The sequence below is a fragment of the Dendrobates tinctorius genome, unplaced genomic scaffold (assembly GCF_039654945.1).
Source record: "Dendrobates tinctorius isolate UK_male_01 unplaced genomic scaffold, ASM3965494v1 ptg000102l, whole genome shotgun sequence".
NCBI classification, from domain to species: domain Eukaryota; kingdom Metazoa; phylum Chordata; class Amphibia; order Anura; family Dendrobatidae; genus Dendrobates; species Dendrobates tinctorius.
The window spans coordinates 31,925,357-32,197,771 of NW_027361770.1; the positions used below are offsets into that span (position 1 = coordinate 31,925,357).

A 272,415-nucleotide genomic window follows, 5' to 3' on the forward strand; every position below is an offset into this window, starting at 1 on the left:
GGTGTCCATCAACCAGCCATCCTCCACTCCATCCATCTCGACCATCGAGCGTTGCACGGCACTCATCGGTGAACAAAACAGTTTGGAAGTCAGTCTTCATGTATCGTTTGGCCCACTGGAGCCGTTTCTGCTTGTGTGCAGTGGATAGAGGTGGTCGACAGGATGGCTTACGCACAGCTGCAAACCTCTGAAGGACCCTGCATCTTGTTGTTCGGGGGAAGTTGGAGGTTCCAGCAGCTTCAAAAACTTGTCTGCTGCTATGACAAGGCATTTTTGTAGCTGCTCTTTTAACCTGATGCAATTGCCTGTTGGAAAGAGTCCTCAATTTTTCCTTATCAGCACGCACACGTGTGTGCTGGGAATCAGCTACATACTTCTTGATTGTGCGATGATCACGATGAAGTGTCTTGGCAATGTTGATTGTAGTCATGCCTTGACCTAAATACTCCACAATTTGTTGCTTCTCAGGAGCCGACACATCCTTTTTCTTTCCCATTTTGGCAAAAAATGTAGGCTGCTTAATAATCACATAGATCATAACAGATACCAAGAGGAATGAGGGCCCTGCTCCCAAGCTTACAGTCTATGAGGAAAAGGGGAGACAAGAAAGGTGGGTGGTAACAGTTGCCCTGATTGTATGGACCAGCCATAATGTTAAGTGTGTAACAGTATGGATGTAGAGGGCTAATGGATGAATAAAGCATGTGGGAACATGATGCGGGGAACCTGGCTATGGTAAAAAACTTTTGGCTGTGCCACATAGGGATAAATTAGGTTAATGTGTTGAGGCGATAGGCCAGTCTGAATAAATGCGTTTTCAGGGCACGCTTAAAATTGTGGGGATTGGGGACTAATCGTATTGACCTGGGAAGTGCATTCCAAAGAATTGGCGCAGCACGTGTATAGTCTTGAAGATGGGAGTGGAAGGTTCTGATTATTGAGGATGCTAACCTCAGGTCATCAGCGGAATGGAGGGCGCGGGTAGGATGGTATACTGAAACAAGGGAGGAGATGTAGGGTGGTGCTGAGCAATGAAGAGCTTTGTGGGTGAGGGTAATAAGTTTGTACTGGATTCTGGAGTGGATGGGTAGCCAGTGTAATGACTGGCACAAGGTAGAGGTATCGGTGTAACGATTGGCGAGGAATATGATCCTGGCAGCTGCATTCAAGACAGATTGGAGGGGGGAGAGTATGGTAAGAGGGAGACCGATTAGAAGGGAGTTACAATAGTCGAGACGAGAATGAATAAGAGAAACAGTCAGAGTTTTTGCAGAGTTTTTTCTTCAATTCTACCCACAAATGTTGGATTGGGTTGAGGTCTGAGGATTGTCATTGAACCATTACTTTGCCAATCTCGACGTATGCTTTATGTTATTGCCTTGTTGAAACATTATGTTGTCCTTTTCATACTAATAGTACTTGATGTTATGCCGCTCTCACTGCATTCCCCCGGGGTCGGGTCTCAGCACCCGACATCATCACTTCCGGTATCACGGCCGGTCCGGGGGTCCCATTGAGTGGGCACGCGCACCTCCCGCACTTGACTCAATGGCTGCACGCACGGCTCCAGGGCTTCGTCAGGGCGCAAGCGCTCACCCCACTGCCCTGACTGTGGCCACGCCATCTCTGACGTTTCTATGGTCCTGGAGGACCTGACCCGGAAGTCCCAGCACTCATGCCCTATATCAGGCTGCCTCTCCCTGTAGGCAGCGCCTGATTATTGTTGTGCTTCCTTGCTAGGCCTGCGTGGTCTCTGCTTGGCCGCTTTCTGTACTCAGGTCCCCTGCCCTGTGCTCTGACGTGCTTCTTAGCACAGGTTCTGCTTTTGCCTTGTGCTCTGGCATGCTTCCCATCGCGTGCTCTGCTTTGCCTTGCGCCCAGGCGTGCTTCCCAGCACACGCTCTGCTTTGCCTTGGGCCTGGGTGTGCTTCCCAGCACGCGTTCTGCTTTGCCTTGCACCCAGTCGTGCCTCCCAGCACGCGCTCTGCCTTGCCTATTACTCAGGTGTGCTACTCTGCACGCGCTCTGCTTTGCCTCGTACTCGGACCTGCTTCTCTCTGCACACTATATGCACTCCTGTACCCAGCATGCCCCCGTGTACACGTCCTGCACTATCCAGTACCCTGCGTGCCCCCATGTACACGCTCTGCACCATCCTGTACCCTGCGTGCCCCTGTGTTCACGCTTTACACACTCCTGTATCCTGCATGTTCCCGTCTTCCCCTTGCTGACACGATCTCTCGCATCTTCTGTGAGCCGGCCACCTGGTTCCAGCAGTCGTCGTACTTTATCCCCCTGGATCTGCCCGTGATGCTCCCTGTATAGGGGGTAGTCCTCACTAGGTCAGCTCGCCAAGGGTAGGTTGGTATCACGACCCAAAGGGTCCACTCCTGGAGTCGTCACACTTGAGTGTACGAAGTAACTCATTGTGTAGGATGCTCACATATAGCTCAGCATTGAGACCACCATCATTCCTGGTCAAGTATCCAATGCCTTTGGCCTTGAAACAACCCCATATCATCAGGTTTCCTTCACCAAACTTGACATTTCCTTCAATTTCTCAATCCGTTAGCCCCTTTTTCACTGGTTCCTTTCAGACCCATTTGCCTAGTCTATTGACTTTCGTGTCATCACTCCAAAATGCCAGTTTCAAATCTTTAAATGTCCACTTTTTGTACTTGTTTGCAAACTCGATACAAAGCTTCTTATGACAATATTGAAGTTGAGGCTTGCTCTCCTTTTTTCAGGCCACCATTCCAGACTTGTGTAAATTACGTCTCATGATGCTTGCATCGATGTCTGTGATCTCACTATTATGAAGCATACAAACCACCTCCACTGTCGTGTTTGTCGCACCAGAACTGATAGACCATGGGATGAGCTGACTTGTTGACTTTGATATTTTGCCTGGATGTCCAATTTTTGGCTTCTGAATGGATGGATGAACTTCATTTGGTATACTTCCAACTGTCATGGCATTCACATGATGCAGTTTGGTAATTTTTTGGGCCAAGAGACTGTTATCAATGAGCTGATTGGAAAATCGTCTTCATGGCTGTTCCTTGATTTGAACGGATTACTTTCCACTTGTATATCAACCTAATATCACACCAGGCTATTGGGGAATGTGAGAACAGGTTGTATTTTCTAGCATTCAGGAAGAAAAATACGTTTCCAACACAAGGAGCAATACAACGACATGACAAGAATCTGTATAGCTAATCATATGTTTTTAAAACGGTAGTCAAAATAAGCAGTACATAACACTACAGCCAAGAGAGGGAAACACCTCACTCCCTAAATAAGATCACCACACCAAGTAATGGTAACCAGTGGAATACTCCCAGAAATATGAGCACAGAGGAAAAACGAAGAACAGAAAAACCACCAAAAGTAAAAAAAATATATAGATAATTTTATTAGACCAATGTTGCATAAAAAAATATAAGAAACAATACACATCATTGTACAGCAAGAAAGATAATTAAGGAGACATGCTGGTATAACAGGGAGAAGATGGGTCACATATACCCAGCAGCGAGCAGGATCAAAAATGTAAACACATGCAGACAATAAGTGACATGCATAGTAAGCAGAGATCGGTGAGCAATCAAAAAGGTGTCAATGCACATTTAACGCCAGGCTCCCATACCCCGAAGGGTTAATCCAGCTTACCCATCACCAGTGGTAGTGCCCACATGTCTCCCTGCTGGCCCCTTTGACGCTCGTTTTGCATGGCAGCTTTTTCAAAAATGCATATAAACTTGGCACACACTAAAGGGTTCTGGTGCAGAAAGGTGGTTTTAATAAGTTGCAGTACATACATACAGACGTTTCGGTCTAGGACCTTCATCAATGTACTGTGAAATATAAATAAAGGTGACATAAATGAAGAAAGTATATACAAAAAATTACATGGGTAATCGAAGTACAAAATTCATCATATGCAGAGACATCGGTCACATTATTGCTCAGTGTATATAGTGGCAAATGGAGTAACAAACAACGGTGGAGATCAAGATCAGTAGAGAGAGGGAGGCACATACCAATCAACTGTACTGTGAGCTCTTAGTGACTGGGCTTTAAAAGAGAAACCTAAAGGGAGATGAAACTACTGTAATAAACGGAAGTAGTCAGTGAGGGATATATGTGCTACACCACATGCGTTACCTACCAAGGCAAAAAGGAGGCACCAGGGGCTGTCCCACTAAGGGAAAAGAAGTAGCGGTGAGCAGCTATATATCAAGTGGCATGACAAGGTACACAAGTGTGCACAGACAAAGTGCTCATGGGGTCTTATCGTTATTGTGTGTGCCTAATGGATGCGGTATCCGCCGCGAATCCAAGGGCGCTGTGCTGTGTGTGAGCTTCAGGGTTTTATAACCCTGATAAAGATGGTGCCCGGGCGGAAGTGCGCAATCGGAAGTAGGCCGGCGTGCGCTCCACCTACGTCATCATGCGCTCCAGGCGCTGGGAAAGGACGGGAGGGGCGTGCCAAAAAAAACGCCCAGGGAGTGCGCTATAGGATATCAGGCCAGATCACGGAGCAGTGAAGTGTAGTGGGTTTTTTACCATGGAGACTATCACGGCGCTGATGCAGGAAGTGCCAGAAGTGGAAATAGTGGCTATTCAGTGCTCTGGTAGTGGTGATTCAGATAATTCACAATTGTTGGTTCTTTAATGGAGATCAAATGCAATTAGTATCAAAGACATAATGTATTGCAGTAAAAAACAATAGGGTAAAATAAATCCTCACTTTGCGGCGTTGTAACAATAACCACATATCAGATCAAGACAGAATAATGGTACCAGATTGTGTCGGGATTATGATTGAAGGAAAGCCTGTACGTCATAATCTTTATTTAACCCCTTAGGTGCCAGAGTGTTGAGCTTGTGAATCCAGTAGCCCTCTCTTCTTTTTAATAGGTTAATACGGTTACCACCCCTGCGTGATGGATGGATTTGCTCTACTACTTGAAATTTTAGTTGAGCAATGGTATGGCCTGCGGTGATGAAATGGTAAGGGATCGGAAGAAGCATGTTTTTGCACCGTATAGTAGACTTGTGCTTGGATATCCGATCCCTTATATGTTGTGTGGTTTCACCCACATATAATAAACCACATGGGCACTTAATGATGTATACTACAAACGAGCTGTCGCAGGTGTAATATTCTCGAATATTGAATTTTTTTCCTGTGTGGGGATGGTAGAAATAATTGCCTTTTTGTACGTTATTACACTGCGTGCATTGTAGGCAGGGGAAGGTACCAAATTTAGGATTCGTAAGAAAGCGTTGTTGTTTTTGGGGACTAGGAGAGCCAACGTCCGCTTTAATTAGGATATCACGTACATTACGCAGTCTCCTAAAACAAGGAAGAAAGGGTTCCCTGGTTGGCATTATGATGTTGGGCACTAAGAGGATCCCTGTTTTTGTACCACACAGGAGATGCAGTAATAGGGCGACATATGGAAGCAGCGGCTCAGTGATGTTGAATCAGAAACATGAGAAGTTTGTGCAGGTTGAGAATAGATGGAATGGTGTTGGAAATGTGATAAGTCAAATGTGTCTTTGCTTCAATCTCTGCAGACAAGTTGTGGCTGGAGAAGTTGTTATGTAGGTTTGGACCACAAGGAAAAGATGGAAAAAGTGAATGACTCCATCAGAAAGAACGTCAGTTATAAGTCATCTAATATATAACTGAACAGTAATAACTGCTTGCGTGGTCCACAGTACTGGTATTTATCACCACATGGCACTGTGTGCCGGTAATAATATTGCCGGTCGTAGTATAGAAATTAATTTTCAGCCTGGTCATCTGCTCAGATTCCCCTATAACCACAATTAGGGTGCGCCACCGCAGATGTAACCAGGGCTCACTCAGACATTTCGCCCCTCACTCCCAGCTGAATCCTTTACTACTCCTGTGACTAGCTGGTAAATAAAGTAGACAATCTAATTGACTAACAACAGTGTATATTTGTTTTCACATCAGATAGTTATAGGCTTTAAGATTAGGAGCCACATTTCTTGGTATATAGGGAAAGATTAGCTACATTGCGGCATGCAAAATATGAACAGTTCTTTGGTTAAAATAGGGCTTCTCCTGTACTTTATTGTTGGTGAACAATAGGGGTCCCCAACTTGTGGCTCCTGAGCTCAAGATGTGTGGCTCACGACTGCCTGCAAGCAGGGCCGGTTTTAGACAAACTGGGGCCCTAGGCAAAATTCAAAGCGGGGACCCCATGTCTATATAAAACACCTACATGTTACACCGATATCGGTGTCACCAGTGTTTTCAACCAGTGTGCCGTCCATGTGCCATCCGTGTTTTCCCGGTATAAAAAATGGAAATGAAATTACAAAGCTTCTCATATACTTTCCATGTTAAACACAGATGGCACATGTACAGCACACGGATGGCATGTTTACACGGACCCATAGACGTGTAATGGCCCTCGTCATCTGTGCTGCTGGGAAAACACGGACATGATTGCAGCACCGTAGGCCAAATAGTGGACACGTGGCGTCAGTGAAAAACATGATAGGTCGTGTGAAGTGGGCTGTACAGATATATAATAGAAAACATTAGCAGAATTGCCGTCTTTTTCTACATCCTACCTCACAAACAGCAGACTAAAAAGTGTGGCGCCCCCAGGAGTATGGTCGCCACAGTGGCATTACCTTCCTCCTAGGGAGGGTGATGTCATGCTTGGAAGCAACGAAGGGTCTCTCTATCAGTTAAATATAACACACAGCACAGTTCCCACTCCAGGCCAGCAGAGGGAACTCTGAACCAAATTGAAGGGGGGGGCTGCTCTCTGAGGGGGAAGGGGAAGTTAAGTCAGTTCTGTGAGGAGGGCAAAGTGTGTGGATGTGGAAAAGAGGAGCTGGAGGATTGAGGGGAATTCAGGCCCACTTCTGGCTTCAAGCGCATGGTCCGGAGTCCGGTATCCGAAGTTGTATCTATGCTGATGGTCCTGCAGCAGAAACCGGAGGAACAGAAGGCTGTAAATGCTCTGTTCCCAACTAAGACTCGGAGGTACAGCAGTAACATGTGTGAGCCAGAAGAGATAGAAGGCTACGGCTGCCTGCCATACGAGGGGCGTTCTAAAGAGAGCAAGCAAAGGGAACTTCAGTGTAACTCAGTACTGCAAGTACCTCAGATAAGCGCTATGAAGGAGACTACACAACCCATCTGCATAGACAGATTCCTAAGTTGCTTCCAGGCTAATCAACTCCTGTTCCATCTGTGATCTGGATCCTGGACTGCACTGACAAAGCACAGTAAAGGTAAAGGAAACTGCACCCTGTTGTGTCATTGCCTTCTTCCTGCAACCCCTTCAGAACTGCTACATCTCTGTGCCTAACACTGCACCCTCTCCCTCAACACCTATTACTACTGCCCTGGGACTACAGCTCCACCTGTGGGGAGCTCCAACATCATTGCTGCACCACACCATCTGTCCTATTGAAGCTACCCTGCAGCGCTGGTCAAACTGACCAGAAACCACAGGTGGCGTCACGAATCATCTCAATAACTTTATCCCCATCACTCTACCTCCTTTACATTGACTGCCTGAGGCCACGGACTGGGTCACTGCCACTGTGCCATCTCCCATTGAAATCAACGGGCCCGGCACCGAGTACCCTACTGCCGCCAGGGCGGGTCAAAAGCGATTTTAAAAAAAGTCCTATATGTCCCCTAAACTTCCCTGCTAAATCCCCTCGGGCTCTGTGGCCGATGGTTCGGGGTCCCTGATGGTTATTCACTTTGCAGCTATAATATAGGGTGAAGCCACAAGACCCCTGCAACCCAGTGCTGAGATTGGCAGAGACCCCCGGAGTCACAAGACCCCTGCAGCCCAGTGCTGAGACTGCAGGAGACTCCCGTAGCCACAAGACCCCTGCAACCCAGTGCTAAGACAGGCAGAGACCCCCAGAGCCACAAGACCCCTGCATCCCAGTGCTAAGACTGATGGAGACCCCCGGAGCCACAAGACCCCTGCAGCCCAGTGCTGAGACTGGCAGAGACCCCCGGAGCATCAGTGCTGGAGACACAGGGGGTGTATCATTTCATGCTAATTATTTTTACATTCTCAGAAAACCCCTGTAGACACCATTCACATGCACCATTTTTTCTGTGGATTGATCTACAGTGCTGACAGGAAATATTCAGCATTTTTGCAGCCTTTTTATTTGCATTTTTTTGTCCCATTAATTTGAATAGGGAAAAAAGCAGCAGAAACACTGAAAGACGACAGCAACACATTTATAAAAAAAATGTCTTCTGGCCGGTGTCCGTGTCTGGCCGCTGTCCGTGTCTGGCCGCTGTCCGTGCCTGGCCGCTTTCTGTGTCTGGCCGGTGTCCGTGCCTGGCTGCTGTCCGTGCCTGGCCGCTGTCCGTGTCTGGCCGGTGTCCGTGTCTGGCTGCTGCACTGGGACAGCGCGGTATAGTATAGTAGACTGCACTATTCCACACAATAGCATATTAACCCTGTTCACACTGCACTTCTGCAGTGCGTCCGGGGGCGCTGCCTGAATCCCCCTAAAATAGGATTCACGTAAGTCCCCAAATGGGCCACAGATGGCACTGACACAAGCAGAGGTCAAATGAATTTGTTTTCTTTCTGAAATTGAATGATTTATTTTCTTAGGCCAGGTGCACACGATCAGGAATTGGCAGCGCTTTGGACACAGCACATGTCTGCTACTGGCTATTGAATGCAGGTGACTCCACATGTGATCACTAAACAGTGCGGATTCACTGCATCCAGTACATTGTACGGCTGAGATTTATCGCATCTCCGCAAGATAAATTGACATGTTGTGATCTGGAGTGACGCGACGCATGTCTGTCTCTGCGGGTGAGCCGCGGGCATCTGTGCATGTGTAAGAGGGGGTCAGGACGGTAGTCATAGCCGAGGACACGAGGGCTCTGGTGTCCTGGCCTCCTCCCACAGGAAAACTATCAGCTTCTACTGGCGTACCTGTTTGGGGTGCTGGTCCACGGACAGGGATTCCACTGCCGTGCGACCCAGCTCCTGTTCACTTGGTTTCAGTGCTTAAGGTTGAATTAACGGACATAGATACTGGTTCAGAAGTCAACTCAGTGATTTTACTTTGCTCTTCAATGGTCCAGGACACATCACTTACATAACAGTCCACACAGCTTTCCTCCTGCATTTCCCTTTCTTATTTTCTGTATCCTCACACGCATTTTGGGGTGTATACACTTACCAGGTCCTTTTGTCACTTGTGCAGATCTCAGAACAGTGATGTAGGAGCAGCTATGATGAGGAGGTGACACACACAGGGTTGCAGACATGTCCTGCCCCTGGTCTGACCTCTACTGTGCTGTGCCCCTCCCCCTCACTCTCATCTTCTAACCTGACACTGCAGGGCCAGGGAGAGAGAGGGGGGTTTGTGAAAGACGATCAAGGACTGCAGAGGATGCACAGCATTATTTACTATAAGTAATGCTTTACACCCTCTGGGCACTTCATAAAGGGGCTGCAGACACAGGGGACCCCCTTTGTGGGTGGGGGCCCCAGGCGGCTGCCTTGTCTGCCTGCCCCAAATGCCAGCCCTGCCTGCCAGTTTATAGCATAAGCAACTGGTCTAGCAATCAGCTATGAAGATAATGTCTCGAGATGGTGACATCTAGGAGTAGCCCTACATAGAAGAGCAGATCTGGGTGTACATATAATTGCAGGTGGAAAGGGGGAAAGAAATAAATATTGTAATCTGGAAATAGGATGTTACTGTTAGAAGGGAGCTTGAAGCTGTATGAGGAGAGTGTGCTTAAAAGGAGAATATGGAATGAGGGTACAGTGGGAATCCTTATATGTAATTAGAATGCTTATATGGGGGTGGGGGCAAAAGGTCTCAGTGTACTTTCTGTGGGAAACCTTTGACTGTCATTATACCAGTAATAGTGGACTAGAATTGTCACTACTGTGGGGAGGGGGCCTGGATGTGGCATGTGATCATCTCTCATATTTGAATGTGGCTCTCAAGATAAGAAAGATTGGGGAACGATGGGGTACAAAATAAGGGAAAAGCCTTTATATCCAGGCACAAAACTCAAATTAATCCCTGCTTAGCTGAGCACTAAGTAGACATTATCTTCCCTGACAATACAGGTGCCCTAACACACTAGCAAAATATAAAAAGGTCATATTTTATCTCAATCTAATAGCACCAACCAAGAATAGCAGCCATAAAAAGTCTTGAATTGGCAACTTTTGTCCCTTCAGACAGTTTTCCTCAAAATAAGGCTTCTTTTACACATAAATAAACATGCCACCCAAACCCATTTCCTAAAACACAGGATGGGTAACACTGCAAATGATCAATAAACATACTGATCCCATAGTTATTGAACTATAAGCACGATCAAATAGTGTCAGACACAAAAATATTGTAAAATTGATTTTTATTGCAAAGTGACACAAAATTCATACACGAAAAAATTGTTCGTTGGTGCCTCAAACCAGACAAAAATTAAGGAGTCAGATAAGGGGGGACAAATACTAATAACCAAAATTCTCAGAGGGCAGGGCTTATCATTTTATGCACATGATGCACTAAAATCTTAAATATATTGCACAAAAAGTGCTAGATGGGCTAAAAAACCCAGGAGGAAGCACTTGTGGTGCGGAACGCGCGTCGGGGTCTGGAGGATCAGCTTGTCACTTGACATTACATGTTGCGGGGATTGCCATCTCAGGTATGAGGATTTGAACCGGAGCTTTCATTTTAACCAGGGGAAGAGTCTTGAGGAGATCATTTGCATATTCCCAGTGCCTTCTGGGATAAGTGAAGAGTCTCCGCGAGCTCAACGATCACTGGGTTTTGGCCGTTGCAGCTGAAAAGAGGAAATCGGAAAACCAGGGGAAGAGTCTTGAGGAGATCATTTGCATATTCCCAGTGCCTTCTGGGATAAGTGAAGAGTCTCCGCGAGCTCAACGATCACTGGGTTTTGGCTCATCTTTCATCGTTTTTAAGAAATCTCAAGATGGAAGAGGCCAGGAGCCATTTGGTGATCTGCATTTCTTGCTACATGTTCACAGATTTACCAGTGGAAAAGCCAAACTTCACATGCCACAAATGCAAGCTTGTGTCCCTGTTGGAGGAAAAGTTGCAAAATCTCGAAGAGAGGTTAGCTACGTTGAAGATCATTAAGGAAGGTGAAGAGTTCTTGGACAGAGCAGAATTATCTCTTCATGTTACAGAAAGAGAAGAAATTCGAAGTGCACCTGAAGAAACAGAGGAATGGAGACATGTGACCCAGAGAAGCAGGAGGATCGGGAGGCAGTCAGCACCCATACTGCTCAGAAACCAGTACCAGGCTCTCACGCAGGAAAACGATGAAGAAATACATCAGGATAAGACTTTGCCAACAAACAGCAACCTTGTACGCCTTCAGAGTCCCCCTGGATGGAGAAAGAAAAATGTTGTGAAGAAGAAACTGAGAGTGGTGGTCATGGGGGATTCCCTGTTGAGAGGAACAGAGGCCGCTATCTGCAGACCGGATATAACTTCAAGAGAAATGTGCTGTCTTCCAGGTGCAAAAATTAAAGATGTGTCTGACAGGATATCAGGACTCTTCCGACCTACAGATGACTACCCATTCCTGCTACTACATGTGGGAACAAATGACACCGCAAGAAACGACCTGGATACCATCTGCAGAGACTTTGAAGACTTAGGCAAGAAAGTGAAAGAACTGGGAGCGCAGGTGGTCTTCTCTTCCATCCTCCCAGTGGATGGCCATGGAACAAGGAGGTGGAATAAGATTCTGCAGGTGAACAACTGGCTACGTCGATGGTGCCGTCAGCAACGATTTGGATTTCTGGATCACGGAGTGAACTACTTATACGATGGACTACTTGCTAGAGATGGGGTGCACCTTACGAAGACTGGAAACCATGTATTTGGAAGTCGCCTTGCTACACTTGTAAGGAGAGCTTTAAACTAGAACAACATGGGAAGGGAAGCAAAAGACCAGAAAAAGCCATACACCTGACAAATGCTATTGAGAACTCTGCTATTAGAAGTGGAAAGGAAGAACAAAGACGAAAGAATCTAATTAATAAAAATATTGGTGAAAGAGAAACCAATCACAAACTAAAATGTTTCTATACTAATGCACAATGCATGGGCAACAAACAAGGAGAATTGGAACTACTAACACAGGAAAAGAAATATGATGTCATTGGAATCACTGAAACTTGGTGGGACAATACACATGATTGGAATACAAGACTAGAAGGATACAACTTATTTGCAAGAAACAGACTTGATAAACGAGGAGGGGGTGTCGCATTGTATGTTAGAAACGCGTATATCTGCACAGAGATTGAAGCTTCAGAGACTGGGAGTTCTGTGGAAACTGTTTGGGTAAGAATACAAGGACAGAACAATGGAAAGGACACCATTGTAGGCATTTACTACAGGCCGCCTGTGCAAGCTGAAGATATGGATGAACTCTTTATGCATCAAATGGCCAAGTTCTCCAAAAAATATGACATAGTTGTCATGGGAGATTTCAACTATCCAGACATTTGTTGGGAATCTCTCTCAGGCAAAACTAACAGGTCAAGGAAATTCTTATCCTCTCTTGCTGACAACTTTATCTTCCAAAAGGTAAGGGAGAAAACAAGGGGAACTGCTACCTTGGATCTAATCCTTATAAACAGGGAGGAAATGGTTGAGGAGGTAAAAGTGGCTGGGACCCTAGGAGGTAGCGACCATGCTATTTTAGAATTTTGGATAACTAGAGGCGGAAGACCTGTGAAGACTCAGACGTCAAGGTTAGATTTCAGAAAGGCAGATTTTAAGGGATTCAGAAAGAGAATTGGAGGGATCCAATGGCTGGATATCCTTAAAGACAAAAATGTCCAGGAAGGATGGGAAATCTTGAAAAATGAAATTCTCAAAGAACAGTTGTTAACAATTCCGAAAAGATGGAAGAATAGGAAGCATTTAAGGAAACCGGGATGGATGAACACAGAACTTAAGCACATGCTAAAAAGGAAGAAAAAAATGTTTATAAAATGGAAAGAGGGAGGCATATCTAAAGAAGAATATAATGCTGTCTGCAGAACCTGCAGGGCACAAATCAGATTAGTTAAAGCTGAAAATGAATTGAGGCTTGCAAGAGATGTCAAAAGCAATATTAAAGGATTTTGGGGATATGTCAAAAGTAAAAGAAAAGTCAAAGATGCTATAGGATTTTTACAGGATGAAAATGATGAAATGGTAAGACAGGATGTTGAGAAGGCTGAACTTTTAAATTCCTATTTTGCATCTGTTTTCTCTCAGAAAGGAAATGTAACATCAACTGTTATTCACTGTCCTATTAAGGGAATAGAAGAATCCAGGATATCTATAAACAGAAAGATAGTGAGGAAACACTTAGCTAACCTAAATGAATTCAGGTCTCCAGGTCCAGATGAATTACACCCCAGAGTACTGAAGGAGATAGCAGAAGAAATTTTTGAACCCCTCTCCATAATCTTTGAAAATTCTTGGAGAACAGGAGAAGTGCCAGAAGACTGGAGAAGAGCAAATGTTGTTCCTATCTTCAAAAAGGGGAAGAAGGTGGACCCAGGCAACTATAGGCCGGTGAGTCTGACTTCTATACCAGGAAAGATCTTTGAACAAATTATTAAACAATATGTATGTCAATACCTGGATAAGAATGAAGTGATTAAACAGAGTCAGCATGGGTTTGTAACTAATAAGTCATGTCAGACTAACTTAATTTCCTTCTATGATGGTATCACTGATTGGGTGGATCAAGGAAATGCTGTAGATATAGTATATTTTGACTTCAGCAAAGCATTTGACAAAGTCTCTCATACAATCCTTATTGAAAAAATGACTAAGTATGGAATGGACAAGGCAACTGTTAGGTGGATTCATAACTGGCTTAGTGATCGGACCCAAAGAGTGGTCGTAAATGGCTGCACATCCAGTTGGAAGAATGTCTCAAGTGGGGTACCACAGGGCTCTGTCCTGGGCCCTGTATTGTTTAACATCTTTATCAACGATTTAGATGAAGGAATTGAGGGTAAACTGATTAAATTTGCTGATGACACAAAGCTAGGAGGGATAGCTAATACTAGAGAAGAGAGAGAGAGGATTCAAAAAGATTTAAATAAACTGGAGAAGTGGGCAGCAACTAACAGAATGGTTTTTAACAGGGAGAAATGCAAAGTACTACATCTGGGCAATAAAAATGAAAAAAGCAGATATAGAATGGGAGGATTAGGGCTAAGTGACAGCACATGTGAAAAAGACTTGGGTATACTAATAGATCACAGACTGAATATGAGTCAACAGTGTGATGCAGCAGCAAAAAAGGCAAATGCAATTCTAGGATGTATTAACAGAAGCATACAGTCTAGATCACATGAAGTCATTATTTCCCTCTACTCCTCTTTGGTCAGACCTCATCTGGAATACTGTGTCCAGTTTTGGGCACCACATTTTAAAAAAGACATCAACAAACTGGAGCAAGTTCAGAAAAGAGCGACCAGAATGGTGACCGGTCTGCAAACCCTGTCTTATGAGGAAAGGTTGCAGGATTTGGGAATGTTTAGTTTGCAAAAGAGAAGACTGAGAGGAGACTTAATAGCTGTCTACAAATATCTAAAGGGCTGTCACATTGTAGAAGGATCAACTTTATTCTCATTTGCACAAGGAAAGACTAGAAGCAATGGGATGAAACTGAATGGGAGGAGACACAGATTAGATATTAGAAAAAACTTTTTGACAGTTAGAGTGATCAATGAGTGGAACAGGCTGCCACGAGAAGTGGTGAGTTCTCCTTCAATGGAAGTCTTCAAACAGAGGCTGAACAGACATCTGACTGGGATGATTTAGTGAATCCTGCTTTGAGCAGGGGGTTGGACCAGATGGCCCAGGAGGTCCCTTCCAACTCGACGATTCTATGATTCTATGATCTTGGCTATTGAGCTGTACTGAGCGCCTTTGTTGGCTTTTATTTGGGGCCAGAGACTCAAGACATGTCTCAGATAGTCCGCTCTGGACATGTGGATGTTAACATTGCACCTTGAATTATGCATTTGCACTTTGCTATTTATTACTAATATAGTATTTTGAATTATTTACTTCATGTCTTGAGGTTTTTTATCCCATGTAGCACTTTTTGTGCAATATATTAAAGATTTTAGTGTATCATGTGCATAAAATAATAAGCCCTGCCCTCTGAGAATTTTGGTTATTAGTATTTGTCCCCCCTTATCTGACTCCTTCATTTTTGTCTGGTTTGAGGCACCAACAAACAAATTTTTCTTGTATGAATTTTGTGTCACTGTGCAATAAAAATCTATTTTACAGTATTTTTGTGCCTGACACTATTTGATCGTGCTTATAGTTCAATAACTATGGAATCAGTATGTTTATTATTCTTTTACACATACCGTGTTTTTTGCGGCCCGCTTTTGTTGGGCCGTATCGCCGCAATTTTCACGGTCTGCCGCAATAGCGAACCGCAAAAAATTTCAGATTTCCAATACTATGGAAGAAGTATTGGGGAAAAAAAATGGTGTTCCGCAAAACTGGAAGTGACAGTGATTTTCAATGGGGGCCATGTCCGTGTGCCATGAAAAAAATCGAGCAGGCTTGATCTTTTTCAACGGCTGCAAATACGGTCCTCACCGCCATACGGCACATGGCGCATCGTGGAATTTTTGCTGGACGATCTTACGACCCTATAGAAATCTATTGAGGCCGCAAAAACGGCCAGCAAAAACACGGTATGTGTAAAAGAAGCCTAACGCTGAGATAAAACAAGCCTATGGTCCAGGTCTGGCGCATGTCTCCCGACATGAACTTACAGTCTCATATGTGTCTATGATGCCGTAATTATGGGTCAGGAGACCTGAGGTCAGTCCAGGCATTGTAATCTGTATATGGACTGTGAAATACGCTAGAGTGAACCCGGATTAAAGGGCACCTGAACTGACTGATGGTTATAGAGAAAAGCAAGCCCGGTGTAACAGGCCAGATTAACCCCCCCCCGCCCAGAATATATCCGGGGTTAAAGTGGCCTAGCCCAGATTATACCCCTTGTTACAGGGGAAGGAAAGGACAGGCCCGACTGCCAAAACTTCCTGTCATCTGAAAAACCAAAGACCATAAATTAGGGATTATCAAAGACTTTAGAAATCTATACTTTGTTAGGGTTATCCAGCTTTCCTGGATATAAATCACCCAGCTTTTCATGGATGAGATATATATTTCCTGGAGTCTAGAATATCATATGTGAGGTCTTACTGGAGAGATATAACCATCTCCAACCACTTGTCCTGTCACTATCTCACAACATACATATATGATTTGATTTTGCATATCTTATTAAATTAAGAGTATAATAAACACATTTCCATATAATTCAGTTCAATACTTATTCCAGCCAAGAAAAGAATCTAGTTCTCACTGTTCTTGATTTAGAGTATCCACTTTTGTACAACTCATGTGAACCGAATGCAGATGTCATGGCTTTACACACATGGGAAAATAAAAAAAATGGGCAGATGTATACCCAAGAGGGTCATATCTATGTGAGACTAGACATGAAATAAAAGGGCTCTACAGTAAAAACAGGGCAGGGATCATTCCGGAAACTAGGGGAAATTAAATGAAAGATGAACCCACAAATAAACTTTATTTTTAAATATAATGTAGGAAATTGTATTATTTCATATGCGGAATAAATATATTTTATTTTAAAAAAAAATCCCAATGTGCAACTGTTATTGTGTAACATGAATACCTGCTATCATTAATTGCAAAAAATATAAAGCATTACCATCTACTAAATATTTTTGTAATTTTTTTTTTTATTCTACATAGAAGATTGCAGGAACTATGTTTAACAACCATGGATAATGAATGCAAATTTTATATGTATGAATTCCTTGTCATAGTACTATTTTCATTTACATAGTAACTACACGTTTATATTTTATAAATCAACAATATAAGTGAAGATAGGAAACTTTTTACTATACACTGACAAGCAAAATGGTAACAATGTTTTGACCTTTATTCTTTCAGGCTCCATATCTCAACATCTTCTACAGCTTCGAATGTTAGACAGCCATCATTTTATAAACAATTATCTTGGCTATCTCATACATAAATTGGACTTCTAACTATTTGCATATGATTAGTTATGTAGATTCTTGTCATGTCACTGCATTGTTACTGATTTGCTCCTAAAAATCTAAATTGTAATTTTTATTATGTTGTTAGTGTTTTGTAAATCCACCTTTAGCTTTCAACACTGCCTGAGTACTTCTGGGTACGCTTCTTATGACAAAATTGCAGTCGAGGCTCCATCATCTTTCTTCAGGCCACCAATCCAGACTTGTGTAACGTGTGGACGTCTGATGTGTGATCCCACTATTACAAAGCATAAGAGCGACCTCCACTGCTGTTTTTTTCACGCCAGAACTGATAGAGCTTGTAACAAGCTGACTTCTTGACTTTGCCTACCTCTTGGCTTTTTTATGGATTTCTTTTCATCTTATTTCACGAGTCACAGCACTCACATGATGCAGTTTGTCAATTTTCTTGGCCGAGACACCGCCATTGATGAGCTTGGTTGATGATGTTCCTCTAGACTTGGGAATCAACCTAATAACACACTGAGCTATTGGGGAATGTGAGAACATGCTGAAATTAGTAGTATACAGGAAGAAAAAGATTTGTAATCACTAGGAGCAAAACATTCAGGATTGAGAGTCCTCAGTAGTTGATACCTTTTAATGGCTAACTGAAAATAATGCAGTAATAATGCAGTGACATGACGAGCATAACTAATCTGATGCTAAATAGTTGCAAGTCAAATTTATGTATAAGATAGCCAAGTTTATTGTCTATAAAATGATGGTATTCTCACATTAGAAGCAGTAGTGGATGGAGAGATATGGAGCCTGAAAGTCAAAAGGTCAAAACATTGTTTCCTTTTTTGCTCATCAGTGTATGTTAGTAGAGAAAAATTAATCTTTGTTAATTTATCAGTCGCTTTTTTTCTCATGCACTGATCACTCACTGTGGAAAAACTTGCTTACAATTCTATCTGGAGTGAGGAATCAGACTACACATGCTAGAATAAATCTCTGGAGACAGAATGGAGGAGGTTCTGGAGGGAAACAAAAGCAGGAAGACAAGAGATGACACTGCTGAGGCTTCTAGTTCATGGGAAAAACTGCTACAAATGCAGGATACAAGACAAATAATGGTTAGAAAAAAATGTTATTTCTTATGTACAGACACATGACATGAGTCTGAGAAATCATCAGAAAGAGAATGTAGGCGGTGTAAATACACTTTGCCTTCACACATAGTGTTTTTGCTTATGTTTATTTGATCTACCGTACATAACAAACAGTGGATCTTGCAGATGTTTTTTATAGTTTTTCATTACTTTTGTATATATTTTTTGGGTCCACTGACTTTTTTGAAATTGCAGCGTGCTCTAGGTATTGTACTCTTTCCCATAGCTTCTTTTGTTGACTTCTCTACAATATCCAAAAAAGAATGATGTCACAAATATGATAATAGAAAAAAGACACAAAAAATGCTTGAATTAGATATAAAATTCATAGAATTTTTTACAAGCCCAAAAATGCTCCAACAAATAGGTTTGAAACATTAGACTTTTATGACATATCCATACAGAGTATGTCCCAATTATTAGACCTGCTTCTTTAACGAGAGGGGTGCCAAAACTTCTTGCATTGCTATGGAGTAGTGAATATGCATGCTTGGCTTTTTCCATTCATCTCTCTGGGAACTCAAAAGATTGGGTGCTTGCTTGGCTATCTTTACAACTCCTAGAGTAGAAAATGGAGAGAGCCAGCCAGTTGTAACCACTGCAACTAATCACTGGTCAAAGAGTTGACACGTTGGTCATCGTTGCAGCAAATAATTGACGGCAGCAGTCACATACATGTTGATGGCGAAATAGAAAACTCAGAGACCATCAGAGGATTTGTGTATTATTACAGAGGAGGATCAGGTTATCAGTAGGTGAATATATTCTTTTTCTTTTTACACTATGCTGGGCCTTGTTCCAGGAAAGAAAGGGATGAAGAACCAATTTGATTTACAATCTGCAATCTAAGTCAACATAGATTTCAACATATATTTCAGTTGAAAAAATGAATCATAGAGCAAAAAAAAGAGCCAGAATACAAAATATCAGACTAGCTGCATTCTCATATATTTCAGATCTGCACTACGATCCGTCCGGCACAGATTACCATTAATCTTCTTGGCATATCCTTGGAATTAAAAGTCTATGGAATTTGCCCAAACTGGAAAGCAGCACATGTCTATTTTTACAACTAATCAACATACTTCATATACTTTTCTCCCCACAATGTAGTAAACAAAAAAAGCAAAAAATGCATGAAAAAAAAAACACATTTATACAACAAAATCCCCCAAAATGTTAAATTCAAGCTGAAAAAACAGTATGTGGCATGTTCTGCCTTCTTCCACGTATGACGCTGTGTGGATTACAGCATACAGCTTAACTTTTCATCCATTCCCAGAAACAAGACTGTATGGGTGCTTAAGTCTATATTTATTGGGATGATATGGACAACAATGGGAGATGATAACAGATGGTATAGTAGAACACAGTAGTAGATGAGATCAGGGGTTGTTGTACAAAGTTGTAGATGATATCAGAGATTGTTGAACACAGTTATGGATGATTCAGGTAAAAACCTATAAGAAACAGATAATGCAGCATGTCAGTACTGGTAGACAATATACAATACACAAATACTGGCAGGTAATCACAGCAATACAGGGTATTATCACAACAGTAGCAATGATACAAGATGTTGTTATATCGGTAACATGCATTATAATAGCTGAGCAATACAACATACACAGCAGTAAAAGAGAAAGATATCTAAAACAACTAGTTAATGGCCGCCAGCTTTGCACTCACTGACAAGAGGATGCATATCCAGAGGATGCATATAACTAACATGCATTGCAAATATCATGGGGGCTGCATTATGGCTGCTAACACAGATGCATAGCATAGTTTACCTAAATGCATTAAACCTTACCGGAATCCACTTGTTATAAGCAGTGGTTTTGCAGGGAGTTGAGCCGAGCACATGTGAGCTACTCAGAAGTTTGGCAGGAATGGTTACATGTTGTTGACCAGAGAAGGAAGAAGGGCGGTTCTGAACAGTTAACCATTTAGGAAAACAGGAGATTCCAAACACATGAATAAGAAAGAGGAGGGCAACTTATGACACCTACTGGCGATAGCTGGAACAGCACTTAAAAATATCTTGCTACACAGAATGGGCAGAACATGGCAGTTTATTAAGTTTCTATGGTTTTGTGTCAAAATGCTTCAGCCAACTGATATTAAAGGGAACCTGTCAGCTCATTTTTCCGCAATAAGTTGCGGCCACTGCCTTTTGGGGCTTATCTAGAGCATAGATGAGCCCCTGATCTAACCTGAAAGAGAAGAAAAACAAGTTTTATTATACTCACCCGGGGCGGTCCGGTCCGATGGGCGTCGCAGGTCTGGGTTCGGTGCCTCCCATCTTCTAGCAATGATGTCCTCCTCCTTGCTTCGTGTCGCGGCTCCTGCGCAGGCGTACTGATCTGCCCTGTTGAGGGCAGAGCAAAGTACTGCAGAGCGCAAGCGCTGGACCTCTCTGACCTTTCCCGGCGTCTGCACACTACAGTACTTTGCTCTGTCCTCAAAAGAAGGACGGTAACACCATAGAAATGATAAGAATAATAGGCCTCAGTTACCACAACTGTCTACAAGGAAAACTGTTGCTCATAGCAACCAATCACAGCTCAGCTCCTATTAAACAGCTCTGATTAAATGAAAGTTGCTTAGTGATTGGTTGCTATGTGGAGTGGGCATGGCTGATACACACAAACACACTCATTTTTATATATATATTCAGACGTGGACTTGCTTTTGTGTTTTGAATCCTTGTCCTGCTGCATAACCCAAATGTGTTTCAGCTTGCGGTAATGAACAGATGGCCGGACATTCTCCTTCAGGATTATTTTTGGTAAACAGAAGAATTCATGGTTCCATTTGCCACAGCAAGTCTTCCAGGTCCTGAAGCAGCAAAACAGCCTCAGACCATCACAGAACCACCACCATATTTTACTGTTGGTATGATGTCCCTTTCCTGAAATGCTGTGTTACTTCTACGCAACATGTAATGAGACATACACCTTCGAAAAAGTTCAAATTTTGTCTCATCAGTCCACAGAGTATTCTCTCAAAAGTCTTGGGGATCATCAAGATGGTGAAAGATTCATCGGGGTGAGGAGAGAGTCTGGATCTGTCCTGTCAGCTGTGCTCCAATGGTAATGAATTTACTTACCACACTCGCTTATTCATTTGCATGTGTGGGTTCTGGCACATGTCTCCCTGCAGCATAAGTATCACTGCAGCAAAAGCACCTTGAAGATGCAGTTATTACAACGGCCGATAATTAACATCCACCTCCTCTCCTCTCTTCACACAGGTACAAACTCTGCTACAATCACTGCTTGCTGTCTACTGCAACATTTTCTTTAATGGTACAATCTCTGCTACAATCTCTGCGTGCTGTCTACTGCAACGTTTCCTTTAATGGTACAATCTCTGCTACAATCTCTGCTTGCTGTCTACTGCAACATTTCCTTTATTGGTACAATCTCTGCTACAATCCCTGCTTGCTGTCTACTGCAGCATTTTCTTTAATGGTACAATGTCTGCTACAATCCCTGCTTGCTGTCTACTGCAACATTTCCTTTAATGGTACAATCTCTGCTACAATCCATGCTTGCTGTCTACTGCAACATTTCCTTTAATGGTATATAACAGTGCCTGTTGAATGTTTGCTAAATTAGTTTGTTGCTTTCAACTCAATACTTAATGCTGCATATCCATGTTGTAGCTATTAGAGATGTTATCAGGTGCAAGGTGTTACTAGCATATGGATGTAGCCAGGTCCTATGCCTTTGACTGTGTAACCTGTGTAACCTTCCCTGGTGTGCATGCCAATTGCTAATTTATCCCAAATCAGTTCCCACAATCCCTCTCACCTGAGCCTCTACTCAGTCCTATATATTTAGATGCATCCAAAGGGGGGCACGTGTGTGGGGTCTGGCACGTGTCTCCCTGCAGCATAAGTATCAATGCAGCAAAAGTATCTTGAAGATGCAGTTATCACAACGGCCATTAGTCATGGTAGGAGTCAGGACCCCACACTATACACCTGTCTCTTTTGGGTCTGTCTGCTAAGTAAGCACTTGTTATTACTTGGATCAAGCTTTTCTATTAAGCCTCCTACTCCTTCACCATGTTTATATGTGCCCTCACAGTGTTTGCTCCTTTAATCCTCACTCTCCTTCGCTATCCTCAAACCCCAGCACCCTCTAAACAAATAATCATCTCCCTTCCCTCTTTCCTCCCCACCTGACCTCCTCTGCTGACCTGCTCCTCAACCTCAAATCTGTCCTAATGAAACATAAAACAAGCTGCCCTCTCTTCTTCTCCCATCTGCTCTCCCTTTCTCTGCTTCTCCTCACTGCTGGCGACATATCTCCCAATCCTGGACCCCCACAGCTCATACTACCCATTACTATCCCTTCCTACTGCTCCCTATCTAATAAAAACTACCGCAATCTTTCCAACCTAAAACCTGTGCCATTGACACCCAACCTCCTACTCCCTCTCTCTGGAGCACTTTGGAATGCCTGCTCCATCTTCAATAAGCTTCATGTGATTCATGACCTCTTTCTCTCTCGCAATCATGCCTTCCTCGGCCTCACAGAAACATGGCTGACACCCTCTGACACTGCCTCCCCTGCTGCGCTGTGTTATGGCGGCCTCCAATTCACCCACACTCCTCGCCTGGCAATAGACACGGTGGAGGAGTGGGTCTTCTCCTTTCTTCCAACTGCACCTTTAACCCAATCCCACCTCTTCCCTCCCTAATCCTCCCCTCTTTTGAAGTCCACTCCGTCCGCATCTACTCTCCCTCCAACCGGCTGTCATATACCTACCTCCAGGCCCGACCACTGCCTTCATTGACCTATTCTCCACCTGGCTTCTTCATGTTCTTTCAACTGACATCTCCACTATCATCATGGGTGACTTCAACATCCCCACTGATACCCTTCAGTCAGCAGCCTCCAATCTCCTGTCCCTTACTTCATCCTTTGGACTTACTCAGTGGTCCTCCTAAGCCACCCACACAGATGGACAAACATTAGATCCGGTCTTCACCTGCCTCTGCTCTCTTTCTAACTTCACCACCTCCCCTCTCCCTCTATCCGACCACCATCTACTTACTTTCTCATCCCTGTCCTTCTCTCCTGGCACCCATGTCCACCAACATGCGCACCCCTGCAGAAACCTCGCACACCTAGACACCCACACGCTCTCTGACTCTATTCTGCCACTGGCATCCATATCCTCACTCCACGACACAGACAGTGCCACTGCTTTCTACAATGCCACTCTCGCATCAGCTCTTGATACGGTCTCCCCTCTCGTTCATGGCAGAATGCGACGTATCAACAGACAACCCTGGCACAATAACACCACTAAAAAGCTCCAGCAAGTGTCCAGGATTGCAGAGCGGCGTTGGAAGAAAACAAAATCTCAAGACAACTTCAACGCATTCAAACAGGCAACACTCGCTTTCAAATCTGCCCTCACCTCTGCTAAACAGGCCTACCCTGGTATCTTCCCTATATACAACCTCAAACAGTTATTCAAAACTTTTAACTCCCTCCTCTGCCCACCACTGCCCCCTCCAACCTCCCTCATCTCTGCCGAGGATTTTGCCACACACTTCAAAAATAAGATTGACCAAACAAGGCAAGTCTTCATCATTCAATCACCACAACCCCTTTATATACCAGACCAATGCCCAAACCCCATAACCTCCCTCTCCAACATCACTGAAGGGGAGCTTAATTGTCTCTTCTCCAAATCGCACCCCACAACCTGTACACTCGACCCCATCCCATCCCACCTCCTCCCCAACCTCACCACCACACTTATCCCATCCCTAACCCACCTCTTCAACCTATCACTAATGTCCGGTACCTTCCTTTCTGCTTTCAAACATGCCACAATCACGCCTATCCTTAAAAAGCCAACCCTCGACCCAACCGCTATGTCCAGCTATCGCCCAATATCGCTGCTCCCATTCACTTCCAAACTCCTGGAGCAGCATGTCCACGCTGAACTTTCCTCCCACCTATCATCTAACTTGCTCTTTGACGATCTGCAATCTGGTTTCTGCCCCCATCACTCTACTGAGACAGCCCTGACCAAAATTACTAACGACCTACTTATAGCCAAATCAAACGGACAATACTCTATACTCCTGCTTCTAGACCTGTCCTCTGCATTCGACACAGTTGACCACTGCCTCCTACTACAGATCCTCTCGTTTGGCATCAAACACCTCGCCCTATCCTGGATCTCCTCATACCTTTCCAACCGCACATTCAGCGTCTCCCACTCCCACACTACCTCCTCATCCGACCCTCTCTCTCAGGGCCGGATTATAGGCAGGGCAGGCGGGGCTTCAGCCCCGGGGCCCCCACCACAAGAGCTTCTAAGGGGGCCCCCACCACATTCCTGCTGGCTGCTGCAATGGCACTCCATCTTCTCCCCACCTAAAAGTGAGTGACCGTGGGGGCGGCATTATGTGCTCTGCTACCAGCAGCATCTACAAGTAGCGTGAACGCTGATGCTGCTGGTAGCGTGCAAAGGCTTGTGATGAGATCACAGGAGGTAAGGTGTCAGGGCCTGCGATCATGTGACCCCTGTCTCCTCCCCTCCTGTGACCTCGTCACAGGTCCTGTGCGCACAGCACAGAGCACTGAGAGCAGCCATGTATGTGGAGTGCGGCTCTGCGGGTGGAGGTCAGTGCCGGAGGCTCCATTATTCTCTATGTGGAGTGCGGCTCTGCGGGTGGAGGTCAGTGCTGGAGGCTCCATTATTCTCTATGTGGAGTGCGGCTCTGCGGGTGGAGGTCGGTGCTGGAGGCTCCATTATTCTCTATGTGGAGTGCGGCTCTGCGGGTGGAGGTCGGTGCTGGAGGCTCCATTATTCTCTATGTGGAGTGCGGCTCTGCGGGTGGAGGTCAGTGCTGGAGGCTCCATTATTCTCTATGTGGAGTGCGGCTCTGCGGGTGGAGGTCGGTGCTGGAGGCCCCATTATTCTCTATGTGGAGTGCGGCTCTGCGGGTGGAGGTCGGTGCTGGAGGCCCCATTATTCTCTATGTGGAGTGTGGCTCTGCGGGTGGAGGTCGGTGCTGGAGGCCCCATTATTCTCTATGTGGAGTGCGGGTGGAGGTCGGTGCTGGAGGCCCCATTATTCTCTATATGGAGTGCGGCTCTGCGGGTGGAGGTCAGTGCTGGAGGCTCCATTATTCTCTATGTGGAGTGCGGCTCTGCGGGTGGAGGTCAGTGCTGGAGGCTCCATTATTCTCTATGTGGAGTGCGGCTCTGCGGGTGGAGGTCGGTGCTGGAGGCTCCATTATTCTCTATGTGGAGTGCGGCTCTGCGGGTGGAGGTCAGTGCTGGAGGCTCCATTATTCTCTATGTGGAGTGCGGCTCTGCGGGTGGAGGTCGGTGCTGGAGGCTCCATTATTCTCTATGTGGATTGTGGCTCTGCGGGTGGAGGTCGGTGCTGGAGGCCCCATTATTCTCTATGTGGAGTGTGGCTCTGCGGGTGGAGGTCGGTGCTGGAGGCCCCATTATTCTCTATGTGGAGTGCGGGTGGAGGTCGGTGCTGGAGGCCCCATTATTCTCTATGTGGAGTGTGGCTCTGCGGGTGGAGGTCGGTGCTGGAGGCCCCATTATTCTCTATGTGGAGTGCGGCTCTGCGGGTAGAGGTCGGTGCTGGAGGCTCCATTATTCTCTATGTGGAGTGTGGCTCTGCATGTGGAGGTAGGTGCTGGAGGCTCCATTATTCTCTATGTGGAGTGTGGGTGGAGGTCGGTGCTGGAGGCTCCATTATTCTCTATGTGGAGTGCGGCTCTGCGGGTAGAGGTCAGTGCCGGAGGCTCCATTATTCTCTATGTGGATTGTGGCTCTGGGGGTGGAGGTCGGTGCTGGAGGCTCCATTATTCTCTATGTGGAGTGCGGCTCTGCGGGTGGAGGTCGGTGCTGGAGGCTCCATTATTCTCTATGTGGAGTGTGGCTCTGCGGGTGGAGATCGGTGCTGGAGGCTCCATTATTCTCTATGTGGAGTGTGGCTCTGCATGTGGAGGTAGGTGCTGGAGATTCCCCATTACTGGGCAGAGGGGGCAGTAACCTTTTCAGAGCTGAGACTATCTTGGTGCTTTTTTGTTGTCACTTTCTAAGAATCATAGCATTTTGTTCCTTGTACATGTGACCCAAGTATGGAAAACAGGAAGTAACAAAACACATATTGCAATGTCCCTTTCCTGTCCCCACATACAGTATAATTTTCCCACAGTATCACGTCCCCACATACAGTTTAATGTTCCCACAGTATCACCAGCCCCCCACATACAGTATAATGTTCCCCACTACCGTCACCCCCACACAGTATAATATTCACACAGTATAATGTTCCCCCAGTACCGCCATCCCCTCATACACAGTATAATGTTCCCCCAGTACCCAGTATCAGCCCTTGGTTTATGCAGGACTCTGCTGTCTGTGCTGGTTCTCATCGTCCTGGATGAGGTGAAGTTTGTGTGGGGTCAGGGAGGGTTTACAGGGTGGATTTAGCAGAGACGTGTGTGTACAAGGTGTACGGAGCGGAGCCGTGTGTGTGTATGAGGTGTACGGAGCAGAGCCACGAGTGTGTGAGGTGTACTGAGCGGAGCCGCACGTGTACGGAGCTGAGCCTCACGTGTGTGTATGGAGCGGAGCTGCGTGTGTGCAAGGTGTGTGGAGCGGAACCGCATGTGTACGAGGTTTGCGGAGTGGAGCCATGTGTGTACTGAGTTGAGCAGTGTGTGTGTGTGTAAGGTGTACAGAACGGAGCCGTGTGTATGAGGCATAAAAAGCGGAACCGTGTGTGTATGATGTATGCGGTGCCATACGTGTACAAGGTGTATGGTGGGGAGCATTCATACCTCCCAGCGAGACAGTCCCGATTTTGAGAGAGATACTGCCCCGGCTGGGATCTTACTTTTCATGCGGACACAGGAGTACACGGCGGAGCCCCTAGGCGCACTTTAAAATTCGCATGTGACATTCCACCGGAAGTGACGTGCTAGAAGCTGACCGGAAATTAGGTAATTTCGGGAGGAGATTGTGACGGAACCATGGAGGCACTTTAGGGAATGCTTCAGATCCATCACCGTGTCCTCCTCCAACACAGCGCGGACAGCAGGATCGCCTTGAACTTGGGGATGTCGGCCATGTGAGCGGATCGTTATATTTCCTGCATCGGGAGGCTCAGGTGGGCACTACAGTAGGAGACGGGCTGCTATAGTATCTTTATAGAATCTTTCTATCTCTGTTTCTTTATCTCTCTAATCTTTCTTTTTTTTTTTTTCTCTCTCTCTCTCTCTCTCTGTTCTTTCTTCTTTCTTTTCTTTCTTTCTCTGTTCTTTCTTTCCATTCTTTCTTTATCTCTCTCTGTTCTTTCTTTCTCTGTTTTCTTTTTTCTCTGTTCTTTCTTTCTGTCACGCCTCCTCTCCTGTCACGCCTCCTGTCCTGTGGATCTCCTCTGCCTGCTCGCCGCGTTCACGAGCATCGTGCGCCCGCCGCCTGCTGTGTACCCGCCAATCAACTCTGCAGCGCCACGGTGATTAACCCCCTTGCCTCCAGGCTCCAGCTAGCTATATATTGATCGGGGGAGCTGTATGCACGAGAGGGGAGCTGTACATTTGGGCCTGTATACCTGGAGGAGGGAACTGTATAAAGACGAAACATTGGAGAACTGTATAACCTTGGGGGGGGGGACAGCTGCCTGTATACCCTTGTAGGGGGCAAGAGCTGTATACCCGTTGGGGGGGAGTTGTATTCCCATGGGGGGGAAAGCTGCCTGTATACCCTTGTAGGGGGCAAGAGCTGTATACCCTTGCGTGGGGGGGGGAGCTGTACTCCGGAGATAATGCAATAGAGAGCATATTGTTATACAGTAGTTAGCAACAATTGCTGCCGGTGAAAACTTTCCCTTTCTGCATTTTTATTATTCCTTGGCTGTCTTAACATTGGGTTCAATAAAAAAAATGTGAGTAACTCTTTCTGTCTATAATTGGACTGCTTTGAGTTATCCTGGACTGTATCTCTATTGTAGTACTGTAAATCTGAATGTGGCAGAACAAGAGGATAAGATTAGATTGTACATCTGAGTTCTACAGTTCGCGCTCTACTGTTATGGCTAAAATGTTAATGTTATGGGGGCCCCCACCAGATTTTCTGCCCAGGGGCCCCCACCAACCTTAATCCGGCCCTGCTCTCTCTGTTGGAGTCCCCCAAGGCTCTGTTTTAGGACCCCTACTCTTCTCAATCTATACACTTGGTCTGGGGCAACTCATAAAGTCCCATGGATTCCAGTACCACCTTTATGCTGATGACACTCAGATCTACCTCTCTGGCCCAGACGTCTCCTCTCTGCTGGCCAGAATCTCAGAGTGTCTATCAGCCATATCCTCCTTCTTCTCCTCTCGCTTCCTCAAGCTCAATGTGGACAAATCTGAACTCATCATCTTTCCTCCATCTCACAGATCTTTCTTACCCGACCTACTGTATCTATAACTAATGACATCACGCTTTCCCCAGTACTGGAAGTCTGCTGCGTCGGAGTAACCTTTCACTCTTCCCTGTCCTTCACACCACACATCCAAGCTCTTTCTACCTCCTGTCGCCTCCAGCTCAAAAATGTTTCCAGAATCCGTCCTTTCCTCAACCCTCAATCTACTAAAATGCTTGTGCATGCCCTCACCATCTCCTGCCTCGACTACTGCAACATCTTTTTCTGTGGTCTCTCTGCTAACACCCTCTCACCTCTCCAGTCCATCCTTAACTCTGCTGCCCAACTAATTCATCTTTCTCCTCGCTACTCCTCTGCTTCTCCCCTCTGCAAATCTCTTCACTGGCTCCCATTCCCTCAGTGTATCCAGTTGAAATTACTAATATTGACCTACATGGCCATCTATAACCTGTCTCCCCCATATGTCTCTGATCTAATCTCCTGATACCTTCCCTCACGTAATCTCTGGTCCTCCCAAGACCTCCTTCTCTCCTTCGCACCTCACCCAACTGCCTCAAAGACTTCTCCCGAATATCCCCTATCCTCTGGAATTCTTTGCCCCAACATGTCCGACTATCAACCACATTTTGATCCTTCAGACAGAACCTGAAAACCCACCTCTTCAAGAAAGCCTACACAGCCTGCAATGACACCGCTACCGCCTCACCACTACCGGAGATATCACCTCAACCAACACCGGAACTGCTGCAACCCACCAATCTACTGTCTCCTTCCCCACCATCCTATAGCATATAAACCCGAAAGGGCAGGGTCCTCTCCCCTCTGTATCAGTCTGTGATTGTTAATTTGTTTACTGTAAGTGATATCTGTAATTTGTATGTAACCCTCTCTTATGTACAGCACCATGGAATCAATGGTGCTATATAAATAATAATAATAATAGCAAGATATTGTGTGTATAATACCCTTGGCTACTTATTAAGATACTTATTAAGATATTATTTTTGTTACCTACATTAACACCAGTTCACCTTATGAACTTTACATTTCATATATCTGTGATGGGCTATCACTGGTGTCTTTAATCTAATGATGGCCGATATGCTGGGGCATTACTTGTTGGGGGGGGGTCACTTGACTTTAGTTGTTTGATTGCTACTGTAGGCTCACCACTCCTGCATCTCTCATTACAGCTTATATATTATACAAACCTCATTGGACAGCACAGTGTCCCTCCTTTTGGGCACTCTGTTTTTGATATACTGTATTTGTATTTTATTCTATTTGTTTTTAAGGATTTAATAAAGATTGCTTTCTACACTATTTCCTGATTCTGTTTGTTCTTAATACTGATCTGCTGTCAGTCAGTGCTAGAGGCGCGCTTACAATCTCTACAGAGATGTAAAATACCTTAAAAAGAAACTTCCTAAGGGGTGGACTCTAACATATAGGTATAAATAAGATCCAATATACAAAATTCAACATAATATAAATCAATATAAACAAAATCACAAATGAATACACAATGATTAAAGTCCTATGAAGCAAAAGGTACAATAAATAGATAATTAAAACCATGACAATATATTTATTTATATTCTGTTGAATTTTGTATATCGGATCTTATTTATACCTATATGTTAGAGTCCACCCCTTAGGAAGTTTCTTCTTAAGGTATCTTACATGATATTTTACGAGACCTGTAGCCTGTGGAAGCGCCTTTGCAGCGCTAAACGATCGTCGTTGCTATCTCTTTTTTGCACCTGTTCTCCCGCTGATATGCTTTTATAATAAGCCTTAACTACACTACCCGGTGAGTGCCGCTCTTTTCTACTATTTTTTGCTATGTGGATGTCACGGCCCCAGGCTCCACCTACCTTGCTGCGCGCACTTCCCGGCGCGTTCCTGCTCTCCGGCGCGTCCCCGCGCCCGGCCTCCAGCTCCCTCGGCGTCAGGCGCCTGCGAGCTGCTTTCCTCCTGGCACACAGCCTCCTGGGTAGTATGACGCGCTGGCCCCGCCTCCAAGTTGGCGGCGCCCATCGCTACTTAGGCTCGGCGTCTGGACAGGTAAGACGCCTGTTCTACGAATGCGGTGACGCTGTCTCATAGCAGCGTTCTCTGTGTCACAGGCCCCTTCTTTCCAGTCTCTGTCTGCACTGGGTTCCTGGTCTTTAGTTCCTTGCCTCAGACTGCTCAGTGTTCTGTATCTCCAGTTCCCTTTCCCTTTGCCTCCACCTGCGCTGTCTCTGACAGCTCTCTCTCTGCTCACCATCCATACCGTGCCCTCCTTTGGTCCCTATACCTTCCCTGTCATGCTCCTTCCATCTGCTCGTCTATTCCTCTGACCTTCCCTGCTTGTCTGCCTTGCCTCCTGCTTAGTGTTATATCTGTGCTTCCTCTCTATTGCAGCCTCCAGCTATTGCCACCCGCTGCGCTCCAGTCCAGCTCCCAGGCCATTCTCCACGCTCTGTGTTTCCCTGTACTCCTGTACGGATTCGCCTGTGCCTTCTCTTCTGTCTAATAGCCCAGTCGTCCCTTTGGTTCTGGCTGTCACGGTTCTATCCCCTGGGGGTCTGCCCCTAACACTCCCTGTATAGGGGGTGGTTCTCACCTGGGCGCTCGCCCTCGGGGGCTCTGGAGCCGTGACCCAGAGGGTCCACTTCCGGGTTGCCTCTACATTTCTCTTTGCTACAGCAACCATAACAGTTAGAACAGGCCATGGACCCCGCAGGAACCACGGCTGCCCAAAAAGAGTTGTTTTTTCTGCGGGAGAGCCAGACGCACATGATGTCCTTTATTAAAACTATGGACTCGCGTCTGTCCGCTCTCCAATCCTCTGACCCTGGTAATGCCGCCCAGTTGGCTGGCTTACAACAAGAATTGGCGCAGCAGCGTGACACCCAGTCACATATCCTCAGCTACATGGCATCGGTAGACGGTCGGTTGCTTTTCTTGCAGTCAGCCGCCTCTGCTCCCCCTGCTGTGGGTTCCCATCCTCCTCCGCGGTTGGCCAAACCACCTCGGTATAGCGGTGACGCCAAATTATGCCGGGGTTTTCTCAATCAGTGCCGCCTTCATTTTGATCTACTGCCCCAGCAGTACCCCACAGACCGTGCCAAAGTGGCCTTCATCATCTCTCACCTAGAGGGGGACGCTCTGGCTTGGGTCTATACCCTCTGGGAGCGTGATGACCCTGGGGTTACCCAGTTATCTGTTTTTCTGGACACTTTCCGTCGGGTTTTTGACGAACCAGGTCGTTTAGCCTCCACCTCTGAGGCTTTGTTTAGTCTCTGCCAAGGTTCTCTAACCGTGGGCCAGAACGCCATACAGTTTAGGACCCTGTCCGCACACTTAGGTTGGAATAACGAGGCGTTGGTGGGCGCCTTCTGGTGAGGTTTCTCGAGCCGTATTAAAGATGAGCTCGCTGGTCGTGATACCCCTACAGCCCTGGAGGATTTGATTTCCCTAGCCACCCGGATAGATCTCCGGTTTCAGGAACAGGCCAGGGAGAGAAGAGTTTCTCGCCCATTATCTTCTGTTCGCAGACCACCCAGTCCCCGACCCAGGATCCCTTCCTCTGCACCCGAACCTATGCAGGTGGACCGCCTGAAGCTCTCTGACCAGCGTCGTAGGGAGAGAAGCCTCCAGGGACTTTGTTTCTACTGCAGTAGCGGCTCCCATTTGCTCCGAACTTGTCCTGACCATCCGGAAAACTCCTCCGCCTAGGCCAGGTAAGAGAGGCCTTACTGGGCGTTTGTGATACCTCTCTACCCCTCACTTTGTCTGTCCTCTTGCATGTTGATGGGAAGCGGGCTTCTCTGGTGGCCTATGTGTGCCTACGGAAATTTTATTAGGCCTGAGGAAGTCAACAAATTTTCAATTCCCTTGAGGATCTTAGAGAACCCTCAAGTTCTCGCTTCCCTGTGTTATATCTGTGCTTCCTCTCTATTGCAGCCTCCAGCTATTGCCACCCGCTGCACTCCGGTCCTGCTCCCAGGCCATTCTCCACGCTCTCTGTGTTTCCCTGTACTCCTGTATGGATTCGCCTGTGCCTTCTCTTCTGTCTAATAGCCCAGTCGTCCCTTTGGTTCCGGCTGTCGCGGTTCTATCCCCTGGGGGTCTGCCCCTAACACTCCCTGTATAGGGGGTGGTTCTCACCTGGGCGCTCGCCCTCGGGGGCTCTGGAGCCGTGACCCAGAGGGTCCACTTCCGGGTTGCCTCTACGTTCCTCTTTGCTACAGCAACCGTAACAGCGGATTAGCTTATTTTCCATCAATGTGCACCTAAGGGTAAAACAGTTATATTGCCAGCTGTGTCTCTTTTATACACGTATGATGGCTCGGATGTGTGGACTATTGTGATGGTGCTCACCTTCTATTTCTGGATTTTACGAGATCTTCCTAGTCACTCACTTTGAGTCTGGTTTGTTTCCAATCATGCGGTGGCTGGCTGGATGCATTGCCGTGGTGAGAGACGCTCTGTCCTCCTGCCACGCATGATACATGCCGACCCGCTGCTGCATTAGATGGAAGCGCCGATTCATGCGCAGATGCGCCCCATGCGTGAGCTGCACTCCCCCGTGGTGTCGCGGGCCTGGATGCATTATCATGGTGATGTGAGGTGATGACGCGTGTCCTCCCTCCCATCGTGTGTGTCGCGCGTTGGCTTGCTCCGTCATGAGTAGGGGCATCATGTTGGGCTGCGAGCCGATTTGATGACGGATCCACATCCTCTCAAACCAGGGCTGTGGAGTCGGTAAGCCAAACCTGCGACTCCGACTCCGACTCCTCAATTTCCCTTACACCGACTCCAACTCCGACTCCGACTCCACGACTCCGACTCCCACACATATTGCTTATATTTAAGTGAAAAATTTATTGTAGTACAATGTGAACCTCAGACATTTAATCATTTTTATGATCCAATAATCAAGATATTTAGATAGAACAGAATATATATTGGTGTACTACCCGGTTTTCATTCTTTTTGGTACAGATACGATATGGATAGACAGATATGGATAAATGGATGGATAGAGCAGATTTCTAATCTGCTTTTGCTATTGAAAACATTATCTATGAGCTCAAAAACCTTTCAGGTGATGCAGTTTTTTAAAAAGATGATCTGCTTTTGCAGCTGAAAAACGTATCCTCAAAAAACACAGGAAAAACGCTGTGTGTGAATGTAGCCTTAGATCAGGAATATAACAGCCATTTATAGGACATTTCATAACTTTCCCAAACTCCTATGAAAAAATATTCAGCACATCCTGCATTGAATTACTGTACCCAATTTATTATATATTTTAGGAGTCGGAGTCGGTCCATTTTATACCGACTTCAACTCCGACTCCGACTCCACCAAAATGACCACCGACTCCGACTCCGACTCCACGACTCCGACTCCGCAGCCCTGTCCCAAACATATACCCCTGGCCCTATCTCTTAAACCACACCTCCTGATGAAGCCAAAGACGGTGAAACGCGTGTTGAGGCTCCTGCGTATCTCACTGGCAGCACCGCACATGGCCGTTATCATGTGGTAAATAACATAATATTGTTATTTCAACTTTATATTTCTGCCTAGGTGAGATCGGTTCATCAAATGCTTACTTCTTATCAGGCAGTGACAAGGAGCAACAATGAGCCTGATTCATTGGTCATTTCTACCTTTCATATAGGCTGTTTACTCTTGGGTATAAGCTCATTTTAGTCTTAATCTCTATATTGGAGAGAATATTGCCTGATTTGACTATTGATTTAATGTAGTGTACTAGATCTATTTATTCACTTCTCTTTTTGCCTTTTGTGAATATGCCATGTGAGACACGATTATTTTTCTATCTGGTATTATATTTACCATCTTTATAATTGCAGAGGTTCTTTAGCTGCTTCTTATACACCTTATGTGAATACCTTTTATATATTTGTCTGCTGCTTAATGTGTGCAATAAAAATTTATATATTCTTTATAGAAATCCCCTTTTTCCTTTGCTTAGATCTCTAATCCATATATCAATCTGTGGTATGGTCCGATAATCTAATTAAGATATTTTTACAAGAGAGATCTATATCCTTTTCGTCTTTGGTTTAGAACTTGATTGTAGTTGTTGCTGCTAATGGTGATTCAACCAGTTATTAGGTTTAGGGGGCAATCACTTTTTCACACAGGGCCCTGTAGGTTTGGATTTTTTTCCCTTAATAATAAAGACCTTCATTTATAAACTGCATTTTGTGTTTACTTGTGTTATCTTTGTCTAATATTTAAATTTGTTTGGTGATCTGAGACATTTAAGTGTGACAAACATGCAAAAGAATAGGAAATCAGGAATGGGGCAAATACTTTCACACACTGTATGATGTTGACCTGTATTTTAACAAACGTCTTTGTAGAAATAGATTAGAAAGATGTACTTTGATAGCCAAGCTTGACATTGCAAAATTCTGCAGTACCTTAAAAATCAAAATCACTAATAAAACTACACTTCTTTTAAATTTACATGGAGAAAATGAGTAAGAAGTTTGCAAAAATGAAAAAAAAATAATTGACAGCAATATGAAGTAAATGAATAGGTTCAGGTCAATGTGATTGCTTTACATATATAAATGCATACAAAACCTACAAAAGACAAAATGAGAAAAACCCTGCTTTAATTAAATAAATAAAAAGCAAAAGTGCATTTAAGTAATACAGAGTTCTTAGTAATACTGTATTTGATCAAATATAGTATAGAAGCCGTCCCACCATCGACAAGGTGACTCTGTGGTCGGGGCGGTCCTACACTGTCTAATATTAAAAACCTTATCATGTGTCAAAGTTGACGTCAGTGTGTGAATAAGGGCAGACAAAAGGACCAGGTCCCAACCAGTGGACACCAGTCAGGGGAAGCCTTTATGGCCAATGTGAACATGCATTTATATGCTGCATGTATACCAACTCAAACCAAGATCAATTTTTGTGTATTTGTTTTAATATATAAGTGCATGTAAAGAGTAATAATAGGTGTGCACAATCAATAGATGAATTTGAACTGCATTGTACTGTTGTATGACTGGCTGTCGCGTGGTTAATGGAAGGCATGTGTGTTATGAATGAGTCACCGGAGGAGGAAAAAACAAAAATACAAGCTAAGTCCAGAAAACAGGAGAGGTTGGTAGCTAGCGGATTGCAGACCCCTGATCCTATTCACAACAAATAACAGTAGCCGTGGAGTGTTCCTACGGTGGTCCTAGACACCTCGTTCACAGACGGAGAACTAAATAAACCTAAAGAAAGAAAGGGGAAATCTAAACTGCCCCAGAGCAGACCCCAAAGCAATAGACAGCCCCCAACATGTAATGACGGTGAAAACAGATGAAAACACAAACACAGACAGAAAGACAGGCTGAGCAAATGATGGGGCCCTCACTAACTAGGTAGGACAGGAAAGAAAAGCAACTGTCTGCAATCACGCAAAAACCCTGCCAAAAATAATGTCCAACACGTCTGATAGAAAAGGCCCTGAAGTCACTAGACTTCAAAATCACTATATCAGCACTCAGGTATATTCTGAAAACAGAGCAAAGAGATCAACTGATCAGAGACAAAAATGGAGTTCAGCCAGTCCCAACCAGGGCTGGCTGAACACAAACACTAAGTAAACCAGACAAAATCTCATGGAACAATAGCAGAGCAAAAACTTAGCTTTAGTAGACAGGACTAAACTGGAGGCCAGAGGTCAGAGCAGAGAGGATCACCAGCAACCCAGCAGGGCGTCGGCGGCCTTATATCCACGCAGAGATTCCGGATGTCCAATCACACACCACCTGTTCAGATGACAGGTTTTTCCCATTCAAATCAATTTCACTACCTCCTTTCACCAGCAGAGGGAGTTCATCGGACATCAAAGGTAAAGGAGAAAATGAGCTCATAACAGTACCTCCCCCTTGAGGAGGGGTCACCGAACCCTCATCCACGCCACCAGGGCGATCAGGATGGGCCCGATGAAAAGCTCGAACCAATCTTTCGGCATGAATATCGGATGCAGAGACCCAAGAATTATCCTCCTGGCCATAACCCTTCCACTTAACCAAATACTGGAGTCTCCGTCTAGCCAGACGAGAATCCAGTATCTTCTCAACCTCATATTCCACATTACCTTCAACCAATACAGGGTCAGGAGGTGCCACCACAGGAACTACTGGCTCAACAAACCTCTTTAACAGAGACTTATGAAACACGTTATGGATATTGAATGTAACAGCCAATCGAAAAGAGACCGGATTAAGAATCTCCAAAATCTTGTAAGGTCCAATAAATCTAGGTTTAAACTTTGGAAAAGCCACCTTCATAGAGATATTCTTTGATGACAACCAAACCATATCACCCACCTTAAACCGGGGACCAATGGTCCTATGCCGGTTGGAAAACCGCTGGACCTTTTCCTGGGAGAGAGACAACCTATCCACCACTTGGTCCCAGATCTGGTGCATTCTCTCCACCACAGTGTCAACACCTGGGCAGGCAGAAGACTCCACCTGCCCTGAAGAGAATCAAGGATGAAACCCAAAGTTACAAAAAAAAGGTGACATCAAAGTGGCAGAACTAGCTCTATTATTTAAAGCAAATTCGGCCAAGGGTAAAAATGAAACCCAATCATCCTGATCAGCAGAAATAAAACATCTCAAATAAGACTCCAAAGTCTGGTTTGTTCTCTCCGTCTGCCCATTGGTCTGAGGGTGAAACGCAGAGGAGAAGGACAACTGAATTCCCAGCTTGGAACAAAAAGTCCTCCAAAATCTAGAAACAAACTGAACTCCTCTGTCAGACACAATGTTCTCAGGAATCCCATGCAAGCGAACCACCTGTTGCAAAAACAAGGGCACCAACTCTGAGGAAGATGGCAACTTAGGGAGTGGTACAAGATGGACCATCTTAGAGAATCTATCACAAATCACCCAAATAACAGTCATTCTCTGAGAGACAGGCATATCAGAAATAAAATCCATTGAAATATGGGTCCATGGCCTCCTGGGCATCAGCAAAGGCATCAACAACCCACTAGAGCGAGAACAAGGTTTAGACCGGGAGCAAGTCCCACAGGACTGCACAAAATTCCTGACATCACGAGACAAGGCGGGCCACCAAAAATACCGACTCACCAAATCTCTAGTACCAAAAATACCTGGATGACAGCCAATGCGGAGCAATGAACTTCAGACATTACTCTCTTCCTCCACTGGTCAGGAACATACAATTTTCCAATGGGACAACGCTCAGGTTTGTCCTCTTAAAACTCTTCCAGAGCATGTCTCAAATCGGGCGAGATGGCAGAAAGAACTACCCCCTCACCTAAGATGGTAGCAGGCTTGGTCACAATAGGAGAATCAGCAAAGAAACTCCTAGAGAGGGCGTCTGCCTTGACATTCTTAGTGCCCGGGAAGAAAAGAGACCACAAAATCAAAACGTGTGAAAAACAAGGCCCACCTAGCCTGTCTAGGATTCAAGCGTTTGGCTGACTCAAGGTAAATCAAATTCTTGTGGTCAGTAAGGACCACGACTTGATGTTTAGCTCCCTCCAACCAAAGTCTCCACTCCTCAAATACCCATTTCATGGCTAACAGTTCCCGATTCCCCACATCATAGTTGCGTTCGGATGGGGAGAACTTTCAGGAAAAGAAAGCACAGGGATTCATTTTAGATGTTACCGGATCTTTTTGGGACAAAACAGCTCCTGCACCAATCTCAGAAGCGTCCACCTCTACCTGAAACGGGAGTGAGACATCAGGTTGCCGCAAAACCGGAGCAGAAGTGAACCTCCGCTTCAGCTCCTGAAAGGAAGAAACAGCCTCTGGATACCAATTCAGCACATCAGCACCCTTCTTAGTCAAATCAGTCAATGGTTTGGCAATACCAGAAAAATTAGCTATAAATTTATGATAAAAATTAGCAAAACCCAAAAACTTCTGGAGGGCCTTCAAAGAAGTGGGCTGAACCCAATCATAAATGGACTGTACCTTGGCCGGGTCCATTTCAATAGTTGACGGAGACAAAATAAATCCCAAAAATGAAATCCTCTGTACACCAAAAAGGCATTTCGATCCCTTAACATACAGGGAATTCTCCCTCAAAATCCGGAACACAGTCCGAACATGTTCCACATGAGAGTCCCAATCCCTGGAAAAGATCAAAATATCATCCAGATAAATGATCAAAAATGTATCCACAAAGTCCATTCATGAAGCACTGGAAGACAGAAGGGGCATTAGTGAGCCCAAAGGGCATCACCAGGTACTCAAAATGTCCCTCCAGAGTATTAAACGCCGTCTTCCATTCATCCCCATGCTTAATGTGAATAAGATTATATGCCCCCCTGAGGTCAAGCTTGGTAAACCAGCAAGCACCTTTAACTCTGGAGAATAGATCAGAAATCAGGGGTAACGGATACTGATATTTAACAGTAATTTTGTGGAGGGAACGATAGTCAATACAAGGCCTTAATGAACCATCTTTCTTGGCCACGAAAAAAAACCCAGCACCCAAGGGTGAAGAGGATGGTCTAATATGACCCTTCTCCAACGACTCCTTAATATAAGATCGCATAGCCTCATGCTTGGGTACAGATGAATTGAAAAGTCGACCCTTGGGAAATTTACACCCAGGGCTCAACTCAATTGCACAGTCATAACTCCTATGAGGAGGCAAAGACGCAAACTTATTCTCACTAAATACATCATAAAAATCAGCCAAATAGTCAGGAACATCATGCGACTGGGGAGAGGTGGAGAAAACAGGAGCGTCACCAAGAGCACACCGACAACCCCAACTCACCACAGACACAGATTTCCAATCCAAAACTGGATTATGGATTTGCAACCAGGGAAATCCCAGAACAATGGTATCATGCAAATTATGCAACACCAAAAATCTGCAATTTTCCGGATGGTCTGGGGTGACCCGCATTACCACCTGGGTCCAAAACTGAGGTCTATTCTTCGCCAAAGGAGTAGCATCAATACCCCTCAAAGGGATAGGCGTCCGCAGAGGTGTCATAGGAAACCCACAATGTTTAGCAAAATCCAAGTCCATCAGGTTCAGAGCCGCTCCCGAATCCACAAAAGCCTTAGCGGAAAATGTGGACAGGGAGCAGATCAGAGTAATTGCCAGAAGAAACTTAGGTTGAACACCACCCACAGCAAATGTGTGTGCAAAACGTTTCTCTCGTTTAGGGCAGACATAAATCATATGAGAGGCATCTCCACAGAAAAAACACAGCTTATTACGCATTCTGAACTCCTGACGTTGCGCCCTAGACAAAACTCTATCACATTGCATAGGTTCAGACATTTGTTCAACAGGTGGCAACATTTCTCATGTACTTTTACGTTCACGTAAACGCCGATCAACCTGAATGGCTAATGACATAGAATCGTCAAGACCAGAGGGAACAGGAAATCCCACCACAGTATCTTTTACGGTTTCTGACAAACCCTTCCGAAAGAGAGCTGCCAAGGCACCATCATTCCAGGTAGTAAGGACCGCCCACTTTTGGAATTTTTGACAGTATAACTCTGCAGAATCCTGACCCTGGCTCAATGCCAACAGGGCTTTCTCAGCTTGATCAATAGCATTAGGTTCATCATACAACAACCCCAAGGCTCGAAAAAATGCGTCCTGTTATGAATGAGTCACCGTAGGAGGCAAAAACAGAAATACAAGCTAAGTCCAGAAAACCAGAGAAGTTGGCAACTATCAGATTGCAGACCCCTGAACCTATCAACACAACTAGCAGTAGCCGTGGGGGGTTCCTACGATGCCCTAGACCCCTCGATCACAGCCGGAGAATTAAATAGGCCTAAAGAAAGAAAGGGGAAATCTAAACTGCCCCAGAGCAGACCCCAAAGCAATAGGAAGCCCCCAACATATAATGACGGTGAAACAAGATGAAAACACTAACACAGACAGAAAGATAAACTGAGCAAAGACGGGGCCCAAAACTACCTAGATAGGAAAGGACAGGAAGGCTGCTGTCTGCAATCTGCCAAAACCCTATCAAAGACAAAAGCCAACAAGCTGATATGACATATTTTGATCAAGTTCTGTGAATCTATTTGTAAGAGATAAGGTTTTCTGTAGACTGGAGCTTACATTCATTACTGGCTCAGTGCACCATCGCAAATCCTGCAAATTCTACCCTCTCCTGCTTTTATTGTAAAAAGTTTAAAAAGTCAAAGCATACTGGCTGTTGTAACTTGATATAGATACCACACTGCTGGGATGCATATAACAAAAATGTCCTTTCTTAAATGGGACATTAAAAAATTACACTTTTTCTAAATGTGACATAAATGTAACCAAGATAATTTTTACTCATACAAAAAGTAAAACGTAACAATGTTGATCATGTTATTGTAGTGACTGTCCACAAATTGAGAAAATAGATATCCGGCACCGTTGTGTGAAAAAATACCCTGAATGTCTGCACATATATTTTTCACATTAATAAAAAACACCTTAACCCCACTTGGAACGGGTGCTCAATCCCATATTGAAAAAACAGAACATTTCGTTGTGGAGAAAAAGCAGGATGGCACTCACCGTTCATGTGAACCAAATCACTTTATTTCACATACACAGGGCAACGGCATAGGCACGGGAGCAATGTGCTGGAAGACGGACAACAGCCGTTTTGCGCGATGCCGATGCCCTGTGTATGTGAAGTAAAGTGATTTGATTCACATGAACGGTGAGTGCCATCCTGCTTTTTCTCTTTTTTCTTTTTCTCTTTCTCCACAACGAAATGTCATTGTAGTGGTAGCTATCAAGTGGTGGAAGTTATGTTATGTTGAAAGCACCAAATAAAGGCAAAGGATAAAGATCATCTTCGTGCAGCCAAAACTGTTCTGACATGTGCCATAGTGAAACTATTCTGACATGTGCTATAGCATCTACAACACTATTGATGATGGTGTCCTGTGGTATCTGGCACCAAGACCTCCGCAGCATGAAAGAGATTTAAATTGCATGGGATGGGTGAGAAGCATTCAGTGTTAAGTAACAGTGAAAATACTTTAAAAATGCTGCTGATCATTGTCATCTCTGACGGTTGTTGGGATTAGATAAGTGCAGATGTTACAGTGTATTACACTACTGATGTTGGATGCTTCAGGCTTCTGAATAATCAGGAATTACCCCTGACAACACAATGGATGCAACATCTTCCTCTTGTGTTAGGAAGCCATTCTGCCAGAACAGTATGAAATGTATGTAGAGTATGTATTCCATCTTAGTCGGTGTAATATACATCTAATAACAAAAGAATGTCTTCAATTTAATGGAAGTTTAGAGTTAAATTCACATACATAAGTTTTGCTTATATCACCGATTGCTCCCTTATAACTGGAAAAAATCATTGGTATGCCCATTTGTCAAGTACACAAATGTGTGGGGGGGTGATACATCTGTTTTGTAATTGTTGATAGTTTACATGACATCATCTAAAAACAGCAAATTAAATCTGTACTTGGTGACAAATAGTTCTTTCACTAAAGATTTTCGACTTTCTCTCCAAGGTTTCCTCACTAATCAAATTGGCACCATAAACTGCAGATAAGTGTTTCTTTCCCATCCAGCTGATATATAGAAATGCAGAAATCTCAAGGGGAAAACATGCAGTACTAGAAAAGTAGCTAATTACTAGGTTATCAGCTAAAGTTTTTTTTCCCCATTTCTGAATAAATCTCTGCAACTTAATTAAATACTGAATACTTCAAATGTACAAGGTTTCCCACACAAAACCTGTAGAGAAACATATTCTTGCTGCCCTCATACCCAACAATTTAAAGCTGCTGTTGGTGCACCTACTGTTCTAATATGTCCAGATTATCTGAAACTCTTCATCAAAATTCTACCAGCACTATAGGTGCTAAAAATTCCTTTTTATCACTTTCCAACTTGCAGTACCCCTCATATTATTCAGTGCTTGCCTGCCCTTAAAGGGAATAATTCACCTGTTTTTTGCCAGATAATCTGAGAGTAACAAAATGACCCTATTTCTAGCAAGGTGTTACTTACTGAGTTGCTTTATATGGTTTTGATTTTTTTTAAAAATCATTGTTTAATCAGCAGGAGATTATCACTAGAAGACTGGTAAACCTGCTGCGATGTACTGTAGTCCTCCATATGACCCCATCACCACCGATTGACAGCTTTTGGTGTACACTGTGCATAGGCAGAAAGCTGCCAATCAGTGGTGTGGGTGGGGTTATACAGAGCCCAGCATTCAGAGAACTGGAAGTTCTGCAGCAGATAAAACTGAAATATGACTTAATTCAAACTGTCCAATTAATGGCACAAGACTAGATCCGGGTCTCTCTTCATACATCATGTTGCTCTCAGATGGGGTATTAAAAATCTGGTGACAGATTCCCTTGAAAGGGGTTGTCCAGGACTTGTTCCAGGACCTCCGCTGATTAGCAGGATACCACACTGTGTAGTGGTCTTTTTTTAGTGCTACTGCTCATGTCTCTTCACTTCAATAGGAGCTGAACATTAGTATCCAAGAACAACTATTATAAAATGCATGGTGCTGTAGCATCTCTGCTTCATACACAGCTTACATCAGGTTACCACAGGACTTGCAGTCAGCTAATCAGTGGTGCCAGGTGACAGACCCCCATTCATATGACATCAATGACCTATTTTAGGAATAAGTCGTCAAAATTAAAGGGAATCCGTAAGCTTATTCATGCTGCCCAAACCACAGGAAGCATTAATCAGACTCTGTCTGCATTATTAAAGCCATGTGTGACACTGAGTCACTACTCACGTACAAGCCGTGAAACAAAGAAGTCATGAGGTCCAGTGTCAGATACCAAGAGAGATCATCATAAACAGATGGGTAAGACAAAAGTATCCTTGATGAAGAAGGTCCGAGCACCTTAGAAACGAGTCAGAAATCTGACCCTTTCGAGTGCCTGTTCCTCGTTGACATCACCCGAAGCTAACCCCGCCCCTCTCGCGCCCAACGCTGTCTCGCGGCCGAAGCATGGCGCCCCTCTTCCATCTAGCTGCACGGCAGCGACGAAGGTCTCTCCTCAGCCCAGGGAGGACGCTCCCTCTGCGGCTTATTTCTCCTTCAACTCCAGATACAACGTGCAGCTATTGACAGCGGGCATTCAGCGGAAGCACACCCTGAATTTATCCAGCGCTTCCTCCCGGTACTCTCCTGCATCCGTCAGACTCCAGTAAGTTTTGTGCCTGCTCCTTTGGCCCTATACAGCCGCGACTGTTTTATTGTATAATAGAAAAAACTGACGGCCATTCAATCTGAGATCACCTTGTCGTTGGTGAATGGGCTTACATCTTTTGGCCAAATTTTGTGCTAAGTATCTCATATGTTTTTCTAGATTACAAAAGCCATTATGCTATTTGTATTTCACTTATTTCATATTTGATATGCCTTACAAAAGCCATGATGAAATGTATTACTAAAGCCATTTTGATATTCGTATTTCACATATTTCATATTTGGTGTGCTACCATTTTCTAATTTAATATGTTTTATTGTATATGCAAAACAAATACTCACAGGTGCTACTTTGGCCACTCCAGTGGTGGCCATGTTAGATTCAGCCAATCCTTATTGTAAGCGCAGGTTTTGTGCCTGTTCCTTTGGGCCTAATACAGCCGCGATTGTTTCATTATATATGCAAAACAATTACTCACAGGTGCTACCTCGGCCACTCTAGTGGTGGCCGTGCTATATTCAGCCAACCTTTAGTGTAAGCGCTGGTGTTATCGCATGTTACAAAAGTGTAGTCATGTCATAGTCCGAGGCAGGCCTGGATTGATAATCTGGCGAGCCGGGCAGATTCCCGGTGGGCCGGTGGCTCTGAACTACAAAAATGGGCCTCCGGCCCTTTAAAACTTCTGACTAGGCTCTGTGTGCGCTCGCACTCTGTAGGTGCACACGCTAATAAGGGCCGCTGCGGCCAGCGTCAGTGTGTGAGCGCGGCCGCGGCCCTCGTCAGTGCGGGCAAGCAGGAGAGTGCGCGCACACAGAGCCTAGTCTGGAATTTGAAAAGGCCGCCTGGGCGCGCACAGGACGCCTCTCTGCTCTCCTTCAGGGCCCAGGGCGTCGCTAAGGCCTCTTTCACACTTCAGCTTTTTTGCATCAGTTATAATCCGCCAAAAAGGCAGACAAGCGGATCCGTTCTAAACTGATGTGAACGGATGGCACAGGATCCGTTTTCAGACGGATCCTGAAAATGAAGAAATTTAAAGGAATCGCTGGCGAGAGAGAGAGAGAGAGAGAGAGAGAGAGAGAATTCTTTTTTTTTTGTCCGGCACCCAGAAAGAAATTCGGGTTAAATCAGTGTTTGCAGGATCCGCCAGAGAAAAAAACGTTACAAGCTCCGTTTTGAAATTTTTGAGGATGGTGACGGACAGCAACTTTTGGCGGATCCTCACAAAAAACGGATGTAACGGACAGCAATCCGTCACAATCCGCCATTAATGCAAGTCAATGGGAAAAAAACGGATCCTCAAAAAAAAATGAGGATCCGTTTTTTTCCAAAACCTGGCGGATTGTGACTGATTGTAAAAAACGGAAGTGTGAAAGAGGCCTAAGGCCTCTCTCTCTCTCTCTCTCTCTCTCTCTCTCTCTCTTCCCCCGGCCAGCGATTCCTTTAAATTTCTTCATTTTCAGGATCCGTCTGAAAACGGATCCTGTGCCATCCGTTCACATCAGTTTAGAACGGATCCGCTTGTCTGCCTTTTTGGCGGATTATAACTGATGCAAAAAACTGAAGTGTGAAAGAGGCCTAAGTGAAAGCTTGCCCTGAACGTTTTGCCAGAGCCCCGGAAGCCGCTGATTGGCCCTGGCTCCTGTCCCTCTTGTGTGTCTGTGTAGCTGTGTGTATGTGTGTGGCTGTGTGTATGTGTGTGGCTGTGTGTATGTGTGAGGCTGTATGTGTGTGTGAGGCGTGTGTGTGAGGCTGTGTGTGTGAGGCTGTGTGTGTTAGGCTGCGTATGTGTGAGCTGTGTGATACATGTGTGTGTGCATAAGCTGTGTGTGAGCGTGAGCTACTTGTGTCAGACGTGTTAGCTGTGTGTGTGAGCTACTTGTGTGTGAGCTGTGTAATACATGTGTGTGTGCTGTGTGTGTGCTGTGTGTGTGTGCTGTGTGTGTGCTGTGTGTGTGTGTGCTGTGTGTGTGTGTGCTGTGTGTGTGTGAGCTGTGTGTGTGTGAGCTGTGTGAGAGCTGTGTGATACATGCGTGTGTGAGTGTGAGCTACTTGTGTGTGTCATACATGTGTGTGTGAGCTATGTGATACATTGTGTGAGATACGTGTGTGATACGCGTGAGCTGTGTGTTTGAGAGTGAGCTGTGTGATACATGCATGTGTGTGAGCTGTGTGTATGTGAGGGTGAGCTGTGTGATACATGCGTGCGTGAGCTACTTGTGTGTGTGATACATGCGTGTGAGCTGTGTGATACGTGTGTGCTGTGATACGGGTGTGTGTGAGTGTGAGCTACTTGTGTGTGTGAGCTGTGATACATACGTGTGTGATATGTGTGAGCTGTGTGTGTGAGCGTGACCTGTGTGTGAGCTACTTGTGTGTGTGAGCTACGTGTGTGTGTGAGCTACGTGTGTGTGTGAGCTGTGTGTGAGCTGTTTGTGTGTGAGCTGTGTGTGAGCATGAGCTGTGTGAGCTGTGTGATACATTCGTGTGTGAGCTGTGTGTTTTAGCTGTGTGTGATACGTGCGTGATAGGTATGTGAGCTGTGTGATACGTGTGTGTGTGACACGTGTGTGTGAGCATGAGCTGTGTGTATGAGCTACTTGTGTGTGTGAGCTGTGTGATACATGCGTGTGTGATATGTGTGAGCGTGAGCTGTGTGTGTGTGAGCATTAGCTGTTTGTGTGAACTACTTGTGTGAGCTGTGTGATACGTGTGTGTGAGCGTGAGCTGTGTGTGAGCTGTGTGTGTGAGCTACTTATGTGAGCTGTGTGATATGTGTGTGTGAGACACATGTGTGTGTGTGTGAGCTAAAGCAAATTTGGCACAACCTGCCAGTGTTCTACAATTTGGGTGAGGACATTCATTGTATGTGGGCTGGTGAATTTTTTTGTGCCAGAGCTGCTTTTTGGTCTCAGTCCGGCCCTGGTCCGATGTCAGAATTCCAGGAAAGTGATGGATCAAGACAAAGGGGCTAGGCAAACAGATGTTCAAAGGCAATCAAGGTCGGACAACCAAAGATCAGAAACAGAGCACCGGAAAACAAGGCAAACACACACCATAGAGCTAAAATTATGACTGGCAATAATTAGACACTGGCAGCCAGGTAAATAGCCAGTAATAACCCAGAAAGGGAGATACCTGGAAGAAACCCAACACGCCCCTTCCCTGATTGGGGAATAGACTGTAACTCACAATGCAAACAGCTCAGCACGCCCCTGCCCCAGATTTTAGAAATAGAGTTAGCATGCACTCTTGTCTCAATAAGCAGGTGCAGGTGTAATGGACCAATAGGTCCTAATACTCACGTAGTCTAATTCACCGCACACTCAAATAGATTTCATGCGAATAAGTGTCAATTTTATTAAACAAATATGTGGGAGCCAAACAAGAATATATAGCATATCTAGTAGAAGCGATATAAACAGACGTTTCGGCTCTGCCAGAGCCTTTATCACTTTATCGCTGTAAATATAAAAGAAATATATCAGACATGTGAATCCAATAAAGTACAGCACCATAAAGAAAGAAATAAGAAAACAAAAAAATAAATAAAAATAAAAAATCATCCCAGTGAACAAAATGACAAAAATATATACATAAGATCACAGTAGTATACAGTAATATGCACACAAGCATAGTGGACTGGTATCATATTAAGTTAATAATAAGGAGAGGAAGGGATTACCTTAATCCAGAGCTGGATCATAGAATAGGGTGCAGAAAGGAGAATAGAACTCCCCAAGATGCCCAAGAAAGCGGCTGAAAAGAATAGTCAGATAGTTAGCTTCTATGTGCAGTTACTATAAGTCCTGACCATATAAGCCATAAAGTACCTAATGTTGCTGCACTGTCCTTGCAATGGGTGGTTCACTAATGCTGCTAAAAGTCTGTAAAAAATGATGTATATAAAAGATGGTGTGTTGCCGTAGTCACAATAAGTGCAGCCATTAAGTCAAAAAAGCGCTACTTAGTCAGGAAATAAAAAGCGCTGTCAATAGTAAATAAAGTACCTGGTGATATGCTGGTATAAAGCGACGCTCCCGTTCCTGGCTGCAATGGCGGCATGCACATGTTGTAAGCGTTGAGCATATTTATATGTTAGTCACGGGGGCAGCGTCAGGCCGGAAGTGAGGAGTCCGGACCGGAAGTGACGTTGCGCTGTTGTTATGTTAGTACTGCGCAGGCTCAGAGGCTGCGTTGTTGTACTGAATGAATGTAAGGGTTGTCAGGGTAACAATTAAACAGGAAGTGAAGCAGCGTCCTGATGATAGGAAGTGACGTTGCGCTGTTGTTATGTTAGTACTGCGCAGGCTTAGAGGCTGCGTTGTTGTACTGAATGAATGTAAGGGTTGTCAAGGTAACAATTAAACAGGAAGTGAAGCAGCGTCCTGATGATAGGAAGTGACGTTGCGCTGTTGTTATGTTAGTACTGCGCAGGCTTAGAGGCTGCGTTGTTGTACTAAATGAATGTAAGGGTTGTCAGGGTAACAATTAAACAGGAAGTGAAGCAGCATCTTGGTGATAGAATAGCCCCAGCACACGCTTATATAGAACCTCATGTAAACCAGGCATATACTGTATAGTGAAACAACATATGGAAATAATAATGAGGGGCACATAAGTAATGAGAAGCTTATGTGGGTGTGTAGGAGATTGAAGTTAAGCTAATGGGGATATATCAATAGGGGGATATATCAATAGGCTGAGTCAATGCCAGAGGGCGGAGCAAACTCACCTAGGGTGATAGCAAATTAGCGAGTCTGCAAAACAACAGAAAACAAGTTATTAATATTCATACAAGCCAATCTCTCTATTAAGCCCTCTGGGGACTAAAGTGTCCAACTTATGTATCGAGAAGGTCTCCCTTTGTCTCAGGAGCTTGACATGATCACCAACCCTCCTAGGACGGGGAACACGCTCAATGACCTGGAACTTAAGCTGCGCAACCGAATGTCGGAATTTAGAGAAGTGTTCGGGTAATGGTAGCCAATTCTTTTTGCATCTAATGGTAGACTTGTGACTAGCAATACGATCCTTTACATGTTGGGTTGTCTCCCCTATATAGAGGAGACCACATGGGCATTTGACCAGGTATACTACAAAATTCGATTCACAGGTACGGTAGCCCCGTATTGGAAAGGATTTACCAGTCCTTGGATTGGTAATGTTATCCGATCTAATCACATTAGAACAGGCTGCACAATTTAAACAAGGGAATGTGCCTTGACGACGGGTAGCAAATAATTTTTGAGTAGTGGTGGGCAACGTACTACCTATGTCAGCCTTCACTAATTTGTCCCGAATGTTGGTGGGCTGTTTTGTACAGATCAGTACTGGGGCTTCAAATGAATTGATATCAGAATAGGCCTTAGAAAGAAGCGGCCAGTGATTTTTAATGATGGAATAGACCTTGGGCATCAGTGGATGAAAAGTATGAACAAATGGGACCCTTTCTCTGGGGTACATTGGGGGTGGAGGCGATGGAGGAGCTAAAACCCGTTTCTTTTCATCCTCAAGCAACCTTGATGGATAATGTCTGTCTCTAAACTTCTTGGCCATAGTGTCCAATCTCTCATTTACAGTGTCATGATCAGATACAATACGCACCACTCTGTTGAATTGCGAACGTGGCAGACTATTCCTGGTAGCCCTAGGGTGACAACTTGAGTAATGCAAAAGGCTATTGCTATCTGTTGGTTTGCACTATAAGTCTGTAGAAAGATTACCCTCACTGTCCTGTAGTACTCTTGTATCCAAAAAAGGAACTGATTCCGTGCTGTAGTGTAATGTGAACTGTAGCTCAGAGAAGATGGAATTAAGATATGAATGAAAATCATGTAAGGAGTAGGTTGTTCCTGTCCAAATAAAGAAGACATCATCGATGTAACGATGATATCCTAGAGCAAATTGAGAAAATAGATCATTACAAAATACATGGTTAATCTCAAAAAAGTTCATAAACGCATTTGCATAGGCTGGCGCTATGCTCGCGCCCATTGCAGTGCCACACTTCTGAATATAGTAGGTGTCCTCACATAGAAAATAATTCTCGTGTAATACTAGTTTGAGAAGATCTAAACAAAACTGAATGGAATCCGCAGACAAGTCCAAAGAATTTAACAAGAATCTTGCAGCTTCAATCCCTCTGTCATGTGTAATTGAGGTGTATAAGCTATTTACATCCAAGGTGGTGAGGATGCTGCCCGGAGGTATTGTGCCTAGTTGCTGAATAATTTTCAAAAAGTGTCCTGTATCAAGGAGGAAGGACCTCGTCTGTTTGACCAAAGATGTGAAAATTTTCTCAAGAAAAATAGAAAGCGGAGACAAAACAGAATCTGTAGATGCAACAATTGGTCTGCCAGGTGGGTTGTGGAGCGATTTATGTACTTTTGGCAGAATATAGAAAACAGGCGTGATTGGATGAGGGTTGACAAGGAAACTGTCTGTTTTTTTATCAATTATGCGGCGATCTAGATATGTTTTGATGAGATCGCTAATCTTTTAATAGTAGAAACAGGGTCCCTAGGGATGACTCCATATGTGTTGGTATCAGATAGCTGTTTACTAACTTCCATATTATAGTCAGTATAATTCATAACCACTATTGCACCGCCTTTGTCAGCCGGCATGATTATAATATTCCTATTGTAGTGGATAGAGATAAGAGCTTGTTTTTCAGCTGATGATAGATTAGAGTGAGTAGGAAAGAGACCAAGTTGTGCTTGATGAGAAAGCATTTTGACCTCACTGTCCACTAACGAAATGAACGTCTCTGTTGCATGGTATGTGCACGGAGTACAGAACTTAGTTGGATTGCGGAGACCAAGTGAAGAAATTGAAAGTTCTGGAACTGTAATATCACATGGTATTGGTGCCCCCTCACCCATAGGGTTTGGAGACAAGCCAAAATGGGTTTTAAGTCTAATAGTCCGGAAAAATCGCTTGAGATCTTTTTCTAGCTGGAACGCATCCCACCTAGGGGTGGGGCAAAAGGATAGCCCCTTCTGAAGTACCGAGAGCTCAGCAGGGGAGAGGAGATAGTCTGAGATGTTGATCACTAAGTCCGATGTCGCACCTGATGTCTCACCTGAGAGCGGGTGGCCATCCTTTCTCATAGATCACCTGGTGGGTCTGTATTTCGTTGATCTCCCCTGCGGCCCTTTGCTAAAAAACGGTATCTGCCAGAATTCGTTGAGGAATCGCTCCCTGAACTGAAGGACCCGTTTCTTCGCTAGTATTGTGGTCGGCGCCAGGGGCCAGTAGTAGCTGATGTATCGTTCCATTTATATACTCTGTTCATAGAATAGTCATCTGAATCACGTTGGAACTTCTGCCTTTTCCGTTCCTGTAGGGACTTTTGGTGTTCAGACAGAAGTTTCTCAGTTCTGGCCTTCAGAGAGGTCCACTCCGTAGAGGAAATAGAGGTAGACAGTTGCTCTTCAATAGCCTGTATATTCCGCTTAGTTTCCACTATAGCTTTTTGGAGATATTATACAGTTAATATAATAATATCTGTAACGGGGTCTACCAAGCTGGGATACCTCTTTCAGTACCACCTCGTGTTTTCGGAGGTCCGCTCTGCGTTGGCTGGAGTCTGAATGAATGACGTTGGCTGGAATCCCTGGGTTACACGGGCGCATATAAAAGATCACTGCTTCTCCATGTATTTCCAGTCTGACAACACTTTACTCACAGGACACAGAATATATCACACAGATACAGAGGGCAGGCCAATAGAAAAGTGGCAGGCCAGACATGCATTACAAAAGTCGCAGGTGGCCAGAGCCTGCCGATGTTTACTGTCGAAATTACAAAGGTGGGGGGAGGGCGGACAAAAGGGGAATGCTGATGCATTAGGGACATGCATCTCACATAGAACCTATTATCCACACATTTAACTGCACAACATATTCTGTGTGCTAAGTGGTTCTGTAACACGTAACACGGCTCCCCTTTTCAGCGACGCGATCGGCATACACAGTCTGATCCTCAACGGATCGGTTTGGGGATGACCGAAGTTTATGGGGTTGGTACAAGTTCCATTTGTCGACTTAGTCCATCGGCGTTACCGTTTTGTTTGCCGGGTCTGTAGTGGATGGTAAAGTCCAGAGGTTGTAGGGCTAAACTCCACCGCAGCAATCTAGCGTTGTCTCCGGAGACCCGATTGAGCCAGACTAGGGGATTATGGTCCGTTAGGAGGGAAAACTGTCGTCCATACAAATATGGTTGCAACTTCTTGAGTGCCCATACTACCGCCAGGCACTCCTTCTCAATGGCCGCATAGCTTACTTCACCGGGCAGTAGTTTCCGACTCAGGTAAGCTACCAGGTGTTCTTGGCCGTCCGGCCCGACTTGGCTCAGTACTGCCCCCAATCCAAACATAGAAGCATCTGTATGAACAAGGAAACGTTTAGTTGGATCGGGTGCGGCCAATACAGGGGTATTGGTGAGGGCGTCCTTTAGTTGGCGGAAGGCTTCCTCACACTCTGAGGTCTTGGTTAGCTGGCGGGGTTGGTTCTTACGGGTCAAATCAGTGAGGAGCTTGGCTACGCTGCTGTAATTGGGAACGAATTTCCTGTAATACCCCGCTGTCTCTAGAAACGCTATGACCTGGGTTTTAATGCGTGGGGTGGGTCATTTGGCTATGGCCTCAATCTTGGCTGGTTCTGGTCGCTGTTTCCCACTTCCCACCCAATGCCCTAAATACTGAACCTCTGATCTGCCCACGTGACACTTGTTTGGGTTCAGGGTGATTCCGGCCTGGTGGATCCTGTCCAATACTGTCTCTAGGTGATTTAGATGCTCTTCCCATGTCGCACTGTAGATGGCCATGTCGTCCAGGTAGGCACAAGCATAGTCCTGGAGACCATCCAGAAGCCGGTCAGCCAGCCTTTGGAAGGTCGCCGGGGCATTCTTCATCCCGAATGGCATAACTCGAAACTGGAATAAGCCGAACAGGGTGACAAATGCCGACTTGGGAATAGCGTCAGGACTAAGGGGAATCTGCCAGTAGCCTTTGCATAGATCGATGGTGGTCAAATACTTTGCCCCCGCCAGCCAGTCTAACAACTCATCCACACGCGGCATGGGGTATGCATCCGTCACTGTTTTCTCATTGAGCTTACGATAGTCTACACAAAACCGTGTAGTCCCATCCTTCTTGGGCACTAACACTACAGGGGATGCCCAGTGACTGACTCTTCAATGACCCCTAAACGCAACATCTCTTGTATCTCTTGTCGCATCCCCTCTCGTACAGACTCAGGGACATGGAAGGGGTTTTGTCACAGGGGGGTCTGATCCTGGGTCTCAACCTTGTGTTGTGCCAGGCGAGTGTACCCCGGTCTCTCTGAAAACATCCTCTGTCGCAGCCTCAACACCTCCGCCTGCTGTCTCTCCCGGGGGCCTAGGTCTTCACCCAAGTGTACCTTGTCCCATGTTTTAGACTGAGTCCTTTCCCCTAAGAAATCCGGCAAGGTAAGTCTGGCTAAATCCTCTGCTTCAGGTGCACAGATGGCCAATACCTCTTCAGGGTGCTCCCGGTAGGGCTTCAGCATATTCACGTGGAACATGCGGATAACCCTGGTGTCGTCACAATCGGCGACATTACAGGTTGTGTTGGCTATTTTCCCCACTACCTGGTAGGGCCCCTGCCATGCAGCTTGAAACTTATTCTGCTTAGTGGGCTCTAACACCAGGACCTTCTGTCCTATTTCCAAAGTGCGCACTCTGGCCCTCCGATCGTACCATATGCGCTGGCGCCGCTGGGTCGCCTGTATGTTCTCATGTACAGCCTGAGTCAGCTCCTGTAGGCGGTCCCGGAATTCCAGCACATAGGGTACAATAGGTACCCCTTCTATGAGGCCCTCCCCTTCCCAGTGTTCCAGCACTAAGTCTAGGGGTCCCCTTACCCGTCTCCCGTATACCAGCTCGAACGGGGAGAACCCCGTGGATTCTTGGGGCACCTCCCGATAGGCAAACAGGAGGTGTGGCAAGAAGTTCTCCCAGTCCCTGTAGGTCCTGGTAAAAGTCCCAATGAGCTGTTTTAATGTCCCATTAAAGCGTTCACACAACCCATTGGTTTGCGGGTGGTACGGGGAGCTTTTAATGGACTTTACTCCGCACAGCTTCCACAGTTGGTTGGTCACCTCTGCTGTAAACTGGGTACCCTGGTCTGAGATAATCTCCCGGGGAAATCCAACCCGTGAGAAAACCTGGAGCAGGGCGGCCGCCAGCGTCTCTGCCAGTATGTTAGGTAACGCAACCGCCTCTGGATATCGTGTGGCATAATCTACCACTGTCAATATATACTTTTTCCCGGACGGACTTGGTTTGGCTAACGGCCCTATCAGATCGACCGCTACTCGGCTAAATGGTTCCTCCACAATGGGGAGGGGGCGTAATTTGGACTTGCATCGATCCCCCCTCTTGCCAATGCGCTGACAACTGTCACAGGTCTGGCAGTACTGACGAACATCATAGGTTACCCCCGGCCAAAAGAAGTTTTGTGTCAGACGATGCCTGGTGCGACTGACGCCGAAGTGCCCGGCCAAGGGTATATCATGAGAGATTCGCAGTAGCTCCTGCCTATACTTCTTGGGAACTACCAGTTGTTGTTTTATAGTGGGGCTCCTCCCTGTGTGGTGCTGATCTGTGATCCGGTAGAGGAGTCCCTGCTTCCATACAAACTGTTCCCCTTCCAGTACTCCTCTCCCCTCCTGTGCCTTCCGACGATATCCCTCTAATGAAGGATCCTCAAGTAACTCCCTCTTAAATTCATCTGGGGTGGCCCAAGAAATGTGTCTGGCTATGGGAACACGTGCAGGGCTGGGATGTCTTACCTGGGCCTCCTCTGAGTGTGATTCCGCCTTCGCAGCTCGAGCTTGTCTCCGGGTGGTCACAGGATAGGTCTCAGCCAGAGGGGCCACCGAGAATGCAGACAACATGGGCCCCAAGTCATTTCCCAGCAAGACGTCTGCAGGCAAATCCTCCATCAAGCCGACCTCAACAAGGCCATCCCCGACTCCCCAGTTCAGGTGAATCCTGGCAGTGGGTAGTCGATGTATAGCTCCCCCTGCTACACGGACTGCCACTGTCCGGTCCGTCTTCTCTTGGTCCCAGACGAGATGAGGCTCCACAAGGGTCAAAGTTGCTCCGGAATCTCTTAGTCCCTGCATTCCCATTAACCCACACGACCTGTCGATGCTGTTGTCGATTATCTGCCCGGGCTGCCTGCATGGGGTCTACTTCATGCAGCACTTCCTCCATCTCTTCCACCCCTTGGTTAGTCGTAGCCCCCAATGCCGGGTCAGCTTCGCCTTGATAGCAGTGTACAGCAGCCCGGCTGAAGGTAGCTGTTCCCGCCTTTGGCCACTGGGTATGCTGAGTCCGGTTGGGGCATTGTCTTTGCAGGTGGCCCAGCTGATGGCAGGTGTGGCATCGCGCCCCAGGGGGACTGTGGTAGGCCGGGTTTCTTGCTGGCCCCCCTACAATCTTCGTTGGTTTGGGGCCCTTCAGGTCCAGGGGCGGGCCCCTAGTGACCACCTTTGATCCGGAGAACTGTGGCCTCCTGGCATCATGATGTTCATCGGCCAGACGAGCAGCTTCCTCAAGAGTCGTTGGCCGCCTGTCCCGAAGCCATTCCTGTGTCTCAGGGCTTAGTCCATTAAAGAATCGTTCTAACAGGAAGAGCTGGAGGACGTCCTCCTTAGTGGTTGCTTGGCTCCCTTGTACCCACTGTAGCAGTGACCGCCGTAATTTACAGGCCCATTCAGCGTGGGTATCGGTTACGCGTTTTATAAGTCCGCGGAACTTTTGGCGATAGGCCTCTGGTGTCAGCGCATACCGGGCCAAGATCACTTCTTTGATCCGCTCATAGTCCATACAGTCCTCATCAAGTACCATACGAAAGGCGTCCACTGCCCGGCCTGTCAGCATGCTGGCCAGAATCTGAACCCGCTCCTCCGGCTTCACTTGATGAAGGGCACACTGCCGCTCAAAGTCCTGCAGAAAGCCATCAATGTCTTCCTCTGCCTCCCCCAACTGTCGAAAGGCATTATACTGGATCTTTTTGTGGCTTACTGTTGAAGGTACCTGGTCGAAGGCCAGAGCTCCCCCTGCTCGCTGGCTCTCCTCTCTCCGCTCTGCCATCTCCATCTTGGCCAGCTCCACTTTGGTCCGCTCTGCCATCTCCATCTTGGCTAGCTCTATCCTGGTCTGCTCGGCCATCTTTTCCTTCAGATCAGTACGCACATCAGCCATCACCTCTCATATGATCTCTACTGCAGGGTTTAGGCCATAGAACGCCAGTCTGTTCTTTACCTCCCTCTGGAATTCGGTCTCCTCCACGTTCACATTGGGGGGCGCTGCACTGTCGTGTTCCATGATGGCTGCTATCAAATCCGCTTTTGTTTTGTTGCTGGCGATCAACCCTCGGGCTTCCACCAGATCTTTTAATGTAGTCCTCTTTAACTTCTGGTAGTTATTTTCCATTCATTCCTTTCCTCCTGTAGAAGGGGTATCAAATCCCACTGCTGCCACCAGTGTAACGGGGTCTACCAAGCTGGGGTACCTCTTTCAGTACCACCCCGTGTTTTCGGAAGTCCGCTCTGCTTTGGCTGGAGTCTGAATGAATGACGCTGGCTGGAATCCCTGGGTTACATGGGCGCATATAAAAGATCACTGCTTCTCCATGTATTTCCAGTCTGACAACACTTTACTCACAGGACACAGAATATATCACACAGATACAGAGGGCAGGCCAATAGAAAAGCGGCAGGCCAGACATGCATTACAAAAGCCGCAGGTGGCCGGAGCCTGCCGATTTTTACTGTGGAAATTACAAAGGTGGGGGGAGGGCGGACAAAAGGGGAATGCTGATGCATTGGGGACATGCATCTCACATAGAACCTATTATCCATTCATTTAACTGCACAACATATTCTGGGTGCTAAGTGGTTCTGTAACATGTAACAATATTCAAAGAACATTTGTTGAGAATCTTTTTATATTTCTCACAATACTCCGGATTATCAGAGAAGAGCAGGGCGGAGGTTGCTCTGTTTTCTCTGCTGCTGCAGAACTTCTTGCTGCAGCTTCTCTCCACAGACCGTGTGGTTCAGCTTTGCTCCGCTCCTGCTGCCGCTGCAGAACCTTTTTCTGCAGCTTCTCTCTGCACTCCTGCAGCTCCGCCTACTCCACACTCCTGCCTGTATCCATACCTGCACCTCCTGTGTGAACGTGGCGCCCCCAGGAGTATGGCCACCACAGTGACTTTGCCTTCCTCCAGGGGAGGGTAATGTCATGCTTGGAAGCAGTGAAGGGTCTCTCCAGCAGTTAACCTATACATGCAACACAGTTCCACTCCAGGCCAGCAGGGGGGACTCTGAACCAGAATTGAAGGGAGGAGTGCTCTCTGAGGGCCAAGAGGAAGGAGTAGTCAGTTAGTCTGTGGAGGGTGAAGTGTGCAGACGTGGAGAGAGAGGCTGGAGGTTGAGCTGAGGAAGGAGAGCTCCCTTGCCTCGAGAGCACATGAACTGGAGCCCGGTCTCAACGGTTGTACGGATACTAACGGTCCTGCAACAGATACCAGAGGAGTAGGAGGCTGTAAATGCCCTGCTCCCATCTAAGACTTGAGGGCACAACAGCAGCTTGGATAGTGAGCTGGAACTCAGGAAAGAGGAGTCCCCGAGATAGGCTACAGCTGTCTGCCGTGCAAGTAAGGTTCTTGAGAACATCTGAAAGGAGGAACTTCAGTGTAACTCAGTACTAGGAGTACTTAATCCAAATAGGCACTAGGAAGGAGACTGCACAGCCCTTCTGAGAGAGAATCCTGAGCTGCTTCCAGGCTAGCCTGCTCCAACACCATCTGTAACCAGGACCCTGGACTGCAGTTATCAAGTAAAGGTACAGAAATTGCACCCCGCTGTGTCTTGTCTGCTTCCTACCCTTCCGGCACTGCTACATCCCCGTGCCAGCCATATCTACACTGCCCTGGGACTACAGCTTCACCTGTGGGAAGCTTTTACATCTTTGCTGCGCCATACCATCAGTCCCAGTGGATCTGCATGCAGCATTGGCTTAACACCTCATTTGCGTCACAAACTATTCATTCAAACCATTATATTCCCACCATTGATTTGGGCGCCCAGAGCCACGGACCGGGTCACTGCTGCTGTGACACATCCCACTGACACCGGCCCGGTACCGAGTACCCCACAGCCCTGGGAGGGCGACCCAACTTGGCGTCACGAACAGGATGACGAGACCCAGTGCCATCGGGTTCTGTGTGCCTGAGATTTGTTGGACTTTACACTTTTGAAAATGTGCAGAAGACCTAATTTGATAGACTGTAAAATGAACATTAGAAATGGCCGCTGGCGCAGAGAAGAAGGGCGTGAAGAGATGGGAGGTCCTAGGAAAAGACCACGAAGAGTCTTGGGCCTCCCCTGCCTGAATTACTATGTGACAGCAACATGTCCCACCCCCCGAAGGGTTCGTATACTGGCTTGGTATGGAGGCACTGGAAGAAGACACCGCCCCCGGAGGGAGGGGCAGAAGAAGCAAGTGGCGGGAAAGGGGCCAAGGCAGGAAGAACGCCAGAACGCCATTTTGGACAGAGAGGGAAGGAGGCCTGCAGAGCGCGAGGAAACGGATCTCCTTGGCGCCATGGCTGAAGGCTCCAACCCAATCTCAGAGATGAACCGCCAGCAGCTGGAGGAGATAGCCGAGCTGACCACCCGTCTGCAGCTGAGGCAGGAGGCCTTAGAGAAGCTGAGCCAGCAATGCGCCCAAGAGGGGCCTACACCGCCGGCACCTCTAGACCCGGTACCTTCACCAATGGTACCAGCCACCGCTGCACCGGACTGTCCTCCAGCAGCGCCAGAGTACACGTCCACGCTGTCTATGCGGCTATTCGCGGCCTGCCCGAAGGAGTCACCGGAGACCCCGGGAGCTGAGGCTGTGCTCTTGCCTGGACCTGACGCGGCTGCGCAGGTCCCACTGGAGGCCCCCGCAGACCCGGCACCGCCATCTGCTCCACCACCGCAGGCACCCAGACCAGCCATTCCAGTAGATACCCCTGCAGCTGCCCAACGTCTCAGACCTGCACTGGAGCCGGAACATCGCCAGGAGGCCCCAGGTATGACTGCAACCCCCTCACCTGGGAAGGCCCTGGGGTGTACGCCCGTAGTAGCGGCAGGGCAGGTCGTGCTGGACCTTGTCTGGGATCGGGATGCCTGTCCCCGGGGGAGACACCAGAATCCCTGGCAGTGGTGCCGCGGGCCCCAGTGGGTGAGATCAGGTCCCGAGAGGAGAAGACTGAGGCCTATTGTCGAGCTACCATCCGGCAACTGGCAACTGAACACCGGGAGAGGGAGCAGCGCTGGTTAGCGATACTAGGCCCAGATCTGGATGGGAAAGAAAAGGCCCGTGCTGGTTGCTACAGTCCCCGGGATTCAGCTGGATGGGGACAGGTCCTCAACGTGAACCGTGAACGGGGGTTTGGGTTTATCGCAGACCCCCAGAGGATCTCTGGTTTATTCTTCAGCCGGAGGGATGTGGAGTCTCACCTCCGGAAGGGACACCCAGCGCGTGACCTCCAGCCGGGGGAATATGTTACCTATACCCGGCATGAGAGATTACGCGGCTGGTACGCGTTAAACATCCGCCGCATACCAGAAGACTTACTGTCCACCTACCTGAGGGAGCAAGCTCGTGTTCCTTCCCAGGTAGCCGTTACCACTCCTGCGGTGCCTCAGGCAGCAACGGATCGGCGAGGCATTAACCCGCCAGGAGGTGGCAACTCAGAGCATCTCCCCTGGAAGCAATCTAAGCCAAAGGTACAGGAAGTCGCCAACTTCACCCCACTGTAAAGGGAGTATTTGAGGACTGTTAACGAGTTCTTTTCATCTGGTAGCAGTTCCACTACAGCTTCCAGAACCCCAGGAGGGGATCAGCATTAACAATCTCGTTACCCAGGAGGGTTTGTTTGCAGCGTTGTGCCGTCTTTTGTTCATCATGTTTTTGCTTGCACTTTTGGTTGCCTAGTTTTTTGATTGGCAGCGTTTTCTAATTTGAACTTCCGTGATCATGAACTTGGAGTGCATCACAAACTTTATTGTAAATAGTTGCACCTCTTTAGGTGCCCTCTCTTGGTTTTACATAATGACACTTTTTGAAGAATAGAAATCTACCTCAAAGGACACTGCAAGAGATCCCGGCTGGGAGCGGTGTCCAGCACTTACAAGAATTTTTGAAAAGTTTTACTGTGAAATATTTTATAATGTGTCTTATGATAGTAGATGGCTTTTATATTGAAGTATATGTAGAAGATGAAGAATTTGAATAAAGAATTGAAAATTTTAGGTGACGAACCAGGTAGTTACGGTTGTCGTCCAGAGTCTAGAAGAGACCGTGAAAAGAAAGAATTGTATTGATGAAGAATAGGGAGTAATAGATGATAGAGAAAAAGAAAATTTTGCACTTTTGACTTAGAATTTTAGATAGGTAAATAGGAATTGTTTGCAACATTCAAGAAACAGTGCCTCTCATAATGGGAAGTTATAGTATAAGAAATGTTGTTCAGCATTGAAAAATTTTGTATGTTCCTGTACTGTCAATTTTGTTTACCTTGCAGCCCGCGGACGTGCTGTGTTTAACGGGGGGTATATGGTGCCCCTGAGGCTCAGTCGCCACAGAGGTACTGCACCTTCTCCTAAGGTGTGGTGCCCCACCATCCGGGTAAGGTGGAGACTCCTGTCCACGCTTCAACACTCGCCCCCCACACAACAGGGTAGTTCTGCACAACCACATTGCGGCTCAGTGCTTAGAGAGTAGCAGAGCACCTTTGGTGGTTCCCTGCTTGGAACACTGGACGTGCTGGGAGGTGGGTGGAGTTAAGATACATAAAAGAGTGGGAAAGTGTAGGAAGACGGGTCAGTCTGACAGGAGGTCAGTCGGGAAGGAAGCCACTCGGAGAGGAGTGGGGATCCCTGGGAGAAGGTATGGAGGAATGAGTGCTGCAGCTGCCTCAGTGATCTGAGCCAGCTGGCACAGGAAAGGAAAGGAGGAAGAAGGACATTGATCTGTAACCTAAGCATCCATAAGAGAGATTAGTATGTAACGAAGGAGAATAGAACAGAGAGGACGTGGGTTGGAAGGAAGCACCCTGCCTATAGGTTCTAAGCGCAAGGCTGGGGCCCGGTCCCCGAGGTTGTATGGACACTTATGGTTATGCAGCAGACACCGGTGGAGTAGTTGGCTGTAAATGCACTACTCCCATCTAAGACTTGGGGCACAACAGCACTTGGATAGTGAGCCGGGACTCAGGAGAATGGAGTCCCCGAAGCAGGCTACAGCTGTCTGCCGTACAAGTAGAGTTCTTGGGAACATCTGTCAGGAGGAACTCCAGTGTAACTCAGTACTAGGAGATCTTCACACTTAAAGGTGCTACAGAGGAGACTTTCAGAAAGGTACATGTTGGCGGACTGTTGGAGGGGAGCCTACCATCTTGCCTGGAGGTTGACTGAGTCTCTGACCCGGAGGACACGGCCCGGAGGCAGGCATCTGTGTGTGCTGCAGACTGTGAGTAAAGCTTTGGAACTGCAAGCCCCGGTGTCCTCCCTTCATTCTGCGCCTCTCTTCATCCATTACACCTACACTGCCCTGGGACTACAGCTCCACCTGTGGGGAGCCACACCATCTTTGCTGCACCACACCATCAGTCCCAGCGGATCTGCACGCAGCGTCGGCTTAATACCTCCCTTGCCGAGAACCACAGGTGGCGTCACAAACTATTCATTCAAACCATTACATTCCCCCGTTGATTTGGGTGCCCAGGGCCACTGATCGGGTCACCGCTGCTGTTACACATCCCACTGACACCGGCCCAGTACCGAGTACCCCCTCGGCCCTGGGAGGGCGACCCAACTCCCATGGGCCACCGCAGCTCGATGGACACTGCTTTGTGCTTGCCTCGCAGGCTGAAATGTGCCAGCCAACCCCTTTTAGGTGACATACACCACTCAACTAAAAAATCGGCTGCAGTGGTGATGTGCACAGTAGTCATTACATCACCGCTGCTGCCAATTAAAGACAGTAGCAGCATCAGAGACTGGCACTGGACCCAACGAGAGCCAGTGCCATCTGAGATTTTTATTTTAGAAGTATATAAGCACTTGGGACATAAAATTTGACAGTAAAACTAAAGTCAGTTTTGCATCAGAAGTAGCTCTGTGGTTAAAAAAAAAATTCACTGTTATAGATATCTCTAATTTGTTAAGTGCTACAGATTATGTTGACACAATAAATTTAAAAAAAAAACTTTCCTATAAAACTGTTAAAATTCTGTCCTGCAATGTTAATGGTGAAAATCTATTCTGGGGAAAGGCGTGCGACATCCAACATAACCACTACTTCTAACAGTTTTTACCCTGCTTTCCTAAGCTCTGAAGGTGCAAATCAGCATTGAAAGACCAGCTACAGCAATAGAACTTTTTATTTTATTACAGAACACTTCACATTGCAAGATCTAATTATCCTCTTTCTAAAAGCAGAATACTAAACAATCAACACATGAATTATGATTTGTTAGCCATGATTCTTCCTGAACACTAGCAGAAGGCTTATTTAACACCACCATCTAGTGGCTACTGTCAGTAACAGATGTGCAAGTAAATCATTCCTGATTAAATTGTGCATTTATACCTCAAAAAATCCAGTTTGTGAAGAGTTTTTCTGCTGGTATATGGTGGATATAAAAGGTCTACACACCCCTATTAATCCCATGGCATGGTGATTTTTCATTTCCATTTTTTCCTTTCCTTCTTCCAATAGCTAATTAATTTTTTTACAGCCAATGAAAACCCAAAAGTCATTATCTCAGTAAATTAAAATACACCAGCTTGAAAAATGATTTTAAAATCTGAAATGTTGTCCTACTGAAATATATGTTCATTAAATGCACGCAATACTTGATCGGGGCTCTTTTTGAATCAATTACTGCATCAATGCAGCGTGGCATAGAGGCGATCAGCGTGTGGCACTGCAGAGGTGTTATGGAAGTCCCGGTTATTTTGATAGCCGCCTTCAGCTCGCCTGCATTGTTGGGTCTGGTGTCCTTCATCTTCCTCTTGACAATACCCCATTGATTCTCTATAGGGTTAAGGTCAGACGAGTTTGCTGACCAATCAAGCACAGTGATACTGTTGTTTTTAAACCAGAACTGTCCAAAGCACGTTCTTGGTTATTTTAATGGATAAGCTATTGTAATAACCATATCTATTGTTATTCTTTGTGATTAACCCATTGTTATGATTTATTTTCACTCTGGCTGATATTTAAAAGCATCCTCTCAGATAATTTTAAAACCATCCCTTTATAGAACGAGAGGTGGTCTAAGCGCAAATCTGTTTTATTACCCTGATTACTTCTAATTGACAATTGTGTGGCTGTTGTCTCTCTTTTGTTGCTGCACCTTTGAGCACATCAGTGCCACTGGATTCAGATATATATACTTTAGTTGCCAAGTCCTTCAGGAAAATGAAATTTCCATCTCCAAAAAACTTGTCGGCAGAGGGAAGTATGAAGTGCTCTAAAATTTCCTGGTAAATAGCTGCGCTGACTTTGGTCTTGATGAAACAGGGGACATACACCAGCAGATGACATGGCTCCCCAAACCATCACTGATTGTGGAAACTTCACACAACACCTCAAGCAGCTTGGATTGTATGCCTCTCCACTCTTCCTCCAGACTCTGGGACCTTGATGAAAGTAAATTTTGCATTTCATTTGGAAACACTGCCATGGACCACTAAGCAACAGACCAGTTCTTTTTCTCCTTGGCCCAGGTAAGACGCTTCTGGTGTTGTCTATTGGTTGTGAGTGGCTTGACACAAGCAATGCGACACTTGCAGCCCATGTCCTGGATGGTGCCCCAGGTTGGGCTAAGCATAAGGTTGGTGCCCCAGGGCAGGCTAGGCATAAGGCTGGTGCCCCAGGGTGGGCTACGCATAAGGCTGGTGCCCCAGGGCGGGCTAGGCATAAGGCTGGTGCCCCAGGGCTAGGCATAAGGCTAGCCCACCCTGGGGCACCAGCCTTACGCCTAGCCCGCCTTGGAGGCATATGCATTAAGCCTAACCCACCCGTGGGCACCTGCCTTAAAGCCTATCCCGCACGGGGGCACTTGCCTTAAGCCTATCCTACCCTGTGGCACCTGCCTTAAGCCTATCTCACCCTGGGGCACCTGCCTTATGCCTAGCCCACCCTGGGGCACCAGCCTTATGCCTAGCCCACCCTGGGGCACCAGCCTTATGCCTAGCCCGACCTGGGGCACCTGGCTTAGGCCTAGCCCGCTTCTGAGGCATCTGCATTAAGCCTAGCACACCTCGGAGGCACCTGCCTTAAGGCTAGCCCACCCCTGGGACATCTGCCTTAAGTCCCGAGGGCACCTGCTTTATGCCTAGCCCGCTTTGGGGAACCAGCCTTATGCTTAGCCCGCCCTAGAGCACCTGTCTTATGCCTTGCCTGCCTCGGTGGCACCTGCCTTAAGCCTAGCCCACCCTGGGGCACCTGCCTTAATCTTAGCCCACCCTGGGGCACCTGCCTTAAGCCTAACCTGCCCTGGGGCACCAGCCTTTTGCCTAGCCCGCCCTGGGGCACCTGCCATAAGCCTAGCTCTCCCTGGGGCACCTGCCTTATGCCTAGATCGCCCTGGGGCACCAGCCTTATGCCTAGCCCCCCTGGGGCACCAGCCTTATGCCTTGCCCCCCTGGGGCACCAGCCTTATGCCTAGCCCGCCCTGGGGCACCAGCCTTATGCCTAGCCCGCCCTGGGGTACCTGCCATAAGCCTAGCTCTCCCTGGGGCACCTGCCTTATGCCTAGATCGCCCTGGGGCACCAGCCTTATGCCTAGCCCCCCTGGGGCACCACCCTTATGCCTAGCCCGCCCTGGGGCACCTGCCTTAAGCCTAACCTGCCCTGGGGCACCAGCCTTATGCCTAGCCCGCCCTGGGGCACCTGCCATAAGCCTAGCCTGCCCTGGGGCACCTGTTTTATGCCTAGTCAGCCCTGGGGCACCTGCCTTATGCCTAGCCCGCCCTGGGGCACCTGCCATAAGCCTAGCTCTCCCTGGGGCACCTGCCTTATGCCTAGATCGCCCTGGGGCACCAGCCTTATGCCTAGCCCCCCTGGGGCACCAGCCTTATGCCTAGCCCGCCCTGGGGCACCAGCCTTATGCCTAGCCCGCCCTGGGGCACCAGCCTTATGCCTAGCCCGCCCTGGGGCACCAGCCTTATGCCTAGCCCGCCCTGGGGCACCAGCCTTATGCCTAGCCCGCCCTGGGGCACCAGCCTTATGCCTAGCCCGCCCTGGGGCACCAGCCTTATGCCTTAGTATGTAAATTCTTATGTACTTTTTAGTAAGAATTTTACACGTTTGTACTTACTGCATTTTATGTCAACTCACCTTCAAAAGATTGTTGTTGTTGTTTCTATGTGTGCACTTTCGAAACTGACAAAACAAGTCAATTCTCAGTTTGAAATCAGATTGTTTCAAGCAAATACAATTGCTTTTATCACGATGATTGCTTTTGTCAGCCAAGTTGCAATTCAAAAGTCAATTCAAAGAGAAAACTAACAATGTATTATGTAGCCATCTTCTCTTATGTGTAGTTTAATTTTCAACATGTGTATGCATTTGATCTTACAAAATTACCATATATACTAGTGATTAAGCCGAGATTTTCAGCCCATTTTTTTGGGCTGAAATTCCCCCTCTCGGCTTATACGCGAGTCATAATACCGGGGGTGGGCAGGGGAGGGGGAGCGGGGGTGTCAGAGACCATACTCACCCCCTCCTGGCACGTCTCTGCAGCCCCTGCTTCTCCCTCGGTCATCTGCTTCTTGCGTTCAGCGGTCACGTGGTACCGCTCATTCAACTCATGAATATGCGAGTTTAATGAGCGGTACCTCGTGATTGCTGAGTGCAGGAAGCAGTCGACCGATGAAGAAGCAGGGGTTGCAGAGAAGACCGTGCAGCAGGAGGGGGTGAGTATGACGGGGCAGAGCAATATTCACCTGTCCCCGTTCCATCGCCGTGCACCGCTGTGTCTCCGGGTCCTCCTGCTGTGACATTCAGGTCAGAGGGCACGATGACGTAGTCAGTGAGCGCCCTCTGATGAATGAACGTCACTGCAGAGACCCGGGAGACACAGCGGTGGACGGCAATGGAACAGGGGCCGGTAAATATTGCTGGTGCCGGGGGCTCAGGACACTGGCACCTGGCCCCCAGCGACTAAGAGGCGAGTATTTTTTTTTTTTATAACTGCAGCAGCAGTGGCAGCAGCAAATAAGGGGTATTTATGGAGCATCTTATGGGGCAGCATTAACCCTTGTGCAGCATATGGGGGGTGGAGGGTATTTATAGAGCATTTTATGGGGCAGCATTAACCCTTGTGCAGCAACATATGGGAGGTATTTATGGAGCATATTATGGGGCAGCATTAACCCTTGTGCAGCAGCATATGGGGGTATTTATGGAGCATATTATGGGGCAGCATTAACCCTTGTGCAGCAGCATATGGGGGGTATTTATGGAGCATCTTATGGGGCAGCGTTAACCCTTGTGCAGCAATATATGGGGGGTATTTATGGAGCATCTTATGGGGTGGCATTAACCCTTGTGCAGCAGCATATGGGGGGTGTTTATGGAGCATCTTATGGGGCAGCATTAACCCTTGTGCAGCAGCATATGGGGGTATTTATGGAGCATCTTATGGGACAGCATTAACCCTTGTGCAGCAGCATATGGGGGGTATTTATGGAGCATCTTCTTGGGCCAGCATTAACCCTTGCGCAGCAGCATATGGGGGGGTTTATCTATGGAGCATCTTCTTGGACCACCAATAACCCTAGGCTTATACACGAGTCAATACGTTTTCCCAGTTTTTTGTGGCAACATTGGGGGGAGGGGTTGGCTTATACACGAGAATATATGGTAATAATAAATGATTGTAAAACGTCTATTATTGTTTTCTTAGTTTACTTTTGTTATTTCCTGTAAAAAATATGAAAATCAGAAAAAAAAATTCCAAAGCACTACTGTCGTATCTCGCAATAAAAATACATAAGAAAAAATATAATTATTATTAAAAACCACAAATGTAATATAGCAATAATAAAGAAAAATAAAATTCAAGTTACAACAATACTAGGAGCAAAAATAAACTAAAACATGTCAGGAGTCAAAATGACTCCATTCGGTGGTTCTAGGGGGGGTGACCAGTCCAGTAGTCCTAGTGCTAAGCCTAGCCCTCCCTGGGGCACCTGCCTTAATCTTAGCCCACCCTGGGGCAACAACCATTTGCCTAGCCCACCCTGGGGCAACAGCCATATGCCTAGCCTGCCCTGGGGGAACAGCCATATGCCTAGCCCGCCTTAGGGCATCAGCCTTATGCCTAGCCAGCCCTGGGGCACCAGCATTATTTCTAGCCTGCCCTGGGGCACCTGCCTTAAGCCTAGCCTGCCCTAAGGCACCAGCCTTATACCTAGACCTCCCCAGGGCACCTGCCTTATGCGTAGCCCACCTCAGAGCTATCTGCGTTAAGCCTAGCCTGCCCCGGTGGCACCTTCCTTATGCCTAGCCCACCCAGGGGTCACCTGCCTTTTGCCTGCCCTACCCAGGGTCACCAGCCTTATGCCTAGCCCACCTCAGAGGCATTTCCATTAAGCCTAGCCCAACCCGAGGGCACCTGCTTTAAGTCTAGCTTGCCCTGGGGCAACTGGCTTAAGCCTAGCCTGCCCTCGGGCTATTGCCTTAAGGCTAGCCCGCCTGGGAGCACCTGCCTTAAGCCTAACCCATCCTGGGGCACCTGCATTAAGCCTAACCAGCCCTGGGAACCTGCCTTAAGCTTAGCTTGCCCACCCTGGAGAACCTGCCTTAAGCCTAGCCTGCCCTGGGGTATCTGCCTTATGCCTAGCCCACCCTAGGACACCTGCCTTATGCCTATCCCGCCTCGAAGCTATCTGTGTTATGCCTAGCTCACCCCGGTGACACCTGCCTTAAGCCTAGCCCACCCTGGGACACCTGCTTTATGCCTAGTGCACCCTGGGACACATGCTTTATGCCTAGCCCACCCCAGGGCACCTTCCTTATGCCTAGCCCGCCTCGGAGCTATCTGCGTTAAGCACAGCCCACCCCTGGGGCACCTGCCTTTAGCCTAGCCCACCCCGGTGGCATCTGCCTTAAGCCTAGCCTGCCCTGTGGCACCTCCCTTATGCCTAGCCTGGCCCGCCCTAGAGCACCTGTCTTATGCCTTGCCTGCCTCGGTGGCACCTGCCTTAAGCTTAGCCCACCTGGGGGCACCTGCCTTTAAGCCAAACCCGCCCTGGGGCACCTGCCTTAATCTTAGCCCACCCTGGGGCACCTGCCTTAAGCCTAGCCCACCCTGGGGCACCTGCCTTATGCCTATCCCACCATAGGGCATCTGACTTATGCCTAGCCCGCATCGGAGGTATCTGTGTTAAGCCTAGCCCACCCCGGTGGCACCTTCCTTAAGCCTAGCCTGCACTAGGGCACCTGCCTTAAGCCTAGCCTTCCCTGGGGCACCTGCCTTAAGTCTAGCCCTCCCTGGGGCACCTTCCTTAAGCCTAGCCCACCCTGGCATCCCCCTTTTTTATTTGATATTGGTTTGTGGCTGACCACCACTTTTTGCAGATCTGAAATGTCCATGTCTGGACCTGGTCGGCCTTTTCTGCGCTCACCTTTCTGGCGCCATGGGAGTGATTCAGAAAAGTTTCATGTACATTTGGCATTTAATATAGTATTGCTTTTAATATATTTATGAGGCCGAAATGGCACAGCAAATATAAAAGCGTAGAGTAGGACTGCCCATATTAGAATGCCGTGAAGTGGCGGGGTGGCTCAAAGAATTATTAACATAGTAACATAGTTATTAAGGTTGAAGGAAGACTTTAAGTCCATCTAGTTCAACCCATATCCTAACTTGCCCTAACATGTTGATCCAGAGGTAGGCAAAAAAAAACCACATGTGGCAAACAGTAAGCTTCACATTGGGGAAAAAAATTCCTTCCCGACTCCACATACAGCAATCAGACTAGCTCCCTGGATCAACGCAATATTAAGGAAACTAGTGTATATACCCTGTAATATTGTACTTTTCAAGAAAGGCATCCAGTCCCTTCTTAAATTTTATTAGGGAATCACTCATTACAACATCATATGGCAGAGAGTTCCATAGTCTCACTGCTCTTACAGTAAAGAATCCACGTCTGTGAGTATGCTTAAACCTTCTTTCCTTCAGACGTAGAGGATGCCCCCTCGTCGCTGTCACAGGTCTAAGAGTAAAAAGATCATTAGAAAGGTCTTTGTATTGTCCCCGCATATATTTATACATTGTAATAAGATCACCCCTAAGCCTTCGATTTTCCAAACTAAATAACTCCAAGTGTAATAACCTGTCTTGGCATTGCAGACCCCCTAGTTCCCTAATAACCTTGGTCGCTGTTCTCTGCACCCGCTCCAGTTCAGCTATGTCATTCTTATACACCGGAGACCAGAACTGTACACAGTATTCTAAGTGTGGTCACACTAGTGACTTATATAGAGGTAAAATTATGTTCTCCTCATGAGCATCTATGCCTCTTTTAATGCATCCCATTATTTTATTTGCCTTTGCAGCAGCTGCCTGACACTGGCCACTAAATGTGAGTTTGTCATCCACCCATACACCCAGGTCTTTTTCAGTGACAGTTTTGCCCAGTGTTTTACAATTAAGCACATAATTATACATCTTGTTCGTTCTACCCAAGTGCATGACCTTTACATAGTTTACATAAATCCTCCTGTAATATAAAATTGTCCTCGTCTGTATTGATTACCCTGCAGAGTTTAGTGTCATCTGCAAATATTGAAATTCTACTTTCTATTGATCAATTGTTTGCTAAATGTCTCATTTTAAAGTAGTTAGAAATTAATATGTGCATATGCACTTTATGTATTGCGTTCTGACCATAGGCAGCACTGGCTTCCCCCTTTTTTATTTCAGAAAAGTTGTTGTGCAATTTGTCCTGAGTACGCTGATACCCTATATGTGGGGGGGAACCACTGTCTGGGCACATGGGAGAGCTCAAAAGTGAAGGAGCGCCATTTTGGAATGCAGACTTTGATGGAATGTTCTGCGGGTGTCATGTTGCGTTTGCAGAGCCCCTGATGTGCCTAAACAGTGGAAAGCCCCCCCACAAGTGAACCCATTTTGGACACTAGACCCCCCCAAGGAGCTTATCTAGATGTGTGGTGAGCACTTTGAACCCTCAAGTGCTTCACAGTTTATAACACAGAGCCGTGAAAATAAAAAATATTTTTTTTCCTCAAAAATGATTTTTTAGCCAACTATTTTTTTATTTTCACAAGGGTAACAGGAGAATTTGGACCATAAAAGTTGTTGTGCAATTTGTTCTGAGTACGCTGATACCCCATATGTGGGGGGAACCACTGTTTGGGTGCATGGGAGAGCTCGGAAGGGAAGGAGCGCCGTTTTGGAATGCAGACTTTGATGGAATGTTCTGCGGGTGTCATGTTGTGTTTGCAGAGCCACTATGTTGGGGTAAATCACTGTTTGGGACAGGTCGGGGCTCGGAAGGGAGGGAGAACCATTTGACTTTTTGAACGCAAAATTGGCTGGAATCAATGGTGGCGCCATGTCGCGTTTGGAGACCCCCTGATGTGCCTAAATAGTGGAAACCCCTCAGTTCTAGCTCCAACCCTAACCCCAACACACCCCTAACCCTTATCCCAACACTAACCCTAATCCCAACCCTAACCCTTATTCTAACCGTAACCCTAAAGGAAAAATGAAAATATATTTTCTTTATTTCATTATATTTCCCTAACTAAGGTGGTGATAAGGGGGGGTTATTTACTTTTTTTTTTTTAATTTGATCACTGTGATAAGGCACATGTGCCCGCCATTTTCGTCCAGGATGAAGATGGCGGCGCCCACCGGGGGATGCAGGAGGGCCCGAGGACCACCAGGAGGTACCGGGGGGGGAATCGGGGACCCTATTTCTCTCTCCTCTGATTTGCGATATCCGGCACAAAGTGAAACAAAATAAAAAGTCCACACACTAGTGCTGGTTTGCCCACTTGGCTCAGAGTCCAGGTTCTTAGTTTTTTAGCAAAGTCACACAATCCAGATCCATACACTGCCATTGGTGAGACAAACAGGCCTCACTTTACACAGTGAACCGCAACCCAGGGGTGGAGATACAGTGAGCAGGTGTCTCTCCCAACTCTTCAGCTGCTCACAATCAATCTGTCATTGTCGATTATCCCCTTTTAGTCCTAGCTATATATATAAAACTCAAAATCTGTCGCAGCTCGCTCTATACAAATTCATAGTTCTCGCCCGATTTGGGTGAAATTTGGCATGCCCCGTCTCTACCCACAGGAGCAAAATACTGCGCATGTTAAATCTCGCTAGTGCCCCCCCATCATGAGATGTGTGCCCCAGAAGTTAGGCCATATACATATAATGGAGAAATGTGAAGATTAGAGTAAAAGTGCTGAGGGGAAGACAACAGTTGTGACTGACAGGGACAGATTATAGCGACGGCGCCAAAGAGTCACTGCTAAAGGGGGCGCACCACCACACACAAACATTTTACAAACACCATACAAACATCACACAGACAGCACACATACATCAACCCACAAGCACAACACTACACTAATGCCGCAACACACCACACAACACCAGACCTCTCTAGACACACACAACATAAACACCACCCCATAAATACCACATGCACACAACACACTCGCATGCAAGGACCACACACGCATGCAAACACACTCAGATGCACCCTACACACACAGACGAACATTACTGAGCAGCAATATTGGTCAGGCGAAAAATGTCTCATAGTAAGATTGTCATTATTGCTTTCTATACAGGGAGCTTTCATCACTGAGGCTGCTGAGGTAAAGTGAGAGCGGAGCTCTGATTGGTTGCTATGGGCAACTAGTCAAATCTGCCTGTGAGGCAGTTTTCAATACTGAGATGTGAGCTCCTTCAGGTCATAGTAATACTGTGTGAGGGCTGCTTTGTATTTACTATTCATCCTATTACATCTCTTATCAGTGTCAGGGTCATAATACTAAGCAACAAAAACCCAATGAATAATAACGGCAAAAACTCAAATTAGAATCCATAAACAACAAGAATAAGTATAAATTGCCCAAAAATAAACACTTTTATTGAATACAAAAATACAAGGATAAAAATTACACACAAGGGTGACTGCTATCCAAAGCAGGAGCCATATTGCACTAGTGCCCATTTAACCAAATATAAGTACAAATATTAAACAATTACACACACTGATCAGAAAGTGGCATGTGCTATAATACATATAGCTGAATATTTATATTGCCCGTTTAACCAAATATGAATAAAAGTATTGAATAATTACACATATTGATCAGAGAGTGGCATGTAATATGCTACGTACAGCTAAATAGCCCAAAGAGAACAGCACAAATGTTACTGAACTCACAGTACTTCCCACAGTGGGTATATACACAACCACTCAGTGATCACTTAGCAAAAAGAGCCCAACTATGAGCAATGTGTATAAACAGATACATAAACATACTACCAATGTGGTAAGGACACTTACAAGATATAAGTAATGGCGCTGGCTTCCCACTCGCCCCAACGCGCGTTTCGCTTCTTCGTCAGGAGACGAAGAAGCGAAACGCGCGTTGGGGCGAGTGGGAAGCCAGCGCCATTACTTATATCTTGTAAGTGTCCTTACCACATTGGTAGTATGTTTATGTATCTGTTTATACACATTGCTCATAGTTGGGCTCTTTTTGCTAAGTGATCACTGAGTGGTTGTGTATATACCCACTGTGGGAAGTACTGTGAGTTCAGTAACATTTGTGCTGTTCTCTTTGGGCTATTTAGCTGTACGTAGCATATTACATGCCACTCTCTGATCAATATGTGTAATTATTCAATACTTTTATTCATATTTGGTTAAACGGGCAATATAAATATTCAGCTATATGTATTATAGCACATGCCACTTTCTGATCAGTGTGTGTAATTGTTTAATATTTGTACTTATATTTGGTTAAATGGGCACTAGTGCAATATGGCTCCTGCTTTGGATAGCAGTCACCCTTGTGTGTAATTTTTATCCTTGTATTTTTGTATTCAATAAAAGTGTTTATTTTTGGGCAATTCATAATACTAAGGACTGTTTTTTAAAATGCCGCCCCAAAAACGATCATCTATTGCGCAAGTTCATCCAAAAGTTAAGAAAGCAAAATTGTGTCAAAGAGCTGAGACAAGTGAAAAATGTGAGTTGCGGCTTAAAAAGAAGAGGATGAGAGAGGCTAAATGTATGGCAGCTGAGACATCAGAGCAATGGGAATGTTGTCTTCATAAGAATCGGATAAGGCATGTCAAGTCTTTGTTCGGATTTTTATCGTTTTTGACCCATTGACTTCAGTTGAGTCAAATCTGCAGCAAAAACAGGTATAAAAAGGTTTGCAGATTTGATGAGTTTTTGCTCGCATTGTTAGACTCCTTATGGTGTTTCCCACGCTGTCATTTGTGTGACAAAGTGGGAGACAACGATGCGGCAGATTGTTAGGCTGGAGTCACACACAACGTATAAAAATACGGTTCATTTTTCACAGACCAGAATCGCACAAATGTTTCATGAACAGTGATCCGTATGTCATCTGATTGTCATGCGAGGATTCGATTTTCTCGCATCTAAGCATCTGTGTGACAATTTATTCATTGCATAGTGGAATGTGTTCAGAACAATAAAACATAACAATTATCAATATAGATCAAAATTAATATCCCATGGAGGTCTGGATTTGGAATGATACTCAAAATCAAAGTGGAAAATCAAATTACAGGCTGATCCAACTTCAGTGGAAATGCCTCATGACAAGGAAAAGATGCTTAGTATTGTGTGTGGCCTCCACGTGCCTATATGACCTCCCTACTGTACAACGCCTGGTCATGCTCCTGATGAGGCGGCGGATGGTTTCCTGAGGGATCTCCTGCCAGACCTGGACTAAAGCATCCGTCAACTCCTGCACAGTCTGTGGTGCAACGTGACGTTGGTGGATGAAGCGAGACATGAGGTCCCAGATGTGCTCAATCGGATTCAGGTCTGGGGAATGGGCGGGCAAGTCCATAACTTCAATGCCTTCATCTTTCAGAAACTGCTGAAACACTCCAGCCACATGAGGTCTGGCACTGTCCTGCATTAGGAGGAACTCAGGGCCAACCACATCACCATATGGTCTCACAAGGGGTCTGAGGATCTCCTCTCGGTACCTAATGGCAGTCAGGCTACCAATGGCGGGCAAATGGAGGGCTGTGCGGCCCTCCAAAGAAATGCCACCCCACACCATTACTGACACACTGCCAAACCGGTCATGCTGAAGGATGTTGCAGGCAGCAGATCACTCTCCACAGCATCTCCAGACTCTGTCACATGTGCTCAGTGTAAACATGCTCTCATCTGTGAAGAGCACAGGGCACCAGTGGCGAATTTGCAAATCCTGTTGTACTGTGGCAAATGTCAAGCATCCTGCATGGTGTTGTACTGTGAGTACAACCCCCATCTGTGGATGTCGAGCACTCAGACCATCCTCATGGAGTCAGTTTCTAACAGTTTGTGCAGACACATGCCCATTTGTGGCCTGCTGGAGGTCATTTTGCAGGGTTCTGGCAGTGCTCCTCCTCGCACAAAGGCGGAGGTAGCGGTCCTGCTGCTGGGTTGTTGCCTTCCTACAGCCCTCTCCACGTCTCCTGGTAGCGCCTCCAGCCTCTGGACACTATGCTGACAGACACAGCAATCCTTCTTGCCACAGCTCGCAGTGATGTGCCATCCTGGATGAGCTGCACTACCTGAGCAACTTGTGTGGATTGTAGAGTCTGTCTCATGCTACAACGAGTGTGAAAGCACAACCAACATTCAAACGTGACCAAAACATCAGCCAGAAAGCATTGGTAATGAGATGTGGGCTGTGGTCCCCACCTGCAGAACCACTCCTTTATTGAGGGTGTCTTGATAATTGTCAATAATTTCCATCTGTTGTCTATTCCATTTGCATAACAGCATGTGAAATTGATTGTCAGTGTTGCTTCCTAAGTGGACAGTTTGATTTCACAGAAGTTTGATTTACTTGGTTATATTCTCCAGTTTTGCGATCACCGTGATTAATGAATTAACGGCAACCACAAAGAAAGTCTGATTTCCTATTTATTTCTCTCTTCTAATATCATCTAGCACATCAGGGGAGACAGAAAGGGAGAGAAATGGGGTCCCCCAGTCCTCAGCATCTACTTCCGGGAAAAAAATGGCAGGCGCATGCGCTGTGTGCCCACCGAGATCTGCCAGCCGACACGCGGCAACAATGGATTTCTCCTATTGGTTCATTTTGATCACTGTGATAGATCCTATCACAGTGATCAAAATAAAAAAAAGTAAATCAAACCCCCCTTTAGGTAGGTAAAAATAAAATTAAAAAACATTTTTTCCATTAGGGTTGGGGTTGGGGCTGGAGCTAGGGTTAGGGCTGTCTTGGTGTTGGAGTTAGAATTGGGAAGATTCCACTGTTTAGGCACATCAGGTGGTCTCCGAACGTGACATGGTGCTCACCATTGACTTTTTGAATGCAAAATTGGCTGGAATCAAACGGTGCTCCCTCCCTTCAGAGCTCTGCCATGCGCCCAAACAGTGCTTTCCCCCACATACGGGGTATCGGTGTACTCAGGATAAATTTCACAACAAATGTTGTGATTCTTTTTCTCCCTGATACCCTTGTGAAAATAAAAAAGTTTGTCTCCAAAGTAAATTTTTGGTAAAAAAAAGGAAAATGTTCATTTTTTTTCACATTTCTTTAGCTTTTGTGAAGCATCTAAAGGGTTCATAAACTTCTTGAATGTGGTTTTGCGCACTTGAGGGGTGTTTTTATTTTTTTTTTAAGAAAAGTATCACATTTGAGCATTTTCTGTCATACTGACCCCCCAAACTCACTTTAAATGTGAGTTAGTTTCTAAAAAAAAAAAAACGGTTTTGTAAATTTTGTTGGAAAAATGAGAAATCGCTGGTCAACTTTTAACCCTTAAAACGTAATAATATAAAAAAGTATGTTTCCAAAATTGTGCGTAAAGTAGACATGTGGGAAATGTTCTTAACTATTTTGTGTGATATGACTGATTTAAGGGCACAAAAATTATAAGTTTGAAAAATTGCAAAATTTTCAAAAAATTTTGCCAAATTCCTGTTTTTTTCATAAATAAACAAGTCATATCGAAGAAATTTTACCACTAACACAAAGTACAATGTCGTGAAAAAATAGTCTCAGAATCAGTGGGATCCAGAGCTATAATGTCATAAAGTGACAGTGGTCAAAATTGTAAAAAATTGGTTTGGTCATTAAGTACCAAATTGGCTTGTCACTAAGGGGTTAAAAAAATAAAACATGTAAAATGCATATTCAAATAAAAAACATTATACTCACCTTAACCCCTTAGTGAAAGAGCCAATTTGGTACTTAATGACCAAGACAATTTTTACAATTCTGATCACTGTCACTTTATGAGGTTATAGCTCTGGAACGCTTCAACGGATCCCATTGATTCTGTCTGTTTTTTGTGACATTGTACTTCATGTTACTGGTAAAAAAATTTCATTTTCAAACTTTTAGGCTATGTGCACACGTGCGGATTGCTGCGGAAATTTCGGAGGCAATTCCACAAGTCCCTGCTACTTTCCTGTAGCATGCGGAATTGCCGAGAAAAACTAGCGCTTTCCAAGCGATCTGTAGCATTGCTTGGAAAACTGATTGACAAGTTGGTCACGCTAATCAAACATAGTGTTTGATTAGTGCAGTGGTCCCCAACCTTTTTGACCATGAGAGCCACATTCACCACTGAGAGGGTCGCAAGCCACATTCATCACTGAGAGTCGCAAGCCACATTCAGCTCCCACCCCCTTCAAAGTAGTGTCAACCAAAGCCCCCATTACAGGTATAATTATAACCAAAGCATAAATCACATAAATCACTCCAAAGAAGTATACTGAGATCCAGGGGTTGTTCCCACAATACCCCCAATCAGTATTCTCCCATCATGGACTCTCATCACACCGTCACATCCAGCTGTGAGCACCTCCTCTAGCAGGTAGTACCATCCTCCAGCGTACTATAACAAAAAAAAGACCAGTAAATGTGCATCCAGATCTCCTCTTCTGTGCAGGTCTACTCACAAAATTCACCATTTTGAGATGTACTCTTCATACCTGTTTGCTAGACCTGGACCTAATGCAACAAGCTGGCAGACAGTCGCAAGCCACATTTCATGGGACCACGAGCCACATGTGGCTCCCGAGCTACAGGTTGGGGACCCTTGGACTAGTGTGACCAACTTTTTACTATTGAGGCTGCCTATTCAGCATCAGTAGTAAAAAGATATGTTAAAAATACAAAAATTTGTGATATTCTCACCTTCCGGCGGCCCCCACAGCCTTCCCGATCCTCGCGATGCTCCCGGCAAGCCCAGTTCCCAGCGATGCCTTGCGATAATGACCCCAGATGACAGCATCTTGCGAAGACCGCTACGTCATCACAGTTCATTGTCGCAAGGCATCACTGGGAACGGGACTTGCCGGGAGCATCGCTGAGGCCTGGGAACGTTGCGGGGGGATGCCGGAAGGTGAGAATATCACAATTTTTTATTTTAATTCTTTTTGTAACAGGGATATGGTTACCCAGGGCCTGGGGGAGGGTCTCCTCTCCTCCAGACCCTGGGTACCATCAGCACATTTTCCGCTTACTTTGCGCATGTTGGACATAGCCACATGCCGAAAGTAAGCGGAACAATGCATTCGTATGTGTGCGGAATCCCTACGGTGCATGAGCATGCTGCGTATTTCTCCGCGATGCGATTCTGCCACGGAAAAATACACAGCATTAGCACAGCATGTGCGGAATGCTATTGAATTCAATGGGTTGCTTATTATATGCGTTTTCGATAAAACCGCCAAAAAAGCAGCAAAAACGCATAAAATCTGCAATTCCGCACGTGTGCACATAGCCTTAATTTTTGTGCCCTTAAATCAGTCATATTACACAAAATAGTTAATAAATAACAGGTTGCTGATCCATACATGAGAAAAATGAAGAAACGGAGGGAATGGAAAGGTGCTGTCTTGTGCTCCTGAAAAACACAGCTACCGGTAAGTAGCTAAGCATTTATTCAGTCGCCACGACAGCACCACAAGAGAATTACAGAGATGTAAAGAACCTAGGGAGTTTCTCCCAAATGTGAGATCGGAGGAGTCACACAAATCCAGTCTATAGTGTTTAAAAAACGTAGATGGAGAGGACCAAGTAGCTGCCTTACAAATGTCCTCAATGGATACGTCCGACCTTTCTGCCCATGATGTCGCCACGGCTCGAGTGGAGTGTGCTCTTATGCCTTCCAGAATTTCTGCACCACCTGCTGTATAAGCCAAAGAAATTGCCTCCCTAATCGACCTGGCTAAAGTGTTTTTGGACACCCTAAGCCCTTTCCTAACTTCCTGGAAGGATGCAAATAAGGAATTGTCCCTTTTCCAAGAGTCGGTGGCCATAATATAAGCAAGGAAACACCTTCTTACGTCTAGGGAATTAAGTTTTTCCTCTGGCTAGTAGGGTTCGGGCAGAAGGAGGGAAGGACTATCTCTTGTAATCTGTGAAACTTTGAAGCAACCTTGGGCAGATACAAAGGGTCTGGTTTTAGTACGACTGTCTTGCCTAAACTGAGTATACCGGGGGAATGTTGTGAGTTCATTTTCCCCTTCACCATTGAGGTCTGATGAACTCCCTCTTCTGGTGAAGGAAGGTAGTGAGGCTGATTACCAAGCACCTGAGCAGGATGATGATGACTGGGTGACTGGAATTGCTAACTGGATATAAGGCAGCCGACGCCCTTCTGCCTTGCTGGTGATTTCTCAGAGGGATTCTAGGAGACCAGTCTGATTCCTTCTCCTCAAAAGCTGTTTTCTGCTCTGCTTTTTGCATTTGTGTTTTGGTTTTGTTTTGCCTTTTTTTCTGGATTTCTGCCATTCCCTGCTGGGGTGAGCTGAATTCCTTTTTGCTCTGTCTTCAGAAAATACCTGAGTACTGATATAGTCTTTTTGAAGCCTAGCGTCTTCAGGGCTTTTTTCCCTATCAGTCTGTTGGCTCTTGTTTTGATAGGGTTTTGGTGGATTGCAGACAGTAGCTTTTCTATCCTGTCCTATTTAGTTAGCTTGGGCCCCATCATTTGCTCAGCCTATCTTTCTATCTGTGTGAGTGTTTTTTCATCTTGATTCACCATCATTATATGTTGGGGGCTGCCTATTGCTTTGGGGTCTGCTCTGGGGCAGTTTAGAATTCCCCTTTCTTTCTTTAGGCCTATTTAGTTCTCTGGCTGTGATCGAGGGGTCTAGGGCATCGTAGGAACCCCCCACGGCTACTGTTATTTGTTGTGGATAGGATCAGGGGTCTGCAATCCGATAGCTACCAACCTCTCCGGTTTTCTGGACTTAGCTTGTATTTCTGTTTTTGCCTCCTACGGTGACTCATTCATAACAGAATCACCAGCCATACCGCAGATCCAAGGGTACTCAATAGCAGGAAAGAATTGTAAAAAAAAAAAGTGTGTATATTTTTTCCTCTATATCTGAGGCCGTAGGGGGAATTTTTTTCTCTCAATGGAGATAAAGCAATTGTCTGATCGTGTGGAGCAGCTCGCTGCGGAAGTGCGGGGAATTTCCGCCTACTTTGCTCATTCACATGCTGCTGAACCAAAGATCCCTACTCCTGATGTGTTTTTTGGGGATTGGTCTAAATTTTTGAATTTCAAAAATAATTGTAAATTATTTTTTGCCTTAAAGCCTAACTCGTCAGGGAGCTCCGCGCAGTGGGTTAAAATTGTCATCTCTTTGCTGCATGGCGATCCCCAGGATTGGGCATTTTCTTTGAAACCAGATGATCCTATTCTAGCTAATGTGGATGCATTTTTTCAAGCCTTGGGGTTGTTGTATGATGAACCTAATGCTATTGATCAGGCTGAAAAGACCCTGTTGGCATTGAGCCAGGGTCGAGATTCTGCAGAATTGTACTGTCAAAAATTCCGAAAGTGGGCGGTCCTTACTACCTGGAATGATATTGCCTTGGCAGCTCTCTTTCGGAAGGGTTTGTCAGAAGCCGTAAAAGATTCTATGGTGGGATTTCCTGTTCCCTCTGGTCTTGACGATTCTATGTCATTAGCCATTCAGGTTGATCGGCGTTTACGTGAACGCAGGACTGCACGAGAAGTGTTGCCACCTGTTGAACAAGTGTCTGAACCTATGCAATGTGATAGAGTTTTGTCCAGGGAGCAACGTCAGGAGTTCAGAAGGTGTAATAAGCTGTGTTTTTTTTGTGGAGATGCCTCGCATATTATTTCTGTCTGTCCTAAACGAGAGAAACGTTTTGCACACACGTTTTCTGTGGGTGGTGTTCAACCTAAGTTTCTTCTGGCAATTACTCTGATCTGCTCCCTGTCCACATTTTCCGCCAAGGCTTTTGTGGATTCGGGAGCAGCCCTGAACCTAATGGACTTGGATTTTGCTAAACGTTGTGGATTTCCGATGACACCTCTGCGAACGCCTATCCCTTTGAGGGGGATTGATGCTACTCCTTTGGCGAAAAATAAACCTCAGTTTTGGACCCAGGTGGTAATGCGGGTCGCCCCAGACCATCAAGAAAATTGCAGATTTTTGGTGTTGCATAATTTGCATGATACCATTGTTCTGGGGTTTCCCTGGTTGCAAATTCATAATCCAGTTTTGGATTGGAAATCTGTGTCTGTGGTGAGTTGGGGTTGTCGGTGTGCCCTTAGTGAGGCTCCGTTTTTTTCCACCCCTCCTCAGTCGCATGATGTTCCTGACTATTTGGCGGACTTTTATGATGTATTTAGTGAGAATGAGTCTGGGTCTTTGCCTCCTCATAGGAGTTATGACTGTGCAATTGAACTGAGCCCGGGGTGTAAATTTCCCAAGGGTCAGCTCTTCAATTTATCTGTACCCGAGCACGAGGCTATGCGATCCTATATTAAGGAGGCGTTGGAGAAGGGTCATATTAGACCATCCTCTTCACCCTTAGGTGCCGGGTTTTTTTTCATGGCCAAAAAGGATGGTTCATTAAGGCCTTGTATTGATTATCGTCCCCTCAACAAAATTACTATTAAATATCAGTATCCGTTACCCCTGATTTCGGATCTATTCTCCAGAGTTAAAGGTGCTTGCTGGTTTACCAAGCTTGACCTCAGGGGGGCGTATAATCTTATCCGCATTAAGCATGGGGATGAATGGAAGACAGCGTTTAATACTCCGGAGGGACATTTTGAGTACCTTGTGATGCCTTTTGGGCTCACTAATGCCCCTTCTGTCTTCCAGTGCTTCATGAACGACATTTTCCGGGACTTTGTGGATAAATTTTTGATTATCTATCTGGATGATATTTTGATCTTCTCCAAGGATTGGGATTCTCATGTGGAACATGTTCGGACTGTGTTCCAGATCTTGAGGGAGAATTCCCTGTATGTCAAAGGATCGAAATGCCTTTTTGGGGTACAGAGGATTTCATTTTTGGGATTTATTTTGTCTCCGTCAACTATTGAAATGGACCCGGCCAAGGTACAGGCCATTTATGATTGGGTTCAGCCCACTTCTTTGAAGGCCCTCCAGAAGTTTTTGGGTTTTGCTAATTTTTATCAGAAATTTATAGCAAAATTTTCTAGTATTGCCAAGTCATTGACTGATCTGACTAAGAATGGCGCTGATGTGTTGAATTGGTCTCCGGAGGCTGTTTCTTCCTTTCAGGAGCTGAAGCGAAGATTCACTTCTGCCCTGGTTTTGCGGCAACCTGATGTCTCATTCCCGTTCCAGGTAGAGGTGGACGCTTCTGAGATTGGTGCAGGAGCTGTTTTGTCCCAAAAGGATCCTGTAACATCTAAAATGAATCCTTGTGCTTTCTTTTACCGAAAGTTCTCTCCATCTGAACGTAACTATGATGAGGGGAATCGGGAACTGTTAGCCATGAAATGGGCATTTGAGGAGTGGAGACATTGGTTGGAGGGAGCTAAACATCAAGTCGTGGTCCTCACTGACCACAAGAATTTGATTTACCTGGAGTCGGCCAAACGCTTGAACCCTAGACAGGCTAGGTGGGCCTTGTTTTTTACACGTTTTGATTTTGTGGTCTCTTTTCTTCCTGGCACTAAGAATGTCAAGGCTGACGCTCTCTCTAGGAGCTTCTTTGCTGATTTTCCTGTGGTGACCAAGCCTGCTACCATCTTAGGCGAAGGGGTAGTTCTTTCTGCCATCTCACCCGATTTGAGACGTGCTCTGGAAGACTTCCAGGAGGACAAACCGGAGCGTTGTCCCAGTGGAAAGTTGTATGTTCCCGACCAGTGGAAGAAGAGAGTGCTGTCTGAAGTTCATTGCTCTGCATTGGCTGGTCATCCAGGTATTTTTGGTACTAGAGATCTGGTGAGTCGGTCTTTTTGGTGGCCCGCCTTGTCTCGTGATGTCAGGAATTTTGTGCAGTCCTGTGGGACTTGCTCCCGGTCTAAACCTTGTTCTCGCTCTAGTGGGTTGTTGATGCCTTTGCCGGTCCCCAGGAGGCCATGGACCCATATTTCAATGGATTTCATCTGATATGCCTGTCTCTCAGAGAATGACTGTTATTTGGGTGATTTGTGATAGGTTCTCTAAGATGGTTCATCTTGTACCACTCCCTAAGTTGCCATCTTCCTCTGAGTTGGTGCACCTGTTTTTGCAACAGGTGGTTCGCTTGCACGGGATTCCAGAGAGCATTGTAGCTGACAGAGGAGTTCAGTTTGTGTCTAGATTTTGGAGGACTTTCTGTTCCAAGCTGGGAATTCAGTTGTCCTTCTCCTCTGCTTTTCATCCTCAGACCAATGGGAAGACGGAGAGAACAAACCAGACATTGGAGTCGTATTTGAGATGTTTTATTTCCGCTGATCAGGATGATTGGGCTTCATTTTTGCCCTTGGCCGAATTTGCTTTAAATAATAGAGCTAGTTCTGCCACTTTGATGTCACCTTTTTTTGTAACTTTGGGTTTCATCCTCGATTTTCTTCAGGGCAGGTGGAGCCTTCTGCCTGCCCAGGTGTTGACACTGTGGTGGAGAGAATGCACCAGATCTGGGACCAAGTGGTGGATAAGTTATCTCTCTCCCAGGAAAAGGCCCAGCGGTTTTCCAACCGACATAGGACTATTGGTCCCCAGTTTAAGGTTGGTGATATGGTTTGGTTATCATCAAAAAATATCGCTATGAAGGTGGCTTCTCCTAAGTTTAAGCCTAGATTTATTGGACCTTACAAGATTTTGGAGATTATTAATCCGGTCTCTCTTCGTTAAGTCTTCCTGTCACATTTAAAATCCATAATGTGTTTTATAAGTCCTTGTTGAAGAGGTTTGTTGAACCAGTTGTTCCTGGGGTCGCACCTCCGGACCCTGTATTGGTTGAAGGTAACATGGAATATGAGGTAGAGAAGATACTGGATTCCCGTCTGGCTAGACGGAGACTCCAGTATTTGGTTAAGTGGAAGGGTTATGGTCAGGAGGATAATTCCTGGGTCTCTGCCTCTGATATTCATGCCAAAAGATTGGTGCGTGCCTTTCATCGGGCTCACCCTGATCGCCCTGGTGGCGTGGATGAGGGTTCGGTGACCCCTCCTCAAGGGGGAGGTACTGTTGAGAGTTCATTTTCCCCTTCACCATTGAGGTCTGATGAACTCCCTCTTCTGGTGAAGGAATGTAGTGAGGCTGATTACCAAGCACCTGAGCAGGATGATGATGACTGGGTGACTGGAATTGCTGACTGGATATAAGGCAGCCAACGCCCTTCTGCCTTGCTGGTGATTTCTCAGAGGGATTCTAGGAGACCAGTCTGATTCCTTCTCCTCAAAAGCTAAGTTTTCTGCTCTGCTTTTTGCATTTGTGTTTTGGTTTTGTTTTGCCTTTTTTTCTGGATTTCTGCCATTCCCTGCTGGGGTGAGCTGAATTCCTTTTTGCTCTGTCTTCAGAAAATACCTGAGTACTGATATGGTCTTTTTGAAGCCTAGCGTCTTCAGGGCTTTTTTCCCTATCAGTCTGTTGGCTCTTGTTTTGATAGGGTTTTGGCGGATTGCAGACAGCAGCTTTTCTATCCTGTCCTATTTAGTTAGCTTGGGCCCCATCATTTGATCAGCCTATCTTTCTATCTGTGTGAGTGTTTTTTCATCTTGCTTCACCATCATTATATGTTGGGGGCTGCCTATTGCTTTGGGGTCTGCTCTGGGGCAGTTTAGAATTCCCCTTTCTTTCTTTAGGCCTATTTAGTTCTCCGGCTGTGATCGAGGGGTCTAGGGCATCGTAGGAACCCCCGACGGCTACTGTTAGTTGTTGTGGATAGGATCAGGGGTCTGCAATCCGATAGCTACCAACCTCTCCGGTTTTCTGGACTTAGCTTGTATTTCTGTTTTTGCCTCCTACGGTGACTCATTCATAACAGGGGAAGTATAGAGAGAGCCTGCAGATCACTAACCCTCCTAGCAGATGTTAGTGCGACCAGCAGGGCAGTTTTGGAAGATAGGATTCTAATGGGGGCAGAATCAATAGGCTCAAACGCGGCTTCTGTTAAAGCTGATAGCACCAAGTTCAGCTCCCATGGAACTAGCTTCTTTTTAATGATTGGCCTGTACCTAGCCACTGCCTTTATGAATCTGGATACCCAGTAATTGCCCGCTACTAACCAGGGAGGTCTGTTGTGAATTCGCTTTCCGGCCTACCTCTAGTTGCTAGTGAAGGTAGTGGAGCTGGTTATATTGACAGAGGGGTCACGGGTTTTCTTTCCAGGCTCGCTCTGGTGGTTACTCGAGGTAATGGAGCTGATCTAATTAACAGAGGCCTGCCACCTGATAATAAGGAGGATGACTGGAGATCTGGAGTTTCTGACTGGATTTAAGACAGCTGACTCCCTCTATCCCTGCTGGTGATTTTTTCCTGCCTCCTGAGGTCTTAGTTTCCAGCTCAGTTCCTGTATGCTCAGCTAAGTGTTCTTTTGCTATTGTTCACATTTGATCTGGTTTTGTCTATTTCAGTTTTGTGTGGTCAGCCAGCTCCGGCTGGGGCTGTTCTGAATTTCCATCCTTGTTACTGCTTGTGCCAGTTTATTTTTGTCCCTTATTAGATTGGCCTCTTTTTGCTCTGCTTTCAGAATATACCAGAATGCTGATATAGTGGGCAAAGTCTAGTGACTTCAGTATTTTTCTATCAGACGTGTTGGGCATTTTTTGCAGTGTTATTTGCATGATTGCAGACAGAGTCTTTCCTTTCCTGTCTAGTTAGTGTGGGCCCCATTGTTTGCTCAGTCTATTTTCCTACCTGCGTTTGTGTTTTCATCTTGTCTCACCGACAATATATGTTTGGGGGCTATCTATTCCTTTGGGGTCTGCTCTGGGGCAGTTTAGATTTCCCCTTTCTTGCTTTAGGCTTATTTAGTTCTCCGGCTTTGTTGAGGCGTCTAGGATCATCGTAGGTACGCTCCACGGCTACTGCTAGTTGTGTAGATAGGATCAGGGGTCTGCAATCCACTTAGTTACCAACCTCTCTGGTTTTCTGTGGCTTAGCTTGGTCTTGCTTTCCTCCTCGGTGACCCAATCATAACAGAATCACCAGTCTAAACCGCAGACTCTAGGGTACTCAAAAGCAGGGGAGAATTGTAAAAAAAAAAAAAAAAAGTCAGATTTTTTCTTTAATGGAGATTAAGCAATTGTCTGATCGTGTTGAGCAGCTCGCTGCTGAAGTGCGGGGAATTTTCGCCTATCTCGCTCAATCATCTGCTGTTGAACCAAAAATCCCTACTCCTGATGTGTTTTCTGGGGATTGGTCTAAATTTTTGAATTTTAAGAATAATTGTAAACTATTTCTTGCCTTGAAGCCTACCTCATCGGGGAGCTCAGTGCAGCAGCAGGTTAAAATTGTCATCTCCTTGCTGCGCGTCAATCCCCAGGATTGGGCTTTTTCTCTGACACCTGGAGATCCTACTCTGACTAATGTGGACGCATTTTTTCAAGCCTTGGGGTTGTTGTATGATGAACCTAATTCTATTGATCAAGCTGGGAAAACCCTATTGGCATTGAACCAGGGTCAGGATTCTGCGGAGTTATACTATCAAATATTCCGAAAGTGGGCGGTCCTTACTACATGGAATGACGGTGCCTTAGCAGCACTCTTTCGGAAGGGTTTGGCAGAAACCGTAAAATATGTTATGGTGGATTTCCTGTTCCCTCTGGTCTTGATGATTCTATGTCATTAGCCATTCAATTTGATCGGCGTTTACGTGAATATAAAACTACACAAGAGGCGTTGCCGCCTTTTGAACGAACGTCTGAACCCATGCAATGTGATAGGGTTTTTGTCTAGGGCGCAACGTCAGGAGTTTAGAAGGCGTACTAAGCTGTGTTTTTTTTCTGTGGAGATGCCTCTCATACTATTTCTGTCTGCCCTAAATGAGAAAAACGTTTTGCGCACACATTTGCTGTGGGCAGTGTACAACCTAAGTTCCTTTTGGCAATTACTCTGATCTGCTCCTTGTCTACATTTTCCGCTAAGGCTTTTGTAGACTCAGGAGCAGCTTTGAATCTGACTTTGCTAAACGTTGTGGTTTTCCCATGATACCCCTGTGGACACCTATCCCTTTGAGGGGTATTGATGATACTCCTTTGGCGGAGAATAAACCCCAGTTTGGGACCCAGGTGATAATGCGGGTCGCCCCGGACCACCAAGAAAATTTTAAATTTTTGGTGTTGCACAATTTTCATACTATTGTTCTGGGTTTTCCCTGGTTGCAAACTCATAATCCTGTTTTGGATTGGAAATCTGTGTCTGTGGTGAGTTGGGGTTGTCAGTGTGTTCTTAGTGACACTCCTGTTTTCTCCACCTCTCCCCAGTCTCATGATATTCCTGATTATTTGGCTGATTTTTCTGATATATTTAGTGAGAGTAAGTCTGCGTCTTTGCCTCCTCATAGGAGTTATGACTGTGCAATTGAGTTAATGCCCGGGTGTAAATTTCCCAAGGGCCGGCTTTTCAACTTATCGGTACCCGAACATTCTGCTATGCGATCTTATAACAAGGAGTCTTTGGAGAAGGGACATATTAGACCATCCTCTTCACCCTTAGGTGCTGGGGTTTTTGTGACAAAGAAAGATGGTTCATTAAGGTCTTGTTTTGACTATCGTTCCCTTAACAAAATCACTGTTAAATATCAGTACCCGTTACCCCTGATTTCTTTTCCAGAGTTAAAAGTGCCTGCTGGTTTACCAAGCTTGACCTCAGGGGGGCATATAATCTTATTCGCATCAAGCACGGGGATGAATGGAAGATGGCGTTTAATACTCCAGAGGGACATTTAGAGTACCTGGTGATGCCTTTTGGGCTCACTAATGCCCCTTCTGTCTTCCAACCTTTTATGAACGATATTTTCCGGGACTTTGTGGACAAGTTTTTGATCATTGATCTGGATATTTTGATCTTTTCCAGTGATTGGGATTCTCATGTGGAACATGTCCGGACTGTGTTCCGGATTTTGAGGGAAAATTCCCTGTATGTTAAGGAAACGAAGTGCCTCTTTGGTGTACAGAGGATTTAATTTTTGGGATTTATTTTGTCCCCGTCGGCTATTGAAATGGACCCGGCCAAGGTACAGGCCATTTATGATTGGGTTCAGCCCACTTCTTTGAAGGCTCTCCAGAAGTTTTTGGGTTTTGCTACTTTCTATCGTAAATTTATAATTTTTCTGATATTGTCAAACCACTAACTGATCTGACCAAAATGGGCGCTGATGTGGTGAATTGGTGTCCAGGGGCAGTCGACATTTCAGGAGCTTAAGCGGAGATTCACTTCTACGCCGGTTCTACGGTAACCTGATGTCTCACTCCCATTTCAGGTGGAGGTAGATGCTTCTGAGATTGGTGCAGGAGCTGTTTTGTCCCAAAAAGATCCGGTGACTTCTAAAATGAATCCATGTGCCTTCTTTTCTCGAATATTATCCCCGTCTGAACCTAACTATGACGTGGGGAATCGGGAATTGTTGGCCATGAAATGGGCAATTGAAGAGTGGAGACATTGGTTGGAGGGAGTTAGACATCAAGTTGTGGTCCTCACCGACCACAAGAATTTGATTTATCTTGAATCAGCCAAACGCTTGAATCCTAGACAGGCTAGTTGGGCCTTGTTTTTCACGCGTTTTAATTTTGTGGTCTCTTTTTTTCTGGGCGCTAAGAATGTTAAGGCAGACGCCCTTTCTAGGAGTTTCTTTGCAGATTCTCTTATTGTGACCGAGCCTACTACCATGCTAAATGAGGGGGTAGTTCTTTCCGCCATCTCACCCGATTTGAGACGTGCCCTGGAGGAATTTCAGGAGGACAAACCTGAACGTTGCCCTATGGGAAAATTGTATGTTCCTGACCAGTGGAGGAAGAGAGTAATGTCTGAAATTCATTGCTCCTCGTTGGCTGGTCATCCAGGTATTTTTGGTACCAGAGATTTGGTGAGTCGGTCTTTTTGGTGGCATACCTTATCTCGTGATGTCAGGAATTTTGTGCAGTCCTGTGGGACTTGTTCTCGGTCTAAACCCTGTTCTCGTTCTAGTGGGTTGTTGATGCCCCTGCCGGTGCCCAAGAGGCCATGGACCCATATCTCAATGGATTTTATTTCTGATCTTCCTGTCTCTCAGAGAATGACTGTTCTCTGGGTGATTTGTGATAGATTTTCTAAGATGATCTATTTTGTACCACTCCCAAAGTTGCCATCTTCTTCAGAGTTGGTGCCCTTGTTTTTACAACAGGTGGTTCGGTTGCATGGGATTCCTGAGAACATTGTGTCGGACAGAGGAGTCCAGTTTGTTTCCAGATTTTGGAGAGCTTTTTGTTCCAAACTGGGAATTCAGTTATCTTTCTCCTCTGCATTTCATCCTCAGACCAATGGGCAGACAGAGAACAAACCAGACTTTGGAGTCCTATTTGAGATGTTTTATATCTGCTGATCAGGATGACTGGGTCTCATTTTTGCCCTTGGCCGAATTCGCGCTAAACAATAGTGCTAGTTCTGTCACTTTGATGTCGCCCTTTTTCTGTAACTTTGGGTTTAACCCTCGATTTTCTTCAGGGCAAATGGAATCTTCGACCTGCCCAAGTGTGGACACTGTGGTAGAGAGAATGCAGATTTGGGACCAAATGGTGGATAAGTTGTCCCTCTCTCAGGAAAAAGCCCAACGGTTTTCCAACCGGCATAGGACCATTGGTCCCCGGTTTAAAGTGGGTGATATGGTTTGGTTGTCATCAAAGAGTATTCCTATGAATGTTGCATCTCCAAAGTTCAAGCCAAGATTCATTGGACTTTATAAGATTTTGGAGATTCTTAATCCTGTTTCTTTTCGATTGGCTCTTCCAGTTACGTTTAAGATCCATAGCGTGTTTCATAAATCTCTGTTGAAGAGGTTTCTGGAGCCAGTAGTTCCTATAGCGGCGCCTCCTGACCCTGTATTGGTTAAAGGCAATGTGGAATATGAGGTTGAGAAAATATTGCATTCTCGTTTGGCTACACGGAGACTCCAGTACTTGGTCAAATGGAAGGGTTATGGCCAGGAGGATAATTCTCGGGTCTATGCTTCTGACATTCATGCCGATAGATTGGTTCGTGCTTTTCACCAGGCCCATCCTGATCGGCATGGTGGCGTGGATGAGGGTTCGGTGACCCCTCCTCAAGGGGGGGGGTACTGTTGTAAATTCGCTTTCTAGCCTACCTCTGGTTGCTAGTGAAGGTAGTGGAGCTGGTTATATTGACAGAGGGGTCGCGGGTTGTTTCCGGGCTACCTCTGGTGGTTACTGGAGGTAATGGAGCTGATCTAATCAACAGAGGCCTGCCACTCCCTCTATCCCTGCTGATTTTTTCCTGCCTCCTGAGGTCTTAGTTTCCAGCTCAGTCCCTGTATGCTCAGCTAAGTGTTTTTTTGCTATTGTTCACATTTGATCTGGTTTTGTCTATTTCAGTTTTGTGTGGTCAGACAGCTTCGGCTAGGGCGGTTCTGAATTTCCATCCTTGTTACTGCTTGTGCCAGTTTTTGTCCCTTATTAGATTGGCCTCTTTTTGCTCTGCTTTCAGAATATACTAGAGTGCTGATATAGTGGGCAAAGTCTAGTGACTTCAGTATTTTTCTATCAGACGTGTTGGGCATTTTTTGCAGGTTTTTTTGCGTGATTGCAGACAGTCTTTCCTTTCCTGTCTGGTCTAGTGTGGGCCCCATGGTTTGCTCAGTCTATTTTCCTACCTGCGTTTGTGTTTTCATCTTGTCTCACCGACAATAGATGTTTGGGGGCTGCTCTGGGGCAGTTTAGATTTCCCCTTTCTTGCTTTAGGCTTATTTAGTTCTCCGGCTGTGTCGAGGCGTCTAGGATCATCGTAGGTACGCTCCACAGCTACTGCTAGTTGTGTGGATAGGATCAGGGGTCTGCAATCCGCTTAGTTACCAACCTCTCTGGTTTTTTGCGGCTTAGCTTGGTCTTGCTTTCCTCCTCGGTGACCCAATCATAACAGAGGTCATTTCATGCTCTGTAATCCAACTGAGGCGAAGGAAAGGGCCACCCTTTTTATGTCTGTAGGTTTCCTGTCCCTGAAGGGTGGATCCCCTCTCTCGTGGTGCTGTCGTGGCGACTGAATAAATTGGCTGGAATCAATGACGGGTGTCATGTCGCATTTAGAGACCCCCTGATGTATCTTAACAGTGGAACCCCCCAATTCTAACTCCAACCCAAACCTACACACCCCCAACCATAATCACAACCCTAACCATGACCACTACCCTAAACCCAACACAACCCTAGCTCTAATTTTATTATTTTTACCTAAGGGGATGATAAAGGGGGGGGTTTGATTTACTATTTTTTATCTTTATCACTGTGATAGGGTCTATCACAGTGATCAAAATGAACCAATGGGAGAAATCTATTGTTGCCAGCCGGCAGATCTCAGCGGGCGCACTGTGCATGCACCTTCCATTTTCTTCCCAGATGGAGATGCCGAGGGAGAGAGCCAGAGGGATCGGGGGACACCAGAGGTACTTGGGGTGCTCGGGGGACCCCATTTCTCTCTCCTCTGATGTGCTAGATCATATCAGCGGAGTGAGAAATAAATAGGAAATGGGACTTTTTTTGCATTCAAAGTTATTCCGTTAATAATGGTGATCGCAATACTGGGGTCGGTGAAAACTGACCCGAATCATGTTCTCCGGGGTTTTAGCTACCCCGGTAGCTCTGAACCCGGAGATTTTCCAATGCTGGGGAGCGCTATAACCTTATTTCTCAGTGCCATTAAAAGGTTTATCGGCAGTCGTTAACATCCAACCCCCAAATCTCCTGTAAACAACCAAAAATAAATAACCATATACTCTGCCATAGTCACGTAATCCAGAGTGTTCCATGGCTCTCCTGCAGTGGTAATGCCGTGAGATCGCTGGGGCTCATCAGCTGATGAACTTTTTCACCGTAGCTCAGCGCTACACACTGCAGTGATTATCTCCTGTGTCAGTTTGGTCTCAAAGTCATCAGGATCGTCGTGGGACAATTATGGCTTATCTTCTCGGTAGACCGGTGATGAATAGCTTAGTTACTCACCGATAACGGCGTTTCTCGGAACCCATGACAGCACCACGGAGAGGGGATACACCCATCCTGGACTGGAACCTACAGATAAAAAGGGCGGTACCTCCCCTCCACCTTCAGTTGGTTACAGAGCATCAGAGGGTCTCCAGATTAGTTAAGCAGAAGTATATACACATTATAATATTGCTTATTATCAAGAAGCACCGTGCCTAAACGGAAACACTCCACGGACAGTAAAACGTGCTCACCACACTCATGAAGGGGGGAATAAGCGGGTGCTGTCATGGGTTCCGAGAAACACCGTTATCGGTGAGTAACTAAGCTATTCTCTCTCACCCATGACAACACCACGGAGAGAATTACAGAGATTGGTAGCTTAGGGAGGGACCACCGCCTGAAGGACCCTTCTCCCGAAGGTCAGGTCAGACATAGAGGCTAGCTCTAAATGATAGTGTCTGAAAAGAGGTAGAAGGTGTTGGCCGGGTGGCCGCCTTACAGATCTGTTCTATTGATACCTCGGATCTTTCAGTCCCCGAGGTCGCTACTGCTCCAGTGGGATGAGCTCTCAACCCCTCCGGAATGGTATTCCCACTGGATGAATATGCCAATCGAAACCCTTATCCATGTTGCCAGGGTATTCTTAGATGCTTTGAGTCCCCTCCGAGGTCCCTGGAAACACACCAAGAGAGAGAGCCTTCCTTCCTACATCCTTTGGTGGCCTCTAAATACTGAACTAGGCACCTTTTCACATCTAGGGTGTGAAATCTTTCTTCTCCCCTATTCCTGGGATTTGGGTAGAAGGAAGGAAGGACTACCTCTTGGGACCTATGAAAAATGTGATGCCATTATAGGTAGATATGCCGGGTCAGGCTTCAAGATGACTATCTTCAAGAATTTTGGTCAATGGTGGCGCTGTTGATAGAGCCTGAATATCGCTCACCCTGTGAGACGATGCTAGCGCCGATAGAAGCACAGTTTTAATGATAAGATTTTAAGGGGAGCTGACTGGATAGGTTCAAATGGGGGACCTATTAGTACGAGATTCGGGTCCCACGATGGTAATTTCAGGCTAACTATTGGCCTAGACCTGGTTGCGGCCCTGATAAACCGTGCTACCCAGGAAATTGCCTGCCAAATCCTGGTTATAAAAGGCACCTAAGGCCGCTATCTGTACTTTCAGTGTGTTAACCACCAGTCCCTGCTCTAAGCCCCTCTGCAGAAATTCAAGAATTTTGTCAATCTGGACTCCATCCTGGACCCTGGAGGTGGACAGAAACTTCCTTTAAGTTCTCCCATAGGCTCTTGTCGCGACCGGTTTCCTACTCTTTTGTAGTGTAGAAACTAGGCTTTCAGAGAAACCCCTTTTCCTCAGCAGTGCCCTTTCAAATTCCATGTGTTAAATGGAGGTTCACTGATCAAGAGTGTAACACTGGTCTCTGAGACAGTAGGTCTGGGAGATCTGGTAGGACCCAAGGGTCGGTTATTGAGAGCATTCTCAGCCAGGAGAACCAAGTTCTTTTTGGCCAGAAGGGAGCTATTAGTATCATTCTCGCTCCGTCCTCTCTGACTTTCCTTATGACTGCCGGAATGAGAATGATCGGGGTAAAGGCATACATTAGGCTCTGTGTCCACAGGAGCATAAGAGCGTTCAGGGCCCGAGGATTCCCCCTGGGGTCTAGGGAACGAAAAAAGGTTTCACTTTTTTATTTTTGTAGTTGGCATACAGATTTTTGTCTGGGGTTCCCCACATTTCTACAATCTGCAGAAAAAAAGGACTGTTTTAGGACCCATTCTCCCTGACGTAATATGGTGCGACTCAGAAGGTCTGCTCTCCAGTTCTCTGTTCCCCGTATGTGCAGTGCCGAGAGAGATACTCGGATAGGGTGAAGATTTTGGAAGACGTGTTCCTTAGGGCTCGGGACCTGGTTCCTCCCTGATGATTTATATAAGCCACCATCACCTGATTGTCCGAAAATATGCGGACATGATGACCTCACAGCACGGGTAGGAAGTAACATAGTAACATAGTTATTAAGGTTGAAGGGAGACTTTAAGTCCATCTAGTTCAACCCATATCCTATCCTAACTTGCCCTAACATGTTGATCCAGAGAAAGGCAAAAAAAAACCATGTGGCAACAGTAAGCTTCACATTGGGGAAAAAAATTGCTTCCCGACTCCACATACGGCAATCAGACTAGCTCCCTGGATCAACGCAATATTAAGGAGACTAGTGTATATACCCTGTAATATTATACTTTTCAAGAAAGGCATCCAGTCCCTTCTTAAATTTTAGTAGTGAATCACTCATTACAACATCATATGGCAGAGAGTTCCATATTCTCACTGCTCTTACAGTAAAGAATCCGCGTCTGTGAGTATGCTTAAACCTTCTTTCCTCCAGACATAGAGGATGCCCCCTTGTCCCCGTCACAGGTCTAAGAGTAAAAAGATCATTAGAAAGGTCTTTGTATTGTCCCCACATATATTTATACATTGTAATAAGATCACCCCTAAGCCTTCGATTCTCCAAACTAAATAACCCCAAGTGTAATAACCTGTCTTGGTATTGCAGACCCCCTAGTTCCCTAATAACCTTGGTCGCTCTTCTCTGCACCCGCTCCAGTTCAGCTATGTCTTTCTTATACACCGGAGACCAGAACTGTACACAGTATTCTAAGTGTGGTCGCACTAGTGACTTATATAGAGGTAAAATTATGTTCTCCTCATGAGCATCTATGCCTCTTTTAATGCATCCCATTATTTTATTTGCCTTTGCAGCAGCTGCTTGACTCTGGCCACTAAATGCGAGTTTGTCGTTCACCCATACACCCAGGTCTTTTTCAGTGACTGTTTTGCCCAGTGTTTTACAATTAAGCACATAATTATACAACTTGTTCGTTCTACCCAAGTGCATGACCTTACATTTATCCCCATTAAAGCTCATTTGCCATTTATCAGCCCAAGCTTCTAGTTTACATAAATCCTCCTGTAATATAAAATTGTCCTCCTCTGTATTAATTACCCTGCAGAGTTTAGTGTCATCTGCAAATATTGAAATTCTACTCTCTATGCCCCCTACAAGGTCATTAATAAATGTTAAAAAGAAGCGGGCCCAAAACTGACCCCTGTGGTACCCCACTGCTAACCGTGACCCAGTCCGAGTGTGCTCCATTAATAACCACCCTTTGTTTCCTATCCCTGAGCCAGCTCTTAACCCACCTACACATATTTTCCCCTATCCCCATTGTTCTCATTTTATGTATCAACCTTTTGTGTGGCACCGTATCAAAAGCTTTTGAAAAGTCCATGTACACCACGTCCACTGCATTCCCTTGGTCCAGTCCGGAACTTACCTCTTCATAAAAGCTTATCAGATTAGTCTGACAGGAACGGTCTCTTGTAAACCCATGTTGATATTGGGTCATAAGGTTATTCTTCTCCAGATACTCCAGTATAGTATCTCTTAGAAAACCCTCCAGGATTTTACCCACAGTTGAGGTTAAACTTACTGGCCTATAATTTCCAAGTTCAGTTTTTGTCCCCTTTTTGAATATTGGCACCACATTTGCTATACGCCAGTCCTGTGGTACAGACCCTGTTATTATGGAATCTTTAAAGATTAAAAATAGTGGTCTATCTATGACTGTGCTTAATTCCTGCAGTACTCGGGGGTGTATCCCATCCGGGCCCGGGGATTTGTCAATTTTAGTGATTTGTAGATGCCGCCGTACTTCCTGCTGGGTTAAGCAGGTGACATTTAATGGAGAATTTTTATCCCTGATCATGTTATCCATCATGGGATTTTCTTGTGTAAATACTGTTGAAAAAAGTTATTTAGCATATTGGCTTTTTCCTCATCCTCATCCACCATTTCACCCAGACTATTTTTAAGGGGACCAACACTATCATTTTTTAGCTTCTTACTATTTATGTAGTTAAAGAATATTTTGGGATTATTTTTACTTTCTCTGGCAATGAGTCTCTCTGTCTCAATCTTTGCTGTCTTGATTTGCTTTTTACAGAATTTATTTAATCTTCTGTATTTATTTAATGCCTCATCACTACCTACTTGCTTTAATTCTCTAAATGCTTTATTTTTATCTCTTATTGCGCCCCTTACAGCTCTATTTAGCCATAGTGGTTTCCTCCTATTTCTCGCATGTTTATTCCCATACGGTATATATTGTGCACAGGTCCTATTCAGGATGCTAATAAACGTCTCCCATTTTCTTTGTGTATTTTTATGTCTCAGGATATCGTCCCAGTTAATTGCACCAAGATCATCTCTCATCCGTTGGAAATTTGCCTTCCTGAAGTTTAGTGTCCTTGTAACCCCTCTACTACACATCTTATTAAAGGATACATGAAAACTTATTAATTTGTGATCACTATTACCCAAGTGACCCTCAACCCTTACATTTGATATGCGGTCTGGCCTGTTGGTTAATATTAGGTCTAGCAGTGCCCCCCCTCTTGTTGGGTCCTGAACCAGTTGTGAAAGGTAATTGTCTCTCATCGTTGTCAGAAACCTATTACCCTTGCTGGAACTGCAGGTTTCAGTTCCCCAATGTATTTCAGGGTAGTTGAAGTCCCCCATAATAATGACTTCTCCTTGAGTCGCTGCTTCATCTATTTGCTTTATGAGGATATTCTCTGTAGCTTCCATTATTTTTGGAGATTTATAACAAACCCCTATCAGTAATTTATTTTTCCCCCCTCCCCTTATCTCTACCCACAGGGACTCTACATTTTCATTAGATTCATATATATTATCACGAAGGATGGGTTTTAAGGATGATTTTACATATAAACACACGCCTCCCCCTCGCTTATTTGTTCGGTCATTTCTGAACAGACTATAGCCCTGTAAATTAACAGCCCAGTCATGGCTCTCATCCAGCCATGTCTCAGATATCCCCACCATGTCATAATTATGTTCCAACAACATTAACTCCAATTCCTCCATTTTGTTGGCGAGACTTCTGGCATTAGTATACATGCACTTTATGTATCTCTCTGTACCTCTATTCTTTCTTAAATTATTAACTGTTCTAACCCCACCCCCCATGCCACCTCCACCCCCAATGTCATTATTTGTGCCCAGGTCTCTATCTGCACTGTCTTCCCCTCGTATAAAAGGAATACCCTCCCCCCCGTCCCTAGTTTAAACACTCCTCCAACCTTCTAGCCATTTTCTCCCCCAGCACAACGGCACCCTCCCCATTGAGGTGCAGCCCGTCCCTAGCGTAGAACCTGTAGCCAACTGAGAAGTCGGCCCAGTTCTGCAGGAACCCAAACCCCTCCTTCCTACACCAATTCCTGAGCCACTTATTAACCTCCCTAATCTCCCGTTGCCTCTCTGGCGTGGCACGTGGTACAGGAAGTATTTCCGAAAATACCACCTTGGAGGTCCTTGCTTTAAGCTTACAGCCTAATTCCCTGAAATCATCTTTAAGGACCTTCCACCTACCTCTAACTTTGTCATTTGTGCCAATGTGCACCATGACCGCTGGATCCTCTCCAGCCCCTCCCAGTAATCTGTCAACCCGATCAGCGATGTGTCGGACTCGAGCGGCAGGTAGGCAGCACACCGTTCGACGATCCCTGTCTTTGTGACAGATTGCCCTATCTGTTCCCCTAATAATTGAGTCTCCCACTACCAGAACCTGTCTGGCCTGCCCTGCTCTCCTATTTCCCCCCTTACTGGAGCAGACACTCCTCCGGCTTTCAGAGGACATGCCTTGCTGCAGCAGTGCTACTCCTGCACTAACACTCCCCTCATCTGCCAACTTAGCAAACTTATTGGGGTGTGCCAGATCAGGACTAGCCTCCCTGGTGCTCTTCCCTCTACCCCGCCTTCTAACTGTCACCCAGCTAGCTGCTTCATTGTCCTGCAGCTCCAACCTAGCATCCCCCCCCTCATCTATCCCATTGAGCGTCTGCTCAGTGAGCAGAAGACTCCTTTCCATATTGTCTATGGATCTCAGTGTTGCCAGCTGCACATTTAGATCCAGTATCTGGGCTTCCAAATGCACAACGTGCTCACATCTTGCACAGCAGTATGCACCCTAGACCGGCTGTTCAAGGATTTCATACATGCGGCAAGACGTGCACTGGATGGCATTGGCAATAATGGAGCACATCCTAATGGGGATTGCACCAGACAATAAGATAAGCAAAAATAAATAAAAAAAAAAAAAAAGTATTAATATAACAGCAATTCAGTAAGACCTCCCTTGGAAACTCCCTGAATCTAAAGTCACTGAATTTCAAGTCACACACTTACCACAGTTCGCACTTACGTTCAGGTCACACTCAGCTCGTTCACACTCGCTCAGGAAGAAGATTTAAAAGTTTTTTTGTTTTTTTTTCTTTTCCCCTTTTACCAGCACACCACCTTGCTGCTCAATGCACTTCCAAAAGGAGTTGAGCCCCAACCAGCTGCCCCTTATAAACCCTTAATTACTGTATGAACTCCCACCCTTAATTAACCCCTTGTGAATATAGTTACACCTCAAGATTTAAATGCAATATAGTTTACCCTTAAAAACACAGATAGTAAAATAAGAGATTAACCCTGAAGAGAGAAAATATAGGTTAAACAAGCCCCCAAAGCCCCGCAAAAATTGAACAGGTAGAAAGCACTCAGCAACTTACAATTCAGCAACTCACACAGGTATTTGTTAAAGGTTTTCCAAATACCTCTTCACTGAATTTCAAGTCACACACTTACCACAGTTCGCACTTACGCTCAGGTCACACTCAGCTCGTTCACACTCGCTCAGGAAGATTTAAGAGTTTTTTTGTTTTTTTTTTCTTTTCCCCTTTTACCAGCACACCACCTTGCTGCTCAATGCACTTCCAAAAGGAGTTGAGCCCCAACCAGCTGCCCCTTATAAACCCTTAATTACTGTATGAACTCCCACCCTTAATTAACCCCTTGTGAATATAGTTACACCTCAAGATTTAAATGCAATATAGGTTACCCTTAAAAAACTATATGTGTGTTAAGGCGTAGCCTACTGCCTGAGTTCCTTTTGGTTCGAGGAGGCTTCTAATTCCTGGCCTCCCCCTTCCCTCTGGGCCACCCTGCTGTTCATGTATGCTTCCCATCCTGTGGGACTGGCATCCGGGGTAATATGTGATTTTTTTTTACCCAAAGAATCCCTTTGGATAGGATGTCTTTGCTTCCACGCCAGGCTAGCTAGGAAATGAATAGTTTTAGAATCTAGGGTAATGCGGCCCCCTAAGTGACCTTGTAATGCTAACTGGTTGGTTAATACATCCCACTGAAGATGTCTCGTATATAGCTGTGCCCATTGGACTGCCGGTGGGCAGGCAGAGACCCTAGTAATGACATTGCTTTTCTTAGTGTCATGGAAGGGTTCTGAATCGCTCTTGCTACCATTTGGGCGATGCTCTCTTTTGTGCAGTCCGGGAGGTAACGCTCTTGGGTGTTTGAGTTCAGTGTTAGTCCTACGAACTCCCTAACGTGCTGGCTCCAACCTCAATTCTCTCAGGTTCAGAAGCTAGCCGAGGTTCATCACTCTGTCCCTCTGTTCCTTGCATTAGGGGTGAACCGCTATTAAAAGTCGTCCAATATGGATTAATTTGTCCTGCTCCCTTAGGCGGGCCATCATTTCTACTACTAGTTTTGTGAATACTCGTGGGGCTATAGATATTCCGAACGGCACGGCAAGGTCCTGTATTGGACCCCTTTTATCTCGCCCTCTATAGCGACCGCCAGTGTGAGGTATTTTCTGAAGTCTTCGTGGATGGAGACGTGATAGCGACGCGTCGCTGAGATCTAATACTGTCCTGAAGCAGTGTGGGAACAGGATTTTGGTGGTTAATTTGATTGTCAAAAAACAAAAATTCAAAATGGAGTCAAACATTTAGACTAAATTTATAATTATCCGGAAGGTGCCATCCGGTTTGGTCACCAGAAAAAGAGGGGAATAGAAGCCTCTGCCCCTCTCCTGCAGGGAAACTTCATGGAGGACTCCTTTCTTTACTAAGCTTAGGATCTCTTTTTCGAGAGCTTTTGTTCTCATATAGAGGATCTTAGTGGAGTTTCTACGTATTTTTTGAGGTGGGAGAGAGAGAGAAAGTCTATCCTTAGGCCCGAGGCGATCAGAATTAATAACCAAGGGCTGTCCGAGATTTTCTTCCACAACCTGTCAGTTAGAAGTTTTCTTGTCTCGGGATAAGTTACCGAAGAGGACCTCTATCTCTCCTCTTCTCTCAACCCATTCCTGTTCCCTCAGTGACCTCCTCTGAAAGAACTTTGTTATGAAAGGACCTTTTAAAAGCTATAGGCCCCAGGTTTGGGCATCCCTTCATTTTATCCCCTGCCTTTGGAGGATGTGATCCAACATCTCCCTGAATAGGAACTTTGTTTTCGCAGGGGATTGAGCATAGCTTCATTTAAGCTTGTAAATCCCCTGGCCAACATTTGAGCCACAACTTTCTACGGGCTGCGTTTTGACAGGGATGCCGCTTTGGATGATAATCTTACTGAGTCGGCTGATAAGTCCGCTGAGAAGGCCGCCTGCTCCCCTTATTCTTGGAAGAGTCCCGAATCTTTTCCCCTGGGTGTACCTTCCCTCAACAATTTCTCTAGTTGATCCACCCATACCATAAGGCTCTGGAGGTACATGTTGCCGCTATAGCTGGCTTATTGCTTCCCAAGCACCCTTGAAGAAGGTATCGGCCTTTTTATCTAAGGGGTGATTCAGAGTACCCCTGTCCTCAAAGGGGAGTGCAAACTTTTTTTTTATTTAGGTCTTGGCGACAGCTACTTCGGATTTCGGGGCCTTGTCCCAAGATGTGGACGCCCCTTCGTCAAAGGGATATTTCCTCTTAAGGGAAGGGACTGCCTATCCGGCTTTTCCCTTTTTTTTTCCCTGTACATTCTCGTTTAGCAGGAACACCCTGCGTTTCTTTTGGCCCAGTTCCCCAACATTATGTCCTGGACTGGTCTATCAGGGCAAGGATCTGCCACCCCCATGGTAGATCTTACCGCCTTTACCACCATGTCTACCTCCTCTAGGGGAAAACAATGATGGCCTCCCGTTTCCTCGTCTGATGATGAGCCTGTGCCCGAGGTATGTGAGGTAGTCTCCTCTGACGTCGAGACATGTGACTGGGAACCCGCTATGGCGTCCTTCCCTTTAACTTTTTCCCCCATGTCAGGGATGAAAAGGGGGGTACTCTGAACTGATTACAGCTCTTAGGTCCACGGGATTCACGGAGCCTCTTATCTCATGAGATTGGTAGGGCTCTGCTACCAGTGGGGCATACCTCGTTCTTTGCTTTCCCCCCTTATTTCCCTGATAAGGGAAAAGTCTGTTACAATGGTGAACATTCTCGAAGGTCACTCACCAGGTATGCTTGATTGCAGGTACCAGTTCGGGAGGTGGATTCAGGTCCCGTACGGGCTGATCCAAGGATGGTGGTGTCGCTGCTGCCTGGGTTGCTACGCCTGCTGTTCCCCTGTCCCCCACTTCCGGGATGCTTCCAGCCAGGAGCACTTCCAGCGCTTTCATTTTCGAATCTCCCGGCGTGTGACGTCACCTCCTCTCCCAGGCTGCACTGCTCTGTCCGGGGAGTGCGCATGCGCTGACCGCGGGGACCCGGAAGTCGTTTGTTCATTTCTGGGGCAGCGCCATATTGGTACACCTCTGTACCATAGCGCGGCCCGCGCGTGCCCTGGGTCCCCACCAGCCCCAGCCTTCTTTCCGGAGTGGCGACTCTGTCCTCTCCCCCCCCGCCAACTCTGTCGGGCCCGTCGGCTGCAGTGGTGGCGGCTTCAGGAACCGACCCCGCCGTGACAGGGGCCTCCCCGCTGTCAATCCTCGGACGGGACGGCCCTGGATCTCCTCTTTGGTAAGCTGCTGCTGGTTCTGTAAGTCACCCGTCAGGGACAGGAACCCAACTGAAGCCGGAGGGGAGGTACTGCCCTTTTTATCTGTAGGTTCCTGTCAAGGATGGGCGGATCCCCTCTCTCCGTGGTGCTGTCATGGGTAAGAGAGAATATTGTTTATTATTTTAATTCATTTACAGAAGACTCTAGCTTCAGTGGAATGGGCGATGACGCGAGTATGGTTTAATTTAGATTCAATAAAGGAGTCTGTCTTTATTTCAAATAAAGGGCTTTGCTCTGTGTGTGTGTGTTTTCTAGATGCCTCTTCATTACTAACCTCCGGGCTTTGTCACCTGACAATACAAAAGTTGACCTCCTCCCCACTTGCCGCCACACCATGATAACTGGGAAGGGCGATGCGCCATTTCTGGAGCCGCTGAGGTTTTTAGTGTGGGAGACCAATAACCATCACCCGTTCCTAGGCTATTAATGTTAGCCTGAAATTGTCTGCCTAGTCTTTGCTGGTTAGATTTTATAGGGGGACCTTGCGTAAATATTTTTCAGGGGTCCCCCTGTAAACTAGCCAGTAAAGGCTAAACAGCTGTGAGCTGATATTAATAGCCTGGGAACCTTTTTTATGGTTATTGGCTCATCCCAGAATATTTCCATCAGCCCTCAGCTGGTTATGAAAATTATACAGGAGCCCATGCAATTTTTTTTTTTTTTTTTAAATTAACAGGTATCGCGGTGCCCGCCTATTTCTGCCAGTTGCTGTTTGGTTACAGCCTATGTAAGTTCATTCTCTTAACCCCTTAGTGACCGCCGATACGCCTTTTAACGGCAGTAATTAAGTGTACATAAACCACAGCGCCGCTAATTCACGGTGCTGTGGAGAAAGTGACTAGCGACCCCCTGCCGGGGTTAGCCGAGACCCCAGAGAACATGAATCGGTCGGTTTTTACCGACCCAGCTTTTGCGATCGCCGTTATTAACCCTATAACGGCGACCGCAAAAAAAAGCTGCGATTTTGCATTAAATTTCTCTTTCCTCTGATGTGATCGCACACCAGAGGAGAACTAGGGTCCCCGATCCACACCCCCCCGGTACCTCTCCGTGGTCCAGGGTCCCCTCCCAGTGGTCCCGCCGGCGTCCTCCGGTGGGCGCCATCTTGGATCTGGAAGAAAATGGCGGGCGCATGCGCAGTGCGCCTGCCGGGAATCTGCCGGCTCCGGCTGGCAGATTCCATTCATTCATTTTGATCACTATGATAAACTATCATAGTGATCAAAATAAAAAAAAGTACATAACCCCCCGTTTATCACCCCCTTAGTTAGGCCAACATTACAAAATAAAGAAAATATTTTTTTTTTCAGTTTTCCATTAGGGTTAGGGCTAGTGTTAGGGCTAGGGTTAGAATTAGGGCGAACTAGGATTAGGGTTAGAATTATTAGGGATTAGGGTTAGGGTTGGGATTAGGGTTAGGGGTGTGGTGGGGCTAGGGTTGGAGAAAGAATTGAGGGGTTTCCACTATTTACCAACTTTGGGGGTCTAAAAATTGGGGTCTAAAAAAAAAAATCACTTGTGGAAATAAAAAAGACTTTATTTTCACGGTTCTGCGTTTATAAACTTCTGTGAAGCGCTTGGGGGTTAAAAGTGCTCACCACACATCTAGATAAGCTCCTTGGGGGGGTCTAATTTCCAAAATGGGGTCACTTGTGGGGGGTTTCCACTGTTTAGGCCCATCAGGGGCTCTGCAAACACAACATGATGCCCGCAGACCATTCCATCAAAGTCTGCATTCCAAAATGGCACTCCTTCCCTTCCAAGCTCTCCCATGCGCCCAAACAGTGGTTCCCCCCCACATATGGGGTATCAACGTAATCAGGACAAATAGCACAACAACTGTGGGGGTATGATTTCTCCTGTTACCCTTGTAAAAATAAAAATTTGGGGGCGAAAAAATCATTTTTTGTGGAAATAAAATGATTTTTTATTTTCACGGCTCTACGTTATAAACTTCTGTGAAGCACTTCAAGGTTCAAAGTGCTCACCACACATCTAGATAAGTTCCTTGGGGGGGTCTAGTTTCCAAAATGGGGTCACTTGTTGGAGGTTTCCACTGTTTAGGCACATTAAGGGCTCTCCGAACGCAACATGGCATCCGATCTCAATTCCAGCCAATTCTGTGTTGAAAAAGTCAAACGGCGCTCCATCCGTTGCGAGCTCTGCCGTGTGCTGAAAAAGTGCTTTACCCCCACATATGGGGTATCGGCGTATTCAGGAGAAATTGTACAACAAATTTAGTGGTTGATTTTCTCTTTTAACACTTGTGAAAATAAAAAAAAATTGGTTCTGAAGTAAATGTTAATTTTTTCCTTCCACATTGCTTTAGTTCCTGTGAAGCACGTAAAGGGTTAATAAACTTCTTGAATGTGGTTTTGAGCACCTTAAGGGGTCTAGTTTTTAGAATTGTGCCACTTTTGGGTATTTTGTGTCATGTACACCCCTCAAAATGACTTTAAATATGATGTGGTCCCTAAAAAAAAATGGTTTTGTAAATTTTGTTGTAAAAATGAGAAATCGCTGGTCAACTTTTAACCCTTATAACTTCCTAACAAAAAAAAATTTTGCTTCTAAAATTGTGCTGATGTAAAGTAGACATGTGGGAAATGTTATTTAAGAAATTTGTGTGACACAGCTCTCTGATTTAAGGGCATAAAAATTTAAAGTGTTAAAATTGCAAAATTTTCGCCATATTTCCGTTTTTTTCATAAATAAACACAAGACTTATCGAAGAAATTTTACCACTAACATGAAGTACAATATGTCATGAAAAAACAATCTCAGAATCAGTGGAATCCATTAAAGCGTTCCAGAGTTATAACCTCACTAGATGGTGGCCCGATTCTATCGCATTGGGTATTCTAGAGTCTCTGTTAAAATAAAATAGTGATATACTCACCTTCCGACGGCCCCCGGACTCTTTCTCTCCTCTTACCATGCTCCCGGCATCTTCCGGTCCCAGTAATGCTTAGCACGAAACACCGCTGATGACGTCGCGCTCACGTGAGAGTGACGTCATCTCCGCCCCTTCTCGCTAAGCATTACTGGGACCGGAAGATGCCGGGAGCGTGGCGAGAGGCGGGACAGAGTCCAGGGGCCGTCAGAAGGAGAGTATATAACTATTTTTTATTTTAACAGAGACTCTAGAATTCCCGATGCGATAGAATCGGGCCACCATCTTGTGTATTGTACTCCAGTTACACCCAGAGCTGCAGTCACCGTTCTGCTCTTACCTAATGTATTATACTCCTGTTACAGCCAGATCTGCAATCGCTGTTCAGATCTTACCTAATGTATTGTACTCCAGTTACACCCAGAGCTGCATTCACTTTTCTGCTGTCACCAAATGTATTGTACTCCAGTTACACCCAGAGCTGCAGTCACTGTTCTGCTGTTACCTAATGTATTGTACTCCAGAATATGTAAAGGACTGTGCCTGTGTAATGAGCGACGCAGCAGTGATGCCTTTAACGGCTGTAATGTGCCTGTACAATAAGCAATGCAGCCATGTTGCCACGACGACTAAGGCCTGTTTCAGACATCAGTTTTTCTTGTCAGTCAAAATCCGCAAAAATAGCGGAAAACGGATCCTCAGGCGGACTGACAGGAACAGGTGCCACCGGATCGGCGGATGTACGGATCCGTCGATGGTTAAAATTTAAAGGAACCGCGCCTGGGGAAAAAAAAAAAAAACATACCGGCGCTGTAGCGTGCTCCGGGAGCGGGCATCTGCATGTAGCGGGCATGCTGATTACGTGGGAACTGTCATCCGGATCTCACGGGAGCAGCGCTGATGTCGCGGGCACGGCGGGATCTCGCGGGAGCAGCGCTGATGTCGCAGGCACGGCGGGATATCGCTTGAAACGTCGGGGGATGACGAGAGAGAGAGAGAGATTTTCTTCCAGCAGCCAGAAAAGATTCAGGGTTAAAAAGGGAAAATGCGGATCCGCAGACCAAAAAAACGTTACAGGCTCCGTTCGGTGATCTCGGCGGACGCCAAAATTCTCGCGGATCCGCACAAATACGGACGCAACGGCCGATCAGTCAAAATCCGCTGACAATGCAACTCAATGGGGAAAAAAACGGATCCGCAAAGAAAAATGGCGGATTTTTTTTTTTGCAAAACGGTGGATTTTGACTGATAGTGACAAACGGATGTGTGAAACAGGCCTAAGCAACTGTCGCTGATTGGTTGCGGTAGTTAGGCCACGACCAATCAGCGAGGTGGGATTTCCATGACAGACAGACAGAATTAGACAATTATACAGTAGATAAAGTGACAGTGGTCAGAATTGTAAAAATTGGCGTGGTCATTAAGCTGCAAACTGGCTCTGTCGCTAAGGGGTTAACACTCCTACATAGGCTGGTGACAATGTGTTCATTTAACTCTTTACTTACTAGTTTAGTAATGATTGTGCTTGGTTGACATCTCTTCATTACTAAACCTAGAGCTTGGTGTCAGTGACAGCTGCTGACACTGCATCAGAATGAAAACGATGTTGAACCAAGAAATTACATCCTTTTTTTTTAAATATCTTTATTTAGCTGAAAAAAAGCATTTGCTACTGTACAAAAACGGATACAAAAATGCATGTTTTTTGCCGCCAAGAGATGCAGAAACCTTGAAGAATACAAAAACTCAACATGCGCACATACAGTCATATGTAAAAGTTTGGGCACCCCTATTAATGTTAATCTTTTTTCTTTATAACAATTTTGTTTTTTGCAACAGCTATTTCAGTTTCATATATCTAATAACTGATGGACTGAATATTTCTGGATTCAAATGAGGTTTATTGTACTAACAGAAAATGTGCAATCTGCATTTAAACAAAATTTGACCGGTGCAAAAGTATGGGCACCCTTATCATTTTCTTGATTTGAACACTCCTAACTACTTTTTACTGACTTCCTGAAGCACTAAATTGGTTTTGTAACCTCATTGAGCTTTGAACTTCATAGCCAGGTGTATCAAATCATGAGAAAAGGTATTTAAAGAGGCCACTTGCAAGTAGTTCTCCTATTTGATTCTCCTATGAAGAGTGGCATCATGGGCTCCTCAAAACAACTCTCAAATGATCTGAAAACAAAGATTATTCAGCATAGCTTTTCAGGGGAAGGATACAAAAAGTTGTCTCAGAGATTTAACCTGTCAGTTTCCACTGTGAGGAACATAGTAAGGAAATGGAAGAACACAGGTACAGTTCTTGTTAAGCCCAGAAGTGGCAGGCCAAGAAAAATATCAGAAAGGCAGAGAAGAATGGTGAGAACAGTCAAGGACAATCCACAGACCACCTCCAAAGACCTGCAGCATCATCTTGCTGCAGATGGTGTCACTGTGCATCGGTCAACAATACAGCGCATGCATAACGCCTTTTTGTATGACCAAACAACTCAATCTTTGTTTCATCAGTTCACAGGACCTTCTTCCAAAATGTAACTGGCTTGTCCAAATGTGCTTTTGCAGACCTCAGGCGACTCTGTTTGTGGCGTGCTTGCAGAAACGGCTTCTTTCGCATCACTCTCCCATACAGCTTCTCTTTGTGCAAAGTGCGCTGTATTGTTGACCGATGCACAGTGACACCATCTGCAACAAGATGATGCTGCAGGTCTTTGGAGGTGGTCTGTGGATTGTCCTTGACTGTTCTCACCATTCTTCTTCTCTGCCTTTCTGATATTTTTCTTGGCCTGCCACTTCTGGGCTTAACAAGAACTGTACCTGTGTTCTTCCATTTCCTTACTATGTTCCTCACAGTGGAAACTGACTGGTTAAATCTGAGACAACTTTTTGTATCCTTCCCCTGAAAAGCTATGTTGAATAATCTTTGTTTTCAGATCATTTGAGAGTTGTTTTGAGGAGCCCATGATGCCACTCTTCATAGGAGAATCAAATAGGAGAACTACTTGCAAGTGGCCACTTTAAATACCTTTTCTCATTATTTGATACACCTGGCTATGAAGTTCAAAGCTCAATGAGGTTACAAAACCAATTTAGTGCTTCAGGAAGTCAGTAAAAAGTAGTTAGGAGTGTTCAAATCAAGAAAATGATAAGGGTGCCCATACTTTTGCACTGGTCAAATTTTGTTTAAATGCAGATTGCACATTTTCTGTTAGTACAATAAACCTCATTTGAATCCAGAAATATAACTGAGTCCATCAGTTATTAGATATATGAAACTGAAATACCTGTTGCAAAAACCAAAATTGTTATAAAGAAAAAAGGTTAACATTAATAGGGGTGCCCAAACTTTTACATATGACTGTAACTTTATTTTGCACGTGGATAACTATGGCTGGTTTCACATTTGTGTCTGCGCCGCGTTTCATCCACAGCAATCCGTATGCGTCATGTTTCCCTATCTTTAAAATGTTTTAAGCAGGGGCATGCGTTTGCATCAGTTCGCATGCGTCAGCATACGCACGCCTTGTTTTTCGGTGTGCGGCGGGTCCGGCGAACGCATCATGTTGGATTTTTGGAAGCGGCGAAATCCATCAAATATGCACATTCATGTGCATGCGAATGAGTGCATCAAATAAACGCATTACTGTCTATGGAAACGCATGCGTTTTTCACAATTATGTCTGGGAAATGAGACACACCCATTGGGTGTGGCTTGTGCCAAGGAAATTCTCCGAACGCATGCGCTGAAAAAAAACACAAATGCAGTGGTTTTTTACCGTCATGCGTAAGCTGATGCGGATAAAAAATACGGCGTAAACATGCGTTTGCACATGCAGACGAAATGCTGCGCACACAAACGCTAATGTGAACCTAGCCAAAAGGTTACATGTAAATTGTACTGTGAACTCCATAAAAAAAATAAACATTTCAGATTGATTGTTCTTTGTTCAAGCCTCCTACCGAAAAATTAAATAAAGCAAACAGATCAGCAGGATTTCATCAACCAAGGCAGCGTCGGACTGGCCCACCGGAGAACCGGTGGATTCTCCGGTGGGCCCTGGCATCTGGTGGGCCCTGGCATCTGGTGGGCCCTGGCACCTGCTGGCATACAGGGCCAGCAGTTGCCTAGGGCCCCCGCTGCTTCAGGGGCCCCCAGCCAGTGGTGTGTCGCACACCATGCAGCTGCTATGGGGGCCCGTGCCAGCGGAGCAGCAGCGGGTGTCAGGAGGCAGGAGCCCCTGTCCCCGCTGCTAAAGAGAAATGAATATTCACTGCGAAGCAGTGAATATCATTTCAGGACTCCACACCCCCAGAGGCCCCGCCCCCAGCCCAGTAAGCCGCTCTGCAGACTACAGCTGTAAATCAGGGCCGGCGCCGCCCTCAGTCCTCTCTGCTCCTGACTCACAGCCAGTGCGCGATGACGTCACTACATCGCGCACCCGCTGTGTGTCTGGCAGAGGGGGCAGCTCCTGACACTGAAGCCGGCTGCCGGAATCAGCGTGGGAGCGAGGAGGAGAGGTGAGTATTGTGTTTTGGTTTTTTTTTTATATCTCTCTCGCTCTCTCTCTCTATATCTCTCTCTCTATCTCTCTTATATCTATCTTTCTATCTCTATCTATTATCTATATCTATCTCTATCTATTATCTATATCTATCTATTTCTATATCTATCTCTATCTATCGCTCTCTCTTTATATCTATCTTTCTATCTCTACATCTATCTCTATATCTATCTATCTCTATAGCTTTCTACAGTGGGGCGAAAAAGTATTTAGTCAGTCAGCAATAGTGCAAGTTCCACCACTTAAAAAGATGAGAGGCATCTGTAATTTACATCATAGGTAGACCTCAACTATGGGAGACAAACTGAGAAAAAAAAATCCAGAAAATCACATTGTCTGTTTTTTTTTTCATTTTAATTGCATATTATGGTGGAAAATAAGTATTTGGTCAGAAACAAAATTTCATCTCAATACTTTGTGATATATCCTTTGTTGGCAATGACAGAGGTCAAACGTTTTCTGTAAGTCTTCACAAGGTTGCCACACACTGTTGTTGGTATGTTGGCCCATTCCTCCATGCAGATCTCCTCTAGAGCAGTGATGTTTTTGGCTTTTCGCTTGGCAACACGGACTTTCAACTCCCTCCAAAGGTTTTCACTGTATATATATCTCTATATCTATCTATCTTACTCTATCTCTATATCTATTATCTCTATATTATCTATCTAGCTACCATCTATATCTATCTATCTTTCTATCTCTATCTATTATCTATATCTATCTATCTCTATATCTATCTCTATTATCTATATCTATCTATTTCTATATCTATCTCTATCGCTCTATCTTTATATCTATCTTTCTATCTCTACATCTATCTCTATATCTATCTATCTCTCTCTATATCTTTCTATATATATCTATATCTATCTATTATGTCTATCTGTCTATCTCTATATCTATCTATCTTACTCTATCTCTATATCTATTATCTCTATATTATCTATCTAGCTACCATCTATATCTATCTATCTTTATCTATATATATCTCTATCTAATATCTATATCTATCTATCTCTATACCTATCTATCTATTTATCTATCCGTTATCTATCTCTATATCTTTTCTCTGTATCTATCTATCTCTATATCTATTTCTCTCGCTATCTATCGCTCTATCTCTATATCTATCTTTATATCTATATATCTATCTCTATCTATCTCTATATCTATTTCTCTCTATATCTATCTCTATATCTCTCTCTATAGCTATCTATCTATATCTATCTATCTCTATATCTATCTCTCTGTATATCTATCTATCGCTCTATCTCTATATCTATCTTTCTATCTCTATATCTATATATCTATCTATCTTTCTCTATTTATCTCTATATCTTTTCTCTGTATCTATCTATCTCTATATATATCTATTATCTCTATATCTATTTCTCTCTATATCTCTCTCTATATCTATCTATCTATTTATCTCTATCTCTATATCTATCTCTCTGTATATCTATCTATCTTTCTATCTCTATATCTATCTATTTATCTCTATTATCTATAGCTCTATCTCTATATCTATCTTTCTATCTCTACATCTATCTCTATATCTGTCTTTCTATCTATCTCTATATCTATCTATTATGTCTATCTATCTAGCTATCTCTATTATCTATATCTACCTATCTCTATATCTTTCTGTCTTACTCTATCTCTATATCTATCTGTTATCTCTATATTTATTATCTATCTTTATCTATCTATCTATCTCTATTATCTATATCTATATCTATCTCTCTATCTATTTATCGATCTCTGTATCTATCTCTCTCTATATCTATCTCTCTATATCTACCGCTCTCTCTATCTCTATCTATCTATCTCTATATCTATTATCTCTATATCTATCTACCTATCTATCTCTATATCTATATCTGTTTCTCTCTATATCTATCTCTACATCTCTCTCTCTATAGCTATCTATATATTATCTCTATATCTATCTATATATTATCTCTATATCTATCTATCTCTATATCTATCTGTTATCTCTATATCCATATCTATCTCTATATCCATATCTATCTCTATATCCATATCTATCTCTATATCCATATCTATCTCTATATCCATATCTATCTCTATATCTATCTTTCTATCTAACACCATATCTCTATATCTATCTCTATATCTCATTATCTATCTCTCTCTCTTTATCTATCTATTGATCTATCCATCTATCTCTATATCTATCTATTATCTCTATTATCTATATCTATCTATCTCTATCTATCTCTATATCTCTCTATATCTATCTTTCTAACTCTATATCTATCTATCTCTATACATATCTCTATATCTAGCTATTATCTCTATATATACACTCACTGGCCACTTTATTAGGTACACCATGCTAGTAACGGGTTGGACCCCCTTTTGCCTTCAGAACTGCCTCAATTCTTCGTGGCAGAGATTCAACAAGGTGCTGGAAGCATTCCTCAGAGATTTTGGACCATATTGACATGATGGCATCACACAGTTGGCGCAGATTTGTCGGCTGCACATCCCTGATGCGAATCTCCCGTTCCACCACATCCCAAAGATGCTCTATTGGATTGAGATCTGGTGACTGAGGAGGCCATTTGAGTACAGTGAACTCATTGTCATGTTCAAGAAACCAATCTGAGATGATTCGAGCTTTATGACATGGCGCATTATCCTGCTGAAAGTAGCCATCAGATGTTGGGTACATTGTGGTCATAAAGGGATGGACATGGTCAGCAACAATACTCAGGTAGGCTGTGGCGTTGCAACGATGCTCAATTGGTACCAAGGGGCCCAAAGAGTGCCAAGAAAAAATTCCCCACACCATGACACCACCACCACCAGCCTGAACCGTTGATACAAGGCAGGATGGATCCATGCTTTCATGTTGTTTACGCCAAATTCTGACCCTACCATCCGAATGTCGCAGCAGAAATCGAGACTCATCAGACCAGGCAACGTTTTTCCAATCTTCTACTGTCCAATTTCGATGAGCTTGTGCAAATTGTAGCCTCAGTTTCCTGTTCTTAGCTGAGAGGAGTGGTACCCGGTGTGGTCTTCTGCTGCTGTAGCCCATCTGCCTCAAAGTTCGACGCACTGTGCGTTCAGAGATGCTCTTCTGCCTACCTTGGTTGTAACGGGTGGCAATTTGAGTCACTGTTGCCTTTCTATCAGCTCGAACCAGTATGCCCATTCTCCTCTGACCTCTGGCATCAACAAGGCATTTCCGGCTACAGAACTGCCGCTCACTGGATTTTTTTTCTTTTTCGGACCATTCTCTGTAAACCCTAGAGATGGTTGTGCGTGAAAATCCCAGTAGATCAGCAGTTTCTGAAATACTCAGACCAGCCCTTCTGGCACCAACAATCATGCCACGTTCAAAGGCACTCAAATCACCTTTCTTCCCCATACTGATGCTCGGTTTGAACTGCAGGAGATTGTCTTGACCATGTCTACATGCCTAAATGCACTGAGTTGCCGCCATGTGATTGGCAGATTAGAAATTAAGTCTTAACACACAGTTGGACAGGTGTACCTAATAAAGTGGCCAGTGAGTGTATATCTCTATATGTATCTTTCTATATCTATCTGTCTCTATATCTATCTATATATCTATTATCTCTATATCTATCTATCTCTATATATATCTCTCTATTTTTATTTATAGCCATCTATATATATTTATCTCTATATCTATCTATATTATTATTATTATTATATCTGTATATCTCTGTCTATTATCTATCTCTATCTATTATCTATCTCTATCTATATATCTCTATATCTTTCTATCTATAGCTATCTATCTATCTATCCATTATCTATTTTCTATCTATCTCTATATCTATCTACCTATCGATCTATCTATATTTCTTTCTATATCTATCTTTATATCTATCTCTATCTATCTCTATGAATCTTTCTATCTATATCTATCCATTATCTAATTTCTATCCATTATCTACTATCTATTTCTACATCTGTCTTTCTATCTATATCTATCTAACTCTATATATCTATACAGCATTATTCCCTATGAGGGGGGCAGTATTATACCCTATGAGGAGGCAGCATTATACCCTATGAGGAGGCAGCATTATACCCTATGAGGGCAGCATTATTCCCTATGACGGGGTGCATTATTCCCTATGACGGGGTGCATTATTCCCTATGAGGGGGGCAGTATTATACCCTATGAGGGGGGCAGTATTATACCCTATGAGGGGGGCAGTATTATACCCTATGAGGGGGTGCATTATACCCTATGAGGGGGTGCATTATACCCTATGAGGGGGTGCATTATACCCTATCATTATACCCTATGAGGGGGGCAGTATTATACCCTATGAGGGGGGCAGTATTATACCCTATGAGGGTGTGCATTATACCCTATCATTATACCCTATGAGGGGGGCAGTATTATACCCTATGAGGGGGGCAGTATTATACCCTATGAGGGGGGCAGTATTATACCCTATGAGGGGGTGCATTATTCCCTATGAGGGGGGCAGTATTATACCCTATGAGGGGGTGCATTATTATACCCTATGAGGGGGTGCATTATACCCTATGAGGGGGTGCATTATACCCTATCATTATACCCTATGAGGGGGGCAGTATTATACCCTATGAGGGGGTGCATTATACCCTATCATTATACCCTATGAGGGGGGCAGTATTATACCCTATGAGGGGGTGCATTATACCCTATCATTATACCCTATGAGGGGGGCAGTATTATACCCTATGAGGGGGTGCATTATACCCTATCATTATACCCTATGAGGGGGGCAGTATTATACCCTATGAGGGGGGCAGTATTATACCCTATGAGGGGGTGCATTATACCCTATCATTATACCCTATGAGGGGGGCAGTATTATATTCTATGAGATGGCTGCATTATATTCTATGAGATGGCTGCATTATATTCTATGAGGGGTCTACATTATATTCTATGAGGGGGCTGCTTTATATTCTATGAGGGGGCTACCCCAACACCTGCTACATAATTAAGACATGTACAACCTTATATTATACCCGGATATTAGTGTGTTTTACCGCACAATTGGTGGTCTGGTATTTTTTATCTATTCAGCTACATAGTGGGCCCCAAGAATGATTTTCTCTGGTGGGCCCAAGGTGTTCCAGTCCGACGCTGAACCAAGGTATCATTTTAATCAGTATAACAGTGGCAACCTGACAGTGTCTGTAGTTACTGAGCACAATCTGGATGACAGGTTTGCTTTCAATAGTGATTAAAAAGTCCTACGTGCCTGAAATGGAACAACTTAGGGTATGTGCACACGCTGCGGATCCGCAGCGGATTTGGCCCAGCGGATCCGCAGCAGATCCGCAAGCAATGTACAGTACCATGTTAGCCTATGGGATTTCAAAACCGCAGAGCTCACGGTGCGGATTTTTCTACACGGATTTGCTGTTTTAAATCTGCAGCATGTCAATTCTTTCTGCGGATTCCGCAGCGGTTTGACACCTGTTCCATTTTCCAGGTGTCAAACCGCAGGGGAAACCCGCTGGCAAATCCGCAGGTGAATCCGCACTGTGTGCACTCATCCTAAAAACACAACCACAATCAGTCATACAACTTCAACTACTGAAAAAAAATTATGGTACTAAAAGTTTAAATTAAAAAAAAAAAAAAAAAAAAAAACACTTATTGTAAAGTCTTTTTTTTTCCTCCAAAAGTGGCAAAACAAACGAACCTTTATAAATTTGAAATTGGCATGAATACAGATAGCAAGACAATAATTCCAAACCATAAACTGGACAGGGAGAAGCTTCCACCTGCCAGGGACCTACCTGTCTGACTATTTTGTTGTGCAGCTCAGTCGCCAGTGGCTATTGGGGCAAGTGCACATGATCAGTAAATGCATACAGATTCATCTGCATTCAGTAGACAGCAGTGCTTTGGATGTCTAAAGTGCACTTGTGTGAAGTTGGCACCCCATGTTCTCAAAAGATGAATAAAAATACACCATTTGTTTGTGCAGCGTTTGTGCCGCAAAAATGAACGTTTGCGCCGCTTAAGTTCCAGAGATATTGCGCGTTATATTTTTATGAAGCTCCGCCCACTTTCCACCCCATGTTCTTAAATTTTAAAAATGAATACACCATTTGTTTGTGCTGCGTTTGTGCCGCAAAAATGAACGTTTGCACCGCTTTGGTTTCCGAGATATTGTGCGCTCAATTTGCTGAAACTCCACCCACTTTCCACCCCATGTTCTTAAATTTTAAAAATGAATACACCATTTGTTTGTGCTGCGTTTGTGCCGCAAAAATGAACGTTTGCACCGCTTTGGTTTCCGAGATATTGTGCGCTCAATTTGCTGAAACTCCACCCACTTTCCACCCCATGTTCTTAAATTTTAAAAATGAATACACCATTCGTTTGTGCTGCGTTTGTGCTGGTTTGTGCCGCAAAAATGAACGTTTGCGCCGCTTTGGTTCCAGAGATATTGCGCGTTATATTTTTATGAAGCTCCGCCCACTTTCCACCCCATGTTCTTAAATTTTAAAAATGAATACACCATTTGTTTGTGCTGGTTTGTGCCGCAAAAATGAACATTTGCACCGCTTTGGTTTCCGAGAAATTGTGCGCTCAATTTGCTGAAACTCCACCCACTTTCCACCCCATGTTCTTAAATTTTAAAAATGAATACACCATTCGTTTGTGCTGCGTTTGTGCTGGTTTGCGCTGCAAAAAAACCCGTTTGTGCCGCTTTGGTTTATTAACGTTTGTGCCGCTTTGGTTTACGAGATATTGTGCGCTCAATTTGCTGTAACTCCACCCACTTTCCACCCCATGTTCTCAAATTTTAAAAATAAATAAATACATCATTCGTTTGTGCTGTATCTCGCACTGAGTTTGTGCCTCAAATCACTGTAACTGATATATGGATAAAGGGAGATAAAAAGAAATGAAAAACACCGGCTAGCCATAGCAATTTTATAATAAAAAAATGTATAAATTGTTCCTTACTAGACCCCATACTTCATTTCGATTTCCTGCTTGTGATGCCCCTCCCCCACACACTGTAACTTGGGGAAAGGCCTAACAATTTGACTACTAGCTGAGAGACTCCCAGGGTAAATCAAGTGTACTTACTTATTTGAACTGAAAATGTGCTAAACTGTCTTGGTAGATTTCTGCAAAGCTATTACCTGAGCAAAGAAACTTTAGTTCAATCATGGAGTTGTACTTTTATCTGTCTACAACAGTGTTTCCCAAGCAGGGTGCCTGCAGGTGTTGCAAAACTACAACTCCCAGCATGACCGGACAGTCAAAGGCTGTCCGGGTATGCTGGGGGTTGTAGTTCTCCAACACATCAAGTTGTTTGTAATTACAGTAATGCTTTAACCCATTAAGAGTACTCTGCTGCAAAACTTATCCCCTATCCCACCCCCCGGGGGGGGGGGGTTTGGTACTGACCACTGGGACCCCCTGCAATCTCCTGCAGTGGCCCTCAGTGCTCCCCTGCATGGAGCAATCACCGCCCTGTGCAGAGTGACTGCCAACCACAGGGCTTTGCTGTGGCAGGCACGCCCCCACCATTTATTACTATGGGAGAGGCAGAGATACACAATACACTTTTCATCTGTAAAAGTAGAGAGAAGTGAGCATGCTAAGAATAGGATTATTTAATCTCAGTACAGTGATCCCTCAACACATACAATGGCCCCAACATACGATCATTTCAACATATGAAGGACTCTGTTGAATGCAGCATCACCTGCTGCTCCAGTATGGTTTTAACATACGATGATTCACCTGGAACTAATTACCATTGTATGTTGAGGGACCACTGTATCTTAACTATTAAAAATTATGTAATCAATTATTTTCCATATAATACACTGCATGTAAAACTAATAAAAACATTTTTTGTTTTGATCAGATGCCCAGGAAGCCAGCCTGTGACTATGATGACATTATAAATGTCATCTGTTCTTCACATGAAAAAATTATTACAGGACAGGCAATAGCATTCCCCTCAGAAAAAGTATGGGTAGACTTGTGTCAAAAATTAAATAACAAAATGTCACCAAAAAACCTTTACACGTTTGTAAAGACAAATCGGCACAATGTATGGGAAGCCCTTGGTCTGTACAAAGATGTTACAAATATCCCAAAACAACCTTCCAACAGTGAGAGCTCAGAAGGAACAGAGAGTCATTCATCAGTTCAGTGCTATGACATTCAGTTTGAGTTCAGTCTTTCTTTTCAGAGCTGGATCAAAATTTGGCCTGAAAAAGTAATTTACAATGACAAATCTATGTATGCTGATAAAAGAGAATACACAATCTTAAAACCTGGTACATGGACTCACATATTGAATGAGGAGATCTGGAAAAATATCAAGTCATCGTGCACACTTAAATTCAGGAGGGCAAAGGTTTATCCAAATGTTGTATCTAACTACATAGATATAACAGGGTGCTGCACAGAGTGTGATGCACAACTATCCATAAAAGTTGAAGAAATACCAGAGATTGCTAAGCCAGTAGTGCTTAAGTGTATGATCTGCAATATTGATGACAGTCTCCACACAGGAAAATCAAAACGTAAATTATCAGGAGATTTAAGAAAAAGGTTGTCAAAAGAACTCTGGGAAGGACGAAAACAAGCACATGTATGGCGAGCAGCTGAGGCTTATAAAGTTATGGATGTTGGTGACCCTGAGCCTAGCCATCTACCAAATCTAGCAACGTTAAGAAAAGCCAAGCAAGAGATTGGCGAAAGAGAGTTAATGCACAAGGACCCAATTCTTTCATTACATCTCCTGAAATACAGTGTTCCTCAGACTGGAAGCATACACAACATTGGTCTAGATAAATTTTTTTGCCATTACTGGACCCAGTCTCAGATGCAAGTCTACCAAATAAAGTCAAAGAACTTGGGTTCCTATGTAAGTTTTGATGCAACAGGTTCAGTAGTGAGAAAACTAAAAAGACCTGTTGGCATTTCTGCACACATCTTTTTGTACCAAGGGGTTTTGTGTTCGAGTGGAGATCATATCCCAGTAGTGCAGATGCTTTCTGAGAGCCATACTGTTAATTCTATAGCACAATGGCTGACTGAATGGAAACAAGCAGGTGCTACTGTTCCAAAGGAAGCAGTTTGTGATTTCTCCCTCGCTTTGCTTGGAGCTCTAGTTAAGGCTTTCACTCCTTACCCCGACTTGAAGACCTGAGTGAAGTTGGCACCCCATGTTCTCAAAAGATGAATAAAAATACATTTGTTTGTGCTGCGTTTGTGCTGGTTTGTGCCGCAAAAATGTACGTTTGCGCCGCTTTGGTTCCAGAGATATTGCGCGTTATATTTTTATGAAGCTCCGCCCACTTTCCACCCCATGTTCTTAAATTTTAAAAATGAATACACCATTTGTTTGTGCTGCGTTTGTGCTGCAAAAATGAACGTTTGCGCCGCTTTGGTTCCAGAGATATTGCGCGTTATATTTTTATGAAGCTCCGCCCACTTTCCACCCCATGTTCTTAAATTTTAAAAATGAATACACCATTTGTTTGTGCTGCGTTTGTGCCGCAAAAATGAACGTTTGCGCCGCTTTGGTTCCAGAGATATTGCACGTTATATTTTTATGAAGCTCCGCCCACTTTCCACCCCATGTTCTTAAATTTTAAAAATGAATACACCATTTGTTTGTGCTGCGTTTGTGCTGGTTTGTGCCGCAAAAATGAACGTTTGCACCGCTATGGTTTCCGAGATATTGTTTGCTTCTGCAGTTTCTTCTACGGACCAGGTAAGAACATCTGTGGACTGCTGGTGCCCTATTTACATTCTGCCACTACCAGCTGTAACCCTAGGGCCCCCACCCTAGTCAGGTTGGAGACAGGAGTGAGACTAGGGAGATGGTGGTCGGGTGGATCGCCCTTGCGGGTGTGAAGTCTGACGGTCTAGTTAGGGTTGCAGCGTAGGGAATCTAGATCGGCGGGGGCACCAGTGGTCCGCACCTGGTCTCAACGTTATTAAATTATTGTATATATTTTCTGTTGTGGTTTCTCAGCCAGAGGTGTGTCTGACTTTTCAGCTGCAGTCTTATTGGTTATTTTTGTCACGTGAGTGTTGGCTGTCCTCTCCCTGCTGACGTCACCTTGCAGGGAGGGTTTTAGGACCCAGTGGCTCCCATAGTTCCATCTGGGCCTGCTGAGGGGTTTTGTTTCTTTTTTTTATATTACCCAGCAGGCCTAACACATTGTTTAGCCAAATTACGTTGCACTATAAAAAGAATTCCAGGGAAAAAAAAGATTGTGATTACTTTTGACGTTGGCCAGTTTATGTAAAGTGACTGTCATCTTCTATGAAAATCTTTGCATAAATATGCAATGACCGTAGACATCACCACTTTGTGTGTGATGGCTTTGGATTGCAGTGTGAATATGGCTGGGTTAACATTACATTTGGGCATACTGGGCATACGCTCCATTCATTTCTATGATCTGGCTGGGGTCCGCAAGTGACCCTAGTTGGCTCATTTTTGCTCCATATGTGGTTTTCTTGCTGGACTCAAAACCATGGTAGACCATGATTTTGTGTCTGGCTCAAAACAAAAATATTGTTATTTTAATATAGCTGTCCAACTAAACAGGACCTTCAGAGCTTAATAAATCTTTGCAAATCAAACACAGATAAAAATGGAATTACCAATAACAGATGAAACTTTGTAGACAGCAGAACTGTTTAAAGAGCCATGAAACGGTTTAATCATAATGGGAAATCCACATTAACAAAATGTTAACAGAATAAAAAAATATTGGTAAGGCATATTTTAGGTTATTTTAAACATACACTTTAAGCACCAAAACAACCTTAGAGGAAAGCATTACTAACACTTTGTTTGGTGCCAGGATACTTTTAAACTTTCCACAACAATCTTGGAGCCTGTGACTTGCCACGGGACTCATGATGAGAGATTCTCCACATATTCACTCCTCCTTTGTAAATATTACAACATGGGGTTGTATCTTGGTCTTTGCAGAGGCTGTTGTAATAAAGTCACACAGGTCATCATATTTCTCCCAGCCATTAAATTTTCTTCTACAATAGGCAACATAATGACCAAGAGACATATTGCCAGTTCCTGGAATGAAGGCAACAACCCCTCGTAGCACAAATGAATGACTGCCCAGATGTATGTTCACAGGTATTTCGGACAGTGTATACTGTGTTTCTGCACTTATTTCAATACAAAGTACTTGTCCAGTGGTGCAGCTGTGCGTGACCGAACCACTGCAAAGGAATTTCAATGAAGATGCATCCTGAATTTTCAAGCCATCTGGACACTCTTGAGGTGACTTTAATGGCTTTAGACATTTTGAAACATTTAGGTGTAGCCCATCTTCCAATGCTAGCTGAAGTTTACTAAGTCCATTAGTTTCTAAAATATGTATATTGATTGGCAGAAGAGGGATTGCTCTTGAATTAGCTATATTTCTATTGCAGTACACAGAAGAACACTGTGTTTTAATTATTACACTTGGTACCTGTCTCATTGTCATTGAGATTATGTGTGCAACATTACATTCAGCATTGACCTGCCTCACACCTGACTTCAGCTGAACATATTCAAATATTCCAGACAGTATTTTAGCCCTCATTGCATAAACTTCCTTTCCAACTCCCTTTGTCACAATTGTCTGCACCAATTCAAAAATTTCAACGGTGTTTTCTTTGATGACATAATTGCAAAATAATCCACTGTCCCAGAATGCACAACAAAGACACTGGCAAAATGAATCAAATGCACAGGTATTAATGATACTTATAAGCTTTTTGTTTACTTGTATTGTTTTTTTAGCTAGATGGTTACCATTTTTCAAAATGCTCACTTTTTTTCGGTTAAGTTTTGTGTCCATGTGCAGCAACTCGGAACATGGGGTTAGGTAGGACAATCTCTTTTTTGGAGGAATACTGAGACCTTTCCAATTTTCAACAGGCTGCTCCTGCAAGCTACTTTCATCACCCAATTTTATGTGAACTTGTGAATCCTCCTCACAGTTGTTTTTTTTGCCCATTCTCTTGGCTCATATTTTCACTGCTTTCGGTTTTCTTTATGGGAGCTGAGGAAAGTCTCATTTTGCCTTCCATAAATTCAAGGTGACGAATTACAAATCGGTCGGTTCTAATAGGGAGACATTCATGTTTAAAGAGTCCATTTTTTATGTTCTTAAATTCAGCCTCAACATTTGCAGAACTTGCTGTCATGTTCACACTTTTAAAGTGTGGAACCATTATGGCTGTCCAAAGTGGAAGGTAACATGCCATTCTTAAAAGATTTGGAACAAGTTCTGGAAGGAAATGTAAATTGTCTCGGTCACCATGATTTGCTGCAAGCATCTTACTCCTTTCACAAATTTCTGTTGCCCATATTTTCAGGTCTGTTTGGCATGGTTGAATTGGCTCATCCTCTTGTTCTTTCATCTCTACTCCATAGTCATCTTCAGTGACAGTGGGTAAAACACGTCCCTCTGCAATCCGTCTCTTCAGTTGAACTTTGCTAGTCTCTGATAAAACTGGTGTGCCTCTGTCATCATTCCCTTCTGATTCACTAAAAGCAACAACTGAAATTGAATGAATGAGTTCTCTCGCATCATCAAGTGATGTAGACTGTAGAAGTTGTGCCATTGCTCTGAGATAGAATTCCCTTACTCTGTTTCCAGCTTGCCTCAGACATTCCCATCGGCTAATAAGCTTGATACAGTGCGCAACATCAATTCTAATAAAGCATGGTGGTAGTTTTGATGCAACATTCCTGGTCAACACTCCAAAACACTGATTTATATATGTCTTCAAGTCGGGGTAAGGAGTGAAAGCCTTAACTAGAGCTCCAAGCAAAGCGAGGGAGAAATCACAAACTGCTTCCTTTGGAACAGTAGCACCTGCTTGTTTCTATTCAGTCAGCCATTGTGCTATAGAATTAACAGTATGGCTCTCAGAAAGCATCTGCACTACTGGGATATGATCTCCACTCGAACACAAAACCCCTTGGTACAAAAAGATGTGTGCAGAAATGCCAACAGGTCTTTTTAGTTTTCTCACTACTGAACCTGTTGCATCAAAACTTACATAGGAACCCAAGTTCTTTGACTTTATTTGGTAGACTTGCATCTGAGACTGGGTCCAGTAATGGCAAAAAAATTTATCTAGACCAATGTTGCGTGTATGCTTCCAGTCTGAGGAACACTGTATTTCAGGAGATGTAATGAAAGAATTGGGTCCTTGTGCATTAACTCTCTTTCGCCAATCTCTTGCTTGGCTTTTCTTAACGTTGCTAGATTTGGTAGATGGCTAGGCTCAGGGTCACCAACATCCATAACTTTATAAGCCTCAGCTGCTCGCCATACATGTGCTTGTTTTCGTCCTTCCCAGAGTTTTTTTGACAACCTTTTTCTTAAATCTCCTGATAATTTACGTTTTGATTTTCCTGTGTGGAGACTGTCATCAATATTGCAGATCATACACTTAAGCACTACTGGCTTAGCAATCTCTGGTATTTCTTCAACTTTTATGGATAGTTGTGCATCACACTCTGTGCAGCACCCTGTTATATCTATGTAGTTAGATACAACATTTGGATAAACCTTTGCCCTCCTGAATTTAAGTGTGCACGATGACTTGATATTTTTCCAGATCTCCTCATTCAATATGTGAGTCCATGTACCAGGTTTTAAGATTGTGTATTCTCTTTTATCAGCATACATAGATTTGTCATTGTAAATTACTTTTTCAGGCCAAATTTTGATCCAGCTCTGAAAAGAAAGACTGAACTCAAACTGAATGTCATAGCACTGAACTGATGAATGACTCTCTGTTCCTTCTGAGCTCTCACTGTTGGAAGGTTGTTTTGGGATATTTGTAACATCTTTGTACAGACCAAGGGCTTCCCATACATTGTGCCGATTTGTCTTTACAAACGTGTAAAGGTTTTTTGGTGACATTTTGTTATTTAATTTTTGACACAAGTCTACCCATACTTTTTCTGAGGGGAATGCTATTGCCTGTCCTGTAATAATTTTTTCATGTGAAGAACAGATGACATTTATAATGTCATCATAGTCACAGGCTGGCTTCCTGGGCATCTGATCAAAACAAAAAATGTTTTTATTAGTTTTACATGCAGTGTATTATATGGAAAATAATTGATTACATAATTTTTAATAGTTAAGATACAGTGGTCCCTCAACATACAATGGTAATTAGTTCCAGGTGAATCATCGTATGTTAAAACCATACTGGAGCAGCAGGTGATGCTGCATTCAACAGAGTCCTTCATATGTTGAAATGATCGTATGTTGGGGCCATTGTATGTGTTGAGGGATCACTGTACTGAGATTAAATAATCCTATTCTTAGCATGCTCACTTCTCTCTACTTTTACAGATGAAAAGTGTATTGTGTATCTCTGCCTCTCCCATAGTAATAAATGGTGGGGGCGTGCCTGCCACAGCAAAGCCCTGTGGTTGGCAGTCACTCTGCACAGGGCGGTGATTGCTCCATGCAGGGGAGCACTGAGGGCCACTGCAGGAGATTGCAGGGGGTCCCAGTGGTCAGTACCAAACCCCCCCCCCCCCGGGGGGTGGGATAGGGGATAAGTTTTGCAGCAGAGTACTCTTTTAATGGGTTAAAGCATTACTGTAATTACAAACAACTTGATGTGTTGGAGAACTACAACCCCCAGCATACCCGGACAGCCTTTGACTGTCCGGTCATGCTGGGAGTTGCAGTTTTGCAACACCTGCAGGCACCCTGCTTGGGAAACACTGTTGTAGACAGATAAAAGTACAACTCCATGATTGAACTAAAGTTTCTTTGCTCAGGTAATAGCTTTGCAGAAATCTACCAAGACAGTTTAGCACATTTTCAGTTCAAATAAGTAAGTACACTTGATTTACCCTGGGAGTCTCTCAGCTAGTAGTCAAATTGTTAGGCCTTTCCCCAAGTTACAGTGTGTGGGGGAGGGGCATCACAAGCAGGAAATCGAAATGAAGTATGGGGTCTAGTAAGGAACAATTTATACATTTTTTTATTATAAAATTGCTATGGCTAGCCGGTGTTTTTCATTTCTTTTTATCTCCCTTTATCCATATATCAGTTACAGTGATTTGAGGCACAAACTCAGTGCGAGATACAGCACAAACGAATGATGTATTTATTTATTTTTAAAATTTGAGAACATGGGGTGGAAAGTGGGTGGAGTTACAGCAAATTGAGCGCACAATATCTCGTAAACCAAAGCGGCACAAACGTTAATAAACCAAAGCGGCACAAACGTTTTTTTTTTGCAGCGCAAACCAGCACAAACGCAGCACAAACGAATGGTGTATTCATTTTTAAAATTTAAGAACATGGGGTGGAAAGTGGGTGGAGTTTCAGCAAATTGAGCGCACAATATCTCGGAAACCAAAGCGGTGCAAACGTTCATTTTTGCGGCACAAACCAGCACAAACGCAGCACAAACAAATGGTGTATTCATTTTTAAAATTTAAGAACATGGGGTGGAAAGTGGGCGGAGCTTCATAAAAATATAACGCGCAATATCTCTGGAACCAAAGCGGCGCAAACGTTCATTTTTGCGGCACAAACGAATGGTGTATTCATTTTTAAAATTTAAGAACATGGGGTGGAAAGTGGGTGGAGTTTCAGCAAATTGAGCGCACAATATCTCGGAAACCAAAGCGGTGCAAACGTTCATTTTTGCGGCACAAACCAGCACAAACGCAGCACAAACAAATGGTGTATTCATTTTTAAAATTTAAGAACATGGGGTGGAAAGTGGGCGGAGCTTCATAAAAACATAACGCGCAATATCTCTGGAACCAAAGCGGCGCAAACGTTCATTTTTGCGGCACAAACCAGCACAAACAAATGGTGTATTTTTATTCATCTTTTGCGAACATGGGGTGCCAACTTCACACAAGTCTAAAGTGCTGCCAGTTCCTGATCGCCTGCACATACCCTTAGTGTTTTTCTCCCAAATGCTGCAGTGTTTCAGGGTCCGCCGCACCTGGCTGAGATGGTACAGTGCCGGATACACGTTGCCCAGACATCGCACAGCTTGTGTCAGCCAGAAAATTCACTTTATTGTGCCAAATAATAAAACTATTAGTAATAATTTACAGAATAAAGTACTTTTTGCACAATAAATCACATAAAACTTGAGAAAAAGTGTTATTTCTTCCCATTGAGTTAATAAATGCTCATTAAAGGGAATCTGTCACCCCTTTTTTGAGATATCATATAATGATATCATTCAATTGTGTCAGATAAGGATTCTCTTAGTACTTTAGCTTCTCCCTGATCCCGCACCTTTCATGCATAAATACCTTTTTTATATCGGTTCAGATGTATGTAAATTGCCGCGGTCCGATAGGCGGGGCTTATTCGCCTGCTCCCCCCCCGTCTTGCTCTACGCATTTTTTCTTTCTGAGTTCACGTATTGTTTCAGCGCTTGCGCATTGCAAAGGCCTCCGGAGCTTGCGCAGTATGCTTTGCCAAACTGTGGGCAAAGCATATAATCGTTACTGAGCATGCGCCGGTATTTTTCCCTTCGTCTATGACCCGGAAGTCTTCATATGCTGTGGGGTCAAGGGGAAGCAAAAGTACGAAGAGAATCCTTATGTGACACACAATTGAATGATCTCATTTGATATCTCAAAAAAGGGGTGACAGATTGCCTTTAATATCTAAATACAACTCATCCCAAAAAAAAAACAAAAAAAACAGGAGTTTGGCCAAAAAAAGAAAAATATGGTTCCTGAAAAGCGACAGTAGAAAAAAAAATGCCTGACAAAGCCCAGAAGTGTATGTGCCCCCCTGGGGCTCAGGCTGTGTTCACACATTGCGTTTTTTTCGCGGCGGATTTTAACGCGAAAACGCAAAAAACAGCATCCCATGCAATCCTATGGGATTCCGCAATGCTGTGCTAATGCTGCGGATTTTCCCGCAGCGGAATCGCATTGCAGAAAAATACGCAGCATGCTCATTATTTTGCGGAATCACGGCGATTCCGCCCACATAGGAATGCATTGTTCTGCTTACTTTCCGCATGTGGCTGTGCCCACTATGCGAAAAGTAAGCAGAACATTTGCGGATGGTACACACAGTCCGGAGAAGAGGAGACTGTCCTCTGGGCTGTGGGTACCATATCCCTGTAAAAAATAGAATTACAATTAAAAAAAACGTCATATTCTCACCTTCCAGCGGCCGCTGCAGCATCCCCAGGCTTCAGCGATGCTGTCGGCAGGTCCCATTCCCAGTGATGCATTGCGGCAATAACCTTTGGTAACGTTGCGGTCTTGCGACACCGCGACGTCAATGGTCATTGGCGCAATGCATCACTGGGAATGGGACTTGCTGGCAGCATCGCAATGATCAGGAAGGCTGCGCGGGACGCCGGAAGGTAAGAATAACACGATTTTTTTTATTATTATTATTTTTAACATCCTATCTTTTACTACTGATGCCGCATAGGCGGCCTCAATAGTGAAAAGTTGGTCACACTCGTCAAACACTATGTTTGACGAGTGTGACCAACCTGTCAATCAGTTCTCCAAGCGATGCTACAGATCACTTGGAGAACGCTAGCATTCTGTCAGCTAATGACACTTGCAAATTGCTAGTTTTTCTGCGGGAATTTAAAATGCAATTTTCCCGCAGAATGGAATTCTGGAATTCTCGCGGTAACTTCCCCGGGCGTTCCGCAACGTGTGCGCATAGCTTCATAGTTACCCCAGAGGTGTGTGTCCAGGCACATATAGTATGTGTCAGCCCCCTGCACCGTGACTATGGGCGCCATGAAGCCCACCAGCTGTCTCTCCTGACAGCCAGCTCAGCTTTTGTTTCAGGTTTCCATGTGAAAGTTGTCAGCTCTGGTTCCCTCTCCGTGATGTGCAGCGTGGTACTGGCTTTCTTTACATGGTTGCACTAGGTGAAGCGCCGCCATTACCAGTGGGAGAGGTAACTGCACCTCCCGGAACGGCACTGTGCACAAACCCGCGCCAAAACGGGTCACGTGGGGCAAGGAGCGGCCTTCGCCTCCCTGGCGGGCGGGGAGGTGACGCAGACGGTCCTCCTCAGCAGCTATTGGCTGTTCGCGGCAGGGAAGTGTTTTGCTGGAAGACTCACTACTTCCGGGACGTGCCGAATTCCCTGCTACACCGCGGAGCAACATGGTTCTGTATCGGCTGAAGCGGTACAGCTGGCTGGTGAGTGTATGCAGCCGGTCGGTGCATGCCCCTGTACACAGGCGGGGGGCGCTCACCCGGTGCTGTCTCCACGTTGTGGGGTTGTTTACACTGCGGAGCAGACACTCCCAGTGTTTCTAGTGGCGGTGCTCGTCTGCTGCCGGTCACGTGCTGGTGTGTGGGGCGGGGGACCCGGTGTGCTGTGCCCGGACCGAGGGCCGTCAGAGTGTGGAGCAGCTTCTAACCTGTCCCCCTGAGAATGCCGTCCAGTCTGCAGGCACCATGGTATAGAGCAGGGGGAGCTGAGAAGAATGTGACATTGTTTAGTGAGAAAAGACTCCATATATTATGTTTTCATCATCTAATCCTCTGCTGCGCTTTGAGTCCGGTGGGCGGTCCTATCAGTGACTGACAGCTTTGTGTGTGTGTGGCTGTCAGTCACTGTTAGGACCGCAACCCCCAGACTGAGCCGAGGATTGTGATACAAACACTTTCTACTCACTCTCTTTTCTCAACTATATATGAGCAGAGTTGCTGTAGTTTTTTTTTTAAATGTGTATCAATATATTATGGCTATAGTTAATTTCAAGGTCTTGTTCGTATTTTTTATTTTTTGTATATGTATATATTTGAAACCATCTAGGAAAACTGTATTCTGATGAAGGTCCATTGTGGGACCGAAAACGTTCAAGTTTTAGTTTTTTTTAGGATGCACATAAAATAAAGGCTCTGTTTAAATCTCCTCACGGATTGAGTGCCAAGTTGTTTGCAAATTAACAATAATACAACTATTAAAGCAAAATAAGCCAACCCTGCTCGTGAGAGCTTACAATCTACAATGAGGTGGGGGAGATAGAGAGTACAGGGGTGTATTTACAATGATGGTCGAGGGATAGACTGGGATAGTGAATGGGCTACACACATAAAATGACAGGCCGCTCTGAACAAATGTGTTTTGAGGGAGCGACTAAAACTGTGCAAGTTGTGGATGGTCTTAATTTCCTAGGGTAGAGCATTCCAGAGGATCGGCGCAGCACGGGAGAAATCTTGGGAGTTGGGAGTGGGAGGTACGGATTTGTGCAGAGGTTAGTCGAAAGTCATTTGCAGAGCGTAGCGATTGGTTAGGCCAATAGACAGAAATGAGGGAGGAGATGTAAGGAGGTGAGACAAGTACTTTGAATTGGATCCTATAATGAATGGGCAGCCAGTGTAACGACTGGCAAAGATGGGTCGGGTCTGAGTACTGATAAGCCAGATGGATGACCCTGCCTGCTGCATTAAGAATGGACTGGAGAGGGGAAAGTCGAGTGAGGGAGAGGCCAATTAATAGAGCGTTACAGTAGTCCAGGCAGGAGTGGATCAGGCCGGCTTCACACGTCAGTGTCTCCCGTACGTGTGGTGACAGTTTTCTCACGTACCAGAGACACTGACACACGTAGACCCATTCAAATGATTGGGTCTATGCACATGTCAGCGTGTTTTCACGGACCCTGTATCCGTGTGCAAAACACGCAGACATGTCCGTTTTCACACGGGGTCGTAAAACGTGCCGCACACGGAGAACAGTGCACACTGTCCTCCGTGTGCACGGAGGCCACCGGGGAAGTAGCGCTACTGTAAACCGTTGTTCTCCGGCGGCAGGTGCTGAACGCGGCTGTAATCCATTCTCCCCTGCTCTGCTGGCGAGCAGAGGAGAATGAGTGAAAAACTGACGTGCTGTGACCTCCGGACCGTGGAAGAATGCAAGTGATGAGGTCACGGCAGTTCAAGCTCTGACACAGACCTCATCACTTGCATTCTTCCACGGTCCGGAGGTCACAGCAGGTCAGTTATTCATTCATTCATTCATTCTACTCTGATTGCGGCAGAGCAGGGGAGAATTGATGACAGCCGGCTTCAGCACCAGCCGCCGGGGGACAGCTGCTTACAGTAGCGCTTCTTCCCCGGCGGCCGTCCGTGTGGTCCTGATGCGGCACGCGGTTGCCACACTTGTGCCGCACTTAGTATACACATGAACACTGATATCTCCGGTGCCATTTTTTCCGGTACCGGAAATATCAGGACGTGTGAAACCATCCTCAGGGCAACAGTGAGGGTTTTTGTTGTCTCCATGGTGAGAAAAGGGTGGATGCTAGAGATGTTCTTTAGGTCTAAGCAGCAAGAGCAGGCAAGAGATTGTATATGGGAGAGATTGTTGTCAAACATAACACCCAGGCAGCACTGGGTGTTGTTTGGCTTAATGTCAGCTAACAACACAAAGGTTACATCCACCCCACAAATATGAACCCCACCTGCCGCAGCTACAGGGCAAGTAGGAAGAGCCGGAATTGGCATATCTAATAGATGCGCCTTTTCTGGGCAGCTGCGGGCTGCTGTTTTTTAGGGGGGGCTATATCAATTGCACCTTAACAGCCCGAGAATACCGGCTGGTTGTCAAAAATGGGGGGACACCCTTTTTATATAAATAATTAAAAAAACTGTGTGGGAACCCCCTCTATTCTTGATAACCAACCTTGCAGAAGCTGACAGCTGAGGGTTGCAGCTCCCAGCTGTGAGTTTTGCCTGGTTGGTTCAAGAAAATGGAAACCCACATTGGGTTTTTCATTCATTCATTTAATTATATCACAGGCGGCAGCTGAGGAAAACCCTGATCATCCGCTCCTGCTGTCACTGTTATTAGCGGTAGCAAGTGTGGATGATGGGAGTAATTGTCCCAAAAGCCCCCACCTGCTGTTATCGTTTGGACTTTAATATAACTCTCATCATTCTCCACTGTTCGCACCAATTGCCGGCAGTGCAGGGGAGAATGATGAGAGCGTCTTCAGCACCTCTCGCCGGGGAACAGCGCTTACTGTAGCGCTTCTTCCCCGGTGCCAATGCATGTCACACTGAGGACATCAATGTGTGTTGTCTGTGTGCACATGTGCGGAATGTTTTGCCATCTGTGCTGACTGTCTGTGGAAACACACTTAGGCTATGTGCACACGGTGCGGATTCTGCTGTGGAATTTTCCGTGCAGATTTTGCTAAATCTGCAGGTAAAATGACCTGCGTTTTAGTGCAGATTTAGGCTATGTGCACACGGTGCTGATCCTCCCGCGGATTTTTCCGCGCAGATTTTACTAATTCCGCAGGTCAAATTACCTGCATTTTTCCTGCGGATTTAGTGCATTTTTTGTGCAGTTTTACTGCTGTTTTTGTGTGGTTTTCCACCTGCAGATTTGTAGAATGGAGCAGGTGGAAAACTGCAGCAAAACCGCACAAAAGAAATGACATGCTGCTTTTATTCCGCACGAAATCCGCAGCATGTGCACAGTGGGTTTTTTTTTTTTTCATAGGCTATAATGGTACTGTACATCACCTGCAGTTCTGCTGCGGATCTGCAAGGCCAAATCCGCGGCGGATCCGCAGCAGAATCCGCACTGTGTGCACATAGCCTTAGTGCAGTTTTTGTGCGGATTTCCCCTGCAGTTTACACCTGCAGATTTCTATAATGGAGCAGATGAAAAACTGCTGCAAAACTGCACAAAAGAAGTGACATGCTGCAGTTTTAAATCTGCACCAAATCTGCGCAGAAAAATCTGCAGCATGTGCACAGCGTTTTTTGTTTTACATAGCCTTAAATGGTACTGTACATCACTTGCAGTTCTGCAGGGCCAAATCTGCTGCAGAACTGCACCAGAATCTGCACCGTGTGCACATACCCTATGTGCACAGACCCATCCATTTGAATGGGTCTACGTGAGTACGTGTGAAAACTGTCACAACACGTACCGGAGACATGGATGTGTGAAAGAGGCCTAAAGATATTGCTGGACTTGTCATTGAAAGAGCTACATGCGTATGTAAATAGTTTGGGAGTGAAATCAGATTCTTTAAGAGTCAATGGATATAAAAGTTCAGTTTATCTGCTTCAGTGTGTAAACAAAAGTAATTAGCATGACATCTGAGGAAATCGGTCAGTTTCTCTTGGATGGTGACACTCGGATAAGTGAATGTAGCTTGTGTGAGAGAAGGTACACATGTGGCTAACAACCAACCCTCGGCATAAGGCTGCGTATAGGTAAAGTTTCCACAATGAGCTTTTGATGAGATTTTCTGCACCCATTGAGTATAATGGGTTGCTTGCATTTTTTTTGAAAATATTCAGCGTAAAAAACTCACCAAAAGCTCATTGTGGGATTGTAGCCTTACACACCCAGGTGACACGTTCTAGTGATGTCATTTTTTCTTTTTTATATATCAGCACTCAGACCCATAGCGTAGAATGGTTTTATTTACACATCGATGAAAATCACAAATGTGACTGTGAAATCTGTGTGACTCAGAGCATGTCCTATTCTGAACTTATTTTGCACATTAGACTTTGCCATTAAAGTCTATGGGGATCTGTATAAAATGTATGAAACACCGAAGACATATGGTACTTTGTACTTCAGTGTTCCTCCTAAGGAAACATCTGCTTTTAACTTATCCATTGCTAAAAATCAAGGGATAAAGAAAGTTCAGATTTTCTACCTGCTTCATTGGGAAAAAAACGGATGCAACTAGGATGAGACCTGAGGAAAAAAATTGATCTGTTTTTGTTGTATGTTGCACGCATATGGGTTTGTGAGTACAGCTTTGAGACGTGGGCTGGAAAATCTATTTGGAAAATAATTCTATTTCTAATAATCCAACACTTCTGGAGCATCTTTCTTTTGCTGTTTTGTTATTCCTTATAGAGATGTATGAATAAATTGAACCCTGGGCATTACCAGTTTGGGTATCTGCAGATTGGCAGTGCATGACCGCTGCATCCAAAATGCTGCCATCCATTGAACGCTGAACCATGTGGATTCACCACATCCAATACATTGTATGGGTGAAATTTCTCTTGCAGAGACGCGGGTAAGGTACGCCAGGGCGTCTGTGGACGCATAGTCGGCATGGGATTTCTTGAAATCCCATCCATTATGCTGGAACAGCTGGACGCTGTGGATAGAAAGCTGCACAAGTACGTAGCGTCCAACCATCATCGTTTACTGATCGTAGGCACCTACCCTTAGGTGTATCACTGCAGCTTTCTGTGCAAGGACACATCCTTTTGACTATGGAGTTTGAATATCCTCCCTTTCAAATTTAGTATACGCGAGTATAAGCTATGGCCCCTAGTTTTACCACAAGCAAAACTGGGAAAACTTATTGACTCGAGTATAAGCCTAGGATGGGAAATGCAGCAGCTACTGGTAAATTTCAAAAATAAAAATAGATACCAATAAATGTAAACTTAATTGAGACATCAGTAGGTTAAATGTTTTTGAATATCCATATTGAATCAGGAGTCCCATATAATGCTCCATACAGTTCATGATGGGCTCCATACAAAGCATATGCCCCATATAATGTTGCATAAAAGGTTAATGATGGCCCCATAAGATGCTCCATAGAATAATATGACCCATAAGATGCTCCATATTAAAATATGCCCCATATAATGCTGCATAACAGGTTAATGATGGCCCCATAAGGTGCTCCATAGAATAATTTGCCCCATATGCTGCTCCATAAAGGTTGCTGGCCCCATAAGATGCTTCATAGATATATATGCCCCATATGCTGCTCCATAAAGGTTGCTGGCCCCATAAGATGCTTCATAGATATATATGCCCCATATGCTGCTCCATAAAGGTTGATGGCCCCATAAGATGCCCCATATAATGCTGCATAAAGGTTGATGGCCCCATAAGATGCTCCATAGATATATATGCCCCATATGCTGCTGCGATTAAAAAAAAAAGACATACTCACCTCATCGCTGGGGGCCAGGTGCCGGTGTCCTGAGCAGGCGGGGACACCAGCACGCTATGGGGGCCAGGTGCCGGTGTCGCCGCTGTCTCAGGGCCCTGGCTCCTGTGATATTCACCTGTCCCCATTCCGGGTCTCTGCAGTAACTGTTCAGGCAGAGGGCGTGCACTAACCACATCATCGCACCCTGTGACCTGAACGTCACAGCCAGAGGACGCGGAAGGCAGAGCGGCTTGCGGTGGTGGAATGGGGACAGGCGAATATCGCATGGCTCCCCTGTCCTCCCCATCAAACTCACTCCCTCCTGGCGTGGTCTCTGCACTTTTCTGCTTCTCTGATGGTCTCCGGCACCGGCAGCTCCTTCCAGTGTTGAGCGGTCACGTGGTACTGCTCATTAAAGTAATGAATATGCGCTCCATGCCTATGTGAGTGGAGTAGCTTGCATATTCATTATTTTAATGAGCGGTACCATGTGACCGCTGAACACAGGAAGAGCTGCGGTGCCGGAGACCATCTGAGAAGCAGAGAAGTGCAGAGACCGCGCCAGTAGGGGGCGAGTATGATCTGACAGCCGCTGGCTCCTGCGCTCCCCCTCCCTCGCCTACCCCCTGGGATAGTGACTCGAGTATAAGCTGAGAGGGGCACTTTCAGCCTAAAAAAAGGGCTGCAAATCTCAGCTTATACTCGAGTATATACGGTAAATGGCGACCATATGCCCAAGTAAACTGATGGCACAACCAGGTGTAATGAATGATTATCACAAAATTGTAATGGATCACTACAAAATACCGTCATACACATTACCTAAAAAGCAATTTTAAAATACACAAAGTGAAATACTCCAGTCAGATGAGCCCCACAGAGTAACAACAGTATGCAGAGAATAAGTCCCAGTGAGTAAAATGCCAGGTAAGGGCAATTTTTTTTGTGTTTTTTCCTGCTAGTGTTTATTTCCTTTAAATTGTATGTAATAATATCGATAGGCTTTGAAGGGGAAGCCATCAGAAGAATGGTCACGTCTTTTAGCTGCTTTTTAAGCCTGTAGCAGATAAGGAGTTCAGAAAGACTGAACATATCCACAGTAAATCATTATGCCATTACTGTGCATTCAGTTTGGAGTTTTTACCCCTTTTCCTGGCAGATTCCACGTAAACAAGACATCATGTACACATACCTTTAGGGTATATGCACATATACACCAGTGTGTTGGCAGAGAAAGCGATGCGGAAAATATACACATTTTTTGCCTTTGCTTTTTTCCTATTCATTTGAAGGGATGAATGCTGCTAAAATTGGCAGGTTGCAGATTTGAAAAAGAAAAATTTTGAAGATTAAAATGTGCAAGGGAAAAAAGCAGCATGTGCAGGAGATTCTAGAATTTTCATTCACTTTACTGGTGCTGTAAAACGCTGCATTTTTCTTGTTGCGATAATACTTGAACATAAAGTCAACATGTGAAAAAGCCCTTTTGATGATTTCTGTGGAAAACTGCTTTTGTGTTATTTTTACAGCATAGTGATGAGCGGCCATGCTTGGATAAGGTGTAGTGATTGAGAGAGTATACTCATTGCTCGGGTTTTCCTGAGCATGCTCGGTGTCCTCCAAGTATCTTGCCGTGTTCAGAGATTTCATTTTCGTCGTCTCAGCTGTATGATTTGCGGCTGCTGGCCAGGCTGAATACATGTGAGGAATGCCTGTTTGTTAGGGAATTCCCACATGTATTCAGCCTGTCTACAAGTCGCAAATCATGCAGATAAGACGACAAAATCTAAATCTCCGAGCACACCAAAATACTCGGAGGACAACTGAGCATGCTCAGGAAAACCCGAGCAATGAGTATAACGGTGTTATCTGAGCATGCTCGGGTGCTAACTGTAAGTAACCTTCTGGTCTAGTCCACATGACTAAGGAGAGAAGAGGGGAAAAAAAAGGCCTATCTGAAGAGGTTAAGCAACGCTAAAGAAACTTTTAATTTTATTTCTTTTCCCCATTTTTTTTTCCACTTTTTTTCTTTCAAGAGCCCGTTCTTATTTTTCGATCACCATTGGAGGGCTTATTATTTGCAGGACAAGTTGAAGCTTTGAATAACATTAATAACTTTACCATATAATGTACTGAAAAATGGGGGGACGGGAGGGAAATAGGTGAAATAATGTGAACTCCACTATTGTTCTTCGGATTTTGAGTTTACACTATTCATTGTGCAGTGAAACTGACCTGTCAGTATGATTCTCCAGTCCTGTAACTTTATTTTTCCATCAATAGTGCTGTGCGAAGGCTTGTTTTTTGAGCTCACATTTTTATATATGCCATTTTCAGATACATTTGATGTTTCTATAGCTTTCTATTGCATTTTGGGGAGGAAGCTGTGATTGAAATTTGCGTGTTTTTGTCTTTTTTTTTTTGTCTTTTTTTATTGTATGGGAAAACTTTTAATATTTTGATTGGATTTTTACAGGCAAGATGATGGCAAGTATGCCCATCACATCACGGGGAACCGATAGAAGCTGGTACGCTATGTAAATGCCGCTGCTAGTGATTGACATCAGCATTTAAATGGTTAAACAGCAAGTTTAAGATGGCATCGGTCTCTGCTGTCACAGGCAAATGAGCCTCCTGAGCCCAGTACATTCCTACATGGGGGTTACAATTTCTTTGAATTACGGTATATATGATTATTGCTTGTGCTAATGAATTACAAAAGGTCTTTTTTTTTTCTCCTTTTTTATCCTCTCACCAACATGTAATACAGGATGTTTTTAGCCACGGGGTGAGTGTCACAGCTTTTTTCCTCGTGTTAGTCTTTTTAATTGGCGTGCAACTGAAATCAGTGTGATTGCTCCTAACCGTGCAGGATTGCCGATAATTCCCCTAATACTGCTCTGCCAATGACAATATGCACCAGCTGCACACAATCTAAAAATCACGGCTGGCAGCTTTGCCACAGTCTTTTCAGCCACAAGATGTGAACACAGTTGTATTAGTAGATGACTTAAAGTTCTAACTATTGGGTGTGTTTTTCAGATATAGTCTCCTTATTCTCCACGGATCTGGGTGGTCCGCTATCCTCATCATGATGCCCGGAGAGACCCACTCAAAAACGGCTGGCATTGCTTCAGAGGCAGCAGGGTCCTGTCAGAATTGTACATCTTTGCAACAGGTATCTCATACTTATCCAGTGCTCTTCGATATTGTTTTCTGGAAAGTTGACAGCTTTCACCCTTTATGCCCATAGCAAAACAATTTCTCCCTCTGCCCCATATTATTTATCATTTTTTAAAATGAATGCCTATGACACTCGTACTGATTATAAAAATGAGAACGGAGGTATCACTCATGCGCTCCTGATGGCGGATTGTCAGTGAAATAAAATGCTTTTATTTAAACAGGTTTAAAAGTCAACGCGTTTCGAGGTCACGCGGGACCTCTTCATCAGGACCAAACCTGGTGAGACTGTATGGTTAAGCTGTCCTTTATGCTTGTGTCTACTTGATAAAAAAGCAGCCAAATCAAGCAACTCATCTCATACTTATCCAGTGCTTTTCAATATTGTTTTCTGAAAAGTTTACAGGCTTTCACCCTTTATGCCCATAGCAAAACTTTTTCTCCCTCTGCCCCATATTATTTATTTATTTTTTTTAAATGAATGCCAATTACACTTTTACTGATTAAAATGGAGCAGATGATATTTAAATTTGCAGCTCTGAATTAAGAGAGATTCCTATTTTAGGAGGTATTGGCATATTGTATTCTACAAAGCATTTTTCTCTCCTTTCTTCATGTATGTAAAATTGCCATCAACGTCTCGTACAGCCCCCAAGAAGAGTGCGCTCTTCGGTACTGTGAAACACCCCTGAAGATTTATCCACCAGCAGCAATGAGTAATTTAGCACTTATGACCATCTTGTACCATTCCCTCCCCGACACTTGCTTTGAATTCTAGCTGGGTCTGCAGCTAAAAAGAACACTGCAGATGTGAAGAACAAGCTTTGTGGTACAAGTAGAAATTTAATTTATAGAAATGGGATGATTTCTTACTGTTTTGCCTTAACCTTTGAGAGATTTTCTTTGCTAAAATTATAAGGAAAGTGTTGATGGTGTCAGATTAGGGGTGAACTAATTATACTCCTGGCTCATGCTCAGCCCCAGCGTTAGCTGTCGGACACCTGAACTATTGGCACTGAAAAAAGTCATTAAAAGGAAAAATGTTTATTTAGCATATATAGTAAAGTTTTTACTGAGAACCACATGGTCCCTAATGGCTACCCAATGAGTGAATACATCAGGGAACAGTCACTGGTTAGGGTTCACATAGGCAAGATAACTAATCAAGCAAAATCCAAATAGTAGTCCTTCTTAATCCTCCAGTGGGCTCAAATAGCTTCATATATCCACTTTTATGGCATTCATATACCAGAGAGAACCTGATTAACAACTTATCGCGTGTGTGTCTCTGGTACAAGCTGGCCTATGAAATGACATATGTTCCTAAACAGGACTACTAGTATTATTTCACCTCCGAGCCTCTACAAGTGTGGGCTAATGTATCAATTGTCAATAGTTTCCAAAACAAGGTTAATTATATGTGTTTTCCACCGTACCGCAGGAGTTAGAGATACAATACCACACAACCTGCAGACAGGTGTTATATTATATCTGACATCCCATTTACAGGGGGAACTATGATAACTTTATTATAGTCATACAAAAATATGGAAAGTGCTCCATGTGTAAATCTGTGGCTCTAGTTTCAATACCTTGTTGTGCATAGCATGCGCAAAATTGGAGAGGGTTTGTGAGTCAACTAGATGGCTGCAGCCCTGAGCGCTGGTTCCTAGGCGTATTCTGCTGGTACTGGAATGAACATTCAAGAATCAGAAGAAACTCCCCACGTCTCTGAGGAAGGCGTTACATCAACTCTGAAACGTGTACTACAATAAAAACCTCATCTACCCGACATCTATCCGCTGGCAGCGTCTGGAATATCCCGCAAGTTTTTTTCGCAAACTATTACAGTGGAATGTGAAAAGGACTTTCTGTTTAACAGTATGTACTGTATGGCATGGAAATTCAATCAATCTTGGTAACAGGCTGCACTTTCCTGCTTTTTAGTATCTGTTACCATTTGTAGTGTTAAGTGTTAATTTGTAATTTTGCAAAATTCAGTTGAAACTTCTGAACAGTAAATCCGCTTAGTAGAGATGACAGTAGTGCATTTGGCTTTGATTTAATATTTATCACAGTGATTGCACACCTGTTAGTTTCATTTACTCTAACTTTTGTAATTACAGAGTCTGAATGAATATGTTGCAGCTTTGATTGGACTGAAGCAAAAAATCATAGACTCTGAGTAAGTACATTAACTAACTGCATTTTTCTAACAAGAACAAATATGTTTTTGTTTAGGTAGACTTGTCTCATACCCTTTTGTTGGCTTAAAATCCCAGTAAATTATTCTGCCAACTAAGAATACGTTGGCCCACATTTAGGGAGACTGCTGTTTTATTACTCCAGTCTAGTACAGGCGATAACTCGTTATTTGTTCCAAATTTCATAAAATTGCATAACTAATTTGTCTTGTTTTACCGGACAGTCTGGGAATAAATGTAAGTTAGGTTTGGTTCACACTAGCATTTAGAATTTAATTGATGATCTGATATTTTACTTTACAAAAAGACTGCAGAAATGGATGAAAACTGATGAAAGCCTCAATGGCAAACAGATTTAAATGTAAATGTATGCAGAAAAAAACAAACAAACTAAAACACAGATTACAGAATTATTTTCATGAGCATGAAAGCGCTGTAAGATAAACTCATATCTGTTAGAAAAATATTTAACTTTTCCATCACTCATTGACTTTAGTGAGGTCTTGAAGTGAAAGATACAGTCCATTTTTCTGCTTCTAAAACAGAGGAGAGCATTAAATATAAAAATTCTAGTGTAAAGCAAGGTTTAGACTAAGTTACCAAAATGGTTTTTGGCGCTGTCTAAAAATAACTAAGCACCGTAAAGTTTCAGAAAAGTGAATGGACTTTTTAGAAATCTCATGTCCACTGTGATGGGTTTTTTTTGTTTGTTATGCAGCATAAACTGACCTGCAGTGAGTGTTTGAAATCCACACAATGCCGCCTTTTCTTGTGGGTATGCTGAGTTTTATGTGCTAGTAGATTAAAGGGAATCTGTCACTTATTTTTAGCCCTATCAGCTGCCGGAACCGCCATCAGAGGCTTATCTACAGCATTCTGTAATGCTGTAGATAAGCCCCCGATGTAACCTGAAAGATAAGAAAAACGAGTTATATTATACTCACCCAGGGAGGTCCGGGTCTGGTTTTGGTCCGATGGGTGTTGCGGTCTGGCACCTCCCATCTTGTAGCGGTGACGTCCTCTTCTTGGCTTCCCGTCGCGGCTCCGGCGCAGACGCACTGCTCTGCCCTGTTGAGGGCAGAGCAGAGTCCTGCAGTGCGCAGGTGCCGGACCTCTATGACCTTTCAGAGGACGTCACCGCTACAGGATAGGAGGCGCCGGACCAGACCGCGACACCCATCGGACCAAAACCGGACCCGGACCACCCCTGGGTGAGTATAATATAACTCGTTTTTCTTATCTTTCAGGTTACATCGGGGGCTTATCTACAGCATTACAGAATGCTGCAGATAAGCCCCTGATGGCGGTTCCGGCAGCTGATAGGGCTAAAAATAGGTGAGAGAAAGCGCAAATAGGATCTTATCCCTCAGATTATTTGCAGTTGTTAAAAAAAGAGCTGCTCACCTGATGGCATAGAGTGAAAGCATGCATGTATCAGCTGCTGCAGATCCACGAGATTTATGTGCGGATTTTCTCCGTAGAATTAATTTGCATCCACAGGTATAAATGCAAATGTATTTTAAGCTATTCTGTCGCGGTGAAGCACTAAAAGCACGTGTAATTCGCATATGACTATCAATAAAGTTTTGTCAAAAACAAATACTAGGAAAAATCACAAACTAAGTAGTTTAAAGAAGTTGTCCACTACTTGGAAAACTTCACATCCCTCGCTTGGCACCGATAACGTAATAAAGCCTATACTCACCTCTCTTGCCACGGTGTCGGCATTTGGTCTCCCGGGACTCCCGTGCTGTTGTTGTGACGTGGACGCCCAATCAGCGCTGGCATCGCTGTCCCCGCCTCCTGTCAAATTGAGCAGGAAGAGAAAGTATGTGAGCAGCTGCTACCCAGAGTACTTCTTCATGTTCTATTTGTCTGAAGGCAGGGACAGCGACTCCAGTGTCACAACACAGCACGAGATCCCCGGTTAGAGCGAGTGGTGGCACTGAGTGAATGGCGTCGGCATGATAGGTGAGTACAAGCTTTATTATTTTATGGGAGCCAAATCAAGATCAAGAAGAGGTCCTAGTAGTGGACAACCCCTTTAATTTAAAACACTGTTAAAAAAAGCACTGAAAACAATTTACTGGGTGCCGAAAATCTGCAACATCAAAAACTCCCCAAATACTCATCATAGGAATGTAGCCTTAGTCACGTGAAATGTTGCAAAATTTCCCTGTAAGTAATCCACAGCTTTTTAACAGCATAAACATGGGTCAATACAGGTCTGTAGTCCTTGAAAAACACATCTTGTACATTGATGATCATTTTACTCAACAAATTAATAATCCTGATCGAAACACAGTAGCTAATAGGCACCGCATTAAAGGTATCTGAGGGAATTTAGGTCTCGGAATGAGAGTGTTGTATGTTTGCTGTCAATAATAACTTTTTCTGTTTTCCAGCCAGCTACTGGCCGAATACCAGCAGAAGTGTGATGATATCCTTTTTTATAATATCTGTTTGTAGTACCTGAAGTTGTTGATTATAGAAAAGGCTTACGTGATTTTACTACATGTGTATTGTAAATTTCTTTCAGGGATTTTCAATATATTTACTTTCGAAAAAAATATTCATCAGTATAAGCGCTCATGCAGACGTCCGTGAAACGCTGTCTGAGCACGGACTACAATCACGCATAATCCTTCCATCTCCCAACCTGAGCTCCCCAGCGTCATAAGCAAGTACAAGGTTGTCAAGTTCGGATCAGGAGATCACGAACAATCTATGGATTGCAGTCAATGCTTGGACAAAGTTTCACAGGTATCGGCATGGGCCCTTGTTAAGGACTGAAATTGAAATCTGTGTTGCCTTTTCGTTCTACTCTGTATTGGGCTTATCTGCTTCCCAGTGAATCTGAATCAGATGTTCTATAGCATTATACAAGTGACTTAACATAATTCACATTTCTTGTGAAATATAACATCTCATCGTGGTTTCCCCTGTGATATGAAAAATCATTTGAGGGTACAGGCATCAAACTATTGGTGAGCTTTAATTAGTGTAATGTGCCACCCGGTTATTATTTTATATAAGTTCACCTGACGTTTCATGTAGCGAGATGAGCCATTGGAGATGCCATTCTGTTGATATTTCCTTTTGGAAATGTGAAAACACTGCTAGGCAGGGTCGGACTGGGGTGCCTAGGGCCTACTAGGGGAATTGACTCTAGGGGCCCACCCTATGGCTACCATAAAAGGTTTTATTACGTGTTAATTTTTTGGCCTCTCCCACTAAGACGTGTGCCTTTTAGCAAGCTGTACAGTGTGCAAAAGAGAACGCTCTCAGCCACCTATATATTGTACAGACCGCACTCTCAGCCTCCTATATATCGTACAGACCGCACTCTCAGCCTCCTATATAGTACAGACTGTACTCTCAGCCTCCTATATATCGTACAGACCGCACTCTCAGCCTCCTATATATTGTACAGACCGCACTCTTCCTCCTATAACAGATACTTTCTACAAGAGGTTGAGAGTGTGGTATGTACAGTATATAGGATGCCGATATTGTGGTATATACGGCATATTGGCCTCATATATGACAAACAGGCTGTCGGCCTCCTATTAGGCCTCCTATAAGACATACAGACTGTTGGCCTCTTATTAGGCCTCCTATGAGACATTCAGGCTGTCGGCCTCTTATTAGGCCTACTATAAGATATACAAAGTGTCAGCCTTCTATAAGACAAACAGACTGTCTGCCTACTGTTAGTCCCCCTATAAGACATACAAAGTGTCGGCCCCTATGAGACATGCAGACTGTCGGCCTCCTATGAGACATACAGACTGTCGGCCTCCTATTAGGCCCCCATAAGACATACAGACTGTCGCCCTCTTAGATACTGTACAGACAGCACTCTCTGCCTATGTACGGCATACAGGAGGATGATAGTGCGGTCTGTACGGTCGATATACAGGCCTCATATGACATATTAGGCCATATAAGAGTGTGGTGTGTGTATCTTATATAGGAGTCAAAAATGGGGCCCCAAATGCTAACATATTGCACATCACACAGAAGCATTTCGATAGTAGTTATGTAGGTAAGGTAGGAGTGAGGGCAACCGACCGGGGGGGTGGTCCGTTACTTGCCGCAGACAGACTTGAGACAGAGACGGGATCGTGTTCAACAGGTCTTCTTTATTGATCGTCCTTCCACGACCCACAGCACCTCACAGCAACGACACGTTAATTTCCGCAGCCTTACACAGCAGCTACTCAACAATCCCTATAGCCGCACACAGCAGCTGCTTGTCAATCTTCACAGCCGCACACAGCAGCTGCTCAACAATCCCCTCAGCCACACACAGTAGCTACTTGAAAATCTCCACAGCCGCACACAGCAGCCGCTCGACGATTCCCTCAGCTACACACAGTAGCTGCTTGACTTCGTACACAGGCCCGGGTACCTTCACTTTCTTTCGTTGACAAATGGACGTCCCTCGCGGCTCTGTCACTGGCTGCCCTAGGCCTATCACCACAGCGTTTCACCAGTCCGAGTCCGTTCGGTTTAGTGGTACGCCAGGCTGTCTGTCTGCGGCCTCTCTTTGCTCTCCGTCTGTGGCCTCTGCTGTCTGTCTGCGGCTAATCCTGTCAGGACCACCCCCCAATAACTGGCATAACTGTCAGTCCTCTCAGGAAATTCCTTTCTCCTCACCCGTGCTTCTTGTTTCCTGTGCTCCCTTCGCTGACTGACTTTTCCAGAACCTTCTCCCTCTTTTATGCACTTCTGTTCTGGTAACCCCGCCCACCATGACTCAACAGTTTTCTTAGCCAATGGCTGTTGTTCAGTCCTAACCTCACAGCTCTCCATTGCCCTCTAATGGTCAAAATCCAATACTACAGCCCTGTTTCCTATCTCTAGCTGTTTCCCCTCTTTTACTACAACAGTCTACCTTCTATACACTACACCTCCGCCCTTCTTCTACAGACAGGTCTGTACGTCAGTCCACCTTCCCTACAGTTACAGTGGGGAAAAAAAGTATTTAGTCAGTCAACAATAGTGCAAGTACCACCACTTAAAAAGATGAGAGGCGTCTGTAATTTACATCATAGGTAGACCTCAACTATGGGAGACAAACTGAGAAAAAAAAATCCAGAAAATCACATTGTCTGTTTTTTTTTCATTTTATTTGCATATTATGGTGGAAAATAAGTATTTGGTCAGAAACAAGCAATCAAGATTTCTGGCTCTCACAGACCTGTAACTTCTTCTTTAAGAGTCTCCTCTTTCCTCCACTCATTACCTGTAGTAATGGCACCTGTTTAAACTTGTTATCAGTATAAAAAGACACCTGTGCACACCCTCAAACAGTCTGACTCCAAACTCCACTATGGTGAAGACCAAAGAGCTGTCAAAGGACACCAGAAACAAAATTGTAGCCCTGCACCAGGCTGGGAAGACTGAATCTGCAATAGCCAACCAGCTTGGAGTGAAGAAATCAACTGTGGGAGCAATAATTAGAAAATGGAGACATACAAGACCACTGATAATCTTCCTCGATCTGGTGCTCCACGCAAAATCCCACCCCGTGGGGTCAGAATGATCACAAGAACGGTGAGCAAAAATCCCAGAACCACGCGGGGGGACCTAGTGAATGAACTGCAGAGAGCTGGGACCAATGTAACAAGGCCTACCATAAGTAACACACTACGCCACCATGGACTCAGATCCTGCAGTGCCAGACGTGTCCCACTGCTTAAGCCTGTACATGTCCGGGCCCGTCTGAAGTTTGCTAGAGAGCATTTGGATGATCCAGAGGAGTTTTGGGAGAATGTCCTATGGTCTGATGAAACCAAACTGGAACTGTTTGGTAGAAACACAACTTGTCGTGTTTGGAGGAAAAAGAATACTGAGTTGCATCCATCAAACACCATACCTACTGTAAAGCATGGTGGTGGAAACATCATGCTTTGGGGCTGTTTCTCTGCAAAGGGGCCAGGACGACTGATCCGGGTACATGAAAGAATGAATGGGGCCATGTATCGTGAGATTTTGAGTGCAAACCTCCTTCCATCAGCAAGGGCATTGAAGATGAAACGTGGCTGGGTCTTTCAACATGACAATGATCCAAAGCACACCGCCAGGGCAACGGAGTGGCTTCGTAAGAAGCATTTCAAGGTCCTGGAGTGGCCTAGCCAGTCTCCAGATCTCAACCCTATAGAAAACCTTTGGAGGGAGCTGAAAGTCCGTGTTGCCAAGCGAAAAGCCAAAAACATCACTGCTCTAGAGGAGATCTGCATGGAGGAATGGGCCAACATACCAACAACAGTGTGTGGCAACCTTGTGAAGACTTACAGAAAACGTTTGACCTCTGTCATTGCCAACAAAGGATATATCACAAAGTATTGAGATGAAATTTTGTTTCTGACCAAATACTTATTTTACACCATAGTATGCAAATAAAATGAAAAAAAAACAGACAATGTGATTTTCTGGATTTTTTTTTCTCAGTTTGTCTCCCATAGTTGAGGTCTACCTATGATGTAAATTACAGACGCCTCTCATCTTTTTAAGTGGTGGAACTTGCACTATTGCTGACTGACTAAATACTTTTTTGCCCCACTGTATATGCACCGAGTTCAGGACGCTAAATGAGTGGAATTGACAATATTGAAGTCGTTCAACACTTGTTTCCCGGCCTCTTTCCACCGTCTGAGAAAGAATGATGGAGACAGAACAATCACTAATGGATCAGTCTGTCTCCATACAGTATCATGTTATCAACAGCACATCTAAAGTTTACACCCCATAGTGCTCCATATAATATAATGTGCCCCGTAGTTCTCCATATATTATAATACACTCCTCAGTCCTCCATATAGTATAATACACTCCCCATAGTCCTCCATATAGTATAATACACTCCTCATAGCCCTCCATATATCAAAATACACTCAGTCCTCCATATAATAGAATACACTCCTCCATATATCAAAATACACTGCTCAGTCCTCCATATAGTATAATACACTCCTCATACTGCTCCATATAGTATAGTACACCGCCAGTCATCCATGTAGTACAATTCACTTCCCATAGTATAATGCACCCCATAGTTCTTCATATAGTATAATGTATTCCCTATAGTCCTCGATACAGTATAATGCAGCCCACATATATTATAATGCAGCCACCCCATAGAGTATAATGCAGCCCCGCCATACAATATAATGTAACCCCCATAGAATATAATGCAGCCCCCCCCCCCCTCTTATAATTTAAAGAACATCCCCAAACATGAACGGGGATATAGAAGCATTGACACAGTATTAATTAAAATAATTTTATTCAAGCATGTTAAAATAATGACTCCTAAACAAGGACTCCTCATAGGTAAAAAAAAAAACGGGAGGTATAGAAAAACCAGGAATACTATAATGTCATGAGATATATAGTTGCACACATAGCAAATAAGTGTACAAGAAAATATATTATGTAACTGAGCAATAAAAAGTGCGCCGTGCAGTTGTGCCACATACTAATCAGTACAAAAGATATCAGAAAAATTACACAAATTAATACAATCCAAATAGATGCTTCCTCAAACAGTGCTGTTGGGGTACATATGGGTGTTCTGGTTAACCAGGAACTTTCCACTGTGAGTAGTACATTTGGATTAGTTTGTGATATGTAATGATTGCTGGATCAAACATTTTTGGCTGGTAGCTTCTGGGAACAGTGCACCTTATTTTTTATCTTGCCATGTATGTTATATGCAGTATGATACATTTTGGTCAGAAAACTACAAGGAATGGTGTTCTGTACACTGCATTTCATTAACTGGCCCTCAAGTAGCGCATTTGCATGGTGCACTTTATATTGCTTATTTGGATTGTATTAATTTATGTGTAATTTTTCTGATATATTTTGTACTGATTATTATGTGGCACAACTGCACGGCGCACTTTTTATTGCTCTGTTAGTTACATAATATATTTTCTTGTACACTTCTTATTTGCTATGTGTGCAACTATATATCTCATGACATTATAGTATTCCTGGTTTTTCTATACCTCCTGGGGTTTTTTTTACCTATGAGGATTCCTTGTTTAGGAGTCATTATTTTAACATGCTTGAATAAAATTATTTTAATTAATACTGTGTTAATGCCTCTATATCCCCGTTCATGTTTGGGGATGTTGTTTAAATTACTTGAGTTGAGGTGGTTTTGTTATAAAAGGACTGTTTGGTGATAGCCCCCCTCTTATAGTATAATGTAGCCACCCCTTAGAGCATAATGTAACCCCCCATAGAATATAATGCAGCCCCCTCATATAGTATAATGCAGCCCCTCCATAGAATATATGGCAGCCCTTGATATAGTATAATGTAGCTCCTCCACAGAGTACAATGTAGCCCTCCTCATATAGTATAATGCAGCCCCAATAGAATATAATGTAGCCCCCTCATAAAGTATAATAAAGCCCCCATACAATATAACGTAGCCCCCCATAAAATATAATGCAGCCCCCCCATAGAATACAATGTAGCCTCCTCATATAGTATAATGTAGCCCCTTCATAGAGTATGATGCGATCACCTCCCATAGAATATAATAAAGATAATACAGCCCCCCCATAGAATATAATGTAGCCACGAATAGAATATAATACAGCCCACCTCCCCATACAATATAATGTAGCCCCCCCCCCCATATTACATAAAACAGCCTCCCCCATAGAATATAATGTGTAATGTACCCCCCATGGTATATAACACAGCCACATAGTATATAGCACAGCCACAAATTATATAACACAGCCCACATAGTATATAACACAGCTCCACATGGTATACGCGCGCGGCTCTGCTCCGCACGCTTCTTACGCGCGCGGCTCTGCTCCGCACGCTTCGTACGCGCGCGGCTCTGCTCCGCACGCTTCGTACGCGCGCGGCTCTGCTCCGTACGCGTCGTACGCGCGCGGCTCTGCTCCGTACGCGTCGTACGCGCGCGGCTCTGCTCCGTACGCGTCGTACGCGCGCGGCTCTGCTCCGTACGCGTCGTACGCGCGCGGCTCTGCTCCGTACGCGTCGTACGCGCGCGGCTCTGCTCCGTACGCGTCGTACACGCGCGGCTCTGCTCCGTACGCGTCGTACACGCGCGGCTCTGCTCCGTACGCGTCGTACACGAGCGGCTCTGCTCCGTACGCGTCGTACACGCGCGGCTCCGCTCCGTACGCATCGTACACGTGCGGCTCCGCTCCGCTTTTAAAGGGCCCACACATTTAAAGGGGCAGCGCCTCGGCGACCCTCGGGGCCCATCTGCATTTCTGTTCAGAGTGTATGACATGATTAGAAGTCCATAGCTGCTGTAACTAACTACTGAAATCCAGCTACAAGAGAGTACAGTGTGTAAAAATCCAGGAGCATTACTGACTAATAGAAGAATTATACTGGCATTTCCAAAACCAGACTTGATCATTATCCTGCTGGAGTTAGATGCTCCAGATTCATTGAGAGGTGCCCACAGGTGATGAAAATCTAGTGCATCTATACCCTGTCTGCACCATAATCAGAAGTGTACTAGCTGGAGTAGGTTGCTGCTATACTTCCCGTCACTGTCTGGCATACATTATAGTAAATTAAACAGGGCGCGTGGCCAACTGGCTTCGCATATGTTTGCCAGAATTTGTTAACGTCAGAAACTTTTCATTTTACATAGAAAAGTATTAGGCCAGTGCAGAAACAACAAAAATAAAACCATTTATTCACCAGTTTTCTGATGTAAAAGAAATGGTGACTGTCTCCTGTCGAGTTCTATGTATAGCCATGTTCCTGGATATGTAAAATATTTTTATCTTGCCTTGTTGATTTGATGCCATTTTATTTTTATATCGCTTTCTTAGTGTTTTCTTTAACTAGAATATACATCTTCAATATGCTGAAAGGTAATACATTTTCTTTATTTACTTGCAAAACATGTGGAATCTATAGTGTTTACTACATGAATAAAAACAGATTTTTCTTTGCCTTGTTGACTATTTCCAATAATAACAAAACTTCTTGTAACTTTCTTTTGAGACTATGGATCCGAATTCATCAAAGCTTTCACATCACAAATAATGGCATAAAAGCTTTTGAATAGTCAGAATTTTTGTGGGGAAGGTTGAGCAAGAATTTAGCGACTTATGGCATTTTCATGCCTCTTTGGATCATCTCTGCCAAAATGGGAGGAGGGAAGGTGGGAGCGAGGCAATGCCCCCCCCATTAAATCCATCAAATCTGGTGCAGCTTATGGAGGCACACACCACTTACTAGAGGCATAAAAGTCATTAAATGGTGTGCTCATCTTAATGATTCTACACTGTATACTCCATCAAGACTGGCATAGTGTGAGCATTTGGAATTGGCCTCTATAACTATTGATGGGTGCAAATTGCCTCTTCAGAGAAAAAGAGGACTTGAACTCTGTAGTGCCGCCTGTTGGTAGTAGTGATCCTATCCTATGATAATTTTATTTTCACTGGATAGCCTCACTGATGCCAGAAATGCTAAAAACAATTGTTTTATCTGCCGTTTAGTTTCTGACATTGCATCATGTGTAATTTCAAACTGAAAGCTGACTATTGTCATACTGAGGTTAGACTATTTTATCAATAAATGCACGTATTGCTTCACTTTCTATGCCCTGGTTTGCTGTCACGATTTCCTTTTCAATTTGAGAATTTGCCAACTGCCCCTGATTGTAAGCCAATATAATATTTCAGGGAGAATGGAACCCTTAGATGTCAACTGGAACAAATGTTGCAGAAAGTATCTCCTGAGGAAAACCACGAAGAACAACTTATATCTTTGAAAGCTGAACTGGAAGAGAAGACCGTATGTAATGTTTTGCACTCATTTTCTCTATTTAAGGCTACTTTCACACTTGCGTTTTTTTGCTGCGCGTTTTTTGCGCACACAAACGCATGAAAAAAACGCATTATGCGTTTGTGTGCGTTTTTTTGTTTTTTTAAAACCACATGCGTTTTTTTGCGCATACGTGCGCCTTACAAAGCGCACGTATGCGCACCCATAGACTATAATGGGTGCTTTGCTGTAAAAAAAAAAAAAAATGCATTGCATGCGCATGCGTTTTTTTGGGGCAAGTCGGACGTACAAAAAATGCAACAGGATGCATTTTGTGCGCCCGTGTGCGCACTACAAAAAAACGCATACGCGTACAAACGCATGTGTATGCACACCTATGCGCACCCATGTTAAAGTATAGGGAAAAAAACGCATGCGTTTTTTTGCGCTAAAAAACAGCGCAAAAGAACGCAAGTGTGAAACCAGCCTCACCTTTGTAAAGGTATTTGACATATATATCTTGTCACTTTGTGCTCCATGACCGATGTACACATCATGCTGGTTGCACAACTTGTGTACTGGCACTATGAACTGCAGGAGCCTGAACGGTGTACAGGTGAGCTCCTGCAGTAACTTTTAGGACTGGGGTTCTCACCTGTCCTAGCAGTCTAACGCTTTCATATGCTGTGTCAGCTTCACGTGAGGAGTTTGACAGAGAGAAAGCACTCCCTCTGTCAGCTCCCATCAGCACCCCTGCACTAAGAACGTGGGGTGTTGATGTTTTGGTCTGGCAAGCTTGCTAAAAGCCTTAGGCTGTGGTGTATAGCAAACCTGATTCGGGGCCTAATAGGTTACCTGCCCTTCAATTACTGATGGAATAGTGGAATACAAGCACTATTAAAGTAGTATTGTGTATTACTAAAGTGATCATAAGATCACATGTTCAAGTCCCCAGAAGTTAATATTGAAAAAAATATTTCAAAAAATAAATGTACCTTAAAAACGCCACATCATGTCAGATAACACTAATAAGGTGTAAATATAGAGTTAATCTGCAGATTAAATGGCATTAGAAAGGTGCCCAGCTGATGTACTGAAATCGTAATGTCATCTCAACAAAAGTTTAGTTAGCAAAGTATGGGTGCAATAAATCCACAAAATTGCAGGGGGGGGGGGACATCTGCTAAATGAAGGGGCATTTACACTGCAAAACGATAGTGAGCGAGCGTTGTTAAAAACGCTCATTTTCCCTTCACCCATGACAGCACCACCTGAGAGAGGGATCCGCCCCGCCAGGACAGGAACCTACTGAGACATAAGGGGCGGCACTTCTCCCCCGCTTCAGTTGGGTTCCTGTCCTGGAAGGAATCCCACTGTGGCGGTGCCTGTCATGGGCGAAGAAAAAGATAAGACCCAGGCCCGTCCCGGCGTGGGAAGAACAGGTAGCTTACCTGTAGCGCCGGCCGTCGGGTCCTGGAAGCGCAGTCCCCGGGGTCCCTGGGGCTCCGGGTTCGTGCAGGCGTGGATGGGATTCCGGTGGCTCCGGGAAGCCCCCACCGCGCCGCCCTCCCCTCGCGCACGCCGCATCTCGATCCCCGTGGTAGGGGAGAGACGCTGGCGTCTTCCGGCCGCTGACGTCAGCGGCGCTTGTAATGCTGGGTGCAACGCCGGCCGGCTTCTGAAGCGCTGAGCCGGCGGTCGCAGGGGGGAGGGGAGGAAGACGCTCACCAGGCGGAGGCATGCAATTTAAAAGGAGGAAGACAGCTGTAGATCGGCGGTGCAAAATGGAGTCCGAGCAGGAACGTTCAGCGTCCCTGCCTCCCTCACAGCCCTCTCGCAGGAAGCATGGAAGCCATTCAAGCAGCAGTCGCCCCAGCCGCAGGTCGGGGCACTCCTCAAGGTCCAAAGAGCGCGGGTCAGGTGCTCCGATGCAGCCTCCAAGTCCGGTACCCTTGATTACGGGTGGTGAGTGATCTTCGTGAATGTTAACAGTATATTAATAGGGGTTTTCTATTGTATGCTTCACCCTGTAGGAAAGGCCCAGAAAAGCGGGAAGCAAGAAGAAGAATAGGGGTTGTGCTATATGTAAATCTCCCCTAGCAAGAGACTGGCAAAAAGATCTCTGTGCTTCGTGCATTCAGCGGACTATGGCGGAGGAAGCGCCTAGTTTCGCAGCCAATCTAATATCTGCCCTCAGGTCAGAAATGGAAGGCTCAATTAAGTCCTTATTGAAAAAAGGGAAAAAAAGCAGGAAGGATTTCCCTAGTTCCCCCTCAGATTCCGCGTCAGTATCATCTCAGGCGGAAAAATCATCCTCCTCAGACTCCTCAGATAGTGACACGGGGTAAGCCATGTTTCCCTGTAGAAGATACAGATGCCCTCCTAAAGGCCATTAGAACCACAATGGGCCTACAGGAAGAAAGGGCGGCTAAAACCCTAGAGGACGTCATGTTTGGGGGGCTTCAGGAGAGGAAAAAACGAACCTTTCCAGTAAACGCGAAAATCCAGGCGCTTATTGAGAAGGAGTGGAAAAAGCCTGAAAAATCGGGGGCCCTTCCATCCGCCTCTAAGAGACGATACCCCTTTGAATACAAGGATACGGAGGTATGGGACAAAGTCCCAAAAATAGATGCAGCGGTATCCAGATCTTCCAAAAGGTCGGCCCTGCCCTTGGAAGATGCAGGGGTTCTTAGAGACCCGCTGGACAAAAAAGCGGACTCATATTTGAGGCACGCATGGGAAGCGACAGCAGGAGGTCTAAAGCCGGCGATAGCGGGCACCTGCACGGCACGCTCCCTCATGATCTGGCTGCAGCAGAAGAGAAGCTGGCGTCAAGGGTCCCAAGAGAGAAGATCTTATCAGACATGTATCTCTTGCACGGGGCAGCGGCTTTTTTGGCAGATACCTCGGTGGACTCTATGCGATTGACAGCCAGAGCAGCGTCACTATCAAATGCTGCTAGACGCGCGTTATGGCTTAAGGGCTGTCCGGGTGACCTTCAGTCCAAGGCCAAATTGTGCTCTCTCCCCTGCGATGGTCGATTCCTGTTCGGCAAGAACTTGGACGATATTCTGGAGAAAGCAGGCGATAAGAAAAAAGGCTTCCCCAGATTCCCTATGGATCAGAGGAGACAGCCCTTTCGGAGGGGGAGATTCAATAGAGGGCGTCCTCCCGCTGACAGGAGAAGATGGGAGGATAAAAGAAAGAAAGAATCAGGGTTTATGTTTGGTGGAGGCACCTCCACCTCAAAAAAGTCACCACAATGACGCCGGTATTCCAGTAGGAGGGAGATTGGCACTCTTTTTCCAGGCCTGGGAAAAGATCTCCTCCAATACCTGGATTCTGAGCATCCTAAAAGAAGGCCTGAAAATCCCCTTTATTCGTCAGCCAAAACCCGTGGTCGTCATCACACCTATCAGGAAGATGACCGAAGAACAACTGGCCTTAGAAACAGAAATCCTGAGCCTGATAGACAAGCGGGTACTGTCCGAGGTGCCACGCTTACAGGAAGGAAAGGGGTTTTATTCACCCCCTTTTTCTAATAAAAAAACCGGATCAGTCGTTCAGGACAATCATAAATCTCAGACGCCTCAATCTTTGGATAAGGAACCCGACCTTCAAGATGGAATCAGTGACTACGGCAGTGAAGCTGCTACATCAAGATTGCTTCATGGCCGTAGTCGATTTAAAGGATGCGTATTATCACATCCCTATCCATCCAGATTACCAGAAATACCTGAGGGTTGCGCTTTATATTCAGGGCACACTAAGGCACTTTCAGTTCAGGGCTCTTCCGTTTGGCATATCCATAGCCCCGAGGGTCTTCACCAAGGTCATAGCGGAAGTGACAGCCTTTCTCCGGATTCACGATACGGTCATAATACCATACCTGGACGATTTTCTTATAGTGGGCAGTTCAGAGGACCACTGTACAGCACAGTTGACTCAGGTGATCAACACCTTGCAAGAGTTAGGGTGGATAGTCAATTTCAAAAAATCAAAATTACAACCCCTAAAGAAACAGACCTTCCTAGGATTTATACTGGACTCAGAAAGGCAAGAGTGTCTGCTCTCAGAGTCCAAGATAGAGAAGGTACAAAATCTGGCCTTGGCGGGCCGAAACCAACCATGTATGACATTAAGAAAAGCAATGTCCCTACTAGGTACCCTAACATCCTGTATTCCGGCGGTCAGGTGGGCTCAGTTTCACACCCGGCAACTCCAGGGGGAGATACTAAGAGCACAAAGATCGCTAAGAGGGCGTTTGGAAGGGAAGCTGGAGCTTTCCTCAAAAACCAGAGACTCTCTCAACTGGTGGTTGAACGGGACAAATCTGACCTTAGGAATACCATGGGACAGACAGGCGACAGATATAATTTTAACAGATGCAAGCTCCTCGGGGTGGGGGGCACACCTAAGGGGCCTCATAGGTCAGGGTTCCTGGACACCTCAAGAAAGGAAGGCATCCTCCAACCTGAGAGAACTGTGGGCAGTGGGCAAGGCCCTAAGCCACTTCATTCCGCTACTCCAGGGTCGAGACGTACGCATCATGTCAGACAACAAGGTAGCAGTGGCATACATCAACCACCAAGGTGGGACAAAATCACACTCCTTAATGGAAGCAGCAACAGACATTCTGAGCAGTGCAGAGGAACACCTACACTCCGTGACAGCCCTACACATAAAAGGGGCAGAAAACATAGAGGCAGATTTCCTGAGTCGCAATACCCTGAGGCAAGGAGAATGGGCGCTAAACCGGTCCATTTTTCAAAAGATAATTCAGCTTTGGGGGGAACCGGTGATAGACCTCTTTGCAAACAAGCACAACAGGCAAACAGAAAGGTTCTGCTCTCTAAACCCGAGGGAAAATCCATGGGCAGTGGACTCGTTGCACATCCAGTGGAACTTCAGACTGGCTTACGCGTTCCCCCCAGTAGCTCTGATCCCAACTGTGGTAAGAAAAATCAGAAACGATCAAGCCAGGGTGATTCTAATAGCTCCATTCTGGCCAAAAAGGCCCTGGTTTGCTCTGCTACGGAAGATGTCCCTCTCCGATCCATGGGTTCTGCCAGAAATCCCGGACCTACTAGCTCAGGGTCCAATATTGCACGCTCAGGTCAAAGGATTCCATCTGACGGCGTGGAATTTGAAAGGTCGCTTTTAATGGATAGGGGGTTCTCCCCTGGGCTGGTGGCCACTCTGCTAAAAAGCAGGAAACCGGTGACTACTAACATCTACGGCAGAACATGGGATAAGTTCCTACAGTTCTTGGGTAAGCCGTTAGGAAAAGAACCCCCGATTAGGGCCATCCTAGAGTTCTTACAATCTGGGTTGCAGATGGGGTTAGCAGTAAACACACTTAAGGTTCAGGTGTCGGCACTAGGGGCGCTCTACAATTGCAAACTGGCATCAGATAGGTGGATAGCCAGATTTATTAAATCCTGCCATAGAGCTAAGCCTATTCCAATACCCAGAATAGCCCCCTGGGATTTAAACCTGGTGTTAGAAGCCCTTACAAAAGATCCGTATGAGCCATTACATCAGCTACCCCTAAAGTTCTTGACCCTAAAAACAATCCTGTTAGTAGCCCTCACATCAGCCCGCAGGATAAGCGACTTACAGGCTCTCTCAGTAAATCCTCCTTACACGCAAGTCTTTCAGGATAGGGTAGTTTTAAGAACAGACCCCAGTTATCTGCCCAAGGTAGTATCAGATTTCCATCGGGGTCAGGAAATTGTCCTTCCATCCTTTTGCGAAAATCCAAAAAATCTGGGGGAGGAAAAATTCCATAGTCTGGATGTTAAAAGGGCTCTCGTAGAATATATATCTGCCACTAGCCAGTGGAGGAGGTCACAGTCCCTATTCGTAGCTTTTCAGGGTGCCAGGAAAGGCTATGGGGTTTCAAAAGGGACTATTGCTAGATGGATTAGGGAAGCCATTAGTGTAGCCTATTCAGCTGGTGGTATCCCGATTCCTGACGGCATCAAGGCTCATTCCACCAGAGCCGTGGCGACCTCCTGGGCTGAAAAGGCAGAGGTATCAATCGAACAGATTTGTAAGGCCGCTACCTGGGCCTCACCTTCAACCTTCTTTAAGCACTATAGATTAAATCTATCCTCCTCTGCTGACTTAACCTTTGGTAGAAGGGTGCTGCAAGCGGTGGTCCCTCCCTAAGGTGTTTCGAAGTCTCCAAAAATCTCTCAGGTGGTGCTGTCATGGGTGAAGGGAAAACCACCATGGTTACTTACCGGTAGCCGGTTTTTCCGGAACCCATGACAGCACACCCGTACATTCCCCCCCTTTTTCACTGTATGGGTGTGCACAATTAGTAGGGTGTTTTGAGTGTTGTGGTGTTGGATTAAACATGTAACTAACCGGGAAGTCCTCTCAATGCTCTGTAACCCAACTGAAGCGGGGGAGAGGTGCCGCCCCTTATGTCTCAGTAGGTTCCTGTCCTGGCGGGGCGGATCCCTCTCTCAGGTGGTGCTGTCATGGGTTCCGGAAAAACCGGCTACCGGTAAGTAACCATGGTGGTTTTGCAATTTTCTTGCCGTGTAAACAGACTGCCGATAACCCAGTGAACCAGTAAAATGCTCCTCCATTTGGTTAAATGATCTTGTGTGCACTATACTGAGATCACCATTCCCTTCCCAGTGACGCATCACTAAGGGTCCCGTTTCACTTGGCGATGCACCAGCGATCCCGACAACGTTACGACCTGGTAGGGGATCTCTGGTGCGTCGCTAAATGGTCGCTAGTAAGCTGCCAAACAGGCAGATCTCTTCAGCGACGCAGCAACGATCCAGCGATCAAACACAGCGATGCATGCTGGCCAGCGGGATGCCGATGACGAAAAAATGGCCCAGGACATTCCTGCACAATCAGCGATGATATCCAGCAGGGGGGCCGGTCGCCGCTGCATGTCACATGTAGTGAGATCACTGTTGCGTCACAAAATCGGTGACGCATTAGCGATCTCGCTATGTGACGGGGCCTTTAGCGATTTAGTATATATCTGTTTGCATCATTTGCCTTGGTCTGCCTGTGAAAACGGACATTTAAATGATCAGTAACAGTTTGCCAATCGGCGATTGTATAATACTGCTGGTCTCGCGGTGTAACTTCTGTTGGGATGGTATTCCGGGAATTCTATTTCTATGTTCCACTTAAAGTACATTCTGTCCAATGTCTAGTCCGTCAGTAACATTAGTAGCTATGGGCAACTTTCAATTCATATCACCCTACTAAAAATTATGTTGGCTGTATAAAGGAGGAGCTGATATCTAGTGGGGCTATTGCTCTTTTAGGCATTACCGTACTTACATATTTTTATTATATGATTTTTCTTGTGCGAAAGTAATGAAATGTTTGAAATTTGATGTCACTGTAATAGTATTGATTCAGACAATAAAACTAGATCATTATCCTGTATGGTGCACACCATTATAAAAAATACACAAAAAATCACACCAGAAATATGCCTTTTTTTGGTCATCCAGACTTACAAATAATGAAACAAAAAGTGATTTAAAAAGTTGCTTCTACTAAAAAATGTCACCAGTAAAAACTATGGCTTATCCTGCAAAAAAGAAACCCTCACATAATTATCTACTGAAAAATAAGTTATTCTTAGACTTTGGCGGACTTCCCAAAAAATTAGATATGGTATGTGCAAAAAAAATATTATGTAGTTTTGTGTGTATTACTTTTTTATACAATAAATATATCTGAATTAAAGAAATATATATTATTCGTTTTTTGAGAGACTAGTAAAACCTAAACGGTGTATTGTTACTGACTTTACCTAGCTGAATGTGAATAAGCTTTTAAATAAATGAAAAACATTTTCAAGCCTTCTGCACAACCTTTTTTTTATAGGGCTTTAAGTTGTGTGGTCATTCTTCTAAAGTTAGCCGAAGCTGTTGTCAAAGAGATAAAAATATGATTCTATGTGTGATTCCCATAAGGACCTTAAGGCTGGGGTCAGACATGCAAGAAACTTTCACGAGTCTCGCATGTCAGAACCCGGCACTGCCGCCGGCACTCGGACAGGAGCGTGTGACTGCATGTATTTGTATGCAGCCGCATGCTCCGGTCCCGAGTGCCGGGTATTGACACGCGAGACGTGTGCAAATTTTTCGCACGTCTGACCCCGGCCTAATACAGTTTTTCAGATTCCCGAATTGAAACCAAAGATCAGTGTTTTCGATTCTGTTATTTTATATGTGCATGATGACAAAATTTGTTCATATTGTAATTGTTTTCGATTGCAGTCTAGTCTCAAGATCTACCAGCAAACTCAAATGGAATACATCAAAGTGAAGGAAGAGTGTGAGAAGATTGATGTTGCGTATGTATATCTCACTGCTTAGTGTGTCAACACAGTAATGTAGTCCAAGAAGGAGTCCCTTCCAACTCTAACATTCTATGATTCTATGAACTCTATTAGAAAACACACAGCGGTCTTGAAAAATTATTTCTTTGGCCTATAAATGGCAGCGAGATGGCTGATGCCAATTATTCATTTGCGACAGTACTAGAAAACACACAGCGACTTAAATTAACAGAACTCCCACAGGCGGGGGTGGGGGTGTAGAGTACACACAGTGGCTTAAAGGAATTCCCTCAAGGTATGTCGCAGTGTAGAGGGATCAGCTTTATTCTCATTTGCACTAAGAAAGACTAGAAGCAATGGGATGAAACTGAATGGGAGGAGATACAGATTAGCTATTGGAAAAAACATTTTTAACAGTGAAGGTGTTAAACGAGTGGAACCGGCTGCCACGAGAGGTGGTGAGTTCTCCTTCAATGGAAGTCTTCAAAGGCTGGACAGACATCTCTCTGAGATGGTTTAACCCCTGAACGAGCAGAGGTATTTTTGGTTTTGCATTTTCATTTTTTGCCCCCCCTACTTCCCAGAGCCATAAATTTATTATTTTTTGGTCAAAATGCCCATGTGCGGGTTTGTTTTTTGAGGGACGATTTGTACTTTTGAACACCATTGGTTTTACCATGTCGTGTACTCAAAAACTTTAAGTGTGGTGACATTGCAAAAAAGGCGCAATCCCACAGTTGTCTTTTTCACCTTTTTCACTAAATGCTAAAACTGACCTGCCATTATGATTCTCCAGGTCATTACGAGTTCACAGACACCAAACATGTCTAGGTACTTTTATATTTAAGTGGTAAAAGAAAAATTCCAAAGTTTGCTTAAAAAAAAAAAATTTGTGCCATTTTCCGCTACCCGTAGTGTCTCCATTTTTCGTGATCTCGGGTTGGCAAGGGCTTACTTTTTGCGTGCCGAGCTGACGTCTTTAATGAAACAATTTTCGTGCAGATATGCTCTTTTGATCGCCCGTTATTGCATTTCAATTCAATGTTGCGGCCACAAAAAAAACGTAATTCTGTTTGTTTGATTTTTTTTTCTCTTCACACCGTTTAGCGATCGAGTTAATTCTTTTTTCATATTGATAGATCAGGCAATTCTGAACGCAGCGATACCAAACATGTATCTATGTTTGATTTATTTTATTTATTTTTTTTATCTTGAATGGGGGGGATTTGAACTTTTACATTTTTTTTTTTTTTTTAGTATTTTTTTTATAACTTTTTTTTTTTTTTTTTACTGTTTACATGCTTCAATAATCTCCATGGGAGACTAGAAGCTACACTTGTCCAATCGGCTCTGCTACATACAGGCGATGATCAGATCACCTCTATGTAGTAGAATTACTCACTATGAGCGCCGACCACCGGGCCGCGCTCATAACAGTCTGTCAGTGACAACCATAGAGGTCTGCGAGAGATCTCTGGTTGTCATGCCAACCCATCGGTGACCCGTGATCACGTGACAGGGGTCACTGATGGACGGGATTTCCGGCACGCTTGCCGGTATCGCGAGTTAAATGCCGCTGTCAGAGTTTGACAACAACATTTAACGGGTTAACAGCCGCGGGTGGATTGTGATTCCACCCGCGGCTGTTAAAGGCACTTGTCAGCTGTTCAAAATAGCTGACATGTGCCGGAAAAGATGTGGGCTCAGCGCCGGAGCCCACCTCAAAGGGAGGGTGCCCGACAAAGGCGTACTATTATGCCTGATGTCGGACAGGGGTTAATGAATCTTGTATTGAGCAGGGGGTTGGACCAGATGACCTTGGTGGTCCCTTCCAACTGTAACATTTTATGATTCTATGAGTGATGGTTAGAACAGTGTAATGCATGGCATGTAAAAATAAATCTTCTCTACCCCAGGAAAAGTAAATGACTATTGGGTACACTGGTCTTTGCATGTAGAGACAAAAAAGCTAGTTTTTTTTTTTCTATTAATCTCAATGGAAAGTACTGAAGGGCTCAGAAAGTAGTAGTGCTCCGCGTCAGACAAATGTTCCCATAGCAGAGACTATCCTATTGGCATAAATGTCTTGGAGGTCAATACTTCTTTAAGGCTAGGTTAATGATGTATTAATGTCTTGCCATATGCTTTCATAAGTAAAGCCCACCCAATACAAGTCATTAAGTCATTTTTGTATGCCCAGAATTATCTGTTGCCATAGTTAAACTTTGTGAACTTTTTATAGGAAAAAGAAACTGGAAGCAAAGTTAAAGAAAATGGAAGGTAAGTAAACTTTTAATAATTTGTAGGATGTTATGGGGTCTAAATGGTAAAAAAAAAAAAAAAAAAAAAAAAAGCTTTAGGTATTTTAATTATTGGTATTTCAAATCTGATAGATTTGCAAGAATTTGCACAAGATTTATATGAACATTTTGAAAATTATTAGAAAATTAAAGGAGTTGTTCAAGCTTGAGTTCAAGTCTGCAGTCACTAGATGTGATTTAAGGATTCATAAGTTTGAGGTCACATAGAGCGATTTGAAACCCAAACCTGACCAACCTCTCTGTTTATGCTCTATCACCAAAACAATAGTTGTGGTTTTTATTCTCTTATCCTTCATTGTTTTGACTCATAAAAAGGTTTGCCTGGGTTTAAAAAAAAAAAACGTAGCCGCAAACATAAGTAAAAATAGAAAAAATACACAGTATTAACTTCTTAGATTCCACACTACTCTAACGGTACATACCGAAGGTCCCTTGCTGGAATATGTTTACATGTTGGTTGCATTGAAAATCTCCAGCCTCATTAGTGATTGACAGCATGACTGAGTTGTCAATAAAAGCTTCATACTTACAAGTGTTGCTGTCAGAACTGTTCTGAATTATCGCAATAAGTGCATCACACTACACTGACTGCTAGTTCCAGCTTAAAAATGGTTTTCAGGTTAATTATACATCATTCAGTACTAAATTATTTGCAACTCACAGTAATATTGTTATTCAAGTAATTTGTCAATGCTACCTATTGGGGCAAGACATTCCATAGTTTGTCTTCTCTACCTGTAAAGAACTCTTTTCTCTTTCGCCTCATTGGGGGACACAGAGACCATGGGGTGTATGCTGCTGCCACTAGGAGGCTGACACTATGCACAAAAAAAGGTTAGCTCCTCCTCCGCAGTGTACACCCCACCGACTGGCAGGAAATTCCTCAGTTTAGCTTGGTGTCAGTAGGAGGTGGACACGGGTCTTTCATTAGACCCATATCTACCTCGATGTGCGTCGTTCCTTTTCAGGTTTCCGGAGGGATACAGTGTGAGAAGTCACAACTGTACTCCCACAAAGAGGCTATGAGTACGGCGTGTACTGCCACCCCGTATCCTCATAGCTCTCCGTGCGGACCACAAGCTCGGCACAGGTGCATGCCAGCAACGGATGGTCCTTGCCCCCCGCCTCCCACCCACTCGCCCACCAGAGCCTGTCGTTCGGACGAGGCGCGGACACGGGAAAGATTACAGACAGCGTTGGATAAAGAAGGTACCTTTATGGAGCGGCGCCAGGGCAGCGCCGCAGGTTCTATATGCTGCCCGAGCCTCCCGACGGTCGCTGCATTTCATCTAAGCCCCGGGCGGGCCTTGTTCCCCCGCCGCCGCTGGTATTCCTCGGGAGCTTCATCTTAGAGCCCGGTTCAGGCGGCATTTTCTTTGTGGATGGCCGCGGCAGCATTGCGGGACTTCCACGCCGCCCCGTGCTGACAGGCGGCCGCCGTCTCAAATTTAGTCCCGGCTTCATTTTGGGCCTTCGCGCCCGTCGCGGCCACACCCCCCCCCCCCGTTCACTCACATAGGCCGGCTGCGCTCTCGCCCGTTCCTACACCCTCCCACCGCCTCTCTTGGCCTGTGGCTGGGTAGGGGGGGGCGGTTTCCCTTGGTTCAGGCGGCTAGCTCTGCCTTTCTTGTCCATACAGGACTGCGCTTTTTCCCTTCACCTCAGGCTGCCGCCATCTTTGCAGCCTGTCAGCCGGAGACGAAAAACGGACGTCAGTTACCCCCTGCTGGGGCCCTGCAATTTTCATGAGCCTGGTACATCACTTTGGGGACACCGGACCGTGAGTAGTTCTACAACTGCAGACTGACACCCTCCTCTGCCTTTCTGTCCCCCAACCTTCCGGCATTTCTTCAGGGTCCTTCTTTTCTTCATTCATTATGTCTAACTCTAAGGCTGAGCGTGGTCGTCCGCCGGCCCCCACGGGCTCTCTAGTCCAGTTCTTCGCATGCGCCTCTTGCAATCGCAAACTTCCCTCAGGTCAGCCTGCTCCCCTCTGCCTGGACTGCAGCAATCCCATTCAGCATGACCCCGTCCAGGAACCATCTATTGCGTCACGTGAAAGCGAACCCCCCATTCCTGGTTGGGCCTCGTTTCTTTCACAATCTGTGGCAGACCTCACTAGGGTGTCTCATTCCCTGGTAGCCGTCCTTGATAAGTTGCCCCTGGACACTTCTGCAGGGTCCAGCAGGTCACATGAAGCTCCATCTGAGCCAGCCAGCAAATGCCGCAAAAGGCCCAGACAGGATCTCCAGCCGGGATCCTCTCCTGGCCGCACATCCCCATATAGTTCTTCCCAGCAGTCGCCCTCCTGTGCCTCCTCTCCTGAGTCAGGTGAGGCGTTATCGGATGTGTCATCCGAAGAGATCTTAGAGCTGGATTCGGACCAGGACGCGGACATGAAGGTTACGGTACAGAACCTCATTGCTGCGATTAATCACACCTTCGAAATCTCAGACACCCCTGCGGAATCCTCAGAACAGGAGGTTTCGTTCAGACGGGCAGAAATGCCTTCCAGGGTCTTCGCCTCCCACTCTGAGTTTGGCAAGATCCTTACCAGGGAAAGAAAATCCGACCAGGCGCTTTCAAAGAGGGAAGCGCCTCGGCGTGCTGTACCTGTTTGCCAAAGAGCTCACCGACAACTGGTCTGCTTCCCTTTCGGTAGACGCACCCGTGTCCAGACTGTCTAACAACACGGTCCTCCCGATTTCAGGTATGGCGTCACTAAAGGATTCTAATGATAGAATTATAGAATCTTTAGCAAAGTCAACATTCGAAGCGGCTGCAGCAGTGCTAAGCCCAGCCTTCGCTTCATCTTGGGTAGCAAAGGCCATTGCCACTTGGGCAGAGGATCTCCATAAGGGCATCCTAGATAAGGCCCAACCAGAGCAATTAGCCAATCTGGCCAACCAGCTTTCCCATGCAGGGGATTATTTGCTTTCTGCTTCCTTGGATGCCACGTCGTGTGCTGTTCAGGTGTCAAGCAACGTAGTGGCAATCCGACGTACAATTTGGCTTAAGGCTTGGCAGGAGGACTTGTCTTCTAAAAAGTCTCTTACCAATCTGCCTTTTCAGGGAGCGCGTCTCTTTGGATCCCAGCTGGACCAGATTATTAAGGACGCCACTGGAGGCACGAGTTCCCTCCTCCCTCAGTCCAAGCCTCACAGACCCCCGCTAAGGCGTCAGTTTCGGCCCTTTCGAGCTTTCCGCCGTTTCAATACGACAGAGAACTTCTCTAACCAACAAAGACCGCAAGCACGCCAGGATAGAAAGATGGTGTCCTTCAGACCCACTCCCTCCTGGCGATCTCACTCCTCCCAGGGCAGACCCTCCAGGTCTAGATCTGGACGGTCCACATCAGCATGACTATCAACGAACTCCCGATGGTCCCTCCCAATTGGGAGGTCGACTCCTTTTCTTCAAGGACGTATGGCTAGCCTCAGTAGAGGACGCTTGGGTCAGGGAAGTTGTATCTTCAGGATACAAGATAGAGTTCGTTTCTCATCCCCGGGATCGTTTCATCGAGTCCCGACCTCTAAAACACCCTGCCTTAGTTCCCGGGTTCTTTGCGTCCATCGCCTCTCTTCTCAGTTCCGGAGTGATTGTGCCCGTTCCCGAATCAGAACGTTTCACAGGGTTTTATTCAAACCTGTTTGTGGTGCCGAAAAAAGGCGGTACAATTCGCCCCATCTTGGACCTCAAGTTACTCAACAAGAGAGTCCGACTGCGTCATTTCCGAATGGAGTCTCTTCGGTCGGTAATCGCTTCCATGGAGACGCAGGAGTTCATGTGTTCAATAGACATTCGAGATGCCTATCTACATGTTCCCATATTCTCCGGCCATCAGAAATTCCTGCGTTTCACGATTCGCCAGGAACATTACCAGTTTGTTGCTCTGCCGTTCGGTCTCGCCACCGCACCCAGAGTATTTACAAAGATCATGGCGGCGTTGATGGCCTTGTTGAGAATCAGAGGTCTCGTTCTTTTTCCATACCTTGACGACATTCTGATCAAAGCTCCATCCTTTCATCAAGCTTGCCAAAGTCTTACCATCGTCCTCGACACCCTGTCCAATTTCGGTTGGCTCATCAACAAAAAGAAGACCTGCCTTGTTCCGACACAACGTCTTGTGTTTCTGGGTCTATTGTTCGACATTCGTCGATCGAGGTTTTTTTCTACCACAAGAAAAGATTTGTTCCCTGCAGCGGGATGTACGATCGCTGCAGATCATATGACTTCCATCTCTCCGGACAACAATGAAAGTCCTGGGAAAGATGGTGGCGGCGACAGAGGCGGTTCCCTTTGCCCAATTTCACTCCAGACCTCTCCAACACGCCATCCTGTCTCGGTGGAACAGGTCTGTTCTTCCCCTGGACCGTCCATTTCGTCTTTCATATCGGGTCAAGCAGTCCCTCATTTGGTGGCTGACGTCTCCTCTCATCTCCCTGGGACGGTCATTCCTCCCCATTCACTGGCAGATTGTGACAACGGATGCCAGCCTCCTCGGCTGGAGAGCAGTGTTCCGCAATCACACTGTTCAGGGTCGATGGTCGACTCAGGAGTCAGCCCTGCCAATCAACGTCCTCGAGATACGAGCGATTTTTCGGTCTCTTGTTCACTGGGAGACACTTCTCAGGGGCCTGCCTTTCCGGATTCAGACAGACAATGCCACACCGGTGGCATATGTCAACCGCCACGGGGGGACACGGAGTGTCTCAGCCCTGGCAGAAGTGTCCAAGATTCTTCATTGGGCAGAGGTTTCAGTCCCGGCAATATCCGCGGTGCACATTCCCGGCGTGGAAAACTGGGCCGCCGATTTTCTCAGTCGCGAGGGTCTCGCGGCGGGAGAGTGGTCCCTACATCCGGAGGTATTTCTCCAGCTTTGCCGTCGTTGGGGAACCCCGGACGTAGATCTGTTAGCTTCTCGCCTCAACAGGAAAGTCCCACAGTTTGTATCCAGGGCTCGAGATCCTCTCGCAGTGGGCGCCGACGCTCTGGCCATTCCTTGGTCGCAGTTCGAGCTCCCCTACCTGTTCCCTCCCCTGCCTCTTCTTCCCAGGCTGTTGAAAAAAATCAAGGCGGAAGGAATTCCAGTCATTCTCATCGCCCCGAATTGGCCCAGAAGGTCTTGGTTCGCGGACATCGTCAACCTTCTCGCGGACGCCCCCTGGAAGCTTCCAGACAGAGCAGATCTGCTGTCTCAAGGTCCGATTTGCCACCCCAATTCTCGGCCGCTCAATTTAACGGCGTGGCTGTTCAGACCGAGGTTTTGAAACGATCGGGATTTTCCGATCGAGTTATTCATACCATGATCCGAGCCAGGAAGCCATCGTCTTCCAAAATTTATTACCGTACTTGGAAAGCCTATTTCACTTGGTGCGAGACCAATGACATTTCGCCCATGTGTTTTTCGCTCCCTTCTATCCTGGCGTTCCTTCAAGCGGGGCTGGATGTGGGTCTTGCCCTTAGCTCTTTAAAGGGTCTAGTGTCGGCGCTGTCCATTTTATTTCAGAAGACGTTGGCATCCCGTCCTTCAAGGTGTGGCTCACACGGCTCCTCCGTACCGAGCGCCCGTAGATCGATGGGATCTTAATCTGGTTCTCGAGGTTCTGCAAGGTCCTCCCTTTGAACCTCTCAGGGATGTTTCCCTTTCTCTCCTTTCGTGGAAAGTAGCCTTTCTGGTAGCCATCACCTCCATCCGGCACGTGTCGGAATTGGCGGCTCTTTCTTGCCGCTCCCCTTTCTTGGTACTCCACCAGGATAAGGTAGTTCTGCGGCCTCCGCCCTCTTTCCTTCCTAAGGTGGTGTCCACTTTCCACCTCAATGAGTATATTGTTCTCCCGTCCTTTTGTCCGAGTCCAACTCATCCTCGGGAGCGATCTTTGAACAAGCTGGATTTGGTCAGGGCGATGAAGGTCTACCTAACTAGGACGACTTCTTTGCGGAAGACAGATTCTCTCTCCATCATTCCAGATGGGGCGCGGAAAGGTCACCCGGCCTCCAAAGCTACTATTGCTCGCTGGATCAGATCGGCAATTTTGGAGGCCTACCGGGTCAAACATCGAGTGGCCCCTCTGGGAATTAGAGCGCACTCTACCCGGGCAGTAGGTGCCTCCTAGGCGGTAAGTCACAGAGCTTCCGCACTGCAGCTTTGCAAAGCTGCAACCTGGTCATCGGTTCACACGTTTGTGAAATTCTACAAGGTCCACACCTACGCTTCGGCGGACGCCAGCCTAGGTAGAAGGATCCTGCAGGCTGCGGTAGTGAGTCCGCTGGCCTGATGGAAGTTTGTTTTTCCCACCCCAGGGACTGCTTTGGGACGTCCCATGGTCTCTGTGTCCCCCAATGAGGTGAAAGAGAAAACAGGATTTTTGGGTTGCTTACCGAAAAATCTGTTTCTCGGAGCCTTCATTGGGGGACACAGCACCCTCCCATGTTCTACAACTCCTGTTCTTATGATTGTTTGTTGTTTACAGTTGAGTTGTTTGTTCTGTTTTCAATCTGTTCTGTTACTTCTCCTACTGCTTTCTCACTAACTGAGGAATTTCCTGCCGGTCGGTGGGGTGTACACTGCGGAGGAGGAGCTAACTTTTTTTGTGCATAGTGTCAGCCTCCTAGTGGCAGCAGCATACACCCCATGGTCTCTGTGTCCCCCAATGAAGGCTCCGAGAAACAGATTTTACGGTAAGCAACCCAAAAATCCTGTTTTTTCCATATTGATATCTAAATTTCTTCATCCACACGTTTGATACAGGAAAGATGTATATCTTTGTACCATGTTAGCCAGTAGATAGAAAAATATTCAGAATTGAGAGTCCTCAGTGGTTGATACCTTTTAATGGCTAACTGAAAAGATGGTAACACATTGCAAGTTTTCGAGACTACTCAGGTCTCTTCATCAGGCGTAGACTAATACAAAATCTGAAGAGTCACATATTTATGCACAATATAGCACAAAACAAATGCAATAGATGAGACAAATATTCAGAATTGAGAGTCCTCAGTGGTTGATACCTTTTAATGGCTAACTGAAAAGATGGTAACACATTGCAAGTTTTCGAGACTACTCAGGTCTCTTCATCAGGCGTAGACTAATACAAAATCTGAAGAGTCACATATTTATGCACAATATAGCACAAAACAAATGCAATAGATGAGACAAATATTCAGAATTGAGAGTCCTCAGTGGTTGATACCTTTTAATGGCTAACTGAAAAGATGGTAACACATTGCAAGCTTTCGAGACTACTCAGGTCTCTTCATCAGGCATAGACTAATACAAAATCTGAAGGGTCACATATTTATGCACAATATAGCACAAAACAAATGCAATAGATGAGACAAATATTCAGAATTGAGAGTCCTCAGTGGTTGATACCTTTTAATGGCTTACTGAAAAGATGGTAACACATTGCAAGCTTTCGAGACTACTCAGGTCTCTTCATCAGGCATAGACTAATACAAAATCTGAAGGGTCACATATTTATGCACAATACAGCACAGAAAAGTGACGTGAAGCATAATTATGATTATGGGAGAGGGAGAAACATAAATATTGGACCAGTTCATAGATAAGGAGTCCGGATGTTTTATTGTCCTCTGATTGGGGTCTCCTAATGTGTTGTGATGCCCCTGCAAGGTCTTAGGAGCAAATTCCTTAATTGATGTAAAAAGACATAAATCCATGCGACACATTCATTCCAGCATTGAGAGTGTCAAAGGTCGTCATAAATTTATACTCAGACTCTTCTCTCCCTCTGAGATGTGAACTTACCTTTCAATACCAGTAATTTCATCCCTGGTTTTGTGGTCCATCATACAAAAATGTTTTGCCACAGGTAGATCCATTCTTTTTTCTATTGTGTGACGATGAGCATTCATCCTTGTTCTAAGCTTTTGCCCTGTCTCCCCCACATACAGACCCCCAGTTGGACATTTAGTACGAATAATTAAGTACACCACATTAGATGTAATGCAGCTGAAAGTACCTGGGATCTTGTAGTCCTGATGTGAATTGGGGATCTTTATCTTGTCTGTGGTCATTATAGATGGACATGTTTTACATTTTTTCTGGTTGCAAGGAAAGGTTCCTCCAGCTGTAGGAGAGGACAGGGAGCTTCTGACAATGATGCTTCTTAGATTTGGAGGCTGCCTAAAGCACAGTAGTGGGGGGGTCTGGAAAAATGGTTTGTAATCGGGCATCTTTTTGTAGTAAAGGTTGTAATTTCCGTGCAGCTCCCCTTAGCACTTCCAGATTTGGGTTGTAGGTGACTACTAGAGACACCCGGTTATTTTCTTCTTTAGCTTTGTAATGTAACAGGTGATTCCTTGACATTCTGGTGGCTCTTGTAATTTGGTTTTCAATTGTTCTTGGATGGTAGCCCTGATTCAAAAAGGTCTTTTTGAGGCGACCAAGGTGTTTGTCTCTATCCATGGGTTTGGAACATATACGATTGTATCTGATGGCTTGGCTATAGATAATAGAGTTCTTTATGTGTTTTGGATGGAAACTGTCCCATTTAAGGTATGTTAGATGGTCGATTGGCTTCTGATACAGGGATGTCTCTATTTCATTGTTTTTTAGCTTAATGATGGTGTCCAAAAAGTTAATCTCAGTGCTGGAGTAGTTGATTGTTAAATTATGGTGGGATGAAATTGATTAAACTGTTTGTGGAACATCTTTAGCTGTTGCTCAAACTCCGTCCAGATGATTAAAATATCATCAATGAAGCGGTAGTAGGCCAGGGGCCTGATGGGGCATGAGGACAAAAGTCGCTTTCAAGCTTGGCCATGAAAAGATTTGCATACTGTGGAGCCATTTTACTTCCCATAGCTGTGCTAGTCTCCTGTAGATGGATCTTGTTGTCAAATTCAGAGTAATTGTGTGTGAGGATGAATTTTATAAGTTTCACCACAGCATCAGTCCATGTGTTTTCCATGAAGAATTTGCAGGCATTTAATCCACCTTGGTGTGGGATATTAGAGTACAAAGATTCCACATCCATGGTGGCCAGGATGGTTCCTTCTGGTAGAGGACCTATTGCTGCTAGTTTATTCAATAGGTCAGTTGTGTCCTGAATGTAGCTAGGTGTATCCTTCACCAGTGGTTTAAGAATACCCTCTACCCATCCAGATACCTGCTCAGTGAGGGTGCCCACACATGAAATAATTGGTCTTCCTGGATTTCCAGATTTGTGGATTTTGCGAAGCATGTAGAATGTCCCTATTCTTGGACTCTCTGGTATCAGGTCATCACCGGCTCTTATGGACTGGTCAGGCAGACAAGATACCAACTTGTTTAGTTCCTTGTAATAGTACTGTGTAGGATCCGACTCCAATTTTCTATAGTAGCGTTTGTCCATAAGTTGCCTGTTTGCTTCCTTCATGTAGTCTGACGTATTCATCATGACTATTGCACCTCCCTTGTCAGCAGGTTTAATGATGATTTCTATGTTGGTTTTTAAAGACCGCATGGCTTTTCTCTCCTGGGCACTGATGTTGGATGCTTGTCTCCTGTTTAGTGTCTATGATTTTGGATTTTATCAAATGTCTGAAGGAGTCTTTATATTTATACAAATGAGGGTTGCGTCCAGGTGGAGGTGTCCAGTCTGACCTTTTCCTAGTTGTTAGGATCCCTTTTCCTTCGGTCTGAGTGTTTTCTGAATCTTCTGTATCATTGAAATATTCCCTCAGGTGCAGTCTCCTGAAATAATATTCCATATCACTGCAGAGTTCAGTTTTATCTAGGGCCTTAGTGGGACAAAATGAGAGTCCTCTAGAAAGCACGGCCAGTTCCACTTTGTTGGGTTTATAATCCGAGAGATTGATGACACAGTTAGATGCTTTTGTATCTGGAATGGAGTGGTTGTCCAAGTTGTCAGGTTTTGTATCTGTACTTTCAGCTGCATTACATCTAATGTGGTGTACTTAATTATTTGTACTAAATGTCCAACTTGGGGTCTGTATATGGGGGAGACAGGGCAAAAGCTTAGAACAAGGATGAATGCTCATCGTCACACAATAAGAGAAAAAAGAATGGATCTACCTGTGGCAAAACATTTTTGTATGATGGACCACAACACCAGGGATATGAAATTACTGGTGTTGAAAGGTAACTTCACATCTCAGAGAGACAGAGAAGAGTCTGTGAGTATAAATTTATGACGACCTTTCACACACTCAATGCTGGAATGAATGTGTCACATGGATTTATGTCTTTTTACATCAATTAAGGAATTTGCTCCTAAGACCTTGTGGGGGCATCACAACACATTAGGAAACCCCAATCAGAGGACAATAAAACATCCGGACTCCTTATCTATGAACTGGTCCAATATTTATGTTTCTCCCTCTCCCATAATCATAATTCTGCTTCACGTCACTTGTCTCATCTATTGCATTTTGTCTGTGCTGTATTGTGCATAAATATGTGACACTTCAGATTTTGTATTAGTCTATGCCTGATGAAGAGACCTGAGTAGTCTCGAAAGCTTGCAATGTGTTATCATCTTTTCAGTTAGCCATTAAAAGGTATCAACCACTGAGGACTCTCAATTCTGAATATTTTTCACCCACACGCACACATGCACACAAAGAAAGTCTCCTGGTCATTTGTTCAGTTCTTGGCATAAATAAATCCTATTCTAGTTCTGTGTATTGGCAGGTACATGAACCTAAGATTACCTCTAAATTGTCGTTTTTTTTCCAAACTAAACCTGAGGTTTTTACACTTTCTACTAAATATAATCACCCTCATTTGACCCCTTGACAGCTTTTTTTTTTATCCTCTTGAAAGCTGAATCCCATGTTTAAGGACATACATCATTACAATTGGTTTATCAGCTCTGTTATTATAATTGCCCAAGGCTCCTTTCAGACATGCAAACACATTGCATTGATAGTTTTCTTTCTTTAGTGACAATCTTGTACTGCTGACATTTGTATTAGTGTTCTTTGTATTAATCAGATCTGAACACCCATGTATGATAGGAATATTGAGCAAATACTATAAACTGTACCATAACCAAAAAAATCATAGTAATTTGTCTCCTTATGCTATTTTAGAGGCTGCTGCAAAACATGATAAAGATTATAAGCAACTAAAAATGGAAAAAAGAGTTATTGGAAAGGAACTAAAGAATGTACAGGTAAGAGTAGCTTGCTTTCATAATTAGTTTACTGGTTTTGAATCTGATGTATACACAACTCTTGCTAAATGCCATTTTTAATGGTGTGTTCACAGAAGAAAATTGACGAATTCCAGAGTCAGAAGAGCAAGAAAGGTAGTGCTTATCAAACTTGTGTTTAAAAAAAAAAAAAAATTGAAAGAAAAATCGTAATATTTTTGCAAATTCTTGCCTTGCTCTTTTTTTTTTCTTAGTGGTCATGAAAAATGCACAGACTCAATTTGCAGGAGAAGAGCCTCATGTGAAGATAGACAAACGTATGTAATAGATCAAAACATAACAGCAGCTATATAGAATGTGAAATTGTGTGCAAATTTCTCAGTCTAACACCAAAGGGATTGCTAATTCTATATATGCAAACCCTCTGCTTTCATCTCGCAATAATTAGTAATTGATGTAGAATTGTTATGTGCCAAATGGACAAATAATTACTTAGAACAGTTTGAGTGACTCTCCATTTCATTCCCTCAGGTCACCCAGTAATTTGTTGTTAGGGTGTTTTTCGGTGGACATGTACATTATAGAGGGTTTAAAACATACTAAATTTGTAAACATACTGTAGAGAGAAATTTTAGGCTGGATTCATAGTTTTTGTATATTTTTTTCTGCTAATTTTTACACTTTACTTTTTGTTAAATCTTAGTTTATAGACATATGGAAAGTAATCTAAGCATTTGATCTTAATTTTCCTTAATTGTGTTTTATTTTTAATTACTGCATGATTTGACGTTGATTTTCTGATGTTTGTAGATTTTCCAAACGCTTGTAAAATATTGCTTGGAATATTGCATACAACCTAAAATTGCAAAGAAAAGTTGGATTTTTAAAAACTTTTGTATCTTAAAATCCTTTTTGTTCTTGATTTCTAGAGAAAATTAAGTATTTACTGGAAGAAATCTGGGGATGTATAGAGTCTTCAGCAGAAAATGGTGATTGTAATCTTCTGATGCTTGGTAAGGAATACAAATGGTCTATATAAACAGCTTATAGCTTCCATACTTCTACCGTATATACTCGAATATAAGTCGAGATTTTCAGCCCAAAAAATTGGGCTGAAAGTCCCCCTCTCGTCTTATATTCGAGTCATATACAAAGGGGGTCGGAGGGGGCGGATGTGTCAGGTCATACTTACCCGTCCTGACGCTGTGTCTTGAGCCCCCAGATTCTCCCCATGCTCTCTCTTCCTGCCTTCAGCGGTCACGTGGTGCCGCTCATTAAAACTCATGAATATGCGCATATATGAAGGCAGGAAGAGAGAGCGCGGAGAAGCTGGGGGCTCAAGACACAGCGTCAGGACGGGTAAGTATAGCGATACTCACCTGTCCTGCGTCCATGGCTGCTTGCTGCTGTCTGTCATCGGTCAGTGACTTCAGACAGCAGAGGGTGCGGTGACGTGGTTAGTGCGCGCCGCGCCCCCTGCAGTCTGAACGTCACTGACTGATGACGTGGCAGATAGCAGTGAGCAGCCATGGACGCAGGACAGGTGAGAATCTGACACCCAGCGACGGAGAGGTGAGTATGTCATTTTTTTTATTTTTACATGAAGCAGCAGCAGCATGGGGGCAGCATATGGGGGAACAATCTATGGAGCTTCTTATGGGGGCAGCATATGGGGGAACAATCTATGGAGCTTCTTGTGGGGGCAGCATATGAGGGAACAATCTATGGAGCTTCTTATGGGGGCAGCATATGAGGGAACAATCTATGGAGCTTCTTATGGGGGCAGCATATGAGGGAACAATCTATGGAGCTTCTTGTGGGGGCAGCATATGGGGGAACAATCTATGGAGCTTCTTATGGGGGCAGCATATGGGGGAACAATCTATGGAGCTTCTTATGGGGGCATAATCTATGGAGCTTCTTCTGAGGACACCATATGGGGGAATAATCTATGGAGCATTTCCCACCCTAGACTTATACTCGAGTCAATAAGTTCTCCCAGTTTTTTGTGGCAAAATTAGGGGGGTCGACTTATACTCGGGTCGACTTATACTCGAGTATATACGGTATATGAATTGAGACAAAGTTGCAAATAATCTTAACTTAAAATATATCTTTTGTGTAAGGCCGGTTTCACCACCTCCTGATATTTTCGTTATCGAAAATATTAGTTTCCGTGTGTGTAATACGATCAGCGCGAGCAGCAACCCAATGCTGTCAGCTTCAGCAAGGCTGGTTATCAAGAATAGAGAGTTCCCCATGTTGTGTGTCTTTGTTTTTTGTATTTTTTTTTCTAATTGTTTGAATAAATAATTAAAAAAAAAAACAATGTTGGGTCCCCCTCATTTTTGACAACGAGCCTTGCTAAAACAGCAGCTGAGGGCTGGTATTCTCAGGCTAGCACTCTGCCCAGCTCTTCCCACTTGCCCTGTGGCGGTGGCAAGTGGGAAGAGATCAACGTTGTAAAATTCTGGGTAGCACCTGCGAATTTAGGGTTCTCACCACACATTTTGATAAACTCCTTAAGGGGTATAGTTTCCAGAATGGGGTTGCTTGTAGGGAGGGTTCCGCTGTTTAGGCACATCAGGGGCTCTCCAAACGTGTCATGACACCCATAGATCATTCCATCAGTCTACATTCTAATTTGTCACTCTTTCCATTCTGAGTCCCGCTGTGCACCCAAATGGTAGTTTGACCCCGACCTATGGGGTTTCTGCGTACTCAAAAGAAATTGCACAACAAATTTTAAGTTTCATTTTCTCCTGTTACCCTTGCAAAAAGGGTTGTAAATCACCACAGTGACACTCTTGGATGCACGGTGGACCAAGTAGCTGTCACGGGGCAGTAGGGAAAAACAGGAGACGTGGAACCTGGGCCCCTGAACTGCCCCTAAAGCTAAGGGGTGCCCTTACTTTCCTTAACTTGGGGGTACACTTAATGGTAGTGAGGCCCAAGTCCCCGAGCTGTCCCTATCTCCTGTTTAGCCCTGAGCTAAACACCCAACCCCCTCCCCAGGAGATGAGACAGGGAATAAAGTGAACTTCACCAATAACACAAAAGGAAAAGATAAAACAGACACCACGGGGTTAAAGCAGCTAAAACACAAAACTTAGCTTTGTCTGCTGCCAATGCCCCAAGCAGCGCAGAGAGGCACCCGATCAGCATCCAGCAGCAACACCACTGCTCCAGATAATCTGAACCCCCTCTGCACCATGTAGGTCCAGTCTTCACCAAGGTTGGTTAGCAAATGACCAATATTACCAACAGTGATCAGCAGCACCAGGTGGCCTTATAAAGGGAAGTGGGAGTAGTCACCCACCTGCATAGATAATTAATCACCATGCAGTAACACCAGCGGCCACCAGGGGGGAAAAGCCCAGCAGCCGACCTACTACAGTTGTAGTAACACCAGCGGCCACCGGGGGCAAAAACCCATATTAATCCCCGAGGGCCATCAAGGAAAAAGGTTGAGTCCAGACTCTGACAAAGATCCAAAAATGGATCGTGACAGTAGCCACACTCCCGCTCAGAACTTCCAAACACAGAGTTAAACAGCTCTGGCTTACATCATAAACTCACTTTCCTCAGCGATGCTCTAGGAGTGCCGAATGCCTATGGAGGAAAACTTGCACACCAGAAAACTTTATCCACGACAAATTTATGTTAAGAACCCATAGCTATACCTTTCACCTTGCTAAACAGACCTACTTCTCAACCCTGATCTTATTATAAATTATTATTATTATTAAAGGCCACTCAAAGTCACTTCAAATGTGATGTGGTCCCTATAAAATTTTGTTGTAAAAATGAGAAATCGCTGGTCAACTTTTAACCTTTCTTACACAAAAAGTTATTTTTCAAAAATTGTGCTCATGTAAAGTTGACATGTGGGAAATTTATTAACAATGTTGTGAGACATAGCTCTCTTATTTAAAGGCATAAAGATTAAAATGTTACTACTATCATGAGTTACAATGTCACTAAAAACATTCTCAGAATTCGTGGGATCCTTTGAAGCAGTGCAGAGTTATCGCCACGTAAAGTTATGCTGGTCAGAATTGTAAAATTTGGCCTGGTCAGGAAGGTTAAAACAGGCTTGGGGAGTAAAGGGGTTAACCTCCGTTCAGTCAGTTTTTTGCTGGAAAACTGTAGAATCTATACTTAAACTTTGATCCAGTAAAAAAAACTAATTGATTGTATAAGCAATTAGTATACACTTTTGGTTCAATTGTGATTTGATACATTTATGAAAACTCACGTTTTTATGCAAAATGCTTTTATTTATATATTTTTTTTTCTTTTCTAAAGGAAATTTAAGCAATTATCAACTGACAGTACCTAAAATAAAGATCAGAGAAAGTAAGTGCATATTTATCTGTGTGGATGTAAGGTTGCTGCATTTTCTTTGTTGCAGTTTTCATAATTTATCTGTCTTTCATATGTAGCAAAACAAAAAAAGAAAAGTTAATTGAAATATGTCTATGAATATTGCCTTAAAGGGGTATACCCAGCTCCAAGATCTTATCGCAATATGTAGTAGTTGTAATAATAACAACAGTAATATTAGCTAATACTTCCAATTAGAAATGTATAGTTTTTCTGATTCTCTATGTCCCTTTCCTCATGTGCAGGCATTGCAGAACCGTAGGTATCTTTGTTTTCGACCACTTGCAGCTAGCGTTTAAAAATTCGGTCCAATGTTGATCCAGAAAAGATGGACGAGTGTTATGCGATTTTCATGGCAGTACAATGCGATTTTTCTCACCTAGCATCCGTATGACATGCAAATGCAACCCGTATGCAATGCAATTTTTAACATTAGCTTTTACATAGAGTAATATAAATATACTAGATGGAGACCCGATGCTATCGAATCGGGAGGGCAGTAGTGTCACGACGGGGGCAGGCTTTGCGCAATTGAGAATCTCTCCCCCCATGTTCTTACCCACCTATCCACTCTCTCAAGTCTGGCCTATGTTCCACCCGTTGCCACGGTTCTAGATTTTGTGTAATCGTAGTCCACTTGGGATTGCATGTCATGGTGACAAACAGATCTGGTCGACCATACTTTGTTACTATACACATAGCATCCTAGTAGCGCTGTTGCATGTTTTGTGGACTGCCTTCAAAAGATGATGGCAAAATTACTGTCTTTCCCATTGTGATGCCCTTTTCAATAGATTTTTTTAGTAAATGTTCTTGTAGGAGGCAGTAATCTTCCACTTTTAAATCTTTCTGGTGCATTCTGATGTAATGTAGACGATTTGCTTCGATTTTGACGTATGCATCAACCGAATATTGCTGTGTGAGTTTGCCACCATTGAATAGTGGATTAAATCCCTTCCTGACCGATAATACAAACCTATAGTAGTGAAGTTGAGTTGTTTTTCGGGCACTATTTCCCTGTTGTTTTAGACTGTCTTGGCAATCTTGGTCTCCATAAGAGAAAAAGTTAGGATACAGCAGAGCATCCAAATTGCTATGTAGAATGCTGATACGTTGTGTTTTTGGAGCCAGAGGGTTGCGTGGATGTAGTGTGCTTGTTCGATGATAGATCTGTCCATGTATGCGAAAACAGTATGGGCCATATCCAGGTGGTGGTGAAATACTTGCTCCTATGGGGGCAAAAGAACTTTTGATAATGCAAATATTGTCCATGAAATTTTTGTTGAATTCACTTTCTACTGTTATCAACTTTTTGAATTCTTCTGGATACTGGAGTATGGGTCGATGGACTTTCCCCTACTGATAGCACTGAGTAAACTTTTCATTGGAAGGCGTCTCAGCTCCAAAATTCAAAGATTGACAACTTTGACATAAATGGTTCATGGGACCGCAGCTGTATTGGTGAATTGTGTTTTCATCAAGGGTTACATTTTCTGCTTGTAGTTGAAGTTCATGTCTTTCTTTTTGTATGTGACTTATTTGCTGGCGGATGTTCATTTGTCGTAGCTGTTGTAGTCGCACTTCTCTCTGGCTTTGTGTTTCAGCTTGTCGCTGTAGACGATGTGCTTCTGCATCGTGTAACAGTCTTCTTGTTGTGGCCAATGGACATTGTTCCTGAAGTAGCTTGCGTTGGGAAAATGCCTTCTTAGTTAACCTCATACACTTTGAAGTTGTAGACTCGGCGGTGTGGGGTGTGCTGGTTCCAATGGGTCATCTTGTGAGCATGGTATTGCTGTTAAGACTGCAGATTTGTGTTTGCTGCGCTGTTGTTGCCTATTGGCATCCTGTGTTAATCTAATGACTTTTGCATCAGGGAACTCGTGCTTGACGCCTACGCTTGTATGCATTATTTTTGTCACAGCGATGCTGTTGCTCTTCAAGAGTCTCATTTGCCCGTTGTCTTCAATGTTGTGCCTTTGCTGCTTTCCTTTCATTGGCGTACTTTTTAGGAGGAGCTATATTGGCGTTGATATTTTCTTTTTAAAGGGGTTTTCCCACAAACAAAAGTTCATTTTAAAAATTGTCTGTGTCTGACCGTGTACAGAACATACCACAGCTCCTGGGCAGGGGAGGAAGCAAAAGACAATACTGACATTACAGCAGGAGAGCGCAGAGGATACATTTTGTGAGGTAAAATATTGTTTAAAAACAGTCAGTGAAATATTTTACCTCACAAAATTAATCCTCTGTTATCCCCTGCTGTAATGTTAGTATTGTCTTTTGCTTCCTACCCTGCCCAGGAGATATGGTATGCTCCGTACACTGTCAGACACAGACAATTAGGCCTCTCAGTCACTTCAAAACTAATAGGTCTGTTAAAAAATAGGATTTGTTAATTTGCTTGAAACAAATGAAAAATTGCTTGTAAACCTTAACTTTTCTAACATCTCAACGAAATTAAAAGACATTTGAAAAATGATGCTGATGTAGCATAGACATATGTGAATATAAATGAAAAGAAAAGCCATGGACTGCACCGCTGTTACCATGTGAGTTCAGGTGGTGTGCGGTACTCGGAGCTCTGATGACTGGCAGCTGCAGGTGCTGGTCCAAGGGAATCCACAATGACATATGTGAAATGTCAATTGTTAAAGGGAATCTGTCACCAGGTTTTTGCTACCCAATCTGACAGGAGCATAATGTAGGGGTAGAGACTCTGATTTTAGTGATGTAACTTACTGTGCTGAATGCTGTCACTTTCATAAAATCGCTTTTATTTGCTGCAGACCTACCAATTGTCTGGATACTGAGCTCTGCAAAACTTTGCCCATACCTCTGTCAGATTTCTTTGTATTCTCTGCATAGGCAGAAAGCTGTTAATCAGTAGTGAAGATGGAACAATACAGATCTCATGAACATGAATTGCTGCATGGCAGTAGGTTTACTAGGCCTCTAGTGATCTCCTGCTGATAAAATCACTGTGTTATCAAAACTAAACTAAGCAGCCTAGTAACTGAATACATCACTGAAATCGGTGTTTTTGCCCCTACATTATGCTGCTCTCAGATTATGGAGCAAAAATGTATTGACAGATTCCCTTTAACTATTTTGTGTTGTATTCCTCCTGGGTTAATGTTACAAGCACTCTTAGTTTGAAACTTTTTTTTAAAACTACCCTCAAATTTAAAAAGAGAAACGTGTTGCCCTAAATTTGCCACTAACCTAAAATGCAATGTATCACAAAAAAATAAAATCAAAATACTTGATATGTGTTGAAACATTCCAGAGTAATCACATAAAGTGACACTAATCAGATCTGAAAAAATGAGGCTCAATTATTGAGGCCAAAATTGTCTCCCTAAGAAACTGGTTAATTGAACTTGCTTTAATTGTTTTCATTGCAGACAAAAGAGGAAGAAGCAAGAGTTTGGAGTGCAAGCTGTCTACTCGACACAGCAGTATCAAAATCGGTCACACATGTAGCCCTCTCGCTGTGCTAGATACAATACAGGAACCCATAAACTTGTCTGAGCCCTGTAATTCTCCTTCAGCCGAATCCACTGTGATAGAGGTCAGTGAAGACAATGCTTCTAATATGGATGAAACTCTTCATGCCTTTGGCTCCGAGGATCTTCACAACAGTAGCTCGGTAAATTGTGATTTTGAAAGTGAAACGGATGAAATATCTGAAGTACAGAATTGGGCTAAACCTCTCCCAAATCTTCTATCACCTATACAGTGTTCCCCATTAACAATACAGGTAGGTTTGAATTCTATTCTTTATGGCTTTTATATGTTTGTTTCTGTGAACTGGGGTTTAAACCGTTCTATTTTAAAGCACCACTGCAGTGTTTCCTTTTATTTTAGTGCTGGAGTGGTGCCACTAATAATCTTAAGTTCTTTGAGCCTTATTATACTCACCAGCAGCCGTCTTCTGCTCTGCCCAGCGCTGCTTCGGTCCCGCGCCGCCATATTATGACCGGAAGTCAGAGGTGACTGTCACAAACTGTGTAAGTCTATGAGAATCTCATTCCCGCCCTCCAGACTTACATTGAACTGTGACTTTTGGATCACTCCAGCAAACACTGGAGCTATCCAGCAGGTTACAACCTGCAGAAGACCGTCCAAAGCCGTGCCTACAAAAGATGACAACAGTGGCTGTTAAATAACATACATCTGTACATGGGTCAAACATTGTTTTTTTCGTTAAAAGCGCCTGGTCAAAAATATTTTTAAAATTGCTCAGACTGATGAAAAGAATCAATAACATAAGAATCAATACAGCCTGTGACTTGCTTTACATTGGAATTCAGTAAGATATAGACTTTTATTCTGAATGCACTATGTTTTGTATTAAAATAAAAAAAAAAAACCTGTTGAATAAACCTTTTAAATATTTTTATTTTTTTTCATTAGAGTGTATTTGGGGAATTCACTGACACAAGTGATGCAGAGAGCAATAGTGATGTGGATCAGCTCAGTGTCACTTCTTCGCTAAAGATGGAAAATATACTTAAAAGGACTGATAAAAGCAGTACTTTGAACGAAGAGGTTGATTGCAATTTGTTAGCTCCAGATAATCTTACAATTAAAAGCACAGCAAGTTCTAATGGCGGTCCAGACCTAACCAAGGAGGTGGAAACAAACAACCTTGACCTTGCACAGAATATTCATTTTTTACCTTTGAAAGAGACACAGCCAGTGACTGAAAATCACATTCATATGGAATATGAGGAAATATCAAGTCCTCTTGCAAACAGTTCTGAACTCAAATTTAAAAACAGTGAGTTTTGTAAAGGATCCTCAGCTGAAACTGAAAATATAGCTATGTCTCTGGATGCAGACAATGTGAATAAAGAGGCTTCATACGAAATGGAAACTGAGATAATGCCATATGATAATGGCGTTTACAATTCTGCAATAAGTATTGGTCCTTCAGTAAATTTAACCGAGCCAAATGGCACTGTATGTAAAATTAAGTTGGATAACTTAAATAGTAATAATCGTGAATCATTTAGATGCTTGAATGCTAGCAAAAGTCACATAATTGAAGATCCACTTGTCCATCACGAGATAAACCCAGATACGGATATGTCCATGTTGGTGAGCAGGTCTATTGTTACAATTGTAAACTGTGACCAAGAAACTGTGGTACAAATGCAGTCTGAAAATTGTTCAGAAAATGACAATTCAAGCTCTTCAACAGATTTGCATATTAAACCAAACTTTTCAGATGATGACCACACAATCGTCAAGGATGCTAACTGGCAAAAATGTAATGATTCTGTGGGTCTTGATTTGTCTCAATGTGGTGAAAAGAATTTAGACAAAACATTAACCCTTATACCTACTTTAAATCTGAGTAAATGCCCTGAAGAACCATATACTTTAAGCACTGGAAAAACGAACCCAGATTCTATTTCAAAGCAGCCGTTAGAAAATAACCAACAAAGTGATCCATTGAGGCAAACATCGCTTGTGCTTAGTGGACATAATCAGCTGTCAACAGTTTCAAATGCAGCACAAGAAATAGATTGTGAAAATATCAAGGACTCTTCAGTGTATCAGAATTCTGGAGACATGGATATAAACCATGAGATTCACCTTGAGATAGATGCAAATATGACAGGTAAACAAAATATCAAGGGAATATCTTTGAACAAATGCGATTCCATTACTGTTACCGCCATGGAGTCCCAGTGTAAAACTGTAAAGCAGAAAGATGATCTGGAAAATGGCTCATGTTCAAAAGAAAAGACATTGGAACATAAACCTGGGCTGCAAAATTGTTGTGATCTTGGGGTGGACAAAATGGTCAGTACATCTAAATGTCATAGTGATGATAATCAGTCTGAAAGAAATTCACCACAAACTGTTGATCACCGTTCCACTGCAGTTAACTCAAATATACCCCAGGCATCATCGTTACACCAAGAATCTGACACAGAGCTGCAGTCCTCACTCGTAGACATTTGTGATAAAGACGCTGTCTCTTTCCCAAAGCTGGGAAATAGCGAAAATCGCTTAACTCCACCTACAACTCTACATCCCAACGAGAAGTGCCCTCCATGTATTGAAACTGACAGCCCCAGTCATCAAAATTTTAATCTCCCTTCTGCTGTCAGTTTCAGTCCTGTTCACATAACAGAAGATCCTGAACACAAAAATGACAGAAACCTAAGTAAAACCCAATTTCAAGAAGTAACCCAAAGTATAAAATCAAGCCTGGACTTAAATTCCAGCATTGTAGAAGAGAAAAACCCAATCGTTTGTCCACTTTCTAAGACTGGACTTATTCCTGTAAAAGTCAGATCACAACTTAAAATTTTGCCTGTTCTTCCATTGGAAGAGTTGCAGCACTTTCATTTATTTTCAAAATCAACTGACTCTCTCGAAAAATTAGAACAAAATGCTGCTGAATTATGTGATGGTTATCTAGATAGTAGTGAAAGTGAGTATGAGTTTCCAGTTCGTAAAGTGAACTTAACACGGCCAGCCTTTAACAATCCAATTGTTCAAAATGAATCATTTATAATGGCTTCTGATGTCACTAAAAGTGATGAACAACATAAACCACCTACAGTAACCCAGAATGAAAGCGAAGGACACAGTGCTACAGTAGTTAAACATCTGAATGATTCTGATGAGTCTAAAGTGAAGAATGTAGAACCTGAATGTTCAGTCCTGCACTCTTTAGATACTGAATCGAAGAGTGGTGCAATTAGTGATGGAAATGTAGAGTGTTCCCCGGATGAAAAATCTAAGATTATTTCTTCTCCGCAGGATCCAGTAACACGGATTATTCAATTTGATAATAATGCTGAAATAAGCACTAGAAATAATTCTGAAACTGTAGGCCAAAGAATTCTTCCTGGTAAAAATCTAATTTGGAATTTCAGTAGACCTGATGACTTTGTTGATCATAAACTAGTATGCTTACCCCGAAAACCGAAGAGAAATTCTGGAAAAGTATCTGCCAATTTGGAAAGTTCAGTCATTAGAGGTGGTACAGGTACTGAAAAAGCCAAAGAACATGATCCTTCCAATAAACTGAAATTGTCGAGCTTTCAAGCTGCAAGAAAAGAAAATCCTCCAAATAAGCTTTCTCAAGGCAGTACGGTATTACTGAACGCACAGATAGGGCAAACTGTTTCAAGAAATGCTGCCACCTCCACCAACAGGGGTCAATCGCCAGAAACAATTATTAATGAATTAAGGTCTGAAATGGGTCCACCACTACCTCCCCTCCTGGGTCCACTGTTGTCAACTCCCCCAAGAAGCATGCGTACTCTTTCACCTATTATGTCTTCTTCAAGTCGTTCATCATTGCCATCTCCCCTTGATGAGTTGGTTTCACCTTTACCAGGAGCACCATTTCCACCAGTAATGTCACCACTAAGTGACGAACGTAAAAGAATATCTCCTGTATTTAATACTCCATCTCCTGCTGAGAAAGCAAATCGTAGAATATTGTCTTCTCCTTTGCAGTTTTGTGCTGCCACTCCAAAACATGCTGTTCCTGTGCCAGGAAGATTGCCTCTGTATGCAAATGGAACTTCTGCATGTAATGTTCAAGAAAATTCAGTGAAAATTCTCGATACCATGTACCCAGAATTGTCTGCACGGGCCAGGACTTTAAACATATTAAAAGGTAATGTTCAGTTGAACAGAGGTTTGCCTAGAGATGGGCAAAACATGCCTGTTAGCAAGATAACGGGTTTTAAGTCCATTACATCTACTTCAACAGTATTCATAAAAACCGGGAGCAATTTAAAACCAAGCAATAAAGAGAAACTGAATATTTGTGAAACACAAAGCTGCACTTCTGGAAGTAAAAGAGCCATAGATTCTTTCCAGATGCCTAAAAGTGCCAAAAGACTAAGGCTGGATAGTGAATCGCCTGTCTTAGAAGGTGTCAAAGATTGTTTCACAATGCCTGGAGAGAAAGCTGATGAATCTTGTCAAAACTTTAGTTACTGTGAGCCTCTTCCAGATATTGGGAAAGACCGTAGTGTTGAAGAAGACATTATAAATAATGCTCTTAAAAAAATAGAAGAATTGTGTTTTGATCTTCTGCCTGTAATAAGAAGCCATGTTCACGTTGGGACAATTCCCAGTGTTCCAGTAATGAGAAATGAGGAGAAAGAAGTGATTTATGAATTCAGCAGCTCGAAAAAGGTAAGTCTTGCTACTGTGTTGTGCAGGAATACCACTATAAGATTCAACAAAAATATCGCAATAATAATATTGCAGTATGACTGGCAAGTACCACCAGTTCATACCAACATATTACTAGCATTTACAGAAGTGAGAATATCACCATAATGATCATCAAGCAAAACCTTTTTATCAGGACTGATATTGTCACCATACACTGACAATATAATGGTAATGTCTGTTTTACACCAGTGCTCTGCAGACCATACCTGACATATACTGTTTAGGTTCTCACAAGTGGTGTGCCTGCTGATGCTCATACTTGGCTAGTAGTCATTCATTTTTACTTTCCATTCAGTGCAGAGTGCCTTGACCACTTCTTCCATCCATAATTTGTCCTTTCAAAATGTAACACAGCAACATCTTTGGTTTCCAGCACCATCTTACATTCCCCACCTCTACATAAACCATATAGTGCTTAGACCAGTTCACTAAACAGTAATAATGCCACCTCTGAGCACTGTACAGTCATAGTAGCCTCTTCTTGTGCCCCCACACAATCACCGTGCCTCCTCTTTTCCCCTTCACTGTAATAATGCTCCCTTCAGTTATACAGCATCCTATAGAAATCATGTACCTCCTTTACTAATAACCCCCCCTTGATCCATTATAATATTAATGACCCCGTACCTCCTTATAATAATACAATCACCCCTGTGATTTCTTAAAGCAATAATAATGCCTCTTATGCTTCCCCTGTAATAACTATCCCACAGTGTGTCTCCTTATAATAATGACACACACACACACAGAGCCTTTTTATTGTAATAATGACTCTGAGCAGGAGTGCACATAGGTGTAGAACAGAAGGTGCATACCTCCCAACTTTTAAAGACATAAGTATTGCAGTATTTAGTTATTTTGCACCTACTGAAACCCCTTAGTGTTTTCACCCACTATGAAACCCCTTCCATGGCCCACGTAGAATGATGCTTCAAAAAATGCCCCACACAGAATGATGTCCTAACATTTCTACATGCCACCATAGTATGATGGCCTCCACTGTTCCCCACATAGTATGATGGTCTCCACTGCACCCCACCATAGTATGATGGCCTCCACTGTTCCCCACAGAGTATGATGGCCTCCACTGTTCCCCACAGAGTATGATGGTCTCAACTGCACCCCACCATAGTATGATGGCCTCCACTGTGCCCCACGTAGTATGATGGTCTCCACTGTGCCCCACGTAGTATGATGGTCTCCACTGTGCCCCACGTAGTATGATGGTCTCCACTGCGCCCCACATAGTATGATGGTCTCCACTGCGCCTCACATAGTATGATGGCCTCCACTGCGCCCCACATAGTATGATGGTCTCCATTGCACCCCACCATAGTATGATGGCCTCCACTGTGCCCCACGTAGTATGATGGTCTCCACTGTGCCCCACGTAGTATGATGGACTCCACTGCGCCCCACGTAGTATGATGGTCTCCACTGCGCCCCACATAGTATGATGGTCTCCACTGCGCCCCACATAGTATGATGGTCTCTACTGCGCCCCACATAGTATGATGGCCTCTACTGTGCCCCACATAGTATGATGGCCTCTACTGCGCCCCACATAGTATGACGGCCTCCACTGCGCCCCACATAGTATGACGGCCTCCACTGCGCCCCACATAGTATGACTGCCTCCACTGCGCCCCACATAGTATGATGGTCTCCACTGCACCCCACCATAGTATGATGGTCTCCACTGTGCCCCACGTAGTATGATGGTCTCCACTGTGCCCCACATAGTATGATGGTCTCCACTGTGCCCCACATAGTATGATGGTCTCCACTGCGCCCCACATAGTATGATGGTCTCCACTGCGCCCCACATAGTATGATGGCCTCTACTGCGCCCCACATAGTATGATGACCTCTACTGCGCCTCACATAGTATGATGGCCTCTACTGCGCCTCATAGTATGATGGCCTCTACTGCGCCTCACATAGTATGACGGCCTCCACTGCGCCCCACATAGTATGATGGCCTTCACTGCGCCTCACATAATATGATAATGGTCACCATAGTCACCCCACAGTGGGATGGTTATCACAACCCTCCTAATACACAGTATATAATATACTTTGCATGACATTCATGAAAATCTGAACAATCATGCTACTGAAAAGTTACTAATTTTTAAAACTTACATAGTATGTAGTTTTGAAGGGGTCTAATAATAAGGCTATTGGAGTATGATGTTTATATACTGCCCATAACTAAAGCTGTACATACAGTGCACCTATAGCACACTGTATTGTTGATTATACACTACATTTTGTTTTCTTTTTCATTGTTTTTGCTAATATCTTGGCTATTCTTGGTTATTTAAAAGGGTATTCCCATATGGTACATTTATAGCATATTCGCAGTATAAGGCTCTGTGCAAACGGTGCAGATTCTGGTGCAGTTCTGCAGCAGATTTGACCCTGCAGAACTGCAAGTGATGTACAGTACCATTTAAGGCTATGTAAAACAAAAAACGCTGTGCACATGTGCAGATTTTTCCACGCAGATTTGGTGCCGTTTTAAAACTGCAGCATGTCACTTCTTTTGTGCAGTTCTGCAGCAGTTTTTCATCTTCTGCATTATAGAAATCTGCAGGTGAAAACTGCAGGGGAAATCAGCACAAAAACTGCACTAAATCTGCAGGTAAAACGCAGGTCATTTTACCTGCTGATTTAGCATAATCTGCACGGAAAATTCCACAGCAGAATCCGCACTGTGTGCACATAGCCTAACACCAGTGGGGCCTGCATCTATCTTAAAGGCATGGCTGATGCTCGCTTCTGTCAGTGAAGTGGTGGTCAGAACTCCCATTCATTTATATATGCATCCTTACCATGTCTTGAATAAAAGCGGCTCCAGATGGGACCCTGATCTCAATATAACTACAGGCAATATTGATGGGATCAACATCCATTATACATTTATGGCATGTCCTTTTAAAAATGCCATAAATGTACAAAATGGAAATACCCCTTTAAAGCTTGCTTGAGATTATCTTCGATTTACTTTCCAGGTTTTGTATCTTAGTCTCCATAAGTTAAGCAAGACTGCAACTGTGTTTCTCAATGTTCTATTGAGTGAAGCAGAAACAGTTGCAAGTCATTACATGAATGTCAAAATGGAAAACGTGTGAGTGCGGTCACGTGACAACTGATCTAGCAGGCAACAAAAGGAAACCCTGACAGTTAGAATGAGTTCAGAGATTTGTTGAGCCTGGAAATAAGCTTACAGGGTTTTCTGTTTTTTTTTCTCCCCCGAGAAAATTGGTTATCCCCTATCAACCCTTTTAGATCTTAATTTTGTAAAAAATGTGTCCAAGTTAATACACTTAAAAAAAAAAAAAAAGTAACAAACCTATAATCTGTATTGTGTTTTCTTATTACCAGCAACGTTTCAGATTTTCTATTTTATTTATTAGGATTTAGCGGACTCTTTTTTACATGTTCTTTTAAAAAAAATTAACACCGAAAAGAAGTCGTTGAAAAGTTCATATCTTCATGCTCTATGCAGAGTGTATGTGGGTTTGTGTCGTCAGTTTGGAGACATTGAAAGGGCACGAGTTCTTTGCTATAGCATCGTTAAAGAAGGTAGGTTCTATTTTATAACTTGTAAAGTGTAGTGTTGGTATGTTGCTGCCTATAAATGTATTTCGTTACTAGAAAGTAGTTAGGAAATTAGCTTTTGGAGGCAGTTAACAGGTTTTCTATTTTGCAGCCTAAATGGCACTCAGTAGAAAAAGACAGCCACAGTGTCACTGCATCTTTTGGACCCACAGTTCACATTATTGGCAATTGCCCCCCATCATAACAGACTCAGATCATCTCCGCTAGTCACTAATGTCACCACAAGGTCTGCTATTCTATTTTATTTGGGAATGTTATCTTTAGTTGAACAATGAAAAAAAATGGTAGTGTGTATAACACGTTCCAAACTTATATGGGATGAAGTGCAATGTGCTGTATGAAAAAAGTAATCACAGTATATTGTTTCCATTTTCTTAACTGGGAAAATAAACGTGACTAAGGCTATGTGCGCACGTTGAGTATTTGGTTGCAGAAATTTCTGCAATGTTTCTACATCTCTTGGCCGGAAAAACACTGTGGAAAAAACGTGCGTTTTTGTTTGCGTTTTTGCATACAACCTTTTCATGCTGATGCAGTGTGGCATCAGGGTAATGGGATTAGGGCTTGGTGCAGCAGCTGTCATTGACACCTAGCTTTAGGCTTAGTAATGAAAAGGTGTCAGCCCGACACCCTCATCATTAAGCCTATAAGTAAACACACACATTGACACCAGCCTATGTAGGAGGGTTACCAGAACGATCCTACATAGGCTATAACTAGACAGCAACTGTTATTTTTAAAGCATAAAAAAATGAGAGAAAAAATTGCGTGGGCTCCTGCGTAATTTTAATAACCATCATAGGGAAAGCTGAGGGCTGATGTTAATATTCTGGGAAGGAGCCAATAGTGATAAAGTTTTCCAGGCTATTAATATCAGATCACAGCTATTTGCTTAGCCTTTACTGGCTAGTTTACAGGGGGACCCCAGAAAAAAAAATTGACATAGGGTCCCTCTATAAAATCTAACCAGGCAAGGCAGACAACTGCTGATATTAATATCCTAGGAAGGGGCCATGGATATTTGCCCCTGCCAGACTAAAAACATCAGCTCTCAGCCGCCCCAGTAAAGGCGCATCTATAAGATGCACCAAATCTGGCGCTTAGCCTCACTATTGCCACTTGCCTTGTAGTGGTGGCAAGTGGGGTTCATATTTGAGGTTGATGTCACCTTTTGTATTGTCAGGTGACATCAAGCCCACAGGTTAGTAATAGAGAGGAGTCTATAAGACACCTATCCATTAGTAACCCCATTGTGATATTGTATAAAATTCACACACCAGAATAAAGTCTTATTTGAAATAATGACACAGTCTCCTTTAAAGGGGTTGTCCGGGCTTTTCACATAATAACAGTACATATCTTGGCTGCAGAATTATGACAATAAGTAATTTACTTTCTGTCACTAGTTTGCACGGTTTTCTAGATATTCTGAACAAAGCGTCCAAGGGGGGGGGTGTTAAGGCATTGAAATGAGAAAATAGTCGTAACCTCCTACTCTACTCCAAACATGCCCTCTATAGCAACAACCTTGCCCTCTATAGCAACAACCCCACCCTCCATAGCTACAGGCCCTCCCAGTCCACATGAAGCAGCCCTCATCACACAGTAACAAATTCTTCCCCTCCAGCAGCCTCAGTGCAGAGAGCTGCTCCTCCCCCAGACACACACTGAACAGTGATCTATGGAAAGTGAAACTAGTGAGGAGGGAAAATCGTCCTGTATTCTGGGCCACTCCATGATTACAATACATAACTCATTATCAGTAATTCCTTCCCTCACTGTCCCAGGCTGCTGGCAGCAGTGAGAACAGACTGTGTGATGGCCAGTGATGGGGGTCTGCAGCTTCTAATCTGCACAGGGGATGGCTGTCACTGATGTAATCTGTTGTGTGACAAAGCCTCTGCTGTGTGAATGAGACAGCTCTATGTCACTGATGTCTTCACACAGCAGCAGATTTGGTGCAGTGTATGTGAGCACTGTGTCTCTAATGACACAAATACTGATGAGAGCAGCCTGTCCAATCAGCAGCTGTAACAGTGTGAAGTGTTGGGGGGTGTGTGTATGTATGTATGTATTGTGCTGCTTTCACTAATACAGGATCACTGCTGTGTTCTTTCCAATGCTGGAATAATGATAAAGATGAGTGCTGGTGCAGTTTACTGCCAGCCAATGAGTGGGAAGTGGGTGGTGCTGGTCACTGGAGCTTGCTGGGAGTTTGGTGGAGCTTCACACATACACTGCACCAAATCTGCTGCTGTGTGAAAACATAAATGACACAGAGCTGTCTCATTCACATAGCAGAGGCTTTGTCACACAACAGATTACATCAGTGACTGCCATCCTGTTATGAATGGGTCACCGAGGAGGAAAAAACCTAAACATGCTAAGCCCAGAAAAACCAGAGAGGTTGGTAACTATGCAGATTGCAGATCCCTGATCCTACCATACAACTAGCAGCAGCCGTGGAGCGTGCCTACGATGAACCTAGACGCCTCGTCATGGCCGGAGGACTAAATAAGCCTAGAGCAAGAAAAGGGAAAACTAACTGCCCCAGAGCAGACCCCAAAGGAATAGACAGCCCCCACACATGTATTGACGGTGAAACAAGATGAAAACACAAACACAGGTAGGAAAATAGGCTGAGCAAACGATGGGGCCCAAACTAACTAGAAAGGAGAGGAAAGGAAAGACACTATCTGCAATCTGCCCAAAACCCTACAAAATAATGTCCAACACTTCTGTAATAAAATTAACCCTGAAGTCACTAGACTTCTCCCACTATATCAGCACTCTGAAATATTCTGAGGCAGAGCAAAAAGAGGCCAGTCTAATAAGGGACAAAAAGAAAATTGGCAAATACAGATAAATAAGAGTGGAAATTCAGCACAGCCCAAGCCGGGGCTGACTGACCACACAAAAAACTGAATAGAACAACAAAATCAGGTGTGAACAGTAGCAGAGAAACTTAGCTTGAGCTGACTGGAACATTGCCTTCAACCAACACAGGGTCAGGAGGTGCTGCCATAGGAACCACTGGCTCAACAAACCTCTTCAACAGAGATTTGTGAAGTACGTTATGGATCTTGAGCGTAACTGGAAGAGCCAATCGAAAAGAAACAGGATTAAGAATCTCCAAAATCTTATAAGGTCCAATAACCCTTGGCTTAAATTTTGGAGATGCAACCTTCATAGGAATATTCCTAGACGACAACCAAACCATATCACCCACTCTAAACCGAGGACCAATGGTCCTATGCCGGTTGGAAAATCGCTGGGCCTTTTCCTGAGAGAGTGACAACTTTTCCACCACTTGGTCCCATATCTGCTGCATTCTCTCAACCACAGTGTCCACACCTGGGCAGGACGAAGATTCCACTTGCCCTGAAGAGAATCGAGTATGAAACCCAAAATTACAGAAAAAGGGTGACATCAAAGTGGCAGAACTAGCTCTATTGTTCAACGCGAATTCGGCCAAGGGCAAAAATGAGACCCAATCATCCTGATCAGCAGATATAAAATATCTTAAATAAGACTCCAAGGTCTGGTTTGTTCTCTGTCTGTCCATTGGTCTGGGGATGAAAAGCGGAGGAGAAGGATAACTGAATTCCCAGACTGGAACAAAAGGCTTTCCAGAATCTGGAAACAAACTGAACTCCTTTGTCGGACACAATGTTCTCAGGAATCCCATGTAACCGAACCACCTGTTGTAAAAACAAGGGCACCAACTCAGCGGAAGATGGCAACTTTGGGAGTGGTACAAGATCAAGATGGACCATCTTCGAAAATCTATCACAAATCACCCAGATATGTCATTCTCTGAGAGACAGGAAGATCAGAAATAAAATCCATTGAGATATGGGTCCATGGCCTCTTGGGCACCGGCAGGGGCATCAGCAACCCACTAGAACGAGAACAGGGTTTAGACAGAGAACAAGTCCCACAGGACTGTACAAAATTCCTGACATCACGAGATAAGGCAGGCCACCAAAAGGACCGACTCACCAAATCTCTGATACCAAAAATACCTGGATGACCAGCCAATGCGGAACAATGAATTTCAGACATCACTCTCTTTCTCCACTGGTCAGGAACATACAATTTTCCCATAGGGCAACACTCAGGTTTATCCTCCTGAAATTCCTCCAGGGCGCGTCTCAAATCGGGCAAAATGGCAGAAAGAACTACCCCCTCACCTAGGATGGTAGTAGGCTCGGTCACATTAAGAGAATCTGCAAAGAAACTCCTAGAAAGGGCGTCTGCCTTAACATTCTTAGTGCACGGAAGATAAGAGGGCACAAAATTAAAACGCGTGAAAAACAAGGCCCATCTAGCCTGTCTAGGATTCTAGCATTTGGCCGACTCCAGATAAATTAAATTCTTGTGATCGGTGAGGACCAAAACTTGATGTCTAGCTCCCTCTAACCAATGTCTCCACTCCTCAAATGCCCATTTCATGGCCAACAATTCCCGATTCCCCACGTCATAGTTGCGTTCAGATGGGGAGAACTTTCGAGAAAAGAAGGCACAGGGATTCATCTTAGAAGTCACAGGGTCTTTTTGGGACAAAACAGCTCCTGCACCAATCTCAAAGCATCTACCTCCACCTGAAATGGAAGTCAGACATCAGGTTGCCGTAAAACCGGAGCTGAAGTAAATCTCCGCTTAAGCTCCTGAAATGCTGAGACAGCCTCAGGAGACCAATTCAGCACATCAGCGCCCTTCTTGGTCAGATCAGTCAGTGGTTTGACAATACCAGAAAAATTACCTATAAATTTACGATAGAAATTAGCAAAACCCAAGGGCCTTCAAAGAAGTAGGCTGAACCCAATCATAAATGGCCTGTACCTTGGCCGGGTCCATTTCAATAGTCGATGGAGACAAGATAAATCCCAAAAATGAAATCCTCTGTACACCAAAGAGGCATTTCGATCCCTTAACAAACAGGGAATTCTCCCTCAAAATCCGAAACCCAGTCCGGACGTGTTCCACATGAGAATCCCAATCACTAGAAAAGATCAAAATATCATCCAGATAAATGATCAAAAACTTATCCACAGAGTCACGGAAAATATTCATAAAGGACTGGAAGACAGAAGGGGCATTAGTGAGCCCAAAAGGCAGTACCAGGTACTCAAAATGTCCCTCTGGAGTATTAAACTCTGTCTTCCATTCATCCTCATGCTTGATGCGAATAAGATTATACGCCCCCAGAGGTCAAGCTTAGTAAACCAGCAGGCACTCTGGAGAATAAATCAGACATCAGAGGTAACGGGTACTGATATTTAACCGTCATCTTGTTAAGGGAATGATAATCCATACACGGTCTTAATGAACTATCTTTCTTGGCCGCAAAAAAACCAGCACCTAAAGGTGACGAGGATGGTCTAATGTGACCCTTCTCCAATGACTATAGGATCGCATAGCATCATGTTCGGGTACTGATAAGTTGAAAAGCCGACCCTTGGGAAATTTACACACAGGCATCAACTCAATTGCACAGTCATAACTCCTATGAGGAGGCAAAGATGCAGACTTACTCTCACTAAATACATCAGAAAAATCGGCCAGATAATCAGGAATATCATGAGACTGAGGAGAGGTGGAGAAAACAGGAGCTTCCCTAAGAACACACTGACAACCCCAACTCACCACAGACCCAGATTTCCAATCCAAAACTGGATTATGAGTTTGCAACCAGGGAAAACCCAGAACAATAGTATCATGCAAATTATGCAGCACCAAAAATTTACAATTTTCTTGGTGGTCTGGGGCAACTCTCATTATCACCTGGGTCCAAAACTGAGGTTTATTCTCCGCCAAAGGAGTAGCATCAATACCTCTCAAAGGAATAGGCGTCCGCAGAGGCGTCATAGAAAAACCACAACGTTTAGCAAAGTCCAAATCCATCAGATTCAACGCTGCTCCTGAATCCACAAAAGCCTTAGTGGAAAACGTGGATAAGGAGCAGACAGAGTAATTGCCAAAAGGAACTTAGGTTGTACACTGCCCTCAGCAGATGTGTGTGCAAAACGTTTCTCTCGGATAGGGCAGACAGAAATAGTATGAGAGGCATCTCCACAGAAAAAACACAGCTTATTACGCCTTCTAAACTCCTGACGTTGCGCCCTAGACAAAACCCCATCACATTGCATAGGTTTAGACGTTTGTTCAAAAGGTTGCAGCACCTCCCGTGTAGTTGTACATTCACGTAAACGCCGATCAACTTGAATGACTAATGACATGGAATCATCCAGACCAGAAGGAACAGGAAATCCCACCATAACATCTTTTACGGTCTCTGATAAACCCTTCCGAAAGAGAGCTGCCAAAGCACTATCATTCCATGTAGTAAGGACTGCCCACTTTTGGAATTTTTGACAGTATAGCTCTGCATAATCCTGACCCTGGTTTAATGCCAACAGGGTTCTCTCAGCTTGATCAACAGCATTAGGTTCATCATACAACAAACCCAAGGCTTGAAAAAATGCATCCACATTAGTCAGAATAGGATTTTCAGGTGTCAGAGAAAAAGCCCAATCCTGGGGATCGCCGCGCAGCTAGGAGATGACAATTTTAACCTGCTGCGCAGAGCTCCCCGATGAGTTAGGCTTCAAGGCAAGAAATAATTTACAATTATTCTTAAAATTCAGAAATTTAGACCGATCCCCAGAAAACACATCAGGAGTAGGGATCTTGGGTTCAGCAGCATGTGACTGAATGAGGTAGGTGGAAATTCCCTGCACTTCAGCAGCAAGTTGCTCCACACGATCAGACAATTGCTTAATCTCCATTAGGGAAGAAAAAAATCCTCCTACGGCCCCAGAGAAAAAGAGGAAAAAATATATATAAAAAAAAAATTAACAATTTTTTTTTTTTCTTTTAACAACTTTTTCCTGCTTTTGAGTACCCCAGAATCTGCAGTATGGCTGGTGATTCTGTTATGAATGGGTCACCGAGGAGGAAAAAACCTAAACATGCTAAGTCCAGAAAAACCAGAGAGGTTGGTAACTATGCAGATTGCAGATCCCTGATCCTACCACACAACTAGCAGCAGCCGTGGAGCGTGCCTACGATGAACCTATACAAAAATGGTGGGGGGAACAAGAGGCGCAATAGTGCCCTATCACTAGTGACACTAGAAGTATGAGCGGTATAATACAGTTCCACTCACCTATTCCAGTTGTGTAACCCACAACTGGCTTGAGAGCATATCACAGAATCAGCTGCTGCAGGACCTCCACCAACCACTCGCACGTGGAAAAACCTTCAGAAAGTTGTGGGAAGCAGGGTGTGTTGCAGTCCGCGCTGCCGAGATTCACAAATCACCTGGGATGCAAGATGTTGTAGCAGTGTACTCAGGATATCCCTGAGGAAGGTGCCAGGAAGGGCGCCGAAACGCGTAGGAGGAAATAAAGGAGTACACTGCTACAACATCTTGCATCCCAGGTGATTTGTGAATCTCGGCAGCGCGGACTGCAACACACCCTGCTTCCCACAACTTTCTTACGATGAACCTAGACGCCTCGTCACGGCCGGAGGACTAAATAAGCCTAAAGCAAGAAAAGGGAAAACTAACTGCCCCAGAGCAGACCCCAAAGGAAAAGACAGCCCCCACACACGTATTGACGGTGAAACAAGATGAAAACACAAACACAGGTAGGAAAATAGGCTGAGCAAACGATGGGGCCCAAACTAACTGGAAAGGAGAGGAAAGGAAAGACACTGTCTGCAATCTGCCCAAAACCCTACAAAATAATGTCCATCACTTCTGATAATAAAATTAACCCTGAAGTCACTAGACTTTTCCCACTATATCAGCACTCTGAAATATTCTGAGGCAGAGCAAAATGAGGCCAATCTAATAAGGGACAAAAAGCAAATTGGCAAATACAGATAAATAAGAGTGGAAATTCAGCACAGCCCAAGCCGGGGCTGGCTGACCACACAAAAAACTGAATAGAACAACAAAATCAAGTATGAACATTAGCAGAGAAACTTAGCTTGAGCTGACTGGAACAGAGCTGAGAACCAAGACCTGACAAGCAGAAGGAATCACCAGCACCAGAGTAGGGCGTCGGCTGTCTTAAATCCAATCTGAGATTCCTGAGGTCCAATCGTCATCCTCATTATCAGGTGGTAAATCTCTACTGATTAAATCAGCCTCACTACCTCCTGTTACCACCAGAGGGAGCCTGACTGGTAGACCAGAAAATGAACTCACAACACCATCCCCTGTGCAGATTAGAAGCTGCAGACCCCCATCACTGGCCATCACACAGTCTGTTTTCACTGCTGCCAGCAGCCTGGGACAGTGAGGGAAGGAATTACTGATAATGAGTTATGTATTGTAATCATGGAGTGGCCCAGAATACAGGACGATTTTCCCTCCTCACTAGTTTCACTTTCCATAGATCACTGTTCAGTGTGTGTCTGGGGGAGGAGCAGCTCTCTGCACTGAGGCTGCTGGAGGGGAAGAATTTGTTACTGTGTGATGAGGTCTGTTTCATGTGGACGGGGAGGGCCTGTAGCTATGGAGGGTGGGGTTGTTGCTATAGAGGGCATGTTTGGAGTAGAGTAGGAGGTTACGACTAGTTCTCATTTCAATGCCGTAACACACCCCCCTTGGACATTCTGTTCAGAATATCTAGAAAACCGTGCAAACTAGTGACAGAAAGTAAACTACTTATTGTCATAATTCTCCAGCCCAGATATGTACTGAGATTATGTGAAAAGCCCGGACAACCCCTTTAATGAATCTTAATTAAACCATACTTAACGAACGCCGAAGCCAATGTCTCCTTCAACAAAAATAAAATACTAAACCATAATATTCCTCGCCTGTCCACAGAGAAGGTAATAATCCATAATGTCCCACAACGACCTGATCACTTTGAGAGCAGTTACTGATGTGACTGCTCTCAAAGACAGCTGGCGATACACTGACACAGGAGGTAATTGCTCCCACAGTGTATCACTAAGCTGCTGTGAGAGAGTTCACTGGAGTTTATCAGCTCCGGTGATCTCTCTTAAGGCACCACTGCTGTGTGAAAAAGTTCTCACACAGCGGTGCCGTGAGAGCACCAGAGCTGATGAACTCCGATGAGATCTCTCCACGGCAGCTCAGTGATACACTGTGGGAGTGATTACCTCCTGTCAATGTATTGCCTGTGGCCAGATAGAGCGATCACATTTCCCAATGTGACTGTTCTACACGTGAGATTGCCGTGAGACACTCGGGATCACGTGGACTACTGCGGACAGATGAGTATATGTTGGCTTATTGTTTTACATTATCTCTAGGTCACAGTTTTTTTTTTTTTTTAAACTGTGACCACAGGCGCCGACAGATGATGCTACGTCTCCCATCAGGGACACCTGCTGTCACTGTGATCAACGACAGCAGACGTAGCCCGATGGGAGCAGTAGTCTCATCAGCCCACGCCTGCTGACCTGCAGTAAGGTTTTTGCCGCAGGTTACCGCTGCGGGTCGCAATCACAGCTGAGGAGTCATGCTGACATCTGACAGCATGACCTTGCAGCGCTCTGACCGGCAGTAGCGTTATGGCCGATAAGAACCACCACACCGGTGTTTCCCATGCTGTCACATAGATGACAGCGTGGGAAACACCATAGGAAGCTGTTAAAATGCAAAACAAATGCTCAGAAAATCCGCAGCAAATCCGCAAACATTTTTATACCTGCGTTTTTGCTGTGGATTTGACTGACACAATTCAAGTTAATGGGTGAAAAATGCTGCAGAAACGTGCAAAGAATTGACATGCTGCAGAAAAAAATGCACTGCAAATACTTAAGGAAATTTACTAATCATATGCACAACTCTTCAGGACTGTCCTTTAATTAGATTGCATAAGGATTCCATAACGTTTTGGCCCATTTCCGCACTGAAAAAATGCTGCAAAGACGCATCTAAAACGCCCTGTGTGCACATAGCCTTATTTCTCCTTCACCTAATTGGAGGACACAGGACCATGGGTGTTATGCTGCTGCCACTAGGAGGCTGACACTAAGTAAACACAAAAAGATTAGGTCCTCCTCTGCAGTATACACCCGCACACTGGCTCCAGCCGAACCAATTCAAGCTTAGCTGTCAGTAGGAGGCACATGTGCTCGGTTTTTCAGATCACATCTATTGCTTTTTTATTTTTCTCTTTATTCTTAATTTTTCATGGATTACAGGGGGCGATCGATCCCTTAAGGGCGCCGCTCTCCCCAAACCTACAACAGGCGGGAACATGGGAGTGTTGCCTCCACGTACTCCCTTCTGCATCGCTTGTCATCGGTATGCCTGAGATGTTTTTTAGTGGCGACGGGTACCTTCAGGGCACCGCTTTCCCCACTCGGGCAACAGATGAGAACATGGAGTGTCGCTTCTATGTACCCCCCTCTGCATCCAGGCTCATCCCGCTTTTTGTGCTGGACCAACAGCCTGTTATGATCCCAGTGCAGGTTTTGACCTGCACGTCAGGGGTTAATGTTTTGAGCTCAGTGCAGGCTTTGACCTGCACGCCTGGGGTTAATTATTGTGGCATCTCTTTGGTTCTGCAAGGGCTTATAGCCCTGAGAAACTCCAATCCCTGTCAGTTATACTTTTGGCTTTGGCCGAGTGTGTTGACCTCTGTGTGACTGTGCATTGTCTTCTAGCTTGCTATATGGTTCTGACCTGGTTCTGTCTTCCGTTGTGAGTTTGCCTGTTGATTCTGTACTGGGCTAACCTCTTTGCTCGCCCCTTTTGTACTCTGCAGCTGTATCCGTGTATGACTCATTGGCTACGTCCTGACTATCCATTCTGTCTAAACCCCTGGTTTTGTCTTGCTATCTCGTGCTTTGACCCCGGCCTGATCTGTTTACGTCCCTGTCTATGCCCCTTGGTAACTTTGTCCCGTTGTTACCCTGCTAAGAGTTTTCCTGCAGCTCCTAGCTCTCTGATGTCTAGGCCACGCCCCCAGCAGTCTCATGCTTCAGGTCCTGTTGGTCTGAAGCACGCACCTTCTCTGCTGCTGCCCGCTCCACAGGTATCTCTGAGCACAGTTTGTCTTACTCAGGACACGCGCACTGGCTCAGTGAGCAAGTGCAGTGCGGTGTTCCTGACACAGCCCTGTCCCGAGGCACTTATGGTGTCCGTGCGGCACCCACTGCATCGCCTCTGATATGCAGTGGCAATGGATGGAAGGCGGACGGTCACCCTCCCTCCAAACGGAGAGGCGGCTAAAGGGTCCCTGCACCATCCAAACGAGAACTGCTGACCTGGGAATGGAAAACTCCTCAGGCATATGCCCGAGTCCTGCACATCATATCTCCTGTGGCTGCTTCTGCAGCGATGCACACCGCTGGTAAGAGGGTTGGCTGTGCATCCGGGCTACAATCATCTGATCAGCATCCCTGGTGGAGGGTTCCTGCATGCGGCGCTTTTTCACTTGGCCTTTCCCCCTACTGAGGTCCGGCTGTCACCGGAAATTTAGTCCCCGGGTTGGGCCTAGTGCCGGCAGTAATCCGGAAGTCCCGCTCATTCTGTGACGTTGTGGTGGCTCCGCTCACGATTTGGCGCTTCCACATGACTTCTCCCTGCATGTCCCCCACCGGCGGCCATCTTTATCCATCGGCTGACTCTCCACACGTGCGGACAGCCCGTTCATCTTCAGTGGGGCACAGCGCATCGGGAGATCAGCTATCACTGGGCCACAGAACCTGGTTAAGGCTAGTTTCACACTAGCATTGGGAGGCGCAGGGCCGCCGCTAAGCTCCACCCCCGGCCGCGACTCCTCCGGTCAGCTCCTCCTCTGGGCGCATGATGCTACATGCGACCAGCGTACCCTATATTTAAGGTTGGGTACGCTGGGCGTGCAATGGTATGTTTTTGCAGACGCATGCACCCTTTTTGCGCTGTGCCGAGCGCACAAAAATGCAACACAGTGCAAAAAGGGTGCACAAAAATACAACACAGTGCAAACGCCAGAGCACGGCCAGCGTACCCAACGCTAAATATAGGGTACGCTGGTCGCATGCAGCATCATGCGCCCAGAGGAGGAGGCGCGGTCGGGGGCGGAGCTTAGCGGCGGTCCTGTGCTGCGCCTCCTAACGCTAGTGTGAAACTAGCCTTAGACTCAGCTGCAGCAGATACACGCATTGGCCCTCCTTTGCAGTAGTCACTGGTAGACATACAGCCACGGTCCTCCCTATTGGAGCATATCAGCAGGATCAGGGGCATACTGGGGTACATCCTGTCATTCTCTAAGGCATACAAGAAGGCTAACAAGACACATAGTGTTTTTCACCTCATGTACCACCTGTCAGACTTCGCTGCCACGGTGACAGAGTACCTCACTCTGCAAGACTTGTGATCCCGAATGAGTTCAGGAGCCCTCCGCCACTCCTGAACCCAGTGTACCTATCCCCCTGAGTGGGCTTCGTCACTGTCGCAGTCCATGGCGTCACTAGCCAAAGCAGTAGTCTCTCTAAGATCCCTCCACCGGTCAGGGCACTCGTCTGCCTGTCTTGGAAGGTTTCTCTATATCACGGGAACAATCGGCCAGCAGGGGCCGTTCTCGGTCAAACAATTATCAGGCATCTAGGAAACTGGCCCATAGCACATCTTCCGAGCCTTCTCGCGCCTCGGCATCTGTGGTTTGCGTTTCCCGCTCCCCCCTCACCCGGGGCTTGCAGTGACCAGGATTCGGAGTCCGATTCCGACATGCCCCTTGATCTAGACTCTCCAGATTATCAGACGACAGTGGACAGTCTCATTGAAGCCGTCAACCAGACCTTAAAGGTTGACGAGGACTCTAATTCAGTCCCGGAGCACGCGGTGTCCTTCAAGAGGACTAAACGTCTTCATAGGGTTTCTCCAACCATCCCGAGTTCCAGGACATAGTTCGATGGCATAAGGAGCGACTGGACAAACGCTTCGCTGGTCAGAAGCCTATTGAGGCTAGATATCCCTTTTCTGTTGATCTGCGGAAGGAATGGGCCAAATCACCTCCAGTGGACCCACCGGTATCCTGCCTGGCCACCAAAACCCTTCTATCCTTACCTGACGGGTCCTTGATTAAAGATCCCATGGACCGTCAGAGAACCTTGCCCGTTCGGTTTTTGAAACCTCGTGCTCGTCTCTCTCTCCTTCCTTTGCCGTGGTGTCGGTAGCTAAAAGCTAAGGTCTCTTGGGCCGATACCCTGACCAGAACCATTCAGGATAGTGTCCTTCCCCCGGAGGCAGCAGACAGCAGATCTCCTTGGCCGAGGAATATTTGTTGCACGCTTCCCTGGACTCTGCTAACTGTTCTGCACTTGGTGCCTCAGTCACCATCAGACTGGCTCTGTGGCCCAGGGAATGTTGAGCGGACTCTGCGTCTCTGCCCTACCAGAGCGGTCGTTTATTTGGAGAGAAGCTGGATCAGCTTATCTTGGACGCCACAGGAGAAAAAAGTAAATTCCTCCCCCAGCAGAAGACTAGGTACGTTTCCACCATTTTGCGCCAATCCTGGTTGGTCCAATGCGACCTCTTCAGCCAAATCGGGAAGCCCCCCTCGGGGGGGACAGGGGTCCCCAGGTCTCGTATAAGATCAACCAGTCATGGAGGAGCCGTACCAAGCAATCTAGGTCTAAGGGAACAAGGTCCCATAGATTCTCGGCCCAATGACTCAAAGCATTATCCGGTTGACACCAGTCGAGTAGGCTGTCACTCCTTTTTCATCATGTTTGGCCATCCGTCGTCCACAACGAATGGGTCAGAGACCTGGTGTCTTCCAGATACAAGATAGTTTTCTTCCTGCCCTCCGGCTCTGTTCTTCCCCTCTCGCCCTCCCGAAGCCGGGACGCGGGCTGGGCTTTTCTACGAAGCCATCGATTCACTACGCTAAGACGGGGTCATTATTCCGGTCCCAGAAAGAGAATGGTTCGAAGGGTTCTACTCGAACTTATTCGTGGTTCCGAAGAAGGACGGCACGGTGCGGCCCTTTCTGGATCTGAATCTCCTAGACAAGTTTGTCAAGGTCCTGCACTTCAAGATGGAGTCCCTCCGCTTTGTCATCATTTCGATGGAGAAGGGGAAGTTCCTAGCATCCATCGACATCCGGGATGCCTACCTTCATATCCCGATTTTTTTTTTTTTTTTTTCTTCCTCACCAAAGGTTCCTTTGCTTTGCCGTCCGCGAGGATCATTTCCAGTTTGCAGCCTTGCCCTTCGGCCTTGACACCGCTCCCAGAGTGTTCACAAAGGTCATGGCGGCTGTCATGTCCATCCTGCACTTGCAGGGCGTGGTCATTTTGCCATACTTGGACGACCTCCTAATCAAGGGCCCGTCTATCCAACCTGCTTGGCTGGCTGATAAACTTAAACAATCTTCCCCTGTCCCAGCCCAGCAGATATCCTTTCTTAGGATTGACACTGGACACCTCCCAAGGGTTGGTGGTTCTCCTTCGATACAAGGTCATAGCCCTTCCAACAGGGAGCCCAGGCACTTTGCCGCCTATTTCCTCACCGACTCTGCATGGGGGTCCTGGGCAAGATTGAGGCAGCGATGGAAGCAGTTCTCTTTGCCCAGGTACACCTCAGTCCTCTGCAGCTTGCGCTTCTGGCGACCTGGAACAGGAACCCTTTCTTTTTCGACCATCCATGCCGCTTGTCTCCGTGGGTCAATCGAGTACTCAGGTGGTGGACGTTGCGGTCTTCACTCACTCAGGGGAAGTCTTTTCTCCCGGTTCAATGGCTGGTCACCACCGACGCCAGTCTTCTAGTCTGAGGGGCTGTTTTTCGTCATCATACTGCCCAGGGGCGCTGGTCACCTCGGAAGGCGTGACTTCCGATCAACGTCCTGGAAATTTGGGCGATTCAGTTGATTATTATTATTTATATAGCACCATTGATTCCATGGTGCTGTACATGAGGAGTTACATACATATTACAGATATCACTTACAGTAAACAAACTAACAATCACAGACTGATATAGAGGGGAGAGAGGACCCTGCCCTTGCGGGCTTACATTCTACAGGATGGTGGGGAAGGAGACAGTAGCTTGGGAGGTTGCAGCAGCTCCAGTGATGGTGAGGCGGTAGCTCCAGTAGTGGTGAGGAGGCAGTGGGGATCATTGCAGACTGTAGGCTTTCTTGAAGCAATGGGTTTTCAGGTTCCGTCTGAAGGATCCAAGTGTGGTTGATAGCCGGACGTGTTGGGGCAAAGAATTCCAGAGGATGGGGGCTATTCGGGAGAAGTCTTGGAGGTGGTTGGGTGAGGAGCGAGTAAGTGTGGAGGAGAGAAGGAGGTCTTGGGAGGATCGGAGATTACGTGAGGGAAGATATCGGGAGATTAGTTCAGAGATATATGAAGGAGACAGGTTATAGATGGCCTTGTAGGTCAGTATTAGTAATTTGAATTGGATACGCTGAGGGAGTGGGAGCAAGTGAAGAGATTTGCAGAGGGGAAAAGCGGAGGAGTAGCGAGGAGAGAGATGATTTAGTCGGGCAGCAGGGTTAAGGATGGACTGGAGAGGTGCGAGGGTGTTGGTAGGGAGGCCACAGAAAAGGATGTTGCAGTAGTCGAGACGGGAGATGATGAGGGCATGCACAAGCATTTTTGTAGAGTGAGGGTTGAGGAAGGGACGGTTTCTGGAAATATTTTTGAGCTGGAGGCGGCAGGATGTGGAGAGAGCTTGGATGTGCGGTTTGAAGGACAGGGCAGAGTCAAGGGTTACTCCGAGGCAGCGGACCTCCGGTACGGGGGTATCAATCATCGGGGGGCACCCGCAGCAGGGCGGCAATGAGTGAGGTAGAACACATTCTCCGCCTGGCCAAGATAACCCAGTCAGTTATTTCAGTGGTTCACATCCCGGTTGTGGAAAACTGGGTGGCAGATTTCCTCAGCCGTCAGGGCTGAGGCAGATTTATTATCGTTGGGGGACTCCGGACGTGGATCTAATGACTTCAAGACTAAACGCCAAGGTGCCAGAGTTCATAGCTCGGTCCCAGGAACCAGAGGGCATTGGGTCGGACGCACTGGTACTTCCGTGGTGTCAATTTTGTCTTCCGTACTGTTTCCCCCTTTTCCATTACTTCCGAGGGAAGACGGAAGGAATTCCAGTGATCCTAGTCGCTCTTGACTGGCTGCATTGGGCGTGGTATGCAGAGTTGGTACAGCTCGTCGTCGACGTTCCCTGGCGACTAGCAGGTCGTCCAGATATGCTCTCTCAGGGCCTGATTTGCCATCAGAACTCAGGAGCCTTGTGTTTAACGGCCTGGCCATTGCATCCTGGGTTCTAATCCAAGCCGGCTTTTCCCGAGAAGTGGTTTCCACTATGGTTAGCGCTCGGAAGTCCGCATCGAGTTGAACTTATCACCGCACCTGGAAGGCGTTTTTTGCATTATTCAGGGAATGCGGTTGCTCCTCCCCTTGCCTTCTCCATTCCGACTTTTTTGTAGTTCCTCCAGACCGGTCTGGACTCAGGCCTGGCTCTTAGTTCCCTCAAAGCCAGATCGCTGCCTTATCAGTCAGTCTTGTTCCAGCGCCGGATTGCTTCTAAGCAGCAGGTGAAGACTTTCATTCAGGGGGTCTCCCACGTGATACCTCCCTATAGAAGGCCGTTGGATGCCTGGGACCTTAGCTTGGTCCTGGGTGTTCTACAGAAGGCTTTCTTCGAGCTTCTACAGGACATTTCTCTGACCCACCATTCATGGAAGTTCGCCTTTCTTGACTCGGTGACATCAATCAGGCAGGCATCGGAACTGGCCGCTCTTTCCTGTAGATCCCTTTTCCTAATTTTTCACTAGGACAAGGGTGTTCTCAGGCCGTCCCCGTCCTTTACATCTTAGTGAGGGCATTGTCATTCCCTCGTTTTGCCCGACTCCCAATTCACCGTTTTGAGAGGGCCCTTCACACTTTGGACCTGGTGAGGGCTCTCAGAAGTTAAGTCTCATGGACGGCGTCATTCCGCAAGACAGACGCTGCAGCTGCTTCAAAGTCCACAATAGCCAGGTGGATAAGCTCGGCTATTCAAGAGGCTTACCATGTCAGAGGCAATCCCAGCGGGGATTAAGGCACATTCCACTCGGTCGGTGGGCGCCTTATTTGGCCATTCGGCACCAGGTGTTGACAGAACAGGTTCTCAAGGCTGCGACTTGGTCCAGTCTGCACACATTTTTCGAAGAACTACAACATTCACATTCAGGCTTCCGCAGATGCGGGCCTAGGCAGACGGATCTTGCAGGCAGCAGTAGCGCATCGCTAGACAGTTGGTACGTAGGGTTTAGTCTGTTATGTTGGTTCCCCACCCAGGGACTGCTTTAAGTTGTCCCATGGTCCTGTGTCCCCAATGAGGCGAAGGAGAAACAGATTTTTGTGGACTCACCGTAAAATCCTTTTCTCCAAACCACTCATTGGGGGACATCACTCACCTTGTTGGTCGGATGGCTTCAGTATGTTCTTTAGTTTGACGTTTTTTATACTCTTTGTTCTTGCTTTTTCCTACTGCTTCGTCACGGAAACTGATTCGGTTGGAGCCAGTGTGCGGTGTATACTGCAGAGGAGGAGCTAATCTTACTTAGTGTTTGTCTCCTAGTGGCAGCAGCATAACACCCATGGTCCTGTGTCCCCCAGTGAGCGGCTTGGAGAAAAGGATTTTACGGTGAGTACACAAAAATCCCTGTTTTTAACTTTTAATTTTTTTTTAATGTATTTGTAAAGATGTAATTTTACTTTTTTTTTCTACTGCTGGTTAACTTAAACTTTGTATTGTACAATAAAGTAATGCTCTGCCAGGGCTGCTTATAATGATTATGGGGGCAGACATGGGAGCCTTTAAGTATTTGGCTACTATGACAATCCGTTGACAACCCACAATCTCTTTATGGGGTGATAAAGGGAATACCCTTCCTTTGTTTAATGGGAACATGTCAGCAGGATTGTGCACAGTAACCTACAGACAGTTTGAGGTCGGCGCCGTTATACTGTTTAAAATGATACCTTGGTTGATGAAATCTGTCTTGTGGTTGTTGCTAATCTTTATTTTCAGTTTTTAGTTAATGATATGCTTGGGCTGTGGGTTGGGCCTGGAGGAGGGTCTGTATGTGGTGCTCTGATTAGGTATTCATAATGCAGACTGCTGACAGGTCACTGATCCCTCACTGACCTGCCCCTAGTTTGCATAATGAATACCACTCGGAGATCGCTGAGAGCTGCTACTGCGGGTTTCTTTTTATGTTTTGTTTTTTATTACCAGCCTCTGTCCTATCATTAGTAGCAAGATTGATCTGCCTGCTTGGGCCTGGTTGCTCTTCTATACAGTTGTGTTTAAAAGTTTACAGACCCCGGCAGAATTTTTGCTTTCTTGGCCTTTTTTCTCTTGGATCCAAGAAACTCGCACAGCTTTTATGCACACACACTGATTACAAGCAAACAGGTCACAGGTGAGGATGTTACCTTTAGTAGCCATTCAAACCCTTTTGTGTCAACTTCTGTGCATGTTATCAGGCCAAAATCACCAGGGTATGTGAACTTTTGATCAGGGTCATTTGGATGTTTGGGTTGTCATTATGATTTAAAAGGAGAAAACACAGTAGTTTGATAATAAATGGCTTCAACCAATCACTAACCATGAGTGGAGAAAAAGTTTTGATGTTATCATTCATATTCTGGGTATGTAAACTTTTGAGCACAACTGTACCTAGCATACTCCACATGTTGCTGACAGTTCTATTCTCTATATTGCGCTCATTCTTTTTTCATTTTCCATTTGTTTAGATTTTCCAGATCCCGATAAACTGCTCCTGTTTATTGTTAGTTCATGGAGTGATATATTGTCCCTACATGGAGTGGTCAGTAAAGCTATTCAGGCAGTCCTTAAAATCTTGGCAAAAGAAGATGTTGGTTCTTGTCTTAGTGCTTACCTGAATTGGGAAAAGGTTAGTGTGGACAGATACTTTTAAAGGGGTATTCCAATACCTAAACACAATTTTTAGTTTTTGTAAGTAATTCTGTGTGGTGGATTGTAATTAAAAGACCTCCAGATCTAGTTAGTATCACAAATAGTTACTATTGGACGTCTTGCACTATAAATGCAGTTGGTGAGGGAAGTATATAAATGAGAACAATAAGAGATTTCCCACCTACAAAGAATGGAGAGGTCTGTAGTTTTTGGAGTTTTTTTTACCGTAGGTACGCTTCAACTGTGAGACAAAATCTAAAAAAGCAAAAAAAATCACATTGTATGATTTTTAAAAAATTAAATCGCAGCTGAGACCCCGGAGAACATGATGCGGGTCAGTTTTTACCATCCCCAATGTTGCGATTGCCATTATTCACCGAATAACAGCGACCGCGAAAAAAAAGTCTTGATTTCTCATTTATTTCTTTCTCCTCTGATATGACCTAGCATACCAGAGGAGAGAGAAATGGGGTCCCCCGAGCAAGCCCCGGACCCTTTCACAGTGATCAAAATAAAAAAAGTAATCAGACCCCCTGTATCACTCCCTTAGTTAGGTAAAAATAATAAAATTAGAAAATGTATTTTTTTCCGTTAGACCTAGGGTTACGGTTGAGGTTAGAGTTGTGGTTGAAGCTAGGGTTCGTGTTAGAGCTAGGGTTAGGGTTGGGGCTAGCTAGGGTTGGACTTGGGGTTGTTCTAGGGTTGAGGTTCTAGGGTTGGGGTTAGTGCTGTGTCAGGGTTGAAGTTAGAATTGGGGCGTTTCCACTGTTTAGGTACATCAGGGGTTCTCCAAACGCGACATGGCGCCCGCTATTGATTCCAGCCAATTTTGCGCTCAAAATGTTAAACGGTGCTCCCTCTCTTCTGAGCCCTGCTATGCGCCCAAATAGTGGCTTTCCTTCACATACGGGGTATCGGTGTACTCAGGAGAAATGCACAACAAATTTTGTGGTCCATTTTCTCTTGTTACCATAGTGAAAATAAAAAGTTTGTCTATAATAAACTTTGTGAAAAAAGTAAAATGTTCATTTTTTCCTTCCACATTTCTTTAGTTCTTGTGAAGTACCTGAATGGTTAATAAACTTCTTGAATGTGGTTTTGAGCACCTTGAGGGGTGCAGTTTTTAGAATGGTGTCACTTTTGGGTATTTTCTGTCATATTGACCCCCCCCCAAACTCACTTCAAATGTGAGGTAGTCCCTAAAAACAAAAATGGTTTTGTAAATTTTGTTGGAAAAATGAGAAATCGATGGTCCACTTTTAACCCTTATAAAGTCCTAACAAAAAAAAAAAAATTGCTTCCAAAATTGTGCAGATGTAAAGTAGACATGTGGGAAATGTTTATTAACTATTTTGTGTGACACCACTCTCTCTTATTTAAGGGTACAAACATTAAGTTCGAAAATTGCAAAATTTTGAAAATATTTGCCAAATTTCCTTTTTTTCCTTAAATAAATGCAAGTTATAGCAAAGACATTTTACTACTAAGATGAAGTACCATATGTCCCGAAAACACAATCTCAGAATCTGTGAAATACGTTGAAATGTTCTAGAGCTATAACTTCATAAAGTGACTTTGGTCAGAATTGTAAAAAGTGGCTTGGTCATTAAGTACCAAATTGGCACTGTCACTAAAGGGTTAAGGGCAATGGTACCAAATACTAATGAAATGTATGTAAACTTTTGACTTTGTATTAAGTAATAAAAATGCCTTTAAACATTCTCTCTCTCAAATTTCAAATGAGCTTTATTGGAAGGACTAAGTACAGTGGGTATGGAACGTTTTCAGACCCCTTAAAATTTTTCACTCTTTGTTTCATTGCAGCCATTTGGTAATTTCAAAAAGTTCATTTTTTTTTTCTTTTTAATGTGCATTCTGCACCCCATCTTGACTGAAAAAAACAGATATGCAGAAATGTTTGCAAGTTTATAAAATAAGAAAAACTGAAATATCACATGGTCATAAGTATTCAGACCCTTTTCTCAGACACTCATGTTTAAGTCACATGCTGCCCATTTCCTTGTGATTCTCCTTGAGATGGTTCTACTCTTTCATAGGAGTCTAGCTGTGTTTAATTAAACGGATAGGACTGGATTTTTAAAGGCACACACCTGTCTATGTAAGTCCTCACAACTCACAGTGCATGTCAGACCAAAGGAGAATCATGAGGTCAAAGGAAATTGCCAAGGAGTTCAGAGACAGAATTGTGGCAAGGCACAGATCTGGCCAAGGTTACAAAATAATTTTGGCAGTACCCAAGGTACCTAAGAGGACAGTGGCCTCCATAATCCTTAAATGGAAGAAGTTTGGGACCACCAGAAGTCTTCCTAGACCTGAGCATCCAGCCAAACTGAGCAATCATGGGAGAAGAGCCTTTGTGAGAGAGGTAAAGAAGAACCCCGAGATCACTGTGGCTGAGCTCCACAGATACAGTAGGGAGATGGGTTAAAGTTCCACAAAGTCAGCTATCACTGCAGCCCTCCACCAGTCTGGTCTTTATAGCAGAGTGGTCCGACGGAAGCCTCTCATCAGTGCAAGACATATGAAAGCTTGCATAGAGTTTGCTAAAAAACACATGAAGGACTCCCACATGAGAAATAAGATTCTGTTCTCTGGTGAGGCGAAGATAGAACTTTTTGGTGATAATACTAAGCGGTATATGTGGAGAAAACCAGGCACTGCTCATCACCTGCCCAATACAAACCCAACAATGAAACATGTTGGTGGCAGCACATGCTATGCAGGTGTTTTTCAGCTGCAGGGACAGGACGACTGGCTGTAATTGAAGGAAACATGAATGTGGCCAAGCACAGAGAGATCCTGGATGAAAACCTTCCAGAGTGCTCTGACCTCAGACTTTGCCAAAGGTTCACCTTCCAACAAGACAATGACCCTAAGCACACAGCTAAAATAACAAAGGAGTGGCTTCAACTCTGTGACCAAACTTGACTGGCCCAGCCAGAGCCCTAACCTAAACCCAATTGAGCATCTCTGGAGAGACCTGAAAATGGCTGTCCACCAACGTTCACCATCCAACCTGACGGAACTGGAGAGGATCTGCAAGGAAGAGTGGCAGAGGATCCCCAAATCCACATGTAAAAACTTGTTGCATCATTCCCAAAAAGACTTATGGCTGTACTAGCTCAAAAGGGTGCTTCTACTCAATACTGAGCAAAGGGCCTGAATACTTATGACCATGTGATATTTCAGTTTTTCTTTCTTAATAAATTTGCAAAACTTGCTACATTTCTGTTTTTTTCAGTCAAAATGGGGTGCAGAGTGTACATTAATGAGAAAAAATTAACTTTTTTGAATTTCCCAAATGGCTGCAATGAAGCAAAGAGTGAAAAATGTAAAGGGGTCTGAATTCTTTCTGTACCCATTGTACATGTTAGCATTGCCAAAGCAAATGGTAAAAATAGGGGGACTGGGACAGGAAGGCATATAGAGGTCCAGGATAAATCAGGCTCCTTTTAGTGGCATGTCCAGGGAGGGGTGTAGAAGTCCATGACATATCAGTCCCCTCTTAAGGGGGTTTTACACTAAGCGATATCGCTAGCAATATCGCTATAACGTCACCGGTTTTGTGACGTTATAGCGATATTGCTAGCGATATCGCTATGTGTGATACTTACCAACGACCGGCTCCCCCCGCTGTCCATCGCTGATCGCGCGAGAATGGGCGGCTTCATTTCTCGTCGTCAGCTTCCTGCTGGGGCTTCCTGCTGTGACGACGAGCGACTCGTGGAGGCGGGCGGGAGGACGTCAGGATCTCTGTGTGTGAAAGGTGAGTATCGTCCGCTGCGTCGCTGCTGAATCGTTGTGAGGTCTTTCTGTGTGAAAGCTCACTAGCGATCATTTAGCGATGCACCAGCGATCCTGACCGCGTCGGATCGCTCGTCGGATCGCTGGTGCATTGCTAAATGTAAAAGGGCCTTTAGTCTGTGGCAGTCACTGACCTATTCCGCTGCGCTTTCTTCCCCCAGTATTATCGGCAGTTTCTCTTCCTCCTCCAAGGAGGTGAAGTCTGGGAGTAGATCAGACAGTCAAAGTGAGTGTCCCTCACTGCGGAGTATTTGGGGCACCTCAGCAGGATGTGGGCCTCGGCCTCCTGGGGGCACTGCTTTTTCTCTTTCTTTCTTTCTCTTTCTTTCTTTTTCTTTCTTTCTTTCTTTCTCTTTCTTTCTTTCTTTCTTTCTTTCTTTCTTTCTTTCTCTCTCTTTCTTTCTTTCTTTCTTTCTCTCTTTCTTTCTTTCTTTCTCTCTCTTTCTTTCTTTCTCTCTCTTTCTTTCTTTCTTTCTTTCTTTCTTTCTTTCTTTCTTTCTCTCTCTCTCTTTCTTTCTTTCTTTCTTTCCCGACTTCCTGATTGCCAGTTTGGACCAGCAGCATGGTCTACCCCCAGTCCCAACTTTGCACACTCCCCCCATGCTTCAAGCAAAGGCAGCTTTGCCTTTGCAACATCAAAGCAACACTTGCAACCTTTAAAGTAAAGGACAAGCACGCTCTCCTTGCCTGAAAACCAGGCTACCTCTGACGCTGCAAAGGTAACCAGTAACCTATAAAAATCCCTCTGTTTTTGAACGGAGAGGATTTTTCATAAGCTGTAAATTGCAAAGTTATTTGTCTGTACAAGCATTCTGTCAAACAGTTTGGATGTTGCTTAGAAAACACATTGTCAGCCGTGAAAAGGTCAAGGAAGGATGATCGTAAAGGCTGCAAGTCATGCAACTTTTTTTTTTTTTTCTTTCCAGTGCCCACCTATGAGCACGAGCGTCCTTCTGAACAGTGTACTTATGGCAATTCAACTTTATCCTGATGTCAAATTTAATCAGAGTGAGAAGTACGGAGAGGATTTGACAGACAGCGTCTGGGAATATGTATTCGCTGTTGATCTCTTGTGCACCAACCATAAATGGCTTTGGACCCATGAATATGTAATAAGGTACTAAGGTGTCTCCCTTTCATAATACTATGGCATGGCTTATATGCACAGCATATAAATAAGTATTGGTGCTTGAAGGCTGTTTAGGGATAGGTACTTTCTCAGGGCAGGCATTCATTATACGTTGCTAACTATAAATGGATATATATGTAGGTGTGTATATAAACTCACATATATGTGGGTGTGTATATAAACTCACTTTTCCTTGTATCACTCGTACCTGTTGGCCATTTTTCAATGAAACCTAATGTAAAGAGTATAAATTCTGAATTTAGATACTTCTTGGGTATCAGAAAGATTCATAAATTCAAATTTAATAAGCCCCAAACCTGTTTTTGAGGCTGGAGGCATATGCTAGTCACATAATTGACAATTGGTGATGTCCGTCCTTTGTTTTCTATTAGCACAGTGACCCCTGCACACCACATGATTTGCTGACTTCTCTGTTGTTATGCCAGTGATTTCTTGTATGGAGATGCCTGCTGTAATGCCAATCTTCTGAGTTGCCGCTCAGCAGAACCGTTGAAACCAAAAGCTGCACAGCAGAGATAGAGAAACTTTAAAAAGGCAAAATTTTCAGTATATGTTATTAATTGGTAAATGTCACTTTCCCATCCAGTGATTTGGGCATTTACAATTAACAACTTGGCAAAGGGCTTAGAAGGGTTGTCTCACAAACTAAGCTCTATTTAAACTATTTGTGACAAAAGACTTAATTGCTTGTCATGATGAGGAAAGGGTTCCCACAAATTGATGGTACAGTTGCTTCATGGCAATCATGCGGGCACATAAGCTGTGCCTCCACAGTTGCCGCCAAGATCTCAGCTTAATTGATGGCCAAGCTCCGCCCACACTTCCCCAGGCTATTTAACGCACTAAATGCTGCAATCAGTAGAAATCACATCAATTTAGAAGCCAATTTCAAGTTGCATAAAACTTATTCAGAGTGTTTTACCCCACAATTCTGGCAAAAAAAATCTTAATGTATTGGACCCCTACTTTCTTCTATTGTTGGTTTAAAAAAGTGTATTTCACATTTTCTATTTATTTTGGAAACTTATCAGTTGTGCTTTCTCATATATGGAAGTACTAGTATGGCTTTTACCCCTATAAGAGGGTTACCCTTTTTTTCTAAGTTCTGATGTGACTGTAATGAGTCATTTGCTAATTTTATATATTGGGGGCTTTTCCAATGCATGTGATGGAAGCCGTAGAAGTGTATTGACACTCTTCACCCCATTCCTTTGCCCATGTCCATCCTGACTTGTATATGGCTACTTCACTACTTTTTTTAACCTGTGCCTAGACAAGTGTTTCCCAAAGCCAGTCCTCAAGACCCAGTTGATGGAATTATTGCTTGTGCAATACTAAGGAAATCCTGAAAACATGACCTGTTGGAGAACCTTGAGGACTGCAGCTGGGAAGCACTGGTCTAAGCAGACATAATACTATTTTATATAGATGCTGACTGGTTTTCTTAAAAAAATTACAGTTTTGGCCTCTTATATTCAGTTTATGCATTTAAATGTATTTTTTACGGCATCATGACTCCTAACATGAGATTTTCAGTGTAGCAGGTGTAACAATGTTTAGAGTGCCTTTAATCTTTAATCTGTGCTGTTTCATAGTAAAGAACTTTGGCCGATTTTGGATAAGTGGGTGAAACGGAAGAAGGGCAACTTGACTATTCAAATTGTCCCAGACATTATTATCGCCACTGTGCTTCGTCTCGTTGGTAAGTGTTTATAGACTTTTTTTTTTTTTAAAAGTCTTTCTTTCTGCTGTGGCCTTAAGAAAACATGTATTGTTTTCACTTGCTTACCAATGATTGGAATTTTACTTCTATTATTAAACATTCTTTTTATCTTTTTTCTATTGGTGTCCACACAAAAAGGTGAAAAACAAATAGAATTATGGTAGATGAGATTGAATATAATGGGGTTGAGGATCCAAAGTACAAAAGGGGATATGCATCCCACTCAGTTTTTCCCATCTTAAAAAGTGCTAGTACATTCTTAGGATATGCCATTGGTCTAACATTTGGGACCTGCACCGATCCTGAAAATGAAGAGGACCCAGTGTTGATTTTCAAACTGATGATTACTGGACTCTTAACATGATGTAGCTTACATTCCACTCTTGTCGATATTGATTTTTCATCTAAAGTTTATGGTTTCCAGAGGTCCTTTTTTGTCTGTTTTTAACTTAGAATTTTCATTGTATGCTCAAGCAGATTGTGTGCACTTGCCATTTATTAGTAGTAACCAAAGACTTTCCTTTTAGGGTTTTCAGAAATGTGGACAGGAGTGTAATAATATCTCTAAGATACTTGAGAGAAAACGTGTTAAAGTGGTTGTCCAATAGTGAACAACTCCTATCTTTCTAACTCCACAGCCCATCGTAAAATAAAACTGTATATAATTCTTGTGATCACATCATAATATTCCTCTGTATTCCTTAGCAATCACTGATTGGCTGTAGCCTTTATGCTTAAGGAGATCAGTGTCAGCTAAGTGTAACATGACGGACTGGGGACACAGCCCTGCAATTGGAAGAACGGCGCTTGTCCAAGAGGCAAGAATACCGTTTTTGTTTTTATTTTTATTATGTGATGGTGTGGAGCAGTTAAGAAAGGTTTATCCAGCAGTGGACAATCTAGTCCTGCTGGCAAGCTTGGCACACTGGTTTTTGCTGGAACCCATTTCATTTTTTCTTCTCTTCCCAAATATATTTCCTACAGAAGCATCTGTAGTAACGTAACAGAAATTTTCAGTAAAACAACATTTTGGAAAATCCGTTTTGATTCTTTGTAAGAACAGTTAAAAAAAAAAAAAAAAAAAAGATATACTAATAAGCCGAGGCCCCTAATTTTGCCACAGAAAAACTGGGAGAACTTACTGACTCGAGTATAAGCCGAGGGTGGGAAAGGCAGAAGCTACTGGTGAATTTCAAAAATAAAAATAGATACTATTGAAAGTAAAATAGTGGCCCAATAAGATGCTCCATATAATGCTGGACAAAGGTTAATGGTGGCCCCATAAGATGCTCCATATTAATATATGCCCCATATAATGCTGCACAAAGGTTAATGGTGGCCCCATAAGATGCTCCATATTAATATATGCCCCATATAATGCTGCACAAAGGTTAATGGTGGCCCCATAAGATGCTCCATATTAATATATGCCCCATATAATGCTGCTGCGATTTAAAAAAAAAAAAATGACATACTATTATTATTATTATTTATTATTATAGTGCCATTTATTCCATGGCGCTTTACATGTGAGGAGGGGTATACATAATACATACAAGTACAGTAATCTTAAACAATACAAGTCGCGACTGGTACAGGATGAGAGAGGACCCTACACGCCTCTCATCGCTGCCAGCTGCTCCTCAGCGTCGCCGGCTCTGCAGTTTCTGTTCAGGCAGAGGGCACGCACTAACCACGTCACTGCGCCCTCTGACCTGAACATCACAGCCAGAAGACCCGGGAGACTGAGCGCAGCGGTGGAACGGGGACAGGTGAATATGACATGGCTCACCCTCCCCCAGTCCTACTCACCCTCCTGGCGTCTGCATATCCAGCTCTGCTGCATCTCAGTCCCCGCGTCTGCATCTCCCTTCCTGTCTTCTTCCTGTGCGGTCACATGTTACCACTCATTAAAGTCATGAATATGCTCTTCACCCCTATGGGAGTGTAGACACGTCCATATTCATGACTTTAATGAGCGGTACCATGTGACCGCACAGGAAGAAGACTGGAAGGGAGATGCAGATGTCAGGACTGAGATGTAGCAAAGCCTGATATGCAGATGCCAGGAGGGTGAGTATGATGTCTCCTGCTCACCCGCTCCTCCTCCCCGCCGGCTTTCTGGCGTATGACTCGTGAATAAGCTGAGAGGGTCTTTTTCAACCTAAAAAAGGGGCTGAAAAACTCGGCTTATACACGAGTATATACGGTAGCTGGATGTAGATATATACGAATTACATATCCATCCCACCCGCCTATGTTGCAATACAGCATCATTTAGTATACCTTTTGCATGGTTACATTTGCACCAGTTTATTTTAATTATTATTTATTTTTAAGGGCGTCTGTGTCAGATGGGTTTGAAAGATGGATTTATAACTGCTGTTAAGAACATCACGTCTGTTATTATTGCATTTATCCAGCACGCACATGAAGAAGGTAAGCTTGTAGATGTGTCTTAAGGAGTCATGGATCATATCTTAAGTGTAACTCGGTGGATTGTTTTTTTTTCTTTAGCTTGCATGTAGTTCCTCTGCACAACGATACCCTTCACAGACAGCACATGGACCAAATTATATCCAGTGTACTTGTTTAGCGCAGGTATTAAGAAGGCGGGTCCTTCAGATGCTGACAGTACGGACGAGCACACTGAGCTCATCAGTCCTGTATTTTGTGAACATGATTTTTTCATATTTTTTTTAAATGGACGTCTGACCCTGTCCTTAAAGATGATCTTTCAATTGATTTTTTTTTTTAGTCACCTTTCTCCTCTAGAACAGAAGTTATATGGTATACTCCCAATTAGTCGAAGGGATAATTTGCATCTTTATTAACAGTGGCATAACTTTTGGATGGATGGGCGTAGAAAAAAACTGTTCCTGAATCAGAGAAACAATCAGGGCAGGTCCTCGGTTTAAATTAAATATAGTGAAAGATCTTCTTTAACCCCTCTGCGACATGCGCCATGCTAGTTCTGCTCTGCGGGAGGTGCGATTGTGCCCGAAGCAGCACTAGTAAGGCACCGGGGGCTCATGCTGAGCGCCGCGGTAATCGTGTGCAGGTGTATGTGACAGCTTATACCCCGCAGCAACGCCCACGATCAGTGCTATCACCGATTGCGGGCATTTAACCCCTCTGATGCTGCTGTCAATATTGACAGTGTCATAGAGAAGCATCATGTAGATAAATTCCCAAAGAGTTATAATTTCCAAAATGGTATCACTTGAGGGGGGATTCTGCTTTTCTAGCACTTAGGGGCTCTTTATATGGAATCCACAAACTAGTCTAGGAAAATCTGCGCTTCAGGAGGCAAATGGCGCTCTGTCCCTCCTGAGTCACTCCGTATGGCAAAGTAGTACTGTACAGCCACATATGGGGTACTTCTATATTTAGCAGAAATTGTGGGACTAATTCTGGTGCCATTTTTACCCATTACCCAGTGTGAAAATGTAAAACTTGGGGCTAACACACAACCTTGGTGGTAAAAATGTAACTTCTTTTTTCCTCACAGCCCAATGATGTTTAATTGGTAAAATGGGATCACTTATGGGGGGTTGTGCTATTCTGGCACCTCAGGGCCGCTGTCAATGTAACATGGCACCCTCAAGCAAGTGCAGCAAAATCTGCAATGTAATATGGCGTTTCTTCCCTTCTGAGCTTTGCACTCAGCCTCAAAAGTAGTTTTCAACCACATATGGGGCATCGGTGAACTCAGGAGAAATTGCACAACAAATTTTCGGGTCCATTTTCTCCTTTTGCTCTTGTAAAATACAAAATTTGTAGCTAAAAAGATTTTTGTGGAAAAAATGTTTTGTTTTTTAATTTTCACTACTTAACGTTATAAACTTCTTTGACGCACCGGTGGGTTCACTGTGCTTAATACACATTTAGTTAAGTTCCATAAGGGGTCTAATTTCCAAAATGGTGTCACTTGTGGGGGGGTTTCCACAGTTTAGGCATATCAGGGGCTCTACAAATGCGACATGGTGTCCTCTAATTATTCCATAAATTTTTGCATTCCAAAAGTCAAACGGCGCTCCCTCCCTTCCAAGCCCTGCCCTGTGCCCAAACAGTAGATTTCACCCACATATGGGGTATCTTCAGTCTCAGGAGAAATTGCGCAACAAAATGTATGGTCCATTTTCTCCTGTTCCCTTGCAAAAGTAAAAACAAATTGGGTCTAAAGGAAGATTTTTGTGAAAGAAAAGTAAATGTTTATTTTTTCATTCCAAAATTTCCTGTGAAGCACCTGAAGGGTTAATAAACTTCTTGAATGTGGTTTTGAGCACCACAAGGGGTGCAGTTTTTAAATTGGTGTCACTTTTGGGTATATTCTTTCATATAGACCCTTCAAAGTGACTGTGACTTCGAATATGAGGTGGTCCGTAAGAAAAAAATGGTTTTGCAAAAATTTGTTGAAAAAATGCAAAATTGCTAGTCAACTTTCCCATTTATAAAATGTTGCTAATGTAAAGTAGACATGTGGGAAATGTTATTTATTAACTATTCTGTATGATATGACTCTCTCTAATTTAAGGGCATAAAAATTAAAAGTTTGAAAACTGTGAAATTTTCATCAAATTTCTGGCGGGGGTTTTCGAAAATAAATGCAAGTCATACCGAAGAAATTTTACCACCATCATAAAGTACAATATGTCCCGCGAAAACACTCTTAGAATCACCGGGATCCGTTGAAGCGTTCGAGAGTTATTACCTTATAAAGTGAGAGTGGTCAGAATTGTAAAAATTGGCCTGGTCGTTAAGGTGAAAACAGGCTTTGTCTCAAAGGCGTTAGGCTACTTTCACATTTCAGTTTTTCAAATCTGGCGGGCTGCGGCGAAAAGTTGTCAAACCTGATCCTGTAGAAGTCGCAGCCTGGGGGCGTGGCCTGGACCTCATGTAGGGAGGACGTGGAGTGAGAGAGCTCCTGCCCGGATCCGACAATAAATCCTGATTACCGGCACTGCTGACGAGTCCCACTGACCTGGAGGGCTGCAATATCTCCCTGGGCGTTTAGACAGCGGAGGATCCTTGGGCCATGTCGAACCGCAGCAGTAAAAAAGATAAGGAGACGCCGGGGCGCGCCTCTGCTACATCCAGGATGGCACCAGCAAACAACAAGTCGGCTGGTAGTGGAGCGATGGGAGCTGCTGGCAGGCTGGAACGATATGCAAGGGTGCCTCCTGCTGCTGCTCGATCGCCCAGTGCACAGACTGAGGCAGACGCTGGATGCAGCGTGGAGCTGGAGGATCATCTCTCCAGGGAGGGAACAGTGAGTAAACTGGGCCCCCCTTCAGCCCAACACGTGCAGACACAGGGGCCTGTGCTGGAGGAGGAAGGAGTGGGGGATGGGGAGCAGCCGGAGTCTGTGACTGCTGAGCCCACACTGGGAGAAATCCTCGCAGCAATTAACTCCTGCAATACCACACTGGCCACTCTAAGTAATCAAATGGAGATTGTCACCAAGGACATGGCCTGTATTAAACAAGAGCTGCGAGGGGTGACTGCCAGGGTGGGGGAACTGGAGGAGCGTGTTGGTGCGACGGAGGATAAATTGCCACCAATAACACGGGAGCTGGGAAAAGCCACGCAAAATATTACAATACTGCTGAACAAGGTGGATGATTTAGAGAACCGCTCCCGTAGAAGTAATCTGCGACTGGTGGGGGTTCCGGAGAGGACGGAGGGGACTGACTCACTTGGCTTTTTTGAAAAATGGCTAATGGACACCTTTGGTAAAGATGTTTTGTCCCCATTCTTTACTATTGAGAGAGCACACAGGGTCCCTACGCGTGCCCCCCCGCCGGGAGCACCCCCGCGTCCCATCTTGCTTAAGCTCCTACACTTTAAAGATAGAGATGCTATCCTGCGCAGATCCAGAGACATTAAGGAACTTGCTATTAATGGGAGGAAAGTCTCCATTTTCCCTGATTTTTCCCTGGAGGTGCAGCGTAAAAGGGCGCAATTTATTGAGATTAAAAAACGCCTACGTGACTTACAGGTGACATATTCCATGATGTACCCTGCTAGACTGCGGATTGATGTGAATGGAGAAACGCACTTTTTTGACACGGCGGGAATGGCGCTGTCCTGGCTGGATATTAATGAGAGGTCCATGAGGAGGAAGAATACTTGAAGTTCTCCCTTTTTTCGCCACCAGGTGTTGTTACTCCTTTTTGTCTAGGACGCTATGCTGGTATAATTACTACTGTTCATTCCATTTCGGATTCAGGGCGGGAGCTGACCGGATTGCTGTGGACACTCGTTACAGTGACAAGCTGTGGACCCTTCTCCCTGCATGGACTCTGGGCGAGTTTTCTAGCCCTGATTCTCTCTATTTGAGAGAAATGTGCAAGTTACACTTGTGTTTGGGGGTAGGGGCGCTGTGCACTGGTGTGCAGTGCTCCCTCTCCCTCCTTTGTTTTTTTCGTTTGTTGTTGTATTCCCTAATTGTTCTGTGGGATGTGATGTGCGTCAGCCGTGTCGCCCAATTCATTGTACTGAGGGATGGTGGAGATTGCCTCTCTCCCTCGGGAGTGGAGTATGTTCCGATTTCTCATTTTTTAGTCTGCTCTTATGGCGATATCACTTAATATTGTAGCGTGGAATGTTAGGGGGCTCGGGGATGCAAATAAGAGATGTGCTATATTTACTAATATGCAGAAATTTCTCCCGGCTATCCTGTGTATGTCTGAGACCCACATGGTGAAAGATAATATTCATTGGCTAAGAAAGGGATGGGTTTCACATGAATATCATTCCACGTACTCGACCCATGCGCGGGGTGTCAGTGTGCTGGTGCACAGGTCCATCCCCTTCTCATGTACTAAATCAGTGGTTGACCCTGGGGGCAGATTTGTATGTTTGCTTTGCACGTTATACGGTATACAATTTATTTTGGTTGCCATATACATCCCCCCGCCCTATTCAGTCGAACCAGTAAAAAGAATCTTCTCTTCTAATAGGAGATTTTAATACATATTTGCATCCCTATTTGGATAAGTTGCATTCGGGAAACATATCAGAGGATGCAGCCTCAACCTCATTTGCTAGAACGTTAGTGGAGCTGGGTATGGTAGATCTTTGGCGTGTCCGAAACCCCACAGCCAGACAGTTTTCCTGCTACTCTAGCTCCCACCACGCTATGTCACGGATAGACCTGGCCATTGGGAATACACTCATGACCCCATATGTACGAGGGGTGGCCTACCTGCCTAGAAGTGTATCTGATCACTCGCCGCTACATGTCACACTTTCATGGGGACACCCCCTCACCCTATCTAGACCTATCTGGAAGCTTAATCCCTTCTGGATCCAGCTTATAGGGGGATCTTTGCATGATGCCATTCTAGAATATTTTCAACTTAATGAGTACTCTGCATCATCACACATAGTCTGGGATTCCATGAAAGCCTATGTCAGGGGCTTATATATTAGAGAAATATGCACACGGAAAAGCCAAAATAGACGCTACACCCAGAGTCTGATCCAGGAGGTGTCTGTTGCGGAGGCTGCGGTGATACTCAACCCGACAGAGGAAACTAAAAAAGCTTTGGAGAAGGCACAGGGGTCGCTCAGGGAAAACCTCATGTCGGCGGCAGCAAATAAACGTTATTTCCTCAAACAAAAATATTTTATAGAGGGGGAGGGAGTAGGACATTTATTGGCCACGGTCATTAGAGCACAGGACGGATCTTCATATATCAATAGGCTAAAAACGGACTCGGGTGGTCCTGTGACAGACAGTGCGGACATAGTGAGTGAGATAAGGAGGTATTATATGCGACTATACACATCAGATTGCAGTCTCACGGAGACTGAGATTGAGCAGTACCTGGATGCGCTCTCTCTCCCTGCATTGGCTGATAGCGATAGGGATTCATTGGATCGGGACATCCTGTTGGAGGAGTTGGAGGAGGCGCTTGGTCAGATGCAAAATGAAAAGGCTCCAGGAATGGATGGCCTGCCTGGCGAGTTTTACAAAACCTATGCACCCTTACTGCTACCTAAGCTACTTAAGGTATTTGAAGAGGCTGAAAGGCAGAGGGTCCTCCCGCCATCTATGAGGGAAGCTTTGATAGTTTTAATATTAAAGCCCGGAAAGGATCCAGAGGTTCCGGATTCATATCGCCCGATTTCCCTATTATCAACAGATGTTAAATTATTGGCCAAGGTACTCGCCAATAGGATGTCCCGAGTTATCTCATCTGTTATACAGAAGGATCAGACGGGATTTATCCCAGGCAGAGCCACATCTATGAACCTTAGGAAACTATACTTGGGGATTCAACATAGTTCTGGGGAGTTGGGGGGAAGAGCAATTTTGTCCTTAGACGCCGCTAAGGCGTTCGATAGTTTGGAGTGGGGTTTTTTGTGGGCGGTACTTCGGAAAATGGGCTTTGGACACAGATTTATAAATTGGGTGAGGCTGTTGTATGGCTCGCCGGTGGCGAAAGTTGGGGCTAATGGCAGGGTCTCTGAGTCTTTTCCTCTTGGGAGAGGTACTAGACAGGGGTGCCCGCTCTCGCCCTTGCTATTTGCTACTGCGGTGGAGCCATTGGCAGTTGCAATTCGGAAGTCCAGAGAAATAATGGGATTCAGATGTGGAACTGTGGAGTTGAGGATATCATTGTACGCGGATGATTTACTTCTATATTTAGATAAGGTACATTCCTCGATTTTGCCGGCAATGGAGGTCATTCGAGAATTTGGGCTGAGGTCTGGTCTTCGGATTAATTGGTCCAAATCAGCTTTAATGCCGATAGACCCTCTCCCGGCGGATTTCTCAGATTTGCAGATACCGGTCCCTGTAGTTCGGAGGTTTAGGTATCTGGGTATAATTGTTAGTCCTGCCCCGAAGGATTTTCGGGCTCTGAATCTGGAGCCCCTGTTGCAGCGATTTAGAGCAAAAGTACATACTTGGTGTCGCCTGCCGTTGTCGAATATTGGTAGATCTAACTTAATCAAAATGGTAATGATGCCACAATTATTATATTTGATACATAATTCTCCGGTGTGGATCTGTAGGGACTTTTTTGCAAAAATAAATACATTATTCCGGGAATTAATTTGGAAGAAAAAACAGGCTAGGATTCGCTTGGAGATACTGCAGCGAGGGAAGGAGGAGGGAGGATTGGCGGTGCCAAACCCATTCATATACTTTATAGCCTCCCAGATGCAACATCTTAAGGGTTGGGGTAGAGACGGGGCGTGTGACAATGGTGGTGATATTGTGAGGGAAGGATCGGTATGGAAATATCCAGGGTGCCGGTTGGAGGTGGGAAGACGGCAGATAAATGGGGCACGATACCCCACATTGGCTATGATTTTCAAGGTGTGGGATAGGGGTAAGTCTCTTTTGAAGATAAATGGGCCTACGGAATTGTGGCCATTGTGGCGAAATCCGGATTTGCAAGAGATCAAAAAGCTGGTGGGGTTCGGAAGATGGGAAGATAAAGGGATTTATCTGGTGTCACAAATTTTGCAAAATAATACTCTTAAGAGTTTTGAACAATTGAGAACAGAATTTCACCTCCCGCACGTCGTCTTTTATCAGTACTTACAGCTAAGACATGCATTGGAAAAACAGAGAAGGACAAATCCGGTGATAGTGACACATAATCAAACACTACATATGCTACTTACATCTGAGTCTTCTAGGGGACTTATCTCTGAATTATATAAAAGATTATTACCTGCCCATCTGGAGACATATCCACTGACTGCTGCTAAGAATAAGTGGGAACGGGACGTTGGCCCCCTGACGGAGGACCAGTGGTCCGATATTCTAGAACAGGTCCCTAAAATGGCGGTTTCTGAGTGCCAGCGGCTTTCGCAAATATATCTCATTCACAGGGTATATAAAACACCCAGCTTATTATTTAAAATGGGACTTAGGCCCAATACACAATGTGTTAGGTGTGGGCAGGATGATGCCCACTTGATGCATGTTATGTGGGAGTGCGGGCACATTGGGGATTTCTGGAGGCAGACCCTGGGACTCATAGCCCAAGTATACCATATCACAATACGACCGTCACCTCGTCTATGTTTGTTGAATTTGTGGGAGGAGGGGGTTGACCCGGACTCTGCAGTGGCCCTGGGAATAGCATGCATCCTGTATCAGGCAAGAAAGATACTTGCATATCATTGGTTGGATCCTATGCCACCAACATTGTCAGAGCTTAAAAATAAACTAAATAATGTCATCAGATTGGAAAGGGGGGCTTATTTAAAAAGAAATGCATTAAGAAAGTTTTACAAAATTTGGCAGCCATGGATGGAGTCACCGGGTCTCCCCTCGGGCGCACTGGTACGGGATGCGATGTTGGACCAGTTGCTGTTGTGCTTGCGATGAGGGGATGCTTGGGGGGTGAAAATAAAGTCTAGTGCCCTTTGTGGCGAAGTAGATTTTGAGTGGCGCGGTGGGAGGGAGCTGGGGTGGATTGGACCTGATATCCGTGGGGGGCGGGGGGGGGGCGAAATATGATGCGGAGTGGCGCGGCTGGCGGGGATGGTTTTCCCGCTGAAATGAGGCACTGATGTATAATTTTGATTTTTGTTTATTTGTGGAGCCATGTTGTTTATAGGCTCAATTTTATGCAAATATCTGTGTTTTGAGATTTCTTCTTTTTATTTATTCTTACACAGGAAGAGTTTTACCCTTTAAATAATATTTGCTCTCAATGTAAATTTTACTAGCTATATAAGATGTCATATTCTTTCTGTATTGATTCCTGAATGTTTAATAAAAAAGATCTGATTAAAAAAAAAGAAGTCGCAGCCCGCCGGATCATCTGTTTAGGCCGGAGACTGTGCAGGAGAGGGAGAGAGAGTCTTCGGGCATGCGCTGTGGAAAAAAACGGTCCGGCGCTGTAAAAAAAACGTTGCAGGTATTGTTTTTAGCAGACGCCGGACAGGCATTTTTTGCTGTATCCGGCAAAAGCCGGATACGCTGCATAGCCATCAGGCGTAATGCGGCGATAATGCTAGTCTATGGGAAAATAGCCGGATCCAGTGGCAACCGGCGCCGGATCCGGTTTTTACATTTTTCGCTGCATCGCGCCTGATGCTTAAAAAACGGAAATGTGAAAGTAGCCTTAAAGAGACTTGAGTCAGCACAGAATGACTGTTCAAGCTAAGTGCAGGCACTCAAGTGGTGTGTGCACTATGACTTTAATTTAAAACTCATTATGCGGAGGATTTAAATTACTGTGTGAAAACTAATAACTGGCGCAAATTTTAGATTTAAAACCTTGTTAATCTAGTCATGAGCTTTTTGAACAAATCAGAAGTGATAAAGCTTGTGCTGGTATCTTGAAATGGTTATATATTTTTTTTCTTTTCCCATTATTAAACATCATACTGTAATTTTAGAATACACATTTATTAATTTTGTTTTTAACTGTTATTTTGGCTTCTGCATGACGCAGTATACATGTACTACCTATGTGTTCTGGACATGTCTGGCATGGACTTGGTTCCTGCCGCCGCTGACATTTTAATACCTGTGCTTGGGTCAGAGAATTTCAATTCCAGCAGTGGGTTGTCAGGCGGTGTAATAATTGCCACCAGATCTCCCATTTTCGTAAATTTTGAAATCTTCAAACTTATAAAGTTCCTAAATGGGGAAAATAATTGTAATATGAAAGTGTACCAAGGACAGAAAATTAAAACATTAATAGGTTATTATTAATAGAAAAGAAACCAAGGAAAGCTTTGCATTGTTTCCATTCTTTCTTGGTATTTGAAGTTCCGCTGTTTGTATGTAGGCCTAATATTGACCAAAAACTCCAACCATACCTCATTACAGGTGTACCATGGGGTGTCCAGTTGGCGTCTGTCTATATGCTGTGTGACACTGCGCCGTGTGACCCTGCTCTCATCCTCCAGGCCCTCCAAGCATGGAAAGAAACTGCGAAGAACGTCATCCCGCCAGCTGTAATAAGCAGTATGCAAGAGATCGCATCATTGTGTGTCAAGGATAAATGAATCTTTTTTAATGTCCCCTAGATATTGAGATCTATTCCCAAGAAGCATGAGCACTGTAGGACAGAAGTGCCTTTTTCTGACTCTTTTATTAGTTTGCACTTTGATATTTAAGGATATAAAGCCATTTTTGTTTGTAAAGTTGTTTTTTCAATGAAGCACAGAATTCACAGTGAGATTGTAAATGTGTAAATTATATCTGGTTTGTAAAGGTTTTGTACAATAAATATAGCTAAAAATTTTATATGCAACTGTTAAGATGAACAGAGTCCGACATAAGTGACCAACCGTGGTGTATGTTTCTACATGTAGCCAAAGTTTATTTGGGTTTTAACAACACTAATGTTTTATGTTTTTCCCTTCTATTGTGCTTGTTTCCATTGTAAGTTTCTATAGATTCCCTTTATGGAAACGGATTATTTGTAGCCAGGAACTAGCAATTGTAACTTCTAAGTAATGCCGATAGAATATTACTTATTACTGATGCCTTTGCTGCTTTTGCTATGTTAGATAAGCAATTTACATGCTCTATGCACGGTCTGAGCATACATGTGCTGCTTGCATGCTGGTTCCGCCTGCACCTGACAGATAAAAATAGGGTCCCTAAGGCAGTGCGATATATGCTAGTTACAGCATAGTAGTATCTTCCTTACAACAAGACAGCATGAACCTTTCCTGGTTACTTGGAAGGCTGTAGAGTATTATGCACAGTACTGGGACAATATAGTAGTGGATGGCAGACTACAACAGGATCTTGCATCATGCTATAATTTAATGTCAGTTTTGCGCTTGGATATCACTGTGACAAGGTTCTACATTTTGTGCAGTTGAGCGCTGACACATTAATAAATCTTTTAATTAGATTTTTGTTAAGACGTTGGTTAGAACACAGATGAAGCAGTCTTGCACTGCCTGTGGCGATTGCAGCTATTAGGAGTCCTTGTTTTGTTTCTCCACTACAGAAAAAGTAACATTAAATGCCAGTTGGTTGTGCCAGCCCACATGACATTTGGCTAGGTTCACATTGCGTTAGGGGCATCCGTTTAACGGATACGCTAACGCAGATGTCATTTTTGACATCTCTTGTGCACCTAGCGCTAACTTATGCGCTAACGCATGGTAGCATTTTGTTACAATGCGCTACCATGAGTTAGCCATACAGGTCTATGCGCAGCGAACACGTCCGTTTGCTGTGCGCTAGACCTAACGCACCCTCGAACGCTGTAGACCTTGTTCGAGGGTGCGTCACAAAGTAACGCATCATCGCTAACGCATGCCGAATTTGGCATGCGTTACGATAATGGCGGCCAATGGGTGCATTAACGCATCCGCTACATAGCGTTAGTGCCGCTATGTAATGGATGTGTTGAACCCTGGGCCATTAACACAATGTGAACACAGCCTTTCCTGAAAATCCCTTATTACTACAAGGGTTATCATTTAGGCTGCCTGTTGCACATCCTCGACGTGATGTTTTAACTCAGTTGGATTTGTGAGCAAATAATCATTTTGGGTACTATAATCTTATTTCATATTTTCAATAGTGTCTGAAATATATTTGCAGATAAAATTTAGAAGAATTCTGGAATTTATTGTACCTGACAGAAGCAGATTTCTATAATGTAAAACTTTCCACCTGTATGCAGCCTGTTTGTTAATTTTCTGCTCCTGCAGCTGTCTGAATTTGAACTTTAACTTCAAAAACATTATAAACTTTTGCAATTTAGCGTTTTGGGTTTTTTTTGCTTCTTGACTCCTCAGTTGCGCATGAAGCAGCACTTGCGTAGTGTCTAAGGCCTGTTTCACACATCAGTTTTTTCTGGCAGTTGTAATCCGCCAAAATGGCGGAAAACAGATCCGCCTGTGTACGGACATCAACGTGCGTCATCGGACCGTTTTTTTTTTACGGATCCGGCGAAGGAAGAAATTTAAAGGAACCGCTGTCTGAGGAGGGGGGGGAATTTTTTCTCAGCCGCCAGACCGGGATTTAGGGTTAAATTTACTGCAAAGGCGATTCTGCTGGGTATGCGCAGTGCAGAGTGCGGATCCGGCCAGCCAGAAAAACGTAGCATTGTCCGTCCAGTCTTGTCAGCGGACGCCAAAGTCTTGGCGAATCCGCAAAAAACGGATCCAACAGATGCCCATCCGTCAAGATCCGCCGGTAATGCAAGTCTATGGGGAAAAAAACTGATCCGCCAAAAAAAAATGGCGGATCTGTTTTTTTGCCAAAATGGCGGATCTTGACTGATGGAGACAAACGGAAGTGTGAACAGGCCTAAGATTGTCTGTTTCTGTTTTTCTATTTTGCTATACTTGCAAAATAAGTAATAATACTAACATTTGAATGTTGATGATACCAGTTTTTCGTTTGTTTTATTAGACTCTGTCAACTAGGTCAGATGAATAGCAGATGGTTTTCCTTTTGTCACCAGTTACTATCGGTTTGTGTAAAAGAAGGGAAATAAAGAAGAAAAATATACAGTATACACAACTATTATGTGTATGTATGTGTGTGTGTATATGTGTATATATATATATATATATATATATATATATATGTCTATGTCTAACACATACCTAGAGCAGGTGAAATAAGTATTGAACACATCACCAATTTTCTATATTCTAAATATATTTCTAAAGGTGCTATTGAAATGCAATTCTCATCAGATGGAGGTAGCAAGCTGTCCAATCCACATAGGCAGAGAAATCAAACTGTAGATGTACATATATTATGTGTAATAATGAGAAATGACACGGGGAAAAGTATTGAACACATGAAGTAAGAGAGATGCAAAAAAACATGGACAGTCATGGCACCAGCTGAAATCTTATCAGTAATTAGAAAGTAATACTGCCACTTAGAGAAAAATCAGCTCATTCAACTGATGACCTATAAAAAGGCGTCTCATTCCTAAGTTGCCACACAAGATGCATCTCACGGTGGGTAAAACCAGTGAGCTATCTCAAGACCTTTGCAACCTTATTGTTGCAAAACATATTGATGACATTGGTTACAGAAGAATTTCTAAACCACTGAAGATTCCCGTGAGCACTCTTAAGGCCCCGTCACACTACGCAATCTTGCTAGCGCGATCGCTGATTTTGTGACACATTAGCGATCTCGCCCGCGCGATCGTTGTGTGTGATGGAGATCAGCGACCGGCCCCCCTGCCGGTTATCGCTGATCATGCTCGCGCGGCCTGGGCCGTTTTTCGATCACTGGTCTCCCGCTGCCCATCGCGCATCGCTGCGTGTGGCAGCGAGAGACCAGCGATCAGGGACGCTGGTTGCTAATGTAAACGTCGGGTATCCAGGAGCCGCGGCTCCTGAATACCCGCTGTTTACCTTTGGAGACCGGCGTACATGTCGCGCGGCTCCTGGATACCCGACGTTTACATTAGAAACCAGCGTCGCTGGTCCTGATCGCTGGGGCTGTCTAACGATGTCCCAGCGATCCCATCATGTCGGATCGTTGGTGGGATCGCTGAGACATCGTTTAGTGTGACGGGGCCTTTAGGGCCATAATCCGTAAGTGGAAAGAACATCATTTCACCATAAACCGGTCATGACCAGGGGTTACCTGCAAAAATTTCAGTGTAGTGAAAAAAATTATCAGAAGAGCTGTCCAAGAGCCAATGACCACCTGTGGAGAGCTACAGAAAGACCTGGAATGAGCAGGTATAATTGTTTAATAGAAAACTATAAGTAATGCACTCAACCTCCATGACCTGTATGCACGCTTACCACACAAGACTCCATTGCTGAACAAAAAGCATGTTCAAGCGCATTTACAGTTAACATTTAGGCAAACCTGTAAAATACTGGGAGAATACAGTATGGTCAGATGAGAACAAAATTGAACTCTGGATGTCATAATACACCACATGTTTGGAGATCAAAGCCACTGCATATCATCCCCAAAATGCCATACCAGCAGTCGAGTTTGGAGATGGGATCATCATAGTGTTGGGGCTATTTTTCATCATATGGCTCAGGCAAACCTCACCTAATTGAAGGAAGGATGAATGGACAAATGTATCAAAACAGTATTGATAAAAATTTGCTGCCATCTACGAAGATGATGAAGATCAAATGATGGTTGATATTTCAGCAAGGCAGTGATCCAAACCACACAGCCAAAGAAACACTCGATTGGTTTCCGAGAAAGAAAATAACGCTGCTAGAAAGGTCAGGTGATCAGCTGGGCCAATCTCCCATAGAAAATGATGGAAGGAACTAAAGCTCACAATTCAAAGAAGGAGCTCATGGAACCTTCAGGATTTGAAGTGTGGTTGCGTGGAAGAATTGGCCAAAATCACACCTGAGCAATGCATGCGACTAGTTTCTCCACACAGGAGCTGTCTTGAAGCGGTAATCATCAGCATAGGCTTTCATTACATTTCAGTAACTGTGCTCAATTCTTTTTCTTTGTCATTTCTCATTACACAACATAATTTTTGGACATCTATGGATTGATTTTTTTTTTGCCAGTGTGGATTGGATGGGTCATTACCAAAATCAGGTGAGTATTTCATGTTAATACCTCCTTTAGAAGTGTCAAGGTATAAACAGTAATTTTAATAGACAATATTTAAATGTGAGCAATTTGCACAGAAAGACGGGTATATGTATGACAGCCATAGGTAAATAAGAACCACTAATGTTTCAGTGCAAGGTACATGGCATATGATTAAAAGTAAGAGAAGCACAGTGCCAACCTAAGTATAAGTATTCTCAAGCTCAATGAGCATAATTAAAATGTGGCTGGAAAAGGTGCATCTTACAAAGGTGGAACAAAGAAACCGGGGTGTCAAGAAAAACTGATGGTAGCAATCTCAACACGCGTTTAGCGTGCTTGATTGTCACTTTTTCAAGGGAATATTGCCTATGGTGTCTGCCAGGAATTTTTATCACCCAGGTCACTGTTCATGTGATAGTTCACATGTTCCTTAATAACTCAATGGGAGTGCACCAGTGGCGCATGTGCATCACACACATCTTGCTAACGTGTCCAGCCATCAAGCCCGGCCGCTCATGCCCGGGAGCATAAAGGACTTCAAAGCATCCGGTCATGCACAGAGGGCACAAAGACAGCCAGACACTTGAGACAGACTGCAACATGACGTGACACCTATTAATGCCCGATTAAGTAGGAGATTTATCAAACGACTGTGGGGGTCATCTCTAAAATGTGCTGACACTGCATGAAAAGCAATGATAATTACAATGTATATAATTAAAACAGCAGAGTATTCAATCTTGTCTTCCAATAATGTCTATATCAGTATTTGCAGGCACGAGATGGTTTTAAGGGGTGATCTCAAAGGTCATCGGTGACACCACGATTAAGTACCAAAAACTAAAATGAAAAAGAGGAAATAGTAAGTAATAAAATCATTTAGAGGTTAATTGAAATTTTATGTCCTTCGTGCTTCCGGACCTTTACATATTGTGTATTAAAATTACCATTTATACTTTGACACTCCGTTTGCTCCTGTTTTCTCATGTTGTTTTGGAGTAAGTTTTTTTTTGTCTGTGACCCTCCACAACAATCCCTGATGCAGTGTCTCACATCATTATGCAACTATGCTGCCCGTTTTTAACAAGTTATATAACTTGCGGAAGGATCGCAGCAAATGGCCTTGCTGAATACATTTGTGTCTGCTCCAGAACAAAGTTTAGCATCTCCACTTCCATATTGTGCTCGACACATGACAAAGTTTTGTGAGACCAGAGCTATGTGGAGGCCAACAGACCAATACTTTTTAGTAGCTGAGCTATAGGTATAACCAGTTAGTCGGCCCCTTTCTCAGACGGCGGTGGTCTCATGTTGACTTAAGGGAAGTGGATCTGCTTAACCAGAAAAAGGAACAAATACTCTGGCATTATTAAATTACAATAGTAAGATATATAACTTTTATATATAATTTTAAGCTCTTTGGTGTTCACATTGTTTACAATTTTTATTCAGTGTTTGTATAGTGTTACACATTTTTATATCTCCATGGCAGTCAGTAGTGTGAACCTGCAGTTATCCCTTTTATTCTATCCTCTGTTAGTTTATAATTAAGCATGAAAAAAGGGGAATAACATACTTCAAAAGGTTTATACAGTCTACAAGTATGGAGACTCCATTTTAGTTTTAAAGTCTTTTTCTTTTATTATATTTAAATATGCAAGGTTGATGTTAACTTTAGGTGCATCGGCGCAAAATAATAGTTGCAAAGTATGCAAAAATGTCAACCATTTTTTGAGATCGGAATCACTGATAATACGATCAGGAAGATGGTGTTATTTTTAATGTTTGTAAGATCTTATTCCCTGTAAAGATATGGCATCTAAGATGCCTTTGTTCTCAACTTGATTTTAAAATATTTGTCAATGTCCAAAGGATGAATCTGGCAAAAGAATGTCCTGTTCAAGTACTTCGATTGCACATGCTTAAAAGGGTTTTCTGTTATCATAAATTAACTGTCCCCGTAAAAAAGCTGATGCTCCCAGGTCTTGGTGACACAGGCAACACTGCAACCAATCAATGAGCTCAGTAGCTCTGAGCAGCTAATGCTGTCTGCTTGGGCAAGTCCGCTAAGCTCAGTAATTGGCTGCAGCTGTATTGACGTGACCTAAGCGTTGCATGTACAGTGGCATGTATGGGCACCCCTGGTCAAACTTATTCTTATTGTGAACAGTTATACAGGTTGACAATGAACTGATCGCTGAAAGGCCTAAAGTTTAAAGATGACACATTTCCTTTGTATTTTAGGCAACTATACACTACCGTTCAAAAGTTTAGGGTCACTTAGAAATTTCCTTATTTTTGAAAAAAAAAGCAGTTTTTTTCCAATGAAGCTAATATTAAATGATTCAGAAATACACTCTATACATTGTTAATATGGTAAATGACTATTCTAGCTGCAAACATCTGGTTTGTAATGGCGTTTCTTCATAGGTGTATAGAGGCCCATTTCCAACAACCATCACTCCAGTGTTCTTATGGTACTTTGTGTTTGCTAACTGTGTAAGAAGACTAATGGATGGTTAGAATAGCCTTGAAAACCCTTGTGCAAGTATGTTAGCACAGCTGAAAATAGTTTGGCTGATTAGAGAGGCTATAAACATGACCTTCCTTTGAGCTAGTAGAGAATCTGGAGCAATACGTTTGGTTCCATTAAACTCTCAAAATAGCCAGATAAAAAGAACCTTCATGTGAAACTCGACAGTCTATTCTTGTTCTTAGAAATGAAGGCTATTCCATGTGAGAAATTGCCAATAAACTGAAGATTTCCTACAACAGTGTGTACTTCTTCCTTCAGAGGAGAGCACAAACAGGCTCTAACCAGAGTAGAAAGAGACGTGGGAGGCCCCGCTGCACAACTGAGCAACAAGACAAGTACATTAGAGTCTGTAGTTTGAGAAATCAATGCCTCACAGGTCCTCAACTGGCAGCTTCATTAAATAGTACACGCAAAACGCCAGTGTCAACATCTACATTGAAGAGGTGACTCCAGGATGCTGGCCTTCAGGGCAGAGTGGCAAAGAAAAAGCCATATCTGAGACTGGCTAATAAAAGGAAAAGATTAATATTGGCAAAAGAACACAGACATTGGACAGGGGAAGATTGGAAAAAAGTGTTATGGACAGACAAATCCAAGTTTGAGGTGTTTGGGTCACACAGAAGAACATTTTTGAGATGCAGAACAACTGAAAAGATCCTGAAAGAGTGACTAGCGCCATCTGTCAAGCATGGTAGAGGTAATGTGATGGTCTGGGGTTGCTTTGGTGATGGTAAAGTGGGAGATTTGTACAAGGTAAAAGGGATTTTGAATAATGAAGGCTATCACTCCATTTTGCAACACCATTCCATATCCTGTGGACAGCGCTTGATTGGAGCCAATTTCATCCTACAACAGGACAATGACCCAAAGCACACCTAGAAATTATGCAAGAACTATTTAGGGAAGAAGCAGGCAGCTGGTATTCTATCTGTAATGGAATGGCCAGCCAGTCACCAGATCTCAACCCCATTGAGCTGTTGTGGGAGCAGCTTAACCGTATGGTATGCAAAAAGTGCCCATCAAGCCAAACCAACTTGTGGGAGGGGCTTCTGGAAGCATGGGGTGAAATTTTTCCAGATTACCTCAGCAAATTAACTGCTAGAATGCCAAAGGTCTGCAATGCTGTAATTGCTGCAAAGGGAGCATTCCTTGACAAAAGCAAAGTTTGAAGGAGAAAATTATTATTTCAAATAAAAATCTTTTTTTCGAACCTTGTCAATGTCTGGACTAGATTTTTAAATTCATTTGGAAACTCATTTGATTAATAAAAGTATGAGTTTTCATGGAAAACACAATTGTCTGGGTGACCCCAAACTTTTGAACGGTAGTGTATAGTCTTTGTTTTCATTTTCAAAATTAAAAAAAGGAAGATGGGCCTATGCAAAATTTTGAACACCCTTGAAGATTTGTATGCTCAGATAACCAATGTTTCTGACCTTAATTATTCGGTTTGGGTTATGGCTTGTCTACACTCATAGGACAGGCCAGGTAATGCAAATTTCCCAGCTTTATAAAAGCCCAACCTCCTCTAATTTTGCCTAAAACAGCATGTATGGCTTATTCTATGTTACTGTCTAGCACTCTGAAAATAGAGGCCCACAAAGTAGAAGGCTATAAATAGATAGCAAAGCGTTTTCAAGGTGCCCGTTCCTCAGTTCGAAATGTAATTAAGAAATGGCAGTAAACAGGAACAGTGGAGGCCAGTATGAGGTCTGGAAGATAAAGCAAAAATAGGATTGCTAAGAGAGACCAATCAGAACCCCCGCTTGACTGCAAAAGACCTTCAGAAAGATTTGGCAGACTCTGGTGTTGTGGTACATTGTTCTACTGTTTAGAGGCACTTGCACAAATATGTCGTTTATGAAAGAGTCATCAGAAGAAAACCTCTCCTGCTTCCTCACCATAAAATTCAGCTTCAAAAGTACGTAATAGAACATCTAAACAAGCCTGATTTATTTTGGAAGCAAGTCCTGTGGATCGATTAGGTTAAAATAGAACTCTTTGTCCACAATGAACAAAAGTATGTGTGGAGAAAAAATGGCACAGAATTTCAGGAAAAGAACATCTCTCCAACCATTAAGCATGAGGAATGATCAATCATGCACTGCGGTTATGTTGCAGCCAATGGCACAGGGAACATTTCACAGGGAGAGGGAAGAATGGATTCAATGAAATTTCAAAAAATTGTTGATGGAAACATAACACCATCTGTAAAAAGCTGAAGTTGAAAAGAGGATGGCTTCTGCACATGGATAATGATCCTAAACACGCGTCAAAATCCACAATAACTACCTCAAAAGGTGCAAGGTAAAGGTTTTACAATGGTCCGCATAGTCCCCTTATCTGAACATCACTGAAAATCTGTTGCTAGACCTCAAAATTATTAAAAAGGCTGCGCGGCACTCGTCTGAAGGTGGTTGCACGAATAGAATTCCACTCCATAAGTAATATAAAAATAAATTTGGCGCTCAAAAGTAGATGCAGAGAACATAAAGGTATTTTATTGGAACAGGTTCATACACTGTATAAACAATGTTGACGTTTCGGACAGTTACATGGCCTTCATCAGAACTACAAGGTATAAATAAATTTTATATATGCAAACTAATTCAACTGAAAGAAACACAGCATAAAGCTGAAGCCTACATCAGTGAACTCTGCTATACAAAATATAGCAGTGGTAATCACAATGGTGAATATCACCTTTATACAGTTAGGTCCATATATATTTGGACAGAGACAACATTTTTCTAATTTTGGTTCTAAACATTACCACAATGAATTTTAAACAAAACAATTCAGATGCAGTTGAAGTTCAGACTTTCAGCTTTCACTTGAGGTATCCACATTATAATTGGATGAAGGGTTTAGGAGTTTCAGCTCCTTAACATGTGCCGCCCTGCTTTTAAAGGGACTAAAAGTAATTGGACAGATTAAATAATTGAAAATAAAATGTTCACTTCTAGTACTTGATTGAAAACCCTTTGTTGGAAATGACTGCCTGAAGTCTTGAACTCATGGACATCACCAGACGCTGTTTCCTCCTTTTTGATGCTCTGTCAGGCCTTCACTGCGGTGGTTTTCAGGTGCTGTTTGTTTGTGGGTCTTTCTGTCTGAAGTTTAGTCTTTAACAAGTGAAATGCATGCTTAATTGGGTTGAGATCAGGTGACTGACTTGGCCATTCAAGAATATTCCACTTCTTTGCTTTAATAAACTCCTGGGTTGCTTTGGCTTTATGTTTTGGGTCATTGTCCATCTGTAGTATGAAACGACGAACAATCAGTTTGGCTGCATTTGGCTGGATCTGAGCACACAGTATGGCTCTGAATACCTCAGAATTCATTCGGCTGCTTCTGTCCTGTGTCACATCATCAATAAACACTAGTGACCCAGTGCCACTGGCAGCCATGCATGCCCAAGCCATCACACTGCCTCCGCCGTGTTTTACAGATGATGTGGTATGCTTTGGATCATGGGCTGTACCACGCCTTCGCCATACTGTTCTCTTTCCAACATTCTGTTAGAGGTTGATCTTGGTTTCTTCTGTCCAAAGAATGTTCTTTTTTAGATTTTTTTTTTAGCAAAGTCCAGTCTAGCCTTTTTATTCTTGATGTTTGAGTGGCTTGCACTGTGCAGTGAACCCTCTGTAATTACTTTCATGCAGTCTTCTCTTTATGGTAGATTTGGATATTGATACGTCTACCTCCTGGAGAGTGTTGTTCACTTGGTTGGCTGTTGTGAAGGGGTTTCTCTTCACCATGGAGATTATTCTGCGATCATCCACCACTGTTGTCTTCCGTGGGCGCTCAGGTCTTTTTGCATTGATGAGTTCACCAGTGCTTTCTTTCTTTCTCAGGATGTACCAAATTGCAGATTTTGCCACTCCTAATGTTGTAGCAATTTCTCGGATGGGTTTTTCTGTTTTTGCAGCTTAAGGATGGCTTGTTTCACCTGCATGGAAAGCTCCTTTGACCGAGTGTTTCCTTCACAGCAAAACCTTCCAAATGCAAGTACCACACCTCAAATCAACTCCAGGCCTTTTATCTGCTTAATTGAGAATGACATAACGAAGGGATTGCCCACACCTGTCCATGAAATAGCCTTTGAGTCAATTGTCCAATTACTTTTGGTCCCTTTAAAAACAGGGTGGCACATGTTAAGGAGCTGAAACTCCTAAACCCTTCAGCCAATTTTAATGTGGATACCCTCAAATGAAAGCTGAAAGTCTGAACTTCAACTGCATCTGAATTGTTTTGTTTAAAATTCATTGTGGTAATGTCTAGATCCAAAATTAGAAAAATGTTGTCTCTGCCCAAATATATATGGACCTAACTGTGTATATACACTCACTGGCCACTTTATTAGGTACACCTGTCCAACTGTGTGTTAAGACTTAATTTCTAATCAGCCAATCACATGGCGGCAACTCAGTGCATTTAGGCATGTAGACATGGTCAAGACAATCTCCTGCAGTTCAAACCGAGCATCAGTATGGGGAAGAAAGGTGATTTGAGTGCCTTTGAACGTGGCATGATTGTTGGTGCCAGAAGGGCTGGTCTGAGAATTTCAGAAACTGCTGATCTACTGGGATTTTCACACACAATCATCTCTAGGGTTTACAGAGAATGGTCCGAAAAAGAAAAAAAATCCAGTGAGCGGCAGTTCTGTGGCCGGAAATGCCATGTTGATGCCAGAGGTCAGAGGAGAATGGGCAGACTGGTTCGAGCTGATAGAAAGGCAACAGTGACTCAAATTGCCACCCGTTACAACCAAGGTAGGCAGAAGAGCATCTCTGAACGCACAGTGCGTCGAACTTTGAGGCAGATGGGCTACAGCAGCAGAAGACCACACTGGGTACCACTCCTCTCAGCTAAGAACAGGAAACTGAGGCTACAATTTGCACAAGCTCATCGAAATTGGACAGTAGAAGATTGGAAAAACGTTGCCTGGTCTGATGAGTCTCGATTTCTGCTGTGACATTCGGATGGTAGGGTCAGAATTTGGCGTAAACAACATGAAAGCATGGATCCATCCTGCCTTGTATCAACGGTTCAGGCTGGTGGTGGTGGTGTCATGGTGTGGGGAATTTTTTCTGGGCACTCTTTGGGCCCCTTGGTACCAATTGAGCATCGTTGCAACGCCACAGCCTACCTGAGTATTGTTGCTGACCATGTCCATCCCTTTATGACCACAATGTACCCAACATCTGATGGCTACTTTCAGCAGGATAATGCGCCATGTCATAAAGCTCGAATCATCTCAGATTGGTTTCTTGAACATGACAATGAGTTTACTGTACTCAAATGGCCTCCTCAGTCACCAGATCTCAATCCAATAGAGCATCTTTGGGATGTGGTGGAACGGGAGATTCGCATCAGGGATGTGCAGCCGACAAATCTGCGCCAACTGTGTGATGCCATCATGTCAATATGGTCCAAAATCTCTGAGGAATGCTTCCAGCACCTTGTTGAATCTCTGCCATGAAGAATTGAGGCAGTTCTGAAGGCAAAAGGGGCTCCAACCCCTTACTAGCATGGTGTACCTAATAAAGTGGCCAGTGAGTGTATATATCCTTTTATCTTTGGATGAATGGCCATTTTCCTGGCCAAATTTCCGTTTTCTTTTCTCTTTAAATTTGATGACATATGTCTGTTTACCACTGCTATAATATTTTGTACAGCAGAGTTCTGCTTTATACTGGTTCTTTCAGTTGAATTTATCAGTTGATTATATAGTCCTTTAATTGTATTATTATATAAATTAATCTTTTTACAAGGTTCCATCCATGTTCTAGGTATAGTTCGCATGTATAAAGTTTTTTTTGTTATTTATACCTTGTAGTTCTAATGTAGACCTCAAAATAGCAGTTCATGCAAGATGACCCAGGAATCTCAAAGAATTGGAAGAACTTTCCAAGGAAGAATGGTTGAAAATCAATCACACAAGAATTGAAAGACTTAGCTGGCTATAAAAAGCGTTTACAAGCTGTGATACTTTCAAAAGGGAGTGCTACTAGGCAAAGTGCCCAAACTTGCATTAGCACATTTTCCTTTTTGTAATTTTTAAAATCAAAAAAGAGAGAAAAAAATATTTTTTTTAATTGCCTAAAATAAAAAAAAAATCATTGTAGCTTTAGCCCTTTAAGAGATCATTTCATCTTAACTTGCTTTACTGTTCACAATAACAGTAATTTTGACCAAGGGTCCTCAAACTTTTACATGCCACTGTAATAATGCAGTGGGAGTAGCAACAGAGACTCAGTAATGAACAGAGGGAGGGTGAATAAAGAACAGTTTGGGTTTTTTTAAACTGTAAAAAAAAAAAAAAAAATTGTCCCTAGGCGCACAGTTTGTTTTATAAAAAAAAATGTACTTGCCCACCCTGGCTCCAGCGATGAGTGTCTGCCATTGTGCTCCTAGTGTGTATTATTGTATGCAGCGCCCATGTACACAGCAAGTGCTCATTGATCAGCTGCAGCGCAGTCAATGTGACACTGTCACTGCAGGCACCAGAAGCCCGGAGACTCTTAGCTGAACAGGAGGAGGATGAGTAAAAAAGCAAATTACCCCTGGGGATGGGTTTTCTGAAAATAACAGTTTAAAAGCCTATAAACCTTTTATATTTCACACATTTACACCTACAAAGAATTATAAATGATTTTCATCTAAGATATTCTTTGGTTTGCATTGGTTAGTTGTACCATTCTTATACTGTGTTTTACTGTTGTACAGTTTAGCAAACATTCACTTAGATACGTGGGGACGCTCTGTGGATGACTGTTTATAGTGTAGGTTTGTAATGTGATTTACATTTATTGTTATTTCTCTTAAGGAGTGTTAATTCCTGTACATAAACTGTATTATAAAGACATGTTTCCACTTTTTTGGTTCTGATTTAGTATGCATCTGAGATGCTTTGTAATAAAATTGTAATTTCAAACAAGCAATGGTATGAATGTTATTAGTTGGTTAAAGTAACTTTTAAAATCTTTGTTCTCATCACAATGAAGTTGTTCAAGAAAAACCCACGACCAATAGGTATGACACAGACGATAGTTACAACCAAATCTAGCACTCAAATACTTTAAACTCTGCTGAATTTCGTATATTGTGCTTTAACTTTCAAAAGACATGGAAATTTTTTACTTCTCCATGTGATTTCGCCACACTTTGTTCCAAAAGCCATAAAAAAAAAATATTCCCCCCCCCTGCATCGACATAGTCTTATGAGGGCTAGTGTATGGCAATGCCAAACTTATATTGGAAAAAAAAAATTATTTTTGGTAATTAAAAACAAATATTGAAATTTGTAAAATAAAAAAAAAAAAAAGTTTCTCTGAAAATGATGGCTTTTTGTTATTTTTTTTTTTTTTTACGCACATGGGACTGGGTGAGTCCATTTTTCTCATTTTTCACCCTTAGCTTTTTATGTAATGAAGCATTGGCCTTCATATAAAAATCATGGTTTTCTTGTTGAAAGATGCAGACCTTTTCATGTACCGCTGCTTGAAGAAAGTGTCTTACAAAAACTGGCAGTAGGGTTGGGAGTTGATTTTGTGCCCATCTTCAACCCGAGAAGGTCCAACTAACTCATCTTTGATAATACTAGCCCGTGGCAGTACCCCAATTCCATTCCACCTTTTTGGCATTTGATTCAAAGTTACATTCTATGACCATTACTGATTCAATCATGGGCCCATGCATCTCGATGTCGAGTCAGTCTCATCAGGCAGTAAAATTTTGGATGATGCTTGTAAATTCAAGCAATTTTGCAATTTGCTGCTTGATGCCTTGGAGACTGACCACGTGCTACACAACAGAACATGTACAGTGCTTACAAGCTGTTTTTTATGGGACATGGAACACAGTTACCTTCTAATTCCACCCAGCTTCATTACAGTGCTTACAAGCTAGACCACAATGGTAGTCAGCCTGTTGGGCAAGAAGCTGTAAACCAAAGAAAGGAAAAATATCTCAAGAATGGCTGCAAATTTTTAGAAGCAGTAAATTGCAAAAGTGCTTTTTTTATTATTTACAAGCGCTGTATGGAAATATCCATCTATCAAGATTAGAATAGTCCCCATGGACAGTAGCATACCTACTTGTAGGGGAAGAGGGGCTATTGGCAAGAGCCCACTTGCACTGTGCGGCCAACCCGAAGCAACCGCTATTCTTAACTGATTCAACGTATATATCATGCTGATATAATTAAACCCTGTTGTAGATTAGGGAATCATGGTCTTCTTGCCCAATTACTCTGTACTTTAGGCTGCAAATAGTTTTAGGCCCATGGTCTACAGAACAGCAGGTGCACGCACAGGATGTCAAAGTCCTTGCATTTCTATGCCTGCACCAGGGTGCAGGGTGGACCCACCAGTTATTAGGTGAGTATATATGGTTTCTTTATATTCTGGCTCTTTTTTGTGGGGGAATTCAGACTCATTATTAGTATGGTAAGGGAAAATGCTTATGAACGACAGCAACATAATATGGCATACCCAAGACATATTATATGTCCTTTAAGTGCCTATGTACTACAGCTGCAGGGGAGACAATATAGACCTATCGCTAATCAATAACATGAGAGAGGGGTAGTGTAAACACCACAGGAAATGATCACAGGTCCATTATTAAAAAGTATAAATATTGAAACAACTTTAAATGGGCTAGAGACAAAGACAGTGAACAAATGGCACAAGCACGGACACAACCGCGCAGCTATGGTAAAGAGCACTCTGACCCGGGGAGCCTAAACATTACATATATGATGGTAATATTGGTCTTTAGTAATATTTTTTTCAGTAACAGCATTGTCCTTTGCTGCGGTTACCCTTTACGCGCTATGATTGCATTGCAATACCAGAGTTATAAACATGGTTACCTGTTGTGTTTTGCACTTTCAGTACTGAATCTCAAGCTATGCCTCTGCCCATAGTATAGACTTCATGAATGAGATCTACTGTAGGATACAGTGCACAGTAATGGCAAGGTTCCCTAAAATATTACACAGTTGTGTACATGTCACCTTCAAGATGGTATGCCTGCAAGGATAACTTTGCTTTGTGTTATAACTCTGTTGTTGGGTGTCCCTGGACTAGGGGCTCCTTCCCTGTCCCTAATGCTAGGGGTACCCTAGCTCTCCCTGTTTGCCAGATAACTTCTGATGGTGAAGACGCCGGGACCACATACCTTGCTCCTTTTCCGACCCCAGTCTGTACCCTTCCCCTACCCAGAGAAGAGGGGAGTATTACTTTACAATAATACACCATCCAGACTAATAAGGTAATACTAACAGGGATAAAGGAAAATACCAATAGTACAAATATACACATGTAATAAACAACAGAGGTAAACACTGGGGAGTGAAGGATGGAGTTAAACCAAAGTAGAAGTAAGGGAATTATCACACTCTCAAAACCTAGCAACAGTCACAGACAAATCCACCAAACGCCTTCTTCAATAACAACCACAAACAACCTCCAGCCATGAAGAAAAAGACAATGAGTGCTAGCCAAGCCTGGATTATATAGGAGATGGGAGTTGCTAACAGTGCCCAGCTGAGCGCCTTAACATGGGAAAGCTTCAAGGAGCTCTCAACTGAGCCGACCACTGCACTGCTAAAATAAATTTACACAGTTTAATATTAAGGTGAATTGCTTCTAATTAGTGCAGGAGAAATCAGATGCTGCTGTCTTCTGGCTCCTCTCTGTCGCGGTAAACCCGTGACTCTTTGTACATTATTGTTACGCACTTATCTCTGAGGTCTCGAGCTTCGCTACATTCTTTTGGATTTGCTGCCCTCTATTGTTCTCCACATTGGGTATTGCATGTTGCCCGGCATGGATCAATGACATCCTCTCCCTAGAATTTTTTTGAGGCCCATTGACACGCACACGTGTCTTGGGATTGAGTTTCTAGACCTCTGTTTGGTGTGCTTCACCTTCTCTGCATACTGTGCTTTAGTTGATTCCATCATTGCTGGGTTCCACTTCATCTGTCCTGCTGCTCCTGAGATCCCTGGGTGTGGCAAGTCTTTGCTGTATATGTGCCTTTCAGCTTGCTGAATGAACGCCTGGGGTCCCACCTGGGGCTTGGGAGATCCACTTCATCTGGTGAACTTTAACAGAATTCCAATACATTGGAATCGAGCAGCCACAGCACCATTGTCGTTGGATATAAACACTGCCAAGACTGGTATATCAACGAGAAGTTGTCCAGGCTATGCAAGATCTCACATCCCATCTAGATGAACTCTCCTTGATTCCTGCAGTTTCTTTGTCAGTCAACACCTGCCACAGCCCAATACTTGTAACACCTGGGAGACATCTCCATATTTGTCAACTCCTGTGAGTTTTAATGGTGATCCTAAGGCTTGCCAGGGTTTGATGAGCAAATACACCGTACACCTTGAGTTGTATCCTCATCAGTTTTTTTTTTCTGACCAATCCAAAGTGGCATATATTTTTTTTCTTTGGAGATGTCGTGGCTTGAGAGCGAGATTAACCGGGATGCATTCCCTACCATCTCTTCTGTCTGCCATATTTGTATATGAAGAACCGGGTTGATTCCACTCTAACGCTGATTCCATACTGAGGCTCAGACAATGGACTAACTATGTGTGACATTATGCCATCCAGTTCCTCAGCATGCCTGCTGATCTAGCATGGAACAATGATCCTCTCCTTTTTATTTTCTATGCCGACTTATCCTCCTGGATGAAAAATGAACTCTGTGGTACAGATTAGCCTTCCTCCCTTGATGACTTGATTTCCCTTGTGTGAGGGACAAGGGAGGCTCTCTTTTGGATTGCAGATTCAGTAGATCTCCCTCCACTCCTGAAATGTACCCCCACGCTTGCATTCCCACAGGTCATAAAGAGCAATCCAATGTTTTCCTTTAACTCCAGGAACAAACCCTTTGAAGCTCTGTGTCCCCACCAATTATCACAGGGTGTGAACTCCTGAAGGACCAGCCAAACTGGATTTCTTCATCTAACTCAAGCACCACAGGTCACATGAGGTATTGAATCTGGAAAATGACCTATAATAACAGAATGCAATATCTCTGCGCCTAGCTGAGCACATTATCGGAATCTGTATTCCTTCCCCCATGGCCCATAACATCCAGCCACCCCTAGCACTCTGCATTATTGAGTTACAAAGCATAGCTACCAGGAATTAAATACAGTTGCCCTATTTGGTATCTATGCACAGATAAAATCCAGGAGAACCCAGTGGCGCCGGTGCCGTCCAGTTTGGACCTTCAGGCAGAAAGTTATGGACATTCACGGTTCTGGCTGGAAAAGCATTTACTCAGATATGTGAAGAGAGAGGCGGCCCAGCCCAGGCGTGGGCGCAGAGTGTGGGAGGGAGCAGCCTAGGAGATATTAGGGAGCCCCTCATTTTGGACTTAGTTTTTCTACTGACAGGAGGACCGTTAGCTGATGCAACCAGGGGAATCATGTAACTAAAGGGCATGTCACACTAAGAGATATCGCTAGCAATATCACTATAACTAGTAACGTTATAGCGATATTGCTAGCGATATCTCTGTGTCTGATACTTGCCTACGACCAGCTCCCCCGCTGGTTATCGCTGATCGCGCGAGAACGTTCAGGACTGTTTCTCGTCGGTCACTTCCTGCGGCGCTTCCTGCTGTGAGGACGAGCGACGGGTGGAGCCGGGCGGGAGGACGCAGGATCGCCTGGTCTGACAGGTAAGTAGCGACCCCCGTCCCCAGCGATGTCGCTAGTGAGATCTGCCTGTGTGGCAGCTCACTAGCAACCACTTAGCGATGTACCAGCGATCCTGACCGCGTCATATCGCTGGTCGGGATCGCTGGTACATCGCTAAGTGTGACAGTACCTTAAGATTTGGACCTGTTATCCATCAGCGACTCCCTGTGGTCACATGCTACATAACACAGTAAATGTAACCTATCTGTACCCTACCCTTGTACTACACTCTTGACTGCATATTTGTATATTATTCTGTATATATACCTGTATATTTCTAGTGCGCTTTTCGGCAATTAGATATAAAATTAATCTTGGGCTGCTCTTTTATCTCGATACACGAATCCCCATGTCCACACGCTCTCTTGGATATTATACGCTACCCGTGTTGGTTTTTGATCTGATATAAGACTGCTGTCGCACGGGGCTTATATCAAATTTAGAACTGGTGGCACCATACCGTACTGTGTTAGTGAGGAACTCTGACAGTGACATCCGGGAGGTGTATATATATATATCCCCAGCCTGGACTGGTGATATATATCCCCCCTTACTGGGAGCGCCTCAATAACTCGTACCTATAAGGGAAGCCTTTCCCGCAACTAATTGACCTCGGTGCAATTCCTTGACTGACCTGGGGTAAGTGGTGGTGCCAGAGGGCCGATCCCTGCTGGGTCCTTCTCTCCCCTCCCCAGAGGTGAGTGAAGTCGACACACCCCTTCCCCTGTGCGATCCGTCACACCTTGTTACCCGGGTGGACTTATATTTTAAAAAAAGGGAGCTAAAGAAAAACGGTTGATTCCTGTGTAGAATTGCAAAAGTTGAAAATCTCCCAGAATGGCTAAACCGGAAAGCATTAACAGATAATCTGTAACTGAAATCCCAATGCTTTGCTAGCCTACTCTGTTTGTATTGTGATGAACGGGATCATTATCACATACTTTGTTCCAAACTGAAGTTCAAACTGGAGAAAACTCAGACCCTAGGCTAGAAGGGAGTCCTAGGATTAACACTTTCCTCCACTAAAAATAAATTAGATATGCCTATGTATATTTCTTACAGTTCCACTCTGTTCACAGGACAAGCACCTATTGATTCTGAAGCAGCAGAAAATTTTGTGGATGCTCCCTGGCCAATATTCTGTAAATTCTTTTAGTTTCTCTGTAGATGCCCCTGAAGTTAACCTCCATGAATGGCTCAACATTTTCTTGTGGTCGTATCTAATTCCGGACAGTGAAGGTATCTCGCATGCTTCTCCATTGCATTATTTTGCTGTCTTAGCCTAGTTTGACACCAGTTTGCTGCAAAAAAAAAAAAAAATACAGGCCAGATATTTGAAAATGGGGTATCTCCGTCACAGGCCTCACATATCAGTGCACTCAAAATTGTGCCGTTTCAAGCCTCCATTGCATTTTTTTAGTTATTAATTTAAATTTGAGGATTAGCATAGAATAGGGACCTGGAAAACGAGAAATGCCTTAACGTGGATTCCAGGTACACATAACTTGGCCACTTTATGCGCTAAACTTTCTCAATTTTTCTTACTTCTAATGCAGTAATGCAATTCATTATTCATTTTTTATGTTTGCATGGTTTGGCGCTACAGTGTGCTTCCTTTTTTGCTTGAATTAGCCTAGTTATTGACACCCCTTTGCTGCAAAAAAAAAATATAGGCCAGATATTTGAAAGTTGGGTATCTTTGTCACAGGCCTCACATATTAGTTGGCTCAAAATAGTGCCATTTCAGGCCTCCATTGCATTTTTTTTTGCTGTGTCTTAGCCTAGTTATTGACACCAGTTTGCTGCAAAAAAAAATTACTTACAGGCCAGATATTTTAAATTGTCGTTTTCCCGCACATGGATAACATATAAGTTCGCTCCAAATTCAGCCATTTGTACTGAACGTGGAAAATATTGTACTCCATTTAAAATGGGCAAGGCGCATGGTAAGGGACGGGGTAGTGGACGTGATGGTGCATGCAGAGGCCGAGGCCAAGCTGAAATTTGGCCACAACAAACAGCCACATCTCGCCCGACCTTCCTGTCCCAATTACTAGGGGACCACAGCAGCACACCACTATTGTACCTAGAGTAGTGTCAAAAGGTTGTTGGTTGGATAACAGATAATGCTACCAGTCACTTTGCTGCCACCACCACCCCAACACGCAGGAAGAAGCAGTGTGGTGGCTGCAGACAGAAGGTGGGAAACCGTTCCCTGTAACACCAACATGACGGAAGTTGCTTGTCCAACTGTTAGGTCTTCCCAAGTCTGGTTGTTTTTTAAAGACTCTGCCGATTATCCCAAAAAGGTCATTTACGCCACCTGCCATGCCAGCATCGGCAGGGGTAGCAAAACTACCAGCCTCACCACCACCAGCATGATCAAGCACATGGCAGCAAAGCACCTGACTTTGTGGGCCGATCCCCAGAGTCCACGAACAGTGTCTGCGGGTGGCACCACCGCTTCTTCCGCTGTTGTGTGTGAAAGACAATCCCCTGTCCATGGTACATGTGAAGATGCCTTCTGCCCTGCACCTGTCGTTGCACACACTCAACTAGCACCATCGTCAAGCACGTCCACATCCTTATCCCAGCACAGTGTTCAGTTGTCCATACCCCAGTCTTTGGAATGCAAGCAGTCAATGCTCCACAGGCCACACTACTAAATTCACACATTTCTCATCTGCTTGCGCTCGAAATGTTGCCTTAGCTTGTGAAGACGGAAACCTTTTGCAACCTGATGTCAGCGGCCATCCCTCGGTACCCAGCCGACACCGCGTGTCCCACAACATTAGCCGTGCCATCAACAATGCAATTACTGGGAAAGTCCACCTAACCACGGATATGTGGACAAGAGCTTGTGGGCAGGGATGGTACACCTCACTGACGGCACAATGGATTAACATAGTGAAAGCTGGGACCCAGTAGGACCTTGGGATGGAACACATCCTCCCGACACCGACTGCCCCCACAGTCTACAGCTCCTGCACCTCCTCCTATTCAGCCTCCATCTCCGAAATGACCACATCAGTCACAAGCTGGAAGCACTGTACTGAAGGCTATACTGAAGCTAATATGCTTAGGTGACAAACCGCACAATGCTGAAGAGTTGTGGTCAGCTCTGGAAGAGCAGGCAGATCTGTGGCTGACACCGCTGAACCTACAGCCAGGCATGGTCGTGTGTGACATTGTCAAGAACCTGTTAGCGGCTTTGAAGCGAGGCAAGCTCACACACGTACCATGCCTGGCCCATGTGCTTAATCTCGTTCAACGGTTTCTCAAAAGCTACCCAGAGCTGCTTGGTCTGCTTGTGAAAGTGCGCTGCCTGTATGCCCATTTTAGAAAGTCAGCTACAGCTTGCACCACCATTGCCGTACTTCAGTAGCGTTTGCAGCTTCCGGCTCACTGACTGTTGTGAGATGACCCCATGCGTTGGATCTCTAAACTGCATATGTTGGAAAGGATTTGTGAGCAGAAGAGGGCAGTTGCTGACTACCAGCATCAATAAGGCCATCAGTATTCAGTTCAAACTCCACACATAAGACCTCAGGAGTGGACATGGATGTCAAACATATATACCATCCTGAGGACTCCACCAAGATGGTGAGCAGCAATGACGCCATAATTAGCATCACCGTCCCGCTTATCTGTGTTCTGAAACGCTCTCTGCTCACAATTAAAAAGGATGCATTGCAGCTGGAGCATGATGAGACAGAGCAAGGAACCATACAGGATGATTACACACAGCCCAGTCTCATCTCATCCCAGCGTGGTTTGAGTGTCAATGAGGAGGAGGAGGAAGAACAGGAGCTAGTTTCATGCGCTATAGACGGTACTACAAGCACAACTGTTATACTGTCTGTTCAGCGTGGATGTCCCGAGGAGGGGGAGAGCATAGTCAGTCATCCTCTTGGTGAGGACATGGAAGTCTTGCCTGTTAGCAGTCTGGCACACATGGCTGAGTTTGTTACGCTGCCTTTCCCGTGACCCTCGCGTTCTCATAATTTTGGGTGACAGTCATTACTGGTTGGTGACACTTCTAGACCCACACTACAAGGAGAACTTTCAATCTCTTATTCCAGAAGCAGACAGGTGTACTAAAATGGTGCAGTACCAGAGGGCCCTTGTTGCGGAATTATTTTAAAAAATTCCCATCTGAAAACGCATGCGGCAGAGGTCACAGTTCATTGGAAAACCAAGGAGTACAGGCGAGAGAGAAACAACTCCAATCCAGCAGAGACAGGGGAACACTGGCAAAGTTCAAGGGAGACTTTTCTCAGACCCTCCTATTGCACAGGCCCTGAGGCGCAGGGTGCTCTCACAAGGAGTGCAAAGTTTTGCAAGATGCTGAGGGAGTACCTTGCTGATTGTACCAACGTCCTCCGTGATTCCTCTATGCCTTATAATTATTGAGTAGCCAAGCTGAACACGTGGCATGAACTGGCTCGCTACGCCTTGGAGGTCCCGGCCTGCCCTGCCGCTAGCGTTTTGTCAGAGCGGGTATTTAGTGCCGCTGGTGGAATTTTATAACTGATAAGTGCATCCGCCTGTCAACTGAAAATGCTGACAGGCTGACTCTTATAAAAATGAACAAGGGCTGCATTGGGCCAGACTTCTCTACACCACCGAATGATAGCAGCGTAACATAAACTCAAATGTAGTGTCTTTTTTTGGGAGGTCTATTCCCATGCACCTCTTCACATCCACACAGGGGTATGCGCTTCCTGATTTAGCTTATTTGCTGTTGTCCTCATCCTCATCATCCACCACCACTATACCACGAGGGTGACCGTGGTCTGTGATGCAACACCCACATAATGTTGTTAAAAGGGTGTTTATGATGCCCGTAAGCCAAATTTTTATACAGTATTTTGATGTATACCCCCCAGGGGAAGAGGTTTGTCAGCCCATACACTTACTGCATGGGCATTACAAGTATAGGAGACTCGCTCCTTTGTAATGGGAAGGAACAGATGTTTATGAGGCTCTCTTCCACATTTCTTCATTCACCACCACTATACCTTCAGGGTGATCGTGGTCCATGATGCAACACCCATATAATGTTGTTAAAAGGGTGTTTATGATGCCCGTAACCCAAATTTTTATACATTATGTTGATGTATACCCCCCAGTGGGAAATGTTTGTCAGCCCATACACTTGCTGCATAGGCATTACAAGTATAGGAGACCCGCTCCTTTGTAATGGGAAGGAACAGATGTTTATCTCTCCTCCATGTCTCTTCCAAGGGGTATTGGGGTGCATACAAATTTGGGGCAGGCCTTGCATTCACTGCAAATACAAACCGTATGGGAGACCCACTTCCTAATAATAATGTGAACTTTGTTGATTGGTCAGCTTCAACAATGCAATTCTCCACTGCCAGTTCTTCAGCCTCAACACTGCAATACTACAATGCAGGTTCTTCGAGCTCAACACTGCAATGCTCCACTGCTGTGTGTTCAGCCTCAACATTGCTATACTCCACTGTTGGATCTTCATCCGCAACACTGCAATTCTCCACTGCCAGGTCTTCAGCCTCAACACTGCAATTGTCCACTGCAGGTTCTTCAGGCTCACCACTGCAATTCACCAATGCAGGTTCTCCAGCCTCAACACTGCAATTCTCCACTGCTGGTTCTTCAGGCTCAACAGTGAAATTCTCCACTGCCGGGTGTTCTTCCTCAACACTGCAATGCTACAATGCAGATTCTTCGCGCTCAACACTGCAATTCTCCACTGCAGGGTTTTCAGCCTCAACACTGCAATGCTCCACTGTCAGGTCTTCATCAGCAACACTGCAATTCTCCACTGCTGGGTCTTCAGCCTTAACACTGCAATTGTCGACTGCAGGTTCATCAGGCTCACCACTGCAGTTCAGCAATGCAGGTTCTTCAGCCTTAACACTGCAATTCTCCACTGCTGGTTCTTCAGGTTCAACACTGAAATGCTCCACTGCCGGTTGTTCTTCCTCAACACTGCGATGCTACAATGCAGGTTCTTTGGGCTCAACACTGTAATGCTCCACTGCCAGGTGTTCAACCTCAACACTGCAATGCTCCACTGTCGGGGCTTCATCCTCAACACTGCAATTCTCCACTGCCGGGTCTTCAGCTTCAACACTGCAATGCTCCACTGTCGGGTCTTCATCCTCCACACTGCAATTCTCCACAGCAGGTTCTTCAACCTCAACACTGCAATTCTCCACTGCTGGTTCTTCAGGCTCAACACTGAAATGCTCCACTGCTGGGTGTTCTTCCTCAACACTGCAATGCTCCACAGCAGGTTCTTCAACCTCAACACTGCAATTATCCACTGCTGGTTCTTCAGGCTCAACACTGAAATGCTCCACTGCCGGGTGTTCTTCCTCAACACTGCAATGCTCCACTGTCGGGTCTTCATCCTCAACATTGCAATTTTCCACTGCAGTTTCTTCTGTCTCAACACTGAAATTCTCCACTGCAGGTTTTTCAGCCTCAACAATGACGTTCTCCACTGCTGGTTCTTCATCCTCAACACTGCAATTCTCCACTGCTGGTTCTTCAGGCTCAGCACTGAAATGCTCCACTGCTGGGTGTTCAGTCTAAACACTGTAATGCTCCAATGCAAGTTCTTCAGCCTCAACACTGACATTCTCCAATACAGATTCTTCAGGCTCAACACTGCAATTCACTGCATAGGAAAACAGTATGGGAGTACCGACTGAGTAATTATGGGAACTTTGGTTTCATGTGGATATCCAGGATGTCTGTTCAATGGGTTATTGGGGTGCATCCAAATTTGGATCGGGCCTTGCATTCCCTTCATGGGCAAACAGTATAGGAGTACCAAATGAGTAATAATGGGAACTTTGGTTTCAGGTGGCCATCCAGGACGTCTGTTCAAAGGGTTATTGGGGTGCGTGTAACTTTGGGGCAGGGCAGGCCTTGGTTTCAATGCATAAGCAAACAGTATGGGAATACCAAATGAGTAATAGTGGGAGCTTTGGTTTCAGGTGTCCATCAAGGACGTCTGTTCAATGGGTTATTGGGGTGCATCCAAATTTGAAGCAGGCCTTGCATTCACTTCATAGGCAAATAGTATGGGAGTACCAAATGAGCAATAATGGGAACTTTGGTTTCAGGTGACCATCCAGGACGTCTATTCAAAGGGTTATTGGCGTGTAACTTTGGGGCAGGTCAGGCCTTGCATTCAATGCATAGGCAAACAGTATGGGAGAACTTGGAAATTATAGGCCAGTGAGCTTGACCTCTACGGTGGGTAAAATCCTGGAGGGTTTTCTAAGAGATACTGTACTGGAGTATGTGAAGAACAACCTCATGACCCAGTATCAGCATGGGTTTACAAGGGACCGTTCCTGTCAGACTAATCTGATAAGCTTTTATGAAGAGGTAAGTTCCGGACTGGACCAAGGAAATGCAGTGGACGTGGTGTACATGTACTTTTCAAAAGCTTTTGATACGGTGCCACACAAAAGGTTGATACATAAAATGAGAACAATGGGGATAGGGGAAAATGTGTGTAAGTGTGTTAAGAGCTGGCTCAGGGATAGGAAACAAAGGGTGGTTATTAATGGAGCACATTCGGACTGGGTCACGATTAGCAGTGGGTTACCACAGGGGTCAGTATTGGGCCAGCTTCTTTTTAACATATTTATTAATGACCTTGTAGGGGGCATAGTAAAATTTCACTATTTGCAAATGACACTAAACTCTGCAGGCTAATCAATAAAGAGGAGGACAATTTTATATTACAGGAGGATTTATGTAAACTAGAAGCTTGGGCTGATAAATGGCAAATCAGCTTTAATGGGGATAAATGTAAGGTCATGCACTTGGGTAAAACAACAAGATGTATAATTATGTGCATGTGCTTAATTGTAAAACACTGGGCAAAACTCACTGAAAAAGACCTGGGTGTATGGATGGACGACAAACTCACATTTAGTGGCCAGTGTCAGGCAGCTGCTGCAAAGGCAAATAAAAAATGGGATGCATTAAAAGAGACATAGATGCTAATGAGGAGAACATAATTTTACCTCTATATAAGTCACTAGTGCGACGATACTAGAATACTGTGTACAGTTCTGGTCTCCGGTGTATAAGAAAGACATACCTGAACTCTAGCGGGTGCAGAGAATAGCGACTAAGGTTATTAGGGAACTGGGGGGTCAGCAATGCCAAGACAGGTTATTACACTTGAGGTTGTTTAGTTTGGAAAGACGAAGACTTAGGGTGATCTTATTACAATGTATCAATATATGAGGGGACAGTACAAAGACCTTTCTAATGATCTTTTTACTCTTAGACCTGTGAAGGGCACAAGGGGGCATCCCCTACGTCTGGGGGAAAGAAGGTTTAAGCATAATCACAGACGCCGATTCTTTACTGTAAGAGCAGTGAGACTGTGGAACTCTCTGCCATATGATGTTGTAATGAGTTATTCCCTACTAAAATTTAAGAAGGGCCTGGATGCCTTTCTTGAAAAGTATATTACAGGTTATATACACTAGTTTCCATGATATTGCGTTGATCCAGGGAGCTTGTCTGATTGCCGCATGTGGAATCAGGAAGGAATTTTTTCCCCAATGTGTAGCTTACTGTTTGCCACATGGGGTTTTTTTGCCGTCCTCTGGATCATGTTAGGGCAGGTTAGGATAGGATATGGGTTGAACTAGACTGACTTAAAGTCTTCCTTCAACCTTAATAACTATGTTACTTTGTTACTAAATGAGTAATAATGGGAACTTTGGTTTTATGTGGCATCCAGGATGTCTGCTCAGGGCCGCCATCAGGGCATTACTGATCTGCTCACCGGGCCCTATAGGCAGGCTAAACCGGGCCCTTAGCGGCACTGCAGCAGTTCAACTCTATTGACGTGCGGGCCCGGGCCCGCACGTCAATAATTAACAGCCGTCAACCAATCAGAGGCTGACAGCTGACATCAGCCGCAGCGCGCACGTAACTGGCGTCTGACGTCATTGTCATTCGCCGGCAAGTGCGCGCTTCAGCTGCGTGGAGGGAGCTTCGCCACAGGAGCACGGCCAGGTAAGAAGAACTTGTTTTTTGTTTTTTTAATTTTTATTAAAAGCGGCAATCCGGGGGGCCAGGAGCAGACTGTGACACACGGGGGGCAGAATGCAAGACATGGGGACAGAATGGACATGGGGGTAGAATGTGAGACACGGGGGCAGAATGGACATGGGGCAGAATGCGAGACATGGGGGAAGAATAGACATGGGGGCAGAATGTGAGTCACAGGGGGCAAACTGTGAGACACAGGGGCAAAATTTGAGACATGGGGCATTGTTGTGAGTTCATTTTCCCCTTCACCATTGAGGTCTGATGAACTCCCTCTTCTGGTGAAGGAAGGTAGTGAGGCTGATCACCAAGCACCTGAGCTGGATGATGATGACTGGGTGACGGGAATTTCTGACTGGATATAAGGCAGCCGACGCCCTTCTGCCTTGCTGGTGATCTCTCTGAGGGATTCTAGGAGACCAGTCTGATTCCTGCTCCTCAAAAGCTAAGTTCTCTGCTCTGTTTTTTACATTTGTGTTTTGGTTTTGTTTTTCCTTGTTTTTCTGAATTTCTGCCATTCCCTGCTGGGGTGTGCTGAATTCCTTTTTGCTCTGTCTTCAGAAAATACCTGAGTACTGATATAGTCTTTTTTGAAGCCTAGCGTCTTCAGAGCTTTTTTCCCTATCAGCTGTTGGCTCTTTTGATAGGGTTTTGGCGGATTACAGACAGCAGCTTTTCTATCCTGTCCTTTGTAGTTAACTTGGGCCCCATCGTTTGCTCAGCCTATCTTTCTATCTGTGTGAGTGTTTTTTCATCTTGCTCCACCGTCATTATATGTTGGGGGCTGCCTATTGCTTTGGGGTCTGCTCTGGGGCAGTTTAGATTTCCCTTTCTGTCTTTAGGCTATGTAGTTCTCCAGCTGTGATCGAGGGGTCTAGGGCACCGTAGGAACCCCCCATGGCTACTGCTAGTTGTTGATAGGTTCAGGGGTCTGTAATCCGATAGCTGCCAACTTCTCTGCTTTTCTGGACTTAGCTAGTATTTCTGTTTTTGCCTCCTACGGTGACTCATTCATAACAGAATCACCAGCCATACCGCAGATCCTAGGGTACTCAATAGCAGGAAAGAACTGTAACTGCTGCTGAACCAAAGATCCCTACTCCTGATGTGTTTTTTGGGGATCGGTCTAAATTTTTGAATTTCAAAAATAATTGTAAATTATTTTTTGCCTTGAAGCCTAACTCGTCAGGGAGCTCCGCGCAGCAGGTTAAAATTGTCATCTCTTTGCTGCGTGGCGATCCCCAGGATTGGGCGTTTTCTTTGAAAACAGATGATCCTATTCTGACTAATGTGAGCGCATTTTTTCAAGCCTTGGGGTTGTTGTATGATGAACCTAATGCTATTGATCAGGCTGAATAGACCCTGTTGGCATTGAGCCAGGGTCGAGATTCTGCAGAATTGTACTGTCAAAAATTCTGAAAGTGGGCGGTCCTTACTACCTGGAATGATAATGCCTTGGCAGCTCTCTTTCGGAAGGGTTTGTCAGAAGCCGTAAAAGATACTATGGTGGGATTTCCTGTTCCCTCTGGTCTTGACGATTCTATGTCATTAGCCATTCAGGTCAGGACTGCATGAGAGGTGTTGCCACCTGTTGAACAAGTGTCTGAACCTATGCAATGTGATAGTTTTGTCCAGGGAGCAACGTCAGAAGTTCAGAAGGTGTAATAAGCTGTGTTTTTTTTGTGGAGATGCCTCGCATATTATTTCTGTCTGTCCTAAACGAGAGAAACATTTTGCACACACGTTTTCTGTGGGTGGTGTTCAACCTAAGTTTCTTCTTGCAATTACTCTGATCTGCTCCCTGTCCACATTTTCCGCCAAGGCTTTTGTGGATTCGGGAGCAGCCCTGAACCTAATGGACTTAGATTTTGCTAAACGTTGTGGATTTCCGATGACGCCTCTGCGGAAGCCTATCCCTTTGAGAGGGATTGATGCTACTCTTTTGGCGAAAAATAAACCTTAGTTTTGGACCCAGGTGGTAATGCGGGTAACCCCAGACCATCAAGAAAATTGCAGATTTTTGGTGTTGCATAATTTGCATGATACCATTGTTCTGGGGTTTCCCTGGTTGCAAATTCATAATCCAGTTTTGGATTGGAAATCTGTGTCTGTGGTGAGTTGGGGTTGTCGGTGTGCCCTTAGTGAGGCTCCGGTTTTTTCCACCTCTCCTCAGTCGCATGATGTTCCTGACTATTTGGCGGACTTATATGATGTATTTGTGAGAATGAGTCTGTGTCTTTGCCTCCTCATAGGAGTTATGACTGTGCAATTGAACTGAGCCCTGGGTGTAAATTTCCCAAGGGTCGGCTCTTCAATTTATCTGTACCCGAGCACGAGGCTATGCGATCCTATATTAAGGAGGCGTTGGAGAAGGGTCATATTAGACTATCCTCTTCACCCTTAGGTGCTGGGTTTTTTTTCATGGCCAAAAAGGATGGTTCATTAAGGCCTTGTATTGATTATCGTGCCCTCAACAAAATTACTATTAAATATCAGTATCCGTTACCCCTGATTTCGGATCTATTCTCCAGAGTTAAAGGTGCTTGCTGGTTTACCAAGCTTGACCTCAGGGGGGCATATAATCTTATCCGCATTAAGCATGGGGATGAATGGAAGATGGCGTTTAATACTCCGGAGGGACATTTTGAGTACCTGGTGATGCCTTTTGGGCTCACTAATGCCCCTTCTGTCTTCCAGTGCTTCATGAACGACATTTTCCGAGAGTTTGTGGATAAATTTTTGATTATCTATCTGGATGATATTTTGATCTTCTCCAAGGATTGGGATTCTCATGTGGAACATGTTCGGAATGAGTTCCGGATCTTGAGGGAGAATTCCCTGTATGTCAAAGGATCTAAATGCCTTTTTGGGGTACAGAGGATTTCATTTTTGGGATTTATTTTGTCTCCGTCAACTATTGAAATGGACCCGGCCAAGGTACAGGCCATTTATGATTGGGTTCAGCCCACTTCTTTGAAGGCCCTCCAGAAGTTTTTGGGTTTTGCTAATTTTTATCGGAAATTTATAGCAAAATTTTCTAGTATTGCCAAGCCATTGACTGATTTGACTAAGAAGGGTGCTGATGTGTTGAATTGGTCTCCGGAGGCTGTTTCTTCCTTTCAGGAGCTGAAGCGAAGATTCACTTTTGCCCCGGTTTTGCGGCAACCTGATGTCTCACTCCCATTCCAGGTAGAGGTGGACGCTTCTGAGATTGGTGCAGGAGCTGTTTTGTCCCAAAAGGATCCTGTAACATCTAAAATGAATCCCTGTGCTTTCTTTTACCGAAAGTTCTCTCCATCTGAACGTAACTATGATTTGGGGAATCGGGAACTGTTAGCCATGAAATGGGCATTTGAGGAGTGGAGACATTGGTTGGAAGGAGCTAAACATCAAGTCGTGGTCCTCACTGACCACAAGAATTTGATTTACCTGGAGTCGGCCAAACGCTTGAACCCTAGACAGGCTAGGTGGGCTTTGTTTTTTACACGTTTTGATTTTGTGGTCTCTTTTCTTCCTGGCACTAAGAATGTCAAGGCTGACGCTCTCTCTAGGAGCTTCTTTGCTGATTCTCCTGTGGTGACCAAGCCTGCTACCATCTTAGGCGAAGGGGTAGTTCTTTCTGCCATCTCGCCCGATTTGAGACGTGCTCTGGAAGAGTTCCAGGAGGACAAACCTGAGCATTGTCCCAGTGGAAAGTTGTATGTTCCTGACCAGTGGAAGAAGAGAGTGATGTCTGAAGTTCATTGCTCTGCATTGGCTGGTCATCCAGGTATTTTTGGTACTAGAGATCTGGTGAGTCTGTCTTTTTGGTGGCCCGCCTTGTCTCGTGATGTCAGGAATTTTGTGCAGTCCTGTGGGACTTGCTCCCAGTCTAAACCTTGTTCTCGCTCTAGTGGGTTGTTGATGCCTTTGCCGGTCCCCAGGAGGCCATGGACCCATATTTCAATGGATTTCATCTCTGATATGCCTGTCTCTCAGAGAATGACTGTTATTTGGGTGATTTGTGATAGGTTCTCTAAGATGGTTCATCTTGTACCACTCCCTAAGTTGCCATCTTCCTCTGAGTTGGTGCCCCTGTTTTTGCAACAGGTGGTTCGCTTGCACGTATCTGACAGAGGAGTTCAGTTTGTGTCTAGATTTTGGAGGACTTTCTGTTCCAAGCTGGGAATTCAGTTGTCCTTCTCCTCTGCTTTTCACCCTCAGACCAATGGGCAGACGGAGAGAACAATCCAGACCTTGGAGTCGTATTTGAGATGTTTTATTTCCGTTGATCAGGATGATTGGGTTTCATTTTTGCCCTTGGCCGAATTTGCTTTAAATAATAGAGCTAGTTCTGCCACTTTGATGTCACCTTTTTTTTGTAACTTTGGGTTTCATCCTCGATTTTCTTCAGGGCAGGTGGAGCCTTCTGCCTGCCCAGGTGTTGACACTGTGGTGGAGAGAATGCACCAGATCTGGGACCAAGTGGTGGATAAGTTATCTCTCTCCCAGGAAAAGGCCCAGCGGTTTTCCAACCGACATAGGACCATTGGTCCCCAGTTTAAGGTTGGTGATATGGTTTGGTTATCATCAAAAAATATCGCTATGAAGGTGGCTTCTCCTAAGTTTAAGCCTAGATTTATTGGACCTTACAAGATTTTGGAGATTATTAATCCGGTCTCTTTTCGTTTGGCTCTTCCTGTCACATTTATATTCCATAATGTGTTTCATAAGTCCTTGTTGAAGAGGTTTGTTGAACCAGTAGTTCCTGGAGTGGCACCTCTGGACCTTGTATTGGTTGAAGGTAACATGGAATATGAGGTAGAGAAGATACTGTATTCCCGTCTGGCTAGACGGAGACTCCAGTATTTGGTTAAGTGGAAGGGTTATGGTCAGGAGGATAATTCCTGGGTCTCTGCCTCTGATATTCATGCCAAAAGATTGGTGCGTGCCTTTCATCGGGCTCACCCTGATCGCCCTGGTGGCGTGGATGAGGGTTCGGTGACCCCTCCTCAATGGGGAGGTACTGTTGTGAGTTCATTTTCCCCTTCACCATTGAGGTCTGATGAACTCCCTCTTCTGATGAAGGAAGGTAGTGAGGCTGATCACCAAGCACCTGAGCTGGATGATGATGACTGGGTGATGAGAATTTCTGACTGGATATAAGGCAGCCGACGCCCTTCTGCCTTGCTGGTGATCTCTCTGAGGGATTCTAGGAGACCAGTCTGATTCCTGCTCCTCAAAATCTAAGTTCTCTGCTCTGTTTTTTTGCATTTATGTTTTGGTTTTGTTTTTCCTTGTTTTTCTGGATTTCTGCCATTCCCTGCTGGGGTGTGCTGAATTCCTTTTTGCTCTGTCTTCAGAAAATACCTGAGTACTGATATAGTCTTTTTTGAAGCCTAGCGTCTTCAGAGCTTTTTTCCCTATCAGCTGTTGGCTCTTTTGATAGGGTTTTGGCTGATTACAGAGAGCAGCTTTTCTATCCAGTCCTTTTGTAGTTAGCTTGGGCCCCATCGTTTGCTCAGCCTATCTTTCTCTCTGTGTTTTTTCATCTTGCTTCACCGTCATTATATGTTGGGGGCTGCCTATTGCTTTGGGGTCTGCTCTGGGGCAGTTTAGTTTTCCCTTTCTGTCTTTAGGCTATGTAGTTCTCCAGCTGTGATCGAGGGGTCTAGGGCACCATAGGAACCCCCCACGGCTACTGCTAGTTGTTGTTGATAGGTTCAGGGGTCTATAATCCGATAGCTACCAACTTCTCTGGTTTTCTGGACTTAGCTAGTATTTCTGTTTTTTCCTCCTACGGTGACTCATTCATAACAGGGCATACTGAGACACGGGGGCAGAATGCAAGACATGGGGCAGAATGGACATGGGGCAAAATGCGAGACATGGGTGCAGAATGGACATGGGGCAGAATGTGAGACACGGGGGCAGAATGGACACGGGGCAGAATGTGACAGTGAGACAAAGGAGGGGGCAGAATGGACACAGGGCAGAATGTGACAGTGAGACACAGGAGGGGGCAGAATGTGACAGTAAAACACAAGAAGGAGCAGAATGGACAAGGGGGCAGAATGCGACATTGAGACACAGGAGGGGCAGAATGTGACAGTAAGACGCAGGAGGGGGGCAAAATGTGAGTGAGACACAGGAGGGGGCAGAATGTGACAGTGAGACACAGGAGGGGGCAGAATGTGAGGCACGGGGCAGAATGTGACAGTAAGACACAGGAGGGGGCAGAATGTGAGACACAGGAGGGGCAGGATGCAAGACACGGGGCAGGATGGGAGACACATGGTGCAGGATCATGGGGAAGGATGGATACTATGTAGACAGATGAGCTAGGATCGGGAAATCACATGGGGGCAGAATGGATACTCATGAGGGCAGGATGCGAGAAAATATGGCTGGAGCCAGGAATGAGACACACGGGGGCCAGGATGGGGGATATTATTACCATAGAGTCTAATTAAGGGATATTATTACTGCAGTGATGTATTTATTTTTTTGAGAATACTGTTTTAAATGGGGGAAGGTCCTGTTACTGTGCAGAGCGACACTATGTTGCCTTTTTTTCTTCATCTGGTGTATTGTAGAAGTTGGGAAAAAATTAAGTAATGTGTTCTGCAAGTGGAGCTCTAGATAACTGTGTTATTTCCCGCAGAGACGAGCCCTGGCCGGAAGATGTGATGGCGGTCTGTTCTGGATGAAAGATGAAAAGCGAAGCTGATGAGTTTTACCCTACTGATGATGTAAACAATAAAGAAAAATGGAGTTTTTGGGTAAATAAAATGGTATAAATCCATTTGGATTACGTATATACAGTCATATGTTAAAGTTTGGGCACCCCTATTAATGTTAACCTTTTTTCTTTAAAACAATTTTGGTTTTTGCAACAGCTATTTCAGTTTCATATATCTAATAATTGATGGACTCAGTTATATTTCTGGATTTAAATGATGTTTATTGTACTAACAGAAAATGTGCAATCTGCATTTAAACAAAATTTGACCAGTGCAAAAGTATGGGCACCTCAACATAAAAGTGACATTAATATTTCGTAGATTCTCCTTTTGCAAAAATAACAGCCTCTAGTCGCTTCCTGTAGCTATTAATGAGTTCCTGGATCCTGGATGAAGGTATTTGTGACCATTCCTGTTTACAAAACAATTCCAGTTCAGTTAAGTTTGATGGTTGCCGAGCATGGACAGCCCGCTTCAAATCATCCCACAGATGTTCAATGATATTCAGGTCTGGGGACTGGGATGGCCATTCCAGAACATTGTAATTGCTCCTCTGCATGAATGCCTGAGTAGATTTGGAGCGGTGTTTTGGATCATTGTCTTGCTGAAATATCCATCCCCTGTGTAACTTCAACTTCGTCACTGATTGTTGCACATTATTGTCAAGAATCTGCTGATACTGAGTTGAATCCCGGTGCCGGCATTGGCCACACAGCCCCAAAGCATGATGGAACCTCCACCAAATTTTACTGTGGGTAGCAAGTGTTTTTCTTGGAATGCAATGTTTTTTAGCCTCCATGCATAACGCCTTTTTGTATGACCAAACAACTCAATCTTTGTTTCATCAGTCCACAGGACCTTCTTCCAAAATGTAACTGGCTTGCCCAAATGTGCTTTTGCATACCTCAGGCGACTCTTTGTGGCGTGCTTGCAGAAACGGCTTCTTTCGCATCACTCTCCCATACAGCTTCTCCTTGTGCAAAGTGGGCTGTATTGTTGACCAATGCACAGTGACACCATCTGCAGCAAGATGATGCTGCAGGTCTTTGGAGGTGGTCTGTGGATTGTCCTTGACTGTTCTCACCATTCTTCTTCTCTGCCTTTCTGATATTTTTCTTGGCCTGCCACTTCTGGGCTTAACAAGAACTGTACCTGTGTTCTTCCATTTCCTTACTATGTCCCTCATAGTGGAAACTGACAGGTTAAATATCTGAGACAACTTTTTGCATCCTTCCCCTGAAAAGCTATGTTGAATAATCTTTGTTTTCAGATCATTTGAGAGTTGTTTTGAGGAGCCCATGCCACTCTTCATAGGAGAATCAAATAGGAGAACTACTTGCAAGTGGCCACCTTAAATACCTTTTCTCGTGATTTGATACACCTGGCTATGAAGTTCAAAGCTCAATGAGGTTACAAATCCAATTTAGTGCTTCAGAAAGTCAGTAAAAAGTAGTTAGGAGTGTTCAAATCAAGAAAATGATAAGGGTGCCCATACTTTTGCACCGGTCAAATTTTGTTTAAATGTAGATTGCACATTTTCTGTTAGTACAATAAACCTCATTTGAATCCAGAAATATAACGGAGTCCATCAGTTATTAGATATATGAAACTGAAATAGCTGTTGCAAAAACCAAAATTGTTATAAAGAAAAAAGGTTAACATTAATAGGGGTGCCCAAACTTTAACATACGACTGTATATATATTTTTGATAATACCTATAGCTGTATTGGGAGTTTGCTCCTACTGATGATGTGTTGCTGCAATAGCAATTCTGCTCAGTATGAGAGGAACCGCAGGTTCAGATATTTGGTGCGTGTGCTTGGCTGAGGAGCCAATGGGGCGAAGCTACCATCTGTAGGATTATGACTTAACGCCTCAAAGTCAGAATCCCCCCTAAACATGACCATTCCACAGTACCGAGGAGCCCATCCCGGCCAGGGATAGCCGAGGGCCCCCAAGCCCCTGGCGAGTAACGCTGCATGCCCTGTGGACCGGAGAGCGGCCGGAAGCCCCGCCGCCTCTCTCCCAGAGCGCACCGCAAGTTTCACTGGGAACCCGGTCCTAAATAATTTGTAGACGACCTGCTTCTGTGTCGGGGTTTTATAGGTAGCCAGCAGCTCCCCTCGCTGCAATCTATTGAAAGTCATCCCTCTAGACAAGCTTTTGTCCATCTCAAAAGGGGTTTGCCTCCACCGCATATCCCCCCTCCCAGTGCAGGACCAACGGACAGATGCACAGGGGCCTGATCAACCCAACCATACAGACGCTGGCTTCCGGGTCTGCAACAAATGCCCCCAGTATGAACAAATCAGGTGCCTCTTTGGCGGCGATATTGCTGACTGTAGGGGAGTACTTTGGGCGCGGCTGGGCTGCAAAACCCCACACAACACATCTCAGACCCTGACTGAGTGGATTCAGGGACTTAATAGTCGGAGGGCTTAATAGTCGCCCTGTGGAGGTCTGTGAAGGTCGTTGGAGGGCAACTCCACAGGCTTTGGGCAGAGAGAGGTTCCAGGAGGGCGGACACTTTTCTGACTTTGTTCCCCACAGGCCTGAATAAATATGCAAAGACGTACGTACATTTGAATGATTTTATTAATGGATGTACATATTTGTCAGTTTCACAGTGGCCTGGTTTTCTTGACTGGGGCAAGCTGAAACTTTTTGACCCTTTGGTGCTCAATAGGCTTCAAGTACCTCAGTAATGATTTTCGTGTTTTCTCCTTGCTGGTTCTCCGATTAACTGGTTGAAGCCAATACTGGTGGCTGCCTGATGGCCTCATCAGTCTTTCCTGAATTTACCACCAACTCGTGGCCATGACACATATCTGGTCAGGGTTTTCTCCCTGTAAACTCTCTCAGCCATGTCGTTCGTATGTACCAAGTATCGTGCAAAAAAGGCGCTTTTCGGAATTGGAGTATCGTGACATATTCCATATCTCGAATACACATTGTACAAGATGGCTAGTGATGTTTGGTAGTTTGTAACTATGTAGGAGAGTATGATATCGTCAGTACCTGTGACAACATATGGCTGTAGGGTCACTTGACATGGAGACCGTCTTTCCTAGAATGGTATTTTTTGAGGACAATGGATGGATTTATCATGACCTTCCCGATACACGTCACAAAAATTTTTGTGATGATCTGTAGGCCAGCGGTAAATACAGGTCTGACATATTTTGCATACACTTCGAACCACTGAAAGAGAAAAAAAAATGAGTTAATTTTAAGCAAGAGTGCACCCCTCCAACTTTTACATGGGGACAATAGAGGGGTTGCCTGGGTTCCCTGGATTGGAGAAACCTTACTGATTCCTCTTCCTCTGAAAGCATGAACGATGCTACCTGAGTGGAGGAACACTTGTGTGTCTTCACACAGACAACAGTCCTGCGACTGCCGCAGTACATGTGATGGGTCCTCCCATTCCACTCTGAATAATAATAATCTTTATTTATATAGTGCCAATATATTCTGCAGCGCTTTACAGTTTAACAGTTTCAAAACACAAGTCATAAGTAACAACGTTAACAATACAATAATTAAAGCAAAATAAGACGACCCTGCTCGTGAGAGCTTACAATCTACAATGAGGTGGGGGGACATACAAAGTACATGTGTGTATTTACAGTGATGGTCCAGCCATCTTGAGGGAGTGAGGGATGGATGGAGATAGTGAATGGGCTACTCATGCACACTTACACATAGAATGATTTTGATTAGTGAACGTAATAATAGACCACTCTGAACAAATGTGTTTTGAGGGAGCGCCTAAAACTATGCAAATTGTGGATAGTCCTTATTTCTTGGGGTAGAGCATTCCAGAGGATTGGCGCAGCGCGGGAGAAGTCTTGGAGTCGAGAGTAAGCCTAAGATGTGAAAAGGTGGAAAATTAATAAACTGGTTCAGACCACTGTTCCACAGGGTCTGACGACTTACTATCATGTTACGAACAACACCTGGCCTTTGGAAGTTTTGAAGAATTAGAAGGTCCTGGAGGTAAAGTAGGATTTCATTGCGATCTTTTTCTGATCACCCATCTTGCACAGCCGCTATGCACTCTAGAAATGTAGGCCATGTCTCCTACCGTATTGTCTGGCAGTCCTTGGGTGTCTTTGAAGGCTTCATCAGTGTATTGTACCTGTGGTGGAAAAGAAATACACTATAATTGTGTGTAATGTTCATGAAGGTTAGTGGATCTTTTGAACGGTGTATCTTTTGTTGACCGACTCTCTGCAAACTCACCTGTACAATGTCTTTTGGAGGTCTGCTGTTAAGTCCATGAAGACCTCATAGGCTCTGTACAACTGAGGATCCTGCATGCTCCGCTGTGTGCCCCTCACCTGATCTCTGAATATTCTTCAGTATTCTGAGGGAGGTCTGGTTCGATAGTCAAAGGCTTCTAAGCTTGTCAAAAAAATTATTGCCCTTGCTTGGTCTTGTAATGTACTCCAGTTATAGCTCTTGCTGGGTTCATAAAGAAAAGGTTCGATACCTCCTGTTGACATTTGGGGACCACACGTGTAACTGATATGAATGGAACCCCTTCAGAACAGGGTGATTCATTGAGTGAGGCTTATACAAGCCCGGTGGCCTTTGTAGACAGATGTTTTTTGTCTTTCCACTACGTAGTCTGAATCCTTAAAGCACTGCCATCCATGATCTCCTCATCATCTGTGTAGTCAGAGAAGCTCCCTGTGTGCTCAGGCTCTGGGCATATGCCGCCCTCAAAACTGCCTGCTGGCTGGAAAGGGACAGGCGCGACCATCAAATGTGAATCTAGCTCCACCAAGGGCATGGAGCAGGGCTCCAAATTGTCTGTTTGTACCTGTGCGGGCCCTTCAGAGATTAATGGTGTGTTATGGGACTCAAAACGAGGCTTATTTACGAATAAAAAAGGCGACCTTCAACAAAGGCGACAGTCTCCTCCAGGGATTGGAGAGGCTTGAGCTCGCTGAATTGGATACTTGTGCCGTTTTGAGCAATACATTTAAGTTTATACTAAAGGTATTTTTTATCTCGGAATCACTCTTGGACCTCAGGCATACTCTTTTCAATTGTGTGGACATATATTTGGTTACGTTGTGGCATATCGGGCATGTAAGCGGTGTCCGTTGGTGGCTATGGGGACAAAGAAATAAAACCGGTCACATTGGCTACAGGAGTACAACCCCGCCAAAAGGAACATCTGCACTGAGCTCGAAACGCAAGCTTTTGTGGCAGTTGAGTTCACCTATATGTGGTCGACAAATGGCTTCTACTCACCGTTCCATTTTGAAGTGTTTCCCGCATTCAAATGGAGCGTAAAAGTCCAATATTTGATTTAAATGCAAATGTGCTCTCCGTCAAGACCTGAGGTAAACTGCTTTTCCTCAGCGATGAGCTGCCTCACCTGTGCGCTTGATTAACTGTTCCTGCGTCAGGTGCTTCCTGCTATATGACCTGTGCGCTTGATTAACTTTTCCTGTGCCGGGCACTTCCTGCTATACAACATCCCAGACGTTGAAGCATCCCCAGGAAGGTCACCATCACAGCTGCATTACTACGCCACAGTTGATGGAAAAATCCCTCCAAGGACCTGTCTCTTAGACTAGTTGGGCTAGTCATCAGAGTTGCATAGATACCAGCCACCTTACTATTGTCTAAGATCACACAGTAATATGACATGAAGCCAGTCTCTGATTCCTGCTGCCATTGGTTCAGTCAGCGTGATTCAGCTGACAGGTTTCCTTTTTAAAATGTTTTAATCACACAAGAACATCTCATATTAATCTATTGGAGATTCCATAATATACTGTATGGAGCATTTATATGGGTCCCATTATGTATGGAGTAATATATGGGCCTCAATATTCTTAAAGGAACATTATATGGGACTCATTATACTGCATGGAGCAATATATGGGGCTCATTATTCTGTATGGAGCGATATATAATAGTAATCTTTACTTTTATATAGTGCTAACATATTCCACAGCGCTTTACAGTTTTTACACACATTATCACCGCTGATCCCGATAGGGCTCACAATCTAAATTCCCTGTCAGCATGTCTTTGGAATGTGGGAGGAAACCGGAGTACCCGGAGGAAACCCAGGCAGACACAGGGAGAACATATAAACTCCTTGCAGATGTTGTCATTGGTGAGATTTCAACACAGGACCCCAGCAAAGCAACAGTGTTAACCACCGAGTCACCACGTTAACGTACGATTTTATTTTTTAGCTCTAATGCTGGGAATCATACATCTTTCTAAAAAGATTAATAAATATATGAGATGTATACAGCAAGTCATACCTCTCTAAGAATATATTTTTGGTTCTCAGGCACATTTTGCCCATATAGAAATTTAAAAAAAAATTCTCAGCTTGGCAACCCTTGTCTGGATACCTTTTTAGGTTACTGAAATAAAACCTCTGTACTGCTATTATGTAAATTATGGACTAGCCTCCAATACTCAATGTTTACTCTTTTCCATTCTCTATAGTGCGGTTTCATCTCTTTAATTTGTAAACGTGACAAGTTATTTCTTCCTCACGTGAAGCTATAAAAATGAGAAACTGGGGGCGTGGCCTGCTTGCTAATGGCACCGGTCACTTAGCTGCTGAGCTCCAGCCACTTCGACTCCTAATCGGCTCATTGCGGCTCGCCAGCGGCACCAATCTCTCTGCACACGGGGGGGGGAGTGCTGCGGAGGTATCCAGGATCGTAGCATGCCAAGGGGAAAATCCCAGAAGAAGCCGTCCCCGGCGAAAGTTACAGACTTCTCCAGCACGGGGCGAGGGAAAATGGCGGCAGCATCCTCCTCCACAGCTTCCTCACGCTCATCCAGGAGGGGATCCACAGCAGGCCCAGACTTGGACACAGACGCTGCAGATATACCGCTTACCAAAGGTACAATGCAGAAACTGCTCAGTGCCCTCCGCTCATCACTGCAGCAGGATTGGAAAGATACGGTGGCTGAGCTGAGGGGAGATATCACTGCCATAGGCAGCCGTACAGCACATATTGAATCTAAAATGGGGGAGCTGACAAAGTCACACAATAGCCTCATTGATGCCAATGCAGCACTGGAGGAACAAGTGCAAAAGCTCCATACCAAGGTCTTGGATTTAGAGGACAGGTCCCGCCGAAATAATATAAGAATCAGAGGAATTCCAGAGGCCATACCAGACAAGGGGTTGCAGAGTTTTCTGGGCTCCTTGCTGCAGGAGCTGCTCCCAGACCTGACTGCAACTGATTTCCTGGTGGACAGAATACACAGAGTCCCTAAGCCTAAATCCCTCAGTGCTGATGTCCCTCGGGACACTTTAGCTCGCCTGCACTTTTACAAGACCAAAGAAGCCCTGCTGCAAGCCCTGAGAAAGAGACCCCCTCTGTCTGAACAATTCCGGCACCTGTCCATTTTTCCAGATCTGTCTGCAGGAACCCTGGCAAAAAGGAGGGAATTTGCTCCTTATACCAAAGTTCTCAGGGATGAAGCTATATCCTATAGATGGGGTTTCCCTGTAAAGATCCTGCTTTTCCGAGCAGGAAATACCCACGCTTGCCATTCCCCACAGCAGTTGGCAAAGCTCCTATCCTCATGGAACTTGGCAAATCTCCCGGCCAGATCTCCAAGAGCTACAGGATCATCCCAACAGGATAAAGTGAATGAGGATTGGTCCGTCGTGTGAGTTATGTGATATGTTTGAGTCGCGGCTGAGACTTAGTTGCTACTTTTAAGGTCCGCTGGTTCTGTTCAACCAGGACCCTGAACCCCCATGGCGGTAAATTTCCACCATACCGCAGGCCCCTTTTTTGGGCTTTTTTCTTTGTGGACTGATGCTCCCTACATCAGTAATGTTAGTGATGTCAATATTGTTAGTGTTATCTCTTTCCTGCCTAACCTTCCTTTTCCCCCTGCAGCTCTAGGCAAGAGACTTTTTTTTCATGTACAATGGTACTGAACTGTATGTCTATAAATGTTAGGGGTCTGATCTCGCCAGCCAAGAGATCCATGTTTTGGCGGGAAGTGGTTAAATCCAAATGTGATGTAATATGTGGTCAGGAGTCTCATCTCCTCCAAGGGGACTCGCACAGGTTAAATAATGCTAAATTTCCTTTCATACTGCTGGCTTGTGGAAAAAAAAAAAGGCTGGAGTATTCATTTGTGTAAAAAATACTGTTGCGTTCACACTACATTCACAACATTTAGACCCTGACGGTAGATACGCCATTATTAATTGCTCCATAAATGGATCTAAGTATACTATTGCAACCGTTTACGCCCCCAACTCTGGTCAGATCAGCTTTTTGCGGAGGTTTCTTTCCAAGCTTTCATCCGTTAAAGAGGGTAAGCAAATAATCTGCGGGGATTTTAACATGGTAATGTCCAGCACTCTGGATTGCTCCAATACTGCTGTAAAGAGGAAGGAGATGAGCACAATAATTTCAGAAAGGCATCTCCATGATATATGGAGATACCAACATGCAAATGAGAGGGACTACACATTCTTCTCGCCTCGGTTCACCTCTTACAGCAGATTGGACTGCTTTCTGGTTGATAGCTCACTTATTATGGATTGCTCAGATTCAAAAATTGGACTTATAGCTTGGTCGGACCACGCCCCCATATACCTGACAGTTCAGGAGCAAAACCGCGCACCTGTTTTTGCCCGGTGGCGCATGAATGACTCCCTCCTAGCCTGTAGACAAATCTCTGAGGAGTTTCAGGCCGACCTCGCAGAGTTTTTTAACTTTAATGATAACAAGGAGGTGACAGAGGAAACGCTTTGGTCTGCACACAAGGCCTATATTAGGGGGTCATTCATCAAAATTGCCACTAGGGAGAAAAGGAGGCGTCAGGCAACTTACAAAGCTCTACTGTCCCACATAGTACTTTTGGAAGCCCACAATAAATCTGCCCCAAACTTGTCGACATCTGACGAACTCAGGAAACTAAGAACACAGCTCCGCCAGGTGTTGATGGCAGACTATGAGAAAAACTTAAGATCCCTCAAACAGCGGTACTATGTGATGGGTGACAGGGCGGGTGCCTTACTAGCCAGGAGGGTTAAAAAACGAGAAATGCAAAATAAAATTGAATACCTCGTGACGGGTTCTAATGCCACAATACGCAACCCAACGGAAATAGCCAACGCATTCGCTGACTTTTACCAGTCTCTATACAACCTTAAAAATGACCCCACTGCCCCAAAGCCTACCCAAACGGCAATTAATTCCTTCTTAAACAATATTAATCTTCCTTGGTTATCTGCAGTACAGCTGGAGCAACTAAATTCCCCTTTTTCTCTGGAAGAGGTTCGCCAGGCGGTGACCACAGCCAAAAGAAATTCAGCTCCAGGCCCAGACGGCCTCACTAACTCCTATTATAGGCAATTCACTGAAACCCTGTCTCCTTTCCTCCTGAGACTTTTCTCCTCTTGGCGAGCCACAGCAGATATTTCACCAAATAATCTAGAGGCCATTGTAACTACCCTGCCAAAACCAGGAAAACCCCCTATTTCACCAGGAAACTTCAGGCCAATATCCCTCCTAAACTGCGACTTAAAATTGTACGCCAAAATAATCTCAGCTAGAATACATAAAGTTCTTCCATCACTGATTTCCCCGGATCAAGTGGGGTTTGTGGCGGGGAGGCAGGCGAAAGATGGGACGAGACGTATGCTGGATCTGATTGCGGTGGCTGAGGGGAGGAAAATCCCCAGTGTATTCCTGTCCCTGGAGGCAGAGAAGGCGTTCGACAGGGTGCACTGGGGATATCTGAAATCTGTTCTGGCCAAGTTTGGTTTCAAAGGCCCCATACTTAATGCCATAATGGCGCTGTACTCTAACCCTAACGCCAAAGTTCTGGCATCCGGATTTATATCTCGGAGTTTTGAATTAACCAATGGGACACGCCAGGGGTGTCCGCTCTCCCCTATCATCTATGCCCTTGCTATAGAGCCTCTGGCGCAGACTATCCGTGAATGCCCTCGGATCTCGGGGATTCGAGTGGGGAGTATAAATCATGTGGTCAGTCTATATGCAGATGACGTGATTTTATCTTGCACTAATGTAGAGGTGTCCCTACAATACGTAATGGAGATCCTGTCCTTCGCTCAAGTCTCGTATTACAAGCTTAATATTACCAAGTCCTTAATTTTTCCGCTCTTCTTGCCAGCCTCTACCAGAGCCACTCTTTCTCATCTTTACCCTTTCAAATGGGAAGACGAGGGAATCCCCTACCTGGGTATTATACTGGCCCCGCTACACTCCGTGATCCGGAAAAATCTGCTGACCCTGCACACCTCATTGGATAAAGAACTTACTCGCCTTTCTCTTCTCCCGCTCTCTTGGGTGGCGAGAATGCAGACTTTTAAAATGATCTGTCTCCCAAAAATTATCTACTTACTTCGGTGCCTGCCCCTAACAATTCCGCAACGGTATCTCACCAAAATTCATTCGCTAATGAGTAAATTTATATGGGCTGGGAAAAAACCTAGAATAGCCCTGAGATGTATGCATGCCCCGTTCAGTGGTGGAGGAATGGGTATTCCTAATATTCTAACATATCACAGAGCTGCTATCCTGGAACCGGCTCGAGATTGGTGGAAGAATGATTCAGACTTGAGATGGTTACAGATTGAGTACACCTGGGCACAGGCCCACTCCCCTAAACAATTCATAGACTCCCTGCTCCTAACCCCTTCGCCTCCCGGCGATCTTCTACCCACCACAGCAGCTCTAAAGAAAGCTTGGTCCTTATGGAGCAAGCCAGTGTCACAGGCTCTAGGTCCCAGCCTTCCCCTTAGATCGCTGGAAGCCTTCATTCCGAATTTGAATCTTGCTGCCTGGACACGTGGAGGTCCAATTACCCTAGCAGATCTCTATAGAGAAGGCGTCCTACTCCCGTACTCAGAAATGTGTGTTAAATTTAACCTCCCCCGACACAGTTTATTCCAGTTTTTTCAAATACGTCACTTCCTTCAGTCCGCTCCTCACCTACCGGTTCCCACAACAGCCGACCACGCCGCAATTAAAAAATTCTTTCAAAATAGCAAAATCAAAGGCCTTTCATACATCCATAACCTGCTAAACTCCCCGGAACCGGACAAACAATTGCCGTATATGCTCAAATGGGAAAAAGATCTAGCCTCTCAGCTTCCGTCGCAAGAATGGTTCGCGGCCTCAAAATGGATCCACAAATTCTCTTCATGTCTCAATCACATAGAGCAATTAAAAAAGGTTCATCTGCGGTGGTACAACTCCCCTACTAAACTGGCTTCTTTTTCCCCACATATGTCACCTTTGTGCTGGAGGGGATGCAACCACAGGGGCACCTTGTGTCATATGTGGTGGTTTTGCCCTAAGTTATCTAACTTCTGGCAGGAGGTGTTCAATCTAATCCATGAGGTTACTAGTCTCCGTCTTTCCCCAAACCCAACCTTAGCGGTGCTACACATTGGCCTAGATGGGATCCCGGATCTTTTAAAAAATATCATTTCTCACATTCTCATAGCCGGCAGGTACTGTGTGGCATACAAGTGGAGGTCGGTGAGCCCCCCTACAAAAACAGAACTAATTGAGAGGACCAACCTACACTGGCTATACGAAACCAACTTGACCCCCAATCTAGAGAAGAGAACGGTGAGACTTAAACAATGGCATCCGTGGGCCACTTCCCTTTATGCAACGGCCCTCCCCCAGATACAGACACCTACACCATAAATAAATTGATTGTGCCTAAGAATGCCATGCATGTAGAGCTGCTAACCCTTCCCCCTCCCCCCCCCCCCCTCTCGACGCTTCTATGTTCAAGTTGTTGTTGGAAGGGGTATTTAATGTCCCAGATTGATATTCTAATAATGGCTCGAGGTTATTCCACCTCTTGCTACTCATTGCTCCTGTTCTTGATGTTTTTGTATGAGAAGTTTGTATTTTTTCTGAAAACTCAATAAAAACCTTTATGATAAAAAAAAAAAAAAAAAAAACGAGAAACTTATTGTGTACGATATACAGATACAAATAATTGCCCATTACGCATCTATTGTTGTTTGGTCACAATGTGATACAAAGATTTAATTTCAAAACAGAACTTTATTCAACTCAAGGTTTATTATAATTGTGCTTTCAGACAAAATAATCAAAAATTCTGTGTGGATATCAAAAATATTTTCTATTCTTTGACTAGACATACAGATTTGTTCCAACATATAAATAAAAAACAGATCAAGAATCTTTATTTTTTTTCATTACAAAATAGTTGAGCTTCACGGTCTTAATCATAATAGAGGAGAAGAAATAATGATCAGTTAAGCATTATACATAACAAATAAAAATACTAACTCCAAAATGTCTATGCATTGTGTTTGAAAAGCTTCAGGTAGTACATGGACAAATATATTTTTATAAAAACTATTGCTATAGTACTGTGATGGTTTCCATATTAGTTACTGAACATCAAAATGGCATCAAGCTGTAACAAACATTTTTGATCCTGGCATACCTATAGGCACAGACCTGAGCTGTAGATACAGAATATAGTCTCCACTCTTTCCAGCAAGAGTGGAAGATAACAAAAATAAATCAAAGAACCAGAAACAACATATTAGCATTTAAGCTCCCCAAATGGCTATGATTTTAGTCCAAGAATCATGTTGAACACCAGTAGTAAGGATGAGAATGAGCACAGTGTGCACTTGTGATTTAAAAAGGTAGAGAAAAAAACTTAAAATAAATTTGAAAGGATCTATATCACCTGTACGTTCCCAAAAGTAATTGCAGAGGAGTTTAGGACCGTAATTACAGAGCTGAGTATGGTAGTAAAGCTTGAGTCATTCCTTGTTCACTATATCCTTTTCACGAATGAACTTCGCTACAAA

At 44.5% G+C, this 272,415-nt stretch overlaps 1 protein-coding gene and 1 long non-coding RNA gene across 3 annotated transcripts; one reads left to right on the forward strand and one right to left on the reverse strand.

Annotated features, from left to right (window-relative positions):
• Positions 1-19,022: 19,022 nt before the first annotated feature.
• Positions 19,023-127,331, reverse strand: LOC141099754 (uncharacterized). The gene is made up of 4 exons (XR_012234518.1): positions 126,922-127,331; positions 48,716-48,740; positions 47,666-47,739; positions 19,023-19,779 (listed from the first exon to the last, which is right to left on the reverse strand). It is a non-coding gene; the product is annotated as an uncharacterized lncRNA (long non-coding RNA).
• On the forward strand, positions 127,264-226,683 carry ICE1 (interactor of little elongation complex ELL subunit 1). 2 transcript variants are annotated; one of them, XM_073587785.1, is made up of 22 exons: positions 127,335-127,397; positions 135,915-135,932; positions 136,187-136,322; positions 138,454-138,512; positions 140,937-140,971; positions 148,409-148,427; positions 149,247-149,358; positions 157,602-157,678; positions 159,906-159,943; positions 171,046-171,128; positions 171,224-171,263; positions 171,362-171,424; positions 172,037-172,120; positions 175,416-175,466; positions 178,898-179,253; positions 179,910-183,671; positions 187,136-187,304; positions 206,088-206,248; positions 211,023-211,213; positions 212,842-212,948; positions 215,310-215,408; positions 224,782-226,683. In XM_073587785.1, exons 2-22 carry the CDS (start codon positions 135,916-135,918, stop codon positions 224,958-224,960), a joined length of 5,838 nt encoding a protein of 1,945 aa, XP_073443886.1. In that variant the 5' UTR covers positions 127,335-127,397; position 135,915; the 3' UTR covers positions 224,961-226,683. The 2 variants fall into 2 exon arrangements, with proteins under 2 accessions (XP_073443887.1, XP_073443886.1); XM_073587786.1 differs by lacking the exon at positions 135,915-135,932 and having other exon boundaries at positions 127,264-127,397.
• The last annotated feature ends 45,732 nt before the right edge of the window (positions 226,684-272,415 follow it).

What these genes read in the sequence shown, in the direction of transcription:
- ICE1 (XM_073587785.1), top strand. An exon ending in AAAGTTAAAGAAAATGGAAG is followed by an intron (nt 159,944 to 171,045) that starts GTAAGTAAACTT and finishes ATGCTATTTTAG; the next exon opens with AGGCTGCTGCAAAACATGAT. An exon ending in CTTACCTGAATTGGGAAAAG is followed by an intron (nt 206,249 to 211,022) that starts GTTAGTGTGGAC and finishes TTTTCTTTCCAG; the next exon opens with TGCCCACCTATGAGCACGAG.